This window comes from Sylvia atricapilla, chromosome 6 (assembly GCF_009819655.1).
Source record: "Sylvia atricapilla isolate bSylAtr1 chromosome 6, bSylAtr1.pri, whole genome shotgun sequence".
NCBI classification, from domain to species: Eukaryota; Metazoa; Chordata; class Aves; order Passeriformes; family Sylviidae; genus Sylvia; species Sylvia atricapilla.
Window position 1 is genome coordinate 49,212,484 of NC_089145.1, and position 245,145 is coordinate 49,457,628.

The 245,145-nt window shown below is 41.2% G+C and overlaps 3 protein-coding genes and 1 long non-coding RNA gene across 16 annotated transcripts; all 4 read left to right on the forward strand.

The window, feature by feature from the left end:
- Positions 1 to 10,452: 10,452 nt before the first annotated feature.
- On the forward strand, positions 10,453 to 89,630 carry EML1 (EMAP like 1). 7 transcript variants are annotated; one of them, XM_066321864.1, is made up of 26 exons: positions 10,453 to 10,675; positions 38,197 to 38,379; positions 41,331 to 41,393; positions 43,647 to 43,779; positions 49,369 to 49,416; positions 52,694 to 52,828; positions 59,220 to 59,248; positions 60,659 to 60,685; positions 62,755 to 62,985; positions 63,776 to 63,905; positions 68,065 to 68,214; positions 69,236 to 69,305; positions 71,533 to 71,643; positions 73,458 to 73,553; positions 74,061 to 74,195; positions 75,622 to 75,721; positions 77,800 to 77,954; positions 78,419 to 78,544; positions 78,801 to 78,932; positions 80,235 to 80,302; positions 81,880 to 81,968; positions 82,461 to 82,558; positions 82,686 to 82,773; positions 82,980 to 83,075; positions 87,658 to 87,788; positions 88,079 to 89,630. In XM_066321864.1, exons 1-26 carry the CDS (start codon positions 10,609 to 10,611, stop codon positions 88,202 to 88,204), a joined length of 2,817 nt encoding a protein of 938 aa, XP_066177961.1. In that variant the 5' UTR covers positions 10,453 to 10,608; the 3' UTR covers positions 88,205 to 89,630. The 7 variants fall into 7 exon arrangements, with proteins under 7 accessions (XP_066177961.1, XP_066177968.1, XP_066177962.1 ...); XM_066321871.1 differs by lacking the exons at positions 41,331 to 41,393; positions 60,659 to 60,685; positions 62,755 to 62,985 and having other exon boundaries at positions 10,456 to 10,675; XM_066321866.1 differs by lacking the exons at positions 49,369 to 49,416; positions 52,694 to 52,828; positions 62,755 to 62,985 and having other exon boundaries at positions 10,459 to 10,675.
- A 9,409-nt stretch (positions 89,631 to 99,039) lies between these two features.
- On the forward strand, positions 99,040 to 243,298 carry EVL (Enah/Vasp-like). Of its 7 annotated transcripts, none has more exons than XM_066321879.1 (14): positions 99,040 to 99,260; positions 174,990 to 175,158; positions 182,029 to 182,206; positions 223,922 to 223,985; positions 227,161 to 227,222; positions 231,281 to 231,510; positions 232,168 to 232,289; positions 235,281 to 235,341; positions 237,309 to 237,375; positions 238,672 to 238,738; positions 238,843 to 238,905; positions 241,136 to 241,202; positions 241,579 to 241,636; positions 242,695 to 243,298. In XM_066321879.1, the coding sequence occupies exons 1-14, from the start codon at positions 99,256 to 99,258 to the stop codon at positions 242,730 to 242,732; spliced, it is 1,251 nt and encodes a 416-aa protein (XP_066177976.1). In that variant the 5' UTR covers positions 99,040 to 99,255; the 3' UTR covers positions 242,733 to 243,298. The 7 variants fall into 7 exon arrangements, with proteins under 7 accessions (XP_066177976.1, XP_066177977.1, XP_066177980.1 ...); XM_066321880.1 differs by lacking the exon at positions 99,040 to 99,260 and adding an exon at positions 125,053 to 125,074; XM_066321876.1 differs by lacking the exon at positions 99,040 to 99,260 and adding an exon at positions 125,450 to 125,541.
- On the forward strand, positions 136,054 to 138,347 carry LOC136363228 (uncharacterized). The gene is made up of 3 exons (XR_010743938.1): positions 136,054 to 136,099; positions 136,779 to 136,919; positions 137,300 to 138,347. It is a non-coding gene; the product is annotated as an uncharacterized lncRNA (long non-coding RNA).
- LOC136362031 (ena/VASP-like protein) lies at positions 228,112 to 229,499 on the forward strand. The gene has a single exon (XM_066320287.1). The coding sequence runs from the start codon at positions 228,112 to 228,114 to the stop codon at positions 229,357 to 229,359; it is 1,248 nt and encodes a 415-aa protein (XP_066176384.1). The 3' UTR covers positions 229,360 to 229,499.
- Positions 243,299 to 245,145: the final 1,847 nt, after the last annotated feature.

Genomic DNA, 245,145 nt, shown 5'->3' on the forward strand with positions numbered 1-245,145 from the left:
CCTCAGTCCTTTCCTCATTTGCTTCTAAGAGTGTCATAAGCATGCAGAAAGCCTTATGGAAGTTGAGTTACATGACACCAACTCCCTTTCCCTGTCCACAGCACAATACAGGCATGAGAAGAACTAAGCTGGTTTGACAGACTTTGTTCTTACAATGAAAACTGAAGCTACTCGCTTCATTTTCATTACGTAAGCACTCACGACATGTATCTCTAAAAAGTCCTAAACTTTGGAGCAGAAATTTAATTTATTCAACTGATCAATAATCTACTACTCATTTTTCCCAATTTAAAATACAGGTCCTGTGCTTTCCTACTCTGATCCTCTGACACATTAAACATCCAGTCACTCAAAGACATAATCAGTCTGCCCTTTAAGCATCATAGTATGAAGTTAATACATGTAGCTAATTTAAAATAAAACATTGATTGTGACACAGCTAAGAGATGGATCAAACTACAGAGCTAATTGCTCTTAGTAACTACCACCTATTTGCTGGACTAATTTTCAGCTGGAGCAGTTCCCCATCCAGATCTCTGCGTGCCTTTACATATCACTGTGACTGAGGGATGAAGGAAAGCAGTGAGGAGATGGGAGTGGAGTGAAGCAAGGAAGGTGTAACTACATTTTTCAGCAATAGCAGTGTCTTAATTGCTTTAATGAAGACAGATACAAAAAAGTCATCAATCACTTGTACATTCCTCACGTCATGTGTCATTAGCTGTCTTGCACAACTGAGTACTGAACACGCACTCACCTGGCCTTCTTCCAATGCATTTGTAGCATGACACCTTGATTCCTCACTGTCCCTGCTTAGACCTTATTTTTTGGGTTTTTCTTTCTGATTTTACCTGAACATACTTCTGCCATTCATCTATACTTATTCTGAATAGTTCAATCCCTTTCCATACACTTTCCCCTGGTCAGGTCAGAAAGGGGGTTGTGATGGAGCCAGGAACTTTATTACTACATTTCCTCTCCTTCCCCTACACTGGCAGAACTTGAGTTTCCGAGTTCCAAAGGAAAACATGCAGAGATGGAAAAAACCTGGGTTTCAGGCTTCATGTGCCATATTTCCTAACTTCTCATGGAAGGAAACAGTAAATGAATGACTGAGCAAACACTCTTCATACAAATGAAAAACATAAAAAATGCCAAGTCATATCAAGACTCCCCCTTAATTGTACTGCTTGAATATGAAGTGACTCCAAGCAGAATGTAGCCCATGGAGGACATTTTTTCTCCAGCCCTTCAGCAGTTCTGATCTGCTCAGCAGAGTTGAATGTAAACAGATATTTTGCTCTGCTTTTGGCCTCTAATTGCATCATTTTCCACAAGTTCACATCTACAACATGAGTCACAAGTATTCTCTTCCAGCATAAAGTATTATTTACTCCTTACTCTTGGATGGTCATAAAATGGCATTTAATGTCATTTGTGAGGTTGGAAAAATGTCCTTTACCACAGTCTTATGTGGGTTTTCTTTAAAACATCTTACTTATCTGAAATGGATGCCATCAACTTCTTTGAAATGTCTTTATTTTCTTAATTGGTCATAAAACAATAAATTACATCAATATTACAAAACTCTTTTTCCCCTGCTGAAATGACTGCTGAATAAAAAAGATCTGCTGATGCCTTGAAATAAAAGACGTCATGAAAGAATGAGAAGATATTATGGATATTTAAATCTGACAAATCTGGATCCAGAGTTTCGGCTTTGCCAATAGACTGTTTAGTTGAATGGGGTCTCTGATAAGCATTAGGTAGCTACATTATTTGTAATTATTTCTGTGTATAGTGCCACAAAGCTATATAACACTTTTTCTAATAAATAAAAAGGAAAGAAACCAAGAATTCAGCTGAAGGTGACAGTGCTCTGTGAGGTTACACATGAAGAGTTGGTCCTTGACCTATTCTACCCATCCCTTAGTTTAGGGAAACTCATTCACCTTAATACAGGAATCTTTGTCTGAAGGGATGATTTGGGAAGAAGATGCAAAATTCTTCAGTGCAAGATTTCTGACATCTGTATATCTGTAACATCTGTAAAGTATACCACAAGCTGGTTATGGTCAAAACATTCATTTAACAGCTACTGATGTGGAAAAAAGAGGAAGAATGCAAAGGAAAAGGTGGCAGACCCCTGCATAACAGGGCTACAGGCTGATGTTTAGAGCAAGATCGTAGCTTGGACTGCATGGTGGTCCCAGAGTGTCCCTTAGCAACTCCCAGCCCTTCATCAGCCAGTGCACACTGCAGGGGTTTTATGTTCCTAATTCTCTTGTGCATGGCTGCATCTGCTGATCAGTATAATTTATGGCACACAATACATATTTTTCTTTTGAAATTCACTCCTTTGTTTATTCTAGCATTTATTCTGTCAGAAAGTGGTGGGACAATGAGAGGTTATCTGGCATCAAAAAAGTTGAAAAGAACTTGTCTTCTTGCCCTTTTTTTTTTCTTAAACTATGACTGCTAACAACAAAATCCTTCTAGTTCTTTCTTCTTTCAATTTGCTGTAACTCTTGTTTTCTCTTGCTTCTTTGAAAACTTGAGAGAGAAAGGTGGTGAAATACTTAAGAATTTAAGGGCTGCATCAGGAAACATTTTTAAAATTAGGTAACTTGGTATCTGAGACAAATGTACGATTGTTCTTCATGCTTGGGTGGCTGGCAGCCAGGCAGCAGGGCCTCGGCTGTTTCTCAGGGCTTCATTCAGACACCGTCATTATTGCCCCTATTACTTTTTCCTCTGTCCGGGGCTCTCTTGAATGTCACCACCAAAGAGAAGAATGCCACGCATGGCTTACCCTGAGGAGGATTAGTAATCCTACACCTTGCACTGGCTGGCAGAGGTGTTTTAAGAACACCAAGATTTCTTTCCCCAAAGCCAAATATTTTATTACTGTATGGACTTGATCCTGCCATGTAAACTTTAATGCCTGCCATGTAAAACCTTCATATAAACCTTTATGTTTCTGGGCAATTCAGTGAAGGCTTCTTTGGTTCAACCACTTCCTTTCTTGCATTTTATTTCTTACATATTATATGTTCAAAGGAGTTCAAAAGTGAAATTTATCTAAATTTCTGGATGCACTTGCTATGAACCTGCAGAAAGATATTACTTTGAAAAAAACACATTTAACACAGAATTGCTTTGATCACATTGTGGGTCTTGGGAGATTGCACAGACTAGAACAAAAAAAAAATAGTTTCTTCCAAGGCAAATTCTGTTCCAAAGTAAATAAAAAACTTTAATTCAGAATTTTAGTTACTCAGAAAAATAAAAGCTACTCCCAATGCTGGAAATCAGTGTAAAGTAATCTTGAAAAGTATAGGAAAGGATTATTTCCTATTGCTTCTTTCTGCAGCCAGCCAAGCTTAGATTAACTGATGATTTAACTGTTTCCTTCCATCCTCAGATTGTGTCTTAGGATCCTGAACTGGGAAAGCAGAAATAAGCTGAGGCAGCAAAAGCAGTGGAGGGATGAAGGTCTCAATGTAGGTGGTCTTGGGCTCTGTAAGATATCAAAGGAATCTGCAAGTGTAGTGGATTGAAATTCCTGCCTAGCCCTTGTAGGTCACACTGCAATCCACTCTCCTGTTCCTCCACCCACTCAAGGAAAGCTCAGGGAAATTCAGTGAGTTTGAACCAGTGGAGCTGGTATGGAAATAACCCACACCATACAAATGAAATACTGTCCTCTTTCTTCTCCTACCTCTTTTGGCATAATTAATATATTTGGTGAAGGATACAGGGGTATGGACAAGCAAAACTTGAAGTTAACTTAGCTGAAGTGGTAAACGGAGTTCTGTGATGACAGGAGTTAAAATTACAGGTAAACCCTCTGCAGTTACTTCCTGTGACTTGTTTAATAGCACAAATCAGTTTTTCCAATAAATCACTCACTAAAAGCAAGCATAACATATGAAATCACTAGAAGAAATACAATATTTTTTCCAGCTATCTCTCTGAAGATATTTGCCATCATTCATTTTCCATATCTGGGCAAATTTCCAGTAGCATAACTGCAAATGTAGCAAGTGCTATAAATGAGATTGTCTAGGCCCTTCTAACATTAATATATTGAACCAACACGGTGCTTTGTCTTACCCATACATTTTTATGTGTGTTTTGTTATCTATGTGGCTGACACTAAATTTTCCTGGTATGCATCAGTTCCCACAAGATGCCTTTGATTGTGCTGGATCCCAAAAACAGTGAAACAGTGACACGGGAAGGTGGGAAATTTGGAATATCAGTTCTGGTAAAGTACAAGTTTAGACCACCATCCAACTGACCAAGGAATATAAAATAGAGTGCTGAGATCCTTCCCTCTCATCATAGGCACTGTGGGTACCTGTTTGCAGAAGAGAGAGACTTCTTTCTTACAGTGTAGCTGATGTATCCTTTGGACATACATCCTGTTTTGTCCTTCTGGGTTTTACATGTTCATGTGAATTGTTACAGTCCAGTTAAAATGCTCCTTCTAAAAAGTGAACAGAATGGGTACTGTACAACCACTTTGTTAAAAATGGCAAATTTTGTGTATGCCTTAAATTATCAACTTGCTATGCTGTTATCTAAATATAATTTTAAAGAAATATGTCTATATTATAGCTTACTCTAGTCTCATTCTTCTCTAATATAATTCAGAAGGCATAGATTTATGTAGCTGTGGCTTTGTATAACTCAGACATTAAATTTTAACAAAATATTATTTAAATATATTCATAAAATAGATCTCTGGAATATATATTGTCACAGTAACATCTTTATAATCATAGCATAGAAATTAAAACTAAACTACTGATCTCAGCCATGTGCAAAAGGGTGTCAGTGTGCTGCAAGCCACACAAAAGCATCACTTTTTCATACTTGCTGAAAGCATTTCCCAAAACCTACATTCTAGGGGCTCCCTGAGCTTCCAGTGGATGTAGGAAAGATCTTTTTTGCTGTGAGGGAATTCCCCCTGGAGAGTGTCACAGACCTGTAGGGATGATTCTTCTGTGCCCTGAATGGTGAACTAGTGAACCTGTGCCAAATCTATTGTACCTGAAAGCAGAGATGCCCCTCTCACAGGAGGTAGGATTTGTGCTCCTGGGTACATAGATCCTAAAAATTCTACTAGCAGAAGCTTTCAGCCTCTATTGAGGGCTGAAGCCACCAAAAATAGGGTTGCACAACTGAGTTATAACTGGAAACTTCTAAGGAGTAATTTTGAAGAGTGGATGGATCATTTTGTTATGATGCCATCCATCACTGCGCCTCTTCACATCAATCCTGCAGAGTATTAATATCTTAGAAACGCTGTTCCCATCTGCAGATTGCAATGGAATATGGAACAGGAGTTGCATTCCTGTGTATCTGTAGTACATTTTGATTCTCATCAGTTTCAAATGACAATGTCACAGCTGTGGATGTTCTAAGTCTGCACTCGGCCATTGCACACACTGATGTGTTTCGAACCCAGCATACTAGGGGGCCTTGCGAAAATAAGGGTATTTCTATTGCAGGCACTGTGCTTGAAAGCATTTCATAACAAACCATACAAATAGTATCTTCAGTGTTTACAGGCAGGGTATTCTCAGTAGACTCACATTGCAGTTGGTGCAATAAGTGGTAGTTATTCTGGTTGGATTCTGTCACAGATTTCCCAGCATGACTTTGGCTGTGTCATGTTTTTCTTCCCATTTTCCAAATAAGCAAATAAAGCCAGCATTTATTTCAAAAAGGTGGTGCAAATCTGAAAGCATCAGTGTTTGCTGAGCAGCCTTCCACCTTTGAATAGGAAGAATCATAGATGTAGAAAGCAGTATTCTTTTCATCTTCAAAGTCTTCTCTTTGTATTTACAAATTAGCCAATCTGCAAAGCAGTATTTTTTTTCCTGAGCAATATGATTAAAACTATTCTTATTAATTACAGGGAAACTTCCATAATTCCAATATATGTAGTTCAAAACAGCATGATATATACAGGCATATTATGATGTATTTTCATTTGGATTGTTAAACCTGCATAGCTTTGATGGTTTCATCCCACATTTGCTATATTGTATTTTTAATGCACTCAGACTGTGCTGGTATAATGGTGATCCTCCTCTTATACCCCATCTTTCCCACATGCATGAAGTCTGCTTTGTAGTGACATTCATGAAGCTCCCTGCTGTGGCTGGAACACTGGAGTCCTGCAATTTAAAATGAATGATTATTCCAGTGGTTAAAGTGTTCTCACAAAGGAGACTGGGCAGCAAGGCACTTCTTCCTTTCCTACCACACTAGCAGATGAAATCCTTATTTGAGCCTGTGATGAGATCCTGACAGCCAATACCTGGAGATAGTCTTAGCAGTGAGAAAAAGCCACTTCTGAAGAATGAAAACAATATACTTACGGCATGAAATTCTCTTAAAAAGACCCAAACATTCCTGCTGTTTTTTAAATAAAAAGGGAAAACAAATCAACATTAAAAAAAAATCAGGATTTCATCAGATTTCAGGAAGCTTAATCCAAAACTTAACCCCAGAACCTCTCTCTGCTAAATGCTGATCTCATCCTGCTAGTGCCTAAAGCAGGCATTGGCTCTTCCTTCCCCAGGGCTCCTGCTGTGTGCAGCTTGCTCCTGCTGCTCCTGCTGCTGCTGGCTGTTGTGCTGCTCAGCCCTGGCCCCCAGCTTCTGTCAAAGCACTGTGTCCTCCAAGGCTGAGGCAGGGCACTGTGCCTGTGCTATGATGCCAGCTTTCAGACCATCTAACTCTCAGTGCTGTGGATGAACAGCTGGAAAAGATGCCCATTTCTGCTGTTTTGAATGAGATGACACAAGAAGAAGCACACATGTGTGCTTGTTCTTTTGGATTGCAGTCTGGGCCCAAGTGTTGCAGTGCTTCAGCTTTTTAATGGATGAAATTTCTGACTCACAGAGGAAAAGCAAAACTTGAACAAACATACAATTTAAAAGCTTCCAGGCTCAAGTAGAGACCAACTGCTTCATTAAGTAAGACTGTGAATGGTGAAACGGACTCTTACATATTAAATGGAAACACAGTGAGCTACAAAAATGAGCTCAGCTCCCTTTGATCATGCTGCAGTAAACGTGACCTATCAAATGATTGCTAAAGAGCTTGAGGGGATCTTCAGAAGTTAGTCATGGTAAAATAGATGCTATAATTATATCCACTGATAAATTTTAGCAAAACCAGCACATTTGCTGATGGTGCTAGATGCTTTGCCTGATGAGGATTTCTCTAGTTACAATGTATGTTCAGTGTGCGCAGCAGCTGCCCAAGCTTCCCTGATCTGTGAGCAGACAGGCTTTGCACTGACCTGGAAGAAGAGCCCTCCAGTCTCCGGGGTGAACCGAGCCTTCACCTCCTGCAAACTCTGCACAGAAGGGCTCCCCGCAGCTGATGCCACAGCAGCTCTGCACAGCGGGCTTTGCCACTGACAGCCAAATGCCAGTGTCCTTCCCTAGTATCACCTCTCCCCACACAAACCCGCTGGAAGTGCTGGCATTCAGCACAGACCCGGGGGCAGCTATGAAGGGCAGGCTGTCCAAGCTACCACCACATGGTGAAAGCAGCCTGATCCTGTTTTCAGGGAGGGATAAATTTTTCAGGAGTTGGACTTTGATGATTCTATTGAACCCCTCCCAACTCAGAATATTCTGTGATTCGGTGATAATTGACTACAGCCTGTTAACAGGGAGTGAAAGCAAATTTCCTTTGTCCTAACATTGGAGTATATTAACTCCTGAAAATTAAGCAAGGGATGGGTGAAAGCTCTTTTATTCTCATTTAGCTAATAGTCATTTGTGTTACTCTACTCAATACAAACAACAGTTAAATCATTAGGTATAAAATATAGCTTTCAAAACTGTAACATCATACAGTTTCTGACTGCCAGCAGTCAGTGTGCACAAGTGTACAGCAACAAATCCTCTCTCAATATACCAGCCCCACTGTACTGCTCAGGATGCCACATTCCCATCTTTAGGGTTTCACACCTACCAAAGGAGTGGCTTTGAAATTAACGAATGATGAAGGCTACAGCATACTGAAAAATGGACAACTAAAAGGTTATTTTTTTGTTGTTGTTGTTCCACCATATGAAAAGAATTCTCAGAGACACATTAGTGCATCTTTCTAATCCATTGTTCCATTGTTCCCACAGCCAGACAGAATTCCTTTTTCATTTCATGCCTTGTGGTGCAGTTTAGTATAATAAGATTGTAACAGGTCTCAAAATCATTAAATTATGAAAGTGTTTCCCCTTTTCTAGCCCTTCCTTTTAGAGTGTAATGGCATTCATAACAGCATCTGGAGACTAGAGCCAAGATCATTTTCTGTCACATCGCTGAGCTGATTTGCAGTGCCCTGAGCTGAAAGGCTTCACAGACACCTTCACCATTAATTTCAGTGGGAAATCCATTGTGAGGTTTTACATGCCGTATCTCTCTTTAAGAATAGATTAGATTTGAGTTTCTAAGTGACTTTTAATTTCTACTCTCTGAAATGGAGCTGCATTGCCTCTTTCTGGCCTTCCTCCTACTTCGGCAAATCTCACAAAAGTTACTGAGCATTTACTTCTCCTATCTTTGCAGCAATTTCACTGACAACACAGTTTTTACTACAAACATAATACTTTCAGATAGCATAGGTTTCACATTTTTATTTTACAAAACTTACACATCAGGAGGTAGAGGTTCAAGCAACATTGACATCCTATGGCGAGCACACCTCTTGTCTCAAGATGATGGAAAATGAGCATATTAAAACACTTCTCAACTTAAAAAAAAAAATTATGGCAATAATGTTTTAAAATTAAGGAAATTCTTAGTCAAAACTTTTACTGAAAATGAGCTTCATTTTTCTATTTTTGCAACTTGTTTGCTAAAAAACCCCTATATATTTTTCTGCATGTGTACAATGTTTTAGAATAATATAGCATCTTTGAAACGTTTGATGGCTTATGAAAGAAAAGGTCATGAGAAAACCTAAGGGCTCTGTGTTAAAGATGAGACAAAATCATGACTCATTTAAAACAGTAAGAAACCCTACATAGTTTTGTATTTTTGAAGTAATTTTCTATTATTTTTTGATGTCTGGTTTTGGTTTTTTAAAATATATCATTAAACGACCACAATTTTCTGTTATTTATAGCCCACAGCTATAAAATGCAGTTGGTTTTGTCTGATACAAGGTAAGCACATCAGGCTGGGTAAGCACTTGTGCTGGAGATGACTTCAACTCTACCAGCATTGGCACTGGCAGTTCAGGAGGGAGCACTTTTCACTCCACTTTAACATGGAACTGATATCTCTGTCTAATTTTATGGCATACTTTTGTGTTAACACTGACATGGTTTAGTGGTTGGTGAAAAGACACATATACCAAACCCACGCCTGTAAATGGATCCATATGATGGAACTGCCCTGAAAAAAGCTCCTGGAAGGACTGGGGTCTGAAGACATGATGTGTTAAGTGCTTTGGCATTCTTCAAGATGAAAGGTGCTATAGATACGGAATTAAGTACTTCCCTTATGCGCCTTGAGGAGCTTGAACTAAAAATGTCTTTCAGTCACTGGACACATCAACATCCCTTAGCACAGAAATTGGAGCCCAAAATGTATCAAATAATTTTACAGTATGACTAGCCACCAGGTTTGGGCCACTACCTTCATCTCACCATGTGCGGACATTATGAACATAGCTAGATAAAAGCACGTTAAACAGCTAAAGCTGGTTTAGTACCCTGTATTGGGAAAGTGTATCACTCTTCAAACGACATAGTTTAATTTGTATAAAATGGCATAAAAATTTTACAGTGTGTATAATTCTTTTTTGGTTTTGTAAGAGAGTATCAATTATAACGTTATCGTGACCGCTCCATCCTGTAGCCAGGAGAATCGCCACTGAAATCAGCGGAGAGCATAAGGTGCAATTACAGGCAGGCTGTTGCTTCAGCGGAAGAAAGGAGAGGAGCCTCGGGTAAGGCAGCCGAGCGCTGAGGCAGCAGGGAGGGATGCTGAGGCTGCGTACGCGGGGCTCCGCGGCTGCACATCCGCCGCCGCCAGACTCTGCCCCGCACGCAGGCACCCAAACCGTGCCCACGGTCGTACTTCGGGTTAGCCCCCGGCTCCCGGGCGGGCATCTCCCGCCGCAGGGCCGGGCAGTCCCTGCTCCCCCTCGGCCCCACCGGGACACCAGCGCCCCGGCGGCGGCAGAGCCCCGGCCGCGGCAGGGGGACCCCGCGGCCCGTCCTCGTCCCAGCCGCGGCCCGGAGCCGGCCGGGGAGAGATGGCCGCGCCGGCCGAGGGACGCGGCTCCCCGCTCGCCGGCCGCCCCCGGCTCCCCCCGCCCCCTGCCGGCGCCGCCCCGCCCCGGCCCGCCCCGGCCCGCCCCGCGGGTCTCCCCCGCGCTCGGCGGCGGAGCGGAGCGGGCCGGCCGCCGCCCCAGCCGCGGCGGAGTGAATGGGTTGCCATGGCAACTGAGTGAGGCAGGCAGCGAGGCCGCCGCGGCCCCAGCCGCCTCCGCTCCGCAGCGTGTGGGCGAGCAGGCAGCGGGCGGCCGCCGGGACAGCCGAGGGGACGCCGGGAGCGCAGCGGCAGGATGGAGGACGGCTTCTCCAGCTACAGCAGCCTCTACGACACCTCCTCGCTGCTCCAGTTCTGCAACGGTAAGGGCGGGGGCCGCCCCCGGCGAGCAGCGGGGTCCCGGCGCTCCGGCGGGGCGGAGGCGAGGCCGGCGCGGGGAAGGCAGCGCCGGGAGCGGGCCTGCTCCAGGCTGCCGGCGGCGTCTCCGCCGCCCAGGGCCGCCCGGCTCCGCGGCGCAACTCGGGGAGAGCAGGAGGAGGGAGGAAACTTCACCCCCTTCAGCCTCCCCGTTACACGGCGGGAAACCCGCCAGCCCTCGGGGCGCCTCTGCGAGCAACTTCTGCGCCTCCTTCATGGGAATATGCAGAGATACGTGTGCGTGTGTGGATGGTGGAGATGTCTGTGTGCATCTTTCCCAAAGGCAGGTCTGGGAGCTCAAGCGATCCCCCACCGCTGCGCGTCTCCCTTGCGCGTATGCCGACACACACACACATGTATACATACATACATATATAAAAACATATATATAAAAACCCAGATATATATGTATATGTGTAAGACCTGTGTTTATATACATGTGTAGGGCCGAGCTGCCCGTGACCCCGGGGGCGCAGTGGGACGCCGCGGCTGGGGCAGGTGTCCTTCAGCCCCCTGCCCGCCCCCGCTCCCAGAGCCCACCCGGCGCCTCTCGGCACCAGCGAAGGCGGTGTTGAGGTGCGAGATGCCTGTGTGGAGTTACGGGAGTTGGTCTGCAGTTGTTTTTCTTTCTGCTGGTTTTTTTTTAAGGTAGGGGTTATTGGGGTGGTGGCGTCACCTGGGTGGCAGCAGGACGGGGAAGCTGCCAGGCTGCAGTGGCGGGTCGTAAAAAAGGAAGGAGATGAGGAGCTGCAAGTATCCTCACAGGCGGTATTGGAGATTGGTCTGCATAGTACTTGGGATTATTCAACTAGCTGATATTTCCCTTGGGGGAAATCAATCAGCTATTCTAAAGATTACAGAATGTTCTTCGTGGTAACCTATAATCTCAAAATACCTTACTTTGATATGAGTTATTGTTTTCTTGCAGCAAAATTGTGAGCAGTCATAATCTCGTATTTTGTATTTGTGGCTCTCTTATTGCTCTTCATTTTAGTAGAAGTCTCTGCTTTCCACTGCTGTCTGAACAGCTGGAGTCAGGTTAATACGGAATTGACAGCCACTGCATCAGACACAGCTGCCTCTTTCCTTGGAAGATATGAAGACGTTAAATTTTGCGTTATTTTCTTTGTAGTGTGGTGCAAGAAAGGGACAGGTTTGCAGAAAACTCTCATGCATATGGACTTGGAGATTGTGGGAGCAGTTTTTTCAGGGCAGCCGGAGTTGTGTGTGTGGGCTGTGCATTGTGTGGTGACACTGTATTTTTGGAGCTCTTCAGGAGAGAAAACTATGACTATGTACGGGGGTTGTACACTAATAGCAGATGCCTGTTTTGCCTAAACGTAATAAATATTTCATTGTAAGTGTTTTTAATAAGGAAACATACAGCAATATATTTCAAAGTTTATACTCTAATCCATTTATAAACCAGCTGTCTCACTACCAAAATCCCTGGGCTTTGCTTTTACAGTAATCATGATTGTAACCTGCATGTGGGAGCAGAAGGAGTAGCATCACTTTCGGAATAGTTTGCAAAAGCAGAGTAGCTTATTCCTATGAACTGTCCCTCATGCTGTTTTGGTAACTCTGAGCACCTATTATACTCAATGGAAATAAGCCATATGTATTTATACTGTACATAGGTTTTAAAATCTTAGTTAATCCTTAAGTATTATGTTCTAGAATGTTTCTAGAACAAATCACTTGCTTAGCTTTGTCTCATTGTAGATAGTGACCTCAAGGGCTGCTGTAAGTTTGTATTATTCGGTGCTTATAAAAGAAAGTGGTTGAATTTAGAAGGCCTTTGTTTTACAAGCTAGCCTTTAGTGAGGTGAGGAATTAAAGATAATCAGGGCTTTGAGTACAGCCTTGAGGTAATCAGGTATTTCACACAAGACCCATGAGGAAGAAAATACAAATAGAGGATGCCACTGAGGGTTTTGAGGTTGGAAAGTGGTAAATAAAATTGCTTTACAGGGAAGTGGAAAGTTCTTGCAAGTATGAAAAATGATGTGAAGTTGAGACTGGGGCAGACATGTAGAAGAAACTAAACAAAACAAGCAAGTGGTAGAGGTAAAAAGACAATATGCTTTTAGTGTATGGTAAAGTGAAATACAGAATGGCTGGTAAGCACTCAAAGTGGTCATTGTTGTATGGTTTAAAGGTTCCTGTTCTGAATAGGGTTAATTTTAGTTGTACAGGTAAAGACATGTTGGAATTTTCTGGTGCTCTCAAACAGAAGTAATGATAAAGAGACTCCCTGTATGTATTGTTTTGAAAGATCAGGGTGCAAAGGCTGTGCTCCTGAAAATATATCTGTGGGTCACCTGTAGGGTAGCAACCAAGGTCTAGCCTGGGCCAAGGATGGCTGCAGCTTCTCCCACTTCTCAATACATTCTCCTTGTTTGGAGTGGGTGGGAGCCCAAGAGGGGATTGGGAGGAGGGAGAGCAGTAGTGAGCAGGAGGCTGTGATGGGGATGAGGGAGCAAAGCCTTGGCTGGTGGGGGACCTGGTCAGGGAGAAAAAAGTCAATAAGAGAGCAGATTTGCCCCAGACTTGCTCCTTTCTTTCTAGAAACGGCCCTGGGTTCAGGAGAAGAATTTGGGTCTTCACTCATATGCAGATTTAGTTTGCATGATTATTTAGTAATGTGTTTTTACGGCTTGTGATGTGTAAAAAATAAGGTAAATGGAGAAGGAAGGGAGAGAAGAAAGGGGTGAGGAAAATATGTTAGTTTTGAGCTGTCTAAAATCTAGGGCAAATATTTAGCACAGCTAGTTCAAAGACACCTACTTTCTTCAAACTCCTTTTTACAGAGTAGTCAAGGTACGGTTGGCATTTGAGAAACATTGTGTTAATGAACACAAATGTCAATCTGAGATAACATCAAAGCAAGAAATACAAACTTCCAGTGTGATTTTAGGCAAGTTGTTTCATTCTTGATGCCTTAGTTTCCTTAGTTGTAAGCTGAGCAGAAAGTACATGCCTGCCTTGGAGGAGCTTATCATATTTATTGATTTGTTTGGTATCTCCCTCTTCAGTTTCAGAGTGGACAGTCTTCAGAGGGACGGAAATGTTTTGTCAGTGGCTCTGCCTGTTCTGTTTGTTTGTTTATTTTTAAGAAAGACACTAAAATAACTCCTCTTTAAAGCCCAAGGACAATTCTCAACTTACGTGTCACTTTCGAGGTAATGAAGGACTCTGTTGGTTTATTTTGCATGTTGTAAAGTAAAGCTGAGATAATATTAACTGTGCCTATAGGTTATAGATACCTTTCTTGGTATAGAAGTTAGTGTTAGGTAGAAAGCCAGTATGTTTATCTACAGTCAATCAGGTTGTTAGGCATGTGTTGTTTAAGCTGAAGGTAAAAGTGGAAGGATGCTGATAAGCCAAGATAGTGTTGAGGTTTTCAGCATCTGCTTAAAAACTGATGGAGGGAACCATGCTGGACGTGAAACACTACCAGACAAGACACATTCTGGAATTAGACACAGTGCTCATCTTGCCTCCAGCTGATTTACTGGGCTGCAGCTGTGATCAGTACTGATTATAGACAGGTTGGGAAGACATGTAGGGTGTGGGCAGTTTTGTGGGTTCTCTGACCACAAATCCTTATCTGTCTATTCTTTATCTATTTACACAGCCTTCACCACAGTAGCTGCTTTGGGCGGGATTATTAGGTATGTGAAATGTAAAGGGTGAAATCTGGGATCCCTGCAAAATACTTCTGTAGATTTAAAGATGGAAGTTAAAATTTACCTGTGATTTCTTTGGAATTTGTAGCAGGTTTTGAATGTCCTTCATGTGGCTACTGGGAAAATCCTGGCTGTCAAATGACCATTCCTGCAACCACAAATGCCTTGTTGGACAGAAGCTTCAACTTTAGAGTGTCTGTGTAAAGCAGTAAAAAAAAGTGCAAATCATTATTTCTTAATGAAATTGATATATTTGGCAAGGGACTCCATGATATTAACTACAGTTTCTTTTAACAGATAACCTGAAATGTAATTGTTAGTAAAAAAAATAGCATTAGAGTAAAATTTAAATTGATACAAATGATGCTATAATTTATTTTTTAAAAAGAGGAGAATAATCAAAGAATATGCTGAGTTGGAAGGGACCTACAAGGATCATTGATCATCCAACTCTTAGCCCTGCACAGGACCATCTCCAAGAGTCACACCATGTGCCAAGAGCATTGTCCACATGCTTCTTGGACTCTGTCAGGCTTGGGGCTGTGAGCACTTCCTGGGGAGCCTGTTCCAGTACCACCCAACCACCCTCTGGGTGAAGAACCTTTTCCTGATATCCAATCTAAGCTTCCCTTGACACAATTTCTGGCCATGCCCTCTGGTTCTGACACTGGTCACTGCAGTGGCTGCCTGTCCTCTTCCCCTCATGAGGAAGTTGTAGACTGTGATGAGTTCTTCTCTTACTCTCCTGTTCTCCAGGCTGAACAGACCAATAATAAAAAAAACCTGTTAAAAAGTAATGGTTCCTTTTGGCTCCCTACCCCTCAAAATCACTAAATCATATCAAGATTTTTGACAGGTAATAGCTTTGATAACTGTCAGTCACTCTTAAGTCATGAAAAGTAAATTGTGTGACTCAGTTTTTGTCAGTCTCTTTACAGTTTGAATCTTCTGCTTCTGTAATTCTCTTCCATTCCTGAAAACAAATTGAATATGTGTACCTCTTCTCTTCAACTCCTGTATCTGCAAGTGGAGCAATGCCTGTCAGTGAGGAAGTGAGCACCACAAACAGGAAATCTGTATGGACAGTATTATTCTGGTGGTTGTCTCTTCTTTCCCATTTGACACTCACACTTCCTCTCCTAAACCTTCCTAAACACAGCCAGTTACCCTCTTCCTACAGCTGGACCAAAGTCACACAATTTGGAATGGGTTATGAAAGGAACAATGGTAAGTTGAGCCTTGTAGCTTTCAGGGCACCAGTTCAAATCTGTCAAGGGCTGGAAGAGACTGTAATTTGTTTTACTGTGATCACTTTGTAGCAATAATGCAAAACAAAATTGGATTTAATTCAGCTCTCAGTGGGCAGATTGATGCACTGTGTGTAGGAAAAGGTGTTGTAAGCATGTTCAAAAAGATGTTGCAAACATGTTAATGGCATTACTCATGTTGTTTTTCTCAGAAGTCCATAACAACACAGTCAGAGAGACAAATTAGGCTTTCCTCATGTTTCATCTCTAGACCTCTTCTCTCCAGAACAGCAGCTTGTTTTGAACTTAGGAATGGAGGCAATACCCCGTTTGAAGCTTCTACCAGTTTTGTAGGACAGAAGATTTTATTGCCTTAGACAGCATCCCTTAGACAGCATTCTCTTAATTTTTCTTTCAGTAAGATTTGTTCTGGCTCTTGCAGTCAAACTCTAAAATGAAATGCTGGATTGGACTTTACATTAAGTGTCAGTTTTATCCATTTTGGAGCTATATGGAGTATAAGTTGATTCTAGAATATTTTTCTTCACTACTGGAGTAAAGGGGAGGGAGGGGTGGCATACAGAAATGCCTTTTTTTTTTTTTTTTTTGATTGTTGGTATGTGCAGTAATTGGATGCAGACTAAATCAGTATGCTATGAATTAAAAATAACTTGCTGCAATGGACACTTGCACAATATATATTGTTAGCCTATTAGAGCTCAGACTATTATTACTAATAAGGCACTATATAAGTAAACTGAATTTGTTGCCCTTTAATTAGCTATTTATTTCCAAAACATGAATTATTAACACTTGTTTTAATCATGAATGGTGTTAATTATAGTTACTGGAATTTAATTTTTTTCCTTTTTTTCTTTTTTTAACTAAGCTTCTAAAAACAAATGAAAATGTAGACCAGTCATGAGAGAATCCTCTTGTGATAGTCAAACCTCAACAGAGAATCTGTGTCAGTGTGAGCAATATGGAGAGAAACTACTAGTATCAAGTATTTTATCATGAATAAAACAACATACAGAATTGCAAATTAAAGCATTGGGCTCTCAGCAGAAAAACATGCTCTATCTGATCTTCAAGGAGTTTTTAAAAAATTTAATAGTACTTTACAGAGCTGATAAAATATATGTTTTAAGTTATAATTAAAAATAGCAAATCTGAAATTTTTTTATTGAACCTTAAACCACATGCAAATAATTCAAATAAGGATTAAAATTATATTAAAAGTAGATTATTAAAAAGTGGATATACGTGAGGAGACATTGAGGGAGTACACCAGTCAGTGACATACATTTTAATAGGTTTTATTCTGACTTCCCTCTTCTTTCTCCTTTCCTTAGAAATCTAAGATGAAGATTTTGAAGTTGATGTGCAGTTCTTTTGTCAAGAGAAGTTTTGCAAAGCTGTAATAAAGAACCTGTCTTTTGATCTCTAAAATCTTGGGGATGATGAGAGAGAATAAGTAGGAAGATTGCATGAAACAGTGTAATGACTACATTTTCTGTTGGGTGCTTTCTATTTGCAAATGACACTAATTGGGCAACCATAAGGACTTGTGAAAGCTTAGAGGGAGTGCAAGAGGAGCTGTGGATGATGCTCTTCTTCCATGAAACACAATTTAAAATGTTCGTCCATTACATAATTAAAACGTGGAAGTAGCTCCCTGAGGTTTTTTAGGGAGATGGGGTGGGGATAATTATATGTTAACATGATTTCACTAAATTAATTCTTTGGAAAGTAATTAAGTGAGATTGTCCACACTCCATTACTTCCAAAGGGTAAAATCTGACATGGTCCATCATATTCTCGTCTTGCTTTGAAATGACTGATTATTGAATAAGTATAATATATTGTTTTTAAAACTAACATTGGAGATCTCTAGCACTGTTTTTAGGTATTGTGGAATGTAGAAACCAATCGCCGTTTTGGATTTCAAATCTGAAATAAACACTTAATTGTGATAAAAGCAGTTTGCATTTCTAAACAGCATAGACCCTATATTTGATGGGAAACGTACCTCAAGGTTCCTGCAAACAGGAATGAAGAAATGGTTTCTAGTTTTACGTGTAACTTCTATACTCTCTTGCAGGCCAATACGTGAAGCATTGCTAGTGGCTTTTAGTCATCTGACAATTGATGAACATATTTCAATATGTATATAGAGAAACAATCTTTGTTTCAAGCTAGTAAAGGCAAATATTTTCAAGTTAAAACTGCATAAAGAACCTTGTGTTTTATGCAAACCAGATCTTTCTTTTACTTACAACTGTGTTGAAAAACACAGCAGACTGAAACATCCTTTGACGTTTCCCAGTGCACTCAAGTGGGACTGACTGGGCACTGGTGTCTAGAATTTCCTTGAGCTGTTAAAGGTTTCTGTACCCTAAAGTCGGCAGCATTAGGAGCAGCTCTTTATTTTTTTCCTTTGGTGAAAAAAAAAATCCCTCTGAAACCTGAGAAAGATCCTGACAGACAGTTTCATATTTATTTCATGCTAACTAAAACCAGTTACCATTTTGTTACTTCCTTTCCCCCTTCCCTATGCAGCACTTCACAAGCTGTTTTTCCCAGACCTGTTGCTGCCTAGGAAGCATCCTTCCATCTCCCACGTGGAGATTCTGGTTCAAGGAGCTTGCAGGATGTGGCGGGTGGGTGCTGGTGCTGCCCCTGAAGCAGGTATGGCAGGGTTCATGTGTTACCCACATTGTTCCACTGCTCAGTCCCCGAGGGTGGCTCCTTGGAGGTGACCGAGGTCTGTGCCTACATGGGTGGTCCAGCAAGGCTGGCTGGGCCACAGGGGGCAACGAGGTCTTTATCTAAACTGATAAAAACCTTGCAGGCATTAGCATATTCTGAGGCTCAGGCCAGTCTTTATTCAAACCAGTGTCTGCACTGCTGCCTTTTTGCTTTACATCTTCCAAATGTAGGCCAGAAATTATAGGACAGACACAGGACTATGCTTAAATGATCTGAAAAATCAGGCCATTGTTTTTAGGTTACTGTGGACCTAAACATTGAATTTCGAATTAAATATTAAATTTTAATTTATGTCTGTCCATGTATTATATGAGACTGTGTTTTAAAGCACATGTGCAATACCTCAGTGTAGCACAGTAAATAATTATTGATATGGTTTGGGGTAAGAAGCAAAATCCAGATGATGTGCAGGTGATAGAAATTTAATTGTGGATTTCCGTACAACTGTAGTTCGAAACTCTGGAAATGATTGTGGCAAAGTCCATTTGAATCTAAAAAAATGAGGATTCTTAGAAATTTTGGCTCTCACAGTAAAATGTGCATCTATAGTAATTTAGTGAACTCTATATAATGCCATGCACGGAAGGAGGTATGAGGGTAGGTTTTTTCTTTTTCTCCCTTTTATGCTAGACAGTGTGACAAGTCCTTGTGGTAGCTGTGTTTCAGTTTGGAAATAAGTGATTTCCTCTCTGTTCAGAAGTTTTAATGAACTAATGAGGGGTCCTTTGGGACCAAATATTTTATACATACAATTTTTAAGTTAAGCATTTATATGTTTTGCAAGGTTTGGAGCCTTTCTCTACTGAGAAGTGAGAGAAGATCCATTATTAAAATTTGGGGGTTTGATGTGTGGTCCAGCAGATGGGTAGGCTGGGATCAGCTACTGGTGGCATACACATAAGACTTTTCTTGTCTGGTGTACTGCAGGATCTTGCAGCTGAAGGGCTGAATATTTAAAAGAGGTATGTATAAGATGCACTAGCTCTGTGATGCTGCACTTCAGCGCTATGTCCATATTAGCAGGAACTGTAAAACATGAGGAAGCAATCTGTAAAGCAAAGTAGTTTGTGGTGAGGGCTGGGGTATCCCCTGTCTCTGCATTTGCTGTGGGCTAGCTCTAACTTAATGCCCTGTATGAAACTCACTTCAGCACTGGAACATTCCTGCTGTGCCACTGGAGTCCTCTCCCAAGACTTGGCCTCTCTATGAACCAAAGAGGGGTGATGGGTGATGAAAACTGCATAGGCTTCCTTTGGGTCCAAGCAGCTGTGTACGGAGCTGTGGCAGCTGGAGCTGTGGAGCTGGGGCAGTTGTGTTGTCGTAGTCTTTGAGAGAAGTTGCTTCTTTGATGTTCTGTTCTGGTTTTCTTAAGAAGAGATTCTTAGTAACGTGAACAAGGGACCACAGGAACTGTGTTGGGCTTGAGCACTTTAGGTCTGAAGATATTTTGACAGTTTCTCTATCAGAAAGATCATTATGAGTGTTCATCATGCTCAGAACAACAACAACAAAAAAATAAAATTCTGGACTTCTTTCTTTTGAGAAAGTTTTAATGGATGAGACAGAACTAAAATCAAGGCTTTAATTTACAACAGTTCTGCTTTACTGAAAGACCTAAGCCCAGTCATTTTTTAGGCAGAGAGAGGGGAAGGAATATGGGTATTGCAGTCTGCCTGTCCTTTTTATTATTTAATTGCTCGGTGTTTCCATCTCTGTTTTTAAAGCTGAAAAAACAGGATACAAATAGTAAGGGCTTTGGTTATGGGCTTCCCTCTCCCAATTGTTATGGATTATTCTGTGGTGGATTTTGCTTAGATTGGCTGCATTGGACAACCTGTTGCTTGAAAGACTTACGAAAACATGTTTTCTGTGCAAGCATGAAAAAAAAAATGGTTCTGACTATCACACCAGTAGGATTTCAGAACATATTTATAGCTGAATTACATCATTAGTTATTTGAATGGTATTTCAGCCTTTTTTTTTTTTTTTTTTTTTTTATGATCTAGAGGTTTGTTTTGGTTTTAAGAAAGAGTTAAATAACTGAGTTGTGGGATTGAATGTTCAGCTATGGAACTGAAAAATGGTTGCTGTTGTGTTAATGCTTTATAAATAAAATTCATGGAAGTGGGAAAACACATTTATTGGTATGGTCTCTCGAGAGCAATATATTTGTATCTATTCAGTAATTTTTTATGGAGCACAGGGTTTTAGGCATTAAGGTGAAACTTTACAGCAGTGAACAGAGTAGTGTGGTTTATTCCAGCATTGCCTCAAGTGTAAATTATTTGAGAGATTCTGTTCTGTATCAGTCCTTGATAGGATACTCTTGCTGGGATTGTAGCTTCTTCTGTGAACATATACCCCTGGGTGATTGATCTGCTTATTTCTAAATTTTGTTTAAATAGGGGGAGTGTATAGCGGGCCAACCTACCACTTCCCACCCTCCCACGGGGCCATGATAAATCAAAAGAACTCCTTTTCCTTTCATCTGCCCTTTTAAAATAAAATGTACCTTGTTTCTGATGCGTACTGATGTAACACAATCATTTTTCTAACTTTGAAGATGAGTAACACTATGTGATAATGTTTCAACTGTTTCAATGAAATGAAAGGATAGAAAGTAACATAGATGAGGAGACAAGGGGATGTTAAACATGACAGGCTCGGTCCTTCAGATGTTATGTGATTAGAGGGTGTATAGTGTTCCTTTGGAGTAAAGGTTAATAAACCAGAGAGCTGTGGGAGCCGGAAGATAGTACTGTAAAATTCAGAAGATAGAGGTTAAGTGGATCCTGGTCTTGAGGGCAAACCTGATGTCCCTGCCCCACTGCCAGTTTCCATTTTCAACTGGGGCTGATAAATCAGGCCACACTGTGCAGCTGCTTGGAGGAAGGTCTTGTCTCCCCTTCCCTCCCTTGATCTCTGTGTACCTACTTGATGGACTAAATTGTCAGGAGTTAGTTTAACATGCTAACCTAGCAGAGAGGAAAAAAAAAAAAAAAAAACAAACAAACAAAAAAAAAAAAAAAAAAACCAAACAAAACAGGCATTATCTGTGTGTGGTATTTTGGTCTTGCTTTTGCTTGGTTAGTTTTCTGCCAAGTTGGAGAATTAAATCAGCTTCCAGAGGCAGAAGAAGATAAATTGTAGGAGAAGAGGGTGCTGCAGCCTGGGCCTTCTAGAATGGCCATTGTGTCTTGTGGAACTGGACCCTTGGCTTTTGTCATTGCAGCTGCTTATGGCACCATGTGTTGCACAGCATCAATAAATTAATCCAAGTTAGAAGTGTTGCCCATCTGTTATGTATTGTAGCAGGTAGAAGTGGTCCCCTTTTTCTGTCTTGTGCCAGGCATAGTGGTGGTAGGCAAACTTTTAAAACAGTGCATAAGGCAGTACAAGGGAGAGACATGCAGCTGCTGAAGACTAATAAAGAGGGTAACTACTTTTTGACTGCCACAAATATGATTGGAAATTGAATTAAGGTTCATAGAGGTGGAAAATCACCTATGCATCATAAATTTAATCTCCAGTCCACCTACCATTCTAAGTACAGTGAACCAACATAAATTTTTTACCATTGAGATTCCTGTCTTTTTTGGAGAATCTTTAGTTTTTGTGGTTGATTTTCATGTGTGTCTGTGTGTGTTTCGTTGGGTTTTTTCCCCTCCCTAGAAACTATGACTCTCAATCTTTTTTGTAATTCTTTTTATGTGCTTTTCAGAATATGATATCACATTCAATTAAAAAAAATCATAGCCCCAGGCACACAGGTGTACTCAATATTTTTTAAACTGAAATTGTAATTAGTAATTGCATATCACCTATCTCTTCTCTTGCACTTTAGAAATTTCTAACTTTGTATTTCTTACAATTTTCCTTTATAATTTTGAGATAGAAATAAAATTTCTATCAAAAGGTCAATGATTCCTTCTTTCTTACATGACTTTACTTGTGAACATACTTGTTTCAGGAGCATGTTCATCAGATTATTCCATAACTTTTCAGGAAAAGGCTTACCCTAAAATCAGAATTAATCAATAACAAACATCAGTGTGATGCTGCTGCTCTGTTCTCAGAAAAAAGTCTGGGCATTCTTTTTATTATAGTAGACTCATTGCAAGGAGAAGAGGAAGGTCCACAAGATCTCTGTGCGTGGAGGAATTTAAACAAATACTCTTGCAGGAGCTAGTAATCATCTTCAGTGGTCCCATATAGGAAGGGATGGATTAAAAACTTTGCACTTGAGAGAGAGCAGTTGTGTCCTTTTTGTTTGCTCTTTGTTGTTTCCAAGAAGATTAAATAAGCCTAAAGCAGCTCCAGTGATTCCTGCAAGGCTCTGTAGGATTTTGTGAAGCCCAGAAACCATGTGGTTGATGCTGGGTTATTAACCTTGGTAGTTGTGACTCAGAAGGTTATGAGAGATTTGTGTGCATATTGTTCCAGAAGAGGCTAACTTCAGGGCTTTTCCTCCTTTCTAGTTTTTATATTTGAGTTTTTAATTTTAAAAAATGTTTAGCCTCAGGGAGCCCTCTAAAACTAAGCCTTTTACTGCCTCCTGAATTTGGCAGTTGCTTCTCTTGGTTTAAGTCTCTAGGCATCTGGGATGTGAAGCTTTGAAGTAGCTGTTGCCTGGCTGAAGCCTCTCTGGAGGCAAGGAGAAGGATAATAAAGTTTTGACATTTTCGTTCTTTCTATCATGCAGATATTTTAACAGAAGTGAAACAGCTGATTTTTAGTAAAGACCTTAAAATTACAGAATTGTTAAGGCTGTCTCTTTTGTGGCTTGGTTTTAATTTAGAACAATTGTTAAAATCACTGGTGTGGAAAACCACATGCATTTTGTCAGTGTTTTAATATCTGGCATTAGGAATTGGTTAATCCATTTAAGTGGAACAGGAGATTCAAGAGGAAGATGTTGCAGCCCAGTTTTCTTAGCTATTGCCCAATGGACCACTGACAAATACCAGAAAAGGCAAAGAAAGATATTTGGGTGGGGGCAAAAACCCCAGCAGAAGTTTTTCATTCTTTGTAATTCTGGTTCTAAATAGTGTCTACCAGTCCCATTGCAGTCCGGATCCCAAAGAACAAGCACCTTACCTTCACCTTTCCCAGCAAGGCTCCATCTCAGCACTGCTTGTGTACTTCCCCAAGAACGAAATAGGTACAGGCCACCTTTTCCTGGCTATTCCTAACTTTTTCCAATCTGACTCCCTTAAAATAAGTGTCTGCTTGTTCAGAATCAGAAGTAGGTCGATACATCAGGGAGGAAAAAAAGTTATTTCAAACATCTTGATTATGACATGGTGAAAGCCTTTCTGTTTGGGTGTTTCCAGCTGTTTCTGGCATACAACACTTCTCACACTACACTGGTTTGTATTAACTAGGTTTACTAGATTTAGTAGTGGCTAAAATACATAAAGTGATTTTAAAACAATTTGTGTCACGCAGCCATTGCTCAGTTTACCAAACTGCCTGTGTTCTTCTGTGCTGCAAAGACTGTGCACTGTGGAAGCTTTATCTTAACTGTAAATGTAGTAGTAGGATTTTTTGGAGAAAATAAGTTTATCTTAAGAAGTGTAAATTATCTGGTTTTAAATACAGTTTTTTGGAGTACCTTTTATTCTGCTGCATAAGTAGGTAGACCTATATAAAAACTTAGTCACTTTGTGCTGCAAACAGCAATTCTGTTGCTCTGCTGACAAGTCAGCAACTTGCACAGTTGTGAAATCTTTCCTCTTTTTTTCCTAGTTATGACTGGGAAAAATTGACACATTGTTGGTCTTAGGAGTCCGTGTTACCTGTCCTTTAGCGAGCTGTGATTGAGCACTGCATACTAAATGTCAGTTATCATATTGTGCAATCTGTGTGAGCAGAATTCCCACTTCCACAGCTGTGGGAGTAGAAATGGGAAGCAGTCAAATAAGCTCAGTCCCTCAAGGCTCCTCCCATGGTGACTGGTGCAGAGTACAGTAAGGTCCAGGGAATTCTTCTGACCTTTTGGAGGCACAAACCTTGGGAAACAGATGAGTGTTGTTAAAGTGATGACATCTTTCAGATGATAAAAGTAGCAGCTGAAAAAAAAAAGCTTTTGACACTTTTGACAGGCTTGCACATGATAATTAGGTAGTAAAAAAGGTGTGGGTTGGCAAGGCATTAGATACAAATGATATGCAGGTTCGTATCCATTTCTCTTTAAACAATGTTGCACTGAAGAGGAAGCCCTCTGAACAGCTGTGTAAAACAGAGGTTTTAAGGTGAAAATGGATTGTATCCATTTGAAATAATTCGAGGGAAGCTGGGGAAAGCTACTAGCACTCTCATTTCTTTTTTCTGAATAACTCCTTTGCTTTGATACGAAGTTCTTAATACAGCCTATTATGGGTATAATCTTAGAACTGTGTGCATTGGCATACTCAGTGTCTTATTTATTCACTTTCAAATTAACTTTCAAGAATAATGAGCTTTTTCTTGCACTGTATATTCTGAACATTACCCTTACTGCCTTTACAACCTGTCAAGGATGCAGAAAAACAGCTAAAAGAGAAGGTGATTTTTGTAATTTGCATTAAGAAGGAGAAGGATGAATGGGAAGATGGAGTGAAGATGAAATAGGGCCTTGACCTACCTACAGTGTATGAATTTTATGATTAGTCCACAGAAAAATGAATTATGGGGAGATGCACATAAGGCAGAAGACAAGACATGGAATTTAGTATTCTTGTGGGATCTGGGGATCTTAAGCCTAATTTGGCAGGGTATCATCAGCAGGCCAAATGTAGTGGTGGCAACAGAATTTGGTTCAGATAATGGCAACTACTCCTCTCCTGTTGTCATGTTTCTGGCAGCTTGCATTGGATTTTGTCCGTGTTCTGTGTGCTGTGCCATCTGGGAGCCTGATTCCATACTGTCCACCTGCACACTGGATTCCAGCTCTTTCCCACAACAAATAGAGACCCACTCGTACCTGCTGAAGCCCCCTCAGCCTGGCAGTGCTGTCAACTCTCTCCAGTTCCTGCTGGTGTCAGTCACTCCAGCCCTGTGCCCATGACTCTGAGTGCAGCTCAGACGTGGAGATATCCCTGCATGTACTGACTTGAGATATGGGGCAATCTCTTCTGTGAAGGTGGGAGCAGCAGCAGCTGCCTGTATTGTGGGGACTTGTCTGTGGGCAGTCGAGAGGTAGTTTTGAGGCCCTGCTCCGTGCTGGCAGTTTTTAGGTATTATTTTTTTTGTAAATTTTTAGTACCATTTTGATTTCCTGAGAGAAGGTCAGGCTGAGGACGATTCAGCACCGTTGGGGGAACCCTTTTCCCACCCCACTGCTGCCCTGTCGTGTTTGCAAAGCTCCAAGTCCTTCAGAAATCAGATGAGAGCTGCCAAAATAGCAGATGTTTCTGCTGAGTGTGCTGTAATCTCTCACAGCACTGATGCTGATCAGGCTTTGTGTGCCGGTCTCAGCAGCACAACTGAATGTCCTGCAGCCTTTGGCATGCCCGCTGCGTGGTCTTCAGCCCCACAGAACAGCCCTGACTGAGGGCTGCAGGGGTAGGGCTGAGTAGAGTTTACTGATGATGGAGGGAGGGGATGCCTTCCATTAGATCAGGTTTCTCAAAGTCCCATCCAACCTGACCTGGAACATTTCTAAAAATGAGGCATCTGGAGCTTTTCTGGGCACTCTGTTCTGGTGCCTCACCAGCCACTGAGCAGGTTGAAGAGAAGAAGACTCCAGAACCTGCACCATGAGAGGGTAGTCTCTTGAAGAGTTTGTGAGGAAATGCTTTGAAAATTCTTGAGACTTGCTTTTTTTATTTTGCTGTAAGTAGTTGACCATGAAACAATATGATTTTTTTAATCATCTGGTACAGATCCATGGATGCTAATGCGTTCTCCTTGCCATTGGTTGTTTTGTGGATGAAGTGGCAAACAGATAGAAAGTTCTAGCATGTCTGGAAAAATTAGAGAAATTATTAAACTTTCCTTTTTAAGCTCTGGGAAGTAAGAAAATGTGTGAACTAAGGCTGATAATGAAGCTTAAAACAAAACTGTTTTATTCATGTGCTGTAAGATTTTTTTAATTACTTAATCATTCCCTGTAATTTTTGTAGGAATTAGGCCTCATTCATTTTAGAAGACAGACTTTCCTGGAGTGAAATAAATCCAATAAGCTTCAGTCTTTACTGAATGTATAAACGTATTTAATGTAATTTTGAAAGGCAGTAAATATGAAACCGGTAAATTTGATGTCCAGTTCAAAAGCCTCTTTTTCATGCAAGGGGAGCTAATAGGGTATTGAAATACTTTGCAGTACAGTGGGGAAAATATTTTCCTCTTTTAATGATTAGGGAAGCAGGAACTATTGCACTCTGTGAATGACTGCTCAAAATGTAGTTTTCAGTTAACCATTTGGGTTTGGGTTTATTCTTGGATGGATTTTTTGAGGAGAAAGTTGGTTGTTTTTTTGCTTTGGTGGTTGTGGTTTTCTTGTGGTTTTTTTGTTTTGTTTTTTGTTTGTTTGTTTGTTTTTACTTGCTAGTGGGCCTTTTGAAGCTGTCTTGTTTCCATCTAAAAGGAAGAAAAAGAGTGGTGTGGATAAATCTGCTTGAGTGTGTGACCCCTTTGTCTAAGTGGCACTCACTGCTACAGCAGTTGTTTGTTGGCATAATTCCTGATCAACTGGATCATTTTTCCTTTCTTTTCAACTTTTGGCTTTGGGAATACTGAATGCTTGCTTTTGGTGAAGAATTAGCATTTGGACACTGTTACAGATATGACCATTGAGCGTGAGGATTTGGGTCACTTGCTCAGGAAAGCTTAGCTCTGAGGGTTGGACTTCGCTGTCATGAAAAGAGCCTGACTTCTGGGTGGTTTCCTAAGTGGTCATGTTAAATATTTAAAATATGACCATCTGATCTGTGTATCTTATCATGAGCTTGTGTATTAAGTATGTGGCTTTCATGTAACTAAGTATTTTTGTGAGGAAGCTGTGCTGTACTAGGCTTTAATCTTGACTATCTTCTGCTAAAATGAAGGATATTTTGAAAAAGGCTTCCCCTGCTTGCTACGGCTGACTTAAAAGATTAATGTGCTGTGCGCAGATACTGTTTTCTGAACTATCTCTTCAGGAGAAATGTTTTCCAACCAGTTTCAACTTTTTTCCATGTCTCATAAATCTAGTAATTTTCAAGTTCAATATCGTGCTCAGTTTACTGCCCATGAAAATCACTGCTCTGTGCTGTGTTGAGGAAGTTTACTGTACCTGAATGTTGTTTTGGGCAAATCTTATCACTGCATTAATCTTTACGTACTTATAGACCACTAATCTATGTGCAGGACTGCTTTAAAAAAATGTTCCTTCTTGAATTGTAAGTAAAGATTGCATTGTTAAACAGTGCCTTTAAAATACTAAATTAATCTAGTTCAAGTGGCTGTACTTGACCTATGTCTGTACACTTGTGTAGAGAAGCCTGACTTAGGTGAGTTCCACCCACATCCAGAGCTAAGAAAGCATAAGAGAACTCTTGCCCTAAAGCTGCATGGCTGTATTAGCCTTCGGTTTATCCTTGACAAAGGTTTGTCTTTGCTGATAGGCTCCACCTTATCATGAAGGTTGAAGCTCAGATTCTCAGTAATTACAGAGCTACAAGAGCATTATCAGCCAGGCTTTCTGCAGGGTTTGTTCACACTAGTCCTTCAGCACAGTGCTCTTAAGAGATGGCTTTTGGCAAAGGATTTGCTCTGCACAGCCTTTGCCCATCTAATCTCTCAAGTGAAAACTCGTACAGGAGAAGTACTGACTGCCGCCAGAAGGAAGTCAGTCCCACAGAGTCCTTGAAGAGGAGCGGTCAGAGCCAGGCTCTGCTTGGACCTTGGCCTGGGGCTTGTTCCCAGCCAAGGGCAGACCAGACATCTGCTGACTCTGTTGCTTTCACTGAGGGCTCTCGGTAGCCCTGGGGAGACACAATACTGCATTCGTTGATCAAAGCGTATTTGTAAACTTTTTTCATGCAATGAGAAAGATGTAAAATAGTTTATCTCTGTCTCCTCCTCCGTCTCCTCCTCCATGAAAGCCTGAGTTTCTTTTAAAAATAGGCAGTATGCATGCTGTAGCATTGGCAAGCACTGTGGAGGATGCGGCAAGGCTTGGAATACAACTCACTCGTTCTCACAGGGCAGCAGGACCACACTTGCACAGTGTGCTGGGAATGGCATCGCAGCTGGGTGAAATTTGTCACAATGCTGTGCACCCTATTGTGGTGAAATAAGAATATGATCTCATGCTAGGGAACCCAATTAAAAATACAAAGAATGCAAATCGTCTTCGATTAGAGGAGTTGCTTAACCAAAGAGGTTAAGGAGGATTAGAGGAGTTTTTTAACCAAATAATTTTTCAGATTGTGTGTGTTTCTCTGTTTCCTGAAATAAACCTGAATTAATTTTTTATTTAAGGATAGCAAATGAAGCGATTTTTTTCCTCCTTCTCCTAAAGAGCCTTAAAGCCATCATCTTCCTCTTAAATACCAGGACATCAAACACTGTATCAAATGTGGTATCTCTGTCTGTATTTGAGTCCTTGGAAAGGGCAGTTTGTTCTTTCTGCGTTTATATCAGCAAAGATTTTTTTGCTGGAGAGTGGGAATATGTAGTGGGAAGATTTTATGGTAAGAAAGTGTATTACTAATAATTATATTATTATATTGTATTCTATTTGTCAGAATTAAATGAAGGGAAGACTTAACCCTAACTGAAGATGAAGATGAACAGTGTGGGTAAAATTCCAATCTGTTGTGGGCATCCTGGATGCTTTTTTACTTCTGCCATCCAAGCAAGGCTGTCACTACTTAATTCAAGTACTTCTCATGTGCACTAGATTAATTGCCCATTCTAGAAAAAAATTCTACATTCCTGTGAGAGACAGTTCTGAACAATACAGGTTTTAAAAGAAGACTTCATAATAGTTTTCTAAATTTGAAGTAATTTTTCTTTTAAATATTTAGATTGTGATTTGTCTTTGTGACAACCTGTAATGAAGCCTAACATTGCATTAATTTCAGAAACTAAAATATTCACGAGGTACAGAGTTCTAAAGAAAAGTCAGACCACTGCTGAAAGTAAAGCCATTAGCTGGGAGCAAGTTTGCAAAAAGTGATAAATCTACTTTAGACATCAATGGCCCCTTCTGCAGGTGCGGGAGGAATGTTTTATTCTCTTTGTGTGTGTCCCTTAGTTTGAGCCTACAGAAAACAATTAGTAAGGCTGATAAGCCTTTCAGAAATGTAAATGTAGAATATTTGGGAGCGGTATTTATTTTACAAATAAATACTATTGATTAGAGGCTGAGACTTTCCAATTCTTATTTTTCAGGGGATACACTTATGAAATAAGACAAAACATAAACTATTTCAGATTGATAACTACGGATTACTTGCTCTTGATGCAGTTTCAGTTTAAAAAGTTTGTAATTTCTTAAATTGAAAAGTGTTTAATTTCTTATGTATTTCTGAAGTTTAATAGTGTTTTAAATTTGTTGCTAAAAAGCCATATATATATATAAAATTATGATTTTCATTAAACTGTAGATTAGTAAAAAAGTAGGTAAAAAGCTAGTGGTTCAAGTAAATTTGAGAATCAGTTGCCATTTCAATATCGAATATGGAAATCAGGAAAATTACAAAATCTATGTTTTGTTTCTTAGGTGTTCAAATGATCCTGTCACTAGTGTAACTTAAAGGCTGCATTTAACTGTAGATGAGCTACTGGCTGATACATCTTGGGGTTTCTTGATCATGTGAATCGACTTTTCTTTTGTAAAATAACTTAAATGCACAACAAACCAGAAAAAAAAATTGGCTTGTAATACATTACCACGAGCTAACATCAGTAACTTTTAAAAGATGTTTAAAATCAGTTTTCTTGCCTTTTGAATCTCTCTGACTGCAAGTAAATCTTTCTGCTTTTATGTATGTGGCATAGTTGAAGAATCAAATGGACATCCAGTTTTTTACAGTGAAAAGATATTGAACTAAACACTATAAAGTTTCTCAAACAGTTTTTGTGAATGGATGTGGGATGTATCTTTGCATGTGGTTTAAAGTATATTTAGGAGAAGCAAATCTCTTCTGAATTGGTTCTTTTTGTCTAGTAGTGCTAAACAAAAGCTGCAGGTCTTTTACCTTGCATCGTGTGATTAATTAGCATTCATTCCTTCCTAGCTCTTGTTGGATGACTTGGACATTGAGCCATAGCTGTGACATGGAGATGGAGAGTCATTGGAGGTGTTCTCCCATGTTCCATAACTTATTTTTCTTCTCTTGTTTTGGGGGTATGATACAGGTACACTCTCAGCACATCACTGAGAATATAAGATGATAAAACACAGCCCAGCTATTCTGCCCTGATACCTTAATTACCCTACTGCTTCCTTTATTAGCAAGTTCTTATTAATTAGGCTGCATCTTCAGCTTCTTAACTCCAGGCAGGTGCCATGGAGTCACTTCCTTTTCAAACTACAATCCTTGCATTAATGTTATGCTACAGAATATTATCTTTACTCTCCTGGTTTCTGTTTGCAGTGCTGAGGTTTGGGGTTGTTTTTCAATGGTATGGGCTGATCCCAGCATAATGTAGAGGAATCATAACTGGCTAAAACATTTTCTATTGACTTCTGGTTCAGCAGAGGCAGCACAGTAGCTCTGAACTGTTAAAGCATTTATGTTGATAGACCTCTTCTGGGTAAAATTCCTCTAATTTATTGATGTGTCAAAAATTTCTTCCATCTTCCTCTTAAGCAGTATTGGGGAAGATAATTTTTAACTGATTGATTTCCAAGTAGAAGCTCATTTACCATCTGCTTGGGAAAAAATATCAAGCTGCTGGCTATGGCTTGACAGCTACAGGCAGGTCAAGGGCACATGCTTATAATTTTGCTGCAGTGATTCCTAGTTAATTAGCCACGAGGAACTTTCTGAGAATGTTCTGTTAAGATCATTTTCTTCTCTCCTATTTTGTTAATGAATGCAGTGCTCCCAGCTGTGAGGCTCTGAGTGATGATTGCTGTTATGGATATATCCTTTCAAATTCTGCCTCTTATTTTAAGAAATTATATTCCCTGTCTTTAAGTTTCTAGTGGTAAAACTGTAAAAGGACAGGTTATTCCTCAGTGAGTGTTGAGAAATAAAGTAATAAGACTTTATAAATACTGGGTTGCAATAGCTAGCTGTATTAGAGGAGGGAAAATATTGGTCACAAAAATCACTGTCTGTAATCCGTATTAGTTGAAAAAATTTATATTTTTTTTTTTTTTCATTTGAGTGGTTTGGAAGTGATTCACAAGATGATGCTTCACTTTACTGCTACTGTGGTTCCCAGTATATCCAGAGTAGGGCATTAGGCAGATGTGTAGGATAAAGTTTTTTTCCCATTTCCTCCTACACATATATAGCTTGTGAGGCCATGGAAAAACTAATCTGGGCTGTTCAGATTACTTAATGTGAGATGTACCTGATTGTACCCAACTAGGGCATCTCCTTGCATTGCTAATCACTCTTAAGAACATGCATTAGAATACAGAATGAGCTGAAAAGTTGTCCTACCTGTTCAAAATGTGTGTATACATACATAAGCTTATAGATAGGCATGGCATTGTTCCTGTAGCTGTTGGGTTTAAATATTAGATATTTCTTGTTCCTCATAATTAAAATTTTCCATCTCAAAAAGTAGATTTGATGCTTGCACTTTTATCCTATTGTGTATACATTTATAGCAAAATACAGTTAGGGGTTTAGACATACAGCTGGCAACAAGTTTTGATTTCCAAAACTTCACATAAAGCAACAGTGTTTACAGTTTTACCTGTCATTAAAAGATTCTGCCTGTTTTTTTCCCCTAACCACACAAAGTAACGAGATTAAATAGGATAACATTATTTTGGGCTGTAAGTCCACTTGCTTCTCACAGTGGAAAGCTCTAATCTGGCAGACCAGTCCAGTATATACCAGACTTTATGATAAGCTGTTGCCCATATGTGTTGTCATTGTCCCCAGGAGACAAGCCTGGAGGGCTGCTGCTGTGTTTCAGGTATGGTCCAGTGTTTTGCATTAGAAAAGTGAGCAAAGATATTTAGCCTGTGAAATACTGTCGACACTAATCTTTTGAACAAAGAAGCTTGGCGTGGCATTGTCAAAGGAAACTAAACCTGCTGGTTTATTTTCCCGTTGTTCCCTTGCACAGAGACTTCTGGTCTGCGAATGACCGCTGACATTATGCCACAGAAACTGATACAAGGAGAATACTTGGTACTTTCTAATCTTGCTTCGAAGCCTGGCAACAGTGTTGTGGCTGCATTCCCCTGTTTCTGTGCTACAGTGAATTGCTTGTATTCCTGCTGAGGGAAGTTGGATGACTGTCTCCCCAGGTTTTTTTTTTTTTTCCTCTCTGTTCCTGTCAGTTCAGAAAAACCGTATCTATCAGATGGCTTGCCTGCCTGACTTCTGTGGCCCAGACTCAAAGATGCATGAAATGAATTGGAAAGGGAGGGCAGGATTTGGAAGGTGTAGGAGATGTCTGCCACAGAGGGATTTTTTTCTGCTCTCTTAGTTTCAAGCTCTAAGATATGGTATCAAAAGAGATGAAGCAGAGGTCATTTGAAAGTTAGTGGTAGTGTTACTCCCAGGATGCTTGAAGGAAGTAGTTGAAGTATCTCAGTTACTTGCATGACATATCAGTGATGATGTGCTCAGGAGAAGGGGAACTTGCCATATGAGTGCCAAGGGACATGTGCCACATATGACAGCTTTGCAGTTAGTGAAGTGCAGAACCATGGGCCATTTTGGGTAGAAAGGTGTTTCTGGAAGTGCAGGATCTTCAGTGTTCTTAATTGCTTGCTAGTATACTGGTTCAAGTTCAGGCTACGCATCTCTTATTCAGCAGGATTGTGCTTTTTTTTTTTTTTTTTTTTTTTTTTTGCTTGCTTGTTTTTTCCTAAATACTGTTTTTAACTTTATCTGCTTTGATGGCATAGCTTTCTCAGCAGCTGCTGTGTTCTGCCACAGAGTTAGCTGCATGTTGAGGGTGGAGAATTCCTTTCTGTTCATGTGCAGTTTCATAAGGCTGTAGTAGTGGCCCTGAAGTTCATAACTATTTCCAAGGAATGTAAATACTTGTACCAACCAATTTCAGGAGAAGTGCAGAACGTGATACACTTAATGAAACCTCTCAGTGACAGAAAGTATTCCTACCAGCTGAGCTCAGTCCAGGCTTGCTGGCACAGTCTGTGTCTTTATGCTAGAAGAAGAGCTGCTCTGTGTGCGGGTGATGCTGCCTTTCCACTGCCATCCCTTGCCATGTTTTCCGTCATGTGGGTTGTCTTTAGTTTTTGCCAAAGACCACTGCTGGGATTTGCTGTCCTCAGAAGGCTTGCATTTTCTTTCCTGATGTCCTGCAGAGTGTCTAAACACAAGGACAACTCTGCAAAGACTTCGAGATGCTGCTTTTAAAATGGATTATTAAAAAAAGTGTCTAGCAACCAGAGTTACTATCAGTTTTGGAAGTACTTCATGTACAGTTTTATCCTGTTAATTGGTGCTCCAAAGGGGCCATGTAGACTGAATAAACTCAAATTTCTTAGTCAATCTTTTAAGGATCAGTACCTAATATTTCTGATATTTGACTGCATGGTCAACTGCTGTGGTCTGAGCTGGACAAGATAGCCTCAAAACTGATGTCTGGATAATGCACAGGTGGAATATGTTTAATAAAGTTGTACTTCTGGGGGAGGGTGAATGCCAAGTCTTTTTTTAATGATTTCATACATGTTAACATACAGTTAAGATTTAGGTTTTTCAGAAGGTAGAAATCTTTAGAAAATAGTATGTGTCTAATAGGTTTCCTTCTAACTAATGGTGTAAGTATGATTTAGCTTTAGCCTACATACAATGAAATAGCTGAAATCACTCTTGTAAACAGTATACACATCCTATTGTTGGCTTTGCTTCAGCCGTTTCTTCACATTTGGCTAAGCTCAAGTAATAAATTGCTGTAAAACTGGAATACGCTCTGGAAGCAGATTAATCATCTGACTCAGTATTGTCTTTTAGTTTGCCATGAGAAATCTTTCCAATCTATGAGATCATGGATTAGCTGGTTGGACAATTTAGAGAGGCATGTAGTACGTTCCCCTTTTTTACTGCCTTCCCTTTCAAACTTGTAGAATCTCAGCAAAGCAAAAATGATAAATAACTGTTTTTTCCAAGGTTTGCTAGAAATGAAAAATCAGGCATCTGTATTGATACCTCCTTGTTTTATCTAGTTTTGGACATTGTAGGTGGCATTTATCTCATGAGATGTAGATTAACTCCCTGCCCGTTGCAGGTAGGCAGGAATCTTTAAGCCATTCTATGATTTACATGTTTGAGACACTGATTTAGACTTGCCTTGAAATCAGTGAAATGAACACTGTAGAAAGTGACTCACTTCAGGTTTCTAAAAACATGTCGCATAAATTCCAGTATAAAGTCCTTTTTCTTCCCATAGATGAAAAAAGGTAACAATTAATTCTATTGTGCTATTGATGCTACCCATGTAGGTGGTGTGATGTCTGTTCTGTCCATCCGTGGGCAAGGCATGGTTGTGACTGATAAGGAGATCTAACACTTAAAGGCAATTCGTCTGGATTTGCAGTCTCCTTCATGTGCCTTTCCAAATTTCATTACAATTGTGTGCTAAATTATTCCTTGCAAATGTCCTTTGCTGTGAGGATGAGTGGTACACTGCAGAGGGAGGTCACAAATTAGGCTAACAATGCCACTCTTTCTTGTAGGGTAGAGTAGGTGACATCTGTGGTGACATTTTTGTTGTTGTATTGTTAATTTATAGTGTTAATTGATTTTTTTCCTCTTCTGAAATGGTACCATTTCATTTATTTGGCTGTGTTGAAGGTGAAACTTTATTGCTCAACGTACTGGGATGCAATGATCTCATTGGCAGGAACATTCTATCCTCAACTTGCATAACAAACAGGTTATGCTTACTTTATAATTAAAATTTACATTCTTCATAAAATGTAGTTTTATTGTATTCTGTGCCTCTTTTCTAGCTTACTTGTATATGCATGCAAAGAGGAGGTAAATTGAAGTGGTACTGGACTGTAAGCAATCTTGTCTCCAGCTGCAATCTTACTGAAAGCTGGTGTTTTTTTTGTTTTTGTTTTTTTTTTGTTTTTTTTTGTTTTTGTTTTTGTTTTTGTTTTTGGTTTTTTTTTTTTTTTTTTTTTTTTTGTTTTGTTTTGTTTTGTTTTGTTTTTTTTTTTTACCCTGGATCCTTGGTGTTGCCAGAACCCTACAACAATGGTGATAGTGGAAGATACAGATGTTGTGTCCAAAAAACGGTTTGCTGGTGCCTGTTGGTCAGTGAGGGTGTGAGGGGAAGAGTCACAGTAGCAGATGGGGGAAGGGGGAAGAAGGGAGAGAACTGTACATTTTAATAGTTATTAGTGGGAGTGAATTCTCACAGGACTGTAAATAAACCAATGCCACTGATTTACCACTTCAAGATTAATGTCTGGACAACATTACTGTTTCTACACACTTAAAAATTAATGAAATGGATACTTCAATGCAGATGTTTTCTTTTGTAGCAAGGCTAGATCATTTCAACACTAGCTGATTTTCCCCTGGGTTTCCTTTACTGCCCTGGTTTTGGGATTTGGCTATTTCTTGTTGACTGAATTCACAGGAAAACTAGTCCTGATATTGAATTTGGCAGAATGGCTGAAGTTTGAATTTGGCTTGTACTGGTTAAATCAAGCTTTTGATTTGGTTGCCTATTGTCCAGTATGCTAATCCATGTTATTTCCAGCTGAGTTAAAGTGTAAAGTCATTAGAGCAGCGTGGGTCTTTTGTTTGTAGAGGAAAGGTTAAATTCTGCAGGCAGCTCTTGCTGCTGCCAGCATAGCTGCTAATCTGAGTTTGGGGACTAATTACCTGTAATAGGTGCTGGACAGAGTCCTGTATTTAGCAGAAGTCTGATTAGGCCAAAGTTTGAAAAGCTTTGTCATGGAGAATTTTTTTAACATTTTTCAGGGACTTGAGTTCTGGTTTAGTTAATTCAGAACCAGATACTTACCTCAGTACTATATTCAACCTAATAATTTCCTAATGCTGATATTTTAAATAAGGTCTGAAAAACCTATAACAGAATTGGCAACCATTTTGAACTATAGTAGCCTGTAGATACTTATGGATTGTCAATATTGTTACATTGTTTGTAATTCAGCTTTTGATAACCACAGATAGCTATTGAGAGTATGAGGGATGAAGAAGCCAAAACTGATGTGATTAATAGATTTCAAAACCAATCTCTATTGGAGTGGTTTACAGATTAATAGATTAACAAAAAAAAAAAAAAATTAATGCCATTTTTTCCTAGACGCTTATGGTTAAAAGTTTGTATGCATTAACATTTTTGGATATGCTTTTTAGCTCTACTCAGAAACAGTTGTTTTCATTCTTTAAACACTTAACTTTGTTTTAAAATTCTACAGGAGTTATTATTATACACAAACCATTTAACTTTTGTATTATGCCCTTTTACAAAAGAACTGGAAAACTCTGGTTTAGAATGGAGGAGAATTAAGAACACAAGAAATGAAAACAAATACCACTCTCTTCACAAAGAGAGCTCAGCTTTAACAGAAGGCTTTAGACTTGCATTGGGAATGAGGGAGAAGTCAATTATGCTTGCAAATAGTAGCATAAATATCCATTTTTGCTACTGTATGACTTATTAAGTCATGAGTTGAAGGTTATGATTCTTGACTAACATTGCTTAAGATCATCCAATAAGTTAGTACCTAACATTTTAGGTTTCAAAGCCTAGTTAAATAAAGCTTTGTAATTCTCTTTGAAAACTGCACATTGTTTCCCTATTTAGTACTGACTTTGATGTCTTTGGTGTTGCTTTCTTCCTTCTCCTAACTTAATATTGTAATAAGAGACAGTGTTTCTATGTGATAGGAACAAAAGTGCTCATTTAGGAAAAATACTCTTACTACTAGTTTTGAAAGGAAAGAACGTGTAGTCCTCATCATGGATTTGCAGTATTGAAGCTTCTATGGGCTACTTCCAAATAATGGGTGAATTGTATGCAAAGTAATGACCCTTTTAATAATTGCAGGCTTACAGTATAGTTACTGAATAATTCTGAGTTTTTTGGGGGATTTTACTTCAGTCAGAGGGAATATTCTCAAAGCTGCTGGTATAAACTGCGGGTTGGGAGATTGGGTCAATATCTGTTCTTCAGTCTGTGTATGTTAGCTTGCAAAAGGGTAAACCTATCTGTTATTTATGTGTTTATAATATATCTCTATGTCCTATATGAGACAGAAAAATCTGGAAGGGAGTGTAGCATATCAGAAAATGTAGCTCTCTACCTGAGTGCCCAGCAGTGTCAAAATGTTGTGTTGAGCAGAACAGTGAAGGCTGATGATTGATCACTGCTGTTCTGACACGCAGATAATTGGTAGTGGAACCCAATTAACAACTGGCCCTGAAGCCAACCTCATCATCATATCTTACTTACGTATATATTTTTATTTATTTATTTTTATTTCCATCTCTTCCTTTTGGTAACTTAAAAGCTTTCTTCCTCAAGAAGTCATCAGGTCTGAGAAAAGCCTTTTTACCTGCAGCCAATTGCATAAAGTATTTCTGGATGTGTAGCCATTATTGATAATGCATTTTTTTTTTCTGCTGTTTTGTTTAGATGACAGTGCTTCTGCTGCAAGCAGTATGGAGGTTACAGATCGCATTGCCTCTCTGGAGCAGCGTGTCCAGATGCAGGAGGATGACATCCAGCTGCTCAAATCTGCCCTTGCTGATGTGGTCCGACGCTTGAATATTACGGAGGAGCAGCAGGCCATGCAGAACAAGAAAGGACCTACCAAAGGTTTGCATTTTAGATAGATGTAAAATAGAACTGCAGTTCAATGAGTGTTTCATAAGTATTAAAATAGATTGTTCATTAGATTTTGAAATATTCAAACTCAAGAAATCAAAATCTAAATAAAATACATTTGAAATTCAACCTGTTAGAAAGAACACATAAAATCCAGGTGGTTAAATCTGTGAATCTTCTAGTTTACATGAACCAGCAAAGCATTTTCATTTTCTTAATGCTTAATCCACAATCTACATTTAACCATTGCTACCATTTCCTTACTTCTGATTAAGATATATTATAAGCTCTTTAGAGAAGGCATTGTCTTCTGTGGGTGAAACTTCTGATAGGTTGGGGTTTTTTAATCCTAAAAATTAAGTAAAGTTAAGTAAAATGTAATCAAAATTTAGTTTAAAATGTCTTAAGTGTCTATGGATCATACAGACATAAGACAGAACTCTAAGCTAGCACAGAGTTGACGTGACTAAGGAGATGATCCAATACCAGCTGCTCAGCTATGAAAGAAAGGTAGAGCTGTGGTTGTTGCCTGACATGTTCCAGAGCAGCAGAGCCAGCAAGGTGCAACAGATGTCACTGCTTGGCAGAATTCCATGCTGTGCCCACGTGCCACACTGTGCTCTCTCATGGCTCCTGCTCTGCAGGAATGGGTTTTTCTGTGCACACTTCAGAAAACCTGGACCTGAACATCCAACGCTTCACAAGACTAGAGGTTTATTAGAACCCAACCAGAGTGGTTTACTGTAGTGTGTGAGGCTGCAAAGGCCTGAGAGCCTGCCTGTGTGCAGCTTAGAGGAACACACAAGGTGTTTTAGGGTGGTCTTAGGAATAAGAGTAGTGGCAACCTAGACATTAAAGAAAATACAGACTTCACAGGCTCTCTGTTATCTAACTTAAAAAGCTGTTTCTTTTGGGGTGCTGATATGTATTAATATTAATTAAAACCTTGCCTTGCATGAGAATTATGTCACGTATTTATGGATTCATAATTTTCTCAGTTTAAAGTTAGGACTTCCTTTAATCTTGGTTATATATTTGTGACCCTGCAACAGATATTTAGTTCTAGTCATTGATTTAACAAACTAGGTAGGAACTACTTAATTTGCTGAACTGAGATGTCATGTTTGTTACAAAGTTTTGTGTTGGGAGATGAGGAAAGCTGTAAGGGACAGAATTACAGAGCCAAATAATGAGTTGGTTGTGTCTCACTCTAGCTGTCAGATGTAATAGGCACTCAATATCCACGATCTTGTCTTCATGTTCTCTTCCCTTTCTGTTGTAATCTCCTTATTTTGTCTTTGTTTTACTGAAAAAAAAATTAAAATATCAGATAAGTTAAATGTTACTAAAATTAGCATCCACTGTGATAAAATATTTCTTAAAATCTGGTTTTACAAGGGATTAAGAGGCTTCATGTTGCCTGTGAAATAGATATTATCTGATGCATGGAGGAAATAAAGTCTAGTAATTATTACTGAGTTGTAAGCAAATCTGTTCTTCTTGCCTGGTGGCTTTACTTAACAAAATACAAACCAGATTTTCATGGGTTCTCTGAGCAGAGTTGAACTCTAAATCGGGAGATGTTTTTCTTGATCATGGCAGACCATTAGTGCCATAATTTGATGTACATCAGAGAAAAGCTGCTGTGAGCCCATTCCTTGTCTTCTAAGGCTGGTTTTGTAGGGGTTTGTTTGTTTGTTTGTTGGTTTGTTTGTTTGTGGGATTTGTGTGTGTGTGTGTGTGTGGTTTGGAGGTTTTTTAATGTATAATATGGCATGGGTGGTTCTTATTGTGAGTGTGAAATTACAGTGTAAGTATTTTTACTGTAATTATGCAAATAGAGGACTACAAATGTCAATTGGTCTTCCATTGAAAATTACCAGAATGAGTCCTGGTAGTTGTCAACAAAACCTACCTAATTTCTGGAGAAGATTTATATTGTGACTGTTTATGTAAAGAACTTTTAATTTGCTGTACATCAGCTGTATTATTTAGTGTATGGTCAATCTTATTAAACATGAATGATAAACATGAAAGTGAATCTGAAGTATCTGATCACTTGTTTTGTTCCAGCTGTTTTGTCAAATATTATATATTTCATGATGGCCTATTGTTCTGTAGTAGGTACAACTACTTTATAAAAAATTGTGTGCAATTACTTAGCATAAGACTAATTTTAGCTTGGAATAGCATTATGGAGGCTCCTGATGGAGACTCTTAGGAGAGGGACTTTTTTAGACATGGGAGGAGCTGGAGTAGTGGCTTCTCATGCTTTACCCCTTGGGTTGCATGGATTAAACCTGTTTATTTTCCCTATGTTGTTTAATGGTTAATTCCACATTTGGAATTTTAAAAAGTGGAATTAGATCCCACAGAATGTCATGGAGGTTGTGTCCTGGGGCCTGAAGCATACTGTGTGCTGCTGTTATCATTTGATCTCGAGGTGAAGTAGATCAGGATTAAGTGTGTGTGTTGGGAGGGGTCAGTGCCTTTGGAAAAGCAGGATCCCCTCCCTGGTACTGTATAAAGTCTGCAACAAGAATCTTCATGGGACAAATGACTTAATTTTTCTGAGTATTTCAGATTTTAAATTAGTGTCAAGATTTCAATGTTCAGACTTTCAAATCTATAATGGATAAATCTTGAGCTTGTTTTCAGTCTTTGTATTCTTGTTCTAAACTTGAGCTAAGCAGCTTAAAAGCAGCACACATCATGGAAAGGGAGCAGCTTATCTTGTCCATTTGTAGAGCTCCTTCCCTAATGGTGTTTTGAATTTTTGTTTAGTTTTTTTTTGGGGGTTTTTTTTTCCCTTTCCTTATTTAATTCTACTACTTGGTGGAGTTTCAGTATGGCTTCCTGCCTTTGTTTTACTTGTGTTTGTTGTTCTTTCCTTTTGCAATTATTGGTTTGTTTGTAAACTTAACAGCCCTATTAATCCATAGATCAGAGTATGATTAAAAAAGCTGCTGCTGAGGCTGATAAACTTGTCAGTCCTGCTACCACAGGTAAGACCTTGAAGCACCAGAACTTCCAAAATAAACATTACTGACAAAGCAGTAATAGCAGTGTGTTACTGACTTCTAACAGCAATGACACATTTGAGATTGTGACTGTGATGCCAGTTACCACTGGTGTGAACTAGCTGTTGTAAGTGAAACTAAATAGTTCCCAAGTAAACAGTGGTTTATTGAATGATGCACAGTTTTTCTGCGTGTTGTGCAAGAGTTTCATGGTGTTGCTTTCTACACTAGCTGACCATTTAAATCTGTATTTCCAGAAGTGTGGGTTGTGGATTTATGCTGGATCTGAAGCAAAACTTCTGTTAAAGGTTGCAGGGTTTATTCCTGGCTGCTGCTAGTTTCGATTTCATAAGGTTAGGAGAGTAAACAGACTCGAGCTAGTTCACTCCAGCTACTCTTTAGTAGGTGTTATTTTTAAATAACTGTAAATAAGGAAAATATTTTCATCATTTTTTAAACTTCAGTTGCTGTTCTTATTTATCTTCTCAAAGCTCATTGAAGTTCTGTGAGCTACAGAAAGCTTGCCAGGAGACAGGTCCACAACTTCTCAACTGTAGCTACCTGTGATTCTGTAGAATGCAACAGTTTTATATGTATGGGTTAATTACATCAGTTCAGCAATTAGGAAACACGCAGCAGAGCTTCCAGCACAAAACTGTAAAGATAATTTAATATTAAAAAATTAATAAAGGAGAAGTAAATAGAATTGTGATATCTGAATTCATTAGCAAAAAAAAAAAATTGATAAGCCAAGTAAACTTCAAATGTTTTATATAAGCTCTGAAGACAGCATTAGTCAGTTAAAACAGGTCATGCAAGGCAAGGCTGGAAGGAACCCTTACTGAGCTTAGAGAAAATTTTCTTCTTTCTTTTTTCCTTTGTTGACTTCCTTTCCTGTCATCCTTTACTCTTTCTAAGCCAACTAAGGCTCATCCCTTCAGTATTTCCCTTATAGGTTTCTAAATTTCTCTTCTGTGAAGAAATAAATAACAAATACATAACAAGTAAGCATGTTTTCTAACAAAGTTTCAAGACAGTTTGTCTTGCAAGTTGCATTCTCTAGTAGACCATATTTACTGACAATCTTCTGAAGCCACAGTTTTTCACATTTATATTTTGTTCAGTATATGAAAACTTAGGGTGAACAAGTCAGTAAATGCTTGCTGTTAGTGCTACAATAAGATGTTGTTACAATATGACCTATAATTGAATACAATTGATACTGTTTCAGTTTGGCCTTTTAGATCTTTTATCCTTGGCAGTCTTTTTTGAAGAGCATTTTAATAGGTATTCTCCCTGCTATCCTCCCCAAGTTCAATGAAATTTTATGTTCCTAAAGTGACTTGTGACTCCTGCCATCTCCCAGGTGGTGTTTCTCTGAACCCAGAGGCTTTTGGCATCTTTACAATGGCTTGTAATACAAAGTCCTGTCAAAATTCAAGTGATTGAAGTATTTTCCCTGCTGTAGAGAGAGCACTAGTCATGTTTGTGTCTGTGTTTTGAGGCTATGATCCACAGTAGTTTTCATGTTGGTACTCATTGCTTGCAGTTTTAAACACTGATTTTGCAACTAACTTCTAACTACTTGAATGGGACTTTTCTGTTAGTCTAATTTTAATTACAGCTATGACGTGTAGATCCTTTTTTTAGCCAATGTTTGATCAGAAGAATGTAGGTAGATAATGCCGTCTTATTACCTTCACTCTTCTGCTGATTTCAGTAGCTTTTTCTGAATAAAGAGTACAAATCCTTTCTGTCAAACATAAGCCCACACTCTTTGAAAGAAGACCTTTTGGGGGGAGTAGAATATTCTTAATAGATAATTTGCTTGTGGAAAACCTCCAAGAAGACTGAGGGATGAAGAGCAGGAGTTTCTGGGATGACAGCTTGCCTTAATTTCTAGCACTCCTTTGGATACTATCCATGTGGCAAGAGACTGATGCTCTTTTGGCAGAGCAGGATTGGTTTTGAGGACAACAACTTCTTTTGAACTTACCACTAAGCTCCTTGATCTAGGACAGTGTTTTTACTTGATAGGACTAATATTATTGTGAATAAAAACAATAATTTCTAAAAATTCCTTAGTGTTAAAACCCTCATCTGTGCTGAATTTGGCCATAGTGACACAAAAATGGCAGACTACATGAAACAATGTAAGATATTCTAGTGTTGTTTGCTGAGGAAAAAACACAGAAAAGTAAATGAAGGCAATGATTTAATCTTATGCTTGTTTTACAGCAAGACCACTGGTACAAACCTTGCCTTTAAGGACTACAGTTAACAATGGAACTGTATTACCAAAGAAACCAAGTGGCTCTTTACCTTCTCCATCAGGAACCAGAAAGGAGACTGTATCACCGGCAGCAAAAAGGTAAGCATCTATGAGAAACCTTATAACCATGGAATTGAAAATGTGTTATAGCTCCTGGTTTAACCTTCTGGATATGTAGTTTTTCTTACTTGCAAAGCAGCAGTCTAAATATTTAGTTCGGAAAGAAAAGGAGCTGGATTTCATTCTAAGAGGCTTTAAATTTATTCATTCTAATTACAATTAAGGTTATTTCCATGAGCATTGAAAGAATGCATAATGCTTGGTCTTACTAGTTTGTGTTCATTTCTTGCTTTTCAGAATTTAGCATAGAGAGAATAAAGCATTTCTACTGTGCTGTTGCCCAACATGATGTGAAAAGTGGTGCAAGAATTCTTTGAGCAGCTACCAGAAAATATATAGTCTACAGAGAAACAGTGTTATCATTGCAAATCAGTATGTTATCTTCGGTGGTTTTCTCTCACTAACAAAATTATCATATAAACTGCATGCACAGGGTTAGCAGCATCTCAGGGAGGAGGAAAATTCTATGCCTAGCACATATTTATGCAAATGAAAACATCCATCTTTAGATATCTTACCATTAGCATGTATTAAGCCCTTTTAAAAATTACTACTCTGTCCCGATTTGCTTTCTGTATAGCTGTTTTTAAATAGCCTAAATGTTTTATACATCTGGGTTACAAGGAATGGAATGGATTGGGTGAAGCAAGTTCAAGTTACACGTGGCCGTTATTGTGAATCTGTTGTGTGGCATGTGTGTAAAAGATAATAGTGTAGGGTTTGGGTTGGGGAGTTTTTTTGTACATTTTTTGTGTGCATCTTTTCCTCATCTTTTTGTAGTGATGCTGCCATCAGCTCTGAGAGAGGGTAAGTTGTGGAGATGAGGGCGTTATCTCCTAAGATCTGAGGTCTCTCTCATAAAGAGAATTTTTCCTCAAAGGGGAGATGGTGGATAAGGATATGCCAATTTTTGTTACTGTGTTGAAAGGGATTTTCTGATTTTTGAGAAATTCTGTGTTCTATTATTATAGAGTAGAGAGAAGTTACAATGTGCACAGTTAAAACTGGAAAATACCATATTTGTTTATGTCATAAAAATGAACTTCTTTGAGCTCTTATGAGCTGGAGCTTGCTGCAGCTGTAGGCTTTGGCAGGCTGGTCTGAATTGAGAAGGAGGAAAGTAAATACTGTCCAAACTGTTCCATTATTTGATTTGTGTTATCAGAAGTTTGAAATATGTGAAAGAACTTTCCTTTTAGAAAAGGAAAAGTATTAGCATTTAAAAAGGAATACTATTTAGCACATGTTAAATTTTAAAACACATTTGTTCTTCACGTATTTTTTTTTCTTAATAGCTATCATAATTTAATTCTTCCTAATTAAGTTTCAACTAGTAGTTATAAAGCAAATGAGAGCACAGGCATTGGGAGACTTCACCTGTGTACAGAGGGTGTGATTCCCAAGTCTCTATGCTCTAAGGTTCAGCTGAGGAGTTTCTGCTCCGCAGCAGGGTGGATGAAGTGCAGGTCAGGATAATACTCATGCTTTCTCTATTCTTGGAGGCCTTTATGTAGTTCAGGTATTCCATCTGGTATTGCCTGCAGCCTGTAGGGATTATCCTGGCTTAGGATCCCTGTAGATAAGTGGCATCCTGTATCCCTCCCACCTGACCCATGTGCAGCCCGGATACCCAGAATGCCAGTGGGAACAGTCCTTAGAGAGCATCATTAGGGAGTATTTTTAGACTGTCTTGATTCCTATGTGATAAATTCTTCCACAGGGCAAGTATTTAGTGTCCTTTTGTTATGCTTTGTCCCTTTTCATTGCTGAAGAAGCTAGGCTTAAGGTGCTTTAAATATGCAGCATGAAAATGCGTATACAGTTTTGGAAAAGAAAAAAAAATATATGGACAGTTTATCCATGGGTAAATAGGTGGGCACTTACTAAGAGTGCTTAGGAGGGTGGGATTGCTTCATGTCCTGAAAATAACAGTTGTAAGTTCAGGTGCTGTAGAATTATTGTTCCCTTCAGATGCTCTAAAATTGTGTATTGGTGTCTCAAATGTGAAATGTTCATTATTGTTACCTTTATTAAACTATATTAAAGCAAATGTCTGTGCCTTGCCTATAAATGTACTTCAGGAGGAATAAAATGGAATGGTAAGAACCTCATTGATTAATTACTGTGCAAAATTTTTTTTTGTAACAGGTAAATTTTACTGTAATCATTTAATAGTAAACCTTGAAACAACTGGTTGGATTTCAGGGTTTTATAGTAAATGGTGTTCCACATATTCAGTATTCAAAGATGATACAGTAAGTGCTCCAAATATTTTTCTTGTATACAGTCAAGTAGAATAATTCATTATGCATCCTTAAGATGAATTCACTCACACTTTGTATTTATACTGGACCCCTTTACCTTTGGAAACTGCATGTCTTTATTCATAAAATAGTAAATACATCAGCAAAATCAAATAGCTTTCTTTTTCAAAGGATAAGACTTGTTTATTTGTGTTAGAAGCTTCTCTCAGTATTGCACAGTTTACAGATGGTGGGAAATCTTGAGGCTTTTTTTTTAGTTCTGATATCTGCTAAGCAGTGCTCTTTTCTTATGAACTTCTTCCAGAACTGCTGCTCATTTGTAGTGTAGGCATTCTTTAGTCCAAAATATGGTCATGTGACACAGCAACTGTAAATAGTATTGTTTATAGATGTTTGTAAACTTAATTTTTACATGAATACTTTTAATAGTATTTCTCTACAACACAGATGCACAATTGGAAAGGTAGAGTTTGAAAAATGAATGTTAAAAACAACAGTAGAAAGGGAAAAATATTTTTTGCTGAGTTATCTTCTAAACTTTTGATCTGCTGTTGAAACTGACAAATATCAGCTAGGCTTGCAGTAGTAAAAAATAGCATCTTTCATTCTTTTATTAACTGTGACCATATATCCAAGAGAAAGTGTAGGTTAACAGAGTCCTTCGCAAATGTTTTACTGCCTCATGATATAAGGGCTTACAATCAAATATTTTCTGATTCCTCTCTTGTCCTATACTTAGCACAGTTTAGGTTAACTGAATGATGTCCAATTGAAGTGACATCAGTCTGTCCCTTGAAACAGTTTGTTGTGCATTATTTATGTAAATGTATGCAAATAGTCTGCATGGGGACCAAGTGTGCATCCATACATTCTCCTGCTTAAAGATAGATGTATTTACTGGTATGTCTTCAGACACAATCTCATTTCATACAATAGCTGTATTAAATGTGTTGGTTAACTCATTTGAACCCACAGCTTGGGATACAGCTTATCTGCCTTGCTGGATTACCAAGGAGATGTGGTTCAGAGTTCACTACATTTTCTGATTTTCCATTTAATATTTGAAATGGAAATGACTTCTTCTGGCAGGAATATAAAATTGGAGGTAATAAAAAAGGCTTGAGGCTGAAAGGGTGGAACTAGCAGGCTTTTATTTGAGTTCTGCCATGTATTCTCTCAGTGACCTTATGCAAATCATTTAACCTCTATGCATATTGCTTTTCCATATGTAAAACATGTATCTCTGGATATCAGTAGGTTCTTATAGGGCCTAATGTGATAATTAGATCCAGATCTTGCAAAGCGTTGAGTAACCTCAACTGACTCTGACTTCAATTAGAATCGAGGGCACCAAACCCCACTTCAGCATTCAGATCTCATATAGTCAATGCCCAGTTATCCAAGTTAAGGAAGGACTGAAATAACTTGAATAGAGCAAAAGCACAAATCCAGAACATGGATCAACTGGATTATAAATGTATATGGTGGTAATACAGTGCAAGATAGAAAGCCTAGTGATGCTGGTGGTCAAGCACCAAGAAGACCTGTTGCACTCAGCCTCTGGGGGCCATGTGAACACAGCTGGGAGACTCTGGGTGTCAGCCTGCTAACAGAGATCTGGAGTGATTCTGAGATGGGCTGAACAATCACCTGACACAGATAGACAATCTAGAATTGCCTGGCTTTGTAAAATGTTTGCATATCATCTTCACAAGATCAGAAAATTTGATTTTTATTTTAATATATTTACTAATTCTATGGTGTAGAAGTGTATGAGCTATTTTGAGTAATAGTTTTTTGAATGCTTCCATAGTTTTATTCTGAACTTCGTGCTTAGAATAATTATTTGAAATTTTCATTCCAAATAAGATAAATTTAGTGTATCATGAGTAGAACTTTCCCTTCCCCCTGCACTCTTTCTTTGGCATGTAATGTGGCTTGAGGTTTGCTGCTTAACACTAAATTTGTCTTTGGAATTTGGCCAGTGTGTAGAAGTGATGTTTTGTGTTCCCTATTAAAATCTAAGGGTTTGTGACTCATCTAGGATAGCTTTGTTTCCAAGAGTTGAGGGGGAAAAAGGGAAAAAAAAAAGTAAGGGAGGAGAATGCAGACAGTACCTTTCCCAGTAGGGATGCTGGTGCAGGCTGCAGGCTTGCACATACTTTGCCTTTCAAAAGGAGACAATCAGTCATTCTTTCTCCCCCAGCAGATTGCAAAGTATTACAATGGTGCAAAACTCTGACAATGGAGATCAAAAGGAAGAAGCAGGAACAAAGAAAACATAAAGAGCTTTGTTTGCAGGGAGAATAAAATACTTTAATATGATAAATTCCTGTTCTTCTAAACTCTAAACACATGGCCCCTAGGAAATTGTTCAGTCGCCTGGAATTAATGTTGTGCGTTCTGTTGGGGGGCAGTGATGGTTTGTAACTGGCACACACACAAACTGAATCGAACCTTCAATTAAATGCTCAGTGTAACACTTGTCTCTCGAAGAAAACGGTTTAAAATATTTATAATATAAATTAAAAAAGGAATCCCTCTCCAGTGAACTTCGGGTGGCAAAACTATTACGCCACTTCACAATATCTCTAACAATTAAAGTTATTAGTGCATTTTGCTTCGAGGCGTAATGAAATTAAAGTCATGTGTTATTCCTGAATTCATTCTAATTGATTTAAATGAGGGTCAGAACGAGTGCTAGACAAAATATTAATGCCATCAGTTTCTGTCTTAAGAGCATTGTGTGCCGTCTTTTACTATAAACAGCTTTTATATTTTCCCAAATAATTTTAGTAATAAAGTATATATCTTTTTAATTTTGGCCAGATTTGTTCACCAAAATTCAGTAATACAACCACCTGAAACATTCATGCTATGCAGTGGTATATGTATGTATATATGAGGATTTATTTTCTTGTCTTTGTTGTTGCTTTTTTAATAGTCTTTGTCTTTTAGCTGGATCATCTGTCATGTTCCTTCAGATAGACTCTTCGATTTTTCTTTTCTATTTTTTTTTTAATTTTAATTTTGGGTCACTTTACAAATGGTCAATCTGTTGGGGCACTGCTGAGATTTTGTCATTCAAAGATACATTGTTGTTCTTAAATGTATGGTTTGAAATGATCAAACATCTGAGTTAATAAGCACTTTGTTGTTTACTCTTGCACGTGACTTCATATCTTGAAAGCATGCAATTTTGTCTTTTAATGTAAGTCTTGTAAATGTCTTGTTTCCACATTTTATTGTTGCATTCACTTTTTATTCTGCTTTGTTTATGCACCTCTCAATCTGGATTAAGCAGGTCTGTGAATCTTCTCAATGCATGCAAACTGAAAAAGCCTGCTCTAAGGTGAGGGATCCTTAATAGCTTTGTAGTGTTGAAGTTCAGTTGTTTTTCCTTGCCATTTCAATTCAACACCTAGAAAGTGGCTATTTTAGTAAAAGCGTTAACATGATAGATCTGTAATTATTATTGCCATTTTTAACATTTCCAGAAGTACATGTCTAAAACTTTCTCATCATTAATAAATGCATCACACAACTTAGATAATAATAATGTCAGTGATGGTATCTGCATTATTTCATACTAACATAATTTTTATTATAGCACTGCTAGACCACATTGCTGTCTTAAATAAGTTAAAAATTGTGTAACTAAATGTTATGTTCTTTAATAATTGCAAATGCTCTCCTTTCATATCACTAATGTGGAAGTCAAATTCTGGAATCCAGTTATACTCTTACAAACCTGTAAGTTAAATGAGGATTTTATGTCATTTTAAATTCTTCCTTGGATGACAGTGTATCTACTGTAGGCATGGATATAATCACTGGTGTTTAACAGTCTAGCTCACAAAATGTGTACAATGCCAAAACGGAGTTAATATAATGGAGTTATAGTCCTTGTTTCCAACCACCAATACTTCTCACTGGGCTTTTTTTGTTGTTAAAAGTTTAAAATAAGATTTGTCAGAAGACAGCATTACTAATTAGTTTAAGCAGTGATGGACCAAAATCTTAAGGGTGTAAAAGAACTTTACACCTGTGGTTAAAGTAGTTTTTATACTGATATGAGACTTCTTTATTCAGAAAAAAGATAGAATTAAACTTTTAAATTTTAGTCCCACCCTTTCATTTGTTATCCCCTATATCATCATTTGAATGTTGACAGCTATAAAAATAAAACCCCAAGCGACATTAAAATTAGTTTCAAATTGTTTCTGTAACTTAATTTTTTTCCAAGATTAGTATACTTTGAAAATGACCTTAATTAATTTTGGTGTAGGCTGATGTTGACGCATATTTTCTGTGTTAAGGGTAAGAGGTGCCATCATCAGCCTACACTGAAATTTTCTTAAAGAGAAAAGGATGCCAAAATAAAGATTTGATCCTGAAAATTCACACAGGATTTTTCTGTAATTCATGTATATAATAGTGGAAGGCACATGCTAATAAAGCTATTTAATGTGGAAAAACATTTTCAGTGTCAATGTTTATTTTTTAACTGGAGTAGTATTAAATTGTATGATGTTATGAGATGCAGGGAGAATAGTTAATATTAACAGTATATTCTTTAATTTACTAGAGAAGGTTTTTTCATGCATTTCACATTGAGATAACTTGGATAATGTTAGTCTAGTGTAGGAAGTATGCTTCTGAAATTAAGACGGAACTAAATTCTGCTTGCTGCCTTTTCTCTTCCCCTATAAATGTATTTTGTTCTGTCTTTGTGTAATTTTGCATTCTGCTTGCTTTCTTACACTGCTTTCTCCACAGAAACACTATTTTTTTAATTTCAGCCTAATCATTTGAAGCTTCTTTTTATTACAAGAATGCAGCACTGAACATCTGTCCTACCACTGCATGTACCAGAAGGTTTTTTTGTCAAGCTGCCTTAACATGCATCGCCTCTGCAGATCCGCCCCTGGATGGGGTCTCTTTTCAGAAGGGCAATTGCTTTGCAGAAAGACTCTGGTTCAGGTGTTCCTATCGTTTCTGTAACTGAGTCTCAGTTGAGGTGTTGAAACATTTCCCTCCCTGCTGGTAAAAAGACATGGGGAAGCAGAAATAAGTTTGGGGTTTTTTTAAAGCAGGTGGTGTACATTTGCTAAGCTAAGTATTTTTTGACCAGACAGAAAAGTCTTATCTTGGTTCTTCTAGTGACGGAGAGCCAACTTACACCACACATAAAGTGGGACAGAGCCAGATGAACTGAGATGACAGGGTAGGGATAGCTATTAGAGACTGGTGGGGAGGTTTGGAGTAGTCTTCAAGAATGCATGAGGTGAATATTTTGGTAAGCAGAGCATCTCTGGGGGTGTATGGAGGCCAAGGGGAAGGTGGCTGGGGAGGATAAAAGGTGTGACTAGGATGAGACTGGTCTTAAAGGAGCAAGTACTGAAGTTTTCACAGTGGGATGGAGCTAGTGGTTGGGGTTTGGGTAGAGAGATGTGAGCTTGAGAGCTATCATTGGTGTCCTTAGTTTCTGGGGAGAGAGAGCTGTCGAAGGTAGTTATTTAGTATGGGGATTTTATGGCTTAAAGGGGATGTTTTCATTGTGCTTTCTACAGGGAAGGAAACAGTACAGGACTAAAATGGGGGGAAATGAGACCCTGACATTAAGTTCTGTCATTCAGCTGCTGCCATGGGGTGATTCCTGCCTCAGTCTGGGTACTGCTGCCTGAGCCTCTCTGCTGAAAATGGCCTGCAGCAATGTGTAAAGCATTATCTGCTTTGGGGCCTTCCCTTAGCTGCTCCTTGTCTTGCTAGGAAGCACTGCTTTAGGGAGAAGTGCTTTGGTCAATAATTTGTCTCCTATAAGGTGTAAGTTCTGATTGAGCTTCTCTTAATTTGCTAAGTAATACTGCTTGTGTTTTGGCTCACATTTTCTACATCAGAGAGAGCTGGGTGACTAAGGGGTGCCATAAAGACACACAGGAGCTCCCTTTGTAACTATCTTGGCAGGAAGGATGGTTGAAGAGTGAGAGGGTAGGGTGAGCTTTAAGCCTTTGAGAAACCTCCTGGCAGGACATGTGGGGAATCTAATCTATTCGTATATGTAACTAGGAGGCATACATTTTTGTCAACAATAAAAAAAAAAAAAATGCAGGCTAGATCATAATTAATTGCAGTTTGGAGTATGTTAAAAGTAACTTTGAACCCCAGAGTAACTGATATTGGATGAAGACCCTAAGTTAACATGCTTGTGTTCAAATTTTGACATACTTTTGGCATTCTCTGTAGTCTGGCTGGAAATGGCAGGCAATATGATTTCTCTTTAAATCTTTCACTTCTTCGTGATATAGTCCAAAAGTTCAGAAGTATAAAGTGGTAGTCAGAGATTTTGAAATGTGACCCAGAAAAATGATTGCCACAACTCTATGAAATTGGTTTAGCCCATCTTCTATTTTATGATTAAGGAAAAAGTACTATTTTTGTCTCTGTTGCACCAGGTACTCAGCAAAACTCTTACATAGGCTCTTTAAGAAATCAAGTTAAGATTTTTAAAAAATTGTAGTCATTTTTTTTAGGGTCAGTGTTCTACTGGATACATTTCTCAAAAATATTTATTGTAGAATATATACTTTTACAAGTGCCGCTGTGAAACTTGCTCCTTGTTTTATTAGCACCATTAAGAGAACCAGTTCAGCTGAGCGTGTGTCCCCAGGAGGTCGGAGGGAAAGCTATGGAGATTCCAAAGGGAGTCGCAACCGCACTGGTTCCACCAGCAGTTCATCTAGTGGTAAAAAGAACAGTGAAAGGTAATGTTATCTAAGTATCTATCCCCTTTCTCTGCCTCCTGCTCTAATAACCAAATTAGTTTCTCTAGTGAACTTAGTTTCTCTTGTTTAAAATATGGGAAGCTTTCCGTTTTTACAAAGCTCCAATTCTTGGACTGAAATATTTATTAAAACACTTGAAATAAAACAGGTTTTCATATTTAGATTAAATTTCTTTGCCTTATTTTCAAACTATCAACAGTGTGAGAACTTAGTTTCCCAGGAAAGTTCATAACTATTAAACATGCCTTTTCTAATATCTTAGTGCTTTCCCTTGGTCTTTAAATTCCTGACAAGTACTTCTTTGAGTTTCTAGTTGTGGTGCATTGACCCCAGCTGGCATCTAAATATCACACAGCCATTCACTTCCTGTCCTCCAGGGGGATGAGGCGAAGAAAATAGGAAAAACAAAACTTAGAAAACTCATAAATCAAGATAAAGGTAGCTTAAGAAGTGAAGGAAAGAGGAAGAAAAACCAAAACAGTTGCTGAGAAGCATTCAGTCACCACATCCCACACGTAGACTGATGTCCAGCCAGTCTCTGAACTGTGAATGCCTTGGTCTGAGAGCCAGATTAAAGATAAATGAAGGGAGAGGTTTACATGCAAGTACTGTTCAACGAAGCAGAATGAAGTGATGCCTATCTCTGTGTATCTCTGATTGTGCTTCTCTGTATTGCTGACAGCATGGAGAAAAGAGGATATCTTGTCCAAGGGTTTCAGATTTAGGATAGCCTTGAACAAAAAGCTGTTTCATTGAGGTTTATCAGTATTGTTAGTATAGGTCAACAGTTCTTTCCTGTGTTTCCTAGTCAGAATTTAGTTTTGGCCATTTCACTTGACCTGTTCTATTGCAGTTTCCTTTGCAAGAAATGGTATTGATAGTACTGTTTAGCTTTCTCACAGATGATGTTACCATAAAATCACATTGTTAATGTAGCTCAACTAATAACTTAATTTTACCTGCTTTGTGTGGACATCAATGTCATTAACACAAGTCATTGCCAATGATGTGGCACAAAATGTTCTCTCCTTTTTATCCTTTCAGCATATTTGCTTGAGTAAGGAATGACTGAGCTGGTTTTGTACTATTTTACAGCCCAAATGTGGGTGATTACATTATTAATAGCTTGGTTTCTGGCTTGTGTTTTCAGCTATGAAGCAAGACAGCAAGTGTGCAAGCTATGGAACTTAGGATAAATTATGGGTTGGGCTAAAAGGGCAGACTAGTAAGGGCAGCAGCAAACAGCTTTGTGGCTGTTTTCTACAAGCTGCCTGAACAGGAGGAAGGGCATGAGGTCTTTTACAGGCAGCTTGAAGCAGCCTCAAAGTCACAGGCTCTGGTTCTTGTGGAAGCCTTTAACTACCCGGATATCTGCTGGAGAAGCAACCCAGCAAAGCACAAACAGTCCAGGAGGTTCCTGGAAAGCATTGATGACAACTTCATGTCATAGGTAGTGGAAGATCCCACAAGGAATAGTGTGCTGCTTGACCTTGTGATAGCAAGCAGGGAAGGCCTTGTTGGAGATGTAAAGGTTGGAGGCAACTTTGGCTGTCATGACCATGAGGTGGAGTTCAGTACCAGGAGGGAATGAAGCAGGGCAGCAAGTAAGGTTTTAACCTTGGACTTCAAAAGAGATAACTTTAGCCTGCTCAGGGGTCTTGGAAGAATCCTCTGGTAACAGGACCTGCAGGGAAGAGGGACCCAAGAGAGTTGGTTGGTATTCAAGGATCACTTCCTTCTGGCTCAAGAACCATGCATCTGGATGAGCAAGAAATCAGAAAAAGTGGGCAAGAGACCTGCATGCATGGATAAAGGAGAAGGTGTTCTAGTGGACAACAAGCTGTCCGTGGGCCAGCAGTGTGCCCTTGTGGCCAGGAAGGCCAGTGGAATCTTAGGGTGCATTAGGAAGAGCATTAACAGCAGGTTGAGGGAGGTGATCCTATACAAAATCATTGAATTGTCAAGGTTGGAAGAGACCTTTTAGATCATCAAGTCCAACCATCCGATTCTGCCCCTCTACTCAGCCCTGGTGAGGCACATCTGGAGTGCTGTGTCCTGTTCTGGGCTCTTCAGTACAAGAGGGACATGGAGCTCCTGGACTGAATCCAGCAGAGGGCTACAAAGTTGATCAAGGAACTGGATGGAGCATGTCTCTTAAAAGGAAAGGCTGATGGAGCTGGGCCTGTTCAGCTTCAAGAAGATACACCTGAGAGGGAACCTCATCAGTATCTATAAGTATCTGAGCAGAGGGTGGCAAGAAGATGGAGCCAGGCTCTTTATGATGGGGCTAAGGAATAACCAGAGGCAATGGGCAGAAAATTATGTACAGGAATAGGAGGAAATTTTTCTTTTTTACTGTGTGGGTGACTGAGCAGATTGCCCAGAGAGATTGTGGAGTCTCCCTCAGTGGAGATATCTGAGAACTGTCTGGGCACAATTCTGTGCCATGTGCTCTGATATAGCCTTACTTGAGTAGGAGGGGGGTTGGGCCAAATGAACAACTATGATCCTTTCCAACCTGACCTGTTCTGTGACTCAGTGAAAGGCTTAGCAGATTAAAGGAATAATTTAAATACTATCAGAGAAAATGTTACAAAATTGTAACCAAGGAAGATGTAATATTTACACAATTGTAACCAAGGAAGATGTAATATTTACACAAATTAAAATCTTGTTTGCATTCTGCATCTGTGCATGTGAATGAAGTTTTGATAAGCCAACAGAATTCCACAGGACTGGACCTACTGGTATTTATGGAAATTTGATTGTATCTTAGCATCTGAATTTTCTTTACTTAAAATTTTTGTAAACAAAATTTATACAATTTTTATTGTATAAACAACAAATACCTATTAGATATGGGTTTCATTTTGTTTCTAAGATTTTTGTACTTCAAGATTTCTAAAAGAAAAATATAACTCAAAAAAACCACTGTAGCAATACATTATGTCCATAAATAAATATTACTTTTGAGAGGTAAAACAATCTATTATTACTTTACATGTGTAGATTTGAAATCTTTTCTCAGACCCTTGTAGCACAGAGAATGTATATCTACACATATCTGAATCAGCAAACCAAGCATCAACAATCTTAGGGACAAGTGAGCCTGAAAGGTTTGAAAGGCAAAACAAAGCAAAACCCATAATCACCAGTGATGGGACAGCTAAAAAAAATCTCACACTTAATTTAAGCTGCAAATTCTGTGAAGTGTTGCAACACTGTGTAACTTCCTGCAGCTACTTTGCCTTGGTGAAGTCATTAGCATGGAGCTGCTGTTTTCTGTATTGATCTCTTGAAATGGTTGGATTTTTTTTCCCGAAGGCTTTGCTTTTTATTTTGCACCTATATATAACTTCCTACTGTATCACACATTACAAATTATATCAACAGCTATTATATGGTGACCTCATAGATTTAAATAACCTCATCGATATACAAAACAAATGTCTTATGGATAGTTTTTGTTAAAAAAAAAAACCTGCCATACTTAGATGAGTGCACGTGTTTCTGGAATATGAACAGCAATTATTTCACCTACCAGTGATGAATCGCATTGCTTTTCTACTTTGCTGTATGTAGTAATTTACTTTAGTTTTTGAAAAAGTTTTAACAAACATGATCTTACAGTGCCCTTGCTCTGTGTGTTTTATCCTATATAAAAAATTGCATTAGATCAAGTACCCAAAAGATGAATTCAGTGTGTGTTGTGCAGTGGAAGATCTACATATCAAAATCTAAATACAATACAGTGCTTTGCAAAGTCCGTTTTATGAATGTATCTCTGATCCTGCTACCTGTTTAAGGTGACAATTATCTGAAATTAGTTATATGTTAAAGCTACTAAACACATAAAGTGAGACTGTTAGGTTATTCACTTAAATTAAGGAAAGCTATGACTTCTATGAAAGATATAGATGTACTGTACACTTAAAAATTGATTCCAAAATAGTTGAGAAATAAAAACATTGCAACAAAATAATGGCTATCTACAAAATGTTTTGATTTTGCTCTAAGGTTGACCACAGTACTTGAGATGCATTTTTAATTTTTACATACTTTTTCAGCAGAAACTCAATGGTTTTGTAATTTTGCTATTGTTAGGCCACAAAGGGTTGAGCAACAGCACTGATCAGAAATCACTCACTTAGGGCTTGGGGAGGAGGCCCAACACACAAGGGATGCAATGTCTAAGTAAAGTGCAAGTATTCTGAGTAACTAATCAGGAGCATGTGTTAGATTGCCTCAACTGGTGCTCATGATGTTGATACGACTGTGAAAACAATAATCGTATGGTTAGAGACTTTTCCCTTCATTTCTGTCCCATGCAACCTGTTCAGCACCCCAGCTTTCACCTCCTTGAAGAATGTCTGTCCTTATTCTGTGGAAGAGGCTGGCTAAAGACTTGCCTCATGTTTCTTCTCGAAACTGAGCCACCATGCAAAATACAAAGCAAGAGTTATGGGAAAGAACATGATGGTTCTGTACACTGGGACTAAGACAGTCCCCCCAAAACTGACTGTATGTGTGAAAGAGTGTGTTAACCTAACCACCTACTCACAGCTCATTTGTATCCTTGACCCCTTTGCATTCCTTCCAGCTTGAGCTGTTCTGTGACTCTATTTTTCAAAGCATATAGGGTTGTAGGCTGTTACACAAAGCCAGAATGCTATAGAAAGCTCTTTCAAGAAGCTTTAAGCCTAAGGAGATGACCATAATCTCCCCTGCTACTATGAAGTGTCCCTAGTCCTATAGCTATCAGCCAGGAGTAAGCCTTCCTGAGGGTTACTTAAGTAGGATGTGACTCAAGTTCAGGAAAAAGGGTATCCAGAACTCTGAGCTGTGTGTGGTAAGGGTTTGTATAATTAGAAAGTACAGATGATTTGCTTTATTACTGTCATGAATCAGCCTTTGACATTTGCTTGATTGGCTTGAATAGGTTGGCATGGTCTGTTCAGAGCTAGAGACTGTTTTGTCTCTAATATGGCAGCATTTCTGACTAGTTCTCCATCCCATAAAGTTTTTTTGTTTTCTAAAAATATCTTCATTCATAAGAGAAAATGTTCATCTTGGTGTTAACAATGGCAGCATATCATTCTATATATATAAATGTCATTGGCTGTGTATGCCAGCTTGAAGCATGTATTTTGATGCATGATTAACACAAAAGCTGATATTATGGAAAGTTGCTAAATGGGGAGTAGAATCAGAATTAGTTTGGTTTGAGTTTATAATTAAGTAAAGTATTATTCTCAATGTAAGTGTCAAATGAAAGCAAAGGGAAAGATACAATAGAATTATTTGCTACTTCTTTCATTGTAGTGAGAATCCTCTATGGTCAGAAAAAAACCTGTGTGCAAAAATCCAACACAGTCAAGTTTCTTTTTTTGATTTCTCCTTATCTGCCCAGTGCAATCTAGGAGAAGGTGTTGAGATGACTCTAGGAATACTTCATACTTCAGCATTTCTCCATCAGAATGATAGGGGTCCAGTGCTTTTGGGATCACCCTAAGAAACTTACAGCAGTTATGCGATACTTAAAAAGTCTTATTGCATTAAAGAAGAGAGAACTGGAAAGAAAAATAACTGCATAATATAACTTTGTGTCCCTTCAATTCTTGATCAGGAACAACACTCTCAACCTTAATTTACAGAGGCAAAGGACAAAAACCAAAAATGACTAGCATTCCTTAACAAAGATTCCTTCCTTTTGGCCAGGGTAGTATCATCCAGAGAGCTTCTCAACATGCTGTATATATTTTCCCCTCAAGTTTTCCCAAATATTTTCTCAAGACAATAAGAAAAACTCATTTCTAGTTGTCTTGCAGGCAGCTGTACTGTGACAAAGAGAAGTGTCAAAGTTATAACTATGATTATGACTTGAATCATAGTTATATGTGTTTTCTGTGTTTTACCAAATACTGTCATTTATCAAGGAACAACTGGACATTTCCATGTTTTATGTGAAATCTTTGAAAAAAGCAGGATGCAAACTTTGGTTTGATCCTTAAATCCAGGCTAGAAACAAAAAACTGATACAGCTGCTTGTGGCCAGTTCCTGGGCTCTCCTGTAACTGGACTAACTTCACAGAAGAAGAGAATTTGGTAGTTAATAGAAGAAAATCAATAATTTTGAGAATGTAATGAGAATTCAATGTAAAACTGCCATCAAGGATGTTTACTGGTTTTAACTGTGTTTACCTGGGGATTTACTTTGTAAATAATTTAATTGAAAAAGCATTTATATTCATACATACACTCAACAAAATTATATTATTATATTTTCGGTTGTGTATTATATTGATACATATACATGTGCAGACTGTAAGTGCATGCTTTTAAAATAGTAATTTCTTCATTATTTTCACAGCAAACCCAAGGAACCAATGTTCAGTGCAGGTAGGAACTTTTAAAATTTTTAAGCAGATAGCAACTGTGTTAACATATTTGGGTTCCTCCACTAGACCCCCTTTCTTCTGTGGATGCCTAGAAATTGGTATTGGGAATTTAATCATAATACTTACAGGCTGCTGCTGATAAATTTGAAAAAGTTCATCAGTTCACTCTAGATTTTATTGATCCAATAGATTTATTTTACAGTTGGGATTCTTTGTAAGAAGACAAGGACAAAAAAGACCACGTCTTCTTGCTTGGCATATGTCTTCTCTTTCAAAGCAGTATTAAGGTTTTGATAATTAAAGCAATGCCAAATTCCAGCTATGACTCTGTCATGTTGATCATAAAGCAGTGCCCTCTAAAGATTGCCACATCTGTCCCAATGCCTTGTAATGTAATTTGTCAAATTACAAATAAAAAGGTGTTTTGTTACTACAGTTTTGGTAATCCATCTTTAATTTGAAAAGCACTTCAATTTTTTCCAACATGAATATTATTCCTGCTTGAAAGATTTTGAAAGTGAAATAGTAGGTGTAGGTGAAAGCAGTGTTTGTCCTTGTCATTAGACAGTTAAAATTTTTGAAGAGTCTGAATAAAAATATGAAGCTGAGAAGTGTATATAACAGTTATTTTTGTTCTGAAAAGTCAGCAAATAAAATAAAGATTTTTTTAACAAAATAGGGAAGGGAAAAATGCTGTTGATTTATCAGATATATTGTATTATTTTTATGCATAGTTCTATGACAGTAATCATACATTAAGCTGAGAAAGTTGGACATCTTTTGTTTACTGCATGGATTGATCAGCATCCAACAAAGCTCTTAAGCCATATTTCAAGGTTTAATGTAACTGATTTTGTACATGAAGTTAAATAAGCATTTAAGTCTCTTGTGACAGTAGAATTATGGTTCACGTCCCTTCCATGAAAACTGATGGTTTAGAAAAAGAAAACTTCTGGTTTGCACAGAATATGCTTTCCTTGCCTAATTTTTCTCATTCCCTTATACCATGTAAGCCTAGATGTTTGTGATATTTTCTCTTCTACCACTTTTCCCATAGATAAAGGTTAGTAATTAGATAGGTGTGACACTACATTGATGTCCTCACCTAGACAAAATTCCTACTGAAATGAATGTTTTTTCTAGGAAGGTTTTACTTGATATTTTACTGAAGTATATGGTTACGTAATGGAGTTTAAGCCAGTGTTTTAATGGTAGCACCAAACAGAGGCCCCTTACTGAGGAAAGAGGTTTAGAAGTTAATTATCCAGTGTATGGCTCAGTGTTTTGTCAAGCCCCAGGTTAGTCTGCAGCAGAATAAGGCTGGACAGCCTGTAGAGCAGGTATTTAGAGAGTTATTGTATTCAAACACATCTTTATCTAGCCCTTCTGTCTCTGTCTCTGTAATCACAAGGGAAGCGCCGTGTGACACACTGCAAAGGTAGGCTTCACTTCCAAAACCTCATAGCTCTCGAAGCAAAATGGCTCTGGTGGGATAAAAGCTCAATATACATACAGCTGTTTTCTAACTTGTGCGCATTTTGCAACATTAAAACTTTCCTAGTCCTTTTGAGTGAAACAAAAATGTTATACCATTTATTATACGACTTACTGAATTATAACCCTCAGGTGCACTCTAATCATAATAACGGGTTATAATTTACATTCCTATGGACTTATTCCTGAGAATTTGAATTAGAAAAAAAATGTTGAGAGAGCTATATGGCAACATGTGGATGTTCACTGTGTTTGAAATGGCATTCTGCACTTTTGCTGAAATTCATATAGAATTTGCCCCTTTGTTGGCTGTTTTGCTGTTGGCATAACATGATCATAGAAGCCTTTGTTTTTTCTTGCTTTTTCTTACTGAGTAGATTGTAGATGTTTCTGAATCTTAAATAAACAGACCTAGGCCTACAACTAATTTCTCGTTGCTTTTTGCTTAGTGTCATAAAGCAGAGTTACATTTGGTAAACATACCGTATTGGTGTCTAAAGCTTTAGTTAAGTTGTAGTGTAAATATGCACATTTTTGATGCATGTTTATGTCTGTGATCTAATCACAGATTTATCTGCTGTTTAGAAATAGCTATATCCTAACAGTTTTCCCACTAATCAGCATCTTTCAGCTTTGCAATAATTGTGAATTTCACAAAGCAAAAAATGTTTGTTCTCAAGGCAAAGTCTATTAGAGAGTCTCTACCTCTGTGTATTCTTTGTACAAATTTATACCTGCAACCAGTGGTGGTCTCCTTTGCAGATCGCACTGGCATTGATGTGCCTTTTTATTTCAGTTCATTAACTGTTAATTTATGCAACAACAATATCAAATACAAAACTGCAGATGTAAAAGATACATTTGTCTAAAAGTTTCACTGTTGGTCTATCTTTGTAGTTTGATGATTGTCTGTCTTTACATCTATATCTTTAAATTTAGAACTCTACTGTCTTATAAACTTTAGAGAAGTATGAAAAGAAGGATAGGAGATTGATTGTGCAGATAATATATTTGGGTTAGGAACAAAAAATGATGGAATATTACCAAAAGTTACAACTGAATACAAATATGACTTCTATGCCTGACCTAATCAGCCTGAGTTCTTCTTTATAATTAGGAGAGACACGTACACACATTCTGAAGGCATAATTTATATACTTGCTGTAATATACTTGGTATAGTTCACTGGTTAGTATGTACTTTCCTAGTCTGGTGTGACCAGGTCAAATGCTCCCACTGTAGATGGCTAAATGCAACTTTTATGAGTCCTGTAAGCTTCAGGTGACAAAAAGCAGCTTGGTGAATTAAACTTTGGTTCATTCGCAACCTTTGATAAGTTGTAGCCAGTAGTTGTTATTGCTGAAAATCTGTTGACTTTCAGTGCACCAGCATCAGCAGTGTTGGCACGTGTTTGAAGCTCATTAAATAGATGCTGCATGCGCATACAAACAGTGCTGAAATGCTTTGCTATTTAATGCTCAACCCTCTATTTTATTTTCCAATACAGATATATTGGAGTAGATTTTTAAAAACAATTCCAATATTCTATCATTTTAACAGGTATCTTGAAATTCCAACCTTCTGTCGCTATTATTTCATCATTATTATCTCTTCTTTTTTTTCATTAAGTTCTCTGTTGCTTTCATTTTTATGTATGCATTTTTTAAATGAAGCTAGAGAGGCCTAGCTGTAACTTTACTGTGACAGATCAGGTAGATCTCTTTCCCATATGACTTAGTCTAAAGGCAAAATACACATCTATTTAAGTGATACAGTATAGCTATGATGTTTATTTGTTCAATCTTATTAGTCAGGATTTGTAGCATATGCTTATTTCCAATTAAAATAAAGCCTTAGCTTTCAAATTTAAAAAATAGTGGTATATTTGTAATGATACTTAAAAATTCATAGCATAATTTAACAGTCCTAAATTGTATAATTTTTTTTTCATTTACATGATTTTTGTTACTTTTGCCCTTCCATTTCCTCTGTGCCCACGATTATTCTGCCTAGTAACTCTACAGATGTCACTGACTCCAAAACTGCTTGATTCGCATGCGAACAAGGCTGAACCCCTTGATCTGCCGATGGAGCAGCAAGAGCCAGCACGTTCTGAATCTGGACAAACTTCATCAGAAGTTCACAGGACACCCACTTTGGCCTTGCCACTTCCCAAAAGTCCTAGTCAGACCTTCATGGCATTTCCCAGATCTCCTAGTTTTATAAGCCCCATGAAGTCCCCAAGTCAGTACTTCCAGATCTGTTATTAATCTCTGCTTCTCTGCCCCAAAAATATTTCTTGCCAGTTCAACACATTACTTTTAGTATTTTCTTCTAGAAATGTTTACTTCTGTCAGCCAATTGAGTTTTTGTAGCTTCTTTCCTGTATGTCATTTTCCTTTCTTTTAATGTGCTGTCAATGTTGTCATTCCTATTTCAATGTTTAGTAGTTCTTAAAGCACATAACTTTTCTGCATGTACATCAGCATGATTCCTCTTACTAATTGTTTCTGTTCCTTATTTCGAATGTATCTCTAACACTGTATCGAGTGTAAAGCATATCTTTACACTGGGATGCAAAGAATGCAACTGAGTGTTGGAAAATAATTTAGATGCTGATGCTCAACTGTAAACTTTGATTAAAAAATAAAATTAATTTTAAGTGGCATTTCTGCGTTAATTGTAATCTTTGATTTATTCCCCCTCATTTTTAATATTTAAAAACTGTAATATTGTAACATTTTTTAAAAAGTTTTAATTTCAGACCTTTCTGTTTTGTAGTTTTTCATGACATTGTTTAGTTCTAATTCTGCTCAGAATATTTAGAGGAAGAAGGGACTTCATATGTTTTTAAAAATTCTGCTTAGTGATTATGATTTAGGAAAAAAAAGCCTGCTAAATTTCTAAGTTTGAGGTTGCATGTCATTCTGTAATTGTAATGCACCAAACTGTTATGTGGGAAGGGATGGAGGAGCACTGGAATTCTCCCCGGTGGCTTTTTTGTGTAACATTAAACATTTCTGACCTTTTGTAGAGGAAGGATACGTTAAAATGTTTCTTCGTGGACGTCCTGTTACCATGTACATGCCCAAAGAGCAAGTGGAATCTTACAATTTGGAAGCAAAAGTAGAACTACCAGCCAAGAGGCTTAAACTGGAATGGGTGTATCCTTTCTGTGCTGGAGGACTACTGGAAATCAATCATTCCATAATGATTTGGGTTAAATAACTTTCTGAGCTAAAGTATAGTAGGATTAAGATCATAGGGTTCATTTAATTGGTAAAGTGACATTCCATTGAAAATAGATGTTAATTTCTTGAGGCTGCTGTTCTTCACCTTGTAAAGTACAGGGTGGCAGCTTAAGAAAGATTTTGCTTAAATGTTGCCCGAAGGTTAAGTCTGAAGCATGCTAATTAGCCAAAGATTAAACTAGGCATATCATAAGAATGTAGTGAGCTGGGATTATTAATTATAATATGCATAAGACAAGCTCAGATTTTTTTCCTAGTTCTTAGCAGTAATTTATCATTTTTAACTGTTTTATAAAGTGCACATCATTGTCCTTAAGAGGATTGTACATTCAACTTGAATAAGCCCTGAATTGAGTAGTGCTGTGCAACTGATACATGCTTAGCCATAAAATTTATAAAATATAATATATAAAATAATATTTGGATTTGTGTCTTAAGGGGACTTTAAGCACCATAAATACTGAACAACCAGATTTTTCCACTGACTTCGATGAGTGGACATAATTGCAGAAATCCAGCTTGAAAGAAAAGTGTTTCATTGCATACGAAAGTTTTCCTGTTTCATTTTTAAGAATAGTGGTAGAATATATTCTTTATTTTTTACAAAAAGACATTTCAATTTTGTACAGCCTTTTTTATATGTAATAGATGATTCAAGATAAAATATAAACACAACAAGATTTGAGTTTATTTGTAATATCCATTATCTTTAGAGAGATGACATTTTCATAAGGTTTTCTCTTTTAAGAAAAATCTCTTTTTTGATTGCGGTGAAAATAGGAAATTACTTTGTCTTCATAAAAGAAGACAGACTGCATATAGTCTTTCTCAAAGTTGTATAAATAGAACTGCATGTGGTTTCAGAATGTTCAGAGGGTTTCCAAAAGTCCCTTTGTATTCACAAGAGATTAATGACAGATTTAGTAACCATTCTTATTTTTCCTATTGCAGCTGAGGCTGTAGGTTCTATACCATTCTGCTGGAACTGCATAGATAGTGCATGCACAAATAAGTGAAGATGGGTTAAAAAGACAAAAAACCCCATAAAATTAGTAAAACAGGTGAGATTAGAGTGCTAAATGCTGCTTGCAGCATTTTACCATCTAATTGTACAGGTTCTCACCACTTATCTCAACATAATTGAATTGTTTCTTTTGCAGTTGTAAGGATCTCCTGGCTGGGGGGACCTAAGGATGATAAGGAGAAAGTGTTAGAAAGCTCGCTGAAAGAACACAACACCCAGCCATGAAACACAGCAGAATGTCATTAGCAGCATGTAGATGGAACCTGACATCAATATTTCAGACTATTATAAGAAATTATAATTAGAGTAGGTCATGATTTCAGTCTCATTAGTTTCTCACTTAAGCTTATTTAAATGACTGAATATTTGCCAGATGGACTATTTTTTTAGTTTGAATATTCATATGTCCTTCCAGGTGTGTGTCTGTATACCCAGCAGAATCCTATCTAAGGTTGTCTAGGAATAGAAGAGATGTGAATTAATAAAACTAACTAATCCTAGATGCTTATTCTAAATGGTATTGAGGAGGAGGTAGCTTTTACCAAAACTACTGTGCTAGCCTTTTCTAATTTATTTGCAATTAAATCCAATCATGATATCCATACTTAATATTTATAACAATGACTAGGTATATGGAAGGTTTAGAAAGACAAAAATAATTTTTAAAAAAGGGGGAGAAAGTAATGCCCACTTTACAGACTATAAGAAGGAGAAGAGAAAATGTGAGCAGGAACATAAGATCATTTAAGAAGAAAGACAAATGCATCAGAAAACCAAGCAAAAGTGCAAGCATTCATTCCAGTTGGGTGGGAGAAGCTGCACTGTTTGATTGGAGGGTGACAGAACTGGAATAGGAGAAAAACATCTTCGTAACAGACAAATGAGTCTAGCTGTGGGAGTACAGCCAGAAATGCTCTATAATGTAAGAATGGGGATAGGGAAACAAGATATTGGAGGTGCTGTGGACAACTGGAAAGGAAAGCAGGCTGTGATGAGAAACAGAAGGAAGAAAATCTGATGTGTATAGATTTCAGGGCATACAAAATCCATAAAGCGTTATTAGAGTCACGGTAGCAGCTGTCTGGGTAAGGTGAAAAAGGTGCACAGTTCTGAGATATTATCATATATATATATTAGGACAGTAAGAAACAAAAATGCTGAGTGATGAAGTGTGAGGGGAGCTGGAGCAGAGGTGGAAAATCCAAGTGAGAAATCAGCACTAAGGACATCAGGGTGGGAGCAGTGGCCTGCCCAGATCCATTTGAGAGCAACTCAATTGGGAAGCAAGAGGTTTGAAACAAAAACTGCAGGCCAAGTGAAAAGAAAAGGTCAAGGTAACACTCCCTGAAGTGCCAGCTCACCAAATCCAAGTCGAAGCCACCAAATCCGAGTGTGGGAAACAGTGAGGAGAAGGAGGGATCAACCCCAGGAGTTTGCATATGAGAAAAAAGGGTAATAGAAAGAAATTGAGTGTTTGACAACAGCAGTCATGTGGAGGCTTGAATGCAGCATTGTTCCCCACAGGAAGACTAGTAAAGAAAGGAGAATTTTTTCCCTAAAGAACGTAATCTTTCCCATTTAATGGCTATTTTTCTGCACTAAAATATGTTCCTTACGCATGTTTATGTAATGTTCTTCAACTTTTAGAAGTTCAATTCCTTACACTAACTTCAGCTGCTGGTTCACTATAAATTTGATTATATGTTGTTGAACTAGGGAAATATGTTGGCTTCAATTTGTAATGGTGTCTGGCCTTAGAGAGAAAAATAAATTTAAACAAATAAAGCATTGTCCAGCAATCTGGAGTAGTAACACCAACCATCACAGACAGATTCAAATTGATAGTAAATTTTTTGTAGTTGAAGGTACTGATTGTTTTAATGTCATTGCATTTTAATATCTCAGACTTGAAGAGGCTTTGGTTTGAGATACTTCAGTTTGAGACTAAAAGCTCTATTTCTGAATTCATACTTTAATGATTGGGTATGCAGCACTAGTTCTAGTGCATTTATAAGAAAAAAAGCCAGCAAGCTGTTTCTTCTAAAATAAGTATTTATATAGGATAACTATTGACCTGAATATTTCAACAACATTAACGTGACTATTTTAGTTTAAGTGGCTTATCATTGACCATACAGAATAGTGCATAAATATCTTGCTTAGATCATGTAATTGGGGTTTCATTATCTGTCCATATATTTTTCACAGCCAGTTTCTCCATATTGATTGCATTAGAATGCACTTCTGTTTTGCCAAGATTCTGCTAATGCTGTTTCTTTCTGTTCCCATTAAAAAAAGAAAGCCAAAATAGTTGTAGTCCCCAATGATTCATCAGAAGAATAAAACTACAAAATTTGGCTGAATTAACATTCAGTCTAACTTAGATTATTATTCCAGTCATTTCACTGAAATAATTTTAGATTTGTGATTATATGACTAGCATCAGAATCTGGGCCACTGCCTTTTAAATACTACAAAAATAAATTGGAATGGATGATGTAACTCTTTTATGGTTTTTATCCATCTGGCTGGTCATGTCCACATCAATGAAATCAATCAACCTGCACACAGGATAATGCAATCAATCCTTGTGTAATGCAGGGAGATGTGCTGAATGACTTAGTGTTTTTATCAAGTCCAGTTTTTTCCTTTAATTAGTCAAGCAGTATAAATAGTAAATACACCTGGGACAAAATTAGTCTTTCCTTTGTCTGGAATTTAGCAAATTCCAGAGAATGCTAAAGGAATAGTACATCTGCAAATCCCCATGTTCTTTGGTATGGATTTTCTGTAGGATTTGTAGATTTTAAAGTCTGCCAAGTGCTTGAGCTCTCTACTATAGTAAGAGAAGGAGTTCTGAAGGTTGTCAAGTAATAAAGCTGTGCTCAAGCCAAGAGATGGAAACTCTAGGACAGACTGCAGACTACAAGGACAGACAACCCTTTTTTTTTATTATTTTTTTTTCTTTCTTTCTTTTTTTTTTCATTTTGTTGTTTTTAACATTCTTCATGGGTAGATAATGTTATTGCAGCTTGACCAACACTCTAGCTATGGATATAGGGGTCGGGATTGTCGCAGCAATCTCTATCTCCTGCCAACGGGTGAGACCGTGTATTTCATCGCATCTGTAGTTGTGTTATTCAATGTCGAAGAGCAACTTCAGAGACATTACACTGGTCATAATGACGATGTGAAGTGGTAAGTCATCTAATAATAGTTCTTTTTTTCTTCATGAAACAGTGGTTGAGATAAATCCACTCATTTTCCTTACTCTTCTTTTAGGATGATTGAACGTTATCTTCTTTAGAAATTTCTCCTTGCTGTTTTTAAGTAGGATTGAATTATTACCCTTCACCAGGGCCTGGATCCCTTTAGGTTCAACCTAACCAGCAAAAAGGTGTTATTTCACCTGTGGTCTTCCTGGTAGTCTTCAGGCGTGCTAATCCCATGGCAGATAGCCTGTAAGTTAGGCCTGATTTGTTTGCTGTCACACACACAGGCCAGATTGAGCTTCAGAGTGATTTAAGTGTGTTGAAGCTCAAAGGGTACTAGATACCACAAAAATCAGAATCATTAAACTGAAATCTAAATAAACATATGGTTTATCTTGATGATATCAATCTGCTTGCACAGTGTAGCTGAAAAAGAGCACCTGGATTATCTGATGGGCCCTAATGTATGAAATGAGTTTGACATCCCTTCTTTCAGTTAGGCATTATGAAACACCCATTGTCCCTCACAGCCAAAACCAGGCCTGATAACCAAATCTGCTTGAATTGTGAGCATGTTTCATAAACTGAATTATTTGTGTAATCTGGTGGTTTTACAAGGAGATTTTTACCTTGGCCCTGTTCCATCTCATTTCCTTCTTTCAAATTTTCTGTCTCTAGATATTTCAAAGCTATCAAGTTTACTGGAAAGAGGATGCCTTTCTGGTTTGTAAAGCTAAATGAATTATTGCCACAGTTCATTTTGTAGGGTATTTGGTCTCTAGAACTGCATGCAAAGCAGTGAGTGAAAAAAGAATTCAGAGGATTTTAAAGTATAAGAGCATGATAATTGTTTTGTCAGATCTTCTTTTATATTCTTAAAAAAGGTTACTCTCACATCCTGTGTGCTTTATATTACTAAAATATGGCTATTTATTACAATCTCAAGTAATAGCTTGTTGAAATAGTCAATAGATTTAAGTTTGGCCTCTTCTTCTTTTCTTTTGTAGCCTGGCTGTTCATCCTGATAGGATCACTATTGCAACAGGTCAAGTTGCAGGGACATCCAAGGATGGGAAAGTAAGTGGCTGCTTTACTGATGTGTTATTGTTTATATTTCATAAGAATATGTTATTAAGAAGATACATGCTGTATTCTTTTCCTATTATAATTGGTCTTTCATTTTTGGACTGAATGAAAGCAAAACAATTTGAGAGTTCCTATTGCACGCTATCACAGTTACCCAATTCCATTATCAGGACTGGTCAGTGGTTTCTAGTTCCATGACTTGGGCTGAAGGTAAATTTGGAGCTGGTCTCTGTGAGACATGGAGGGATAAGGCTGCAAAGGAGACCTGAGAGGGTGGATGGATGTGAAGGAAAAGAGGGCATTAAATTGTATGGTGTACAGCTTCATTTTTGATCACAGCTACCAAAACTGAACTACAAAGAATGGGTTTGAGTTGTTTGCTGAAAAAGAAAACCAAACCCTTTTACTCTTGCCAATCATCTTGGCAAGAGTAATTTTCTCTCCATTGCCACCTGTGAGCTTATCTATTGTAAGCTTAGCTGTGAGCTGGGGCTTTATTTGAACAGAGAAGGATGAACATTGCTCCAAAGAGCTAACAAAAGGGAAAAAGAATAGAACAAGCAGAAGCAGTGAAAACCATGAGGAAAATGTTACTCAGTAGACTATGCAGCTGTTGTCTAAACCAAACTATTGCAAACTTTTTGGCAGGTGCTAAAGAAGAATTTTGAGATGAAAACTGGACTATCAATATGCTGACTGCTTTAAGTGTCATGTTTTAACTCCAGTCAGCAATTAAGTACCACTCATCCACTCCTCCACTCCTCCACCCCTCAGTGGGATGGGGAGGAGGATTAGAAAAAGTACAAACCCTGTGGTTTGAAATAAGAATGGTTGCTGTAATTGCTATTATTATTAAATTTTAATTAAATGATAATAACAACAAGAAAGACAACTAAAAGAGAGAAATAAGACCCGAGAAGAAGAAGTGATCTACAATGCAAGGGCTCATCACTCACTGACTGATGGCCAGCTCATCCCCCAGTAGCAATTGGCCTCCACTGGCCAACTTCCCAGTTTATGTACTGGGCATAATATCCTCTGGTATGGAAAATCCCTTTGGCCAGTTCAGATCAGCTGTCTGGACCATGTTGCCTCCTGGCTTCACATGCTGCTTCTCACTGTCAGAGCATGGGAAAATGAAAAGTCCTTGACTTAGGGTAAGCACTGCTCAGCAACAGCCAAAACATCTGTGTTATCCACATTATTCTCATCCAAAACACAGCACTGCACCAGCTACTTGAAAGAAAATTAACTCTATCCCAGTCAAGACAAGGATAGTGAAAAAAAGTGAAATCCCAGTTATACAGTATAAGTTTTATATCGAGATAACTTAGCTGAGTAGTGTAAACTATTAATTTTTATTATGTGTTGGAGCTTTTTTACTTACCATTGTATTTATAAAATAAAACCTAAAAGTTCGAGGTCTGTGTTTGAGTGGAGTGTAGTATATAGGTATATAAAAGCCAATTATATAACTGAGGTACTGTTGCGCCCATCGGGGTTTTATATATATTTTTTTTTATTTATGTTAAAGCAGAATTTCAGCGCGTGTGAGCCGGAGACGCCACCAGCTGCCCGGGGCCGCCCCCTGGTGGCTGCGGGCGGCATCGCGGGGCTCCCGGAGCCAAAGGCAGAGAGAGCAGAGGGATGGAGGGAGGGGGACCCGGGGCTTTCACAGGGACTTGATCTGGGGCCAGGATGTACAGCTGGAACTTTGTTTACAAAAAACAATCTCGTTCTGATTACGGTTGTGAAGAAGAGTTTGAACATAAAGTTCTTTTCCCTGGCCATTTTTATAATGTTGAAATTAATTACATTTTAGAAATTCCTGAACTTCTTTTCACACTTTTGCCTTTTACATTTACTAGTAATCTCAGTGGGTACAGTTTAAACTCTACCTGGGCCTACCAGTAAACCCCATGTCACAAATTCATCAACAATTTTCAGTTCATGCTGAGTATCTCAGTGGCCATGAACAAACTGAGATCTGATGTGTTGCACACTCAGGAGAGTCAGTCCCAGATATTGGTCCTAGGAACAGTGATCAGCAAACCATTTGTAATGTGTCTGTGCTTACATGGGTAACTCTAGAGAAATTCTGATCATTTTTATACCTTCAATTGTGATTTTTCTTTTTTCAGATGCATTCTCATTTTTTCAAATCCTGATGGGTTTTCTCCATCATTGTTTGAGCTGATGTTTTCTGTCTGTTTTACAGCAATTGCCACCACATGTGCGTGTCTGGGATTCTGTAACTCTGAATACACTGCATGTCATTGGAATGGGGTTTTTTGACCGAGCCGTCACTTGCATTGCTTTTTCTAAATCTGTAAGTAAAGTAAATGAATAATCATATTAAGACTGTTTGCTGGGAAGATCTTTGAAATATTTCAAATTTATGTAACCAAACCAAACTTCCAAGCTGTCTCTTCTCTCAGGTTCCTCTTTAGAGGAGGAAAGCTTGCAACCCAGTTGTTTCCAACAGTTTGGGTTGCTATTAAAGTTAACAGTATCTCAGCAGTCTCAGAGATTTACCATATACTTAAAATAAACTGCAATTATTTTCTTCAGCAGATGCAAAAATACTTGTGTACTTGAAATTTCAGCATCTCTACTTTTCTTGAATTATCCTATTCTGTTTCTCCCTACTTAAGAAATTTAATCTCTCTGCACCTTTTAACCCTCTCACTGTGTCTAAAATGATTGATGAAAGATAGTGAAGAAATGGAGGCTCTCATAGGAGAATCAAAATCTTTTGTTAAAAAGCAGCAAAGGCATATGGATAAAGGATTGTAAAAAAGTAAAATCTTGTTGTTTACTTCTTGGCACCATCCTTTGAATTCTAATCTGTCAGAGAGATAAAGGAAATACTTACATGCTGATACAGGCAGCCTTTGAGTCACATATAAAACCTGAGCCTGTGACCTGACATGTGGAAGCTGCAAAGCCCCCTGTGTACAACAGAATCTGTAAGCAGTGTATGGGGTGCTGTCTGGTTGTCTTGACAGCATTTTTAGATAGGAGAGGACTACCTAGTGTATTCCCTCAGCAAAACTTACTTCAGTGAAAGTTTCTACAAAGACTTGCAATCCATTGATAACTATGTTATAGAAAGCAAAAAAGAGTGGGCTGTATTGGGAGAACTAGTTAAGGTGAAAACTAACACAGTTCGACACCACCTTTGAAGGATAAATAAAAATGATTAGCAAGCAAATGCTCTGTAAATACCCCTCTGGAGAGAAATAGATGTGTAATAACAGAGGAGCACTATTTCTGGCATTTGCCAGAAGAAAGCAAGCATTTAATATGTTTGCTTTGTGATTTCGCTCACAGCTTGGCCTGTTCGGAGTATCACTTCCCATTCTGTAGCAGCATTTCTCTCTCTTTAGGCAGCCCTCTCTTCAGGTATCTTAGTCCTTCCTCTCCCCCACCTCGTGGGTTGCTTTGGCACAGTTGTTTTTTCAGTTGTGTCTGCTGTGTATTGTGGGCCTGAATCATCAGGATAAAAACCAAGAAACCTCATATATAAAAAGACACATCAGAAAAATGAGTACGAACAGGAGAAGGTCTAGAAAACATGATGCATGGAGAAAGAATGAAGGAATTAGGGTAATTAAGATTAGAAAGAGTGATAAACATCATAGCTATAAAAATGATGCCTGTCATTAATAAGTTGTTTTCTAATTCCTTACTCTGTTCTCTGGTTTTTATCCACTATACCAAAATGAAGAATAAAATTATTTCCTGTATTAACAGACATCTGAAATGAAATAATTGGTTTAAACTGCAAACAAAGAAATCCAGTGTAGTTATCAGGAAAAGCTTTCTTAGTAGAATAGATAACAATGTGTAGTTTGCCTTTGGAATTTCCACTACTGAATATTTTTAAAGAGATACCTATGACATTCCTGACAGTGGTCTGAAGTTTACAAGAGTTCCTCTTCTGGGTCCCTTTTTTGCCATCTTTTTTTCAATGACCCTATAAATTATTATATTTTACAGAAATCTAACTACAGCAGTTAAAGTGTAAATATGTGTAAATACCTCCACTTACACATAAGTATTTAATTATTTTGAGTGTGTATTTATATGTTCCTCATGTTGTTTGGGTGGTGCATTAATGTTTCTCATGTTTTGCCTCAGAATGGAGGAAGTAGCCTGTGCTCTGTGGATGACTCCAACGACCATGTGCTTTCAGTGTGGGATTGGCAGAAAGAAGAAAAGCTGGCAGATGTCAAGGTGTTGCAATAAGATATTTTGTTCTACTTGCTTGTATGTAGATCTGGTTTCTTGTAATAAAATGTCTTTCTGTATTTAACTTTTTGTGCCTTTTTAACATTTTCACTGTATAAAAAGGCAAGGAACATAGAGAAAGAGAATATTTTCTCTCTGTTGAGATTATCTCAATAGTTTTGGATATTTTAAATTTTGCTGTTGTTGTCATTCTAGAATTGATTAGAAAATTCTAGGCAGCAATGATAAGGAGCATGTGCAGGAAAGATGTCCTAAACTAATCTTTTGCATAGAAATTCTCATTTTCATTTTTAAGGATACATTTTGATGATGACTTATAAAGACATAAAATCTTTTGACTACAAAGTATTCCAGTCTATGTTAGTAAATGAATAACTGAGAATTTCTCTTATATCATAAGTATCAGTTTATCTAACTAGAGAACCGTGTAATATTGTTTTCTTTCCCTTGCATTTTAGATTTTGATACAATGTTTTTCTTTTTCCTTCCAAGTGCTCTAATGAGGCTGTATTTGCTGCAGATTTTCACCCTACTGATACAAATATAATAGTTACTTGTGGAAAATCACACCTTTATTTTTGGACACTAGAAGGGAATTCCCTTATTAAAAAGCAAGGATTATTTGAGGTAAAATAAAACATTTCTATAATTTTATCTTTATAGTAATGATACAGTCGTACTGAACTAAGGTTTAATAAAGTTTGAGTAAATCAAAACAAGTGATCATTATTGAACTTGAAATGTTGCAGAATCTCAGGCGGCATTCATGGTATGGTACAGAGAACTTTTCAATGACAAAACTTCCACACTGAAATTTTTAAATGCAATTACCATTGTTCCTTGTATTCTTTTTCCTATATTCTTTTTGCTGCATATCTGTGCAAAATAAAATTACCTTAAAAGTCTCTATGATTAACTCAGGTTAAAAAAAAAAAAAAAAAAAAAAAAAAGTGATGGAGGAGATTTTTATTTTGTGAGAAGAAAGACCCCATAAAAATGCATTTGTATGAATTTTCTTCCCTTTTCCTGTGTTCTGCTCAGACACATGCACATATGTCATTCAAACATAGACTGAGCTGACCACTATTTGGTAAATATAATTTTCATTTCAAGGTTTTGATTTGTTCTTGAATATAGACTAAACTGTACAGCACTTGCATTCACAACTGAGGGATGTTTGCAATGACTGCAGATAACTCCAGTGGCTGCTAGTTAACTGCTTGTGGAGTCGTGGCTCCCAAGGATAGTCAGAACAACTATTTACAATGTTAGTTAATATGCTTGGTGTGAAATCAGGAGATGCTGAGGGAATACATTTCAATTTTGTTGTGTTTTATTTTTCATGCATTTTTAGTGGATTTTTCTCTCTGTTCTGGCTCTGGTTGGTCCTAATGATGGTTAGAGGTGGAAAAGGTTGATGGTCCTATATAGAACAGCTGTTAGTTTGGGGAGAAGGAGGTCATGCACATGGGTTGTCAACAAGGAATGTATAATGTCCTTAGAAGCTGCCAGTGATGTTTTTGGTCCCTTACACATTTTATTGTTTTGTTGTTGTCAATGTCTTAAATGCAGAGGTTTCATTACTGAAACTTGGGCTTCTTTCAAGAGATGATTCCTTAATCCTTACACTATGGCCAAACCTTCCAGTAATTTTTTTTCCTCCTAGAAACTTTGGAGTTAAGAGTTATAATAATAAAGCTTCTTTGAAACTTTGGCCATTTCTAAATACTCAGCTACTTACTCTGCATTAGCGGGGGAGATTTGGTTTTTCTCAGAGCATCCCTGGTAATGTGTTACATGTTGGCAGGCCTTCTCACTCACTCTGTCCCCAGCTTGCAATTAAAGGGTGCAGGATTTGGCCACAAACCTCAGCTGATGCATCTTTTGCCCTTGCGCAGATTATTCTGTTTAGACTGTAGGAATGTGCTTAACTCTTGTAGATATTTAAGTAATAATAGAGCTGTATAAGACTAAGCTAAATTAACTAAATGCAAAAAATTAAAATCCATGGGTTGTATTTTGCTGTGAGTGTGTATTTTTCATAACCATGCAGAAACAAGAGAAGCCAAAGTTTGTCCTGTGTGTGACCTTTTCTGAAAATGGTGATACTATTACAGGAGATTCAAGTGGAAACATTTTGGTTTGGGGGAAAGGTAAGATAAAATTTCACTATTAACTTCCATCTTAATATTAGACTGTGAGTGTAGACTTGAGTGTAGAGCTTCATTTCAAGAATAAATTTTGTTTTATCTTGAGCTCTTTCCCAAGACCAATCCAGCGTATTTTGCTTGGATTCTTTTCTAGAAGAAGTTAAGAGAATATCTGTACCTAACTGCTAGAGCACAGAATTCTATCAAATGTGTTCCCTATTGTCAAATACTGAATTACAGAGCTATGCCAGCATGTGGGGCTTTTAGTGATGTAAGAGATGCCAAGAAAAGTTCTTTCTTTAATCACTGTCTAGAAAGAAATGTTAATGCAATTGATGCTCTCCAGTCTCCTATCCTGTCCCTCTCTACTGTTTGCAGAAATTATGCCTATTGACACACTTTTTAAAAGACAACAAATAGCAGTATTTGTTTTCTTAGGAAGTCAAGCTAAAATGTATTCAGATCTAATTGAATTCCTCAGCTTTATTTCAGAAGAACAGATGGATAGGAAAAACTTCTTAAAAAGCATTTTCTAGTAAGAAGAGACCTTTTTTAAGGCAGCAGAAGGCAATGCCTGCCGGAGGGCAAACAGCAGCAACATCCTAAACGTTTATTCAGTTCCTGATATGCCATGCATAGGAATAAGGAGAATCCCTTAAAGGAGGTCTTATTAGTAAAGGAAGAAGGGATATGGATGACAGCTTTTTCCTATTTACTCAGTGCTTTCTCCCAAGATACTGCTCAAAGGGATAAGACCCTAGAAACAATACAGTGAATCAGTTATACAGCTGAGCCTTACTGAGCTGTTTTTGTGGATTTCTTTTTCAACCAAGGGCTGTCAGCTAATTATCTCCTTGGCCACTACACTGCTGAGGACAGTGCTGGATGTGGTGTTTGTAACTTGGCTTCTCATTTAATTTCCCTTTCCTTTTTTCCTATTTAGGCAAGGCACTTCAACACTTTTCCTTCTAAACTGACTTTAGAAATTGCACTATCCCATGTCCTTCTTCTTTATTGTTGTTTTGGACTGTCAGCAGATAAGGGAGAGAGGGGCAGTGTACTGTACAGGGGCCATTTTGCCATCATGCCAGTAGACTAATTTCTACCTTGAGTGCAAACACCTCTTCTGCACTTTTTCCCAGAAAAAAAAAGGGAATTCTCACTGTACTCAAGATCTCAACTTCTGCCAGCTCTTTAGGGTTGGACAAAAATGTTTTTCTTGTTTTTCTATCTCAGTACAGTGTACTTTCTATGTCTTCACTACTTTTGACTCAGAGCTCTGTGTGCAAGAGAGGGCTGCTTCCATCAGGTCAGAGGACCCTTAGCAAAAACTTCTCTTAATAGAAATCATTAGATCCATAGACGTGGATGAAGGAAAAGGCAGTTGTTTTTTCCTAATTTGCATCAGCCCCTCACTTGTGCTAAACATCAAGTTAGCCAAGCTTTGATGCAAGGTGCACATTTCAGTAATAGAATCACTAGTAATCATTTATTTGTACTTCATAATATTAATTATTCACAAAATTAGAGATATTTAATCTAATGTAGTTTATTTTGATTATGTTGAGTCTAAGAAGCTACTTTAACAAGCCAAGTTCACTAATGAAGACGTACAGGTTCCTCTGGAGAGTGATCAGCACATTCTGCCAGATATGCAAGGACCCTAGCTTAATCAGATTTTGGTACAAGTTCAGGATCTGGTGCCTGTAGAATATATTTGGAGGATGAAAATGACTGGGTTTTGGGTTTTTTTGCTGATAAAGTGTGTAGTGCTACAGCAGGTCAAAAGTGACGTGAAATTATTTTGCTTAAACCCCCTTGAAAAGGTTTAAATGAACTTATTTTACTTTGTCCTTGACCTAGACTTTTCATTTTTGAGGTGAGGGGAATATATAGTAAGATGTACCAATTCAACCTCTTCTGTGGGTCTGTGTGTTTTGGTCCAGCACCCCAAGCCCACTGTTATTATTGTTTAAATGCAATCCTTGAGAGATAGTAGAGAAATGGAGAAAAAAAAACAGGAGGAAAGGAGCCATTAAGCTTAGCATTTCAGTAGTAATGCCTTTTATTCTTCTATTCAGGTACCAACAGAATAAGCCATGCAGTTCAAGGTGCACACGAGGGTGGAATCTTTGCACTGTGTATGCTGCGAGATGGCACGTTGGTATCAGGAGGTGGAAAAGACCGAAAGCTGATATCTTGGAATGGAAATTACCAAAAAATTCACAAAACTGAGGTGATATCATCTATCTTGAAATTACTCTGCTACTTAAAATGAAATTCTCTTGTCCTCTGAGCAACGTTTTTAATCAATTATTGTTCTTATGGATATGTGTTCTATGGGAAAGCAAATCAATGGTAAAATACAATATTTTCATATGCTGCTCTGAATAGAAATGCTTTGTCTGATATCATGGCTGCAATTAAATACTACTGAATTAAGACAGCATGAAGTTTCTTGCAATACTTGGTTTATCTGAGTATTCTGTAGATGAGAACATCTTGTCTTGCAGTGTTATGGAAGTTACTGAGCTGATGCAAGTTGTTGGAAAGTTTTGCAAGACAGGCACATGTATTAATTTGTCTCATTTCTTCACTGTGCAATACTTATTAAAACACATTTACTAGGCCACATGTCTAGAATTGCAATATCTGACAAATTGCCTGACTAATCTATCCTTTTGTCTGTTAAAACCACAGATACCAGAGCAGTTTGGTCCAATCAGAACAGTAGCAGAGGGAAAAGGGGACGTTGTATTAATAGGAACCACCAGAAACTTCGTCCTACAGGGCACGCTGTCAGGAGATTTTTTCCCAATTACCCAGGTAAGCTGGGTTTCCTTACAAGAACACTTCTAAATGTGTAAGAGCAGCAAATATCCTGTTTAAAGTTAATTTTCATAAGCATGCATATGTTTGATTTACTATTACAATTGTTTCAGCAATAAGAATCATTATAAATATGTATGTATCTAACATATTTTTGGAATGTTTTAATATATAGATTGATCATTTTAATACTGTTTAAACATGTTTACTTTCGATGGCCTGTCCTTGTCTAACAACATCTCTGCTTGCTTAGGGTCACACTGATGAGCTCTGGGGACTTGCAGTCCATTCCTCTAAGCCTCAGTTCTTCACGTGTGGACATGACAAACACATTACACTTTGGGATGCAACCACTCACCATCCTATCTGGAACAAGATTATAGAGGTATAAATCTGTTAGATATAGCTCTTCTGTTATAGAAATTCTCTACTAATTTTGGTTTTTCTTAAGATTATGGTTTAAAAATACCTTAAAGTAATAACTAGAGGGGAAGAAAATAATTTCATGTTAACCTATTTCTGTCATAGACATCAATGTAAAGCGTTTTAATGTAGCTACTCTGAGTAAAAATTAGATTAAATGCACTGTTTGAACCTCTAGTTTATTCAATGAAATATCTTAGCATTTTCTATGAAATTATACTTTAAAAAAATTAGGAAATTTTCCTTTCTGGGATGCTGTAGTGTTTTAGAAACTGTGCATAGAAATCTGGATCTCAAAAATTCTCTGAAAGTTTCTTTAGAGTTGGTAATCCTTTTAAATTAGTCACTTGCTTGTAATTAATGAGAATATCCTTTTTACCTAGCCTCTAGGGCTAGTAATTACCAATTACTAAAAATGTCAACAGCTTTACTGAAACAGCTACAATATGATACTGTTTTAAAACACAGAAAATTAAGGACACAAACATTTCCATGAGATGGATCACTGGACTGGGATTTTTGCATAGATTTTAAAATTATGTTTTAATGGTATGAGGGGAAAAAAAGCTATATTGGTGTTTTCTGCTATAATCTGAGAAGTTCTTTATAACTGGACAAGTATTAGAAAGAAAATGCTTGCCTTGTTTTTAGGTATATGTTGAAATTGCAAGAAAAACACCAGAGTTTTAAGAAGTAAAATGTTTTAAAATTGCACATCCAAATAAAAAACCGAGTTCATGCCCTTAATCTCCCACTGAGCTGCAGCTTGGCAGGTTCTGGGAAAAGATGTTGATGTGTGTAGGAGTTGGGCTTTACCCCTTCTGCAAAGTGCCACGTACCTTTGTTGAATAAGGGACTTGCTTATCCTTCAGACTGTAAATAAACTGTAAACTGAAGCTTTGATGCTTAATTCTAAGGTCAGCTCTGGTTTAAGAAGTTATTTTTATCTTATTTCTTTGTGATTTGATGAGAAGTTGCCATTGCCAGTGTTATTGTTATGAAGTCACTTGCCAAATTTTTTTAGATAGTACAGAAAAGAAAACAGTGGCCTTGTATAGAGGGAAAAGAAATTAATTGGATAATACTTCATTCAGTTAAAATGCTTTTTTACTCCTCAAGTTTATATTGAAAGAGAAAAAACAACCCCTAAAAATCGACGAGATAGTTTCACTGTGTTCCAGAGGCAGATAATTGAATTGTATTTTTGTTATAACTTGGTAACTTGGACTAGTAAAAAAGTGTGCTTCTTTCTGAAACATTTCAGGATCCAGCACAGTCTTCAGGTTTTCATCCTTCAGCATCTGTTGTTGCAGTAGGGACACTGACTGGAAGGTAAGAGATGCAGAGCTACACCTTGGACACCATCAAACACTGATTTTTCCAGCTCGCATCCAAGTTCATGTTCTGGCTTTGCAGATATATGCAATGACACATCTTCATTCCCTATTGATTTCTATTCAGTGTCACAGTGGAATTTATTTGTAGGTCACAGTGAAATTTATTTGTATTTCTAGGCACTTTGCCTTAGGGCCTAGAAACTTTAGGCTTGGGCCAGCACCCTGTGTTTGCTGACAGCTGCATGAACAAAGAGATGGTTTCTGTCCTGGGGGAGAGACAGTGTAAGATCAGTGGGAGGAGGAAATTTAGAGAGGGGAAGAAGTCCAGGTTAGCTTTGAGACCAGGTGTGAGAAGTACTGTCACCATACCAGTGACCTAAAAGTTAAATCTTTGTTAAAAAAAGTTAAAAAAAGAGAGGCTAAAGGAGGAGTCTGATAGAGTGGGTTAACTTTGCAGATGTGGAGGGAGATTTCCTCCAAGGGCTGCATGGAGGAAAACACATAGAAAAAATTTGTGTGTTGGAAAATGTAGCAAGTGGTTCATGATCCCCAATGCAGTGACAACCAGAGGCTTTAAAAAACTTTAGCGGCTGTTCCACTGTGCTAGACGTAGTGTAAAAATGCACATTAAGAGATTTGTTCTGCATGAAGAGTGTGAGGGAAAAACAAGGCAGAGGAAACTGAGGTGCAGGAGAGTATTTTGGACAGCAGGTTGAGCCCTTGATGACATCAGTGGCAGCTGCTGGGTTTATCTGTGGTTGTCTCTCATAGGAGGGACTGTCTTTGACTTCTCCCTCTCCTTTAATGTCACTTGAGGGCAGACTTGCCTGTTAGGACTGAAAACAGTTCCAGTTCACTGAGAACATATAGGAAGCTTGTAGCTTGTAGGCAAGGTTATTTCAGATTTTATATCAGCTCTAAATAAAGAACTTGCTTTTGTTACTGAATGTACTTTATTTACTAAATTAAGTAAAATAAAAGGAAAAGCTTTGAGAGGAATCTTCTCTTTGTCTATAGTAATCTGATGCAATTATTGAATTGCAAATTTTATCTTTGTCCTTTCTACATGTTTCCACAACCTTACTTTTGGTTTGTTACAAATAATTAATTAAATTAAACTACCAAAAATAATTAATTAATCTCTTTAAAATAAATTAATTAATCTCTTTTATTAGAAGCGAATGATCCTGATGCTTGTTTGTGTTTTCCCTTGCTCTAGGATTTAATGCAGGCATCAATTTAAACATCAGCATAGACAGAGGAAGGTCTTTAAAGGAGAAGGGACATAACAAGCAATGCTTACTTTATTCTTACGCATAACATATTAAAACACACTAAAATCTGAAGACTGATATTGGGATCAATGCTCAAACATTTTTATGATTAAAAAAGATGTGAAAGAAACTATCCTTGTGTTGAAGTAAAAATAGACCAAACTGAGTAGCAGTTGCTGTTTTTCTCTTCTTGGTATAAAACTTATGCTATTTTGACAGAAGAAAAGTTGGTCAAGATTACAGTAGATTTAAATTCCTTATGGAGTGATTTATTGGCCTCTTTCTGTGTTTACAACAGGTGGTTTGTGTTTGACACAGAAACAAAAGACTTGGTCACTGTACACACAGATGGAAATGAACAGCTGTCTGTAATGCGTTACTCACCAGGTTTGAGAGCATTTATTTACTGGGCAAAACAACGGGGTTGATTTTTTTATTAAACTAAGGGTTGGTTTGTTTTAAGGTTTGCCATACTGAAGCTGAAAATAAGTGAAAAGTGAAACATTGGCAGGAATTCATGGGTGGTTTTGTTTGCCCTCTCTCCCCAACACATTCAATATGGATTCACTGTGAAGAAGGGAAAAAGACTTAACTCTGCAGATTGTTGCAATTGGGTTAGCCCTAAATGGACTATAGCTACTTCCAGAAATGTTATGTGTTGTTAACAGTAATATTTGTTAGTATAAAATTGCTGGTTTGTAGTCTTGATAGACACATCAATATGCCACTGGAAAATTAAAAATATAATTTCATTTATTAATTTTTCATTATCAAGGCCTTTAAGAACAGTTCCTCTTGTCTGTGACATACAAACTTTTCAAAATTAGCCTAAGTTCTTTCTTACAGAAATAATTGCAGTTTTACTTTTTGTGTTTATAGATGGAAACTTCTTGGCAATAGGTTCCCATGACAACTGCATTTATATATATGGTGTAAGTGAAAATGGAAGAAAGTACACTAGAATTGGCAAATGTTCAGTAAGTAACCTTTATTGTCCTGGTTCTGTATCAATACCCAAAGCGTATTTTGTTGCACTGTATTAGTACTGTCCCATTGTGGCACACTGTTAATGTGCAGTTAATACAATACTTTTTCTCACTGTAGGGTCATTCCAGCTTCATTACTCATCTGGATTGGTCCGTTAATTCACAATATCTTGTGTCTAATTCAGGAGACTATGAAATCTTATACTGTGAGTAAGAATTATATTTAGTCCTTTTTTGCAAAGTTCAGGCAATCTAACACAGATTTAAAATTTAAATGAGACCATATAACTGCCAAGATCAACCATATGTTTTAATTCATCTGTTGTAATCAGAAATCTATACAATTTGAGAATAAAATTTGTTGTTATGTAGGTTTTATGTGGTTTATGGTGTATTTTTTTTTCTTTTGTAGGGATCCCCTCTGCTTGTAAACAAGTTGTGAGTGTGGAAACAACTAGGGATATAGAATGGGCCACTTACACCTGTACTTTAGGATTTCATGTTTTTGGTAAGTGTATTTCCTCTTACAAGCTCTTACCATTCTTCTTATTAACAAACACATGGAATGCCAACTTTTGCTTATGAAACATGACTATTCATAATTCAGGAAAAAATACAGAACTTCTGTTATGCCATTTTTATTACAATCTGTCTTCTTATTTCAATCCAGAAAGGCTCTGATTTAATATTCCTGCTAGCTTCAAGTACAAATATCATATTACAACATAAGTGGCAGATAAGGAAAAAACCACACACTGCCCTTTCTGTCACAGTAGAGCAGCTTCTCATAATTTTAAATTTAAAGTACCAATTCTGTGAAATTGTCATGTATTTAGGCAGTTACTGGGTCGAATCCCCTTACCAGAACTGGTTTCATTTGCTTTGGTTACTATGCAAAAACAAAATCAATGGTAGTGTCCCTCATTAAGAACTTATCATGTACTGTGATACAGTACCAATTAAATAGACTAAAAGAAATTCAAAAAGAAAAACGTAACAAAAAATCCAATGGTTTGTTTCCGTGAGACTTCTCTTTTGCCAGTTTTGAAGGATCCACTTTCCCCAGTGTAGTCCGAAGCTTTCTTCTCATTCTACAATGTGTACAGAACTGGACAGATGGTTACAAAAACTGACTATGAGAAGCTTCAAATTCTTGAGTCCTCAAGAGGTAATAGGAAGCCATGGCAGAAGTTCAGAGAAGAGTCTGGTTTAGTGGAAGTGTAAACCAGGAATAGTTGCACCCATGTTTCAAGTAGAAGAGATTGCAGTGATGTGTTTGAAGGCAGACAGAAAGGGTATGTTTTCAATGCCTGAAGATGCTATGGCAGTAGCAGTATGCTGGGAAAACATATTCAGATTTTCTATCATTTAGCTGACAAGCAGTGCTTGGATATCACAGCATGCAGATTTAGTAAAAGCAGGAGATCCTGGAAGATTGAATGCATGTTGACATAATGTATTTTTCATTTAAGGGATAGAGGCTCTTATGGAACGATTAAAATATTTCTGGGGTTTGAGTACACCCTACACACAGTTCAAGAGCTACAAAGTCTTTGCATCTAGCATCACAGGTCCAGACACTCTGAGATACTAAATACTTTGTGTGAGGGTTCCTTACTTTTTAATTCAGATTCCTGCAAAATACAGTGCTATTAGAATCTGGGGCTGCTTTTGAAAAAAAGTCAGAGAAGAGAGGCATGTCACACTTAAAAGGGATTGTCCCTATGCCTTGCAACAGATCAGCTTTTTGAGCCAGACCATGGGACAAAATAATCTACTAAGGGGGGAGGAGAGATGACACTGCTAAAGTGGAAGTGTTACAAAACCCAATGCTTTTTAAAATGCTTCTTTAATAAAAGACTGACTACAATTTGATGACAAACCCAGTTAGTGCTTACTGCTTTCAGTAGGGAAGGAGTAGTTTGGGAAGTTGAAATAAGTCAGGTATTTTCAAAGTATTTGAGTGTGATGAACCTTGTATGTGTAATAACAACTGGTTAATGTCAACTTGAGACCATTAGTACTTATTTGTGACATCTCAGAGAGAACAGGTAAAGTACTGAAAAACTGGAGAATGAATGCAATATCTGCAGAATCATATATACCTTCAGAGCCCATATAGAGAGGCTAAAGTGCAAAGTGAGTGGCTAGAAGAAGCACATAGATTATGAGCTGGAAAGCAGTTCCTTTTTATTGGAAGTCCATCAGTACTTTGGGGCCCCAGAGCAGCCAGATTGGATAGTTTTCACATGTTTGCTGGGATCGCCCCACTGGACACAGAAGAAGCAATCACAGCATCCAGGATGTGAGGCTTCTAGTGTATTGATTTTTCAGTAGCTATGGCTGACTGAAACTAGGGCTATTTTCTCTCTCTGGCAGAACCACATAAAAATCCCAAGCTATGAGTAGCATCCTCAGATGAGCATAACCAGCACAGGGGGGGAAAGGAACACTGGTCTGTTGAACACCTGTCTTTGGGCCTGGGAACAGATTAGTCAGTCTGGAAGTGTTTAGAGATGATTCAGCTGAAAGTCAATAGCATGTAAAGTACTGTGCTTGGGGGAGGATGTTTCAGTGATAAAAACACATAAATGTGAAGGAGCAAAGACTTTAAAACTTATCTATACTGATCTATAAACTCTTTCAAGAGCCATGTGCTACTGGATACACAAGTAAGGTATCAGTTCATAGCACATGCCTAGTTTTGAAAAAAATAGTGTTTGAGGTTAAGAACAGGAACAGAAGAAATCTAAGATACTGTACAAAGCCTGACAACATTGCAAGCAAAGCAGAGCTCAGACTGGTTGGGTTCAAAACCAACTAGAACACTGTAAATTGAATATTATGTTTGTTTGAATATATTTATTAATAGCATGCATGTTAAATCAGCACAAAGGTTTGTAGGTGGTGTAAAGCTGCAGGATTAGCAAGCTGTCTTGAGAAACAGAGGAGCAGTATGAACAAATGAAAGGAATTCAGTAGGGCCAAAGAGGAGGCTCCCCACTAGAATGGCAGAACCCAGTTGTACAAATGCAGAACAGATGACAGCAGATCTGCACAGAAAGATTAGATTACTCTTGCACACAAACTGAACATGAGTCAAGAGCATTATGCTGTTGTAGGAAAGGCAGATACATTAGTGGGATGTGTAATGAAAAGGATGCCATGCAAAATGTGAAACAATCATCTGGTTATCAGTATCAGCTTCAGTCACAGCTGGAATGACTGCTTCTGGTTTTTGCACATTGGACCAACAGATAATGTGCTGACTAGCAAGAATAATTAATTATCCATCTAAATATTGTTCTGAGAGAAGAGACGTAATTAATGCATTTTAGAGAAGAGGAGGAAAAAATAGCATGGCATCAGTCTTCAAATGAGGGAAAGGAAGTGGTCTCTTTTACAGATCTGCAGAGGATGGGAAAAAAATAAGGACTACTTTTTCAGCAAGGGGGGTTCAATTTGCATATTCATGAAAACTGATAGTGAGGCACTGGGATGGATTTTGAAAGAACCAAGAGATTCAAAGAAAAACCCTGCTATTATCCTGTCCCCATTTCAAAATGGCAGTCTTGTTTCTTTAACCGTTTCCTTCAGGGGCTATTTCCAGCTTGTCACAGTGACCTCTTGGGAAGACTCCTGCCTCTTTTCAGCTAGCATTTGATATTCATATAGCCTCCTTCTTGTCAAAGAAGATATTTCAAAAAGTTTTTCTGTGTCGCTTTGTTCTGCATATTCATAATTCCACGAGTAGCAATTACCACGTTTCTTTACAGCTTCCTCTTCTTTGGGCTTCTTTTACTATCCCTGCTCTAGCAACATGGTGTTTCCACACACATCAGCAAAGTTAAGGGCAGTCTACAAAGCAGACTTTGCATTTTATTTACAGCTATTTGTAATTCCTTATAAAGACATGGAATTACCTCCTCTTGGTGAATTGCTGTGCGGTGATACAAAGGCAGTATTTGGGAAGAATCCCAGTGATTGAAGGATAGCTGTTCCCACGGTCCATGGCAAATGCCCACTATGGGCTTAGGAGTATCCCAAAGAAGGAGGAACTGGAGTGTGCCTCAGGAGTTTTTAGGGGAGTAGCAACTCTCTCACCTTGACCTGCAGCAACATCAGAGGAGGGGCATGCACTGGTGGGCAGAGCTGCAGAGGATGGGTGACGCAGGGACAGGCATTGAAAATCACAGAACAGGCAGGGGTTTTGCCAAGTCATAATGGCAGAACACACAGTATAACTCAAGATGACAGTGGTCTCTGAAAGTTTGGTGCCCTTTATGTTGAGTAGGGATTAGATTAAATCTAAATTAGAAAATCATAACCAAAAAAAAGCCTGCAGTACTGCATGCAAAATCTTGAAATTTCAATAACTGGGTGGATTTTAGTAAAATAGCAATTTATTACAAGCAAGTATTCAGAGGCATTAAAGATGTGATGCACAGATTTGGTTTCTGCACTGTTGACCTTACAGTTTGGTTTTAGAACACTACTTTGTGCAAGAACAGCAAAGAGTACAGTAAGTGGGGAAAAAAGTACTTACAGTACAACAGAAGCATTTAAAAACCTTATAGTAGGTTCAGTTCCTTTTCAAGGGCTCTACTAATTAAAAATAATAATGTAAACTATATAATGTCTTTTTTCATAGGCTTTAGACTTCAGTGTTACAAAGAAATTACTTTTGGATCATACTCTAGTCTAAAAAACATACCCATGTAATATGAAAAAAGTGTGTTAACTTATACATAAGGAGAAGGGAAAATAAAAGCAGTAACTTACTTTTCCACATAACCATATGAAAATTCTTTCAGGCTCAGACACATGACTGTAGTTCAGCAGAATGCACCTTCTCAGATTAAAAAGCACTTTGCTGACCTGAGGGAATAAAGCATGTTTTAATGTGCTTGATTACCCATTAGGAACTGGATTTTAGCTAGTATGACAATACGCATTCTGACTCAGATGTAGTTATTTTTATAGGTTTTTCTTTTCCTTAAACAGTTTATCCTTTATTAATATTTTAACAGAAACTTAGGCTGTCACTATTTCCATTATAGAAGTCTTTAATTAGTCCCTCTGTGTTTCAGGTGTATGGCCTGAAGGTTCAGATGGTACAGATATCAATGCTGTCTGTCGATCCCATGGGAGAAAACTGCTGTCAACAGGAGATGACTTTGGCAAAGTACATCTCTTCTCATATCCATGCTCACAGTTTAGGGTAAGGTATTTCCCAAAAATTTACTCTTGTAGTTTGCAGAAATGCATTAAATGTTGTTTTCCTATGAACAAAAAAACCACCCCAAACACATCAAAAGAGGAAGAATGGGAGTGTTTATACATCTAAGGAATTTAATTAAGGTTGATTGAGACAGCAGTTCAATATAAAAGATGATTTAATATTAAATACTTAGAGAGAATGATGTGATGCCTTGCTTTCATTGTTTCATGAATGTTTTAATGAGATGCTTTTATGACAGCTGCTATTCTCACTAATATGGTGTTTTCTAGGCTCCAAGCCATGTGTACGGTGGACACAGTAGTCATGTAACTAATGTAGATTTTCTCTGTGAAGACACCCATCTCATCTCCACAGGAGGAAAGGACACAAGTATTATGCAGTGGCGAGTCATTTAAAGGAAACATCAGCATGAACATACACAGTTGAGTCAACCATGCACAGAACTTATGTATAAACTGTATATTTAAAACTTAACAGTATGTTTGCAGTTTAGCCTGGTCACTGTGATTTTTGTTTAAAAAATTCTTACAAACCTCAGGAAAATTAAGCCCTGTGCTGGTTACCTTACTCAGTCTAGTATTTTTTTTTCATTGTGTCACACCTTAAGATTGATTGTTCTCTGTTGTACAATATACAATGCAGTACAAGTTTAATATAAGAAATGTGGCTTGACAGTTTGCAATACAGTGGTATCAGCAGAATGTGACTATCTTAAATGTTTTCTATAAACACTGCTAAACTGGTCACAAAAATGCCTTTCAAAGACTGTATATATGTGCTTATTCGTTTCACTATCTACACTTTGTACTATATATCTACTTAGAAAAATCTATGACATTGTCAAGGTACTGAACTGTTTCTGCTGAAGGCTGATGAATAGATACAAAAAGTATAAACTGCAATGTAAGATGCAAAAATTAGTGTTCTAGACCTGAAAATGTGAATGCTGGTAAATTTGAATTCTCTTGGAAACAGCACATTGTGGGCATCACCCACGAGGTGTTATGTTCCTTTTCCAATGAATCAGCAGGCTTTGTCCCAGTTTGACCTGAATTTCTCAGCAGGGCTTACAGATACCTGTGTGGTTCAGGTAGTCCATATGAGTTTAATAAAAGATTAAAAATCTTTTTACTTGTATATGAAAAAAATTCTTTTTGAAAACAAACCAATAAAGCTTGGCCACATCCCCATTATTGGCTCATATATTTAACTAATGTATATTAATCAGCATGATGCTATATTGTACATGTATAAGATTTTAGCAGTTCATAACAAATGGTAAGGCCATCTAGCTTTACTTTTTTATGCTTATGGATATTGTATATTTGTATTTTAAGACCAAGTAGACCAAGTCTAAAGATATCTTTTTAAGTGTACCATAAACCTTCAGAGGGTAAAGGAAGACTTGGAAGCCTACATAAAATATTAATGTGTAACTTCTGGCCCCTGTGTTTTGTGCATGGATGGGTATTTATAGTATGAAATAAGATTGTGTTTTGCAATGAAGTAACAGTGGAGGTGGTATAAAATGGTTAAGAAGGCCTTATCAATGTTGATTGTGACACAGATTGAAATGTATTGTTTACTATGACGAATGTATCTGAAAAAATTTAAAAGAGGAGTTCCAAGTGGACTTGAAAAAAGTAATATTAAAATTTTGCTTGTAACGGACAGTAAATGTTAATTCTCTGAACTCTAAAGCACTGGTTGTTTAGAGTGATTTAAATGAAATTGAATCAATAAATTTTGAAACTTTTTTATTACATCTCCAACCTCCTACACTGAAAGTGCAGGACACCAATAAACATGTATTAAAGTGAATTCTCAATGCATTCTTCCTGTTTAGTGAGGTGTCTTTGTTTAAGCACAATATAGAAGAGACAGGCTTTTAGTTAACAACACACATTTGTGATTTCTCGATTAGAGATGCATTTGAAAATATTTGGCACTAAAATCTAGATTTTGGGGTAAATAATTCTATGTGTGCCCATGACCCTGGGGACATAATGACAATGCATACCTAGAGAGTGAAACTCCAGCTTTGCAGCAGGGAAGGATACACCACATACTCTCACCTACAAACTCCCTTGGTTCGGCCTCCCAGTACACATCTCCTGTTCCGGGGTACTCAGCTGGTGCAATGTTGTTCCATTGCTCAGAGTTATGCTCATGGCAAGAGCTCCTGGCAATTTCTGTGTTAGGAGCTTGTCCTTTTGAAGGCCATGGTTTCAGGGTGACTTTAACCTGATGTTACCTGGCACTGCCACTGAAGGCAGAGGTCTTGATCCCAGCTGGTTACTCTGATCCTGTGCAGCAGCACAAGAGTTATTGTGGCCATAAGCAGAATCCAGCTGGGACACAACAACTAATGCAGGCAGAAAACTTGTTTCCTCAGTTTCTGATCTAGCTGTGCAATGTGGAAAAATAAACGTCCAGAGGAGCACTGGAACAACTTTTTTTAATAGTGATATTAATCTCCCTCTTCTTGAAGTGTGTGAAGCTAAGGCACAATACCCTTACCCTTTCTAAGGTTAATGCAGTCATGAGGGTCCATAACACACAAGTGATAGGTTTCCATTGTGTCTGGGTGCTTGGTTATCCACAATACTTTCTGCTTATTGATTTTTTTTAAAAAAAAATTTGCTTTTGCAAATGGGGTCTTTTCAGGTTTTCTGCTTTTGGAACTGTAGGTGATTTGTCATTACTTGCAGCAGAGAAAACAGGAGTTGCAAACTGGCTTGGCTCATTCCCTTTTTGTCCTTCTCACATGGTGCTACTCTTGGGATATAGTGAAGCATTTGTGATCCCTTTCTTCATTTTAAACTGTCATCCTTTAGAAGAAATAGATGAGGAATACTGCAAGTTCATCCCTAGGGTTACTGATCAAAGGGCTTTTCAACAATCCCATCCCATCTGTGCCTCTGCTGCTCCTCTGTTTCTAACTTTTGCTGTTAAATGTGTCTTTGTTCCTCTATGAAAACCTGATAAACGTATTAGCTGAATTGGCAAATGGTGGGTAATGTCTTAAGCCAAATATCCGTTTGATGACTGTTAAAGTGATTCTCCTTTCTTTATCCAGGAAACTCCACACAATTTTGCCATTGTTATAGCTAAGCTTCAGCTCTCCTCCCTTCCATCCTTGTTCCTTTGTTCTTTCATTTATTTGTTTTCTCAGGAGTGTCCTCTTTTTCACTTAAAAAAAAAGAGAACAAAATAAAATAAAGAAAGAGTTATGCCTGAAGTTTGTGTATTTTATTCTCTCAGAAACACCTGAATTCTTTACCTGACACTCTGTCTGCAGCAGCTCTCTTTTCCTGCCCTTCCATGGAGTATAAGGCGGGTCTAAAGTCCATGGCTGAAGACACACCTGGGTTTCTGCTTCTGTCCATTCCCTCCACTCCTCCTGACTGCAGCAGGTGCAGCATTGCTCAAAGAAGAGGCTCATCTCTTCATGTCTTTTGTGTATTGGTACTGTCTACCAAGCATTCAGATACTCCCCTTCAACTTCCTTTGGTTTCAATTCCCATTTCTTGCTTTTATTCCCTGCATTTCTAGCCTTATTCTTCAGCTTCCAGCACTGTATCCATGACCGGCACATGTTGCTGCCCTTACCTGCTCATAAAGCCAGTGGGCCCTGACTACCTCTCTGATAGTTTTGGAGCTGTGTTCCTGGTTTCTTGTTGTATCTCTGTTCACACTTCTTCTGTGACTTGCACTTTGGGATGTCAGTGAGTACATCTGCTTTTATCCCTTTCTCCCTGCCCTGCCACCTCTCTGTGTGGGGACACTGAGGGGACCTTGTTTCTTGATTGTCTGTGTCTGTGAGCAGCCTATAACTTGTACTATGTACTTACATTAGGAAATATTTTAGGGTAGGGACTTTTTTTCCTCTATTCTGTGGCATTTAGCAATGGGATTTTGGGATCCTGTACTCACTCCAAGTATATGACTGTCATAATTGTCCAAAATGATGAGCACGTACTCAGGTAATGCTTCTCTTAGGCTATTCAAAATGATTAGCTACTAAAGTTGATACTGTCTATTCTCTTAAGTCTTAAATTATTCAGAAAACAATACAAATGCTTTCAAAATACTTCTCTCTCCCTCTTTTACACACTTAAAAATAAACATAGACTCGATCTGGTTTTTAGGATCATCACCCATTTCCAAGTAGAGACTTTTCATTATTTTGTTTACCTCTTCTGCCTGTCTTCATATATTTATTTTACTCAGAAATTATATATATTTATGTAATATCAAAACTACAGCCTTTTTCAACTTAATCCTATATGTACGATTTTAATTATGTTTAAATGTTTCTGATAGTGCTCGGTTTTGACAGGTTGTTGAAACCTGAGAGGTATTAACAATTTCCAACAGATAAGCTCTGCAAAATACAGTCACTGTATTAAAAAAACCCATGGTTTTTTTTTAAAAAGGGCAAAGGAGGTAAATGTAAAAGAAAATAGTTTTTGCAATGCTGGTGAATTAAAAAACCCTACCATTTCAAGTTATTTTTAAAAATTCCTTGTGGAGCAAATCAATTTTGTTAAAATGGGTTTTTTACTATTGTAATTAATATGAGGTTAGTTAATTCAAGGTCATATTTCCTATGTGAAATATTTGGATGATTTTTATTCTTCAGAAGATTTAATATTAGAGGATATTATTTTCCTTCAAAAGTATTCATGTGACAGGAGCTTGCAAGGGCAAACAGTCCCATTTTTGCAAGGGTTGGCATTTTAAATTTCTTCTGGTTCTGCTCAGGGAAGCAGGAAGTCTTTTTGCTCTGTTTTCTACTGGAAATAGGGCTGTTGACAGATCCCTCAATTGCGTCCTCAAAAAATCCTACAGATGGCAAGGAAAATGTCACTTTAATTACTAGTGGAAAGAACAGGCTTATGGGAAGCCTAAACTGGAATCTTTTTCTCCCATTGCTGGCTGGGATTCACAGCTGTGCTGGGGCAGTCTGGTCACTGCCATGCAGCTCCAGCTGCAGCAGCCTGCCCTGCCCTAGAGATGCCCCAAGCCAGGGCACATCCTCATGCAGAAGATGGGAGATGAAGAGCTGACTCCTGGGGGGAAAGACAGAGCTGCTCCCAGCTGTCTGCTTGTAGGTGGAGGCTACTGGCTGCTGGGTGAGTGAGGACATTAGCAGTTCATGCTCTTGCTGGGAGAGATTTATGTTTCTCCTTAGTCATGAACTTCCGCAGCAATTTCATTTTTCTTAATGGAACTACTTTGCCCCCTGAATTCATTAAATAATCACAGAAGACCAAGTGATAATTTGCATGGAGGTATCAATGGCAGTGCAGCCAAAGCTGCCATCTAGCTCTCGGTCCAACAGGCCTTATTTGAGTCAGCAGTGATAGCAATGGGCTAATCTTCAAAAGCTACTTTGGAAATCTTGGTCCATCAGGAGGGTTCACAGCACTGTGGATCCCCCATTTCCTGCAAATGTGGAAGTATAAGAAGGGGCCTCCTTTCAACAGGACCTGTCGGTGTCACCTGATGCTGTAGGCACTCCTTTGGACCTCATATTTGGTCTGTCTTGTTAAGAAAGCTGGATGTCTTGGACCCAATTGGTTCCTCCCCACCAGCTCCACAGAGGTTTGGCTCCACCATATTTTGGCTGACTGCAGACTTCACTAAAGGAATTTAGACATTTCTGTTTGTTTGTAATGGACATATCTGTTCTTAGAGGCTGCCTCTTTGGGTATAGTCTGAGGTGCTGAGCTCAGAACCATTGGAATGGTGACCTGTTTTCTGGGTCTCCATGCAACTGAATGGGTTTTTAGCATGAGCTTGTAAGAGATGAACATTTTTTAAATCTGTCCTTTGGAATTACCTAGAATAAGCATGTAGCCAGAGGGAAGCAAATTCATCTGCTCTGTGGATTCTGTCAGTGCTACACAAGCTAACTACAGTTGCTCCAAATTCCAGGTTGTAGGATAAAGAACTCTCCTTCAGGCTGTTCAGTCATTATGGCTAGAAAGAAAAAATTAAAAAGCCTGGGTGAGTTCTGCAGCCGTGTTAGATTATTGTATTTTGCCCTTTCCTTGGTTTGCCCTTGCACTGCAGAGATGTGCTGAAGGGGGAACAGTCTGCACGAGCCTGAAGAGAACTCCTCTCTACAAAATCAATTGTCTGGCTGTTCTTTCTGGGTTCAGTTTCTCATTGAGATAAATGTCAACATTTTAGGGTTCCTTCCTCTCTGCCCTGCTCCTTTTCATCAGCTTGCTTTGACATTATAACATCAAATTTATGACATCAGTCTATAACCGCAGGGAAAGTTATTACACCGAAGGTTCAAGTGTTTTGGCCTTTTTACAGCACCTAAAAAGAGCAGAAGCTGAGCTCTGTCTGAGAGTCTCTGTCTACAGCTGGAACAGTTGGAGAGTGAGCTGACAGGAGGCTCGGCCCAAGTGAAAAGCCCTGTGGCATTTCCCGTATGTGCAGCTCCTGCTCAGCAGAAAATCTGGCCACACGCAGTGTGGCGGCCTGGAGAGCCCTGGCTGCCTCTGACCTCGGGAGCACAGCATCACCTCTGTGCCAGCTCCCTCCCGACTAGTTTTGGGTGAGAGGAAAAGTCACCTTTGGCCTTGAACAGATCCCCAGGGTCTGCCTGCAAGGCAGAGCTCCTCCCTGCTGCCTGGAAGTCTGCAGCTTCCTGCTTCAGCTTCCCTAGTGATTGTAAACCTTGATCTCAGAAGGCATAACAGGAAAAATAAAATTGCCAGTGAGCTCCTCCCTTTCCAAAAGAAGGCACTGACTATCTCCCTGAAAGCAGAGCTGGACTCCCATCTTCACTGGAGGAAGTGTAATAAAATAGAATTAAAGTATATCAACAGTCTATTTTTCCTAATTATTCTCTGCCCTTTCCTTCTTCATTACTTCTTTCCTTCTTCATTATTTCCTCTTTTTTCCCTTTTCATGTAATTTCCTTTTCTCTGCTTTTCTTGTAAAAATAAAAATTCCAAACTTATGTAATTCCTTAATTTTTCTGTAGTCTCAATTTTCCTGTCCGCTTTAGCACCTGCTGTACTCTTCTGCCACTTGATTTTTTGTTCCACTCTCCTCTCATTCTTTTCTCTTCATCCCAGAACTGTATGAAGTGTTGCTAAGGAAATCCAGGTGCAGACAGTGAGTGATCTCACCAGGGCTCCTTTGGGCTGCCACGACAAACCTGAGATGGAGCCTTTGCCAAATGGTGCCAAAGATCATAGGGGTGTGGTGATGACTGAAAACCCAAAATCCAGGACTGAACCTCTCTGAATTTTGGGAATCTCTGAATCTCGCTTTGCACCTGAATTTGGTAATCACGTTCTTTCTGCCTCAGCAAGGTCTCTGTAAAATTGTACAATTTCATCTTTGGCAAAAGTCCTGAGTCATGTTGCAGTCTGAGGAGCAATTCCTTTTAGGAAATAAAAGCATACATATATTACTGGATGTGACATAATGAATTGATAGAATGAAATCCTCTCAAGGGTGACTTTCACAAGGCTAAATCCTCCTTGCTTAGGAAAAGCCTTCCAATTAGTGTGTAAAACAAACTATTGTGGACATTTGTTTTCCTTGAAAAGAGGTAGTTTTGTGGACAAGTCCTCAGGAAGGGGCCAGAGTTTCAAGAGAAAGCTCTGAGCTGGACAAATTCAGCGGGAAAAAATGACCACAAGGCTCTTGCTGTACCAGCCTGGACATGGCATGGAATCTCTGAGAAAAACATTTGGATGACACTGAGCTCCTGATTACGAGGATTTTTATAGAGGATGTTGCCCCAGGCTGTGTGATTGCATAAGGACGGCATCCTCTTCCTCCTCCCCTCCTAACATGAAATCTCTGAAGCAACAAACAGAGCAGGCCCCAGGGCAGTTTTTGCAACAGGACCCAGAGGCATGGCAGCAGATCCATCAGGCTTTGCTTTGCAGGAGGTCTCAGCTGGGAAAAATGCAGCCATAGGGACAGCACTTCTCTTGTGCAGGTCTTTGCTGGGCTCTGCAGGAGAGTTTGCAGTTAGGGACAGGTGCAGTGGGAAGAGGGAAGAACAATGAGCCCAGCAGGATGGAGACCACCCTGGTGGGTCAGGATTTCCCCCTGGGCAAAGAGCAGGTGAATTAACAAGACTACAGTCAAAGATTATATATTTGTCGATACAAATTACCAACTTCAAGTCTCTTAGAAGGCATGCAGTTCTGATTGCAATACGATGTCAGATTTGTCCCAGCAAAACAATTATTACATGGTCCAGTCATGTCTTTCTGTCAACACAGAGGTCTGGTGGTCAACCAATGAGTGTTAATAAGGAAGCCTCATGGATTCTGATACAAGAAAGATTTTTAATGCTGTTGTATTTTTGTGCCATTAGTGGCCAGCAGGATTGGCATCTGTCTTTTGCTTCTTTCTGTAAAAATAAATAAGACAGCAAATATAATTGTCGAGTCTAGTGACCTCACTGCATTTCTGCATCACTTCTCAACCACCTCATGGGCAATTTAGCCTCTCAACCCTTTGCAAGGGTAGATACTGCACAAGTTTATATCCAGTGAGGTGTTGCAGCTTGCAACAGAGAGTACCTGTGCTCAGGAGGCAGTGCTGGTACAGAGTGGTGAGTGGCAGAAGCCAGCCCTGTCCTTACCCAGTGGTTTGCAGTCCCACATGGGCAGCTGCTGGGGCTGGATGTGTCAGTACTGGGGCATGTGGTGGCTGTGATTTCAGCTCTTTGTGCCTCCTTTATGCTGTGCAGCCAAGGTGCACAGATGAAAGTCTTTGCAGAAGGCATTTTTGCTTCTATAAAACTAAATATTCTAGTTTTATATCTCAATTATAGTGAGATTTACATAAATTTATTTGCCTGTTTGATTTGAGCCTGTATAAACCTATTTTAAGGAAATTATATTTTTAAAAAACAGATTATCAGTGAAATCCCATATGGATTTTCTATTTTAATCAAGTTTTAAATTCTAGTATCACCATGAAACTCTCTAGTTTAATGAGCATCCTCCTTGCCTTATGCTGTCTCCCATATGTCCTATGAGCTGGTCAGTGACCCACACTCTAAAGGATTAGTCAGATGATAGTAATAAGAAAATAGGTTTTGTTTTTGCTCATTAGTTCTTCATATGCTTACTACCTTCAGCAACCTCATCACAAATTATGTGGATGAGTTTCTACAAGCCATTGTCACTTGGGGGAGACCGCATATCAGATCTGTGGTCTGACACAGTTATTTCTTTATACAATGTATATTGTGCCTCCTAGGAGATTTGGGATAGTCACTTAGAAGAAAGGACTATGAGTTTTGATTTCAAACAAACAAGGAGGTCCCTTAGATATAAAGGAAGCAGCTTCTTTAGGAGACCCTCTCTATCTGAAATGAGCTTAGATTCATTGGTGGGGTCACTTGGGAGGAGGATGATCTGCTATGGGACAGGGAAAGCACGAGCTTGTGAGGCACAGAAGTGGTGGGAGTTCCCTCCCCCGGCCTTTCAGTAACTCTGTCTCTAATTATTTTTTTAACATATTAACGATCATTGAAAACAGCAGATATCAGATATGCATTAGCTACCAAGAAAAAAGCATGGCCTTGAATAAAAGGCATATATATGATTGCTACTATGGACTTTGTTGCTGTCATATTTTTGTTGTTGTTATTGTAGTATATTTTACTTAGAATGGAGCAGCAATGGACAGCAGCAAACCTTGACAGGCCAGTGGTGAAATAGCTCTGTAGGGCATCAAATCTATGGGCTTGATTTTTGCAACATTTATTCTGCTGGCATCGGTTACTACTACAATAAAAATAAGTGTTATATTTGCATTGGTACTTAAACTTTGCAGAGAAATCGAAATAAAAATGTAAAGCATTTATGTGGAAAATGACCCCTACTGCTTTGCTCTTCATCCACTGTGGGCACTGCCCAGAGCTCACCCTCCCTGCACCTTCCAAAACCACCCCTGCACACGGGCAGGCTACAGCTCCCTGTCCCTTCACAGCAGGGATGTGGATGGTGGGTCTCAGGGAGCCATGAGTGCAGTGTTAATTGCACAGACGTGCAGAGGGATGGAGACGGCCAGAAGCCTTTACTGTTCCAGACACCATGTGCACACATCCACCAGCTGCCTGGAAACCCACTGCTTGCTGTGGGATTACATGGTTGGTTGGGGGGTTTTGTGCCTAAACTGGGTGATCCAGACCTTGGAGAGATCAGTGGGAGATGATCCACAGAGACTCAGAGTGAAGAGGCTTTACTCTTGAGAAATGGGAAACAAATTATGGTGACCTGTGTATTGAAGACCTGAGAACCAACTGCATAATTTTGTCCTGTATCATGCCAGATCCTTGAGGATATTCAAGTGATAGAGGATATTCAAGTGATACCAATTTCAACATAATCTTTTTTATTACTGAGTGGTGCATAGGAAGAGTAAAAGAGACATGGAGAAGGGCAAGGGAAGTTCCTGCCTCTGGACCTCGTGAATATCATCACCCTGTGGTTTGGGTTGTACAGTGGAGCTGGCCGGAGGTGACTGGAAGAAGAAGGGCAGCGGGTTAGGGACGGGACTGGCATGTGGAGTGAGGAGGAGAGCTGGATGGGAGAAACACAGGACTTGGAGGCAGTCCAGGGTTCCCAGGGTGAGTGGGTGAGAACGTGAGTATGGAGAAAGGACAAGGCTGAGAGCACGGCACTCGCGGGGACACTCGTGGAGAAAGTGGGAAGGGTGACGGAGCAGGAACCACAGCTGCCCTCCGGTGCTAGCTGGAAATGCCATTTCTGCTCCTGCTTCTACCCACAAAAGCGCTGACTCTGTCCCTGCCCAGGACAGCACTGTGACCTCTCCAGGTCTCCAACCTCGGCGCTGCCCCGCTCCAGCCGGGAACCGTTCGGGGACGCGGCAGGACCAAGTCCCCGGCACCTGGCACCGGCACGGCGCCCGTCCGCCGCCGGGCCCACCTGCGCGGGGCCGGGCCCACCTGCGCGGGGCCGGGCCCACCTGCGCGGGGCCGGGCCCACCTGCGCGGGGCCGGGCCCACCTGCGCGGGGCCGGGCCCACCTGCGCGGGGCCGGGCGGGGTTCCCGGGGCCGGGCGGGGTTCCCGGGGCCGGGCGGGGTTCCCGGGGCTCCCCCCGGCGGCCGGGCGGGGGCGGCGCGGAGCGGGGCGGGGCGGGCGGGCGGTGCGGCCCCGCCGCGCGTGGGAGCGGAGCGGCGCGGGGCGGGCGGCGGCGGCGCTTTGTCCTGCCCACACACACAGACACAGGCAGCGCAGCCGGGCGGGAGCCGGCAACATGGCCGGGCCGGCGGAGGGGCTGCCCGGCGCCGCGCTGCCCGGCTAGCGCACCGGGGCCCGGCGCTGCCGCTGGGGCGGCGCCGCCGCCGGAGCCCCCCCACGTCCCGCCGCCGCCACCGCCCGGTCCCGGCCCCGGCCGCCGCCTCGCCCCGCCGGGAAGATGAGGTGAGAGCGGGCGGGGATGCGCCGCGGGCAGGGCGGGCGCGGAGCTCCCGCCGGGGGGTGCGGGGACCTCGGGTGCCCCGCGGTGGTGTCACGCCGTGGGGGTGGGGATTTCCTGTGCCGGTGGAAGGCGGAGGAGAGGTTAAGCAATGCGGCGCTTCCTAGTCCTTCACCGGATGGATAGCACGAGTGGGTGGTGACGTTTTTTGGCACGTTTGACTGTCAGCGCCTAAATCCATCTGACGGATTATCTGGCGCTTACAAAAGGCTGGAAGCGCCTGTGAAACTGCCGTGCCCCGCAGCCGGGATGGTCCCGATGATGCCGTGCTCCGCAGCCGAGATGTGCCCGGAGATCCGTAGATGCCGTGCCCTGCAGGCGGGCTGTGCCCGGTGCTGCCGTGCCCTGCTGTTGGTATCTGCCCGGAGATGCCGGGATCCGCCCGCTGGTGCCGGCCGTGCAGCCCGGGGCCCGGTGAGGGCTGTGTGGGCTGAAGGACTCCCGGCCGGGGAGGGCGGTGTGCGAGGAAGGGAACGGGGAGTTCACCGGAGAAACGGAGATGGGATATTTATTTCTCAAGAGCACCCGGCATGGGCCGGATCTCCCAGTCCCCCTCTCCTCAGGCAGCGGGTGCTACAGCCGTAGTTTTCCCGAGGTCAATTTGTCAGTTGTCAACAGGAAGGGCAAAAAAGCCCCACCAACCCAATTTCCTGGAGGAAGGATGGAGGGGAAACGTTATTTAGTTTGGTTTATGCTCGTCCAAACATCTCTTTCCTCATTTATTCGAGTTTGCTTGAGCTGTCGGTATCTCGGAGCAACCCAGCCCCCTGATTCATCTTTAATACCAGTGATTTTTCCCACTTAATAATTATCTTTAGCAAAGTAAAATTGTTTAGGAAAACCTTAAAAATGGAAAAAACAGTTTGAAGCCAGATATCTTTCTGTGGTGCCTCATTCCTGAATTGCAGGGTTGGCATTGCTCCTAGCAAGTGCAGTGGGAGTCCAGAAAAGCCTTTGCCTGCAATTGCAGTCACATTTACTCCTGGCATTATCATGTGTGTTGAAGACTTGGAGCTGCATCGATTTTTTTAGCCATTTGCATTATTATTACCATTAGTTTTTGTCACTTGTTTAGAAATGCATTCCTGGGGAGGGCCAAAAGCACACAAGCCTGCTGTGCCGTGTGTCTGGTGGCGATGGATCTCTGGTCTCCACACAAAAGGTGTGTCTGTCACATCAGTCCCACCGGGTCTGATCACCACGCGAGGCAGAGACCTCCGGGGACAAGTCAGCAGACACCACAGGTGGTGGTAGGGAAGTTTTCCTTTGCTCCCTCCTGCTCACTTAGCAGCCCAGCTGGGAGAACTCTTGCCCCAGGGTTGCTAGAGTTCTTTCCCCAGGAGGAAGGAAAGTTGACTTACTGACTCATAAGCCCATCTTTCACCCCAAGGAGGCACCATGGGCAGATTGAAGGCTGCAACAATGTTGGGTTTCTCCCGTTGAAGATGTTCTGCTCCACCTGAACTTCCACATTTGATGGTTGCACTTTTTGTTGGAAGAGGGAATAGGGGAGAGAGAACCGCCACCCAAGACGGACTGTGAATTAAGGTATCATAATGTACCCAGAGTAATCCCCTGCAGGAGAGCTAGGGTGCTCTCAGAGGAGGTCAGCCACAGGATGTTTTGGAAGGAAAAAGCAGCTTAACTCCGGGAGAGGCTCCAGAACTTCCCCATATCCTCACTTTAGACAATGATGGAGGGGGTGCTTCTCCAGGTTGCACCCCCCAGGCTGCCTCTGCTGTACGTGAGGCAGCCAGAGCTGGTCTGTGTGTGCTGCTGGGCATGTCCTTGTGCAGCTGCCCTTTCCTGCTTTCCCCACGTGGTACTTGGCATCTGCAGGTGGATCACTTAAAGTAGTCTTTTGTTATAAATACCACTTTCGTACTTAATGTACGTTATTATTTTGTTGGATTTTTTTAATGGATTCCTGTTTTTAAAGGCTTCCATTACAGATTTTTTTCCCCTTGCATATACAGACATTACTGAATAGATTGTACTTGTCAGTAAATATATGCCTGTAAATCACCTAAAACATTTTCCAATAACAATTCTTATTTAATAAATACAGGCTGTATAATTCCAAAATACCCTGGCAGGCTATATAATCATTTAATAAAAACCTCCTTGAAACATTTGCTTAGCCATGTGTGTTTTATTTATATCGCTTTTTGTGGTGAGTAGATTGCAGTGCTATTCATTGCATTTATGTGATGGTTTCCATTTTTTGATAATTCTTTATGTCTTCACTTCAAAGGTATGAAGTGTGTGAATAGTGGGTGTACCAGACACCTTAGTAATAAAACCTATTATAATAGATGTTCTGCCTCGAAAGTGGATTAGGATCCCTGTGTGGAAAATGTTAAAGTGCAGAGGTATTATTGTTTTTTAGTACACAAAAATACTGCTTTAGTACAACAAATGTAGTGGTCATTTGACAGCAGATACTCATTTATTCTTAGAAGCAACAGAATTAGCTCATGTTTGGGAAAATGTCTATAAATATCACTGTAGGTGAAAATAAAAATTTTACATTCTGTAAATAGAGATGTAACCTGTAATTTCTTAGTCATACCTGTAGTTTATAAGGCATCTGTGTTTCGGTGATCCCTGTTCTTAAAAATAAAAACCAGACATAGCATTTTGGGTGTAGCCCTGAAAAAATCCGTCTCTCTTTTTGCCATGGCTGTAGTGAATGTGCATTTGCTCTCTGTGCTGTGCTCTGAGGCAATGATAGTGGGCCTCTCACTTTAAGTACTTAGTTTTTTTCTAAGCAGAACATACAGTTAATATCTGGAGATGGAACCAGCCTCTAAACAGGATTATTCAGATTAAAACTATACCTCCTTACTTTTTTTGTGGTAGCACATGCCTTAACCCAAGCCAAAGAAATGAGTTCAGGCCAGAAATTATGGGGGAAAGCAGTGTCACTGAGCACCTTAAAGTTTAGCAAAAGTCATCCTTTTTGTTCTCAGGTTTTTGTATAGCTATCAACTGGAAATCTGAAAAAGATGTTGTATTTAGCTCTAATTTAAATGGATGGATCAACATGTTGAGAAAAAGAGGACTGAAAATTCATAGTACAAACCTGTTTCAGTAACAGCAAGGTGTATACATTATACTTCTTAATCCTTATGTTTTCAGACATAAGCAAGCAAAGTCTTTACATTTAGAGCAAGAAACACAATGTATCGAGCATTTCACTGTCCTCCCCATTTTCTGTACATGAGATAACTGTTCATGAGATAAGACTCTTGTCAATTCTTTCCGTTTAAGTGGAGGGTAACTGGAGTTTTATGTATGCCGTGTTATTTTATAACTTTTCTCTCTTTACCTTTTCTTTCTGTTTGCATCTGTAAAAAACAAGAGAGAACATGATGTTTTTATTTATAACGTCATGAAAATTTGGGTTACCAACCTGGACTGGTGGACTTTGTAGCTCAGTGTTTTCAGTAGAAAAGCAGGAGCACACCCTGAAATGGATAATAAAATCAAGCTGGATATAAAATATTATTTAACCTTGTCACTTAGTAATTGATTTCTGAGCTGGAGCAATATGCCTGTAACTTAGCTAATTTTTGTTTAATTTGAAGGCTCTGTCCTGCCATGTTCTGACAGCTGCTGTGCTGTGGCACTGTGGTTCCTGTGGTCAGTTGGGAGCTGTCAGACCACCCTCCACAGCCCTGCCTTTGGATATGTTTAGATTTGCAGCCTTTCAAGCTGAACCTGTGCCAGTGTTTCTTGAGAGGAAAACACCCAGCCCTTTGCCTGGCATGGTTTGGTCAGCAAAATCCCAAGTGTGGGTACTATGCTGCTGACAGAAAATTGCTTCTGTTAGCTCAGCCTTGATCTTCAGAGGGCTAGGTAAGCTCTGGCTGCAGACAAACTCGTTGTCAGGAGATTTTGGGCCTCCACTGAAGGTTGTACCACGCTGACTGTGGCCGTGCAAAGGCAGCAGGGGTGTTCCACTGGGAACAGGCAATGCTGGGTTTCCATCAGCATACCCTGAGTGTCAGGCTGTGGAGCAGCAGGCCAGCTGTGCCTCTCTCATACTGTCATTCTGTATGCTTTCAACATTTTTACCCCTCTCTGAAGTAAAATATAGATCCTGGACATCTTTTTGTGCAGTCCCTCATTTTTTGGGTATTTCGGCTTGTATTTTGTACTGGTATAACTGAGGCTGAAGATAATCTTTCAAATATGCACAGGTCTGTTTAACTCAGTGCTGTGGGTTTGTGTGGTGTGTCGTTTCTGCCTGTCCTGGGTCGCTCTGACCGTGTTAAACAACAGATACACTAATGCACAGCAGCTCCATTAAAGTGTGCCACAATTAAAGGTGTCTGCATAGTCTGTCTGCACTTGGCTGGCTACTTCTTTGGGCAGTACAGTGCTTCTCTCTTTCGAAGTATTTTACTTTAAATATTTGTTTTTCTTGTGAGAAATCATAAAAGTCTTTCCAAAGTGCAAACACAATTCAGTTTCAAGTAATTTCCTGTATCTTGCAAGTTTTGTGATTTCTTTCCTTTTTCTTCTACGTAATAGTTTCGCTCATTTCTGAGCACTGTGTAAGGAGCAGTATGGAACCTCTTTAGAAAATATTTCTAAAACTGCTGCCAAAATGAAATGAGTTATAACTAATTTTTAAATCCTAATAATTACAGAAATGAAATAAAATAAGTTGAAATAAAATAAGATGAATGAGCTGCAGGTTTTCTTTTTTTGAGAAGGTCGTTATAAATATTTCAGGGTTCTATGTGGAATCAGAACCATAGTATCATCTCATCCACACTTGATTTACGTTTGAGAAAATCTCACTGATATTTTGGTGTTGTCCTTCACTGCAGTAGGTAAGCAGCAAAAGCTGCCCGAGCTGTACATTGGTATTGCCCCCACATACTTTTTGTTTTCTTCGTGGTCACCGCAGAACTCAAGGGATCCACAGGGCTTCCGCTGCTTTTTCTTTTTCTCAGCCTTGTGGCCTGGACTCAGTTTCTCAGGAGCAGGGAGGAGAGGTGCAGTAACTGTGCCACCATTCTTTCGTCTGGGCCAGTTTGCCCTCAGGCAGATTTTGTCTGCAGTCATCTACCCAAGACTTCCATTTCATCTGCTTTTTGATCTAATGTGCCATAATGAGGGGAAGTGACCGAAAACCACCACGGCACACTTGATGGGCACACCCTTAAAGCCCTTGTCCCTGTCACCGTGCAGCCCAGGGAGAAGACACCAGACCTGCAGACAGGCTGCCAGGGTGCCAGTCATGGCAGCACACAATCTTGCTCGGGTTAATCTGCCTTGTTCCTAATTAGCCCACGGGAAGCTTTGCAGGGTAAGGACAAGCTGTTTCCCAGTCACTGGGCTGCTGGGGACATCTCTGCCCTGTGCTGTAGGAGCCTCATGGTTCATCCAGCACATTTTTCCTGTGATGGCTCTGGGTTCGTGGCGGTGTGTGCACATCACCCAGTAACACTCAAAGTGTGTTTCAGTCCAGGTTGTGACCCTGTGAAACTGAAAACAGCTCAATTATTTTCCCCCCCCTCGTCTCTGCTGTATTTAGCTCTGCAGAATGCTTCTTCCTGTGAGACTGTATTTTTGCATTGAGCAAATGCTTGGAATATTACCGACAGTCTTTCCAAACTATTCATCATTTGAGAGCTGTAGAAGCATTAAGGATATCTGTCTTTATTAGTCAGAAAAGACAGAGTGGGGAAGTCCTGACCAAAAGTTTGAGCCCGGAAACCTTCACATTTCTGACTATCCAGAGTGCCATTCTGTAATACCACAACAACCAGTGAAGCGTTACATTTCACTGGAAATTTCACTGTTCTAAAGTCATAGAGACATGTGGCCACCAGAAACTTTTGACTTTCCTTCCTGATGCAGGCATCCAAGTCTTATGTTTGTTTCGAGTTTAGTGTTAGTTTATATATTTCTGCTGAGTTCCCATTCTTGTTCCCCTCAGCTGTGCCAATTTAGCCACTTGTTGTTTGGCAGGATGAGCTGGGTCATGAAGTCTTTACATAGAAAGATGGAAGAAAATTCACTTTCCATATGCAAAGGGTGTATATATAAGGTAGGTTGTGGCAGTGCTCCCTGACACCAGGAATTCTCAAGAAACCATTTCTTTAGGGAACGCTATTACCACAAATTAAAATATTTCTTTTACTGAGATGCTGGTCCTGCTCTTCCTGTTATGTTCTGCAGATCCTTCCATTGCAGGCTCCCAAGTGCTTTGTGGTACAAATTGTGTGGCCTAGCTGTTGGTATGGATGAGCATTTTCTAAACATATTCTCTGTCCAAAAAAGGGATTTTTTACCTGAGTTCATGATGGAGATGTTTTTACCTGCCCTGAGTTATATCTGTTATATGGTTTATCAGGAATTTTAAACAGTTATACTGTTTATCGGGAATTAAACACCTTTCTTAAATGACTGAGCCTCCCTCCCTGACTGAATTTCCTGTGGGATTTCGTGTGGTCACCCTCACAGTCAGCACTGGGAGTGGACCTGTTCTGTAGAATCACAGAACGGTTTGGGTTGGGAGGGACTTTAAAAATCACTCCAACACATCCCCCTGTTTCCTGTGCTGGGGACCCCAGAGCTGGATGCAGCACTGCAGGTGGGGTCTCAGCAGAATGAAGTAGAGAGGCAGGATCACCTCCCTCTACCTGCTGGCCAACCCTTTCCTGATGCAGACCGGGATTCAGTTGGCTTTCTGGGCTGTGAGCACACATTGCTGGCTCATGTCCATGTGCTGGTTTGTTCTGTGGAGGCTCCTCACCACTGAGTTCGACCTCATTTAGGTGAGCAGTTCATTTCCCAGGCAGTAGGTGTCATTCCTGTAACTTGAGATCTCACAGTTGTATTTCTGTCTTTCTTCAGCTTCACATAGGTGTCAGGATGGATAGACATCTTTTTCCCTGAAAAGAGAGTAAGAGAGGAAAAAAAAAAAAAAAAAGCTCTGTAGTGCTGTGACTCATACTGTGCCATGGGTGCAGGCACAGGGAGATGCTCCAGCAGTGTGTGTTTCTGCAGGAAGGCTGGTCAGACCCTGTCCTTGTTGTTGGGGTGAGCTCCATGGTGCAGGCATGCTGTACTTCCTCAGCTGGTCTGCAGCTGCTAAAGCTCTTAACCTTTTTGGCATCATTGCTTTATCTGCTGGGGGATGACAATTCTTACCTGAGAGAGAATTAAGATGATTAAGTAGCTGGGTCTCAGTCTAGCACAGGATTTAAGGCTTAAATTTGGTCCTGTTGAAGTCCTTGCTTTGCTAGATTGGCGTCTCCTGTTCAAAAAGCATTTCCAAGGATGACAATCATCTCTGTAGTAAATGCTAAGCATTACAGCAAATTCATTGTGTATTGCCATCCATTCATTCCTTCCTCCCCTTTCTCCTTTTCCCATTCCCATCATTCGCTGCTTCTTAGCCAGCATGTGTGTAGCTTCCTTCCTTTATCCCTTGTCAGTAAACCACTCCCTCGGTAATGAGGAGATCTAGAAAATACAGTGAAATGGCATTAACAAGAAGCAGGGCCGTGGCCACCATAATCCCTTTAATTGCATGCTGAATGCTTTTCTTTCCACAGCTGTCCACGGTGCAGGAGCTTGGCTGCAGCCAGGTTCCAAGGGTGTGTGTTTGCATGCAACAGGAACAGCTAAACACACCCAGGACTGCTGAATGCTCACGATGAAAGGATAGCTTAAATAAGTAAATTTGTGTGTAAGAGCTGTAATTGGACATGTCTGTTACGTGTATGCCGGATGGGTAGGAATATTTCTTCAGCACTGAACACACTAGCACTGCTCAATTCGTGGTTCACGGTCCAGGGGACGTCAAAAGAGAGATCAAAAAATGCCTACAAAGGTTTTAAGAATCAGAAACAAAGCAGTTTAAAATCATCCCCGTATGCACATATTGCATGCCGTTTGTATGTGTGTGCCTGTTCATGTTAGCTCCTTACTGGTCTTATTACTCACATAAAATACTTTTGATACTACAATCATTTTATTACATGGCTATGTTTTGTCTGTCATTCTGGTTCCCACCTGCCAAACAGTAGTGGGATTTGAGATAATCTGTGAATTTCTTTTTGAAAAGGATTTGTGATTTAAAATGAGAGAAATACTGGACAAGTATATTTTGACAGAATGAGGTAACTTTAAGATTGACTTCGTAATGAATTAGTGTTGAGTGCTGAACACATTTGCATGCTAATCTTTCTTTTAATTAACTAAATACGTCACCTAGGTGAATGTAAGTCAGTTTTTGATCCCACAGCTGTTCTGTTGAGAAGTAAGGGTTGTAGCATCCAAATAAAGCAGCCTTCTCAGACAACTAATTTTTTTGACAATTCAGTTAAGTAGAACAGAGAAAACATGGACTTATGTGTTCATTTTACCGGTATGCTTAACAAAATGTCCTTGATTTGTCCCTGTCTGTTGTTTTGCTTGCCTGGTAGTAAGAACCATCTTAGAGTAGGTGGAACAAGGAGTTACATCTCTTCATCACACTTTGGCCCATGCAGTATTGTCCATTGGAGGTGCTGATTTGTCAGCTGTCACCAACGTGACCCACAACACACAACACCAGCTCGGATTCCACTGGTAGCCCAGTGTTGTGATGGATCCTCCCAGAGCCTGACCTGCTGCCCCCTGGCTTTGTGTTTATTTGTTTTAATTGGTGCTGAGCTGTCAAACGTTAGTTCCCAGCATCAGGGATCACACACAGCTGTCTCCAGGGCCACCATGGTGAGGGGTGATGCCCAGGGATGTCTGGTTCATCACACCCCAGGAGCAGTCCAGAGGCACTTTGCTGTACCTGCAAGTCAGCCTGGAGCCATCAGCCTCCCTCCTTGGGGATTCCAGCTGCCCACAGCTAGTGCTGGAGGCAGGGAGAAAGCTGGCTGATGCTGCAGCATTAAGGGCCTAATCTTGAAAGGACTTGTGCACATTCTTGACCTTATTACTGGGAACAGCATCCTTGATGTTTGTGAACCTAATGGCTGTTGTGATGAGTCCACTGACCGTAATAAATTTAAGTATACGTGCAAGTATTGAAGGGGTTGGGGTCTGATGGAGCAGTGAAGGCTCTTCTTCATTTGAGGGCAGAACTCAGCAGGGGAAATTTGTAGCTTTTAGAAGAGGAGACAAAAGTTATTCCTGTCCTCTGTATGGAAGTCCTCGCCTTGAACATATACAAATAGGAATATAAACACCTTGTTTAAAGTATTTCCTCCACTCCCCAATGAACAATTATTACCTGAAGACCTGTCAGTAAAGCAAAACCAACCCCAGCCCTTGGGGGAGCAGAGGAGGTGTGCAGGTGGTACAAGGAGCAGGATTGCTGGGAACCAGTGTGGAGGGCTGGGACTGCCAGGGCCATCCTAGTGAGGCAGGTGAGGTGGGTCTTTCCCTTTTAGGGATTCACAAACAAAATGGAACTAAGAAGGGACAGAAAGATGGTCAGTGTGTTTAGTGTAGCTGAGGAGTGTGTGTGTGTTATTGGGGGGTTCCCCAGGGCTTGTTGTATTGACCCCAGGGAATGCCTCCTCATTTCATATTCCTCAAGATGTGACCCAGGGGTGAGCTGCAAGGGTCTGCTTGTCTCTTCTGTCCTGGTTTGCTAAACAAAAATAGTGCTGGAACTGCATGACTGCAACCCTTTGCAGGAGCTCAAAAAACCTGAGCCAGCATACTATTTTAAAATTTCATGGTATTAAATATGAGAGTGTTACAGAAATAGCAGAGGGGACACTGAGCCAGCAAGCTAGGGAATGTGGAAACAGGTTTGTAATAGCAGTAAAGGCACACAAGGACATTTCTCAAGCTATGAAGTGTGTTCAGAGGTGTGTGGAGTGAATGCCTTGCGTGTGCATTTAGATGTTACTGCTGTCCTGAGTACTGGTGCAGGTCTGGTTTAGTCAGTTCTCCCAGCTTCCAGCTGGCTCAGTCTCCTGAATGAGTTCCCCAAGGAGCTGTGTAAATGTGCCAGCCCGAGACCAGTGGGAGTGGCAGGGAAGGCTGAGGCCCCAGGACGCAGCAGGTCAGCCCAAGTGGAAGTGATGCTCCATGTCTGACCCTCCTCCCAGTGCTGATTTCATCCTTGCAAGAGCTCACATTTAGATCACTGCATGGTCTGATTAACCCAGTGGTTTGGTAAGGACTTGCATGCTAGATTGCTAAAAGAATAGTCCTTTTTCCTCACCCAGTAATGCTTTCTATGGTCTCCAGTCTCTGATCTCTTTGTCACTTTGGTCAAAGTCTGTCACTGCAACCTCAGTTGCACCCTGATGCCAGCTGTCATCTGTTGTTGCTATCAGGGCATCTTCATCATCCTTTTGCTTCAGGGGTTTGGACACCTTTTGTGACCCTTAAAAGATGATAATCCTGAGTGAACACTGCAAAACAAACAACACAGCTAAAGGTTCCCTGAAAAAACTATTTAAAGGTATGCCTGGGTATTAAAGGTTAAGCCTGACCTTGCTACAGCCCTTGTCTTCTATTTGAATGCAGTGGGATTATAATCTAATATCAATTTCCATCTCTGATTCCCCAACACTCATCTCAGTATGATAGGCCTGAGCTGCAGTTCAGTTTCACAGATGGTACCTGCATCACAGAAAATATTAGATGACTAGTGCCCTAAATACGACAGAGTGCATTTGTCTACACATCTGTGTGTACAGAAAAATCTCTTTAATGGTAAAAAGCATAGTCACGTAAGAGGAATGTGAAGGGAGTTTGCTTAGAAGACTCAGCAGTGACTTTTTAAGTGTTGAGGCATGATAAGCAAAATGAGAAGACCTTAAAACTGTGAATAAACATGGCAACTCAATTTAGCATGTCTGCCTAAAGAAGCAGGCTTTTATGATTTTTTTGTTACTTTATTACAAACAAGGACTTTGATAACTGCTGTGTTTTCCCAACAGTAAAAAACATGTCAAATATTTTCGTGACCTGCTATTTAAAAAATAACCACATCAAATGCTTCAGCTTCCTCGAGGATTGTCTCATTTTCCTTCAGGACATGCATTTCTCATGGCCCATCAACATCTGTTCAGCTCTGGCAGTGCAGGAGGATGAAGTGAAGACTTCCAGGGTCTGATTTTTTCTCCAGCCTCAGGGCAGCAGAGGAACTTTAGTGAAGACAGAGAGAGACTTCATGGAGACTGAGCATGCAGCAACCCTGACAGTGTGTCCTCAGTGAGATACACAGCTTCCAGGGGTGAATTGGCAGCTCAGAACTGTTGATTATGGGGGGAAATTTTGCAGCATCTCCCCAGTCTCTCCAGGTTTTTGCTATGTCTGTCTCTTCCAAAGCTGTCTGAATGAGGATTTGAAGGAAAACGAATCCAAATCACCAAAAATGTGAATGTAAAGTAAATCAGGTAAACTAAATGACACCATTGTATATATTATCTGATTCAGCATTCAAGTGACCTTAATTTGATTAAGCTTAATTCACATCAAAGTAAATGATACTAAATATGAAATAGGGTTGATTTAATTAATAATGAGTGAGTCTGCAGGGATCTAATATGGTTCGATTCATTACAGAAATGTTAATTCAGATTACCTTTCTAGAATTTTCTCATGTAAATAAACTTTACAGGACAGGTTATTAGTTAGGCCTAAACTGGTGTAATTGTGTGTTTATTCCCCCTTGGCTGTGGAAGGACCTTCCCACTGCTCTCCACTTGTGGCAATTCATGAGCATTTTGTTGTGGGATGTTTTGTTAATTTGTTAATCCAGGCAAAGGAAATTCGTCAGTTTTCTGGTGGCTTAGTCACCTTTTCACCTGATTTGTGGTGCTCCACAGGGTGAAGACAGGAGTATGAATGTGTGATCAAGGTGGAGAGGGGTGGGAACTCACTTCAGGTCAACCTTTGTGCAAGAGACACCCTGCTTACCCCCACACTCTGTTGGGTTACACAGCACATGGATAGTAGAAACGTGCTTTGCTGGAGCTGCTTCAAGACACATACCACCAATTTTGATGTTCTTAGTATTTAGGTACAACTGTGACACATTGCTTGGCTTTGACTTGTACTCTTTCCCTCTGGCTTTTTTGTCTGCTTTGTGCCTCAATAGTACTACAGAGCATGTGGTTCTGAGCAGCATCACCTGAGTAGCTCATGTCCTCAATACACTCCAGGTCTACTGACCCATTTTCTGGCTGCTTTTCTCCCTTTTCTGTTGGTGGCCTTGAAGTTTAGTGAGTGTATTTGTTGCTGTATGATTATTAAGGGGATGGATTCACCATAATTGTGAAGATGGGATAGCTGGAGTTGCTGAGACCTGCAAGTCTTTGTGTAGGGTGTTTTGTAAGGATGGACTTCGTTTTCAAAGAATTGTGCCAAACAGTGCTGTGATTCAGGTGTAAAATTTGAACTGAAGCACCTGACCTTTTTCAACAATTTGCCAAGTTGAAAATACTGGAGAGACTTGAGGAGAGGAGTGGATAGTAAATATGAACTAGATACAGCAAATATTATATAATTCCATATCTTGGGGTTTTTTTCTTTATTTCTTTCTCTGAATAGGAGTAAGCTGGTATTTGAAGGTATTTGAAGAGTAGAGAAATTTTCCAATACGTGTCCTGAACTTTAACAAGAACCCTAACTTTGATGCAAAAGCCTCTGAACTTTGGAAAGTGAGGTGGAATATAACACTGTGCTTCAAAATTCACTTCAGGTCTATCCCCAGAGTACTAGAAAATACTGGCTGTTCCTGCTGGCATCTTCACACCTAGTTAGAGTTTGCACCAGGAATCATGCCCAAATAGTGACCAAAGCAATGCTGTCAGCTTTTAGAATCTTCCTGTGATTATTTGGTTCATTCTTTCTGGAAACCAGGCTTTGAAACCACTGAGCTGTGCCCATCTCATCCTGTTTGAATATCAGCACACCCAGACATGTAAACAATGTGCTTCTTCAAGAGGCAGTGAAAATCAATGAGGCTTTGAAAAGACATACTCTTTAAAGTCGTGCCCTTATTTGGGAACTTGCAAGAAGCTTGGCTGTCACAAGAGAATATTTTGGCTCCATGACAGTTTTCTTTTATATGGTTCTTCAGTGAGGTAACTCCTGGGTTTGTGCAGTGATAGCTTGCAAGTGTTGTGTGTCTTTTTACCCCTTTCCAGGAATATTTGCTTGAGGAAAAGCCAATATGTTGGTCAAAAGAGGCCAAAGACCCCTTTTGACCCCTCTTTGTCCAAAGTATGTAGAGAAGAAGCAGCTTTTCAAAGATAAAATGAAAAATTCCTGGTATTTCAGCATTCCTGAGCAAACTCACATGTTTTTATCATGATTACTTCTCTATACCCTTTTTATTTCTCACTACTTGCTTGTTGAGTGCTGCCTTCTGTTTATGTAAGTGTGGGATTGTTAGGAATAATCTGGTCTGACATCACACTTTTGATCCTTACACTGCTTGGGAACATTTCCTTTATGTCCCTAACACCTTGGGAACTGTGGTGGGATAAAAGAGCCTGCATGATAAAGATAAATAATAAACTGAAGGGAGAGTGTCAGAGGCAGAAGTATTTTAGACTTGGTAGTTTGGGGAGGAAGAGAGAAGAGAGAGATTATCTCAGCAGCATTTTTAAAGGGTTTCAGAGGAGGTAGGTGAAAGAGAAAGGGGAATTAGAGAAGAAAGGTGCCATTATAACCTAAAAATGACTGTGGCTGTTTCTGAATCCTCTGTCTATATGATGTAGAGATGGAATACAAAATTTCTTCAGAGACTTCAGCTGCACTGTTTAGTGAATTCTGAAGGAAGAGGAGCCTTCAGGCCCCACTGACGTTGGAGACCTGGGGCACAATGATGGGCATTGGCATATGGATCTATCACAACATGGATACCAGAAAGGACACCCTCAAGCGTCAGCAATTCCCTTAAATAGTTATAGGTTTTGGGGAAATTGAGAAGTTGGGGGAAGAGGGTGATATCAACACAGTCTGGCTGTGGGACAGGCACCTATCCTTCCGATTTTGCTCCCTACAAAATACCCTTCTCCCCAGGATATTGAATCCTCTCCTCCAGCATCCTTGCTGGGTTTCCCTTGACCTGTTCTTGCCATTCCTGTGTTTGTAGTGACCCAAAACACATTTCAGCTCTTTCCTGCTCTGCCCAGTGCCTTTCTGTTCCTGAGGAGGTGGGGAGGCAGCTGCTGGGCTCTGTTCCCAGCCCTGCACTGCAGTGGTAGAGGAAATATTTGGCTGGTGCTGGAGAAGGGGCAGGGGGAGAGGGTAGAGTGCCTGGAGCAGAGGCAACCCAAGGATCCAGCATAGTACTAATCTCACTTAATATTGTGCATCTAATACCAACCTGAGGTAGCAAAAGGGGCAGTGCCCATAGCAGTGGATGGAAAAGGAAGATTTGTGAAACTTGAGAGAGCTTGAGCTGTTTGCAGCCAATGTAGGGAATGCATCTAGGAATGTGAGGCTCTAAGGAGCAGTGTCAGGCTGATGTGCAGCGCTTGGAGAGAGAAATGTGAGTTAAAAATGTTGAGGAGTAGGGATTCTTGTCTGTGGCTGGAAACTTAGAAGGAATTTCGGGAGCAAGGGGAATAATTTTTTGGGTAATATTTGACAGTTTGTGATGATTTCTCATTTTATGAGTCTTGTGAATTAATTTCCAGAGCCTTTCTATTTCTGTCTTCCTTTTCAAGGTCGTTGGGGTGCACTGGTTACTCTGTAGGTTCATTCATTAGAAATTAGCAAAGTTGGGATTTGACTGTGATGTTTATCGGGGATGACCTGAACCATTTGCTTCAGGAAGCCATTCATACTAGAAAAGACAAATGTATATCATGGTAAAGGACAGGTCATGCTCACCTCTCCTTCCCTCCAAAGATGAAGGAAGTAGGATTTGACTCATGAACAAATGCTTAATACTGAAAGATATGAGTCAGTTGTCTGAACTGAATTGGTGCCCAGTTCCATTTCAAATGACCTGGAGTGTCCAAGTGCTGGATGTGTGGCTGATGGCCATGACCAGAGCCCAGCTGGATGTCAGATATTGTACACATGCTTGGATCCCTGGATTTGAACCCCAAGCAATGCTTAAGCAGGATGGCAGTGGGAATACGGAGTGTTTCAGCTCTGAGCTCTGCTGGGAGGGAAAAGCTTTTGCTTGCTGCAGTTTGCTGTGGGCTTTGGTCTACAAATATGAGTCAGTGCAACTAGAGCCAGATGGCTGTGATTGTAACACTCACTTCTGATTTCCCCTTCTGTCCTTTCCTGGTCCTGGGTACCTCCTTTGTGCAGTTTTGGGATGGACAAAAGTGTATCCCAAGGCTGTGACCTGATTGTGGGACAGATTGGATGTGTTCTTGCCTCTTAGTCTAGCCTGAGTGATAAAAAGGGCCCCCTCAGCACAGGTAAGGAGGCAATTGGTGTTGTACTAAGCTTGATTCATGGTAGTGTAAGGCAGTTTGTACTACTGATCCTTACTTAGCTGTGAAAATGATCCTAGCTCTACCACAGGTAGTTAATCATGGTTGTAGAGGCTAAGTAGGCAGTTTTTTTAAAGACAGAGTGAGAAAAGGGGATCATTCAGTTGAGAAATTATAAGGCATACAATTATAGCTGGGCAAGTAGTGTGTGTGTGTGTGAGCTCCTGCTCTGCTCCTCCTCCCAAGCTGTCCTGGTTTCTTCTGGCTGGGTCTTGAACAGAAGTGGTGGATGGCCAGGGCTTAGGGCTGCTGGGACAGGTGACAGTAATGGTTTGATCTGTTGAAGACTCGTTCAGATTGTGCATGGAGCAGAGGTCTGGGGACTGGCAGAGCCAAAATAATTCAGACTTCATCAGTAACTTTGCTACACAGTCCTGAAGCAAAGAGTGGGGTTTTACTCACTATTCCAGCCACCACCTGAGAAATCCTGTTCTTATTAGAGAAGATACAGGAAGAGTAGGAGATGCATGGAAAATTCTGGTTACAGAACACAAAACAAACTCCCCCTAACATGGGATCTCTGTTGGTATTTTGCTTTTATGGATTTTCATGCTTGTCCTTTTGTTAGGAAATTGAATCTCATCCCTACTACCACTGGAAACTGGGGAACTGATGATGTTCAGGTGATGTGGGGTCCTAAATGCTGCCTAAGTTGATGGATTGTAAAAAGGCTTTTGCTGTGATGCACTTTTTGTAATTTTCATGCATTTGACTCTAAAGAGTAACATGCAGCTTATGTTAAAAAGGTATTTTTGTATTTATTTTGACACATCCTTTAATTAAAGTGTCAGACCTAATACTGTTTCATTGGAAAAGCCAATGGACCCTATCCAATGAGTCCAGCAGAAGCAGAAAAAAAACCAGGAGCTGTGATATTTCTTAGCTTCTTAAACAAAAACAAACCAAAAAAATCACAGTTTTTCGATCTTCAGTCTTTCTTTATGTGAAGAACAAGTGGGGGATAGAAACATGATATTCAAAACAATACTTTGCAACATAAGCTTCCTGCTTTGGTTTTGATTTGCAATAGGATATCATAAAGCATTTCTCCTTGCTAGGTCTGGCTCAAAAATATTGTGTCTTACTGATGCTCTGCAAAGAGATTAGTAAAGCTGGCACATATCCATTGGCCTTCTGCAGAGGTCAGCATGGCCATGCATTTCAGAGAAAGGCCCCCCTGAGGTTCTCATGGCTTGTAGAATATACTTGTGGCCATCCCTAACTTTCCTCCAGCCTTAAGGGAAGAAGGCAGCATGAAGTCTCCACATTGTGGCCTGGCTGTGCCAGTGGTTCTCGTTAAAGACGATGTACAATCTTCCTCCCCAGTGTGTGCTTTCCTTAGGGAGTGGGCGTTGTCAATAAGTAAATTCCACACGAGGTGTCACAAAGGGGAGAGGTTGTGGGAATGACCTGATGCTGCTGGTGGAACATCTGCTGTAGCAGCCAGACACACTTTGGGAGCAAACTGTTCTGTGCCCAAGGGATGGGAGAGTCCTGCTCACAGAAGCAGAGTTGTGGAGGTTGGCAAGGACATCTGGAGATCATCGAGTCCAACCCTTGCTCAGGGCCTTGTCCTAATGAGTTTTGAATATCTCCTGAGACACTGATGCCAACTTCTCTAGGTGACCTGTGCCAGTGTTTGAGCACACATGGTAGAGAAGTTTCTACTCATTTCTGAATTGAATTTCCTGTATTTCAAAATTGGTACCTGTTGCCTCTTGTCCTGTCCCCCTGAGAAAGTTCTGACCTGTCTTCTTTACTCCCCTATTGTGTATTTTTACACAGTGGTGAATGTGCCTATAATGATGAGATGTCAAAAGCCTTACTGGAGGCGAGACTTGTTCTTGCAAAATAGGCCAGAATCTGGCCAGGGTGACAATGGTGTCACCTTCCTTTGGTAGAAGCACAGCTCTAGTGGCACAACACACTGGGAGCTCTCTCCTGCCAGCGAGGTCATTTGGGCTAGTGTGTAAAAGTCTGATGAGTGCTAGGCTGTAATGAAGCCTTGGAGGAATCAGAACTTTGTGAGTTCTCATGGAAGTGAGGAAATGTTCTGGAATTGCCACAGCTTTGGTCTGATGCTGCTGTCAGAACCTGTTTCTGAGCAAAGAATTCCACAGTATGTGTGAATAGTTCCTGCACACATTTATTCTAATGTCTTTTGCATCAAATAAAAAGGAAAGAAAAATTCGCGGGGTTTTTTTTTTTTTCAAGTTTTTTTGTAGGAAGAAGGGGGGGAATACATGCTAATGTGATATCAGTGCAGTTCAGTTTTGGCAGATTCTCTGTCAACAGCACCTTACACTGAATAACCCCCACACGTAGCAGCCTTCCAGCACTAAAGGAGAGCTGGAGAGGGACTTCTTATAAGGGCGTGTGATGATAGGCCAAGGGAGAATGGCTTCAAACTGAAAGAGGGGATGTTTAAATTTGGTATCAGGAAGAAATTCTTTACTGTGAGGTGGTGAAGCACTGGCACAGGCTTCCCAGAGAAGCTGTGGCTGCCCCATCCCTGGAAGTGTTCAAGGCCAGGTTGAATGGGGCTTGGAACAACCTGGTCTAGTGGAAGATGTCCCTACCCATTGCTCAGGTTGGAATGAGGTATTTAAGGTCCCTTCCAACACAAACCATTCTGTAATTCTATGTTCCTCATGAAATTCCAGACCTTGATCCAGTCTGAGCTTTCACATTATGTGTGTGTAAAATCCCCATGATCCAATAGCTCCTATGACCTGGGTGCTGTGATCTTGTGCTGCTGAGAGCTTGCTCAACAGGTAGTTTAGCCATGGAGTTTTATCAACTGCAGTGAGGTTACTTTTGGCCAGGATGTAGAACTGTAAAACTCAGCCTTCATTTCTCTCTTGCTTACATCCTACCATCTAACTAGAGAGTGGAGAGGTGTAAGAGTTACAACCCACCCCAGAAGGCAAGGGTGGCCCAGGTTTTGTTAATAGATCCTTTTGGGCAGAATAGAGGGAAACCACGCTGAATGCTCAGTGTCTGTAAATGTTCACATGTAGGGTTCACTGTAGAACAATTTGGTTGTGCAGGAAAACAGATATGTAGCCATTTCAGTTGTTGTAATCTACAGCAATATGACAATTGTAAGCAATATGACAAGCATAAAAATATCACTTAAGGAAATGCATAAGAAAGAGAAAGAAGGGATAAGATAGAAAGATCTCACCACCCATGGGCCTCACACTGAGGCTTGGTTGTTTTATTTTTGGTGTTTGTTGGTCAAAGTGATGGTTGCAGACTGATTCCATGAGGAGGTGGTACTGGTGGTAATCCTAAAGAGGCAGTGGAGAAAAATGCCCAGACCACCCCATCTATTTAGTTTATATTCTGACAGGCTCAGGTAGGAAAGCCCAGGTAGCTCCCTTGGGGTGGGGGATTTAGGGGTCCATTGGGGCCCATTGTGGCCCACCAGCAGAGATGAAAGCCTTCAGGCCACACGTGAGTGTCCCAGCACTGCCCGGCAGGGGAGTTGTCACACTGGGGTCACTGGAGGGAGGACGAGGGGACAGGACCCGCCTCGACAGCTTCCCCCAGTGTCTGAGCCATCAGCATTCCACCCTGTCTTCCAGTTTGTACATTCCTGTCCCCAGACCTGGGATGATTGAGCAATGGTATCACCACTGTCTTATCTCATGTTTCCCTCACAGTCCAAATTCCAGTTGATAGGCATATCTGAGGAGTTGTGGGCTTCGGGGATGGCTGCAGGTGGACACCTGCTTCTTTGCAGTTTGCTCCACAGTGGGCAAAAGCCCTTCTGTGGTTTTAGAAGTGTTTATTCCGCTAACGGTTTCAGTCTCTCACAATAAGATGACCTAATTGTTACTAGGAATACTCTTCTAATGTTTACCAGAGAAGATGTCAAGTAGACACTGATATTTTTTGTGCAGAATAACTTCTGTCCAGCCAGTATACTTCATAATGAGTCAGGCAATAATGTGTCCATTCGTGTGGGGAAAGTTGCTTGGTTCATGGTGGCTGCAACTTTTGACTGCAAGCGTTCCACTGTACAGTTCAAACACTTAAAATATCCAGGCCGTTGGCTTGGTTGGAGATGACAAGAAGCCAGGGTGTTTGTGGCGGTATGTGTATTTGTGTTCATGTCTGAAGCACACAGGTGTGTGTTGAGATATGAGGTGTACACCCACATAAGTGTCCGAATGTTTTATTATGAATTGTCCTTTAGTGGATGACCATGGTTTCTTCACAAATTATTTCCAGTTCCAATGACATTTCGTTTGATAGTGGTGATAATGCTGTTGGGTTTTAGCCTCTAACTTCCCTTTTTCCCCCCCACTTAATTCCTCACAACTTGGAAAAAGTCAAATTGACTAAATTTAGCTAGCTTTAAGGACGTTTTCAACATGCATTTCCTTTTATTTTCTCTAATAGTGTTTTCTGTGTTTGTACAGATACTAATCAGCAAAGATGTAAGCTGCTATAAGATACTGTGGCTGTCAGGTGAATATTCGTGTCAGTGTAATTCATTATTACAAAGCAGACTTCTGTCTGCAGCATGATTCAAATTTATCTGTGCCAAACCGAAAAAAAAAAAAAAGTTGATAATCGTTTATCTAGGAAAAATAATATATTACTACCTTGCACTTCAAATTTGTATAGCCTTGTCCCTTTCCTAGGAAGGGATTTTTGTCTTTTAAACAATAGAACGGTTCATAGAATGGTTTGGGTTGGAAGTAACCTTGCAGACCATCTAGTTCCCATCCCCCTGCCATGGTCAAGGACACCTTCCAGCAGACCAGGTTGCTCAGAACTTCATCCAGCCTGGCCTTGAACACTCCAGGAATGGATGTCCACAGCTTCTCTCAGCAACCTGTTCCAGTGCATCACCACCCTCACAGGAAAGAATTTCTTCCTAATATCTATTCTTAAGTGACCTTTCAGTTTGAAGCACTTGTCCCTTGTTCTGCCAGTATATTTTGTATGATTTTAAATAATTTCTCATAAGTAGAAAGCCAAATCCTGGTCATATCAACTAACATTTGCAACCTATACAGACTGAATCTTAGTTTTTAGATGTTTGGTGGCTTGACCATGTTATTTCTTTTAACAGTTTGAATTTATCACATATATCCTTGTCTGTTGTTTATGTAAGCTGCTTTTCCATTTTCAGCTTTCTGTGGTGGTCAGCACCATGCAGTCCTACACTTGACTAGATATTTCAGGCACTGTTGCAGTGATCGATAACTTAATAATCCGTATGGAGCTTTTAGTTTTCACCCTGACTGGCTCAGTTCTGTTGGATTGCTAGTTGTGACTTGGTGCTCTCCCCAAGGGCTGATGGAAAATCAGTAAGAACCCCATTCTCTCTGGTTCACTCCAGTGCATCTTCCCTAAAGCACTAGGATAAGGCAGATGAGGCTGTGTTTGGAAAACATCCCCTTCAGCCCTGTGAGTTGCTGTGCACTTGTCTGCACCTGGTACAGGGTATCTGTTCATTAAAATGGTGTGTGTGATACAACCAGAATGATAAGAGTAAAGCTGTGGGAGCAGAACGTGGGATCACAGCCATCCTGTGATCAGGAATCTCAAATCCTGCGATTTGCAAAGCATGAAGCATGCTTGGGCCAAAGTTGAGCAGGAAAAAATTGATTTTTTTCTGTGAAAATATTCATGGGCTGTGATAATTCCAAGATATATAAATGAAGTAGGATTTTTTTTTTCTTTTTCTGAAGGTTGACATCAGGAAATTAAACTTTTGTGGTCAACCTGAAAAACTGAGACTGAAAGGAGAAGCCTGAAATATGTTGGATTATTCATGTGCATCAAAATTCACATTATATTTCAAGGCAACACATAATAGAAATCCCATTGATAAAAGGAGGAAAAAAATGTTCATTTTTGCCTTACCCATCCTTCCCTTTAAGAGCTGAAGGTAAAGCTAAAGCTGAAGCTTTGAGTCAATACTCCAATACTGAATACACCCTTGCTCTATAAACTTAAGGGCACTGCAGTTATTTTCACTATTTCCTCAGTACCTGAACAAACTAAGGTAGCCACTCCTTTTCTATTTCATTTAAATAATTTCAAATAAATATTTTAAGTCTTATGTTCTCAATTCCAAGAAAGACTTTTGAACTCAAAGACAATCCTGTCGAAAGGAGATTTTTCAGCATATTCTGGGATGCTGCCTGTGACTGCCACATTCTCCACTGTGCAGAAATTTTGGAGCAGCAGTGAATGAACACTCATTAGATATGCTCTTGTTGGCTCATTTCCCTTCTCCTTTCTGTTTTCTTCCTCATGAATTGAAGTGAATACTGAATTTTTCAGCACAGTTGCAGGGGTATTTTTAGAGTGGTCTGAATATCACTTCAGCATAATGATAATGCAGGCTTAATGACAGAAGTCCACTGTGTTAGTGCCTTCCTTCGTTCCTTGAGCAAGGGAATAATCAGTTACTTCATTAAAACATCTCAGTCTGTTTGTGATCGGATAATGTCACCAAGCATCTGGCAAAGGCTTTGGTGGAATCTCAGGTCAGGAGGACAAATACTGATACACTGCTACAGTAAATAACAATAATGCAAGATGTTACACTTGAGGAAACCCGGCTCTTAGCAGAGTATCAGCATGAGGCCCTTGGATGGCAGTGAAATACTAGATAAAGCCAGAAATTTCACCAATATCCTCTGCCTTGTTCTGGTTTGTCATATTTCCAGGCTTTTTTTTTTTTTTTTTCATCCTTTGCTTTTTTGACAAGCTTTCATCAAGGATAACCACTTCTATTACAGTCTCACTTGTTTGTTAGAGCCCAGCATATTAAAGTTGCAAATAGTTTCCCAAAAGCTACTGCTTGTCTTCAGTGGGAGGGACACTCAATGTCACATCTTTTTGGCCTCTGATCAGACGGTGGGGTCTGGGTCCCACAGTTCCCATTACATTAATTGTCCCACCCAATGTTTAGTAAATTTTTCTTTCATGTGACGTGATTTCAATTTTTGGTAAAGTGAGGGACATTTGTCATCGAATGTCTGGACTGGTTATACTGCCAGGAAGGGAATAAATAATTTCTTGTAAAAAATTTCATTACTGATTGTGGTTTCTGTCAAAATTTCTGTCTGTTTCTCAAGACTTTCAGTCTGGCTCAGGACACAGGAAGTTACAGTCTTTGCTAGAAAGTTACAAGGAGGTATTATAGCCTTGTATTTATGTGTGTATTTGGCCATTGCATGTGTTCATGTGACTTTCTGAAGCCCCTGCGAGTTCTGTTTGGTAAAATTTCATGCTGAGCCTCATTCATGTCTACAGTAGGACATGATGGTCTCAGATCTTACTGTTGAATATGGGAATCCTAGCAATTAATTAACCAGAATTGAGACTATTGGTTGTCTCACAAGCTAGAAGTCCTGCTGTTTCTGTCTGTAATGCTATCAGCTGTTGTGAAAGTGCTGGCCAAGGGAAAAAAAAAATGTTATCCTGATGAAACCTTTTAACAGCTGACCTCTACTGTATATGAAAACATTGTGGAGGATGTTTGCTTTTCTAGTCCTTCACAGTGAACTCATTGATGACAGAAGCCTTGACTTGAACAGCTGACTATTTATTTGCATTGTGGCTGTGGAGAAATTGCAGAAATTGGAAGATCAGATAGTGATTTAGTCAACTTTGTTTCAAGAAGAATGCTTAGGGGAAGCAGTGTGCTTGCTCTTAATTCTGTAGAAAGGTTTTATTTTAGATAAACAGCATGAAAAAGAAACATGTTTCAAGTGAAAACCAGTCCTCTTCCACTTGACTCAAGTTATTGGAAGACTGTGGTGAGCAAGAAAACAGAACTTCAGAATTCCATCCTTCTCCCACGAGGGCTGTTGGCTAGCTCTGAAGGTATAAAACTATTTCCTACAAAATCAGTAGCAGAATAGTTGCTTCCAAGATATACTCCTGTGCCCAGCTGCTTGGGAGCTGTATACAGTGGGCATACTTGTAGTGAGGTTCAGCCTAAATATGGAAGGCAGCTTCTCTTGATGGTTGCATTGTTCTCCTCTCTGCCAATTTTAAATCTTTTATTAGGCTGTAGCCAGAATCACCTACCTCGCAGTCCTTCTCTTGCTGGATGCTTGTGGAAGAATTAATTTCTGTCAGATGGTGTGACTGCATGTGTTTTAGTGTCCCTACAGCGTGCCTTTATTGTCACTTAAAACTATCACATTTGCTTAAAGGAAACAAAATGAAACTCAAGGTCACTACTGCATTAAAAATACCATGTCTCAAGTAAATGTGGATTTTTTTTTTTGTTTTCAATGCTGGGCTTTTTTGCCATGAGTGCCTTTTCCCTTCCAGTCCATTCTGCCTATATTTTCAGAGTCATGAGAACAGATGCCACAGTTACCGTGGCCTGTCCCCAGTGACTGTGTCTAGGAGATGTGGCAGTCTGTACACTTTGGATGCTTTTCCAGCCTTCAAATCCCACAGCTCGAAGGGACAGCCATTGCCCTAGAGCACAGTGAACCTCAGGAGCTGTAGTTGGGTTTGGATATTTCAGACTCCAGTCAAAATCCTCCAAATGTGTTTCCTTGTGCCAGAAACCAGCCCTAGGAATAAAAGAGGCAAGTCAAGGTGGGGAGCAGCCCCAGAGGTAACTGAATTTGCGGTCTCCCTGTGACTTTCCCAGACGGCATGTTCTCCCACTGCCTCAATCTCTCTCACTCCCAGGGCTGGGGTTAATTTCCCAGGATTCGAATCTCCCTCTTTTCAGCAGTCTCCACCCTTCACCTGCTCTCTGGCCAGGGGTGACTGGCAGAGGCTGTCCCCGCTCTGGCCGTGCTGGCAGCCCTGGGTGGCCCAGGCTGTGGCGGCTGATGCTGAGGCTGATGCGGTGTGGGGTTAACCCTGCCCCTGGCCCTCCCCATCCCGCTGCTGAGTCTGGCTGCCTGGGCAGAGTGTCCGCAGTCCCATAGCTAAAACCCAGACAGTCCGTAAGCAAACTGGTGCTGGGAGTCATCCAGCCTATGGTTCCAGAGTTTCCGGGGGTTTGCTGTGGGGATGGTGAGCTCTGGCTCCTGGTGTTTGGGGGGTGTCAGCAGTATTTATAACCTCCGCACGCCTCGCTGCCGGGCCCTGTTATTTCAGAGGAGCAGACGTGCCGTCCATTGCCGGGCTGTTCCAGGAGCGTGTCCGTGTGCTTCCACACGCCGCAGCGGCGGGACCTCCCCACGGAGCCGGAGCAGGCTGCAGCCCCGAGCCCGCCGTGCCTCGGGGCTCCGGGTCCGCCGGGAGGGGCCCGGCCGGCGGGGTGGCCGGGACAGAGTAGTATGGCCGGGACAGGGCAGTGTGGCCGGGACAGGATGGTGTGGCCGGGACACGGTGATGTGGTCGGGACAGGGCGGTGTGGCCGGGACAGGGCGGTGTGGCCGGGACAGGGCAGTGTGGCCGGGACAGGGCGGTGTGGCCGGGACAGGGCGGTGTGGCCGGGACAGAGTGGTGTGGCTGGGACAGAGTGATGTGGCCGGGACAGGGCAGTGTGGCCGGGACAGGGCGGTGTGGCCGGCACGGGGCGGTGTGGCCGGGACAGGGCAGTGTGGCCGGGACAGGGCGGTGTGGCCGGGACAGAGCGGTGTGGCCGGGACAGGATGGTGTGGCCGGGACAGGGTGGTATGGCCGGGACAGGGCAGTGTGGCCGGGACAGGATGGTGTGGCCGGGACAGAGCAGTGTGGCCGGGACAGGATGGTGTGGCCGGGACAGGGCGGTGTGGCCGGGACAGAGTGGTGTGGCTGGGACAGAGTGATGTGGCCGGGACAGGGCGGTGTGGCCGGCACGGGGCGGTGTGCCAGGATGGTGTGGCCGTGCCGATGAGGCTGTCCCCGCGTGTCGCCCCTGGGGCGCGCAGCGGATGCTCTGCCCCCTGCGCTGGCTGCGCTGTTGCTATGGAGATTGCGTGCGCTGTTGCTAGGCAGCTGAAGCATCCTCGCCTGCACACTGCAATGCCACGAAATGCTCAACTTTCCTCCTTCCTATCTCCCTTCTGTGATCTCGCAGATATGACTCCTTTGGCTCTTATCCCACTTCATTCAGTTGCACTGCTGCCATTTCTTGGTGTTAACCCTGTAAACGCTAAAAAGCCCGCATGGCACTGCAAATAGGGTTTATGGCAATGAGTTCAGGGCTGAAGGAGTTAAAGTGGCTGGGGATAGACTACAGAGGAAATGATTTCTAGCAGATAAACTACTTTAAATGTTCTGGCTTTCATGGAAGGGGAGGTTTGTGGATACAGTCTTTTGTTCCATCCCTGATGGTTTAGATGAATAAAAACAGACTAAAATATCACTACAAGGTAAGAAAATCAGCTTGAATGGGCCTAATTAATCTCTTTGGTTACAACATATTTTTAGTTTTTTATTATCCTCTGCTTGCGCTTGCTGATTTTGATGTAGCATGTGAATGATAATTTAGCTGTGAAGCCTGTCGCGTACCGTATTTGACTTATTTGGCTCGAATAATAAAGATATCAGCCTGTATTCTCGGAGTATACTGCATTAATCAGACTTGCAGGAATGATCACATGGTACTCTATCGCCTTTTCCTGTTAGCTGCTGCTTGTCAGCAGCTGGCTGAGCTGTAGGCTGCAGGCCAGTATCTGCATACCCTTTCTCCTCAGAATATTCCAAATATACTGTCTCGTCATTATGCATTTTGCTGCAGTTTGACAAACTAAATGGTCCTCTGCACGTTAAGAAGATTATTTTAAATTTCAGAGCATTTGTGTAGTTGCTAGGCCATGTATGCATTTGAAGAATTCAGGTAGGCTCTCTGTTTTATACATCAGTGTGCTTGGTTTTTGTTCTCACAAGGTTTTTGCTGTGTAATGTCAGTCAGCTCTACAGTTAGTTCTTCAATGTGCAGATATTTATTGCGTTTTAGAATCTCTACCCTGTGCATGGGGAGAAGTGCTTGAAGGGTTCTTTGCAGGTAAGGGTGGCTTAACTGCATGATGAAGTGCAAAGCTGGGTAATTGATTATATCTTGCACGGATTTTATAGCCATGCAGGCAGAAACAGCGAGTACAGGGTAGTTATAAATATAAACCAGAAACTGTTCTCTTTAAAAGGGTCTTTGCTATTTTTAGTTCTGGAGAATCTGACAGATGCTCCTTCAGGATAAAATACTGATGGTGATAGAGAACAGAAAATTGATGCTTGGATTGTACATAGGATTATATTTTATGCTGCTGCTGAGTATACATGTCTTTTTCATAACCTGGTAGCTGCAGAATTCCTTATGAATTACATTTAAAATAAGAATATTGTTAAGTTGGTTGGGGTCGGTTTGTAGTTTGCCAACATTTGAGCAACTGTGATTGTTAGAATATGAAATTAGCACTTTTTATTTGATATCGGTTCTGCTCAGTATTGCCTCTGCCCCCTCCCCTCCTCCGTCCCCATCCCCACTATAACTCCATCCTTATGCAAGTATCGAGGTCTATTAACACCCCAACAGATATTTGAAGACATGAAACAGAATTTCTACCCTCACTAAAGGCAATTATTTTCCTTTGCAGTCTGGGACTTGAAAAAATTAAAGTAGTTGTGGGGTAGGGAGTGTCTCACTTTTTGTAAAAAAAAATTTTGCTTAATGTGTTCAGTTCTTATAACTTGCATTATAAAATTGTCCAGATAAAATGGTGACAATGTTGAAACAGCACTAGGCATCACCTTATGTTACATTTGTCTGTATATTGTTACTGTAATGTATCCTAAAAATACCTTTCTTTTTGATTAAAAAAAAAAAAAAAAGGATTGTTTGACCAAGTATGTAACTAAAGGAGATGATGAATTCTCTTTCTATACAAAATGAGCATTCTTTATCAAGTACTTTAATTTTAAACTTCCTACTTTCAGACAAGATTTTTTTAAACATTATTTCTGCCCTTTGTTAGGCAAATATATTGGCAGTTTCCATTCTTTTGTGACTTGCTGCTCAGTTCTGTGTGTGAGTGGTGGCAAAAGCAGGTACAGGACACCCCCACTCCCCAAGATATTCTGATTCCAGCTGCAAGGGCTGGGGAGATCCAGGCTGAGTGTGTATATTCCTCCTGTTGTGAAATGCAGCATGAATGTTGTCTGAGGGGAAAGATTTTACTGGAAGACCAGATAATGCTGTGTAACTGCTGTTGTCAGGGCTGTCAGGAGATGCTTGGAATCTTGACATTGCTGATTGTTGGCAGTAAATTAAGGTGCAAATGGGCCCCAAACTTACTGTGCCACTTACTATGCCCACAGAGTTGTCTGTATTTCTGCCAGTTGGTTGAGTCCTATTTTTAATTGAGTGAAATTCTCAATAAATCTACAATGAGAAAAAAAAAAAAGGATGTTTTTAAAATTCTGCTTTTAAAGCCTTAGCTTTCATTTGGTGGCTTTCCTAGACATCTTGGGCCAGAAAGACACCTACTTTTCTGGCAGGAGTGGTCAAATGCTGATTACACACCCATTAGGCTTATTAAATTACATGTCATCCTCTCTTAGACTTGATTTGAAAATAGTATTAACATTTGATGTGCAGACTTCTAGACATTTTCTTTTAAAATTTCTGCACTGGTTGGGCTGGCATTTGTGTAAGTAGCATTTAAATGGCATTTGTTTTATTAGGAATTTCCGTGGTGTTTTGTTGAGGTTGCATCTGCATGTTGATGGGTTTTTTTGTTTTTTTTGTTTTTTTTAATGGTATGATTATTGTCATGCCTGTGGCTGTTTTAGATTTTGATGGCATCAAAACATATCTTGCAAGATAAAGATGGAAAAGAGATCTAGTTGAGCAGTGGGGTAGAAGCCTCGCTGCTGTGGGCTCTGGGAAGCAAGGTGGCTGTAGCAGCAGAGGGCACTCTTCCCTGGCCTGAGGGCCATGGCTCCAGGGCTGCCCCACTCTCTTTTAAAGGTTCCTGTCTTCCATGTGCACAAAACACAGACTTGCACTCATCTCCCACCTTGACCTTAACCTGAGGTGGATGCTCATGTTGCAGCAGCAGGGCTGTTTCCATCCTCCAGTGCACCCAGAGGCTTTGAGTACCCAAGTGTCCCCAGAAGTGGGAGCTCAGTGGTGCCTGCTCATGCAGACCCAACCAGGACATCTCTGTATGTTACTCTCCTCTTTTTTCTGTCTCCACACTGGGCCTTTAAGACCTGCAGGACTCCCCAGATGCGTGGTGTGGGCTATGGCACCCTGAACCTATGCCAAGGGGCATCCTGCAATCAGGTCACCCAAGTTCCCCCACTGATTTAATTTTGATGCAGCCATCTTCACTTCCCTGGGGAAATGGTGCCAGGTTATTTTTGTGAAGTGTTAAGCAGCTGCTGGACCTCTCTGAAGAACTGCCTCGAAGACTGTAAGTGACTCTGGTGTACTGTTTGTGAAAAACTTATCTGTAAAGCCCTTTGGGGTGGAATCTTTCCTGTGGGGTTACTGACTGGATGAAGAGAGAATTAAGCCGCTGAAAAAACAGGGAGTAAATCCATAGAACAATCTCACAGCTTCTTGTATCAGCCAAGCTTGGTTTATCTTCCTGTTGGAAAGAACCTAATATCCCCTGAAAACCTTTGCTTTTAAAGTAGGGGTTAATGGAGCTAAGCCCCTTCTCAGTCCATATAGGCTTCTGGTTTTGGTGTGCTATGGGTTAGGCCCATTTTATTGCTGACTCCTGCGCTGTCTTCATAAAACCCCAAAGATCACATACATTTGGGTTATAATTGGAGGCAGGACTGTTCATAAGCCGTGCTCTTATGATCTGCTGCTGACCACACTGCTGTAAGGTGGCTTTGCACGTGAAGCCATCAGGAGGATGGTTCACTTGGCTACGAGCAGTGCTCCTCATTTGGTATCTTCCGCCCAGATTTAGCTCTCTAGTGGCAGAGCACAAATGCATTTTCTTTTCTTTTGTTGCTATGCCTTTATCTTTCTGGGATATTACTTGGTATTCTTCGCAGCGAGCTGGTGTCTGTCTATTTCTGCTACACCGCCCACCACAGCATCGCAATATTTTTAACTACATCTCCTATTCCCTCCTCCAACCAGCAAAGCTGAGAACAGGAAGGAAAATGAGTCTCTCAAAACGAGCTGGCTCTGAGCAGAGGAACTGAAGCCCACCCATGAATAGAAAGCAAAGCTCACAATGGACGCAGAGCACTTGGGTGCCATGATGCATGGAGAGCCTCTCACCTGCTGATCCCCAAAGCAGCAGCAGCATTGAAAGATGTCCTCCTGGAGCAGGTGATCCCCTGTGTCTTTGGGCAGATGAAGGCATTGAGTTTATTGTACCTGTAAGCATTTCGTAGCTGAGTTTAGCTGCGCAATTGGATCAGCACACTGGAATTCTGATGTTTAAGTTGTTTTTTCTACTGCCAAGCAAAAAAAAAAAAAAAACAACCCTGAATATGCCAAATTAGTAAAGAATTTTGTTTTTAACATGATTCTCCAAAACAAATTCTGGTGGCAGGTTCCCATCAAATGCCTGGTCTGACTCTGAGTGCAGCATTCTCCTCTCTCTGGTGACCAGCAGGACATAAGGAGATGGAATGAAGCTGCATCAGGGGAAGTTCATATTGGACTTTAGGAAAACATTCTTCACTGGTGGGTCACTGAAACAGTTCCCCAGGGAAAAGGTCACAGCACCAAACCTGCTCAAACCAGAGTTCAAGGAGTGCCTGGACAATACTTTTAAGTCATACGGTTTACTTTTTGTTAGCAAGGAGCAGGAAATTGGATTTGGTGATACTTATGGTTCCCTTCTAACACGAGATATTCTATTACTCTGTAATTTCACTGTTGACAGTTTAGGTATCTCCAGGGTACCTGGCATGTTCTTTAAAGAACTGTATAAAGGACAAGCTTGATTATTTTGTAAAGATGGATATTACAGTAAGACACCTGACTTTTCCTTCCCCCTTCCCCAACAAACAGCAAAGTGGTTTATCAAAGGGACAGAAGTCTGGTGCTATGAAGGGATCTAGGCCTGTCTCCAGCAGCTTTTCCTGCTGAAATTTCCTAAGAATGAGGCTTTTTAAATAATCCTAATTTTCAGAAGTGGCACTGTTTGAATATCCAAGCAGCTTTAGGAAGCTGTAGGTGATTTGATAGCCAGCATGGCTTCATTAAAGGTGAAGCATCCCTGACAAATATGGGAGCCTTCTGCAGTGAGGTTACAGTGTTGGTGGATAAGGGAAGAGTGACTGTCCTTGTCTGCCTGGATTTGTGCCAAATGCTTGACCCTGTCCTGCACAACACCCTTGACTCTGAACTGGAGAGATGTGGATTTGACAGATGGACAACTCGAGGGATGAGAAATTGGCTGGAGGGTCACACTCGAGGAGCTGTGGTCAACAGCTTGATGTGAGAGTGGACACCAGTGCTGAGTGATGTGTGGCACTCTCAGGGGTCACTGTTGGAAGTGGCACTGTTCACTTATTTGTTGGCAACATGGACAGTGGGACTGAGCACACCCTCAGCAGGTTTGCCAACGGCACCAAGCTGTGGTGCAGTCAGCACACTGGAGGGAAAGGACCTTGACAGGCTGAGAGGTGGATCCATGTGATCCTCATGAAGGTCAGCAAGGCCAAATGCAAGGTCCTGCACCTGGGTCAGGGCAATCCCAACACTATGGAAGGTGTCTATTGCAGGGAGGTTGGAACTAGATGATCTTTAAGGTCCATTCCAACTGAAACCATTCTATGACTCTATGACTCTATGACAATAGAAAAGGATTCCTGTTCTTTGCTGCAAGAATTATGATCATATTGATGAGTAAGAAGCATCAGGAGAGTTGCCAAAAGACTATTTCAAGTTGCTAGACGAGTGTAACTTTTGTGTAGAGGTGTAATGGGATTGCAGCACTACGGAGAAGTGGATCAAATTGGTGTTCCAAGTTGGTGACTCTGACCTTCCAGGTTAGATGGAGCAGCTAGTGAAAAACACACCAAATGGTGTAGTTAACCTTTTCTGACAAGAGGGGAAAAGATTAGAGGAATATTTTTTTCTGAGTTCAAAAGGTGTTAAAATGAAAGGGAGGAAGCAAGTTTAAAAAGGAGAAAAATTCAAGGATTGTATCTTGGCAGACCATAATTAGTTGCAGGATCTTCTGACCTGCATAGCTGAGCTCTCCAATTGTATATTGTTCAAAATATCCTGTAGGTGCTTAATAAATAACCACGAATATGTGAACCTGGAAGCTGCAAGCTGGCCAAGTCTCTGCTTGCTCAATGCTTTCTCTGCAATAGAGTGTCCACCATGGAACCAGCTGCTTACATTCCTCCCTTTTGTCCTTACATGGATACACACAAATTCACAGAACCATGGAATGGTTGGGCTGGAAGGGACCTTACAAACCATCTAGTTCCAACCTCGCAGCCATGGGCAGGGACACCTCCCACTAGGTCAGGTTACCTAAAACAGCATCCAACCTTTCCTTGAACACTTCCAGGGATGGGGCATCCACAGCTCCTCTGTGCCAGAGCCTCACTCCCCTCACAGTAAAGAATTTCCTCCTGACACCTAATCCAAACATCCCCTCTTTCAGTCTGAAGCCCCTCCCCCTTGTCCTATCACTCCATGCCCTTGTTAAAAGATCCTTTCCGTGTTGCTTGTAGCCCCTTTAGGTACTGGAAGGTGTCCCCAGAGCCTTCTCTCCTCCAGGCTGAACAGCCCCAATTCTCTCAACCCGTCTTTGCAGGAGAGGTGCTCCAACTCTCAGATGATCTTCATGGACTCCTCTGGGCTCTCTCCAAGAGGCTGATGTCTTTCTTATGCTGGGAGCCTCAGAGCTGAATGCAAAACTTGATAAAAACACATTGTTGAGACAGAAGGGTGTTTTTTATCTGCATGAATTGGCAAGTCTAGTTGTTCAATATGCAAATGTGAATATTCCATATGATGCATCCCATCAGAGAAAATGCACCAGCCTGGGGGGCCAAATTATGGTCCCAATAAGATCTATAATACCCTTTGCATAATCCTTCACCCTTCATTTTGTGACTGAGAAACTAAATTTTATAATTTTTTTTTTCAAAGCAAACTTGCACTAAATAAAAAAAAAAAAAGGAGGAAAAGGAACTAGTTTTGCAATTTCTGTTGCTGTAGGTGATTGCCTCAAATCTGCTCTTTGATATTGGAAATTGATTTTCGATCCTTGGATTTTGGACAGTTGTTATTTATCCACACAAGGCATACACCCTGAGGAAATGTTGCTTCCTTAAACAGCAGATTGAATCAAATGTTTTTGCTGACATATTTTTCCCTGTGACAACTGACACTGCAGTTGCCACATATTTCAGTGCTTTAGCACAGAAATTTGAAGAGAAGGAGAGAAATGCTTCTAAGAAAGTAATGTGAGAATGCTGCTGCTGGAAATGAAGATAAGCACATACTATTCTCATAGTGGTGATGTTGAAATATTTCTACTGAAGAGGAAAATAGATAGAGGCTCTTTGTTAGAGGTGGTGGAATCAGGTTTGGCCAGATTTTAAGGGGAAAAAATTCTGATGCTTGGGCATATAATCTTATCCCAAAAATAAATATGAAAGGAGATTTTTTTTCCCCCACGATATTCACTGGATTGGAGGAACTCCACTGTCTATGTTAGGAGGTAATTTCCAGTCACTGTTGAATCAGTGTAAATTGTTTCTGATGTGTGTATTTATTGCCTAAAACAGGGAGCTGTCTGTGGAAGAGCATTCCCTTCTTTTCTCCTGTTGAACTGCAAACCCTGCAGAGCACCACAGTCTCACTGCTGCCAAGGGCTGGGTTCAGCCACCTGAGTTCTGCAGTGTAATTAATTTCCAAGCCCAAGGAATTTCCTCTCTGTTCCCTTTGCCTTCTAGGCATGATAACCTGTTTTTGCATTTTTACCTTGTCTCTCTCATGTCCAAAACATGTTTATCCCTTTCTTTCTTTTTTAAACCCTCTTTCTCATCTCCAAAACATTTTTAGCCCCCCATCCATTTTTTTTAGCCTATTTTGTGGTAATATTTACTAACAAGAAGTATCTACTCTTGTTTAGTGAGGATCCAGACATACTGAATGTAGTTATCAAGACACATGGAAATTGATGTCAATCTTTAAAATGAAAACAAACACAACTACAGTTGGGTTATTTAAATAACGGAATTTATGATAATTTTTTAATCCACCTGTGGACATCCATTAGAGCAGGTCATTCTCAGTCCTGTGTTTTCTAAGCCCTAGTATGAAGTCTATAAAGATCTGATGCATTTCAGCTGACCTCTCATGGAAAACAGCTGCTGCCCACTGCTTCATGCCTGCAGTGCCTGCTTCATAGGGGTGGATGCTTAGTTTCAATATCCTGGTGTCTCCCAAAGATGCTCATTATCTCTGTCCCTATCCATATTTTCATCTGCAGGACAGTGTGAATGTCTGAATTCCCTTTTGCCTTTTCTTGTGCAACAAGGCCAAATGGATAAAATTGCTGGTCTTGTTATTTCTGCTATTCATAAGATAGATACAGGATATGGGGGCTTCTTCCTATGATCTGTTTTAATCCTTGTGGTGTAAAGCCTCAGACTAACTTTCCATTAAATTTGTCCATGGGAGAGAAGGAGAAGTGGGAAAAAAGCCAGGCTGAAAGGAAATAAAAGGAGAAAAAGGCAGGTACAAATTTAGGGAAAGAGATGATTGAATTTTTTTTTTCAGGTTGAAGGAGAGTTTTATATCAAAAAGCATGTTCTTCTGACTGTAAGAATTATTATAATAAAAGAAGTATTTCTGCCAGCTTTTCCTCCACAGATTGTCTTTGCTTCATGAGACAGCACTTTTTGATGCCATTTCACGTAGTTAACACTGTTCTGCCCAGCCATCACAGCTTAGCTGCTGTTTGGCAAGGGGCTGCTCTTATAAAGTGACACTAAAATGGAAGTAACAGATAAGACTCTTTTTGACATGCATTGCAAATTATTTGAGATCAAAGTCACGTTCTTGTTTTAATTGGGGAATGCAAATCTAAGAACCATATTTCAGAAATGAAGAAAAATTCATTTTACACGGATCAGATTTTCACAAGAGCATGTATCAGCTCTGGTTATTCCAGGGAGGAGGACCAGCTGGATGCTATTTATGTAGAAAATTGGCCTTTGTCTTTACAGGCTCCCATAGATGTGAAGTATTTGAATTATCTGAAAGTTTCTGTTTGTTTTTCAGTGATGAGGAGTGTGGAAAATGTGATTCTAAGCTTGTCTGTGTGTATTCCAGAAGGAGGGGAGCAGGCATTTTAGCCCTAACACTGTTCTGCATGGTGCAGCTGGACTGGTCCTGTTATGGTACCAGGACAATTTTGTTGCAAGAGAAACAGCAAAGGATTTAGGAGTCCTAGGTACCAGTAATGTAAAGGGTGGGGCAAAACCCACCACCACTTTTGGAAAAGGATCAATCTCAAAGCTTGAGAATGACACTTCCAAAGACTGTACTGGATTGGTAGGCGATATTATTAGTACTAATTAGAGGGAATGCACTCGTGTCAGTATCTCCCCTATGGTAATTTTTAACTACTCCATATAACCAATGTATTTTCAAAGCTCGCTCAGCACAAGCTCATTAAACAAAGATAGACATTTATTTAAACTATTTATAAAGTTCAGTGTGAAAAGGAGAAGAAAGAAAAGGTGTTATTAAAGAAGAAGGTGAAAATGAAGTAGCCACAGGGTACACCATGGGAAGGTATCTCAGTAATTTGACATTAAAATAATGTCTGATTTACTGCAGAAAATCCTGACATCACTGACCAAGATGTAACAATATCCTAGTTTTGAAGGTTGGAGTAAGAGAAAAATCAATCCTGAAATACAATGTGGTTTCCTAGCATCAGGCCTTAGGAAGTGGAGGGGTTTGTTCAGAGGGGACACAGTGCACTTAGCATCACCTCAGCTCCCACTGCAGTTCCACTCCTTTCAGATACAATCTTCTCTCCCTAGAAAGGGTCACATCTGTGCCTGCGAGTGCACAAGCATTGGGTTTGAGCTCTGTTCCTGCAGCTTCCCACATTCCTTCTGAGCTCCAGCCACACTTGAGTGCTCTGGGTCTGCATCAGGATAACCTCGACTGCCAAATACTGAGGATTTCAGCTGGCTGCTCTTGTGTGTGTGGGTGAGGGGAAAGCAAGGGGTCAGACACGGACTGGTTTTCCCTGTGGATGCAGGATTTGGCTCTTGAGGTCTGGAATGTGTTTTCCTTTGCTTTTTTGTTTTATTCTGTCTGAGGTATCTGAGGTTGGTCTGTCCAGCCTGGTGATGCCGAGGATGAGAGCCTCAGCTCTGCCTTGGTGTCACACACAGGGATTGACACCTTTGAGGTCCCACCAAACTCTGAGAGCCTCAGCTCTGCCTTGGTGTCACACACAGGGATTGACACCTCTGGGGTCCCACCAAACTCTGAGAGCCTCAGCTCTGCCTTGGTGTCACACACAGGGATTGACACCTTTGAGGTCCCACCAAACTCTGAGAGCCTGCTATGATCTTACTTCTTAGGGCTTTACCCCATCACCTTCCCCAGTATGTGTTGTGAGCCAAGTACAGCACTCAGCTGGCCACGCTTCACCAAATTAAAGTTTCTGGTGCTTTCTCAGAATTTCTGAGGTTTTCAAATCTTTATAGTCAGATTGCATGCTTGTAAATTACATGTGTTTAAAGAGAAACAACTAATCTATAAACTCTGCTGCATCTTTTAGTTGTTTCTCTGTATTCCAAAAGGATGATACCAAGCCTTTTCTTGGGTACCATGAATAGGAAGTTGAATTCTAAAAATGAATTTTGAGATACATATCCTGATTTATATTATGTCCATCTGGGAGAGAAGCTGTTGAGAAAATCCAGTGCAAGGCAAGCAAAACCATGCATCATGTTGCTACATAGGAAAAATGCACCATACTGCAGATTTGCACTTGTGGTTTAAGGTGATGACGAGCAGAAAGCATATTTCCAGGGCTTCCTTTGTGAGCAGCTTACTTAAACGCAGATTCCTTCAGATGTCAGAGCTCAGTCATGGAAGCATTAAGAAAAAGAGTCAGAAACTTGACTAAGACTGCTCACTGAAATCTTTATTAAACTTTAAAGAAGGCAGTGAAGCAAGGATTAGATGTAGCTGGGTGTGGAAAATAGCTGTGGAGACAGGTGTTGCCTGTCAGTTTGAGTTTTGCTTTGATGTTCAAGCAAGCCAAGGCAAGCAAGGACAGAGCTGGTGAGCAAGCGGGGCCATGCAGGTGCACTGAGTTAGCTGGAGTTGCTCCTCTCACTGCACTCCCCAGAAATGTGTGTCAGGGGAAGCCATCCATCTAGGAACTTGGGCTGGAGGAGTCATCTGGGTTTCCTTAGTTGGTGTCCAGCGTGCAGCCTCTAGTCTGAAGTCCAAAAACACTGTAAATTCAAGGGGGGTCAAATCCGGCAGTGGCAGTTGTGCCATAGAGCTGAGGATTTGTCATGCCCATGGACATGGGGGGGCTGTCCCCAGACCAATTGTTAAAGACAGAGAAATTGTGGTGTAGAGTGTCCTAAATCCTGGGAGTGGCACTGATGGGTGAGATCCAAGCCCTGCACTGAGGCTCTCCCTTGTGCAAGGATGCCTTCCCTCTGAGACATGACTGTATGTGTGTATATGTACATAAGCATACTTGGACATTTTTGCATGTGTATTTCTACATTGTTCTGTCAATGAAAGTTTGCATTATGAGAGCACTTTCCTTGAACTTTCCTTGGGGTTGTGAGAATAGAGGATGGAGACAATGACACTTTGTTTTGATTTCTAGCCCAAGTTACTGTGTACAGTGATTCAAGTGTGGCTTCTAGACAGGACTTATTTATATCTGTCCATTAGATTTGGGAAAAGGCTGCATGTTTATTTACACTACTGCAATTCAAATCTGTTTGTCTGCTGCACTTAATGACAGAATGTGTAGGCTTTTATATATATGGAGAGATCTATTTATATATAGACACATTTAGGCAGAAAGCAAAGAATGATTTTTTTTTTTCATTAGTACATGATTTTAAAAGGCAATAGGAAAAGGGAGTTTGGTGATAAGCCTGCAAAGTGACAGATCAGAAGATACAAATCAGAGAAATAGGCATGGGAGTATGACTGAGAAGGACTGTTCAAAGAAAAGAACATGAAAATTAATATCAGCTGTTTTAAAGGTAAATATAAAAAAATGCTGTCTTTGTAATAGTAATCAAAATAGTGTTCATATAATAGTTAATAGTATCATTGTTTTGATGAGGTTCACAGAAATCCCAGAACACTTTAAAGATGTTCATCAAGTAACTCAGTGTTCTGGCAGAGTTGTTAAAATTATCCCAACTTTGCTGTTAGTAGGAAAAGTAAGGTTAAATAAAATGCCAGAGGTCAGATTCCAGATTAGATGCAGTGCTGGGAATAGGGAACAGGCTCAGACTCTTTCAGCCCATGGATTTAATTCAAACGTTTGAAATGGAGAGACCTTGCCATGTTGGGAATTCACATTTGAGATCACTCTTCAGAAAGCTGGTTGTATTCTACTTTTGTCTTTTCTCTGCAGTGGAAATTAGTCCCAATTTCAGCCATGAGAAGATTAGTAGTGCTGCGGATGCAGTTGTGCAGATGCCTGGGATGAGCTTCATTTCTCCTAACTCTGAATGTCTACATCCATCCTGGTCCCTGTAGGCTCCTTGTGTAATCAATGGAGAGAAAAAACTGCTGCTAACGTGATTCATCTGACCTGTTTTAGCCACCTACTTTAGGAGTAGGTGAAGCATGCTCTAGAAACACTTTTATTTCTTCTGATTTTAAGGGAGTCCAAATGAAGAACTGACACTTAGAGGTTGTCTGGACTGGACAAGGTAAAGCAGAACTCAGAGGAATGTAAGCAGCTCTAATATTTTGTCTGGCTCAAACTGTGGCTTACAGGAGCTTATCTTTTCTGTACTGGAGTTTTGCATGTTTCACTTCTCATTTTATCTTCTTTACTTCAGCTTCTGGCCCGTGTTTTAATGTCCATTAGATTTAACTACAGTTTTAGAGTACAAACATGGGAATTACCCAGGTACTGTCTCATTGACTTGGGTGAGACCACAGCTTTGAATTCAGTTTATTGCTTGAATGCATGTCTTCATTGCAGGAAATGGAGCAAATAAACTCCCTTGTAAAACATGATGTTAGTCAAGACAGAACTTGACTTCTGATTGGGGTACAAGCACCTCTTCCAACAAGATCACCTACTGCCCTCTTATAGGGAGCACTCCAGGGGTTCTGTTAATTGTTATCCTGATTCTTACCACATCCCCTTTTTCTTTCAGTTTACTTGAAATTCTCCTTGAAATATGTTTGGAATGCAGTGCCTGTAATGCTTACCCAGCCATCTGAAGACCACTTCTACAGGGGTACCCAAAGCACTACTGCATCAGTATTCTTAGGTTAATGTGCTCCTGTGTATCCATACAGGCTGTTTATAAAAGTCCTCCTCTCTGTGTTAAGTTGCATGATGTGCCTTGTGATTTTGTTGTGCTTTGGCTCAATTATGTATATGTAATAACACCCAAACCACTGAAATTCTTTGCCGTCATGAAGCTTTCTAAGGGAAAAATGTATTTAAAATCCTGTTCCTGGATAGTAAAACTACCCAGACAATGAAAACTGAGAATAGCTTCCTTCATGTTCTACCTGTCTGCCCTTTGGGATGCTGGAGAAGTTGTGGAGAGAACTGCAGGAGATTTCAAAAGGTTCCTGGTGTATTAAACACCTGAAACACAAACGTGGATATGTCAAGGTGTATCTGAGCTTCTCCTGGCCTTTGGCTTACACTGATAATGTGTAACTTTCGGATGTCATCTCATTTGGGTGTTACTATCTTTATGCTTTGAATCAATTAGTTAATGAAGCTGGGATAGCTGACATTTGCCTGAAACCTCTTGTTTTTATGAAGTGCTTTGTTTTAAATGTCATCCTAGACCAGCATGGTTTCACTGGTGCAGTAGTTTGCAAACACTAAAAAGGAAATTCCCTTCAAGAAATAATCCCTGTTCTCCTGTTTGCATGGTCTTGTCAAAGTCTCAAACTGTAGTGCTTTTTGTAGAGTAGCTGGGGATGTTTTCCATGCAGTACTGCTTTATTCCTGCACTGGATCTAGTGTATAATTCATTGACCAGTGAAATAACAAGGAATAAGGATGGACCTTAAACATGGTTCATGCTCTCTGAAAACTTGGGCGGATGTGCCCATTGTATCCAGTCTACATTTTAGATTCTTTGTCACAAGGATAACTGATAACTTTTTAAAAGCTGAGGTCTGGGTCAAGAAATCCCATATCCCTTCTTACACCTGACTGAGCTTTTGCATCTCACCACTCTGAGAGATACTGCTGTGCACTAAAAGTGCACATGAATATCCTGAGCCAATAGTTATTCCAACCAAGCCTATGTTGAACTAAAGGCTGCAATTATCTACATGTCCCAGGAGCTGATCTCTTCTTCCCTGGTATTGCCAGCTGCAGAGTGACTGAACCTGTGTGTTTCCTGGGGCATGCTTCCAAATGTCTTAGCAAATATTAAGCAGATGAATAAGTAAATAAAATATGTTAAACCTTCCTGTGCTCACATCTTTATTGCAATTATAAGGTGGAAGTTGCTGTCCCTTTAGTAAGAGAGGTTTGGGTTTCAGGTTTTTGTTTAATTTGGAAGTGAATTGTTAATTCTCTTCTTGCCAACTGTGGCACATGAGACAATGAACTTCACAGTGAAATCTGACTATAATAAAACACATAATCTGTTTCACTTACTTTTAAAGAAAGCAGTTGTTTAAAGCAGCTGGTGAAGTACACAGATGTTCTGGTTGAGGGCAATCCAGTATTGAAATGGCATAATGTGGCAACAAACTCACATTTTAAAATGAATGGCTGACAAAAGAAATATTTAGTTAAGCACCCTACCCTTAATTATAGTGGCAGATATTTTTCATCTGGAAGCATGTGTTCAAAAGGTGCTGAACAACCAAGCCTTCTTTCTGGCAGAAAATGCTGTGTTGCAGTTCCTTAAGACAGAAAAGATGCATTCACTGGCTTGCTGGACTCAATTCCACTCTGTGAGCTTGCTGCCTGAGTCTGCAAGTGAAATGACAGTGGCTGTGCAAAGGGACTTCATTCATCTGCAGACTTAAGTGTTGTGAAGTCATATAAGAAAAGAAAGCCGAAGGTAACAGGCTTGTGTCAGGGTCCTGCTCCTCTACGGGGACCAGCAGCATTGAATTTTTAAGCTGGGATGGAGACCAGCTGCTTCAGTGAGTTTTCCTTGTGGAGACAGCTTTTGATCATAATATTTTACTCATCTTCATGAATGCCTGCCCAGTGAAGCATGGAAGTGTTGGGCTTTCTCTCCCCGCTGCAGAAGAGGAGGTCAACTTATGCAATTTCCTTGCACTTCATTTCTTTGAATTTGCACAGCTGCCCTCTCAGGACTGCAATGTCCCTGGCCCTAGGGCCTGCCAGTTTTGGAAGCTTCTAAATGTCAGGTCTAATCTCAGTTTTCGTTTTTAAAAATACAAAGTTCCTTGACTTTTTGCTTGCAGAGAAAATAGAGCTATTCCCACTCAGTCAGATCTTGGTGCCATTATATTTCTGGGTGTTAGGTGGGAGAGAGAATGAGATGTGACTGTTTCATTTTCCTGCAATAAAATCAGGTGTGGTGCCTTCAATTACACCAATCAAATCGGTTAAATAGTAACTTTCCTCATTGTCACAAGGCCCCTGCTTTGCACAGGCCTGTTCTCTAGTGCAGCCTCCAGCATCAGAAGCTTTTCCTTGCCCACCCTGGCCATGCAAAGACCAGGGCAGTTCTGCCTGGTCCCCAAAGTGGGAGCTCCTCACACAAGACACTCAAGAGCCTGAGGGGAGAGGCAGGACCAGAGTAGCTGAATGTATGGGAGTGTGGTGAGACAAGAGACTGTGGCTATTTTCTCATTTCCTCTCCTGGCTGCCCAATTTGAAGCCATTACTGGAATAAAGCTGCAGGAGTCTAGCCAGGAATAGAAGGAAGGTAGGTAAGTGGTATCAAAAGTTTAGTCTGTGACTGGAAGTACAAACCATTCTGCCCTTTTCCGTAGTTTCCAAGGCTTCCTCCTGTGGTGCAGATAATTTTATATCCTTCCCTGAGCCACTCCAACTCCCAATTCACCAGTTTTAGCCCCAGGGTTGTAATTTCTGCCTACCCTCCCTGCCCATTAGCTATCTATCATTGACTTAAAGTGTTAGTCAGACCTTCTGCAGCTGTCAGTGATTGCCCATGTATCAGTAGGCTGTTGTCTGATACTTCCTGGCATCAGGGGTGGTGCAGAGACTGTGAAGCTCATCTGGGCAGATAGCACTCAGCTAAGCTGAACTTCGTGTCTGTGCTGGCATGATCCCAGTTTATTAGTGCCATGATAATTTTGACTGAGTTGCGTGTACAGCTCTCGCAGTCACACTTTTTGTTTGCAGGAGAGGCACAGTGTTTGTCCTTCTGCCATCCTTGTCAGTGAAACATTTTATCTCTTCTATACTGATGTGCGTCACCCAGTGTTGTTTTGATTAACTGCTTACATTTTCCAGAATTCATCATCACAGGGACCCCCTGTGTCTCTGAGTGTTGTAACCCTGCTGCCTGCTTGCCTGGTCTTGGAGGCACTGATAAGAAGAGCCTTGTTCTAGCAGTGTTGTGTCTTCTCAGCCTTTAGAGGACTCGAGGCGTGTGTGGCATGTAGGAACTCTGAGCTGGAAGGATGGAGGTAAAAAGTGTTGAGCTCAGCAACTTCACCATTTCAGTGCAGAACACTGTCAGATTCATTGTCTGTGGGAACTGTGGGAACAGTTGTCTCTATTCCCACAACTGTTATAGAGACCCACAGTGAGGATGGGCTTCAGAAAGGAGATGGTGGGATCTGGTGGATGGATTGGGAGCAGGGCCTCGGAAGATCTGGGTTTCTTCCTAGGCTTGTGCTAACACTGAGGTCTCTTGGGCAAAAAGATTCACTGTCTAAAAATGGGGATAGGTAGACTCCTGGAGTATAAACCTACTAAGGTTGCAACACTCTTCTTTTGGAAACAGCTTCTACTCAGGTGTTTTTCTTTTGAATGACCCCTTCTGGACAAAGTTACATCTGTATTTCCATATCACACATATGTTTTATAATGTGACTTTCCATCAAAGCCCATCTGTGGCAGGAGGTGAGGATATATAGGCTTTAACACATTCATTCAGATTTAACTACCTTTTCAGGAAAATATTTAGAAGTACCTTCTCCACGTAAGAGGTTTTCTATTGCTAGACATCCTGAAAATGAATGTGCTGCCTCAGGGCAAATGTAGTATCTTCTTATTGCTCATAACATGGTTACTTTAAATCTTCTGCCTTTATTGAGAAAAGCATCATCCTTGCTGAGGATCCCTTGTTGAGGAGCCCTCCATTAATCTACCAGGGAGGCAGTTAGTAGAGATGTAGATGAGTCATGTGAAGCCTTGTGTCTCTTAGTGCATGTTTGCAAACCTAATTTTAGTCAGTCTACTCCATTCCACTCTGCCAAAATTAGATAACATTGTTACAGCTATGCAGCCCTTTAAATCAAAAAGATTCTCCTGAAAAACATAATTAGCAGAAGCCATTCTCTTTAGCTGTATTTAACTGTATTCAGTCATGGATCACAAATACATCCATCTCTTTTTTTCCTTTTTTTTTTTTTTTTTTTTTTCTACAAAGTACCTAAATTTTGGTTTGTAAGACTGCTCTCAGACACCCTGGCCTCAGCAGGCTTTGTGTTGCATCCTTAACTGTGCACTCATCCAAATGTGTGCCTGACATTTCCTGTGCCTCTTCGTGCTTAGAAGTGATTGTTACCACTACAGCCTTCTGCCTGCAAATGCCCTCCTGAGGCACAGCAGCAGTTCAGATAAAGATTTCTTGACTTGCCAGGAAATTGTCCTGTTTACTGTTAATTTTTGAGATTTCACACTGTATCCATTAGATTTGTATTTGAGCACCTCTTACCAGTGAATCTTAGCCTTTTCCCCTTGGGAAGCAGGGGATCTGACGGACAGATGTTTTTATGGTCACAAGCTGAGGTCAACATGGACTGGGACAGGAGCAGAACCTGATAGAAAATATCAACAAAACACATCTGAAAAGGAAGAAAGAAACTGATAGTGTTTGCAAATTGACTCTTAAATGCTACATCTGATACCGTTGCAACAGGCTTTTAGCAGCATTTGTTACTTCTGATTAGATTTGCTAGATGTACTAGATGACAACAGTCTATTTAAGCATCCATTCATACTCTTGTTCTAGCATGTTTTAGAGTCCTGTGGGTATTATATTTGGAACTGTGGGGACACACAAGAAGACTCTCTTCTTTCTTCCTGGAACTTTTGTTCTGATTTGCCAGCAATGGCACTTTGCTCCTGGAATCTCTTTGGCTTTTTGTCTAAAGAGGACCAGGCGTGGAACTTCTGGACTTGTGTTTCCCTCCAAATGTTTATGTTGGAGGAATGAACTTAAGTCACAAAATCTTCTTTGCAAGATGAGACTTCTTGCTCCTTCCCTCTCCTCCCAGACACATTATCTGTCTGCCAGCAGGCACAGAGAGAGGTGTGCTGCCTGCCTGTGGAAGAGGTGGCTAACTCCAAACTGAGTGAATGGAGTTGTTAAAGAGAAGAAGGAAGACTGGCCTGTCCCTTGTGTGCAGCCTGCCTGGGGAACAAGTGACTCATGCTTTGGGCAGTGTGTTACAGGCTTCTCATAGCTTGGGATCCCACAGTTGCAGCTGATGTGTGACCAGTCATCAAGTGTGGCTGGAGCATGGGGCCATAGAGCAGGAAAAATGCTGGGATGTGGCCCAGAAGGAGACTACTGCGCTGGAAAATGTCCTAAAAATGTATAATTTAGCAAGATCTTAATACCAAAGAACATTATCTTATCTCACGGTCACGAGTGAATGTGGATCTTATCCACTGGGATAAAAAGGGGTTGGGGAGGGGAGATTGAAATATCTCCATTTTGGCCTTATTGATCCTTCAGGCTTCTCTTACCCTGTGGGGTTTTTCCTTTCCTTCTGCTGCTGGTGTCGTGCTCTGTGCTGAGGGAGGGCAGAGCCTTTGCTTCCATTGCACCTGTTTTCTGGGTAAACAGATCCACTGCTGCTGACAGCTCCACAAGCTCCTCTGTCTGTTGAAGCTGCATTTAAATAAACAAAGCATATTTTCAGTTGTACGCAATGCTTGGCCATGGTAGCAGAGAGCCCTAGCAGGTGTCTTGAAGGCCTCTAGAAATGAGGCAACAATCCCCAAGTGGAACATGCAGTGGGCTGGCTGTTTAGCTAATGGCAGCTGGCCAGCCTCCACTGGATTTGTCCCAGGACAACTAGATAACACAACACCAAAAAAACCCCACTTGTTTTCTTTCTAACCCCTTCTCTTCTGTCTCCCAGCAATCTGTCCCTTCATCTTTGCTCAACTCTCTTTTTCTGATCTTTTCCCTTCTTCCTCGTGCCACAAGGATCAGAAGTACAAACACATCATGTTGTGCTAGTCTGGAGTAGCCCTAGAACCCTTCTTGCCACTTAGGTATTCCAGGAAGCAAATGCTGCCTTTGGTTTTTAGAAAGACTGGTGGAGAACTTGCAAGAGGCAGGTGAACTCCTGTGGTACACAGGCATAGCAGCTCTGTGCTGGCACTGGTGGGTTCTGTAGGAGAAGTGTTGGGATGGCACAGTGGGAGTGAGCCTGTAATCCTGGATCTTCCAGCATGTGACACTGGGAAGAGCTTGAGAAGCACAAGACCCTGGTGCAGCACATGGTCAGGTCTCATTCCTGCAATGCGTGTGCTGGCTGGGCAGCTGTCTTTTGGTGGTAAAATTCCATCTTCAAGTCCTCCTGAAGGACTTGTTAGAGTTATTCCAGGTGGTTTTTCCTAGAGGACACTGAACAATCTTGCACATCCATCAAGCATATTGCTGCATGAGGGAGGGTATCACCTGTCTAGCATTGACTGAGTTAAGAAATAAAAAGAAAAATCTTTATTTTCAGGATTTATTATTATTGGATAACAAAATAAAAAGAGCAGACAGTTAAAGAAGACATTTAAATAGGAAACAGAAAAAATAGTGGAGTTAATGAGATTAAAAAATGATCTTGAATAGTGTATATTAAATTACTTGGTTTTATCCTGGTGTCTCTGTTAGTGGGACATTATTAATGGCATGCTCAGAAGGTGTGGCCAAAATGAGGACTTTTCATTTTAAAAGGGGTTTGAAATATGAAACACAGCAGGAAAAACAGATGTTGGAAAAATTGGAGGCCAAGAAAGTCATTATTAGACTATTCTCTGCCTTCAGTGGATCTGATTACCTGATCATTATTCTGAGCACTGCTTGGAAAAGGTGGGAGATGTGAGAGATTTCTCCTTGAAGTCTTGCTACAGACGTTGAGATACTTCTGTAGCTACATGTTAATGTATGTAGGCTGAGCAGCCTTCAGAGACTGGGAGAAAGTTCTACTTGATTAGAATCAGCATCAGGTGGAAAATCGTGGATGAAATCAGAAATCAGTGTCTTGGTTAATTGTGAATTATGGATGAAGGTTTTTCTCTCCTAATTTTATATCTTTAAAAAAGAATTGTTAAAATCTGCCTTCAATTAAGAATATTTTAGTAAGTTCTCCATGCTGACTCTTGAGGTTAAGAAGAATGTCTACTTACATAAGAGGTGGAGGTTAGAAAGTAGTGTTGAACCACCATACCCTCTTCTTGCAGAACTATTGAGAGGACTGCAGTAATTCCTGCTAATTGTCCTGCATTGGCTGAATAATGTGAATTCAAAATCTGCAGACTGAATAGAATGAACATAAAGTTTTGGGGTTTATTTTCTCTCCACCTCATGTTATAATTATGAATAAAATTATGAATAAAAATGTAACAGCGTTAAAGCTGTGGAGGACACCAAGCTTAAAGTCTGTCAGCTCAGTGTTATGGCAGATTATATTTTATGTTTATTTTGTAATATTTTTAAATATATTTTATATGGAACTTAGGGAGTTATGTAATTTATTCTTGTGTGCTATGAATTAAAATTCAAATTTCCGTTGCTACACAGTGGGACAAATCAAAACCAGGAAAAAAAATCCCTATGAAATGCAAAATGTATGTCATTTATTTTTGTCTAAGTTAATGTAAAAATTAAAAATTCTGAATACAAGTATAGTTAACCTGCATAATTTGTTATTGAGTTTTAATACTGAGGAATGTATTCTGCTGATCACCTAAGGATACACCAAGCTTCTTCCAACCAGCAAGCCTTTCCTTTGGGAAAAGAGCTTAAAAAAGCACAAATACAAACCAAAATGGCAGTAGTGCAGGACACCCTGTTTTAATTAATTTTACTGTTTCACACCATAATTAATACTTACTGCTTTTGCAAGAACAACTTGTGGGCCCACTTGGAAATGAAGGTGGGCTCAGAAGGAGCCTGGGCAGTGGGCAGGGAGGTGATACCCCAGGCTGCAGCACACAGCCCAGCTCACTGCACCTCTGCATGACTTCCTCACTTCCAGGGAAAAGAGCTGGCCAGGACAGAGATCTGCAGCACAGACCCAAGGCAGCTTCTGCAGTGGTTGTGAAATCAAACTCTGCAGTCCCCCTGTGAAACTGGCCTTGGCTTTTATTAGAAATGTTTTAAAGTATCCCAAATTGGAACACAATGCTTCGTTGCTACATTAATTTGAAATAAAAGGTTTTTTATAGCCAGACCCGATGGTTTTCATTGGATTCCTCTGTAATAGTTCAATTTTTCTGTTTTCTGTACAGAGAAATAAATCACCATTATGTGCTGATTTCTCTTTATGCTTGTTTATTGTGGTGTGATGGTTTGTTCTGCTTTCAAGTGTCATTAATCCCCAAGAAGTAAATCAGAGTTTCTGAATAAGCTTTTCTTTGTCAGGTTTCACTGGGGTTTAATCCTCGGCATCATTAAAAAAGCTTTTCTTTTTATGGAGGAGCCTTGTTAGGAATTACAGCATGCAGACAGTGAAAGTTCAGACATTATAGTTGTCGCCTGTTAGAACTTATATTTCTCTTTTCCCCTTCTCCTTCTGCCATATGTAGCTGTCTAGGGCTTGGGGTGAGACACAGACATAGTGGTTTGACTGAAAAGGGTGGGCAGAGGAGGAGCTGTGCTGTAACCTGTCTCACTCTGGCCCATGCAGTCAGTGGCTTCGGGTGAGTTTCCCAGCATTACCAGCTGCAAAGAACCACATGTAGCATTTAGTCTTGGGTGGTGGAGTCTCATGTCTCTGTGCAATGGAAAATTTAGGCTTTTGGTGCAGGAAGGCTTGCTTCAGAGCTGACAGCAAGACAGAAGAGACTCATTAAAGCAAAACAAAACAAAAAACCAAAACAACCCTCTGTAAAATCACTGTGCCAAGAACTGCCATGAACCACATTTCCTCCCATGCTTCTTTACCTGCTCTTCCCAAGCAAAGGCTGTAGCACATTAGCCAAGAGGCAAATAATTAAAAACATTCCCAAACTGTGTCCCTGAGAAATGTCAACAGTGAGGATTCCTGTTTGATGGATGGTCCTGCATTTAGAGAGGGGGAAGGATTCTCTTCTCTATTCCTTTCCCTGTTTCTGGAAAATGCTATCGGAGTGTTGTGGGGTGGTCCCAGATTCATTTCAACAAAATTGAAAAACTGAAGCTGCATATGGCAGAAGTGGTTTTTCACGGTAGCTGGCTCCAAAGGAAAATCTCCAGAAGGCCATCAGGCACTTGGGCAGGTTTCATACCTTGAAAAATTGCTGGTGGTAGAGTTTCTGCTCCATTGGAAACATGGGATGCTCTGGTGGCATTTGGGGCAGTGATGAACCCATACACAGAGGCAGAGGAGTCCACACAGAGAGGACAGCATACATTAAAAGACAATATTTCACGGGAGGATCTGGATTTTTTTTTTTTTTGTAGGATTGTATAATCTTTTTACTTTCTACTTTGTAATAAAGGACTCTTGACCTGTACAACAGTTTAGGGCTAGTCTGCAGACCTCACAATGATGCTATGCTGCTGTGATTTTCTTTCTGAACTTCTTATTTATGGCTTTATATCTAAAATTTCCACTTAAACAAATTTAGCTTGATGAAAATATCAGTCAACCTTGGTTTGAGAGCCTTTCTGTTGACTGCAGAGTAATTGAGATGCGAGTTCAGACACTGAACTTGGTGTGGATGTGTGAGGTGTATGCAAAATGAATGTATGAGATGGGCAAAAGGATCTTTGAGGAGAAGAGCTGGGTATAAAAAAACATAGATGGGGATATCTTGAAACATCCTCAGAAGTTCCTCCGATGCAGGAGATGTCTGTTGCTGGATAGTTTGCCTTTAGATTTAAGCAAAGGTCATTCACTCTTTGATTGAGACCACTACAAGGAATAAAAAATTACACATCTGCTTCATGCTGTCCTGAAATGTACCCTCCAGTCTGCAAAAATAAAACAAGAGCTGATGACTTTTTGATAGGTATTGAATGTTTTGGTATAATATGTAGATATCTACATATTATACCAAAATATCTACTATCTACTATCCACAGGACAACCTTGCTAAAAAAACTGCAGAAAATATAAATGGCATGCTATGAATAGGCAACTGATCCCTAGGCAATAATGTGTGCTGAATAACCTTTGTACCTTAGCAAACTGCCAGATCTGCAGTGAAACCTGGTAGCTGAATAATGCTTTGGGTTTGATGGTGCACCTGGCTCTGGACATGGAAAGCAGGATCAGTCAGCCCTGGCAGTGGCACCGCTGTGTGGAGGATGACACTGGAAGAGGTTCAACCGCAGCATCTCAATGCAATTGGAGAGCAAATTTTCACTAGAAAACAGTGCTCAGAACAAGCTGATTTGGTCTTCTCCAGTCCCTTCATATTCTTTTTTAAAAACAAAGCAGCCTTTCAGGACCATTTGTTGAAAGCAAAATGTGCCACTGCTGCTAAGCTTGGAAGAAAAGACAAACCATCCTCTTATCATGAGGATTAACACTACAGCAGTGTCTACCAACACCAACATGAAAGAACACAACCTATCTATGTGTCTTATTTTGGACTTCTGAGTGTTTCTATCACTCTCTATGTCATCAGAGCTGTTTCAGAACATATTTTCAGCTCTATCAGCCACTGTGGGTATTTTTAAAAATTCTTGGCTATTATGCCATTTTGCTACTGACTGAAAAAAGTGAAAGGGTAAGGCCAGCTTTCAAAGGGATGCATACTGTGTCTGCTTCAATGAAATCAATATGTTAGTCTCCACCTACTCTGGCCTGGGGTTGTTTTGTGAACTACGTATCAGAAGAGCATCATATCATTACAAGCATTTGAAAATTATTCTCTAAAATCAATGTGCTATTTTCTCTTAAGCTTGCATTTAGCAAAATCTTCTCAGCATTTCTTCCTTCTGAAAAAGTTAGTGGCTATTAATTATGAGACAAATGCATCTGAATTTATTTTCTTCAGTGACATGGATTCATCTGTTCTATGGCCCACATAATTCTGTTTTTGCCACAGTGGCATTCCAGAGGTTACACCCAAGATAAATTTATCTTGATGTATGCTATGTTACTTATCCATGGGAAATATGGGAGTAAAGGGGAGGATGAGCAAAATCTGGCTGCTGCTGTGCACATGCTAGAAAATCTGCTGGCAGCAAATACGGCACATGGTGAAAAGTTGGTTGGCCTGATTCTGTCTTTTCCAGGAAGTCAGAGGAGCGGAGGCGGCCCCGAATCCCCTGAGCCGGGGGTGCCGACCACGGGGCCCGTGGGTGTGTGTGCTCCCCGTGCTCCTGCAGCTGGGCATGGCACAGAGCAGCCCTGCTCAGCACCAGCCAGCACCCTTCTCAGTGTCAGCATCTCACAGAGCCCATCCTGCAGTCAGCTGAGCTGGGTCTGAGTGGAAGCGCAATGATTCGAAATATTCCTTTGGTGCCACACTAAAGATCATCTCCACTATTGCTGTTCCCCCTTTCTGTGACCCAGTGTTGGGAAAGCAGCTGCACTGGGGCTGTGGCCAGACACACACAGCCACACTGTGTAGCTATAGGAACAGAAACCTCCTCATGTCACTCTAATATCCAGGTGTTAACCTCAGAACTGCTCAAGGGTCATATCTTCATCCAGTGAACTGAACTGACAAAAATTGCCGTCCTCTCTCTCTGCCTCCCTCAGCAATTTCCCATCGTGGACTTTTTATTTCTTTCTCCAGCAATGGTCTGCAACCTTGCACTGTGCTAACAACACACATCAGATTGATGGCCATGCCACGTGGGGTGGGGAGCAGGGGTGCCTTAGTGCAGCCACCATCCTCCTCATGGAGATTACAGTCATCAATTTCCATCTGCTGTGAGCATCAACAACATGATTTCTGGCTTTAGGAACATCACTTGATTCCCAAGGCTGAGCGGGTTTTCATTTGGCAACCATTACTCCACCCCTGCCATCAATGCTATAAAAAGGCATCAGCAGCAGGTAATTTGCTTTGGCTCAATAATATATGAGCCTGAAATTACATCTTTTCCTTTACCACGTGAGATTGGTACCCAGATTGGTACCTTTTGAGGTTTACTTATGCCTTATGGCTTTCAGTCCAATAGCACAGTCTTCTCTTTTGCTGCTTAATCAGAAGCATTATTGTTCAACACTGGTTTTTGGGAAAAAATCAGAAATTTCAAACCTTAATTAAATATGGTGTGAGCCAAGCCTGAAATTTCAGAATAATAGAAGAAGCAGATCTATTTGTAGAGCAGCAGGCTCACAGCCTTGTTGCTGTTCTCCTGCATCCTATCCAGCAGCACTGGTCCCTCCTCCTTCCTTGTGACTTTTCCTGTGTATTCCCCCATTCTCTTTCCACTTGGCTGCAGGCTCAGGGTCTCCATTCGTATGTGGTCCCCATTTCATAGCTGAGCTGGTCTGCAAGCACACACAGCGGGAGCTGCTGCACTTTAATCTGAATTTGAACATCTATTTCTGTCAGGGAAGACCTTTGCCAGGGTAGAGAGGATGGGTGGGGATCCTGACAGGGAAAGGGGACACCCTGGAGGAAGCAGCTGGGGACCGTGGAGTTGAGGCTAATCCCTCCTGAAGCATCAGACCCCACAGGCTGCAGGTACATCTCTGGTGCAGCTGGTAGATCCCTAAGCTGAATAGCTCTGAGCTGAACCTTGCGAGGGCTTTTCAAACACTCATTCCCTAAATGCTTCTGAACAATGTCTGTGATTACTCCAGAACGATGGCTATAACACTTGGAGGAGAAAGAAAGGCTTAATAAACCCAAATGTGTTTTTTAGCAATAATTCACAGCAGGGTCTGTGGCTGAGCCTGCCAGCTGCCACAGGCTGCACGGGTTGCATTTAGCCAAGCCTAGAAGCAGGAGCACTACTGGCTCTGGAGAAACCTACTGCTCCCTCCTGTTGTCTAGAGAAATTAATTGCTTTAGAGTAATGCCTGGAAATTGTGTGCCAGTCACATGCTGAACAGATAAACAGCAGAGTACAGATTTGTTCAATGAATTTCCAAAGCTTTCTCACTGAGGTAACATTCTGTTGGAAGTCATATTGAAAAAGGGGCTGATTGCTCCCTGTATTCTTCCAGGGGGTGGTTTGTCCCTTCAGGGACTGTGTAGAGCACTATCCCATCAGGTGTTGTGCAAGTGCTAACTGCAATACTGGAAGAGTGTTTATTTCTTTTCACCATAGTGTGCTCTAGATCCATCAGGAGCTGCAGATGTTCTGGGATGACTGTGGCTTGTTTCTTTCCTTGCTAGTATGGAGCCTGCTGTGGCTATGAGAGAAAGATCTGACTGTTGTCATGTGGCAGGTGGGTCTTGGACACCACCATAACATTGTCTAAATGGCCTAACTGAGCTGTGCATGGGAGCATTGCATGGGCTGATTCTGTCCTTTCACAGGCTGATTCCTGAAAATGTTCAGGCAAGGTGTTAATGTCATACTTGAATTCTCTACTGCATCTACAGCTTTCCACCCAAATATTCTCTCTGTTGGCTCCAAAGTGGTTGTTACTTTTGTCCCCTCCTCCAAAGATATGGTCTCAGTTCTGTTTTTTAGGAGACCTTCCTCTGAGAGCAGAGGAGTCACTCCATGAACAGCAGGAGTTTTTCATTTCTGACTTCACTCAAATGAGTCACTTTAGTGACCTGCTCTGTCACCCACCTTGGCTCTGTTTTCTTGCCCAGCCAGATGCAAACCCTCTGCTGTCACCTCATGTCTTGTTGCTGTCATGTTTATGTCTACCCTATGCCCTGCTGTTTGTTGTATCTCCCTCTAGAGCCCCAAAATTATGCTTAAGTAGTCCAATTTTTGGAGCAGGAAATTTCACAGAATGGAGTGGAATTTGTCCTTGCAAACGAGGAAGAAAACCTCCTACAAAATCAATGGTTTTCTGTCAGCATAAAACTAATTTGAGGGGGAAGAATCTCTTTCCTTCCTCTGCATGCCTCCATCTTTTTCCCTAAAGTGTTGTAAACAGCAAAACTGCTTCTGGTAAGCACTGTCCTGGCACTGGAAATGGCTTTCTGTGGCTACTTACAATTACTGTGCAGATCGATAGGGAATAGCAGCAGTTGTGCAGTGAAGAGTGAATGACACCAAGTTAACTTTCCCTCTGCTGCTGGGATGGATAGTGTACTGTGGCCCTGTTTCCTTATCTTCTTTATACAAGAGTCATTTCAAGCTTGATTTTTCTTGACTATCAGAAGAGAAGTTATAGATTTTACTGGACTGAAGCAACCCAAAACATTGCTGCCATTCAGAGGTGTGTCTCCTCATATCTATCATCCAAACACATTTGGAGGCTCACATATCCCTTCACCATAATGTGTTTTAAGTTCATCTTGTTACCTTTCACACACACACGTTTATATGAATGTGCTTGTGCTGTTTTTGGAGCTGTATGGGCAAGAGGGAGGATCTTCACGTGCCTTCCCTTAGAGCAATGCTGGCCACATGGGATGTCATGCAAAGGAAAGTGGAACAGTCTTTAAAAGCTGGGGGAAAAATTAAAAGCATTAAGAAAGGAATGGGAAGCATTTTGTGTAATCTACATATAAACAAAATTTATACCATTGTAAATGTCTTATTTCTTAACTTTTTTAAAGCTTGGACAGTACGATGCCTGCCATGTTAAATTGTTTCCTTCAGAAGTCATTGGCCATGGCAGTTGTTTGAAGTGGCTTTGAAGGCTGGACTGAACAGCGAGATAAATAATAGTTACATTTTTGGTTTGTGCATTATCATGTTGCTCTAATTCAGCTTAATGAGTCGATTATCCACTTACAGAAATTAATTACAAAACAGGCTCTAAAAGTGTCGAGGATGGGTTCTGTCAAGCCAGAATCAATTGTGGGATGTGATGAATGATGTTAAGCCTCTCTCCATCTCTGTGCCTGACTCCTTTCCTTGGGATAGAGGTGCTGAGAGTAGAAAAGTTTGGTCTTAGACTGCAGTACAAATCCTTCTGTCAGTCTGTTGTACTTTGTGTTCAGCTTCACCTTGAGTAAAAGTAGGCTTGGGAACATCAACAATGTCTTGGGGAAAAAAATCTGAGAGGGGCTTGGAGCTAACTGAGCTGCAGCACTAAGGGCTCGCTGTCATTCTAGGGTATTTGAGTGCTCACAGAGAGGATTCACTGCAGGGATTCTGATCTGTAAGACATGAACTGCCTGTCTGTTGCAATGATGCACCTCATATCAAGGGAATGGGATGCAATAGATCAGAGTTAAATTAAAACACATTTCATGTATTTATAAATGAGCAGTGGTATCCGTTTTCCTGCCTTGGTGAACCTGACACATATGAATGTACAAACCTCAGTCTCTGGTGGCTGGTATTATTTTAATAGTAAGTGAAAAGCCCAGAGAGTATAAATTGCTTGTATTTCTTCATGACAAAACTGGATTATATAAACCTGAAAGGAAACACAATACTCAGCAGAATAAAACTTATTCATGTATTGCCTGTTAATCTTTCAACATTGACAGTGATTGAAGTTGGGGTTGGTTTTGGGTGGGGTTTGGTTTGGTTTTTTTCTGATTTGGGAGTTGTTTCTTATTATCAGTAAAAGAAATTAAGAATCAAATTGATTATTTGAATATTTAAAGGCTGAATCGTGCATTGCCATGAATGCTGTGATCTTTAGAGGCACTGACAGCTTTCCCTCTGGCTGTTAACATGTCTGCTTTATGCAACACAAATGTCAACATCACTACTCCTCTAATTAGAGCAGTAGGTCAAACAGTGTCTTTGTCTGTGGAGGAACCCGAGCCATTAGCCATGTTAAGAAGAAGCTCCTTTGTTAAGCCTGATTTATGTTTCTGAGGTTTGTTTTATCCTGTGGCAACCTACAAATGCTGTTTTTGGAGTGGGGCTTTTTTGCTGACTGCAGAAAGGGGAATGCACAGAAGAGGTTGTCCCTCCACTGATTCAGCCTCTGCCTGAGCTGCAGAGCAAACCTTCCCCAGCAATCCCAGCTCGGTGCAGGTCTGGCCTGTGTGAGAGTGCATTGCTTTAGTCTTATTCAAACACAAGAAACGTAAATTTCCAGACAGTTTAAATTATAATAGTACTGGAAGTTGTGGAAGGTTATCAAAGTAGAGAAATATAGTGTTATCCCTTAAAACTGATGCAAAGAAAAATTGCCATTGTCCTTGTTTGCGTTCTCTGCTGGAGGCACCAGTTTGGTTTTGCCTTTTCTGATTTGTTTTTAAGTAGGATTTAACATAATTTCCATAATGATAAATCTTCCATTTAAGATCAAGAAAATAATGTTGTCTGCCTAGAATATCTGAAAAATATGATTGGTATTTACAGATCATGTTTTTCTGATGTCTTTGATTGCATCTCTTCCAATGCAATATGCATCTCACAAAACTGAAATTGCATTATGAAAATACATAGAAAATTATTTTAAAATAGACTATAGGTTTAACATTTTTATTTTAATTTCAAAAAATATTTTAAATTTTATTTTAATGTATTTTTAATAAACTGATTTTTTTATATAACATTTTTGTCTTTGTCATCTTGGGTTTTAATGGATAAGTAATTGATGAGTCTACTGTGGAAACTTTTAGATTTCAGAACAGCAGGATTTTTCCTTAGAGTAATTAATAGTCAAATAAGCTAACACTGGCATGAGCTACTGTATGTGCTTTCATTCAGCTAGTTGTTTCTCTGGAAGGAGAGTGCCAGTAGTAGAGGGGAGATCACAGCAATCTTTCCTCCTCAGAGACAAGCACATTGAAGAACAGTGCCAATATGCAAAGATGGACAGTAAATGCTTTGGGTATTGTTTCTCTGTGTTTTGTTCTCGTTAGCACTTGGCATAGCCCCTTGTGCTTCCTTTCTCCTGCCCATGTCCCTGCAATGCCATGTAGGGATCATGGATCAGCATGGTGACTCCTTACAGATGAAATATTCATTCTCTTCTACCCTCCGGCAAACCTGAAGCACATGGAGAGCATAAAGGACAGTATTCCATCATCTCTGCTCTAATCCACCCTGAGCACACAGTATGCCCAAAGCCTTGTGGCACTGGTGGGCACTGGTGGGCATCTCTTGTTTGTCTGGGGCTGCCTTTTTGTCTGAGGAATTGCCTGTAATTGGTCCCTGGGGTATGGGCTGGGATATTCTGCTTCCTCCACAAGAGAGTGGTGTGGAGGGCTCTGCCTGCTGCCTTCCCACTGCTGCCTCCCAAAAACACTGCTCAAATGCTTTGCCTTTCCCAGGGTTATCTGGGAAAGGAAACCACCTCCTGAACACCCCTGCAAGGTGCTGAAACATGCTTTTAACTAGAGGGGGGAAGGTTCATCACACTGAATTGGTAGGTGGAAACCTGAAATGGCTGAAAGCGCTTGCAGTGTTGCAGAGAAAAAAGTATCTTCTCTCTTTCTGCTGCACCCTCAGCACAGTGCTGACATCTCAGGGGAGTTGAAGCTCTGGAGATTTTCCATGTGTTGGAGGATCTGTGCTTTACTATCATGGCTCTTTGGGTTTTTTCTGTTTGGTTTGGGTTTTTTCACATTTGCTCAGTGACTGTCATTCTGCAGAAAATTAAGGCTTTTCATTACCCCAGACAGAAGCTGTATTTGCAGATTTATGTTGCCCTTCTCTGAAGAGACAGTGCTGCTTCTGCCAAATTAGCTGCAGCAGATCTATGACCTGGAGGCTGCTCTTCAGTAGGCTGGAATTAAACCGTCCAACACACATCCAACATAAACACTGCTCCTATAATGAAGCTCAGATACAAGATACCAGGTGCCAAGTCTCTGTTGGATTTTAGAGTGTTACCTAACATATATTTAGAAATCCCAGTCTTATTGCTGAAAACCAAATGAAACTGAAATAACGGACTTGGGCTTAATTTGTTTTCATTATTGCAGCCCAGACCTATGAATTAATGACTTTCAATTTGGTTTTCTACTTCATATTGACTATAAACTGAAAGACTAAGGCATACTCTTTCCTTTTTTCTTCTCCAGAATAAGAATGTCCTTATGTGTGCACCATAACATTGCAGATGAAAAGCATGAAATAATTGTGACTGTTGAGTGTGCATAAAACAAGTTTAATATAGAAGTCATACATAAATATAAGTTTCTTAGTTTGCATAATGGTTTGGCTCCTATGGACTCAGTACAACTGTTTCCTGAGGGCTATCCTGACTCTTGGTCAAATTGATGCTCTCTGTTCCTCTGAACAGAGAGGGTCATGGATGGCTACCAAGTGGGCCAGTAGCTTTAGCAATGAGCTGGGGAGCTCTGCTGCTTTGGAAACCTGAATTTCCACAGGTTTCCCACTGAAGATATGGTGCTGGCCACGCTGGTATTTGCTGGTAACCCTGCTCAGCAGGAAGCATTCCTCTCTCTCCTCACCCCTCAGTGCTGGCTCTCACACACCTCCACGCAGTGTCTCTGAAGGCACAGTTCATTGCACGCTGTGTTATGCTTTATTATAATGAGCTGGGTGCTCATTAAAACTTCACAGTTATAAACAGAGCCGTAATTTAGCTTGAGGAACACTGTAATATTAGTGTGGCACCTGGAAACTAACCTTGTTTCAAGCTGGGTTATGTCAAAATGTAAGTGAAGGTACTTATTTGTAACAACTGAAGTGGATGATAGAATTGAAAGTGTTTGTAAAATGTACAGATGAAAATGTGAAGGAAAATCAAAGTCTACAAACCCCCAGTATTCTCTCATTCTCTCCAGTCATTCAGCCTTGAATGACTCCTGGCTCTTTGGTGTCACGACTGTACAGACGGAGTCTGTTCTCATCCTCCGGTTTCAGAAAGTTTCCAATTCCAGCAGAGGAGACTCCTGAGAGACCTCCAAGGGTTTGCATCCCATTCCCTTTTCCTTGGTACATTTCTGCAGCCAACTAAATCAAGAGGCAACTGTTAATTGCCCTTGATAAAACCATGGTCTGCCTCCCCTCTTTGGACTTTCAAGTGCTACTGTGGCAAGGAAGGTACCACACTGTAAGGAAGGTACCACACTGCTTCCAGCCATGGGCAGAGCTCTGCTCTGCTCGTGGTTTTTGATGCCCAGGGCAAGGGCACTCCATCCACTGAACTCCATCTTGCATAATGTCTGTGGCCTAAGACAAACAGACACATTGAAAGCAAGAGTCTTCTTTTTGGCATCTGACTGAGAGCACCCTGTGCTGATGCTAAGTTTGAAAAGACTGATTCCCAAAACTGTCTTGAATGGGTACAAATAGAATAGAATAGAATAGAATAGCACCAGTAAAGTGGAATTTGCAACAACCCCCTATCTTTTCTGAACCTTATGCTCATCCAGAGGCTTTTTTGTAGACCCAGCTTTAGCTAACAAAGCAAGTGTGGTACTGATGTAGCAGGGAGTGTTGGGACCCAGGGCCAGTTTGGTGAGTGTGGATGTGCATGCTGCTGAATGAGAAGTATTCTGCCTGTTTTCTGGAGGGTTTCTATTAAAAACTGCAGTGCTTTGAGACTCCAAAATCAGAGCTGGGCACTGAGCATGGCAGCAGTGTGCACAGTGCCTCAGGCATGGCACAGACCAAGAGAGCTTGCATAGAAAGCAAGATATAAAAACCCTCTTTATCAGCCTGTTTTATTCTCATTATAATTTTTAAATGGTGCGAACCTAACTCTAAGTGGCAGTGGAAGTGAAAGACCAAGAAGAATGAGGCATCTGGCTGCGCTGGCACACCAATTCATAGCTCTTGCTTTGCTCTGTTTTCCCTTTTCCCTTATTCTGGGGCAGATGGGACAAGTACTGAAGAGCAAAACACCTCTATGCAGAAAAGGTATGAGGAGGGATGGAAAACCAGGCAAATGATAGAGTCCACTAGCTATGTAACAACATCCAGCTGGGAGCTGGAAACAATTCCCTGTGTAGGCCACTGCACCATCAGTGAGGCAGAGAAGTTCTGTTTTCGCTTATTATGTATTTCAGTGGAGGGTTCCCCAAATCCATGGCCTGATTTCCTGCTATGGTTGTATGATCAAGTGAATAAGGACCGTGGTCTTGGTGTTAGAAGCCAGTTAGCCTAAGCAGAAAGAGATGAGACAGGCAATGAAGGCAGAAATATCGAAGAAGAAAGGTTCATGGCAAAAAATGAAGTCAGTTCTAAGGAAAATGGTTCTTTGAAGCCTATGCTCCCTAGCCCAGTTCCAGTGCCCTTCATGGGAACATGAGCTGGCTTTGATTGGTGCTCTCGGAGGTCAGTGCTTTATCCACTAAGCTGCAACTGCCTAAATTGAATGTGCAGCCCAAGAGACAATTGAGAGCTTTGCCTGGTTTCTATTCTGTTTGCACTTTGGGGAGTTGGTTTCAGCAGACCAAATAACACTGCAACATTGCTCAGCTGATAACATACCAGTTATAAAGTTCTCTGTGAGGGATCTTGCTGTGAGCTGACTGGAGGACTCTGTATCAGTTTTGATTTCGGTAAGCCCTTCAGGGCCTAGAGAGAAGCCAGGGCATGATGTAGGGCAAGACATCCAAGGCCATGGCAATTTATGAAATCTTTCAAAACTCCTGTGTGGTTTTGGGTTTTTTAAATTAACGATTTAATAATAATGCGGCTCTGAATGTTGCTTTCCATATTCTTGTTGGGGTTGAAAAATAATGGTTGATGCACTTGAAGGAGGAATTTGCCTTTTGATCCCACTTGGCTGTGGTTTTTAGCATTACTGTAAAGGCTGGGCTGCTTTAACACTGGAAGGTGCACTGCAGGTGTTATCTTACACCCTAGAAATCCTCCATGGCCTTGCCTCAGTGGTGAATTTGGGATCCTGAGAGATGGTGGAGCTTTAGGAGGTTCAGAAAGCTGTTAGAAGGAACAGTGAGCTGAGTTCCTGCTGAAACTTTCTCCATTCTCTGTATCCTTTCTCTTACCTGTCCTTTCTGTAATTTGTCGACTTGTGAGTGATTTTATTTGCTCTTTTTATTTCTTTCCCCCAAAATATTTTTCTGTAATGCAAAAGGACAGTTTTAAAGATTTAAAGATTTAAAGTCCTGTTATAATAAACCAAGGGTATTATTATGGAAAGCACGTCTTGATACAGACAGAGGCTGTTGAACACTCTCACTCTGTGTAATGGCTCAAGGGCTAAACACTTATGTTAAGCTTTGGATGGAAGGGTTATCTCTTGACAAGTCTGAAGTGGTGACAAAACCCCTACATGTTTTAGTGAAAAAAAATCCAGACAACTAGAAAGTTTTACTTTTGGAAGAGATATGTAATTCTGATGCTGATTTTGAAAGGAAATGTGTGTGCCATTGTGGAGGGTTTGGTGGTCATCAGATGGACAAACTGGTGAGGGTACCAGTGGCGGTGAGCAGCGATTCTTTGGGACACCCTCCCTGCCAAGCTGTCTTTAGCCTGCTCTCCTAAGAAAATAAGGTTTATGCAGTTGCTTCACCCCTCTGTCTGCCCATCCTCGTCCTTCTCTCTACCACCCTCCCAGCAGCTGACCAGGTGGTTCAGAAGTGTCAGCCGAGTTTGACAGAGGAATGAAAGTCACTGGTTTAGGACACTCACTGAGTGGATGGAGAGGAGAGTGATTCAATCTGGTGTTCAGTCAGGTGAGCAGCAATTCACTGCCAACTTGCACGTGTTTAGTAGATGCCCAACTCCTAAGAAGTGGCACTTTATGGTGTTAGGAAAGTCACAGAGGACATAACACAGTCAACAAAATCATTTTGGAAGAGATAAGAAGGGAAGGTTACTAGGAGAAAAAGGATAAAAATCATGGTAAAGCAAGAATATTTGCCATTATTTGACAAACATTGTGCGGAAACGAGTCTGGTGCACAAATGTGCTCAAGAATGCTGTTTCAGTTTTAGTACTGAGAAAATCTTTTTATCTACCAGGCAATGGGAAAAATCTTTGCCAATAAATAATCAAAGGAGGGAAAGGGGGAAAGAAGGGACTGCCAGGATAATTTTTGTTTTAATAAGTATTGTCAGTAGTTTTGGACAAAGGATTTGCATACTACACATCTGCATTTGCTAGCTGTCCTGTGTTTATTTTTACTAAAATAATCTGAAAAGTATTCTTCTTGTGCAGTTTAGGAGACAACCCCCCACACTGATTACCACAATTAATACAGATTTCTGAGCAGACTTTATTGACATTTGTTGCCCTTTTTTGCCCACCTTGAAGAGGGCTTCACCTTTTCCATGATGGAACACTGCGAACAGTCAGATCTGCAATGTTCACTTTCTATCAGAATGAAGATACTTAATCTAAAATCGACGCTATGACTCAGTTGTGCAGCTTGTTGTTTGGGCCCAGCAATGATTTGTATTCTTCCCAGCCAAAGTATATCTGTAAATATCAGGGCCATATTCTTTGTCCATCACTGCAAACACTGATTTTAAGATGGGGCTTCAACAGATCAGTATAATTTACCTTGTTCTACTGCTTAACTGGTAGCACGGATGATATGAAAGGTAAGTTTCTGCTGCAGCTGGAATGGCTAATTGCTAATAGGACTTTTGCCACCAACTTCAGTAAGGACAAAGCAAGTATTGATTCATGCAAAACTACCTCAGTATCCTGTTAAATGCTATAAGGGATATTGTAAGACATGAAAAATGTGGATGTTTTTACTGTTGTTACAGGAGAGAGCTTCCCTGCCTGTGTGCACCACGTTGTGTTACATGGCAGTGAAAGGTGTGGTGAGTTGACATGAGAAACTGCTGACTGTACCCATTCCACCTTCAGGGATCCTTCTGCCCTGAAGCTGAAGTTTCCCTGTGCCTATAAGTCAGTTATTTCCAACCTGTCGCATTCCAAGAAATATAAATACCAGAAGCAAGGCTAGAAACAAGGCCAGGCATTCTTCACCTTGGTGTGAACCTCACCTTCTACAGCCTGCACAACCTTCACTTTGAGCCCCGACTTTCTAGGGATGGGGGTTGCTGTCTTGAAAAGTGCTTTCCCAATGAATATCAAATTATATGACCTGAACATCAGACAGGCACGTGGCTTTAGAGACCTTCAAGTGATAAAAATACAGTTGTGTGTGATTTCTGATTGGTTTTTAATCAGCTGCTTCACCTCCATTCCCTTAAGCTGTGTTCATATGCCTCCTGTTTACTCCAGCATCCCTTACATCAGAAATCCTCTCCTTACCTTCACACCTGCTGGGCTGTACCTCACCCACCCATGTGCCTCTGAAAGGCTTGTGATAGAAACTCTTCCACGGGGTTATGGAGCCCACAACATGGGACAGAGGTGCCTGATGATACAAGTACCTTATCTGTTCAGTAAAACATGATGCTTGAATTGCATTTCTTAATGGTGGATAGCATTAAATAGCTAAGAATTGGGGCACTGCTAGTTTTGAGTGAGAAGCTCATAGTCTTGCTTTGGGACTGTTGTGAAGTTGGTATTTCTTGTTTCAAATACAGACTCCAGAAATTTACATGAGCACCCCATAAATCAAGAGCTACAAAAAAAGTAATGTAGGCAGTTGAAAGGACCACTGCCTACAGCTGCTAAAACCACTCATCATGTTTACGAAAGTTTGAGGAGAAATGCAAGCTGAAGGTGAAAATACATCAGCTGTGGAGCAATGTTGGGGGAAAGCATATGTTTGGTGACATTAATATGAGAATGTTTTTCAGCTGATACCCCAAGTAAGTTTATATTTACACTCAGATCACGTATAGTGACTCTTTAGATCAAGGGCATTGCTAAGCTTTAACATTAAAAAAAGTTATGTGGAAGAGCTAAGTACACCCCTTAAAATCTGCAGTGCAGAAGAGGGTTTGCAACACTGTGAATTTCAGCTTCTTGAGAAGAAAGGAGATGGTATGCCTCAGCTGAGGTGCTGGTGAGAACAGTAGCTGTTCTTTGCCTGCTGCTGGAGCAGGTGTGGGTGGTGTGGCTGGTTCTAACTATAGGTACAGAGGTGCCTTCTGCACTTTCTGCAGCACGGAGATGCCCATGCTGGTGGCTGCAGTGAGACTGCTGACATGGAGCCTCAGAAGATGCAGCCCTCGGTACCACCAGCTGCCATGAAACAATGTGAAAATGTTTGTTTAGTAAAGACTGTAAAATGTCCCCGGCACTCAGGACTCTTAAGTACTTTCATAGTTTCAGGGGAACTTTTCCTGGCAGACTTTGATCATATTAAATAGATTTCCCATGATATCATAATGCTCCATTTGTTATAAATGTGCTGATTTGCGGATGTGCAATTAGCTGACTCAAGCAAAAAAGCATTATAGATACCCTGTGTATGAAGTGGCAGTTTATTTCTCTCCATATGGTCTCTAACTTGTTCCATGCTGCTTACCGTGGGGTCTGGGCTTGCTGCCCACTGCTCATCACAGTTTATAGAGAGGAAAATTGAAGGCAGCCACGGAGTTAATTCTTTGCAATACAGTTATTTCCTTAAGGCAATACCTAAGCTGTTTGCATCAGCCAAAACATCCCCTTGGAAGCAGGTGAGTCTTGGCTGTTCCCTCTGTGGAGTGAGGGTGAGATGAAATCATCGTAGCAAAGGGCACTCACTGCCTGATTTGAGAGCCAGGGGCTTCCCAGAAGGGAAAGATAGGGCTTCCCAAATCCTGCATAACTTGTGGCCTTCAAAATACTTTTTTTTTTTTTCCTGCCATATGTTTATTTATCACTACTTGAATGGGTCTAAACAAAGGGCTAAATCTAGTCCCTTTAAAATCCATGGAAAGACTTCCTTGGACCTCAGCAGTGATGGGGTTGCATCCTAAATTAATATCCCCAAAAAGACTAATTTGTAAAATATGCCCAGAGCAGGATCAATTGTTTTGCTGTCGAAGTGGCAGCTGGCACCTCACATCACTGCACATTTTTAACTCTTCTAATAGTAAATAAGTGTTTTTTACTCTCCTGTCTGGTTTCTCTCTTGCTCCTTTCAAATGAGTGGGGAGCATGGAAAAAAAAGAGATTTGGGAGAGCAAGAGCATAGATTAACATAGAGGGTTAAACTTTCTGAGGGCAAGGAATTTTATTTTGCCTCATCAGCATGTTTAACAGTTGCAAATCTCAATGTATGAGGAAATGTCTTACATTCAAAGACTATTAACAGCTGTGAAATTAGATTTACAAATCTGAATATATAACTGCATATTTTATAAGCTTTTGCATATAATTTCTGCATATATTCATGAAACTGTCCTGTAGTTTATGAAATTTGAGCGTATCATTTCAGTGGGAACTTCCAGATTTCTTAATCATGAAATCGTTAAATGAAAGACTTGCCGTAATGCGAATTTTGAAATTTGTGCAATATAGCATGATGCCTTTTGAGGATAACACAGAACTAAAGCCAACAGATATATAAGTATAGATAGTTATTTGGAAGGTCTGAAACATGCTTATTAAGAAAAAAAGTATTTTAATCATGTCTACTTTCAAATAATTCTTAGGTGGATACAGTTTTATATTATAATTGTGATTATTATTTTTAAAATAGTGTAAGCAACACGTTCTACAGTGATTAATTTCATTCTTAAAAATAACCTGGGTTTTGTGTTTGGAGATGAGTCACTTTGAGGCCGAGGCACTCACCTTTCTGGCTCAGCCTATAGCTCTAAGGATTGAAAATATGTAACATTATTGTCTTATACAAATCACGAATCATGTGGTAGTGAAACTCTCCGAAAGAAAGCCAATACAACACTTGGGAGTCTTTGGTCCATGAAAGCCGAGTACATGGCCAGAGATGTGCTGCTTGGGAACCTGTGGGAATATTCACTGAATTGCAACTAAAGCCTCGCTTCTGTGTTTAGGAATCCTGATCTGCTCACACAGATCTCAGCACATGACTGAAATAATCTGTTTATCCAGCATATGGTTCTTTGTGAGGACTGGATAGAAGTCAGCTACTCGGTCTTATGTGTCATTTGTCACAGTGCTGTGTCCTTCTAAGTGCTCTCTTTCTAGTGCAGGGCCATGGAGGCATTTTAGCAATGCAAAGAGGTGATTAGAGGCACTTCTGCTGGAATGTATGCTGTGGTGCTTAATGAAATTAATTTGGCTTATGACAGGGGCATGGAAAGGCAGTCCTGGGCTTTGTCCTGCTCACTGTCACTATTTCCTAGGGTGACGTTGTATGTGTCAGTAGTGACCTGCACTTTGCTGTGCTTTCAACATGCATGGTGCTAGCAGGAGGGGGGAGGCTGGGAGTTTCCAGGTGTGCTCAAAGGTGTTTGTTCAGGAGAACCAAATCTTTAAAACCAGGGTTTTCTAGCTGATATTATTGCACTTGATACTTGTGTGTAAGGAGAGTAATACCTGCTTGGTTTAACAGGGAAACTATTCTGTCTCAAAAGCGCTGTCTCCTTCCCCCTAAATCAGCGACCGTACCTATCTCAGACACATGACATCAGAGAAATAAAAAGGTTCCTCAGATCTTCGCTTAGTCCATCTTCCCTCATCCTCTGCCTAGAACAGTGGAGCCAGCATGGCTGATCTGGGCCATTAGTGATTTGTGTCTGTAATCACTTGGAGATGCATTTTTCATGTTATGTCCTTTTCTAATACATACAGTAAAGTGTGTGCACTGACTAACTCTACAATTATACCCTAAGCAGTGTGTGAGCTATACAGAGGAACTGCCACTTGACCCCAAGTAATTTCAGATTTTAAATTCATGAAAAGCAGGATTTTTTTAATGAAGCAAGGTAGTGCCAAACATCCACTCAGATCTCAAAACAGAAAGATGTAGTCTCAGGAAAATACAGGCAAATTGAAATCCAAATAAAGTGATAATAAAATGCTTCATTAAACAGAAAGAAAAAGAAAAAGACAGAGAAAAAAAAATGTACTACAGAAAAAGCTAAATGTTAGTGAGAACTTTAATTCTTGTTGGCTTTTAAAGTCCCCCCATCAGAAAACTGAAACTCTTCAGTTATACAGAGATTTTCTGCAGAGGAACCAGAAGCAGCAGCTGAACTGCCAGCAGTGAGAGTAGCCATGTTTTCACTAGATGCTATTTCAGCAGTAGTTTCTGTAGGTCTTTCAGTTGGACCACGAAAGTAATTTCTAAGAGGGAAATAGTGAAGGTGAAAAGTGCTCTGCTCCCATGCTTAGGTGGCAGCATTTGCAGCCCTTGCTCCCCTGGAGAAACTGCACTGAAGGGTTTGTGTAGCTGGTGTACCTTGCCAAATTCAGCCTATTTCTTACACATCTCTCTTTTTGCTATATTAAACAGGGATCTAAGGTTTTACAAATGTCTGTTGCACTCTGAAAGCACTGCAAGACCACCAGGAATCGTGTGATCTCCTGGGCTGGTCTCCTCAGGGCTCTGCAGGTTTTGCTCTCATTAGTGGAGACTTCAGAGCCTCTGGTGCTGACTCCCAGAGAAAGTCTCTGTGCCTCATGGTAAAATCATGGCTCCTGACTGTATTTCCTGCAGTCCTTCAAGAGCTGAGAAGCTCTGCAGTTTGTGGTGTGCTTGGGGAAGTTATCTGGTGTCTGCACCCTGTGTTCTCTGCTCTAGGTCAAGTTGTGCGGATGTGCAAAAGGCATCTAAGTAGGTGAGAGAGGTAAAGTTTGCACCGTGCTGTGCCAGTCGAAGCTTTGGGCTGGAGCTGGACCTCAGCAGGATGCCAGGCTGGCTGCCAGGCTGTGCACGGCCCGCGGTACCACCGGGGCCCCTGGGTTTGGTTCTGCGGTGTGTAAACACCTGTGCCATAAATGAATAACAGCGATTTCTTTCTTCTGGGTCTGAGCTTTATTTGCTTTTGCTTTTTCTTGGACAGTGAACCCGTGCCTTGAGAAAATGTGTGAGAAGTTTTTGATATCCATGCCTCCAATGAGGCAACAATGGCGCATCTAATCTTAATCTATATTGTTTCTTCACTATAAGCAGCTATAAGAAAAAAAGTCTGTATTTCGTCTTTAAAGTCTACTCCCCGCCCCGGCTCTATGTATGTGCTGCTTCCTGCTTGTTCAATAGCTTCCCTTTCCTGTTTTGGTCTATAACCAGCTTTCATAGAGACTCTTGGCTTGTCTCCCTGCCAAATTGGTCTTCTGCTCAGGTGAAATAGAATATTTGGATTTGAGCACGCGTGCCGGCTTTGAGCATATACCTCTGTGGGATTGCCTGACCAGTCCTCCTCCATGGCAGGCACGTAAGTATCTGGGGACTGTGCCTGTTGGCAGGAAATTTGTTGACCAGAATTAATGTGACTGGATGTGAAGGAGAGCATGTATTGTGATAAACACAGAAGGCTTGTGTTTTGGTTATAGCCTGGTAAGATAATTTATAATTGTATAAAATGGTAATTAAGCTTTTATGGCAATGCTACATTAATATGTATCCCTTGGCAGTGAGGGAGAAGCTGACTTGATGAAGCGAGCATTTCTTCATTTCTGATCTGCCTCCATCAGCTTGAGGGGAATTGTCACAGGTTTATTTACATTTCTTTTGGGATTGAAGGGTAACCGAGGCAAAGTGATGTCAGCTTTAATGAAAGATCTTTATGTTGATTTCTTCTATTCACATATGAGTCTGCCTTTCCTGGTCGTTAGTTATGATTATGATCTTTCAAAGCCTTTATTTGAGGTATCATTCTCCTGAAATACAGATATGGTTGGCCCATGAGTGAGAGCCCTCAGTCATGTATTTTCACTCGACATTTCAGTTTTGGGTTTTGCATAATTTGTATTTTACACAATTAGGTACTTCTTCTTTTTTATTTCTGTAATTTAAGGGGGAAGGGAAGTAGTTTATATTAATAGCAACCTGATCCAGTCTAGTTGCTTTTTTACTGTTTTTGTCTAATTGAGTTTCTGGTGTTTCTCCAGACCATTTACTTGACTCATTTTTAGGAACTTCTAAGCATTTACTTGATATTTACTTTTAGGAACTCCCAAAGTGTTTCTTCAAAATGGTAAAGTCTGACAGTGAACCCCACTTCACAGAAAGAAATTTTGCTTGATTCAAAGCATTAATGGAGCAGTGAAGTTCCTCCATTAGGAGACTCCATTATCAATCAGTTATTGGAACTTGGAAGGAAAAGTTTCCCGGAGCATGGCCTGGCAGCAATGCCCAGCAGCAGTGGCACTTCTCTTAATCACACCACTTCCTCAGTGAAGTGCCTTTTGCAAAGAAGATCTCTTAAAGCATTTCTTAACATGCTGGGTTGACATGCTGATAACTAAAGTTCCCCTTAGAGAAATTTGAATTCTTACACTTCAGTGTGCAAAACCTACCAGAAGAGAGATGGGTTAAAATTAACAGCACGGCATGGTTTAAAAATCTCAGCCACATAAACTAAGCAGATGTGCTGGCTTACAAGGGCATCAATCTGTGGCCTCTGTGCTGGCCCCAAATCTCCCCTGATTGGCAGATGTGCTGTTTAAGTGCCGTGGCGGATACTGGGAGGTCAGGGCTCACCACAGACTTTGCCTGGCAGTGCTGAGAGCTGAGATGTTCTGGGCTGACAGTCAGGCCCAGGTGAAATATCCGTTCTGCTGCAGTCCTGTTTTGCATACTGTGTAATATTTCGTATTTCACTTTTCCCATGCTCAAAAGCATTGAGGGGTGACAGAAGGTTATGCAAGTTTCTCCTGTCATGCCGGGATTGTGTGCCTGTTCCCAAATTTAGCAACTCATCTGCCAAAGTCCTGGCTTAGTGTGCAACCTGGGTGCCTCATAAACTGTCTGTTCTCTGGCTTCCAGCTGATATGTGTGGTGCTGTGGGTATCTGCAGCAGATACTGGACAAGGCATACTGTGTATGCCAATGTAGTAAGGGAGAATTCAAAATTAATGTCTTATTCCTAACAGAAAGTAACTTTTGAATATTCTTCCTTATGGAGGTGAATTGGTGTTCATCTTACTTTTGATAGCTCTGTAAGTACCAGTATTTCCATTTCCTGCTCTGTAAAATATATATTTGTCTTGCAGGTGTGTCATGACTTTATTTAACAGCCTCAGTCCTTTTGAGAGCTGCTTATGAAGGAAGCTTAATATTTTTACTATTTTCTCGTAACTATTTAATATTAAACTGTTTAGATGCTAGAGTTTGACAGTGGAGAAAGGTGATGGGCAGGCACCTTCAGCAGATGCTCAGTGCAAAAGGCTCATCTTCCACTGGCAGTGCAGACAAGCTCCAGCACCAAAACATCTGCAATGTGAATGTGCAAGCCTGAGCAAGAGACCAAACAAAACCAGCTCCTCTGGGCTTCACTTTGGGCTGGCGGGAGCAAGGGCAACACTGTTGGGTAGGTCTCTCTGCACGGGCAGGCAACCAGGAGCAAGTGCAAATTGAAAACTTCTGACCACTGGGTTCATGAGTTGTTTTTTTTCAGGGAATGTCGGGAAATGGAGCTCAGAGAACAACTGGAGGCAGTGATTGTGGCACCTCCATATTATATATCAGAGTGTGACTTCAGCTATTTAAATATCTGCTATAAAATAGTCAAGCGTCTGCATGTCACTGAGGATTAAAGGAACCTTTCTGGATATAAAGCCCCCATGGGGCTGCCCTTTGGTGTGTTCAAGTGGCTAAATGCTGTATTTTCACTATGAGGTCTTGCTGCATTGCTTGAGGAAGTTTCTCAGGGCTGTGGGACAAAGGTGGACGATGGTGACACTGGCTGTGCTGCAATTTTGGTTGTAGAGGGAAGTAGACATTGAAACAGTGGGTCCCAGAAGGAGTCCGAAGTATGACTGACATTGAGATGGAGAAATGAGGCTCCCAAGGAGAAGTGGGATCATGAGCAGAGCTGGTGGTGAATCTCTGGTGGGAAGGCTGGAGAGCCACTGCACTACAGCAGCTTTATCTGTAATGAGCTCAGGTCTCAACTGTGGTCTCCATGTAAGTCCAAATGACCTGATTGTCTTGTGTTCAGAGGGTCTTTTTGTTCTCTAAATCAGAGAGATTTGTCCATTTGTGGTCAGATAGAAATGTCCATTGTTTCAGGTTACTACTGAAGCACTTTCCCTGAGTCCCATCGTTATTATATTTATATAAGTGACAACTATTAAAATATTTAGCAAATTAGTATATTAGTGTTTGAAGTACACTTTAAAATGCTGCAGGAACATGACTCGTACCTGCTAATTCTGAGGTAAATACAGATCTATACTGCACAGATCTCATGTCTCTGTGTACAGGATTTTGGATTTACATTAGCTGTTTAGGCTGACATTGAGAGCATTCTGTCATCTTCTTAAATCAGCATCAGCAGTTTCTTGCATGTCACATTCAACTCTACATGTGTGGCTTCCTGTGGCAAACTCTGTGGACAATTAGAGTAAGATGTACTAAAGGACTTGAATTTTCGCCCACATTCTCTCGGTTGAGGTTTTGTAAGGCAAGCATGGGCTAAGTAGTATCTACAATTTCTCACACCAATAAGAGTAATTAGATCAGTCTAAAATAACATATAATTATTAATAATATAAATATTGAGGGGGGATGTATGGGAGCTGGAATTGAAAAATAAGGTAAATATTTGTATAAATAGCTGTTTGCCTTTTCTCTGAATTTCAGGAAAGAGCATCTTTGAAAGTCAAAGAATTATGAGCAACTTCAAACTAGGTAGATCCATAATAGGTTCAAAGCATGAGATCTTGGTTTCTGTCGGGGAGTATGATAGAGTTTATGCTAAGGGAATGTCTGCCCTGAGGACACAGTTATGTGTGTAAATACAAAGGGCAGTGGAAGTGTCCAGGTCCACCTGGCATGCTGGAGCAAAGCCTGGAGAATTAGGTGTTTGGTCCCAAAGTTAGCTGGTTGTGGATATTTGTTACACTTTTTGTGAGCATGATTTGGAGACCCTCCAAAAGCTGCATGACCTTGTCCTAGCTCTAGGAGAAAGTATTTTACACCTCTCCCATTGCCCCAGAGATGTGACCTCTGGGTGGTTTGGTGCTGGACAGGGGGTCCAGGGTAGGACTGGGGTAACCCTGTGCCATGGCAGGCTCTGCACGGGGCTGCTGGTCAGAGGGGGCTCAGTCACTCAGTACCAAGCTCTGCAAAAGTTTTATTCCTAAGAGGATAACTGTGTAAGTAGAGAAAACAGGTCAGTGAAGGAGCACAGTGCAGCTTGGCCATTCAACTTTTCCTCCATCTGGAACGAGTGGGAAAAGCCTTAGAGACCCTTCAGAGCCAGACTCTGCTCCAAATATTATGGTTTGCTCTCTTTTTTCCTGCTTATTCTCTATGACAGCTCTTTTGTGCTTCCAGCCTGAGCTTTTTGGTTGTATATTTGGATAACCCACTGGGCTAGGCAGAGTGAAGCAGGAGGGCTTTTCTCTATCTGATCCATGGCTCCTCCACTACCAACCTCCACAGTAATTTCTGTCATTTGGGTACCCCACACCTCCTATATTTCTTCCTCCTCTTTAATTATTTGCAGTCAGCCAGGTCATCGTGTGAAGCCACCACACTGTCATGTGATAATTCACAAAAAATACAGGTATTTTCCCAAGATTCCTGGTGTTGTCTGTTCCATACTTCTTTGTGGCTCTTTTTTGGCTGTCGATCTTGGTAATCATATGCTTAGCCAGGAAGAAAGGACTGTGTTTTTCAGGTTCTGAACAGGTGGAAGAGGAGAGGAGGGTTATTCCAGGACAAAGGCACCTTCCTTGCAGCACTGTCTCAAAGTGGCTGCCCACTCTCACCAGCATTGGGCAAGAAAGGTCAATGCTGACCCTTTCAAGAAGGGTTAAATCCAGCTTAACCAATCTGCTGATTTTTGAAGATTTATCACATAGAAGAGATGGATGAGAGTGGGTCAAAATGTGTCACACAGAATGAAACAAATAGTATTTATCTGCAAACTTTTTTTCTTAATTTACAGTTTGTTAGTATTGAAACAGTATTCTATAAATCTCAACTATGAACACTCGATTTTAGGTATCACCTGTGAGCAAAACTAAGCAGAGTTTCTTTAACATCAGGTACTAGTGTAGAGATTTGCCATCCCACAGACTTAATGCTTTCAGAATAAAAAGGGGTAAATATTAGGATTTGGGGTCGCTAAGAAGACCCCTCTCCTCTCCACATTTAAAAAGAATGTCTTTAATCTGCCTCATAATAAAGTATAGCAAATTGGAGTAGGTGTTGTGCACAAACCTAAACAATTTTGTAATTAAGACCGCTCTACGATTCAATTTTTATATATTTTTGTACCTAATTACCTATGGTAGGAACTCGGGTGGATGAGTCTGACTGCATGTTAATGTAACATAAAATATCAGGAGGAGAATTCCTAATATTTGATGTGTGTGAAATTTGATGGACCTCCATCAAATATCAAATTTTCAGCAACTTTTGTGTATTAGGAAAATAAAGCAAGTTCTAGAGGTGTGCAAGCATAATTTTGCATATAAATAAACTCTTATCATAATTTTGCATATAAAGGAATGTGGCTACTCAGAATTGTGTTACTAAGCCCCATATTTATTACCTATCACATGTAGTTGACGTAAGTATCAGTGATGTATAGTCCTAAAAATAACCAAAAATTTTGCTGGACATTCATGAAATCACTGGTGCTTGATTTGTGTTTAAAATAATGCACAGAGAGTAATATAGAGATTATCAGTGAGCTTTATAAAGGGAACATTTTTTGGCTTTTTTCAGGGGAGCCTCTTAAAGCAGCAGTGGGACAGTTGTGCCTTTTACACACAGGAGCAGTAGAAAGTCTTCAGGATAAAGAGTTACACCTCCATTTAGGGTGAGACAGCAAGCTAGCAATGGTTCCCTGGAGGCACTTTGGATGTTGAACGATTGATGAAGTGCTTTGCAGGAAAGGATTCCCCTCGTGTTTTATGTTCCTTTCTGTTATTTCACTGGGGGCCAGATAACAGGCTCAATCCTGTTTCCATTTAAATGAATGATGAAAAACTTCCATTGACTGTGGGAGAGCAGAGATCAAGCTTGATGTGTTGTTGCTTTATGTCACAGTAACAATTGGTTGTCGTGCATCAAACCCTGCTCCTGAGGTCTGTATCTGTGTTTCAGCCACAGGACAGTGTCAGGTCCTTTGCTGCTGGTTTTGGTGGCAAAGTTGCCGTATTTCCTGGGATCTGGGTGTGGCATTGTGAGTAATGCTGTGTTAAGGCCCTCAGGTCTGGATGGTTAGGTGTAGTCTCTTTGTTTTAAGTAAGGATGATTTAATTAGTTTTGACTAATTTAGCAGCTTTTGGTAATCGTGGATTCCAAAATTCATCTGAAATGGAGACAGTGTTGGGTTTTAGGCTTGCTCTGATGAGGCCAGTGATGTTCTCTTGCTTATTTTAGTGTACAGCAGGACTTGCAGTGCTTGGCAAGGCTTGGGGAGAAGGATGTGGTGTCACACTGGCTGAGTGTGACTCTCCCAGGAACAATGTTTTCCTGGAGCCCCTGGCTCAGGGGGCAGGGGATTGCTGTGCCCGGAGCAACTGATGCTCCCCACACCCACCTCTGGATCTAGAGGTGGCACAAGACACCTGATAGCAAAGGCAGGTGGCCACCATCCATCCACAAGACTGCAGCAGGGATTCTTTTTAGCCCTTCCATTCCCATATGACAGAGGCAATCCAGTGTACCTGCCGTTTTGCTGGTTTATTTCTCTCCCATTCTCCCCATCTGTGAATCCAAGGCAGACTGAGGGTGTCAGGCAATGCTGCCACTGCTGCCAGGCTGCAGCTCTTGCAGCAGTTGGAGGATTAGGCAGGCTGGAAGGAGCTCAAATCCCTCAGCTGCTCGTGTCAGATATGGAGGAGCTGCCACAAGACATTAGTGTACCTTAAAAAACAGGAGGGAGAGGTGTTTGCTGGGTAAGTACATCAGCAAAGGCACAGCTGTTCTCCAGGTATCTCACAAAGCTATAGCAACTGGTGGATGAGCTGGATGTTATGAATGCTGAACAATGTAAATAAAATAATGTTTAGTCCTTCTGATCTAAATATATTGCTCTGGTAACAGAATTTAGCTGTTTCTATGATACATAATAGAAATACATTTTGTTCTGAATCTTTCTACCTTGTTCTTTATAGAGATGTCTGCTGGCATCACTGCTCCCTCTATAAACCCTGTGAGGACTTTCCAGGCTCTTACCCACAGCCTAGAGGAGGTCTGTGGGCTACCTGGAGGCTGTGCAAAGTGATTGACAAAACAAGCCGGAGTCAGTAGGCTTTAGTGTACCATGGGGGATTCATCTGCCTTGGAAATCTTTTTGAGATCCACAAATCAGAAATGATTGAAAATTGCTGCTGTAATCAACCCAGATCCTCTTAATACTTGAAGCAGTGTGCTCCCTTTCATTAAAATGATGACAGTGATGGGGTCAGGCAGGTTTGGTGTGCAGCAGTTGGCATAATTTACAAGTGGTGTAATTTGGCACAGTGGCAGTGCAGCAACATGGTTTGGCATCACCCAGGAGCTTCTCCTTTATTTCTCTCTGTGTGTGTATGTCCATGCTAGGGGGGCAAACCCAAACAAAGAGGGAGCAAAAGGATTTGTGTGCAAAGCGGATTAACCACTTGCTGTTGCGTTCTCGAAAATTATTTAATATGGCTTGGGCTGAGGAAGGGACGTGTATATACCTATAAATAGGTCTAAAGTTAACAGGACAGTCATGAACTTAAAGTTTTTACAGGATGTAGATCACGACAGTTTCATTTAGATGCACTGACTGAATCATAAATGCATCATAAGGTTCACTATTTGCTTGTTGAAAATCCCTGTTACACTTAAAGATCTCAAATCTCAAAAATTTGCAGGATTTGGTTTTTTCTTCAACTTGTATTTCATCTGGTATAAGAAAAGTGGCTGGGAAGTCAGGAGAGCAGAAGAGAAATTCTGGCCTGTATTGACATGTCACAGTATTTGCCAGTGGCACTTATTGCCCTTGCAGGGTGTGTTTTATTATGATTTTCTATATGCATATTAGTCAGGATATGACTAATAAACAAGAGGTAATGTATTAAGGAATTTCTGCAGCTCTAAAGGAGGAAAACGGTTATTTCCACTATACAAAACAGTGGTTATGCATTTTAATACTGGCATGCTTCCAAAATTCATGGATTCCCCCTATTCCCCTTCCCCACTTCCTTTGCTACTAGGGTGAAGGAGAAAAGCATTCCTGTGTTTTGCACCGTGTTTTCTGGGACTTGCAAGTGCGTCAGCGGGTCTGGGTATTAGGCGTCAGCTGGATTAACTTAATTGATTTCTTCAGTTTACCTAACATGGCTTTTGGTTCAAGGTCTGCTTGCTTCCAGTTCTAAATGTATAACTCAGCTGTGGGTGTCACGTTTGTTTTGTCAGCAAGCTATAAAATATTGGTGGGTTTTCATGGAAATGTAAAAGGCTTCGCTTGCCAATAGATACATAAAACAAATAGAGCATTCATACTGTTGGACAGTTTTCATAATGTTTATGTGATGCAGGTTATTTCTCAGGGCGTAATATTTTATATAAAATAGACATTGGTTCAAAACAGCAGCATACAGGAGGATTTTTAAGTCTGTGAACACATGACATGTCAGCATTAATTTAACAGATCGCATTCAAAGGATTAGCAGATCTCTTATAAAACATATGTTCAAAGTAGTACTGATAGTTTCTGTTGTTTTGTTTTTTTTTTCTCCCCATAGAAGTTTTAAGTACTAAGCAGTGAGTAGCAAATTCACTGTTTTCTTTCCTGATTTTTTTTTTGTTTGTTTTGTTTTTCTCCCCAGTGAACAGAGTATTTGCCAAGCCCGAGCTTCAGTTATGGTCTATGACGATACCAGTAAGAAATGGGTGCCAATCAAACCTGGACAGCAGGGATTCAGCAGAATCAACATATACCACAACACGGCCACAAACACCTTCAGGGTAGTTGGAGTTAAACTGCAGGATCAACAAGTGAGTAACTGTATCAAGTTTCCTGTGAATTAACCTTTGATCTCGTTTAGTAACCTCAGTTCTACACCTAATGCAACATTTCCTGCTCCTTGCAAGGTGCCTACTAGTCTGTTTATACTCCAGTGATTCAGGTTTCGTATAATTTTTTTGCACACAGAATGTATCACAAATTTTTACTGCTTCTTTGAAAAAAGAATGTTTGGTAGATGCCAAAGAGATTTAAATGTTATTTAATTTAAAATTAAATGTTTAATTTGACATTTAATTTCATTTAAATGTCCCCCTTCCCCCTGAATTTTTTCTTGTGAAATTAGTCTTATTCACATTGCAGGTTTTGCTCTCAGCTCCTCCCAAATTACTTTCTACTTGGTTTTAGTGCTATATTAAAAATAGAAATAAAAACCAATTGCTCTGCGCTGCTGTCCCGCAAAGTGTGGTTGTTACATGGCTGTGATAAGCAGTTAGTTCCTTGTAGTGCACTTTAAAATCCTAGGTGCACACTGTGATCTGATTTACAGCGGACTAATTTTTAGGACCTCCTTGGGTGTTAAAGGAATAAAAGGGGATTTAGATTATCAGAACTGGGATCAGACCCCCCCTTGGCCACCAAAGCACAATGCTCAGCCCAGGGCTGCCACAGCGTGGCCCTGGTTTGTGGTGTGCTGTGACACTCAGAGCTCCCTAACTGAGTGTCACAGTTAGACCCCCAACAAAAGTTTACTTGAGGGGGTAGTGGTGCAGCACCTGTATTTTAGAGCAGGAATTTCAGAGTTGAGGGCTCCCCCCATGTGCTGGCATGAGGCTGGCTGGCAGTGGCAGCCCAGCCTGCCCACCTCTTGTGCTCACCTCGAGCTCTCTGTGTGGCACAGGGACCAGCAAAAAGTGGGGCAGTGGTTCCCTGTTGGTTCAGGGGTGCTGTCCCCTCCTGGGAAGGTGAGGAGAGCACTGCTGCTGGTGTGAGATTGGCAGGGGCAGGGCAAATCCAGCCCAATTGGGCCAGGTCAGACCAGCCCAGGGAGCAGGAGCCAGGGTGCCACCACCTCTCAGCTGCCACAAATGTTGGATGGATCGATCTGCTTGTGCAAATGCTGATGATCCTCAGCTGACAGCTGTGAAGATCTGGGCAACTGGAAAAGTTACTCAGATTGCTTACTGGAGGTGGTAATGACTTTGCTACACTGTGCATATACAGAATCATTCTGAAAAATGAAAAGCAGAACAAAAGTAGGTGGGTTTCGAGAAAAAAATATTTTGCTCTAATATTGGTTTGAGCTCCTTGCAGTGCACTTTTGAAACATCTACCAAAAGTTTTGTGACTGTTTTTATCCTTCTCTGTAGAGCAAAGGCAATATATGAAAGCAGTTCCATTCAGAAAGAGAAAATATTTTCAAAAATAAATGAAATACAATGTCTTCTTAGTCAGTTATGAAAGCCAGTACTGCTTTGTCCCAAGCCATGCTAGTTCTTTTTTATACACGGCCAGCAGGTGAATGTAAATGATTTTCATGTGACTGCAATCTAAGATAGGACTGAATAGCTGGTGTAAAAGAAGCAGAAGTCATAAAGTCAATATGTATATATGTAAGGAAGACTAAGTACCAGAGGTTTATCTTAATCAGAGTATGCGGTTTAAAGAGTAGGACATAGTAAAAAGTCAAATCTTAAGCTGTACTTTGAACATGCCTAGTGTTAACTGTAGTATTTTATTTGCTTTCAAATGTTCAAACTTATGAAGATGCTGCTTGCTATCTAACAATCATCTCAGTTCAGAAGAAAACAGGAAGAAGAATATATTTCTCTAAAGACTAAAAATCCTCTTTCAAATTAACAGAAAGTGTAGTCACTTCCCTTAGTCACCTAAAGCTGCCTGAAACAAAGCGTTTCTCTTAAATATGATTGCAAAAAATCCTATATTATCAATAAAATCGACAGTGTAGTAACATAATATTCAAAGGAACACTCTGAAATTCTCAAGATTCAGATTTTAATATATTTTATACGAGTTTCGCATGGAATCGTGCAAGCTTGGTAGGCTTGCTAAGTATTTGGATTTAATGAGAATAGTAATGAATTTCAGTTAAATAATTCTCTGTTCAAGCCATTTCATGAGTGCTCTCAGGCTCTGTTAAATATCACTGGAACTGAGGCTTTAGTAAAGCTGTTGGTTTTTCAGAAAAGACATATTTATCTGAAAAGGACCAATCTTCAGCTAAAATGTGATTTGGTATATGGTGAAGCTTATGAAGCTACACAGATTTTTGAGAAGTCGAGAAACTAGTTTAAAATACATAATACAACAATGCCATGGAGGAACAATTTAAACTTTTCTTACATACTGTTTGTCAGGGCACAGGCTAGAGTAATCTTAGTGCTTTCATCCGTGCCTGACTTTATTTCCTTCTTAATTTTGTTGGTTTATATTACACCTCTAATAACATGTCTCTTTAATTTTCATCCTCTTTTTCATTTTCCACTTATCTGCTTCTACAGACTCCTTGTCTTGCCTCTGTCTAGCTGCCTTTCTCTTTTCTATCCCTTTTTTGGTGTGTGCGCTGTACCTTACAACGCTGCATTCTCGTTCTGCTTGCCTTATCTCCTTACCACCTTATCTTCTTCTCTAGCTGACAGTGTCTGGAAAGTTCCCCACAGACAGATATGGTTTGTAGAGCAGCAGAACTGGAGCGTGGTTGTCCCCCCCAGGAAGTGGGGTCTGGTTCCCTGCGTGTGTCTGGGCAAGGCGCTCACCACATGTGTTGGCGGTGCAGCGTCACAGACCAGGGCACCTGAGTTCCCCTTTCTGCTCTGCACAAGGTGCAGCCTTGCAAAGGCTCGTGCTGGCCTGAGCAGGAACCTTCAGAAAATCACAGGTGTAGTCTTGAAGCTTTGAAGTTGCCAGAGAGGCCAGAACTGGTTTGAAGCTAAGGCCAGATCAATGTTGCAGTCACTTAACATCATGAGCTTTGATGGCTCCTTGGGGCCTTCATTTTGGCACTGATGTTCACTGAGGTCTTTTCCAACCTTAATAATTCTATGATTCTGTGATTCTTGAAGCCAACAGTTGCAATCGTGTCTTTTACACCCATGTTGCAACTTCCAGCTGTTGTTGTTACCTGGCCTGTTTTAAAGGTGATATGTGTGAACTTCAGTCACCGTGCAAGAAATTCACAAAGCTAAAAAGCAGTAACTCAGAGTCCTGATCAACCTAAGGTTTAAAATTCGGGCTTTACACCAAGTGATGTCAGTTCAGTGTGATCTCATCACCTAAAGGCACATGGTGAACAAACAGGCAGGGAGAAGGGTGCAACTCAAAAGTGAATCACACCTCCTGAGGGGTTGGTGTGTTCATGTGGCTGAGAATGAATGTAGAAACAGGGCCTTGGGAAAGGTGAGGCATTTTACATGTGGAGCCAAGCCAAAACTGAACCAGGGATGGGCTTCGTGCAATATAAGCTAACCACAGTTTTTGAAAAGAGAGAAGCAATTAATCGCTATTGTAACTTATTAGAGGCTTATCAGGTTTGGCCCTGCCTACAGAAGTAAAGAATCTGGCCCCAGCTGAAGCAGTTTTTATATCTTTGCTGTTTTAGCAGCCACGGCTGCTCCCTGAGAGATGAGCCTGAGCACTGGCAGCATGGCAGGGCCCAAGCTGCTGAACCATTCCATGCTCTGCAGAAACAAGCAATTGTCTTATCCTGGTTCAATAAGCAAGAGTATTGGTGGTGAGGCTTGTGTGGGAGCTCTTCCCGTGATCCTGGCTATGTTTACACCTCAGGTGTTGCTCTGAAGCCCACTCTGTCCCTTCTAGCCCCATCAGCCACCACCGTCGTCACTGCTGACAGCTCACAGCTCTGCAGTCAAAAGGAAGGTTCTTGGTTTTGAGCTTCTGTATAGATTCTAGAATTCCCTGTCAGTCCCAGGGAGCCTACACCTGAAACTGAGGTGAAAGGGTGAAGGAGAGTACTGGGTAGAAGTGAAGCAAATCTCTTTTTTTAACATTATAGTGATGGGAACGTTGAAATGTGTCAACATAATGCTATACGTGACTGGTCTGTGAAACTCCTCACTCATTGAAATACAGAATTTAACAGGCTTCAAAACAACACCAACATTTAAATCAGTAAGATATAGCAGTAAGACTACATTGTTTCAGCATATAGAATACTAAAAGAGGGTTGAAAAGAAAAAAAGTGGCATATAAAATGTTGTGTTTCAGCTTTTAAGTCAAATTCTAGGGGAAGAGTTATAGGAAGAACTGCTTGCCATGGACAAATTCATGATTTATTTCTTTAAGATTTCCAGCGCAAGCTTCTCCAATTCACCTATTGTAGGCTGCAACTGAAGATTAAAAGATGAACTCTTGGTCTGCTCAGCCTGGCAGATGTGCTCTCTTACTGACATATGAAGCTTTAGAGTAAAGATCCCTTAGAAGCGCGTGTAAGAAACCTCTGTGCTTCAAACAGGGAGACCTTTATTTTAATTACTGCTCTGAAGCACTTCATTATCATCATGTGCCTTGCAGTCTCCACACCATCTGTACAAGACACCTTTGTGCACTCATTCTTAACAGCAGCAGGAGATCCCCTCTTTTTCCATTTTCTATAAACACAAGCCAAAGGAGATAAAAATGAAAGTCTGGCTATTTTAAATTTCATTTACCAGTGATTCATTTCTCAGTAAACTCTCTGGTTTGAAGACAAGATATTGCATGTGTGGGCATCCTGATGATTACTGAAGGTCAACATTCAAATTCTATCTGCATTCAATTAAAGGGATCTAACCCTCAGAACAAAGCAGATCCTTGGAGTTCCTTGGAAGCAGGTTTTGAACAGTTTATGTGACTTCCATTAAACAATTTTTGGCATAGGTTTTTACAGTTTCTGCCTTTCATGATACAGCTGCACTGCACCCTCTGGTGCTCTTTGGGCTTTAATAGTGGTGTCCTTTGAAACAGAGGCTTCTGTTAGTAGGTGAGAAAGACACTTTGAAAGCCTGGTAGAAGCTCACAATCTTTCTAGCCTTTTCCTCTAAGATGCTGTCTATGCCTTCCCTTGGTTAGTCTACTCAAAAATGGTTTGGAAGACTTAAAAGTTAGTCCTTGTTAAAACTGTTGGTTTGGAAATCCAGGCATGAGTCTACTTGATTCTCAAGAGGATCTTTGTCTCTTGAGTGTGAACAACATTGGTACAGGCTCTCCCAATGCTCAGTAGAAGAATGAGGGTGATGTCACAATTTTTCAAGGAGAAAAGGCTGTCCAAGCTGTCAAATACAAGAGGAAGTTCAGTGCCTTTGCTGTGACCAGTTTCCACTTCATTCTGGTTGGGGTGGGTGTCTTCCCATGCAGCATGTTGGTGATGCAGTTCCCATTTCCAGGGGACTAATTCTTGGGAGTCTACATACTCAATGTATGTCTGCACCTTCCTTTGGCTCACACGTCAGGAATTTGACAATGAAATGTGTCAAAAAAAGCAGTGTGGATCTGATTGCTTCTCAATGGATTTTTATAGAGTCTTGGTAATGATACTGGTTTGAGTGCAACAGCTGCACCCTCATATTTGTGCCTTAACCTAGACCAAGTATTGAAAGACTATCTTCTACATCATTCTCTAATGCTGGCTCTGTAAGTAAATGCATCCTAGAAATAAGAGAATAGCTGTAATCATCTAGAGGATTAGTGGCTTCTTTTCTGGTTTCCATAATTTTTTGTATACTAATATAGTAAAGCTACAAGACATCTGTTAACTGTATCAATGAGACAGTGTTATCCTTTAAAAATACTAATGCGTGTAAAACAATTTGTTCCTTCTTAGGTGCTCCTCTAATGTTTCTCTGCCAGTTTAAACTGGCAATTCACTGAAAATCCAAAACTCAGATCTAGGAGTTGTTAATCTTTGAAATTAGTTTTAAAAGTCTGCCTATTATAATTAAGAATTGTCAGTCACCTACCAAAAATGTTGTTGGACTAATTAAATACACTAAAGCTTTTTAGTTTCAATCATAGTGTTAGCAGAAAGCTTTCTAAAATGCTGGTTGGACTGCAAAAAAAAAAAAGTATTGGTAGGTTTTCTGGTATGTGGGATCCACCTCTAACATAAATTCTGTGTAAAAAGTGGTACGGTGTGCAGTGGACACTCCTGCCTCTCCACCCTTAGCTAGAGCAGCTGACACTTTAAGGATTGGAGGTTTCTGTCTGGACCCAAGCTGTACTGTATATCTGGGTGTCCCAGTGCCCTATCCAAGAATAAACAGAGCATTGTCTTTAGCAGATTGAATTTCAAAAGCAACAGCCTTCTGCTGCAGTCACCCTTTACCTGGAAAACACCACACGTACAACAGGGGAGAAGGTGGGAGAGGAATGGTTGTCTGGGTTTGTCATTGCCTGATTCTAAAGAAAAAGTCCAAGCACAAGAAGCTGGTGGAGGTCAGACATATGGGAGCAGGAAAGCAAAACTGCTGCAATGAGTAATTTATGTGCTATAGGGCAAGGTTAGTGCCAAGAGCTCTGTCTGGCTCTTTTTCTAACAATTGTGCATGATCATTCTCCAAAAGTTGGAAACAGCTGCTGGGCCTGGCTCCTGACAGCTGTTTGCAGCATCTGCACAGCTGCATCCTGTGGAGGTGCTGTAGAAAACACGAGCAGGTAATAGATTTTGCAAAACTGGCTTGCAAGTCCCCGAGGCTGAGCTGAAGTGTTGTGAATCTCACCCCCAGATGTGGGTCTTCTGTCACTGAAACAAACACTGCCCGACTGTGCAGCCATGTAGGAGCTGCCGTAGGAACGGCCTCAACCTGTTTAGGTCACCTTCACACAAGGGTTTTTCCCACTGAAAACAGAGCTGTTGTTGATCCTTTCCCCTCTGTTTCGAATCACAGGTAGTGATTAATTACTCAATTGTGAAAGGACTGAAGTACAATCAAGCAACACCCACCTTTCATCAATGGCGCGACGCACGGCAGGTCTATGGCTTGAATTTTGCAAGCAAAGAAGAGGCCACCACATTCTCCAATGCAATGCTGTTTGCTCTGAATATCATGAACTCACAAGATGGAGGTAAATTAATCTCTGTTACTCTATGACATTTTAAAATGCTTGTTACCAATCACCTAGTGCAGTTGTATTGAATATTATGCCATTATAAAACACATTATAATAAAAAAACATAGCCTTTAGATCAGCGTTTGCCATGACATGAATTGCAAATGTTTTCAGATTTTATTTCCCCTTCTGCTCATTTTTCATGGTGCCTTAACTCACCATAGGAAATCAATAGTTATTTGGGAATGCCTCAGCAGGCAGGTAGCTCCACTGATTTATGTGGATCTGTATATGCGTTGTTTTACATATGAGATGGCAGAATAAAACTTTAAGTAAACAGAAGCTAGTGTAAAATTAGCAAAATCTTCCAGGATAGGACTCAGAGCTGGTATTTCCAGTATGTTGGGCCAGCTTCAGCCGTTGGCTCTTGTGGGTCAGCTTTGCAAAAGAGGAGTGTGTGGCACCTTGGTTATTGAATACTCTATTGACTGTAGAAGAAGTCTGTGGTGAAGTTTGCTGTTCTGTGAATTTGTCATTGCATTAGCTTGAACTGGGCCCAAAGTAAAGTCCTGTTTTCTCAGTGGAACAGTTTCTGGTTTGTGGTATCTGGATGAAGCACTGCCCTCAGTTACATGCCTATGACCTCTCTGCAGCTCCTGGGCTGGGAACAGAGCAGTCCTTGTGTGGTATATTTTTTTTCCCTGCAAAAGCACACACCACAGCCCTATTTTCCTTTTGCAAACACAGAAGTGAGTCAAAGTTTGCATAATTTGCTGCCATCCAGGTTTCACTGGAGTACTCTCTGGTGGTGGAGAGCAGCTCTTTAGAGAGAGATTGTCTCCTTTAGAGAGAGATTGTCTCCTGACAACCTTCAATACACAAATATGTCTTACCAAAAGGTGTACTTGTAATATAAGTTGTAATATAAGAGTTCAGATTCTTTATTTTGCTATTTCTGCTCTATTAAGCTGGCATGCAAATGCAAAACTCATCAAAAATCAAGACATGTTTCAGATTCTCAGCTAGATTTAGAAGTACTGAGGACTTAATTCTGCTTCCTTCATCTTGAACATTTTCAGCTGTAGTTGTGCCATAGCAGGAGACTTCATGAGGAAATCTGGCCAAGATTCACCAGCCCTAAACTCGTGAAAGTCTGAAGAGTACAGAGCTCTTTGTCTGCTCAGATGTGCCCACCCCGTTTAGACCTCCAAATCTGGATACTTTGACCATGGTCTGGGTGTAGTGATTGGTTTGATGTCTGTGATGAGTCTGTCTTTTTTCCAAAAGCTCTTAAATTTGGGTTGAGTTTTTTTCCCCATCTGTCTCTTCCCGTCAACAGGAATGAGGTTTTTGCAGGATTTTGAGTTTGCTTCAGGGAGGTGCCTTGTGGAAACACAAGTCTCAGGATAAGAATTTATTGCTCATAAGCTAAAATACAAAAAACTGCCTTAAATTATGTTAGCTAAACCTAGCACTGAACAACAGGTATTTTTAAGGAAGTATTTTTGAGCACTTGGAAAGCCTATTAAATTTCTGAGAAGTTTATGCATATACAGCCAGCAATAATTTGAATTTTGCCTTTTTTGGGGTATTTTTAAATTCATTTCCTTAGCACACCAAAAGTGTGCTTTAGATGCTTTACGGGTTTAAAATTCAGTCCATGCTGAAAAAGCTGTATTTAGAGTTTGAAATTGTCACATTCAAAGACATTAATTGGGTCACAGATAAAAAACTTCCTTTTCTGGACAAAAAAGAATGGTCTGGTAAACATTCCATTTCAGCAAGCCATTTTGTCTCATCATGAAGTGTTATAAGTCTCAAAGATTGCCAGTTGTCCTGTTCTTTACAGCTGAACTTGTCAAAACCTGAAATTTTAATTAAAGAGAATTTCAGCACTTTTTTTGAAGAAAACTCTGATTCTATGAAACAAATTCCAAAAATACTCATTTTATTTTTGTCTTTTAATTACGAAATTTATTTGCAGAGGTATTTCTCTTTAATAATAGCTTAATACATTAATAATGGATTAGAATGAAGCTTTTTGTATCATCACAAGTTTTCCCGTTACTGCAGTGTTATCAGCATGCAAATTGACAGCAAATGCACATAATGGATATAAGTTAGAAAGTTTTTTTTCATATCTGGTCTCCCAGGCTTCCATAGCCCTTAAGCTTTTGTGGGCATGAATTAATGTGAATAGGGATTCATACAAACACACATATCCATATATCTTTTCAGGCACTGTCCCTGCCTGCATACCCCATCCCTTCTGCTGCCTGCATGCTACATTAGGGTCTGCTTTTTTCATATGGAAAAATCATTAGGAAAAAAAAGTATTTATTATATCTATGCATCCATGTATTAAAGTTGCCCATGTGCTTATGCAGATGGATGGCAGCTTTAAGTGGTGCATTTGTATGCCCAGAACTGCTCATACAACTCATAAAACACTCAACCAAACCACAGGGTAAAACAGAGGCTCCCACTGACATATTCACATGGCAGCAAACCCTATCTGCTATTCTGGAGCTTGGAATATTCTGTTTGCACTACTTGGCATGTGCTATTTCTAATGTTTAGTTTTTTCCTATATTCCCCACTGAGACATTATTACATTTGAGTACTGCTGATCCTCCCATAGTTGAATAGATTCTGGCTTCCATGGCTACTTCTCCCTTAGTTTTACCACCCACTTCCATAAACTAAAATTAATCATGGTAGACTCCAGCAGAAGATGTGAGACTGCATCATATCTTCAGCAGACGTGGAGTCAGGGTACTGTTACATTTGGCAAAATACCGAGTCACAAAGTAATGGTGTGGTGTCTTGAATGGTGCATTAAGCTGAATTAGTTTGAAAAAAATGGTAGCAGTCTATGTTTTGGAGAGTTGGAAATAATTTTTAGGTGATGCTGACTTTCAAATGACTGGGTCACTTCAAATGAACACATAACTGTGAGCTAGTAATGGGAATTACTGTACTGTCCCTCTTCTTCATGAGAGAAACTACAATACCCAACAACAACCACAAACACTGATCTCTCTGTTCTGACTGCATGGGGCTTGAGTGAAAACTAAACCAAGCGCTTTGTTAAATGCCAAAGGTTAAATGGGCTGAACCAGATCCTACAGCCGGACTCTCTTTACCCGGGTTACATGTCAAGATCAGTGCTGGGGCAAGTGTCTTCCCAGTAGTGTGACATCCCAGAGTTTGTAGAAGTTGGGAGAAAAGTCATAGCCTGAACTCTCTGGCTGGTAGTGTTTCTGCAGTGGATGTACTCATACTCTTACCCATGGGGCCACCTTACAGGTGTCCATGTTCTCAGTGCTGTGGTGGGAGCCTGTCCCAGTGCATGTCCCCAGGGTGGGCTAAAGCAAGCCTTGGAAGAGGTGAACACAGACCTGGCTCATTCTTCTGCTTTGTAAGGATGCTAACGGTTAGATCAGGAGTAATCCAAAATCAGATAAAATGGGACTAAAACTGAAATAATATTAAAAATATGTACCATCCTTTCTTAGGAGGTTGACAGTTGCCTCACTGAATCACAATTGTTTACCTGCCAGCTTGTTTAGGTGCCTAATTACTTTGATTTCCTTGTACATCTCTTTAATCTGTTCTCCCTTACAAACAAAAGGAGAAATGTTGGTCCTGAGCCAGCCTGCAAAATGAGAGCAAATGATAACACTGACTTGCTCGTTACCAATCTCTTACCTACTGTGCTTTAATGGTGTCATTTAGTAAGACCATTAATATGACAAACAACTTTCCATTTAATTGTTTCTCTTTCATGGGTGTCCACTTTGAGAAGTCAGACCTTTCACTGGTGTAAGTTACCTGGTACAAGGTAGCGTGTCACCAGCTTACTTTATCATCTGCAACCAGGTTTCACTGGGGCAGAGCATCACTGGGGCAGAGCATCACAGGAGGCTGTGAAAGAATTTTGCATGGATCCTGCCCACAGGCTGTTTGATGTGTCATGTTTTCAGGGCTTACATCCTCTTAGATTTACTAAATGCAATGACTGGTGGCAGGGCAGCATGGTTATTGGAGCAGGACATAATGTGAGAACATTAGTGAGCTAAAACGGGCAAGTTCTTCCCTGCCATAATTTTGTAGGAAAGCCAATGGTGCCTGTAATGAAAGTAACTTTCTACAGGGCTTAATGGAGCCTGTACACTCAGTGTGTAACCATTGAGTGGTTACACTTCTGGGAGAGAGGGAATGAGACTATTTTCTCTCCTTTCTTGTTCCCCAATTTTCTGGGGATGGGCAAAGGAATTCTTCATCTTTTTCTTTCCTTTTTCTTTGCTTCAGACCTTGAGTCCCAGCAGGCTGCTGGCAGCACCTGCCTGTTCCCATGTTGAATAAGGGGGCAGTGGTTCAGCTTTGTGTCTTGGCGTGACCAGCTCTGGGGGCATCTTGGGCTTTCATGGCTTAAAGACTTGGAACCTCTTGGAGGAGAATTAAGATCTGTGCTGCTGGTAAATGCTGCCTGTGACATAGTGAACATAATGCATTGTGAACTTTTGCTTTTCTTTTGATGTCTGTGCCCTGGAGACTTAGATAGTTATTGTTGACTTACAATGTATGGAAATTCCATTTCTAAATGTAAACACCACATGCTGAAAAGCCTGATGCAGAGGGCTCATTGCAGAGTTAATCACAGTTAGAGGTCAGCTGCTTTATCTGACTAAGAAGGGAGAAATTGGAGGAAAGCTTGAAAGAGAAGGAGAGAGGTTTGAAGAAAATTAATAGTGATTTATTTCTTTATTTATTCCTTGTAAGAAAGCCATTTGCTTCTTCTAAGTGTCTTACAGACCACACAATACAGACATAGGTCATGAAGGGTGCAGAGTTCAGCCCTCTGCCTTCAGTTTCACAGACCCAGCCTTACCTCTGCAGGGAGGGTATTATTATAGTCAGAAGGACTGCTCCTCACTCCTTTTCCTCTGGTTAGAAGATCTGCTGCCTTTCCCACCACTGTGGATTAGTTGACATTTCTCTTTTCTCATAAGCTGGAGTTTATTAAGTCCTTGGGAGTTTGAGATATTTTTCCTTTCCTTCAGTCATTCTCCTCTTACCCTTTTTCAGGAGTGACAACATGTCACTTTGCTGGGAAAAAGTTCCTTAAAAAACACTTTGGAGAAATAAAAGAATAAAGCTTTGATTCATCAAATAGCAGATAAACTGGCAGAATGTACCATACAGTCTCTCTCCTAGTTAGATGCCCTAAGTATTCGCAAGGTTTCTGTCAGTGAAGGATGTGTGTGATGATTATGGTGCACTGGATTTCAGAAAAAAAGTGTACACAGAGTTTGGGGTTTTTTCCTAATGTTTTATTCAGTTCATTTCTTCATTAACATTTTACCAACTAGTCCTGCATTCCTCAGTTTTTCAGTGGCAGTAAAGTGTAACTTCGGGAAGATTCAGTCATCTGAATTCATCTTTGACAAAGCAGTGCCTGTTTTATTTGATAATATTGCCCCAAGACTTCCCAGCACCACAGAGGACAGAGTGTGGGAAGACAAAAGACTTCATTACAGCACTGAATAATACATAAAATAGCTCATCAATACTGGAAGGGACGCACCAGAGCACAATGCCTACTTGCATCCAGTTGGTTCCAAAACTGTGCTGGGCTAGAGAGGTCCATGCTCCATGCAAGGTGCTTCACATGCTGCACTGTGGACTTGTTTCCCACACTATCAGATGTTGGTGCAGATTATAAAGCCCTAAGATGGTGCATTCTGTACACATTTTACTTTTCAGAGTGCTAATAACATTTAAAGGTGTGTGTAACTCCACATGGCATAGGCATTGCAGAGCCATAAGCAGGCATTCTGCTGCAGGTCTTTGAACCAAGGCATTCCAGACGTTGTTCCTATTTATAATCCAGGCATAGAGCACTTGTAAACAACAAACTTTTGGACTCACTACTGTAAATATGATCCATGTGATCAGACTAGACTAGACCTAGGACTAGCCACAATAGCAGCCTGCAGGCAATGGTTAATTGGGTGCATGTGAAAAATACAAAAAAACTTCTGCTTCTTTCAAAAACAGAAGCTTTGCCAGGGGAATAAATGTTTTGTGACCAACGTCTTTCAAAAAACATCAGAGAAAGGTTTAAAGGAATAAATTTCACAATGACTTAAGACTCATGCCTACACCAGTTTCAGTACCAACTTCAGTCACTCAGAAATGTTCTGCAGATAGGAAGGTTTCTGATCTAAATTGCTGTGCTTTGTAAGTCAATTAAGAGGGAGGGAAAATTCAAATAAGATGATGAGCTTTTTCCTTTCATCTGCTGCATTGCTTTATCACTGAAACTGTTCCAGAAAAGTCCATGTGACCTACAGAATCTTTTAGTATATTGCTTACTATAGAAATAAATTTCTTCCTTTGCCAGTTGGACAGGAATGAGCTGTCACCCAGCAAACTAGGTGGGAATTTATTTTCCTGAAGCAGCCAGTGAAAGGCACACCCCAGGCAGTGCCCCACTGTGTGTTCAGCACGTCTCTGCCCACCCCTGTGAGGGCAGGAGTCCCTTGTGACTCCAGCTGTAAAACATCAGCTCAGCCACAGGACCACTCACTGTGTTTAATTCCCAAAACTTCTTCCTGTGCTGAGGGGATGACAGTCCTCATGTGAGCCCTCTGCCCAGCTTTCCAAAATAGCCAGACTTCTCCGGGAATAATATGCACTTGCTTGTAGGCTTCCCCTGCCTACCAAACTGTTCAGGTGCTCTCTTCTCAAGTTAACCTGGGCTTCCTAATTGGAAATATGACATTTCACAGGATCGAAGAATATTATGAGTTGGAAAGGACTCACAAGGATCATTGAGTCCCACTCTGAAGTGAATGGCCCATACAGGGATTGAACCCACAACCCTTGCATTATTAGCATTAGGCTCTAACCAACTTCTAGGAAGCTGGGTACACTTCACATTAAGAGAAACGTGTTTAAAACCAGAACTGGAAGCAGTTGGCCCAGGAGAAGCAGTGAGTAAAACTGGTTAATCTGTATTAGTTAGCTCCAGCTGACTGGAGAACAGGAGGTGAATTGATTCATTTGTGAATAGATAAACTGGGATTACAGACTCCTTTCAGTGCTAGAACTGTAAATATCATTGCTATTATTCATCTGTCAGGAAGTATCAAACCCTTATGTAATTATTCTGCTCTATAGAAGCAGGCATTTTTTCAATTCAAGTCCCCCAGGTGGTAGGGATCCACAGCAGAAAGTTTTCCAGGGCACTGAAGTGCTCTCTCAGTGTTATGCAAATAAAACCCCATGACATGTTGCTTGTGTGCATCTCAGCCACTTTCCTGCAGGACTCCGCTGGATCCCTGCTCAGAGCAGCAGCACCACAGCCTCTGTCCAGTGTCTGGAGCAACAAAAAGTGCCTCTATTCTTTGAAAAGCATTATTAACCTGAAGGCTCTTGAGTCTCTTGCTGATGCTTTTTGCTGTGCTGGACTCTTCTGGCCTAAACCAAAACCACTTCAGGAAGGAAATTGTGTGTGGGAAAAAGATTGTTGAGAGCTTGAAGAGAAATTTGCACACGTCAACTTGTGATAGCAAGATGCCCTTGCACCATTGCCTTCAAAGCCCTGTTTTTCTGAGTGTGGTGCAAACTGGAGAAGTTTCCAGAGCTCAGTGATAGAAGGTTCACTGTGGCTTTTTCACTAGAGTGCAGTCAGTGGCAGAAGAACATATTGGAAGAATATATTATATTATTCTAATATATTAGAATCTATTAGGAAAAAAATTAATTACCAAAATTTAACAAGTCCAGTAGTTTATGTGCAAGCAGTATAGACCAGATTTTGGCCAGTGTTCATTTGGAGACCTTTTACAGAATGGTTTGAGTTGGAAGGGACCTTAAAGATTACCAATCCCCTACCATAGGCAGGGACAATTTCCACTAGATCAAGTTGCTCAAAGCCCCATCCAGCCTGGCCTTGGTTGCTTCTTTTTATTTAATAGAATTTCTGTATTCTCAGCTAAGAGCCAGACTCTATAATAGTTTATCTCTGCACCCTATCTTATCTACTCTGCTTGCTTTTCTTAGCAATTCCTAATAATTGGTAATTGTGTGACCATCATTTTCCTGTTAAAGGGAGTAGAACTATTAGCATCTGTAGCACTGGGTTTCATACCTGAGCTGGGATGTCTGTGTGATCAAGAAACAGTGAGATGCTCTTGGTACAGTCAGTTACGTGTTAGATGTCCCTAAAGGCAAAATTCATCCAATTTTTCCTCTCTTTTTCATCACTGTCTAAAGGATTGATGCTAGGAACCCTTCTTCGGTCCCTGACAATTTTACTATGATCTTCTTCCAAACTTTCTAATGAATGAGTTAATGATTTCTAATTATGGTGTAATTAATGAGTTACTACAATGATAATTGAACCTCTAGTTTAACAATAATAAATTAGGGACATGGAAACTGATGTGTATAAGGTGTATTTTTAGTGATGCTCCGTGGATTTCCTTGGGACAGTTAATGAAAATTCCCAGGAATACATGTGTGTTGTGCATGTCCATATATGTGTTCACATGAGCACTGCGCATCAGATTATCACTTCTCTGACTGCCTGCACACAGACGGCCTTCTTGCATGCAAATTTTTTTATTTTACACCAGAAGTGAATTTAGGAAGATATTCACACATATATAGATTGAAGTCAGGAATACATTGTTGAGCTAAGAGGATTTTTCACTGATAAAATTGATAGCATTTTGTTGTTTTGTATTTTTTTTTTTAACTATGCCGTCACTGTGTCATTGTTCAGTGTGCAAACAGCACTCAGTAAAAAGGTGCTCCTGGTCAAAACACAGAGTTTAGGAGCTGGGGACTGTGCAGGGACAGCCAATGGTGCAGCTGGGGAGGTAGGGCAGAGCTCTGGAACCCTCTCCAGCAGCCGGCTCAGCAGAGGGGAAAGTCTGCTTAATTCCAGCCACAGAGCGAACTGCCATATGCTGCTGCCAGCAAAGCATCTAGAGCAGCTTCTCCTGCTGGCTGCTAATCCCTGGGGAGCTCACACAAAGTCTATTAATGGCCTTCTTAGGTGACTCTCTGTGGTCATGCAGCATCTTATTTCTCACCGAGTCAGGGACTCGAAAGCTCTAGGCTGTGTTGTTGCCTCTCTGCAAGCAGAGTCTCAGACCCTTGTGGCAATGACTTGTGTTTTCTCCAGTTAATTCTAATGAATCAATACAGCTGAAAATGGGATTCATTTAGCTGAATTGAACCATTTAAATGCTAGGCGTCTAGCTTACAGTAACTGTGAGGCGGGCTCACCTGGAGGCGAGTGGCTGCAGTCCCATGCTGCTGGCTGGTGGCCCGACAAGCTGCACAGTCCCTGCCACACAGCAGGGAGCAAAAACTGTGGGAGAGAGCGGAGCAGCGTGGGGCTGTACTGCAGTGCAGGAAGGAGGTAATCTCTTAAAAGGCAATTTTAGCTCTGAGTGTCCAGCCTTTGCCCTTGCACGTGCTCAGCGGCACGGCCGAGGAGGACACAGCGTGACTCAGGCCCTGATGGTGTGTTCGAAATTCTGCTCCACCTCTGCTGACAAAAGAGCCCAACCCTGCCGAGCAATCACCGTCAATCAGATTTGCATGGATTGCTTTATCTGTTGGTCTTGATTAGTATTCTGGGGAATCTCTGTGGAAAATATGAATTTTAATTCCGCTTCCTCCCGTGCTGGTTTCCAGGGACTCCCTCTGGCGGTCAGGAAGCTGAGTGAACATCAGCCGTGCCTCACAGCGCGCTGGGAGAGCTGAACTGAACAGCATCCTGGGGTTTTCACACCTTTAAAAATAAACTTGGGGCCAAGGTTTAGATTATCACCTCTTTTGACTATTTAAACTTGCTAGGTGTGCTCGTTCTTGTCAAGAAATAGTGCGTTTCCTGCAGCGTGGCAGACTGAGGAGCACCACTGCAGGTACGTGTGCTGGTCTGGCGCTTGGCAGACAGGGGCAGAAGGACATTCAGAAGGTTGGATGTTGTCAGAAATCCATTTGAACGTGGATTGTCCTGAAATGTCATGGAGATCCCTTCCAAGGCATTTAGATTATGGAGTATTTGCTTCTTCTTTTTTTTTTTGGCTTACCATTGGCATCCACAATAGAAATGACTCTGCACATTTCAGTCTGGGTCCCCAGGTTCCCCTGCATCATTTACAAATACAGACATTGCAGTTTCCCTTCTCAAGATGCTTTGCCAGCAGATCTTACAGGATCCTTGCTAAATGCAGAAGAAAACACTTTGAATCAGCAAAACAGCAGGGCTAACAGAACTTGGACAACACTAAAGAGTTTTTCAGTGTCCTCTGGGACCTGCCAAAGCACTAAGTGCTGGTGATGACTAACAAGAGTGGCACATCTAAAAAAAAGCTGCAAAAGCTGGCAAGAGTTGCCAGGCACAGTGCAGCAGGAGGGGCACCCTCGATCAGGGATGGAGAGGTGGAGGGATGCAGGGAGCCAAAGGCTCTGGAGATGCATAGCCCAAGTGTGTGGACAAGTTTCTGGATCTGCAGTGGAGGCAGAAGGCATCAAGAGAAAGTTCTGGCAGAGTCAGCAGGAAAATTCCTGACTCAGATAAATGAGAAAATTATCCCTAGTTTGTGGAGGGAAGAGAGATTTGAAAAGTGTAACAAAGGTGAGGATCCAAAGGGAAGTGTGCCTTATGCTTCCTGCTGATTATTTTATTTCTCATCTCTCTGACCTTTCGGATTACTCTAACTGTGATATTTCAACCAACTTCAGAGCTAAAGTTTGAAAATAGATTTTTGGCTCTTCAGGTGAGCTGCTGGCATTTGATTCCTTTTTTTTTTTTTTTTTTTGGTCTGTGCTGTAACATTCCTGTGAGCACTGAGTATACTGTGTTGGTGAGGTTTTTGTTGGTGTTTTTTTTTACTGTTATTGCAATGGTTTTCTTACAAACAAGATTGCCCTGGGCGGCTTTACACTATCATCAGCCTCTGAGTGCACCCCCAAATCACCTCTTTTTGCTTATCAGAATTTACTGATGTGTCCAGAAATTGCCCAACAAGGGTCATGCTGTATATACTCCTTGTCTTACATCACGTTATATTGCAGTCAGATCTTTCAACACCGCCGTATTTTTAAATAATGTTTTCCCTGACGCTGCAAATGGTGCAGAACATTGTAGAGGCAAACAGCCACCAAACTGAGCTGCTGAGCTGGGGGCAGGAGCTTTGGTCAGCAAGCTGTAAGATACAGGAAAACTGTTTTTGCAGTGGCACAGTGAGAAACCATTGCAGAAACCTCTGTGCAGAGCTGTGTCCTTGGTCATACTGTAAATGCTTGGGTGCATCAGTGGGGCTGGGGGTGCAGGAGCTGCACCAGGTCTGCTCTGCAGGCACATTTCACTGTTGGAAATGTTTTTTCTCACACGTGTCACTGCCATGGGTTACATTCACTGTAGGGTCTCTGCAGCTTCTGAAGTTAGATTACAGATCAGACACAAACTGGGATTTTCTTCTTGGAGCACTCAAAGTGCCTCAAGCCTGGGGAACTCACTAGGAGGTCCTCAACAAGGGTTTTCAAGGTTCTTTTAATGGAAACCAATTTTTTTTTTTCCTTAGAAATGTGTTGCATTCAGTTATAGTTTTTATTTTACTAAAATCAAAATTGAACTTTCAACCTCCCTCAGAAGATGAAGTATGTATCTTTCATTCTGAAATTACATTTTGCTTCACTTTTTGTTTTCAATTGCACATCATATAAATTTCTATATTTGGTTATTGTGAAGGCAGTAACAAAACCCCAGCTTTCTGGTTCAAAATAAAGAGAAATTCAAACTAAACATTCATTGTGTTTCCATTTTGAAGCTCAAATTCATGGCAAAACTGTAAAAAGACATGTTTTATTTTTAAAGATGAGAGGAAAAATGATTTTTTTAAAGAAAAGGAATATCTTTTAATGGGAATCAAACCTTCATGCATTTCTGTGCAAATTCACACATGGTTTTTACCCCAAAATTCTACCAAAAGTTCATTTTTCATGACTGCACTAGGAACAGTAAGGGAGTAATGAGTCCTGGTCAGAAGCATCTTGAATTATTTGATTTCAAATTATTTTTATTACATTTATTTTTAGTGTCAAAATTAATTTACACCTAATGTGAGAACATTAGCTCTTTAAACAAAACTGCAGAACATATTGTCAGCTTTCACACTACATAAATTAAACTGGTATTTTCTCATATTAGATTAGAAATGAATACAGTAGAATATTTGGGGGTTTTATCATATCACATGATTCTGAAAGTATTTTTTTGTGCTACTCAGCTGATTTTTGAGTTTCATTTTAACTGCTCAGCAACACTGAGAAAGTGATGATGTCTTCCATACATATGTGGCTTAAAATTAGGTGGTTTTATTTCTTCCAGTTTAATATTTCTTGGAGATTTTGAAATGTTTTTCACTGGGCTTTCATCTCCACGTTTCAGTCTTCTCACTGAGCTCAGTGCCTACAGAAGTTACAGTTTAATCTTAGTTTCATTCATTTTTTCAGCTGAAGCAGGTTTTCCCCCCATGTGAGTTCCTGTAAATATGAGAGCATTCAAGGATGAACTCTAGTAATCTCTTGGGTTCTTTCCTCCACGGCCCAAGTTGTCCAGAGTTTCTCCTCTGGGAGAAATGGGTTTGTCAACAGGGGTGGTTGGCTGGAGGAAATTTAAATCAATCTCTGTTCGTCCCCGTCAGTAGTGGATGGTCTTCCAGTGCTTTTACTTAAGTGTGCTGGTCATATTATCAAGGGTTTATATTCAAAAAAGACCAAACCCAAAATCTGACCTGTTGATAGGATGAAACATAGTGTCTGTGCATAACACAAAAAAACACCCCAAAACACAATAAAAAACAAACAAACCAAACGAATGAAAACTAAGCCAAAGCACACCATCACCAACGACAACCAGCTTGTCCTCCCACAAACCAGCTGTTTTGGGGTGGTGTATTTTCACAGGAGATACAGTTCTGAAAGGAGATGCTTTGGGAACCAATCAGGTGGTGTGTTTTTATAGGGCTCCATGTACAGGACATGGGATAAGAATTAAATTCCCCAAATCAGAGGACTGTGGCCAATTTAATAGCCGAGAATCCTTGGCATGAAACTGTCTCTAGAAGAGGACTAACAGCTGCACCTTGTGGGCTTGAAAAGCCTTGCAGAGGGAAAGAAGCCCTTTGTCATGACCCTGACTTTCATTAAAGTCTTTCATTAACTGACTTTCAGAAGTTATCAGCAGGGCTTTGTCTTGTCAGAATAGATCTTTATTTTGGGGTACTAAAGATGACGGCACATTTACAATGATGATTGTGTAGAGAGAGAATTATGCAGGGATTTATGTTCATTTGCATGTCAGATTAAGGTTTTATGCCATGCCCTGTGTGAATTAAACACTGATAGTGGTTTTGAGAGTTATGAGATTTTCTGATGGATTTCTATGCTGAATTGCAATGAAATTTTATATTATCAGATGGAAGTGCCCACTCCAATACATTAATATCCTTTCGTATTTGGAATGGATATAAAAATAGGTATCACATTGTATATGCAAATTACCATATTTGCACAGATTTTTATTTCAAAGAAATTAAAGGTCATTCTGACTCCACAGAGAATAAAGTTTACAATTGGTAAGACAAAGCAGAGCTGCCTATCCCTTAATGTTACTGGTCCCCTCAGGGAATCTCCCTAGTCTCAGGCAGTGTGGATCCAGCTTCCCGTGCCACACCCCATCACTGCAGTCATGATCAGAGGAAAAAAAAAATAGTTGATGAAGGGGAAGTGGACACAGAGAGAGAAATAAAACACAAGAAAGAAAGAGTGGTACAAATGAAAACAGCTGCTCACCAATGGGGTGATGCCCAGCCAGTCCTCCAGCAGCAGCCCCTGGCCAACCTTCCCCCTGGTTTTGTTGGTGAGCGTGTCACCACATGGTGTGGAGCACTCCTTGGGCCAGCTGGGGACAGCTGTCCCAGGTGTGTCCCCTCCCAGCCCCTTGTGCACCCCCAGCCTGCTCACTGGTGGAGTGGGGTGAGAGGCTTTGTGTAAGCACTGCTCAGCAATAAAAACATAAAACATCCCTGTATTATCAACATAATTTCCAGCACAAATCTGAAATATAGCCTGATACTAACTACTATGAAAAAAATTAGCCCTGTTGCAGCTGGAACCAGCACACCAGCCTTCTGCAAAGTGATCACCCACACCAGGAGTGCAAAAAAAATGTTGGTGTATTTCTTCCTAAAAATCTGCAGAACACCAACACAGTGTACAACCATACACTGATTTTACTCATGGAATCACAGCTTGGGTATTAAGGGACTTTGGGAAACCATCCCCCAGCAGCGATCAGCCTCTCCCAGTCCAACTCCCCCAGTTTATGTAGTGATCACAACACTCTGTGCTGTGGAATATCCCTTTGGCCAGTTTGAATCAGCTGGCCTGGCTGTGCTCCCTCCCAGCTTTTTGTCCATCTCCTCACTGGCAGAGCACAGGGAACTGCAAAGTGCTTGACTTAGGGTAAGCACTGCCCAGCAACAGCCAAAACATCTGTGTTAGCCACATTATTCTCATACTGAATCTAAAATACAGCTCTGCACCAGCTACTAGGAAGAAAATTATCCCAGCTGAAGCCACAACAGGGTCTTTTCCAACCTAAATGGTTCTGTGATTCTGTGACCTAGCCCAGTTTGCTCTGAGCACCATGCAGCCTGACCTTGAGCACTTGCCATGGTGGGGCACCCACAGCTCCTCCAGGCAGCCTGCTCCGGTATTAACTGAGAGCCCTGGGTGCTAAGTGCCAGGTGTAGGTGCTGCTTTGTAGGATTGAGACCCTCTCCTGCTCAGACCCAGTTCAGCCTCCTCTTCTCAGGATTTTCTGAGGAAGCATTTTGAGAGAAAAGCTGTTTCCTGCAATACTTCGGTAAGGAAAGAGAATTTCTGTGATGGAAGTGGATTTTCACCTGTTGGACTTCACATCGAGAAGAATTATTAAAATGTGAAAATAATGTTCAGCCAGAGGGTAATGGGATGTGCTGATGGTATGAAATGGGCTTCATGGTATTTCAGTGAGAGGTTCACTCTCACCAGTAAAACGTGCCAGTTAGAAAAGGAGATAAAATGCTCCCATATCCTCACATGTGAGGTACTGTAGGATTTATGAACACGGTCAGGGCTGTTTTGGTTCTGACTGATGATAGTAAGAGACTGCTGTGACCCTGCTACTTCACAACATCTCTATTTAAAGTGTCAGTGTATCACTTTTTCATGATACCGTGAGTCTGTTCTCCCAAATTTCCTTGAGGTGTTATTCATGGCTGCTTTCACAATTTTTCATCTCAGCTAAGATGATTGATTAAAAATAGAACAGCTGTCTTAAAGGTATTCCATGGCTCAATTCTTTCTTTGAATTGCTCTTGCCTGATCTCCTACCCTTGCTATATATATTTGATCCTGGGAGGAGGTGAGCTGCTACCATGAGTATGTGTGAGAGGGATGTAGCAAGGGAGCCTTCACCAGATATTGAGGAAAAGTAACACTGAGCTGGTAAGCCTGAACATACAGAGAAAAAACCTTATCATATTTATTCTCTTCCAGTGTAGCCCAGCATATATCTGGAATTATATATACATTAAAAAAAATAATCAAAAAACCCAAACAAACAAAAAACAAAAAAACCAACCAGACAAAAAACCCCCAAACAAACAAACAAAAAAAAAACTTCTACAGAATTGTTCATGCCAAGGTTGCAAGACATGATTCATTTTTAAAATTTCTTTTAAGGGACAACCTCCAAAAGCAAACAAGTTTTGACAAAAGCTGCTCAGCAGGTGCCTTTGTATTTATGTGTGAGAATATGGTAAAAAAGGCAAACCAGTTATTAAATACAAAGTAGTGCTTGTCTCTAATAAGGTGTTTTAATAATATGTCATGTTGCTACAGAAGGTGTGAATATTTGGTGCCCTTGGTATCCCTAGGTTTAAAAGAGCTCTATTCAAATTTTTTTATTATTATTTAATAATTATTTATTTTATTGTTATTATAGTTTCCTTTTGTGATGTGAACATGTATTACTTTGGCCTAAATGGTAAAAGGTAAATACCTGCCCAGCTGGTGTCAGTGGTGAGGGAGTGACACCAGCAGCCCATCCTGCTGTTCAGAGACATCTCCACACTTGGATCTCAGAACTGCTTTGCTAAAATGGGTGAAGAGTCAATAAACCCTTCACATCTCACCAGCTAAATAAGTGCTGCTGCAAAGGACATCTGACCTGAGGGAGAGGTTCAAAAGAGCCTCTATGTTCTGGTTTTGGAGTGGCTTCTCCTGTGGAACCCCATGCTCTTTGCCATACCCCTGTGCCCACTCCCTGTCTGCAAAGTGGTATTTAACATTTATTTATGTGTCACATTGGTATTTCAAGCTCTGTTTAGCAAATCTTTGCTGGCAGACAGGTGTGATTCACACTGTGGTGCCAGGCAGATGGGTACATGGGCTGTGGGTAAAGCCATCTCCTGCCCCAGGCTCTGATCTGCCTGATCCCAGGATTTGTGTTTAGGGCAGCTTGGGTGCATTGTTCCTGTGTGAGCAGAGATGCAAACCAGCCTCAGGAGATGTGAAGTTTTGTGGCAGATTTAAGGTGAGATCCTACCCTTTTCCCAGAGTGTTCTTCATCCCACTGGATGTCCCTGATTCACTGGGTCTATGTTTAGGTGCCAGCTTTTCCCCAGCATCTCATTTGGACACTGTGTCTGACTGCTTAAGTCAATGTCTCTCTTCACATTCCCCCTAGGAAGTTTTTTATAAAATACCAGTCCAGCTGGCTCAGCTGCATCTTCTGGAAGGGGTGATTCGGGCTGCCATCAGCCAAAGTACTCACTGGAAGTGAAACAATCATGTGAATAATGGTGCTTACAAAGCCCTCAGTGATATTAAGTTGCATCTTGGACAGCTGGTGTGGGTTTTTCAGTGCCACTTTTTCAAAATGAAAATAACTGCATGTAGCCCTCCTCTGCTTATACCTTTAAATTCTTATTTTTTAAAATACAGTAATGATAACTAGACATATATATGGTTGCTAAAGCAGATGTCAGTACTTTCGCTGGGTGGATTGAAAGAGGGAATCACAAATGACAAAACCACAGAATGGATAAGTTTGGAAGGGACCACAGTGGGATAAAATATTTGTACATTCAGAAGAAGTCAGCTAATGTTAATGCTTACAGAATTAACAGAATAGTTGCACTGTAGCCAGAAATAAAATAGCAAATTTTTTTCATGTGTGAGTATCAGTTGCTGTTTATTATTCCTCTTACAGGTCTGCTTCTCTTACATGGCCTTGGCACAATGCAGACTTTGCACAATGCACTGACTTTGTGCAGTCACCTCTGATTTACACATTTGGTGGAAGCCCAGTCTGTTGAGACATTTGTGAAATGCAATTTATTCCTTTTGAAGAGTGAGAGTGGGATGTGAGATGAGCATAGCGTGCGTGTTTTCCCTCTGAATGACCTGTGTTAAAGCTTCTAGCATGAGAGGCTTTCCCTGCTTGCTAACTCAACTGACCGATCTGGTCACCTCCACCTTTCTCTTGCAGTTGAACTATGTGAAGAGATTCATAGAGGCATTAGAAAATGAATTTCAACATAAAAGCAGGCAGATCAGCAATCACACCTGTATTTTGTTTTATTTTCCAGATGTAAAGTGTGGTATTTATGCTGATTTATCTTTTTCTTTTCCCTGAGAAGATCCAGAGACACAAGGGATGGCATATTTCAGCCAAGAGGATTCGTGATGGTTTTTGTTGTGCCATCTGAGAACAAGTGCATATTGCAAGTTTAATGGGACAAGTTGGATTTAATAATTGGTTTATTAGGATATTCTTATATTTTTGTAGCAAGCAGGCAGCAGACCTGCTGTGGGCTCCAGCAGCCTTTTGTCTCCTGGTGCTTTCTGAGGATCTTTAGTCCATGGTACCATGTAAAGCAAGCTTGGCCATGTATGTGTAGAGCATTGGTTAAGTGTCAGGTTTTATGGGATGGAGTGATGAGCTGCTGAGGAGACTAGCGGGGAGATGGGGCACTTTCCTTGCTTTTTTTTTGTCCTCTGTTTCCTTGTTCTTATCCCAGTTGGACAGAAGTCCAGTCCAGGAGTGAGCACGTGATGGCTGTGCAGCCATTTGAGAAGGCCTGAGCAGTTCAGCACTCTGTTCTGCCTCAGGGGGTGAAAAGTGTTCCATGTCCTTCAAAACCTGTCTGCCCCTGGCTGGTCCAGAGTGTGCATCCAAAAATCTGTCTCTCTTGGTTGCAGAAGAGAAACCAAAGTGCCTGCCCTGTGGATTGTCCTGATTTCTCATTGTTGCAGTTGATTTTTATTTTTTTTTTATTTGTTAGGGAAAACATAAGCAAAATACATCAGCAAGTCAGGAACCAGAAATGCATGCAGCTGGTCCAAATCAAACCTTTTGAATGAGGAAAGGATAGGCTTTGTTCTCCAGTCTTTCGGTTCAATCATCCTAAAAGCACTGCATGAAACACTAGATGCTTCAGAAAAAAATACAATCTTAAATAGATTTATTATTCTGCCAAGGTTTATTTGAATTAAAATTCACACTTGGAGGGTATGGGGCAGGGGGGGAATAAACATAATTTAATTTGCTAAGTGATACTGGAAGATTCCTTGTGAACTGTAAAGAGCCTGATGGAAAAAATTCCTGTTTTAATTTCATCCTTTTTCAGGACACTAAGTGATGGCAGGTGGAGAAAGTCTGACAGAACACCTTGTGCATTGGCACAGAAACAGCATAAAGTCTTTCACATATCCATATTCTGAAAACTAATTATTTTCAAATGTTACAGTGGGAACACAATATAATGATTCCTCCAGGTCTGCTGTGACAATGCATCAGTTCTGTCTGTTCCCTGCAGCCCAGGTTCAGCCTGCAGCTGATGCTGCTTGGCCATGACCAGTCCAGCTGCCAAGAGTGATGGCTCAGAGGTTTATCTTTGAGCATGTGCTCACCTAGTTGTCCAGGTAGGATCCCAAGTGGCATTGCAGTACTGCAGTGACAAAGAACAACGTGTCAACGTGTTGGAGAGAATTCACTGAGCTGCCAATTTCTGTCCCAAATTTCCTAAACCCCAGGGCAGGGAGGAGACAAGCCTTGTCTCCAGCAGGTCTGTACAGCACACTCTTGCCATGAGCTGTGCCATTTATTTGGTTGCATTATCACAGAAGTAGTTTATGGAAGTGTTTTATTGCAAGTGAAATTGTAGCCTCAACAGTTGTGAGTGTTGCTGAGGAGAGTGTGATCTCTGACAGGGAGGGACCTTTATCATCAAAGGAACTTCTGATTCTGCCTCTCCTTGTCATTTGATATTTCTTGTCATTCCCATCTCCAGTCAAATGCACCTTTGTTTATTCTTCAGGATGTCAAGCTCCAGCATGACAGCTCTGTGCAGTGTGTTTATCCACCAGGAAGGAAGACCTCCTGGAAGGATGGCCTTGTGAGAGAGCAGAGTGCAGCCACAGTTCCCATCTGCAGCACCCAGGCACTGTCTCCAGTGCAACCCTTCACCCGTCCTGTTGTCTCCATCTATTAATGGCTCTGGCAGCTGAGAGCCATGACTCATTCACCATTTTTCTCCTTACTTTCCCTCTGGCCATAGACCTGAGAACAACATCTTTTTTTTTTTTTTTTTCCCTTTCTTTTTTTTTTTTTTTTTTTTTTTTTTTTTCATCCTTTCAGAGCGTGTCCAGATGTATTGACTTTTTTCTTCCTTTGTTGTCCCTGAGTCAGAGTGTCTCGCACGCATCCTCTCTGAGCTCTTGCAGGGCTGCTTGGGGTGTTCAGGGCTGAGCTGCCTGGACTCCAACAATGCCAGCAACACATCCAGGCAGGCTCCCAGACAGCCCAAATCAGTGGAGCATCATCACCTGCTAGTGGAGGTGGTGGATGCCTGCTCCCTTGGCTGTCACCATTCTTGGCCCTAGAGCCTGTGTCCCTTCCATGGGCAGGCATGTACTTACCTCATCCTCAGTTCATCTCCAAACAGGCAGCAATGTTACCCACAATCAGCTGGGAGGGCATGCAAGGGGAGTGGTGCAGGGCAAGAAGGTCCCTCTCCCATTTCAGCCTGGCAGCTGCTCCCCAGCTTCTGCCCTTTTCCTAACATTCCTAGTTTTCCCTAATATTTCCTAATCTGGGGAATTGGAAAGGAGTATAACACACTTTGGTGACTTAAGCATCACTGTTTTAGACACAAACTCCAAGCATGGCACCCCATGAGATGCCATGAAGAAAATAAGCCCATCTCAGTCAGACCTGATACACACCCGTTTGGGCAGGGTTGCTCATAGCTGGTCACAGCTGGCCCCCAGACAAGGCAGGGCTCAGGCAAGGCTGGGCACTCTGGGCATCCAGGCAGGCACAAAGCACCAGCAGCTGGTATTCCCGTGCCAGGTGGCTGCTGCAGTGAGCAGTGCTGGGTCCTGGAGATGGCAGTGCAGCACACAGGTTCATAGGAGCTGCCATGCCTCACCACGGAACAGGATGCCATGCATGCAAAGAGGTGGCAGGGGTAGAAGGAGCAGCTCTGTGTTCGATTCAGCCACATCCCTTAGAGGAAGGAGATTTGCTCTGTGCTACTCCCTATACACACATGCATTTTTAAAAAGCAAAACAGAGGTTGTGGAGCAACCAGCTGCTACCAGAGAGTAAAACCCTGCTCTGTGAAGGGTGGTCACTCATCACAGGGCATGAGCTGATCCCTGTGGAATGATGTGAATAATGTCTCAACCAGAGTGGACAAGAGGTTTGTTCTTTGTACCCAATCCTGTGTTTTCAATTGGTAGTTTAAACTGGAAAAGAGTTTCAGGATTTGTCTGATGCATGACTGTATGTAAATTGCTATGGTAACCACCACATTTCATGTGCTCAGGGCATTCTCCTAAATTCTGCAAGAAGCTGTAGCTGTGTTTATTTATGCAGCTCACAGTCCAGTTCCATTTAGCGACTGGCTGTTTTGGTTTTTCACTCTTTTCCTTTTATTCCACCATCCATTTCAGCTCTGCATTTTTCTTTTCCTTTCCAAAAGCAAGTGTTGTTTCGAAATACAGGCCCTTATCTGCACCAACCTCCCCTTTTAAGTACAAGAGAAATCATGACTTAGAACAATTCTTCCTTGACACAGAACAAGTAGAGTAGCACTGGAGGAGTGGTCATCATTTAGCTCACTTAACCTCACTTGGAAATTTTGAAGTTTGCAGTGTTAAAGGCCAAACTTCCTGAGTTCTCACAATCTCATGAAATTATTTATTATTAAATGAACATAAATCTTTTGGCTTGTACTATTTTGCTGTAGTGTGTAGAATAGCATTGTGTCTTTTAGAGGCTTGGTGCTGTGGGGAATTTTAGTAGTAAGTCTGCATCCTTCTGGGTTTTGGTTTCTTGTTTCGTACGAGGTCATCTGTTACAGCAGAGCTCAAATTCAGGTAAGCATTTAGGAGATTATTAAGTATACTTAGGTATTAAATGTGAATTATCTTTGAAATAACCACCTTAATTAATATCTAGAAGCTGCTTAGTGGACCCCAGGCCATTAATAGAGAAGTAATTTTGCAATAAAAACCATGGTCAGGTGAAGTTCCTTTATTTGATCTCTATATCCTGTGGACACTAGTGGTACCTGCTTCCTTAATTTCCCCAGTGTTTTCAGGCAGAGTTATTTAGGCATGTCTGGACAACATCTAGTCCAAGCATCTATTTAAAGCAAGGCTAAATTCAAAATTTGTACAGGTTGCTCAGTGCCTTGATCTAGTGAGTTTTGAGAATCACCAAGGATGGAAACTTCCCCACATGACCAGACCCTTGTTCCAGGGCTGTGCCTTTCCCATCATGAACCAGTTGGATTCTGGCACCACAGTGAGATTTGTTCTCAGCCTTCCTTTCTCTGAGCCAAGCAAGGTTACTGCCCTGTCCCCTTCATCATCTCCCATTTACAGCCTCCAGTCATCTTCATCGCCTTCCAGTGGATCACAGAATCACAGAATTGTAAAATCAAAAAATGGTTTGGTTTGAAGCAGATTTTAAAGATCACCTAGTTCCAACCATCCTGTCATGGGCAGGGGACACTTTCCACTAAACCAGGTGGCTTGGAACCCCATCCAGCCTGGCCTTGAACGTGCCAGGGATGGGGCATCCACAGCTTCTCTGGGCAACCTGTGCCAGTGCCTTACCAGCAGTAAAGAATGTCCTCCTAATATCTAATCTAAACCTACCCTCCTTCATCTTAAAGCCCTTCCTCTTGTGCTATCACGACATGCCTTTGTAAAAAGTCCCTCTTTCTTGTAGGCTCATTTCAGAAACTAGAAGGTGCTATAAAGTCTCCCCAGAGCCTTCTGTTCTCCAGGCTAAACACCCCCAACTCTCTCAGACTTTCTTGGAGAGGTGTTCCAGCCCTCTGATCATCTTTGGGGCCTTCCTCTGGACTCGCTCCAACAGCTCCATGTTTTCCATGTGCTGAGGGCTCCAGGGCTGGACACAGTACTCCAGGTGGAATCTAACAGGGCTGGAGGACCGGGGAAGAATTCCCTCCCTTGATCATGGCGCTGTCAGTGGTTTTCTTGCGGGGCCCTGCTGAGCTGGGTAGGCATGCCCTAAGGAGATTAAACAAATGGCATTATTGCTCCATAAACAGTAATTTTTCTTTCAGTTTCAGCTGTGTACTCTAGCTCCAAATGACTGCTGTACTTTCTGAGAGTGAAGAGTAAAAAGTCCTGTATCTTAATCTAAGAAGAGTTGTGATGCTGGGAAAACTGTGTATTTCCCAAAGAATCTGGGAAGCAAAGAGCATTCCATTTTGCCTGCTCGCTGTCAAAGTGTTGATGATTATGTGCTGAAAGTACTGAATTTCACAGCATTGTGTGGTCCATGGATTACATGCAGACTGCAAACATAGTTTGGTGACAACAGTCATAGATTTTGTCTAATTTCACCCTAAGTCAGTAGGAGGATTTCAATTGACTTCTCTTGAGGGTTTTTTGTGATGAGTGTCTGCCATTATTGTATGGAGTTGATGGTTATTTTTTGATGTAATAATGGAGCTTTAGCTAAGAAATGTCAGATTTGTTTATTTCTTTCCATCAGTGACATTTTATGTTCATTAATGATACATCTAAACTAGAGAAATAGAAAGGAGAGTGAATTGTATTGCTAAAAAAAGTTGATTTAACTACCAGGAATATGCCAACATGTCTGCAAAATTCCATTTAACTTCAATAAGTAATTGAGCTTATCTCCTCATACACAGGATACTATTATTAGCAAAGCATTTAATTAGCTGTCTGTTGCATTACAGCTGAAAGCCAAACACCTCCTCTGGCATTTCCCAAGCAGTCTGTAGTTCTCAGAGCAATACTTTTAAGATTGTGTGTGAATAAGATTTTGCTGCAGAAAGCTTTATAATAAACTTACTTGTATTATTATTGCCAGCCTAAAAAGGCACCTTTTTAAAAGTTCCTAAGGCAAAATTATGCTGAATTGGCTTCATCTATGAAAGAAAGGGTCTAGAAAATGGCCCAAGAATATGCAAATGTAGTATAAACCTTCAGGATTTTAAATTGCCTAATATCAATTGTCCTGCCCCTGCTCTGGTACAGCTAATGAATGAAAGAGGGGCTTAAGAAAAGGCTCTTGAGGAGCATCCTCCAGGTATTAGAAAAATTCCAGGTGGAATTAAGCCTGAATGGCAAGGAGGACATGTGGTGGAACTGATACAGGAGGTGCTGACTTCAACACACATCAGGAATGTGCTCTTGGCTCTGTAATGCCAGAAGAGGCAGCAAGCTGGCATCTCTATTGCAGAGCTCAGCACTTTGCAGAATTGGGTCCACCTGCCACTTGAAGCCTATCATCCCAAATCAGGCAACCACATGACTATTAAATAAGGTGTGTTAACCACTGCCTTCTTCCAGAAGACGGATAAAAGCCAGTATTGTGATAGAGACAGGAACTCTGCTCTGGTTGCAAAAGCACTCAACCAGTCCTAGTGGGAAGACTCCTGGTTTTTGTTTTCACTGAACCATCCTTGGTGTATTTTGTGTGTCTGTCTCACAGATCAAGGCCCAGGACACTGCAAGGCTCAGGGTTAGCAGTGCTCCTCTTCCTCCCCATCTGGCTGATGGGAGATCTTGGCTAATGGAGTAGGGCTGGAGGGTGTCCCTGCCTCACTAAGGGACTCCCATCATTAGGAGATCAAGTCTTGCTTGCCTAGATTATGATCTGTCCAGAACAGGGAGTAACTCCATTCATGCATTTGTCAGCACCTGGCAAACAGCATCAAAAATAAAATCATTACTGACAGTAGCCCACAAGTAAAATTAATACAGATAAAAATGCTTATTTTCATAGTCTTTTCTCATAAATTAGCCAAAATAACTGGATTAATATTAATAGCCCTATATACTCACATGTATCTGTATATATTAGTAACAAAACTGCTTTTATTCAATAGCATGATAATACTGCTTGTAGGAGAAAATATGAAAACTAAAATTCATTAGGGAAACATTTTCCACTGCAATTAGATTTGATGCTTCTCAGTGCGGGGTTTCAATTTGTTTAATTCACGTTGATGTGCAGACAAGGCTGCAGAACAAGAAAAATACAAGCATACAAATAATATAGTCTACTTTGCTTTTTCAGGCATAGTTTAGCTAAAGCCTTGGTGCCATGTGATTTCAGATTCTTTCTGTGTGTCCCTAATCAAATATTCATGGTTGTATTCACACTTACAGAAAGGATTCTGAAGCCTACCTTGAAGTAAACACAGGGAATAAGGCATATGTTCAGTCCAAACTTTGTTCTTGCTCATGCACATATGAGCTCTAGCAAGAGCTACAACCAGTTACATGTGTGAAAATCAGACAGATGCTTCTTAGGCACAACATTTGCAGTGTGAACCTGTTGCACTTTCTAGGACTGAGACACAGAACACTATGAACATGTGCAGTCCACATTTCCCATTTCAGCTAGGGAATGGGAAAATGTATTCAGCCAAGAGCACAGATCACAGAGAAAACATAATCTCCTAGATCCAATTTAGCAGGAAATTATGTCCTTTGAGTTTAATGGAGTAACGTTTGATTTCCAGCTGAGGGGGCTGGTCTTCAATAACAGCTTTAACTCTTCATTTCTAATTGGGGAAGAAGTGCAAATGCAACTATCTTAAGATATACTACAAACATTTAATTCTGATTATTTCATTACTAAGGAGTAGTAAGTATCACTAATATTAACCTTCACATTAATTAAACTAAAATTTTATTAATATGTGATTAGGATTTTTTTTGTCAGTGAAATAAAAAAATACACAAAATAACATCAAAATAACTTCAAAAAGTATATGTGTTTGTGCATAAGTAATTTCTAAAAAAATCTTTGTAACATCTGTCAAAGTTATTTAACTCCCTAACTTTGCCTGTGTTGAGCACTTAAGTCTTACTCATACAGTCATTTTCATGTTTGATACTATGCTCCTATATAGGTTGCTCCTGTAGAAAGAAGTAAATTTGCTGGTGCTCTGTATTATTTATGTAGCATCGTAAGTAGAAAGGAAGAAAACTGACAAGATCCAACCTTACCTTCATTTTAATTCCATGGGAAGGACGTTTCATTATTTTCCCCCTCTTTGAAGTGCCAGGTCTCTGAAATCTCTTTTTAATGATATAGGTGAAAAATAAATACGTAAAGGAAGGAGTCAGTGTGCAGTATTAGAAGAAGAGAAGACGTTTTGAGGCCGTGCCATGCAGGGGGCTGGGAGCAGCAGCTCGGTGTGGGAGGCTGTGTGTGCTGGGTCCTGGGCTCCCGCTGCTGGCCCTGGCTCAGCAGCCAGGCAGGAGTTCCTCTCATCGTCAGTGAACCAGCTGTTATGGCAGATGATCGTGCTGAATTTCGGGTCATTTGATAACTAGGGCAGGCAGCCGTGTTTCGCAGTTCAGCTTGGGTGACACGGAGATGGAGAACTCCATCAGCACAGTGCAGAATTGCTCACATTTCTCGGGTGGCCAGGTGGGCTTGTTCTAGGGGTGGAGAGGGGGTGTTTAGCCAGGTCCCATCCTTGGCAGCTGGACAGCAAACCCTCTCTCCTGTTGGTCACTTCAGCATGCAGGAGAAGTGTGGGACATTGCTAGTTTTTCAGCTTCGTGATGAATGATGTTCCGAGTGGTTCTTATTTAGGCTATCACTTAAATCTACTGGCAGGGTCTGCCTGGTCATCTATGCAAATTCTGGGACTGGCTTCCAGACTTACAAAGAAATGCTTATACCCACGTCAGGGAACAGCAAGGAAAGCTTCCAAATCCTTTGGTGGCTTGGCAATACCTGAGAGTAAACTTTTGGGGATGGGGCAGCCCTTACTGAGGCAATAGAGAGCAGCAGTCCAACCGTGCTCCTTTGTCAAGCTGCTCAAAAGAAAAGTGGTAAGGGTTGCTCAGGGCCGGGGAATGATTAATGTAGCATTCTGGGGAAAGCAGCTGGAAATATCACGGTTGTTTTCTCAGCTTGGTAAGCTTTTAAGCTTTAATGTATTCCCAGAAGAGTCAAGCAGATCTTTGGTGTAAAGACATCCATAAGCAATGATGTTGGATTCCTAGAATTTTAGAGGCAGTAGAAATCGTTAAAGCCATCCACTGTAACCTCTGTGTTCAAACCTTTGGTATTCTGACCACAAATTCTTCACTGTGAAGGTGTACTTTAGAAAGACACTGCCTTAATGTAGTAACTTCATGTGATAGAGAATCTACCCCTGCCCCAGGTAAGTTTGCCTTACTGGCTCGTTACCATAACTGGTGAATAAAATACTGTGTTTGAAAGGATACACCTTGCTCTGAAAGCACCAAGCTGCCTTGCTGATTCTGATACCCAAACCAGACTGTTCAGTCACCTCAGCACTGGGTGCAATGTGGCCAACCTGCCCTCCACGCGGGAGACAGGCACTGAGCAGGGCTGAAAGAGGATGCTGGGGTGCTGAAACACCACTGGTATAAAAAATGTGGGAATAAAGGCAGGACTGCAATAGATTTCAAGAAATAATCTTGAAGAGACTTTTTGGTCTGAAAAAAGGCTGGTTTTAATGTAATTCAGAAGGTTGTATCTGCCTTCTCTCTCCCAAAGCTTCTCATAACATGCTGAAAAACATCTACAATTTGAAATGGTAAAAAAATTAAAGGAGAAGAAAGACCAGGGGTTTAGGTATTTTGACAGAGAGCAGGCTGCTAAAGGTGACCGTCATATTAGATGTGTCAGCTTAGACTTGTTTTCTGTGTTTCAAAGTGAATACACCCTCTAAGGCAAACTAGCTATTTTTAACTCTTATTCTGGGAAGTCCTTTTTCTCTATGCTGGGAGAAAAGATACGTGCTCTGTGTCACAGTTGTCTCACAACCACTTACCTCGCCAGCCTCCTTTCAATAATGAGACAGATAATAGGACAGAAAGCTGGTCACTCAAACTCAGTGATGAATAAACCTCCACTCCTCATTCTGGGGGTTGAACAGGGAGGGGGAAAAGCCTGTTTGATTTATCAGGAGAGGTCCCATTATGGGAGGTCAGGCAGAGCCTAGCCTGTTAGTCACAGCTCGGAGTGTTTGCCCACTGTGACCCCTACAATGCTTTTCTGGCACACCCAACATGAGTCACAGCGGTGAGCAGAGTGCTGAGCCAAGATGCAGTGTGGTATTCCAGTTTCCAAACCCTCCCAGAATCTGTGGCTAATTTGGTAGAGTTTATGGGGTAGTCTCTTAGGATTGGACTCATGCCAGCTATATTTATAGGACTGAGTCTCACCCAGGCTTCTCCTGTAATCAGCAGAGAGACAGACGGCCAGGGAGAATTCATCCCTCTCTTAGATTGGCACCGATAACTGAGGAGGGAGGGGGGTGATGCAGCTAGAAGTTTCCAAAGCTGAAGTACTTTGAATTGTGCTTGTTAGCCTCTTTACAGCAGTTCGGGGCTTCTTCTTGGGTCTCAAGCATTCTGCATCATAGAAGTTCATCGTGGTTTCCCAAGAAGTGCCTGTTCATACTCTCAGGGAACAGAATGCATTTTCAGGTGAATCATAATCAATTTGAAAGTTTAAATTCATTAAAGTCGAGCCCTCTGAAAAGTATCAAATGCATGCCTGCACTTCCTTTATACCAAATGATGCTAACAGCAGTGTAGCAGACTTCAAATTTCTCCATCAGTTAAATTGACTGAATTTTTTTTTTTTTTTTAGAAGGCAATTTAGAAAGCAATACACTGTAATATAGGTATGTTACTAGTGACTATGTGTTACTGTACTACAGCTACTGGCAGACAGCAGCTTAAATAACTTGTAAGTGGGGCAACTGTCATGAGAAATGGCTGACTTACCAGCCTTCATCTTGCCTTCATCTGTGCAGCTATTTTGCTCTTAGCAGTGCCCTGCAGAGAAAAGATATGCAAAGTGTAAGCATGTCTTTTAAATATTGTTTCATTTAGTACCACAAACACTGAGATGATTTAATCAGAGCATATTACTAGAGAATGGCATCAGTACAAAATGCTCCAATGCAGATAATTTTCTGGTAACTGTAATTTTTACTTGAGTTGACAGGGTTTTTCTAGGCTTAGTCTGTGAGACTTGCAGTTGCCTGGAATGCTTCTTGCTCTCTATTTCTTGGCAGAAACTTCCAGTCTTGCATCCCATTTGAAATGGTTTGTAACTGGAAATATGTGTTAGGGGCTAGTTCCGAAATAGGTGCTGTGCCAGGTGAGTCTTCTCACACCCATGGGTGAGTCCTAATTCAGGCACCTGAATCTGGGCTGTCCATGCAAGAACTGGAGGTTACATTCTGTATTCCTGGGCTGGTCTTGCTCAGCTGTGCCTGTACTGCAGGTGCTGAAATTCAGGGGAGGATCCATCCACTTAAGTGTCCTAGCTTGGCATGGACTCAGCCAAGCCTCTGTGCAGGGAGCAGCTCCAGAGAGACAAAACGTGGACACGAGCAGGCTGATTTCTCCCAGGTCTTAAATCTCCTCCATACAGTTGTACCCCAGCCTAATTGCTAAGGTATGTGGGTGAATCGTCTGTGGAATAGCAGCCATCCAGAAAGCATCCTGTACTACTGGGAAACAGTTCAGGTCTCCTTGGCACAATACCCGGGGTCCTTTGGAACTGATGGTGGAAATGGAGGTTGAGAGCAGAGAAAGACAATATAAAAAATTAAGGCTAGTTCAGTATAAACAGCTTCTACAGGTATAACAAGTCATCTGACGCTGGCCCTTAATAGCAGAAATTAGTTTCCATCTTAAAAACTAGAAAGAAATGGTCAATGGCATGAGAATGGCCTTTTTAGTATATTTTGTCTGACTGAGGAACTTTAAACTGAGAACTCTCCTTCTTGAGTGTTTTCCAGAGTTCTCTAAAGTACAAACCTTCTCAGAGTGCCAGTTGATAAAAACACTACTAAAATGAAACCAAGCACTCGATTCATTTCATAGTATTACTTCAGTTTTGGCACAGCCTCTGGGTTCTTGGCTGTCTAATGTGCTGTTAAGTGCCTTCTCAAGCATGGATAATAGATATTAGGAATAGAAAAGGAAAGCAGCCTTTTCAATTAAGAACAAAATGTACAGAAAGTAAAATGACATGAGTTGTATCAGCTGCATATTGGCTCTTAGGCACAGAGTCTCCAGATACAATCAGTAGGTGCTCAACCAGATAATTACAGCCTTCCTGCAAAAGGCTTCACGTAGGAGAGTCACCTGTCTGTCTGCTACCACTTGCAGGATCAGAGCTGTCCTTTATTTTCACTGCTGCAGATTGTGGAATTAGTGTTTTCCAATTTCTGTTTTAAAAAGAAGCATTTTTCTAGCACATCTCCTTCCAGCAGGCTGCTGCACCAGGTAAGTGCCGGGCATCAAGATGGATTTTCAGCCTTTTTGTCAGTAATGATTTATGTTTGTCAAAATGCAATTTTCATCATTGATTTCCTGTAGCAAGGATTACAGGAGCAGTTAGTTGGGGGAGTGCTTGCCTTCCAGCCAGCTGGTATTGCTTCATGCTCACAATGAGGTCAAGGGATTTTTAGGTGGTCAATTGAATTGTTACTTAAAATCTCTTTAGGTGCACATCATCTGCAAGTGCTCCTTGTTCAGGAATCATCTGTGCTGCCACAGGCAAGCTGGGCTGTAACCTTTGTGAGGGTCAACTAATGCTAATAAGATATTATAAGATTTCTGAGGGGAGGTTATTCCCAGTATGGCAAGATAGAGTATCCCTTTTAAATGACTTGCATGTAACTGGTGGAACATGTACTACAGTTTAGGAATCCCACTGTGGTATAAAAGCATTTTCACAACGTTTTTGGCCACACCAGATCCCCCGAACTTGGACCAACACTGACAGTGTCCAGCAAGTCATAACTTTGTTTATCCAAAGCAGAAGCAGAGGTGGCTCATGTCATACTGTCTGGGGCAACTGCCTTCTCAGGATCTTTAATTATTTTTCCTGTGGGCCATGCTGCTATTTCCACTTAAAAGGGGCACTCTCTTACTGGTGGGATTGTTCATACCAATCTTTATTTCAGAATCGGAAGTGATGGTGAAGTCTCTGAGAGAACCTGTTCCAAATCCATATGAGCTCTCCTGCTCTGCCATTTACTCAGTCACACGGTGGCCCTGCCTGTGCTGCCCCACGTTGTGTTTGAATGAGCCATTTAAAAATATTATGTCAATTTTAGGGAGGAGGGTGGAGTTGGGGTGGAGGCAGGAGTTATCACACCCACTCACTGGTTTTCTGGCTCCATGGCAGACTGTTGGCAGGGAGTTTGCTGTGCAGGTGGTAAGTCTGCCGAAGGATCTGTAGGAATTTGTTAATCTCTGTTAGATCAGTTTGAGAGTCTCTGAGATGCTGTTTTGCCTTGAAGGATGTTTTTAGCTTTTTATTAGTCATGACCATATATAACCCTGTAGAAACCACAAACTCACTGTGTAAGAGACAAGTGTGTAAGAAAATAGTAAAGAAAATATCGAGTAACATAGTCTTGGCAAAATTAGTTGCTGAAGGAGTTAGATGCATTCTTAGGACAGGATTAAGTTGTACATCTCTGGGTTTACAGGTTCTGTCATTAGTTTGATACAGTGTTTTAAATTGCCTATATTTGTGTAATAGTGTTTTCTTTTGAAAGAGCAGGGGTTTCCAATGGTATTGCAGGATAAGTGAGCACTTTGGAGAGCTTAGCTGATATTTTACATCAGCCAGATGCTTCCTTTTGGTCCTTCACTGTGAGATACAGGAAGAAAGCACAGGAGAACAAAAAGATTTGAAGTGCCCTCAAAGCTAAGAGTGCAATGGTTTGATGATACTGTGTTCTCTAGGAAAACTAGAGTCCTGAATATAAAACTTGGCCAAAAATTTAACAATTTTAATGCTGTTTTTATTAATTTGGATATATTCCTGAATCTTCTTAAATCCTCGGAATTTAATTAGATAAAATCATTGGCATTTATGGCTGTGAGACCCTGAATTTACATTCACATTTGAATTTAATATTCCTGTTTCTGGTTTGCCTCTAATAGCTTCATAAGCCAGCAAGCAGAAAACAATGACCATATACAGGTAGAGTTTAGACCATCTGTGTGCCATAGTGAAAAAGATAGTTTGCTATTAACAGAGTTTTTGCTGCCTCAGATATTGATTGGTTAATGCTTGTTTCACTCCATCTGATAGTGAGGAATACCTGAGAGGTATTGATATTGTGGACTTAAAATGGGACATAAATAATTCATAGCAGCAAGCATTAGAAAACATATGACAAGCAGCTTTGCTATTAGAATATCTACATATCAGTCATTCTGAGAATGTTGTGGGAGGCAGGTACAGAGAGTGAGCTCAGTTATGCTAAATAAGTATTGCCTCAGAAGGATAGGGATGGCTCTGATATATTGCTAATTATGAACTTGTTCCACCTGGGTTTCACCTGGTGTAACCATAGGTAACTTATAAAAGCTTAGAATTTTTATTCCACATACTCTAAAAATCAGATATTAGATAAAAGACTTAGCTGCTGAGTTTAGTGGATCAAAATACTAATTGATCTACATCAGAGTAGTGTCACTGAAGCTATGGAGATACATCCCCTAAACCAGCTATGAATTTGGTTGAGGAGTAGAGCATTAGGCTGTGTGAACTCCCCAGCAGACAGAATAATGCAAAGGCAAGGAGAAGGGAAAGAAATGGATCGAAGATGAAAAGGCAGAGCTGGAGAGCAAATAAATATTCTATTTAGCTTCCTCATACAAACTCTCCATTAACTTCAACTGGATTGCCTCTGGAAGACCTGCCACACTTTAATGTAGAAGAAGAAAGTGATTAGCAGACAAAACAAAAAGGGTGAAATATTTGGGTTAGAGGACATAAGATATGATGGGATGATGAAGAGAAAATTCAATAGTAGATGGCATTTTTAAGCCACATGTACATATTTCTGAAGCCATCTTATTTACACATTTTAAGGCTAGTGCTCAACATTTATCACTGAACCCCTTTGAAGCTACCAGTGAACTTGATCCTGCATGTTCAATAGCAGCCATTTTTTCCCCAAGACAACTGAACTTCCTTTATTCACACTTTGCTTTTACTCCAGCTGCTTGCATGTAAGTGAACGTGGTGGGGCCTGACTGGGGCAAGAGGCAGAAAACACAATTTCTTTCTTACTTTCGCAGCATTATGTGAAAGTCCAGACAACGAAGTCTGGCTTCAGACACCACAAGTGTTGTGATAGGTGAGGAAAAGGGTCCCATTAAATATTTAGGTGGCCGGGCCCACTGCGCTGCTGCAGCAGGGGATTGATTTCAGCAGGTGAAACCTGGTCTGTGGCGGGGAGCGCCGGGCATGCGGAGGACCCGGGGAGGCTGCGGCCGTGCTATGGTCAGCAGGGAATGGATCTGGCACTGCTTCTGCCTCTGCCACTGTGACTGCATCATCCTGTGCCGAATGTCTTGTAGGTGATGGAAACCTCCCCTGCCTTGCATGCCGCGCTCCTGCGGGAGGGGGAAGGGATGCCCGTGCTGGGAAGTTTCCGTGTGGAGATGGTCTGTGCCTCCATCCCGTTGTGCTGGGAACCCACTTACAGTTGTAGCTCATTGATGGATCGTTGGTCTTTAATTTGCTTTTAATTCAGGCGGGCTGTAGGAGGCTGAGATAATATTTGAGAGAAATGACCCATTAGAGGTTGAGGAGATGCCAGCATTAGTCAGGGCCGTTAAATCAGGAGAGGTCATTACAGCAAGAATGTGGGACGTGGACTTCTCAATCAATGTGTTGGATTGCTAGTGAATAGCATCTGTACTCATGGAATACATAGTGGTTTTTAAAACCACATATGAAAAAGGGCATTTATAGCATTTTATATTTGCTATAGTTAATGGGATATTTGCTTATTTTTTTCTCCATAACGACCTGCCTGTGACTGTCAATTCCTCTTAGCTCTTCTGAAAATGAGGACTTGCAGAGATGAGTGGGTTTACTCTGGTAAACCCTTCACAGTTAGTGAGACTTTTGCTTCCCTTAAGCAGATAGCTTGGCTTTGGGTGTAAGTGTGAATGGGATCAGGTGCTGTATTTGAATATTTTATCTGTTGAATTTATTTCAGACTGCAACTTAATTATCAAGGCCTATTTCTAATGATATTTTTTCATGTGGTTTGTTGGTTTGGGTTTTTTTCATAAATCCTGAAATATATCTCCATTTAGTTGTGTTTTGTAGAAATGTCCTCTTCTGTCCAGTACTCATACCCAGGTACAAGAACCCATCATAGTTGCCTTACAGCAGTGTTGAGATTTAAATCTTGGTAAAATGGGTCCTGTCTGGATCTTAACCATTGACTAGATACAAACTGTGCACTTATAATACAGTGTTTTCTATGTGTGCATGGTGCTCCAATGCATGTATACTGTTCTCCACATGGTGGAAAAGACTGCCCTGAGGGGTTTACTGCCCTACCAGTAGGGAAACAGGAAGGAGACACTAAAATAGAGAGCCTTGCCTTGCAAGGTTGTATGTTGTATGTGTATGCTGCTCTTGGTGCCTTGGTTACTGCACCAGGCTATAAGTGGGTATATATATACATTTCTGATCTAATGTGTCATAAATTCTATAGTTAAGCAAAACCAGAGATGATGTTTGACCAGCTACATGTATAAGTATCAGCTGATTGAACTGCTGTCCATCCCAGTGGCTGGATTCTTCTTCCTTGTGACTTCAGAAATTTTCAGAAATTTAAAAAAAAAAAAAAAAATCCCTGCTTTTTATTTGATGTGAATGTGAAGACTGTAAGTGTGAAGTGAGTATAAACAGGTATATGCACTTACTAGTGTGCAGAAACACACACACAGTCACCCTCAGTTAAAGCAGATAGCTTATATTTCACAGAGCAGGTGTGTGGGGTTTGAGACATGCAAGGGAAAGCCTTTCAGAGCTCAGCATGCAGAGCACAAGGCCAGCACTGACTGTCCCTGTCTCTGTTGGGACAGCACCTGGCAAACTGATACTGGAGTGAAACAATTCATGTCCTCACTAAAACCAAATTCAGGAAAATATCTGTGCAATATAAACCATATCTTTAGATGGTGTGTTTTGATTTCCACTCTCAGCTTCTTTGGAGCATCCAGTGCCTGGGCTCTGGCATTAACTGAATGCCCCTTGCAGTGGTGGGGAGGTGCCAGCTTCTCAGGATGGCCCCTGCTCTCAATTTTAATGAGATTCTGATGGTACTTGGCATTTTTTTAAAAACTCCATTACTACCTAGAGGCACAAGATTATGAGCTAATCTTCACCTTTATTGAAAAGTTTCAGTTCTGGATATTAAGGAAAATATGCTTGATGCACATTCTGAAAAACAATCAAGAAAAGAAGGGAACAGAAGTGCTTGGGGGCTTGTTTACTTGCTACTAGTAATTGTGAGGTTAATTTAATTTTTTTTTTTTTTTTTTTTTTTTTTTTTTTTTTTTTTTTTTTTTTTTTTTTTTTTTTTTTTGTTAAGATAATCTCATGGTCCCGAATTTTATAGATTACTTTTTTACTTCTGGCACTGACTGACATCTTCTCCCATCATCTTCCCAGAGTGTGTTTATAAAGCTACCGATATTGGAATTACACCCTTAGAAATTCAGTGGTGTCCTGGTGGGTTTTTTGGCCTTTTGTTTTGTTTTGGGGTTTTGTTGTTGTTGTTTTTTGGCTTTTTGGGTTTTTTTGTAATAATAAAAAAGTAAAATTACTCTTCCTACACTTTTCTATGCACATAAGATTTTTCTCACAGCCAGAGGCAGTTCCCCTAACAAAAGCAATTGGTCAGCAACTAAGCTGGATGCCTACTTACCATGAAACTGCCCCTGGAAACAAGGCTGCTTTTCTCAATGCATCACAGCCCCTGCACCAGCCCCACCGAGGAGGAAGGTGCTGGCAGTCCCCCCACCCTGGCAGGTGGCTGCCTTACCCACCTCGATTTCATCAACCCCTAATTGAGCCATCACTGAATTAGTTCTCTTCTGCTCAGAGCTCAGCAGAGTAAACAGAATCCCCCTGGGATGCTCGAGTTCCATCTTTTTCTGTCTTGCATGTGTCGTGCCAGAGTTTCTTCTCTCTGTTTCTTGGAGAGCCAGCAGTGCACGTGGCACTGGGCCCTGATCCAGTTGGATGTGCAGCTGCCACCTTCCCTTGGGCTGCCATCCTCAGGGTCTGGTGCTCGAAGCACTTCCTTGGGAAGTGGGGAACCAGGGTTCAGCTACTTCCCTTGCCCAGGCAGAACAGCTTTCCTTGTTCGCCTTCCCCCACCCCAAAAAGCTTGTGCTATTTTAGATCAGTGTGTGTTTTGTTCTTTCTGTTAGAGCTGAGTTGCTGAAAGGAAAATAATTTCCAGTTCTTACACAGTTCTTATATTTTATGTTAATCAGTCACCAGATAAAATACAGGGAGTCCCATTACAGAACACATGGGTTCCCATCTTGTTGCTTGCCCTAAATATGGGGGTGCATTCCCACCACTCCAGGCTGCATTTTGGAGATGCTGAGATGCTGACCCAAACAGCCCAGAAGCCAACTCATTGTGAAAGGCTTCCTGTTTGCACAGTACCTATGAGTATTTTTAATTCTTTTCTAAAGCTGATTGTGCTGTTCCTTATGTGGCAGATAACCCAAGCTGTGCTGCTGAGCTGAGGCACTGTTGCTGAGATAAATGCAGCCAAGCCATGTCCTTTACATATTTACTGTGACCCCTGCTGTCAGAGTGGTGTTACTTGCTGCAGGAGCTGCTTTAGCATTGTCTCGTCTGTATTGCATTCAGGAGCAAGAAAAGAAGTTTTTCTCCACCAGCTCAACCAAGACACAAGCATGAAAAGTTACCAAATACTGTGCCAGTGCCATGATGAATAAACACTCAGGATCAAACAAGTGTCATCATATTTTAGGGAAAATATTGGAATTACCAGCTTTAGCACTGGAGTCAAAGGCAGTGGTTTCGTGTTGGTGTGCTCAGTAGTGCTTCTGGTGAATTGAAGACGGTTTCTTTCTAATCATCTTTCAGCACTGGATCTTTGCACGGTCTTTTTGTTTGGTAACTCCCCTCTGGATCTCATGTTTTCCATCCTGCTCGGTGCACACCTGTGTAGTTCTGCATGTAGGGACCCTTGCAATTCCATCTGTTGATTTTTCCTAAAAAAACACAGTAAGAAAAGGACAGAGTATGCACCTGTACATAAATCCTTGCAGGAGGTGTGAACTAATGTGAGGGTAGGACACTCCCATGTTAAATACAAGGCTCGTTTTTCCAGCTCTGTCACTGTCCTTAAATCTTATCTGCATCAGAAAGTTTCAGCAGTGAATGTTAAATTGGATTTTTGTTCAAATGAACAGACTTCATACAGACCCCCTGTGCTCACACCCTCATTTCACTTTAAGCAAGGCCTGTTTCATGTTAAATTAAAGTAATCTAGAGGAAAAAGATAAAAGCAAAGAAGTAGTGATCTTAAGAATGGTGCTTTTAATAGCTTCTAAGATGGGAATTTCTAGAATTCAGATGAGAGTTGGCACTTGATAGACACTGCTCCTTGTCCAGTGTGGTATAAGGTAAATTCAGGTTATATAAAGCATTGCTGGGGGTGATTTTAAGAGGATGTGTTTTACTCTGCTCTGCCACAGACTTACAGCACTGTTGGTCACCAAGGAACAAGGAAGGCAGGTAGAGAAGGTTTTCTGGCACACAGTTGGAAATGCTCCTTTCCCTGCACTCGGCTTGCCTCAGGTCAACCCAAATTTGGTCTGCATCAGAATAAGAATGCCTTAGGTGACCTTTTACATAGTTTTGACTGTGTCAGTAGAAATCTCACCTGTAGGTAAATTGATACAACCAAATCTTATTTGTGCAGACACAGCCTGGATGTAGGGAGTCACTTTTGCCTCCTAGCATTGGTGAAGCTTAATTAAGGCTGATAAAGTTCTCTGCAGTTCTCAGAGGAGAAGTTTGGTGCATGTGTAAATGATGTTATAGAGGGTATTTTAATGTATTCTGTTAAAATGCAACCAGGCACCCAGCCTGTAGCACTCTCGGAAACCCTATTTCAAGTTAATGTTTGATAGGAGTGAGGCAAACTGCCCGAAAGCAGGCTTTGTGTCGCTGTGCTCCCTCAGTGGGCTGTGCTCCCTCCCTCTGCCCAGGTGCTGTTGCACATCAGACCAAACAGGGCAGCAGCAGGACACGTGGAGTGGCCAGCCCCTGGCCCGGGAGTGCCATGGCAGTGTGGCATGCCAGGCTGCAGGCTCTGCCCGGCTGCAGTGGCAGTGCAGTGAGCAGCGATCCTTCTTCTCAGCCCTTCAACTCGCCATGGAAAGTTAGGTCTGCCTGACCTGCCGTGTCATCCAACTCTGCTTGTACCCGCTCGAGAAATAGTGTAGGCACCCTGCTTTATCTGCGGGCTTTATCTAGGCTAATTAGATCAGTGCTTTGTCCAGGATAATTGTCTCTAGTAATGAGCCGAAGGGAGTGTCGCTAGCACAGCTAGTCACCAGCACTGCTGTTCCCGTTCCAGCGCCCGCTCCTACAGGCGCTTTGTGGCGGCGTGTGGCTGTGCCACGACATCTCCGGCACACGCAGTCCCCGCCAGCAGCGAGCAGATGAAGTCCTCGGGGCACGGGCAGGTGTTAAAGTGCTGCCACAGGCTCTGCAGCTGCGTGATTGCCCAAGAGCGGCCAGAGAGCTAAAATTACAGGCAGGCTGTGAATGGGGAAGTGGTGGCGGACGGGGACATCCATGGCTGCAGTGGGGACAGCAGGCACGGGGTGTCACACCTCACTGTGGGGCTGGCCTGCTGGCAGCACTCCCGGGAGCAAAGAGCCCCGAGAGCACGGGGAGAAAGAGGAGGGGTTATGGTGAACCCAGCAAAACACCCTGCCCAGCTGAGTCCCAGCGTGGCTTTGCACACTGCCTGCACCCGAACAGGGACCATGGGATTAGCATCAGTCACAAATGCTTTCAACAACTGATACAACAACTGGTGGGGGTTTATGACAGGAAATGCCAATTTATTTGATAGATATTGCTGTTGGAAAGAAAAGCTTTGCAGAAACTTGTAATCTGGAAAGATTTCTTCTGTTCTTGTCAGGATAAGCAAGAGTTTATGTCACATTGCCAGAATATAAGCGATGACAGGTCAGACCTGACGGCTGAAGCAGAGTCTCCCACAACCCAAGTGTGTGCTGGAATCATCAAACGATGAGGGAGAGCTGTCTGTCTCTCTGACACCTCTTTTGCTCCCATTATCTGCTGGAGGATTGTGTGGTTTTGTTTGTGGCTTTGGGGTTTTGTGTGTTTTTCACAAAATCATCGTTTGTCTCATATGCAAAACAAAAAATTGTCAGTATCATGAATTTAAACCCCATATGTATTTGTAATTTAGCCCTGACTGGACCCTTTCCTTAGGCCACCACTTTCACCACACTGGTCCATAAACACCATGGGAGGCTGTACGAGTTGCAGAAACCCCAACCAGGGGCTGCTTCCGTTCTGTATAATGAATGAACGTGTGTTAGATTGCGCACGCTGTACTGAATAAGCCCAAAATACTGGTTGCTCAGAGAAATAAATGGTTTTGATCCTTTTCTAAGTGTCTGCAGTCAGTGTTGCTTGCAGTTGTGGCCAAAGCAAAAGAGGGAAAAGAAACATTGCTTGGAGTTTCTCCAGCAGGAGAGAAAGGATGGCATTGTTCCTATTTGCTCGTGCCTTCGTGGCCCGAGTGGAAGCCGGAGCATGGCTTTTCCATCAGGGGCAGCTTTGTTCCTGTTTTGGCTGGCCGCCGTTCCAGGCGTGGACATCTCAGCGCAGCGGTGCAGGAGCAGCCCCCGGGCACATGGAAAGCTCCAGGGCCAGCACAAAGCAGTGCCCTGTGCCAGGAGTTCCCCCTTGCTGCCCGAGGGGACAGCTGGGCACGGGCCGACTGAGTGTCGGGCTGCTTGGGTACGAGGAGAAAAAATAAACACGGAAAACATCTGCGCGCTCCCAAGATCTGCCTTCAGCTGAGTCACAAGATGCTTATATAAAAGCGTGGTTAATTATTGCGAAGCAGCGAAGCGAGGAAACGCAGACATTCGCAGAGTATCTCCTGCGTTAATTAGTTGCTAAAAATGGGGCTCACAGCAGCTGTGAAGCTGCGAACGGGTCAGGAGCAAAACTGTTCCTCCTGGTCATTGCGCTGATAAAAGCGCTCTTCTCTGTGAGGCTGTTCCCAGAGGCTGGCAGGTCGCAGGAAACCCACGGGGCAACCCGAGAAGCATCTTCAAATGAGGATGGCATCACCAGGAGCACTCACTGTTCATGTCTGCTTCTGTCTGAGAAACACCTAAAACTGTGGAGGGGAATTAAGCCTAGAAATGCAGTTGGATGGAAAACCCTCTCCGCCTCGCAGCTGCCGGCCGTACGTGCACAGCAGAGCATTCATGGACAGAACCAGGCATGAAATGAATCCCTGCCCTCCGTGTCCGTGAGCTGAGCAGGCTCAAAGCTGCCCCGGCTTCCTCACGTCTAGTTTCTGCGGAGATCCTTGCTACACCTCAAACTCCTTTCACGTGGGTCCTCTGCTGTTGGGTTCCCAAATACTTGCTAAGTTTTTCCCTGAGGCTTTGCTTCCCGAAACAATCACCCGCTCCCCCACGTTCATTGTTTCGTGTGATCTTTACAAAATGTGGCATTTCTGTCTAAATAGTTTGCCAAAGACCTATGATAAACAACACTAAGTTGTCAGTCATGAGTCATTAAAAAAGTGAACTGTCTTCTTCATGCCAAATCATAGGACATTTTTAAATGTCAGAGCTTTTGGCTTAGTGGTTGTCACTGGCTTCGTTTTTGGGAGACCCAAAATTAGAATACACAGGCCTGTTTTTTCAGAAAGTTCTGTGTACCCTTACCTTAAATGTTAGTCCTTAAACACATTTCAGAAATATGCACAATTTCCTTGGGATTCAATGCTTTGGAATTTCTGACTACCATGCATTTCTGCCATCTTTCCTGTTTTCATTCTTCCTTAATTGGTTTTCAGATAACATTCAGCCTGACAGTAATGCATAAAGAATATAGAGATAAATACGCTTAACAATTTGAGAGTGACATATTTAGGTTTGTAAGTGTTTAATTCTGGCTTGCTCCTGTTGGATAATTTTTAAGAGGGTGAAGCTTTACATTTGAAAATGAAAAAATAAGGTAGGCATAATAATTTCCTGCACATAAGGGACCTCCTTCCCGGTTTATCAGGAAAATTACTGTTGGATGTAATAGAAGTCTTATCTGTTTAATCTCAGTTGAACCCCACCTCCTCAAATGAATGGAACAACCCTCGTAATCAATGCAAGACCACTTATGTTACCAATAGTTATTTTTATTTGCAGAAAAATTGTTTCTTTCTGAAAATGGCATGTAGTGTCAGTGTCCTTGAGAACAGAGATTAAATGATCAATCAAGAGAGGAGATGTGACTTAAATGGTCACATGCATAGTCAGCTTTTGTTGGTGGATGCCAGTGAAAGCTCAGCTTGCTGTAGCTCTCCCAGAAGCAGAAGACCACAGCACTGTAAAAAGAAAAGCCGCCTTTGTGAAAGCCTTGTTTAATTTTGCATCTCTTGGCACCTTCCATCAGGCAGCTTTTGATGCCAGTTCAGCATCAGAGCAGCACAAGTTATCATAATGTGTGCTCCCAGACTCAGCAAGGCAGTTGAATTTCTGTGCAAGCACAGAATAATACTTGAAGGATGGAGCTGAGCCATGTCAAAGCTAAAGATGCATCCCAGGGCAATGGGCTGTCCTTCTACAGGACAACTTTTGCAATGCTGCAGGTCTTCACATCACCAAGGGATTAGTATGAAATCTACAGCAACTATGGTGCCAAGTTTCTGGACAAGTCTGCTCCCACATTTAGCCCCTGGATTCTCCCAGTGGGACTAAAAGTGTACAAGTGGCAATGATTTGTCTAATAGGAAAAAAAAAAAAAAAAGGGCTAAAAATAATTATAAAGCAAAGAGAAGACAATAATGCTTGAGGTTTATCTGTCACAGTAAGATGGAGAAACAATCTGAGTGGCACTGCTTTTTCAGTCACGTTTGTTTTCTTAATAGCATCCTCTCTTTTTTTCTGTAGGTCCAGCTGCCCAGCGCCAGATCCAGAATGGTCCATCTCCAGATGAGATGGAAGCACAGAGAAGGTGAGTTAATCAGCTGTTGCAGAGTCCTAGTTTGTAGCTTGGATGAACATGCAAGCTCACCAGTAAGCATTGCTCTTTTTACTGGTTGTACATATTTTAAGCTGGTTCTGAACGTTTTCTAATTATTGCTAATGATTCTGTAATGACTGTTAAAGGGTGAAGTGAGCCAAAGTTCACACTCTAGGTAAACTCTTTGCTTGGTAGGTACTCAGGAGTCTTCCTGCCTCCAAAAACTATAAGGAAAGTAGGGAAATAAATTAGCTTCCTGCCCCTTTAATGAATAACTGTGAATGACATAAGATTTAGTAGGGATTTACCCATGACAGTTACATGGGTGAGCAGTGATGATATTTCACTCTGAGATTTACTTTGGGATAGCAGAGTTATCATAAAGGTCAGAGAACCCTTGCTCATGCCAAGGCAGGTGATATTGTCTCTCCCACTCTTCCTGAGAAACCTGGTCCAGCTCTTCCTTTAACCAGTGGAAGGCACTGATTCTGCAGACCATATGTAATTCAGGTCTCTAGTTTGGGTGTCTATTCTGTACATTTTAAATGTAAGCAGTTTAACTATGTTAGAATAAAAATATTATATTTATTCTGTTTTGTTTAGAGACAGTAAAAACCCTTTGGGTGGGTATTATTTGACTGCTACAGGGCACATGGCCCTAGAAAAGCTTCTTTTGCTCCACTGGAGTGGAATAAGACATGCCAGTAGATGCAGTTATATATTACTGCATCTGCACTAGAGAACTTTCAGTTTTAATTATGCTGATGCATTCTTTAAGCATAGAGCAGACCTAATTTTAAGCCTTGGGGTTTTTTTTAACATCTTATAAGCAGGAAGGAAATTAAGTTATGGTATTTACCCTACAAATTTGTCTCGTTAAAAGTTTTTTTAGAGATTTTTGCACAAATGTTTAAAGAATGTATTTTTAAGTCAGGGTGTCATTTGTCTTCTCCTGTACTTTATTCCATGCATACTCCTTAGGTAGCCTTGTGCCAATCCCAGGCTTTATTTAGTTCGACTGGAATAAATTTGACTTCCTAAGAGTTTAAGAACTTCTCCTTTTAGCAGGCGTGGGAGGGTGCATTTGGCACGTATAAACTGCTTCTGACCAAGGGCAGAAAGGGCTGGTATGAACCCTAGTGACTTCAAGTGGCAGTGGCTAAACCCTCTTTTGGATTTTTGCACCCTATACCTCAATCTGTTCTGCAGGCAGCTCTAATGATTTGGGGGTGTTTTACCCATATTTTTTTCCTGTTCTGTTAGACTGGAATTTTCCAGGTTGGTTCTCTAGAAAATAAACCAAGAATTTCCCCCAGGTTTAATCAGGAAAATGCATGTATCAAGCTGTTCATCGTCAAATTTTGCTTATAAATGCCAAGCTAAGATAGGGGACAATATGCTCAGGAAATTCTTAGTATGTGTGTTAACAATTGATATTTTAGCAGTGCAATTGATGCTGTTGCATCCATAACAATCAAGAAAGAGCTAGGGTATGTATTGAAGTAAAGATTTATGTTTATTTGGTTTAATGTGTCATAGCTTAAATGGCACCAGTTGAATCAACCAACTAAGACGTTCTCAGAAGTGATTCACCTTTACACATATGATAATTTCCTCAGAAACCTGCATTTTTCTAGAAATTGCATGGATTGCATGTCCTGAACATAAAACCACTTTAGGACTGATCCCTCCACAGCAAAATCATGTATTTTCCTTTCCCATATATTGAACTAGATATGAAACACAGAATATTTGTTTTGCAAATTAGGATATTCTTTCTTTTCCACATAATATAACTTTTTTTTTATGGACTACTTTTTATTTTAAAAGCTTCTGTTGGTATATAAATAAGATAGAATTGCTGAGCATTGCAGACTCTGGAAAGTACAAGTAAAAATGTAGCAGGGAGGTGTCTTAAAATACTGTGCAAGGAATCAAAATAGAAATGTTGCTTAGAGTTGAGCCTGCTTTACTGTACAGACCATGAAGTAAAGCTGTTGAGAAAAGAGAAAACTGTGCAGTGAAGACTAGTCTAAAGATAAATGAAACTAATTAGGGCAATTTTGACCTAGAAACTGTGGATGAAAATGGTAATAAACTTAATTACCAAGTGCTTCAGCAAGGTAAATTCAGAGTTGTGTTTTAATATTGTTGAAATCTTTAGTCTATATCCATGCCCTTGCCAAGAAGCCTGGCAAGCAGTCTGGTTTTCGGCTATGGGGTTTTTTTAAAGAGGAGCCAGGTGAGGGTGGGTTTGTGGCAGGGGTCAGGGACAGCCCTTCCTGCAGGAGCAGTCCAGCGTGCAGGAGCAGACCTCTGCTGATGGGCCCCTGGAACTGCACATCCCTGCAGAGCTGGCCCGAGGCTCTCCCTGCAGCCCCGGGTAGCTCCTGGGGGAAGGTGCCGAAGGAGCAGCAGTGCGGAGCTGGATCGGTGTTTGCAGAGGAAGCACAGCAGTGCTGGTGGTGCAGGGGCTGTCAGCTGGGCTGGCCAGTGCCAAAAAGGGCTTGGATGTGCACCTGGACAAGAGAGGCTTTGTACAGTCAGCACCAAAACACAGATGAAGCTGTGCTATATTTTCATTCTAGTATGCTAATATTCTACAAGTGCTCTGGGCTCCTGATCCATATAAGATTCTGGACTGTGTCATTTTGAATATTTCCTTCCCTGGAGATATTCAAAAGCTGTCTAGACAGAATCCTGGGGATTGTGTCCTCCAGGGGATCCTGCTTGAGCAGGGACATTCAACTAGATGCCCTCCAGGGCTCCCTTACAACCTTATCCAATGCACGATTCTGTGATTTTGTGTGAAAAGCCACTTACTCTTTCCTTGCAATGCTCATACACTTCAGGTTAACAGCATGCATGTTTGCTGTGCTCTCCTGGGCATTGGGCACTGCCTTTTCCTTGTGCAGAGCCACTGAGGAGTTGGGTTAAATGGATCAACCAACCCCTGCAGTGTCCCTGCATGCAGGGCTATGTCCTGGTTAAGCTTCCCACCGTGTGAACTGGCACTGCTGCGGCCAGGGCAAGTGAAATCAGACCCACCTCCATCTCATGGGATCAGCTCTCTCCCCAGACACACAGTGCTTCTCAGGGTATAAAGCCTTTACCCAAAATTATAAGGAATAACTAATGACCAAGGGTTTTTTCATTGCTGTTTTAGACAAGTGATGGAGCAACAGCAACAGCGCCAGGAATCTCTGGAAAGAAGAACCTCTACCACAGGCATGTATCGAATCAAGCAGATACAGTCTCTCCCTGACTGTGTCCTCTTGCTGTTGTTGGTGTTTGTGGGATGCTGTACAAGCTAGACTGCTAAAAGTGGTTATAGTTGCAATTACATTTTAAAGATCAGATTTTTCAGCTAGAGTCTTACACACATTTGGGCATGGTTCTGTTGTTTTGCAGAGGCTCAGGTCTGAGGCATGCAGGTGGAGCTAGGCAGGTTTGGCACTTGGCAAAACTTGTACAGCTGAGGGGGCATTTTAGGTGTACCAAGGGGGCCTGGCCATGCTTCTTCCACATCCCTGAGGAGAGCAGGTAGCACAGCCACCACCAGAGTGATTCTGTGTTTCCAGGGGATGTCAGCACGAAGGGGTTGATGTGCTGGATGTGCTCAGGCACTTCCCATTGCTCTGCAGCATGAAACAAACTACAGCACAGAGCAAGATACAGCTCTAGATGCTCTTCATTGGGGATTTTGTGATCATGAAGTCTTCTGTGAACTTAATGGAAAAAATATATATATTTAATGAGCTTACAAAAATTTTCTATAACATATTAAGTTGCATTAAACTTAGAGAAGAGATGACGGGAATAGTTTATAGCTACAAAGTATGGCTTTGCCTCTCTGAAAGGAGGCAGAACAAGCAAGCTGAGATGGCCATCTTGTGTTTGGGCTTTAGTTTTGGGCAAGTTTTTTAAGTTAATCTGGCCACACAAGTGAAATGTTTTTCCTCAACTGTTAAACCTTTTGACTAGAAACCAGCTCAGACATGCATACATGCCTTTGGTCACAGAAAGAGTTGGATTCTTGTTTCAGCAGAGGTTAGTGTGCTGTTCTGTATAGGGAACGTAGCCAAAATCCTGCCTTGGCATCCAAAAGGAATGGGACATGTCTCCTGGGGCTGCTGGCTCTTCCCTCTCTGCCTACAAGGTGGCCACCTCTGTGTTCAGCCTGTCCCTTGCACCTGTCCCTGGTGCAAAGGTGATGCTCGTGATCCTGACTCAGATTCACGTGGGGTTTGGAGGAGCCTCGCTGGCACCAGAGCATGCAGCCCATCCCGTGCTGCCAGGGCTCTGCTCTGCACACCCCTCCAGTTCTGCTGAGGGCTGGAAATCCCCAAGCTGGTGCCTGCACCATCTCCTCTTTGCTTTGTTTGAGTTTCTGTTTGCGTTTACTTCACGGTTCCTTTTTCCCCCGTTCCACTTGGCCTTGGTTTCGTTCCTTCCTGCGTACCCAACCTTATTCTTTTCATTTGTCTTTTCTGTTCTTTTAGTTTCCACCCTTCAACCAAGCATATGCTCTCCCCTCTCTCAGCCCCAGTCTCCTCCTCCTGCCTCTAGTAACTGCAGTGCTCCTGCCTCCGGTGTTGTGCTCCCCCCACTACCTGCAGCCAGCGCTGTCTCTTCAGCACCTGAGCCCGCTAGTCAGTCCCCTTTCCTGTCCCAGCAGAGAGCCAGAGAGCCCTCGCAGTTCCTGCACAGGCACTCGGCCTCTGAGCTGCCAACAGCCCCAGGATCTTCCCCTCCAGCCTGCCCAAATGGCAGGACTGTCATGCCAGGCATCAGGCGAACCTCCCTGTCTCCACCACCTCTCCATCCTTCCCATGTTCCCCTTCCCTCTCACCAGCTTTTCAGGGGCTCTTCTCTTTCCTGCTCTCCTCAGTCTTCTCCCTCTGCCACAAATGCACCATCTCTGCAGAGGGGTGACGTCCTGCAGCCACGTGGTCCCACCATCCTGCCCGTGATTCCTGTCCCACCTGACAGAGTCAAGGCATCCACAGATAAAGCAGGGTGGGAGACCTCAGCAAATGTACCCCTGAACGGCCATCCTGATGAGCAAATTGCTTTAGGCCCCCCTGGAACCGAGGTGAAAAGTGTGGATGGGTCCTTCTTTCCACACCTAGGAGCTGCACCCTGCTCCCCGCTGCCCACCATCGCCAGCCCCCCCAGCTCCTCTGGCCAGGCTCCCTCCCCATCCTCCCATTTGTCACCTTGTCCTGCACAGCAGTGGTGTCAGCCCATGTCACACTGTCTTCCATTGCCTCCCCCTCACGCTGCTGTGTCTGAGGTGGCTATGCCCAGGAGGACCCCTCCTTACATGACATCATCAGCCATTGCCCACTTGAGTAAGTACTGATTTTGAATGAGTTGCGACCTGTGTAAAGCCTCAGCTGTCACCTGTTCAAAAAGCCTGGTTGGCCCTGACTGATAGAAAAAGAGCTGAGAGACCCAAAGCCACTCCTGCTGTATGTGATTTCTGAAACTGGGGTGAAAAAATATCAAAATCACTCTAGACTGGTCCAGGGACCAGGCAAAAAGTAAGAATTGCAGAACCAGGACCCTGTAGCTGGGTTGTTGCAATGCATATTCCTGCTGTATTGTCCCAGACTTAGATTTTTGTCATTCAGCAGAATCAAATTCTTTCTGAGACTTCATACAAAGCCTGTTTTCAGCTGGTCCAAACGTAGCAGATGGGCTTTTCTGGAGCTGGAGGCCAGGTATGCAGTAGGTTTTTGTGTAGGAATACTGGTAGAGGTTGTGATTTTTACTCTTTTTGTTAAGTGCTACTTCTGTTACCAGTGAAATATAGAACATGGATTTAGTTTAAGATACCCAGAATCCCCTGTGGTTGTGCAATTTATTTAATTCAAGAGACTTTTCCTGGTATTCACTGCATTTATAGTTGTGGGCTTGCCACTGTAACTATTCCAGCAAACCTTTCTTATTGAAGGCAGATCAAGGGCTTGGATCTGGCCACTTTGTATATGGCCTTGATTTCTTATGCCTATCTAAAGCCTGTGGAGTGAGAACAATTTGCAAGAAATGCCTATTTGCAATTCAGAGCGTATGTTATGAGACTTGGATCTATTCAGGTTTATAACCACATATAATGCTAAAGTGGTGTGCCTACAAAAGGAAGAAAACTAAGACATTTCCTTGTACTTTCTGCTAAAAGTATTACTGTAACCTCTGGAGGCTCAGTCCTTCAGCTGATGTAAGTCCTTGAAATCCACTTAGTTCAATAAAGTTATTTTAAACTCACATCACTCCATTATTTTGACTTGGTTCAATTTTTGCCTGAGGCTGCCCTCTAATTAGGTGGGTGTAGTTTTGCAATTACAATTAAATGCACCCACAATGAATTACTAGCTATTATGTTCATGAACGAAAGAGGGCTTGAAATGTTTAAAGTATTTCTAATAGCAGCTATGGTTCATTTCAAGAATGGAATTGGGAGTGTGAAATAATGGCAGAAGTAACCACAGAAATAAGGCAGTATTATAAGAAAACCTAGATAAGAAGAAAAACAAGCTGTTAATGTTAAATATGGTTTCCAAATATTTCTCAGTCAAAACTCACCTGTCTTTCAAAGTAACACTTATTGAACAGCTGAAGTTGTGAATACATACCAAGAGCAGCTCGTTCTGACAGAGTGTACACGGGGAAATACCCTTGGGGAGGTGTATATGTTCAACTGACCTGTTACAGACTGGGTAAAACTCCACTGCAATGGAGTTACCACCATCGGCCCTTCCAACAGGCTGCTGCTGAGAGGAGCTTTGCAGAACCTTGGGGTATTGGAGCTGGAAGCTGGTCTTCCTTCCCTGGTTATTCTGCAAAACTGGCTGAGGCCACACATCTTCTGCATGACAGAAAGGAGGATATTGTAGCCCACAATTCATCTGAAAAGCTGATGTCAACCAAAGTCTGTGGAGTTTATTATCTCCATGTAGAAAGCTGTAGGAGAAGCAGAAGAATATGCCACTTATGAATTGGGAAGCGTTGTCTGTGTTCTGATTCTGACACAGAATGAAGCACTAGCCCAGCCAGGGAGGAGAGCAGGAAGCACACTGTCAGTAACAGGGTCTCTCAGGAGGACACAACTGTAGCTGACTGACCACTGATACAAGCACCTCTTCCCATTCTTCACATGCATGGTGCTTCCTTGCACCGACCTTGTCCTGGAGTCAGGCCATGGCGTTGGGAGCGGGAACGTGACCTTATCTGGGCTGGAGGAGATCGTGCCTCACATCTAATTCCTGTTCTCTGCATTTCAGGCCCATCACTTCCACCTGGCCACCCCAGTGGTGCTGCTGTGATCCCTGCTTCATCTGGGGGGCCCCCACCTCCGCCACCCCCCCCAGTCCCTCCACCACCCCTGGGAGCCGCGCCGCCCCCGCCGCCCCCGCTGCCAGCCGGCGCCGGCCAAGGGGCTGGCGCTGAAGATGGGTCAGTGTCAGGGCTCGCAGCAGCTCTGGCTGGTGCCAAACTAAGGAGAGTTCAGCGGGTAAGGACGTGCCACTGGGACTCCCCGATGGGCTCTTCTCTGCTGCGGCAAGGCCCGGCACAGCTTGGTGTTAATGGTCTGCAAACCCAGAGTGAAACGTGCTGAAACACGCTTCGGCTGATCATTGGGTGAACTCTTAATTGTGATTTTGCAGTGCAAATAAAGCTGAGCAGGAAATGTTGGGTAGAGTTTATGCTCTTCAGAACATATGAGTTAGCAAATGGCTGTGACTTCTCACATTGCCAGGATCTCGTTACTTCAACATAGTCCACCATTGTACTATGTGTTAGTGTTTTCACTTATTTTAAGTGGTTAAAACTACATTATACTTACAAAAAAAAAAAAACCAGTGTAGACTGCTGAGGCCTGGTCAGTAGCTATCCACTTAGGTAGGGTTGCTTAAGCATATATAAACATAATTATGAACAAGCAGTGGTGTGGGTTTTTTAATCATTTGCCTGTATATTTACATCACTCAGATCTGTCTTGGTTTTAGTAATACACCTGTGGGTCTTCTTCCCAAGGCAGAACACATCCTATCTCTGGTTTCGGGCTGTGATTGTGATCAGTGTTCCTAACACTTGGGAAAAGTAATCATTAAGGGTGTGGTTGTAAAGCAAACCTTTCATTAATTCCAATCTTGATTTCTCTCTTAAGCCAGAAGATGGTTCAGGAGGGTCCAGCCCTAGTGGGGTCTCTAAGAGCGATGCCAATCGAACAAGTAGTGGAGGAGGTGGAGGAGGACTAATGGAAGAAATGAATAAATTACTGGCAAAAAGGTTTGTACTTACACCTCAAGTATGCCCCATGAGATCTGCAGCAAACTGTGGAACCAGGCACTGTCATTTTTGTGGTTAGCAGTAGGTGTTTCCTTGCTATTTGACAGGTCCTGCATAGATGTGGGTCACCAGTGTTGCCCAACTTTTAATGTGAAAAGTGTTGCCTTGGAAAAATCATCTGCCTTTTCCTAGTGTAAGATGCTCTATTTTTAGATCTAATTTTTTAAACTTACAAATAGTGAAAGAAAAGGATGAATAAAAAAACCCCAAACAAACAAAGGGTAGGTACAGTTGTAGGGTGCACAGAGATGGAGTTTTTAAATAGCATTGTCTTAGTATAAAGACAGCTCTCAGCTCAAAAGATCTGATTTCAACTTTCCTCCATGTTCTGTTCATTTCAGAAGAAACTGAACTGTGGATGTAATCCTTTGAAAAGTATTAAATAAATACACAACACTCTAAAAAGTTCCCAGCAGTATAAAATAGCAAATAGGTAATTTTCTTCCAGAATTAAAATAGCTTGACAACTCTTTAATAGTTTTTCACTGGTTCTTGGCCTGCTCTATATCAAGAATGACCTTCCCTAACTGAAAGTTGTCTACAAGCAAAGTAAGGTCTGGTAACTCAAGCAAGCAAGCTGAATGGACATCTCATATGTTTGGACATAGAAGTTCTGCACACCTGTGTGGTTCTAGTCTAAAGTGTACTCCAGTACAGCTTCTGGCTTATGTCTTCAGGTATTTAGGGTTCATTTCCCCTGGCATCTTAACAAAAGCACTTGCACTGCCATGAGTATTGTGCTGCCTCTACTGTGAAAATAAATGAGATCCAAATCCTTTTCCAGGGAGCTGATAGCAACAGAGTTGTTCACTAAATTTTTCTTCACAAAGCCATGGAAGTACCTGGAAATGCAGAAGGGCAGTTCAAGGGTGCAGTCTGGGCATGTGCTGCTAAGCTGATACTGAGAGGATTTCTTTTGACTGCAAATTCCTTTTTATACATGATGACGTAAGGAAAGGAAGAACCTGGCACTGTTTCAGGTTGCACTTACCTGCCTTACTTGCCTACTATTACCAGGAGGTTAAAAAAATATTGGTTTGGTTTTAAACTGAGCATGTTCAATACAGAAATCAGAGTTATGAGCATGGGATCTCAGGGGCCCTTTTCTGAGCATTAAACCCCATGCTCAGAAGCAGGGAATATGTCTAATGCTTGATAAGTAATGGAGGAAAACATTTCTGAGAGCTCAGATGCTATAAAATACCACTCTCTAGATTCAGTGAGCCCTGTGAGAGGAGCCCTTTGCCTCGGGACTAAAACGCAAACAGAATAATAACACTGTCACTCCCAGCCCCATTAAGTTTGTTGTAGGACATAAATCTAACACTGCTCTGTCACCCTGGCAAATATTTCCTTCACTTCGATTAGTAACAATTACAACTTCTTTTTGTTAGAAAAATCAAGTAAATATTAGAGAAAGACAAAAAAAAATATTACTGCTCTGGTAAAATTATTAATGCAGTTGAATATCTGAAAACAATTTCCACAGAGCACTGTGTCTTACAGACACATACTTCTCAGTTTGTTTGGTTTTTTGTCAAATTTTCATCCAATTCTCAAAGTGTATCCAGTGAGGCTTTTCTCAGAAGCCTTTCTTAGTGCTTCCTGACTTTTTTTTCCTGAGCTGAATTTTGTTCACTTCGGAACCAAGACTAAATGAAAAACCTATCATACTGGTGTTCTTAAAAACATCTGCTAAGGGTAATATTCACAGGTGGATAAGGGTAAAGTTCAGCACAACCAAAGTCCACATGGAGACTTGAGTTGCAGTTCTCGTAATGGTCTAAAATGGGAAATTGGATTTCTAGAGACTCAGCACCTGGCCCACTGGAGTACTGCTTAGAACCTAAATAGGGCTTAAAAATCAAGAATTTGGTTTTCTTGACATCATCCAGTTGGCTAATGCCCAAGAAGTTTTACCATGCATTTTTCAAAAATAAATAGCCAACATCTTTGTTTACTGTCAAGTCCAGTTTCCCCAGTGGATGGACTGCAGCTCTTCGCCACTTACTTCTCCAAGAGTTTTGACCCTCCTTGGGAACCAGGAATGAGTGTGAGTCTCAGGTCCTCACTCAGCTTCTGTAGACAGCACCAACAGTGCTGGTGCTGGGATTACTACTACTCAGGAGCTCTGCTGCCTTTGAAGTGGTTTTGAGACAAAAATAATCCCCTGTTGTTCCCAAAGGCACTTGAAAACCAGGCAGGTGGGCTGGTTTCCTGATTCCTCGTATCCAGCCAGAGCTCTCCCACCCTGGAGGGAAGAAGGGGTCTTGGCTGAGCAGAAATGGTGCCCAGTCTCTCCCAGTGAGGGTGGACCTGGCTTGAAGGGCTTTTTGACAGTTTTCCCATCGTGTGGGAGCACTGCTACAGCCCTTTCTCCGTGCAGGATCAGGGATGTGGGCTATAGGACATGTGACAAACTGACACTGGAGCTGGCCGAGAGCAGCATCACTGCAATGTCCACCCTGCTGTGGGCAGGGTTGGTCCTCAGAAACCCCTGATGGGGGGTGAGTTGTTCTTCCTATGTGGTCCAGGAGTTCTCCTGTTCTCCTGTAGTCCAGGAGTCAGGACTTCCTGAACCCTGGAGAGAAGCCATCCTTTTCTCACCCAGTTTCAAACCGAGCTCTGCTTCCTCCCTCTGTTTCATCACATTTCCTTATGCTCTGGACCCTGCATTCCTCTGTTAAACACCACCTCATAATATTAATATTGCCCCTCTCCCTGAGTTGTGTCACTGGGATCTGGATTCTTCACCTCCACCCCAGTCCTGCACGACCAAACACATCCAGCCATTGTCATTTTCTCTGGGATGAGCTAAATAAATAGGAATCAGTCTTTCACCAAATCGTTCCTGCAAAGCCTGAATCAGTCTTCCCATGAGGACTGTTTCTAGAGGGTTGACTGTGTCTTATCTCCTGTTCCTTTGCAAAGGAGGAAAGCAGCATCGCAGTCAGACAAGCCGGCTGACAAAAAGGAAGAGGAAAGCCAAAACGTAAGTGAAACACTCCTCCCTGTTGTGCTCTTGCAGATTCTGTGTAAGTCAAAGTCCTGTGCTCATTCACTGTGTCTGGCAGGCAATAACAAGCAGTGCTGATCCAGGAATAGATGTGCACATTCGATCCAAAGTCGAATGTAACTGCTCCCACCTTTCCTGGGAACAGCACCCTATAAACAAGAGCAGCTGCTTTATTCATAGGGGAGGTATTGTCCAAACCAGGTTAATGAGTTCTATTTCATGGTCTAATCCCAATGTTGTAGGGAACAGGGGATTCTTGCCCAGTAAGAAGATGCATTGAACCTTCTGGCAAGTTAACTTGAGATAAAGTTAATGTTTCTTATTTTATATTTGAGGCTTGAGCTAAGCTGAAGTGGACCATCAGCCCTGCAGTGTAGCTTTGGGTTGCCAACCTCCATGCAAAGCAACAATCAGCTCACTTCAGACCCCAGAGTGCACAGAGAATGTGCCTGGTGGAAGAAGGGAAAATGGTATATTAGCCATTAGATCATGCAGAAGTCAAAATTTGTGACCATGGTAGCTACACTAAAGTAAGCTAGAATTTGGACAACTTTGAGGAACTTTGATTAATTTCTCTTCCACAAAAGCAATTTACAAGTGGTTTTATTTGACTCAGTCTGTAGACTGAACTTGATTCAACAATTTTGAGTCCAACATGCAGATGAAAACACTTTTTTACCTATTGGACTGGTAAAGGGTGGTAAAAGCATTTTAGGAGAGGGCAGGATTTGCACTGTCTTTCCCAATGTGGTGCTTTTCCAGGCTGCTGCTCATTCAGCTTTCCTGTTGCTAGCCAGTTCCCCCATGAAGGCTTTCTGCCACGGCTGCAAGGTCATAAAGCATCCTGTGTGTCTCATATTGCCTGCGTAGAGATGTTGTCTCCAAAGACAAAGCTGTTCAGTAGGAAATCCATTAAAACAATCTAGGTCTTGCCCCAAGCAAAAAAAGGTGTGTAGGAAGAGCAGGAATAAGCACTTTCCACTGTTTAGGGAGAAAAGCAGCTATTTTTTGCATGTTCCTTGAGGCATGCTTCAAGTGTAGAATTTCCCTGTTGAACCCGCTATGCAACCATTGCTCTTAATCTTGCCCCAATACTGGTTTTGAGCCATACGCTTGGAGATGAAAGGCACCGTTTAGCTTCTAACTTGCCAGCCTCTGCTTTCTGTCCCTTATTCTCTCTCCTTGAAACTCTACATTAGTTTATATCCTCAAACTTTTCAATAGCAGCAATCTGTTTAGAAAAGTGTTTTAGAGAGTTTAATTTGTATCTTGAGTACATTTCATGTTCAGAGTATCTTCTTTCAAACTGGGTGCAATTCTATTTGACAATGAAGAGATTATGCTCTTCATTTTGAGGGCTGCTAGATAATATTGTCATGCCAAATATATGGATGAAGGGTTTATGATCTGTCACACATAAATCCGAGATAAAAGAGTCCAAATCTCTGATGAAGTGTTTAGGCTTCTACTTAAGAGGAGTACTGATTGATTTGGTTACATTCTGTTAGTACCTGAACTCCTCTCTCTGGTACTGGAGGCTGTCCTGGGGTGAAAGACTGGCATGTGAGCAACTTGCTTGGCTTGGTTTCTGTATCTCAGAGAGTTTCTAAATTTGAGAAATGGATGGTTTGTATTTAGGCAACAGCAGACAGCACTCTAGCATGGTTTCACCTGATTTGGTATACAGAGATAAGAATGATTAAGTGTAATCATTAAACGTTTTCCACATTAACTAAAATAAAAAGGATGTCTTTTGCCATCCATTTTTTTTGTGAGAAAAGTTAAAGTTTATATAGCCTTGAGCCCATACTTTGCCAGCAGTGCCTGTTGGACAGGGAGGAAACTTGCTTTTGTACCACATGTGCTCTAGCTGTCTCCAGCGTAGAAGAGGACCCTGCAATTCATCCCCAAAACTCAGTAATGTCCTGTTTTTCTCTTTGTAGGATGATGCTAGCACCTCTCCTTCAACCAGTACGCGAGGCTCTGCCCAGCAGCAGCAAAATTCATCAGGTATTAATTAAGTTGAACTGCTGGCATTGTAGTTGTCTTCTTAATCTAGTCTTCTCCACCACCTCTAGACTCTGGATTCATTGTCCTACTTCTGAGTGCAGCAGCAGTAACTAACAGAAAAATTCCCAAATACCTTTGTTTTAAAAACTGTAGTCAGCAAAAAATTATGACTTTTATATGCTTCACAGTTGAGAAAATTGCAAGACAGACAGTTCAGTTAGACATGTAGCTGAGGGTCTGTGTCTTCAACATTATGTATGTAAATCTTTTAAGAGAAAAAAAGCTGTATTATTTTACTTTTTGTAGTGTAGCTGTCCTGGTCTATACAGTTGGGGTTTGGATATCAAACTGCTATTCTTCCTTAATCTAATAGTCTGTTGCAGTAAGACTGATCCTGAGAATTCCTAGATGATATTGTTTTTCCTACAATTAATTGAAATAACTGTGTCTGAGCAGATGAGCTGCAAGCACTCACATTCATCCCTGCATCAGTCTTGGCTTTCACGCATGCTGAGAGAAATCTCTCCCAAGGGAATGATTATTTAACCATTTCCTTTTGGAATAACGCCATGACTTGTGTGCTTTGCAAGGGAAGGGGAGGAAGCCAGGAGAAAGGTGTATGTAAATGAGATCTAGAGATTTCCTGGGAGTGCCTGTAATTATTTTAAAAGGCTTTTTAGCACCTCACAGAAGAGCAAATCTTTGTATATAAAGTTGTCAAATCTCTGCAACAGTTAATTTTAGGAGAAGACTGGGATGATAGGAATCACTTTCAGCAACAAGGGTTATGTAGTACAGCTTTTTGGGAATGTTCTGTGAGTTACATGTACACAACATTAAATAAATTCTCTGTGGAGAGTCACACAGTGAGGTCTTACTGCCCATTTTTACATACACTCACATTTTCTGCCAGCTGTGCAGACAAAAAACCTAAGACGTCTTAACTTAAAATAGAAATAAATATTGTATTGAACAAAGAAAGCCTTGCAGCAATTAGCCTGTATTTCCTAATAGAAATTATTTATGCTATTCTTCCTACTGTTTCAGTTTCTTTTCTTTTTAGTATTGTTTAACTATGTGGCCCCTAATTAAAGGGATCACTAAGCAGAATTTTGCCAATAATGCTTTCCCAATAATGTAGGCAAATGCACTCATTCAGCAATCTCATTTTCCTGGCTCTTTTCCTAAGTCACTCATCCTCACTGCATGAAAGCAGCTGTATAAGACAATCAACGTTGGGATATTTTTATTTTTAGAGCAAAAATAATAAAGTAACTTTTCATGTTTGTTTTTCAGACTCTGGGAAGAAGCCATGGGAAAGGAGCAATTCTGTTGAAAAGCCTGTATCTTCATTACTTTCTAGGTGAGCTGCACGGGGTGTCCCTGTGGCTGGCCAGCAGGCGGGATGGTCATGCTGTCCCTGTGGCACGCGCACGACTCATGTCTCGTTTCATTCCATTGCTGTAGAAATCCATCCGTGGTGAAGAGCTGTGAAGCTAAGAGCCCCACACAATCCCACGTGTCTTCTAGGTACTGGCTAACTGCCTGGCTTCTTAACTGTCTTGGCTTGTCCTTTGGCTCATCCCATCATTCAGCACTAGTGTTCGTCTCCTGCCGCATCTTTTACTCATTCTCTTGCAATCTGCTTTGTCTGTTGCTGCACAAACTGTGAAGGTGCCATATCAGAGGTTTGTTCCACGGAAACAGCCCCCTGCTCACTTGGGCATTACAGATGTTAATCATGCTGGAACCAGCACTTAACCCATGTGTGTGTGTGTGAGTCAGAGACACAGGTCTGGCAGTGCTGTGCCATTTGGAAATCACATTTCGGACCATCTTTCTACAGCAGGTTCATGGTGACACTGCCAATAGGTGAAGCTTTCATTGACCAACCTCTGCAGAAATTAAAAAGCAAAACCAGCAATTATCTGAAGAGCTTGCAGCTGGGATAAGGGAAGTTATTCTTCTACCCATGCAACTGCAGTGGGTGCAGAAGAAAGGAGAGTGAAACTTGGTAATAAAATCAAGACATAAAAAGGCCCCACCACAGATAGATCTTTCAGACACATGGGGAACAAAAACTAGCAGGTGTCAAAAGCCAAGAAACCTAAAGTAAGACTCCAGAAGTCCTGTCAGTCAGAATAGCCAAGCTTCAGGATCAGCACCCATGTTTTTAGTCACAGAAATTGAGATAGTTTGATGTTGGACAGCTAGAGAGGCTTGCTTCCCATGCTGGTCCAGGACCACCCAGTGTTGCTGGACACTGAGATGGATGATGAGTAACAAGGTAGAACACAGGCTTACAAATGTTTAGTATTTACTGCAAAGAGATGTCCCTTATTTTATTTTGTTAGGTATATGACAGTGCTGATAGTCTGGAGAGAGAGAAGTTGCCAATGGCAACGATCTGCACATACTTGCTGCTTTGTTAAAAATGCTGTAACATGTTCTGCCCAAGCATTCAGAGGGGTGCATCAGTATTACTATAGCAAAACATAGTTTTGCCAGCTCTCCTAAAACCAGTGAAACATGTTGGTTCAAGGAAATACATAAGCTTCAAATAGAAGGAAGAAGACCATTCTTCCTCTTTGCAAATGGGAATGAAACATGGGCTATTTAAAGCAGCCATCATATTTCAGTAGCTACCTTTTATAATGGCATTGCATCCTGGGAGGAGGAGTTCAGTGGGAAAAAATGCTTTTTTAGTTTAGCACCTGGAGTAGTGCTCAGTAGTAGTAGTAGTGCTTGCTTGAAAGACTTCTGTGGAGGAGCAGGGCAGGTTTCTAAAGCTCCCAGTGGTGATCTGTTTCCATTCGTGATCAGTTTGATGGCACTTGGATCTTTCTTAACTCCATTAGCTGTGGGATGGTAGGACAAATGTCAAGATTTCTCAAGGAAGGCTTGCAAGATCAAGCAGCCTTCCTGAGGCAGCAGCATCTCCACCAGCCCCCAGTTTGGGCTCAAAGATGATGGCAAAGTTATTTGAAACCTTTGTATAGCATGGTTAGTTTTTAAAATATTTTAGAGTTACTGATTAAAAGAGAAAGGAAAATAATTTCTGGTTCCTTAATTTATTTTATCAGATGTCATCATGGCTCAGCCCACTGACTAATACTGTGCAGAAAGGCTGATAACACTCAGGTGCACTAGCCATTAAGGCCAAACTGGTTTTGTTTCTGAGTCAATTAAAAAAGACTGTGATACATAACACTATCAACAAGCCACACTTGACTCATTCAGGTTTTCCAATGAGAGGATTAGTGGGTTATTTTCCCAATAATATTTTTCTAAGCTGTAATCTACTATAACTTTAGCACCCAGTGAAAGCCTAGGTTGTCAGAACAGGGCTGCTTACAGAAAAGGGACTGTGAGAGAAAACCAGACATATAGCTTGCAAATGCTGTAATAAAACACAGTTTTATTAATTAACAGGCTTTATCCTCTCAGCATTTTCTAATCTGAAATCGTTGAGAGTCCCAACACACACACACACACAAAAGAAAAAAGAAAGAAAGAAAAAAAAAAAAAAAAAGAAGAAGTTCACAGCATCTTTGAGGGTCAGGTTGTGCATACAGGAGCAGTGCTGCTCTCTGGCTGCCAAATGTTCCTGAGCAGCACAGTAGGGAGCCTCCTGTCCAGCACTTGAACACAGGTGCCCCCACTCTGGGGTAGATTTCATCCACACCATCAGGTGGGTGCAGCTCAGCACACATTGCAGGGAACTGACTGGCTTTTTTATGCTTTCCTTCCATTTCTCAAGGATGAAGCCAGTGAGCAGCAGCAATGATGTGGCTATGGATGCCTTAGATTTTGATCGAATGAAACAGGTGAGTGAAAATGTCATTTGCACTCTTAGAGATTTGGCAAGCTACCCATTTTCCCCCATGCATGCGCTGTACAAGCAAAACGGCTGTTCAGTCTTCTGATTTCCTCTATAACTAGGTGCTAGAGAAAGGCTAGCTGGTGAGCAGCAAGAGAGCACAATCTCACTGCTATTTCATCATTATGTCTGCACAGAAATGTGCAAGTAAATATGCCAGCATCTTCTGCATCCGTGCCTGGGAGTGCAGATGTAGCTGTTAGTAGTGCTAGGCTCTGAGCAGCAGTGGAGGTGGGGGACAAGCACAACCGTGTTAAACTTGCGTTTTCTTCCACCAGTTAGAAGGAAATTCTGAGCAGCTGACTTGTGTTTTGTCTCATCAGGAAATATTGGAGGAAGTTGTAAGAGAGTTACACAAAGTGAAAGAGGAGATAATTGATGGTAAGAAAGAGAAAAATTATTATTTTTCTCACCTTTATGACTAATTTTCCATAGATAAGATGATAGGAACTGAAGAGAGTTCCCTGGTGTTTTCAGACTTCTCTGAACAGCTCTGATTTATACACACATTTGAAGAACAAGCATCTACCTTATCTGGGCTCTGACCATAACACTTCGTTTACATCCTTTTATTATGCTGTTGATGAGCATTTTTACCACCAGCCTATGAAAAATTCACTGGCTGGTATTTCTCACAGGTGGGAGGGTGAGAAAGAGCCTGCCTGTATCTCATGGCACATCAATTTATCACAATCACCAAGTGTGAAATCACTTGTAACTTGCCGGCCACACAGGTCCGGGATGAGGAGGGGACAAAGGAAGCTAACTGAAAATCCTTCCCAAAAATATTCTGTAGGTTTCCTATGTTTGAAGAGTTATTTCAGGCCTTCACTTGATTACAGCTTTCCAAATAGCCACATATTTTAGCAATTCATTGAAAAGTACAGCAGCTGTACCAAAGGTATCAGTACTTTTTTATAAATTGCTCTGCAGTTTACAACTGAAGGTATTTTTTAGGGCCATTATTAAAATGCACAGCAAAATTCCCATTTGAAGGCCACATTAGAGCATGCAAAGATATATGCCCACACCCTGCACTCCCCACCTTAGATTCACAGGGAAGGGGAAAAAGAGGAGACTGTAAAACAGCTAAAATCCATTCCCCGTGCCCTTGCCCTGGATCTGTGTGCTCACAAAACCTCGAGGCAGTCTGCAGTTGGAGAGACCCTTGTCCATACGCTATTGTCCCAGCAGCTTGGCCCTCAGAGCCTCCCTAGTTCATTCCAGTGCAAAATAAGGCATTCACATACACCACAGATGCAACTTCTTACAGTAGTACTGCAGTTTGCAAGCCAGCAGCTGACTGCTTACCCTTACTCATCCTTTTACCCTCCACTCATCCTTTTACCAGCGTGTCCTTTTCTGCAACCTCTGTACTTAGCCTTTTCCATCACACTGGATATAACTTTATGCACTAACTTTCTGGTTTGGTTTTCTAGCCATACGGCAGGAGTTGAGTAGAATCAGTACAACATAATGATTGCAAAGCATTTGGACGGTACTAAGAATGCTAGGAAGATTGGATCATTTCTAAGTGTACCAAGGTCATGCAAGATGGTGAGAGAGGACATCGGCACTGTCTTTGTTCTTACACCCTTTTTATTAGCAGACTCAGCACACTTTGAAGCTTGCTGCTGCCTTGGATTCGCTTCATTTTACAAGTCTTAATCTAAAGATTATTAAATTTTAAATTTCTGGATTTTTAGATTTCATCTGACACTGCACATTGGATTTGTCAGCCTTTTTTGTATTTTGTATTTGCTTATTTAAATGTATTACCTTTCTTTTTAGTAGTAGATAAGAACACACGTGAACCATTTGCTTTTGATAGATGACTTCAAAGTAATTTTACTAGTAGTCTGCAATGTAAATGAAGATCCTTTGCCAACAGAAATGTATTAAGGCATCACCAGAAGAGAGAGACATGTTTAGTTGTCAGCCAACAAGTTCTTTGTCTCAGAGTTATCACAATATTAAAAATTGGTACGTCAGTGCATCACAGTATCTGTGTTCATATTGGTAATAAACTGTTTATTGTCCACACGGCCCTGCCTTTCTTTGTTTCATTTGTCCCTTGAGCTCCTGCACTTCTTTGTCATTTGGTGGTAAGAGGAAGGTGACTCACTCACTGTGGGGTGGCAGCTGTGCCTCCTGCACTGCAGAGCACGAGGGGAGAGCCTGAGTGGTGCAATGGCAGCAGCCCTGCCTTCTTCACGGGCAGACATGGCCCTCTCACATCGCTGCTGAGCACCACGTCTTGCAGTCAGGCTGCCACAGCCTCAGGAGCTTTTTGCCAAAGGAAATGAAGGACAGTCGCTAAGGCTCTTCTCAGTCCCACATCTCCTGCTGTCACTGAAGAAACCACAGGTCCCATCACCTGCACTCCTGCAGATTTGCAGTAATAAAAGGGAGGTGTTTATGTAGAACAAGGTTAACAAAGGTATTAGGTGGATGCAAACTGAAATCCCAGGCACAGCACTGCTGACTAGGGGCTTAAGGGGAGTGTTTGTTAATGGTGTGCAGGTCTTGAGCTTTACTGGTACAGGACACTGAACACTTAACAGTGCATAGCCAGTCACATCATCCAAGTCATGCAACTGTTTCCTTTACAGCCATTCTCCATTCTTCCCACCAGAGCAATCTTGGGAATTTCCACTTGACTTAGTCTAGTGCAAACTTTGCGTGGCAGTCATGTTGATACCATCTTCTGGTAACGTCGTGCAAAAGGGATTGGAGTTCAACTATTGAAATCTGTCAAGCATTTTCCAAGATCCCTTAATTTCTTCAGGCTTCCATAACGATTTTATTTTAAAAGCCAGGCCCTGGGGATTGGTTTTGGGAGCAGAGGCTGATGCAGCAGCCCAGGAGAGCCTGTGACTGTCCCCTTGCTGGTGGAGCAGGCAGCAGGCAGGAGGGAGAGCCAGCCTGCTACAGGAGACTCAGGAGGGGAGGCAGGATGGGTCCTGTTTGGCAGTCAGCTGTAAAATGTTACCTGTTGTGTTGTGTTCTTCAGCATCTTGAAAGCAACGCAAATGCCTTTCAAAAATGAGTCTTTTTCACAGTCTGCTTATACTGTAGATTAAATACAGGAGAAATCAGAGTTTAATGCAACAGTGAGCTCCAGACTGAGGCGAATGTTTGTTAGCTGTTTAATGCAAACAGAAGGCAAGAAAGCGGTTAAAGAGCAGGATAAAGATTTCCACATGGGAACTAAAGCAGGCAGACACTGATGTGCATCACATTGCCACAACCCCAGGACCAAAAGAAGCAGCCATCCCAGTATGAACAACCCAGACAAGCTTCAGTAACAGTAGAGATTAGAATGCTCTGTTGCACAAATCTCCTACAGTAGCTCATGCATTTCCTAATTATAAACCCATTTATTGGCATACCTGATAATGGCAAGTACACTTCAAAACTGCTGCTGCTCAAGATCACGTCTGTTTTGTTAAACTCTCCAGTAATCGTCATTAAGGTTCTGGAAGTTGGTGCTTGGTGTGGTTCACATTTTCCCTTGGAATGTGGCATTCTGCCTAAGGTCAGTAATAACCATGTTGTACAGCTTGGATATGGCATGTCCCTGTGTTAACAACAGCCAGCTGCTATAAATGGGGTTTTCTTACTTTCTTCAATTACCTTTGCAGGCCTCATATAATTACGACATAATAAGCTGAAGTTTGCACAGCCCCACTTTACAGTGGGAGCAAAGTGTGGGGTGTGGGGTGGAAGGTGCAGCTTGGCTGATGGGGCAGGGGAGCAGTCCTAGCAGCACCAGCATCGTGCCAGTTCCCAGCCTTCGGCTCCAGTGACAGGGATGTACAAGGTGGCTTATTTCCAGTAGCAGAATTACCAGAGGAATTCTCTCCTCCCATATAATAATTCAGTTTGTC

Bases quoted from the DNA above. Each gene is read 5' to 3' on its own strand.
- EML1 (XM_066321864.1), top strand. From the start codon at position 10,609: ATGGAGGACGGCTTCTCCAGCTACAGCAGCCTCTACGACACCTCCTCG. The intron at 38,380-41,330 runs GTTTGCATTTTA...ATTAATCCATAG, and splicing joins CAAGAAAGGACCTACCAAAG to ATCAGAGTATGATTAAAAAA. The intron at 63,906-68,064 runs GTATCCTTTCTG...CCAACACTCTAG, and splicing joins AGGCTTAAACTGGAATGGGT to CTATGGATATAGGGGTCGGG.
- LOC136362031 (XM_066320287.1), top strand. From the start codon at position 228,112: ATGTCTCCTGGGGCTGCTGGCTCTTCCCTCTCTGCCTACAAGGTGGCC.
- EVL (XM_066321876.1), top strand. From the start codon at position 125,519: ATGTATGCATTTGAAGAATTCAG. The intron at 231,511-232,167 runs GTAAGGACGTGC...TTCTCTCTTAAG, and splicing joins AACTAAGGAGAGTTCAGCGG to CCAGAAGATGGTTCAGGAGG. The intron at 235,342-237,308 runs GTAAGTGAAACA...TTCTCTTTGTAG, and splicing joins AGGAAGAGGAAAGCCAAAAC to GATGATGCTAGCACCTCTCC.